This window comes from Cavia porcellus, unplaced genomic scaffold (genome assembly GCF_034190915.1).
Source record: "Cavia porcellus strain 051 isolate PalLab524CR breed Dunkin Hartley unplaced genomic scaffold, mCavPor4.1 scaffold_13, whole genome shotgun sequence".
Classification (NCBI taxonomy): domain Eukaryota; kingdom Metazoa; phylum Chordata; class Mammalia; order Rodentia; family Caviidae; genus Cavia; species Cavia porcellus.
In genome coordinates, this window is record NW_026947496.1 from 15,721,799 (window position 1) to 15,968,385 (window position 246,587).

General features: G+C 41.8%; 4 protein-coding genes, 2 long non-coding RNA genes and 1 pseudogene across 10 annotated transcripts; 4 read left to right on the forward strand and 3 right to left on the reverse strand.

Moving 5' to 3' along the window:
- Window positions 1-19,602: 19,602 nt before the first annotated feature.
- Window positions 19,603-27,415, reverse strand: Gcm2 (glial cells missing transcription factor 2). Its single transcript, XM_005003297.3, has 5 exons — window positions 27,226-27,415; window positions 24,151-24,403; window positions 23,943-24,055; window positions 23,251-23,376; window positions 19,603-21,512 (listed from the first exon to the last, which is right to left on the reverse strand). Exons 1-5 carry the CDS (start codon window positions 27,313-27,315, stop codon window positions 20,634-20,636), a joined length of 1,461 nt encoding a protein of 486 aa, XP_005003354.2. The 5' UTR covers window positions 27,316-27,415; the 3' UTR covers window positions 19,603-20,633.
- On the forward strand, window positions 27,221-29,428 carry LOC134478494 (uncharacterized). 2 transcript variants are annotated; one of them, XR_010051136.1, is made up of 3 exons: window positions 27,221-27,379; window positions 28,499-28,572; window positions 28,986-29,428. It is a non-coding gene; the product is annotated as an uncharacterized LOC134478494 (long non-coding RNA). The 2 variants fall into 2 exon arrangements; XR_010051135.1 differs by lacking the exon at window positions 27,221-27,379 and adding an exon at window positions 27,777-28,065.
- Window positions 29,429-30,269: 841 nt separating this feature from the next.
- On the forward strand, window positions 30,270-102,263 carry Sycp2l (synaptonemal complex protein 2 like). Its single transcript, XM_063259712.1, has 29 exons — window positions 30,270-30,602; window positions 32,077-32,259; window positions 32,359-32,478; window positions 34,529-34,633; window positions 35,061-35,085; window positions 41,567-41,652; window positions 41,763-41,851; window positions 43,419-43,453; window positions 46,335-46,477; window positions 48,380-48,432; window positions 49,073-49,118; window positions 50,975-51,067; window positions 51,168-51,228; window positions 53,859-54,004; window positions 55,066-55,156; window positions 55,663-55,760; window positions 56,462-56,519; window positions 56,618-56,702; window positions 62,708-62,850; window positions 63,534-63,583; window positions 65,803-65,932; window positions 70,020-70,093; window positions 70,271-70,340; window positions 95,196-95,276; window positions 96,582-96,664; window positions 97,962-98,053; window positions 99,728-99,827; window positions 99,923-99,981; window positions 102,201-102,263. Exons 1-29 carry the CDS (start codon window positions 30,270-30,272, stop codon window positions 102,223-102,225), a joined length of 2,757 nt encoding a protein of 918 aa, XP_063115782.1. The 3' UTR covers window positions 102,226-102,263.
- On the forward strand, window positions 31,144-31,293 carry LOC111756500 (U1 spliceosomal RNA; annotated as a pseudogene).
- Window positions 102,264-107,265: 5,002 nt separating the features above from the next.
- On the reverse strand, window positions 107,266-125,626 carry LOC134478495 (uncharacterized). Of its 2 annotated transcripts, none has more exons than XR_010051138.1 (3): window positions 125,426-125,626; window positions 112,123-112,279; window positions 107,266-108,473 (listed from the first exon to the last, which is right to left on the reverse strand). It is a non-coding gene; the product is annotated as an uncharacterized LOC134478495 (long non-coding RNA). The 2 variants fall into 2 exon arrangements; XR_010051137.1 differs by lacking the exon at window positions 107,266-108,473 and adding an exon at window positions 109,476-110,131.
- Window positions 125,627-125,792: 166 nt separating this feature from the next.
- On the reverse strand, window positions 125,793-180,053 carry Elovl2 (ELOVL fatty acid elongase 2). Of its 3 annotated transcripts, none has more exons than XM_063259878.1 (8): window positions 179,932-180,053; window positions 146,481-146,544; window positions 138,445-138,632; window positions 136,723-136,800; window positions 133,533-133,704; window positions 130,266-130,390; window positions 129,726-129,860; window positions 125,793-128,203 (listed from the first exon to the last, which is right to left on the reverse strand). In XM_063259878.1, the coding sequence occupies exons 1-8, from the start codon at window positions 179,932-179,934 to the stop codon at window positions 128,150-128,152; spliced, it is 819 nt and encodes a 272-aa protein (XP_063115948.1). In that variant the 5' UTR covers window positions 179,935-180,053; the 3' UTR covers window positions 125,793-128,149. The 3 variants fall into 3 exon arrangements, with proteins under 3 accessions (XP_063115948.1, XP_063115946.1, XP_063115947.1); XM_063259876.1 differs by having other exon boundaries at window positions 125,793-128,482; XM_063259877.1 differs by lacking the exon at window positions 179,932-180,053 and adding an exon at window positions 143,405-143,529 and having other exon boundaries at window positions 125,793-128,482; window positions 130,266-130,389; window positions 133,531-133,704; window positions 146,481-146,526.
- Window positions 180,054-215,294: 35,241 nt separating this feature from the next.
- On the forward strand, window positions 215,295-244,666 carry Smim13 (small integral membrane protein 13). Its single transcript, XM_003468738.5, has 2 exons — window positions 215,295-215,888; window positions 240,594-244,666. The coding sequence occupies exons 1-2, from the start codon at window positions 215,813-215,815 to the stop codon at window positions 240,779-240,781; spliced, it is 264 nt and encodes an 87-aa protein (XP_003468786.1). The 5' UTR covers window positions 215,295-215,812; the 3' UTR covers window positions 240,782-244,666.
- Window positions 244,667-246,587: the final 1,921 nt, after the last annotated feature.

The window sequence follows — 246,587 nt, forward strand, 5'->3', positions numbered from 1 at the left end:
TGATGGGGAAGCCGTCCTTTTATTGAAAGCAGGGTGTCACTTTGCAGTTCCTGACTGTTGCTATGAATCGTACCCACTGTAGTCTGTGGGGGACCTCTTGGTTTTGGAGGTCGAGCATCTACTCCTCCCTGTCAGATGTGTTCCCTGCTCTCCTGAAAACAGACACTCTTGGCCCACAGTGTTGGGTGGTTCAGCTTCAGAGACACATATGTAAGCCTTTCAGTGAGTGGCTTGTCTAGACAGGAACATGGTGCCACACACCCGGGAGAGGGGTCCACCTGCCTGCTGGGGTACTCTGCAGAAATTTGAGGGCCCAGCACAGCTGGAGTCACCTTTGCTGCATAAGGAACCCAAAGGCCCTGAGAGACAAGAGGGACCAAACTGTTTCCAGATGTCACCAGCTGAGCACCCAGATGGGCTCAAACCAGAATCCATTCCTGTGCTTTGCAATGACAAGAACCAGCACATTCCTCTCTTTTCTTAGTCAATTGGTTTTCATTTTCACTTGCAGTTGAAAGCATTCCTAACTTATGAGGTGTGATTGAAATATATGATGAATATTTAAATTTTTAAAAAATCTTTATAGTAAAACACACACATACATTGCCATTAACACCCCTCAACATACTCCCCACTATTCCCTTCCTTCCCGCCACTTTGCAAACAGTTCTGAAATCCTCCATTTGAGTGTCTTTCGTTGTCCTTTCATAGCTTCCCTCATGTCCTGAACCGGTGCAAAACAATTATTTTCCTGGTCTTTTTGACTTCCGGGGAAGCAGGAAGTCACAGTCACCGAGCCAGACCTGGTGACTAAGACACACCATCATGTTTTTGTGAGCCTGCTTTTCCACTGGGAGGCGCTGGGCAGCAGCATCCCGCCTTGTACAGGTACTCATGAAAGAAGATTCCAGAACTGCTTCAGAAAGTGGCTGGCATGATGGGACGAGTGTGTCCTAGGCAAAGGGGCAGCGTTTTGAGGAAGATCAATGGCAGTGTGTTTTTACTGTAGTAAATTTCTAAACATTTAAACATTCATCGTGTATTTTGATCGTATCTTATACATAGCACCATGGAGAAGATTTATTTTTTCCTCTAGCGTGTTAATCCTTCTAGCATTTGAAGTTCCCGCATTTCTCAGCGCTGTTCGCTGGCATCCTAAAACTGCAAGGTAGTTCTTCTAAATACCTAATATCATAAGTAATTTAACCCAGAACTGATAATTAGATACTAGTGAAAAAACATACGGGGGGGGGGCGGGGGGGGAGCTGGGGATTTAGCTCAGCGGCATAAGTGCCTGCCTTGCAAGCAGGCAGTCGTGAGTTCGATCCCCGGTACCGATAAAAATGAAAAAGACCAACAACAACAACAAAAAAATACGAGGTAACTTTTTACCTTTAATATCCATTTTATTTTACTTGCCAAGTAATGCATAACAATAGAGTACTAGAAAATAAAGTGAATTATATGTTGTATCACTATTAGGATTTTGGCACACCAGGCATGGTGGTGCTTGCCTGTAATCCCAGCACTCAGGAAGCTGAGGCAGGAGGATCATTGCAAATTCACGACAAGCCTGGACTGCAAAGTGAGCTCAAGGCCAGCCTGAACTGTGTAGTGAGACCCTGCCTCAAAAAGACCCCCCCCCCAAAAAAAAACCAGTAAGACAAAAGAGATTTTGGCACATGTCACTGAAATTTATTTTTATTCATTGAAAAATCCTTTTTCAGTGCTGGGGATTGAAACCAAGGCCTTGTACATGCTAGGCATCCTAGCTGTGAGCTGCACCAACAGCTCCTAAAACTTTTAATTGACACATAATAATTGTGAATATTTTAGGGTATAGTATGATATTTCAACAAATGTATATAACGTGTAACAATCAGATAAGGGTAACTGACTTACCCACCACCTCAGACATTCATCATTTCTTCGTATTTGGAACATTCAAAAACCTCTCTGTTCACTTGACAAATTCTAAATAAATTTTTCAATTTACAGAAAAATTGCAAGGTAGAGATCTCTCCTGTACCCCAAAGCAGCTTTCTTCTGTCCCTAACATTCATCACAATTAATTCAGCATCGCTGATCCGTTATCATTAATGAATCATTAAAGTGAAGCCCATACTGTCTTCACTTTTTCTTAGTGTTTATGTTCTTTTTCTATTTCAGGATTCATCCTGAATACCAGATTATACTTCAGTTGTCATGCATGGAGTTTACTTAAAAAATAAAAGATAAGTTTACCGTATGATCTGGCAACCCTGATTTCTAGGATACCTTCAAAAGACTTGAAATCAAGACGTCAAATTGACATAGGACCTGTGAGGTTCACTGCAGTGTTGTTCACAGTAGCCAAGTTATAGGAACAGCCTAAATGTCCATAGAGAGAAAATGTGGCACGCACACACAGTGAAACATGTTTAAGCCTTAAAAAAGCAGGAAAGCGGCCATAACCAGCAAGATGGATAGATATTAGGCTAAATGAGACAAACCAGCCACAGGAAGACAGATAGTGTGTGATTTTGCTTCGATGAGGTTTGTAAAGTACCTCACAGAAGTGAGGAGGAGGAGGAGACAGGCAGTTACCAGGAATTCAAGGGCTGGCGCTAGGGAATTGTTCAGTGAGTATAAATAGCTTCAAAAATAAAAAATAAATAAATATTCATAGCCTTTCCAAGTAGGTCACTCTACACCAAAGAAAACTGCCCCGCAGCATGTTGTAAACAAATTTGCTATCGATGCAAGAATATGTGTGGATATGTTGATGTTTACCAGAGTTCATGGTTTGCAGCTTTTCACAAAACAAGAATGACCGTGACATTCAGTGACACAGAGCAATGGCAGGCTAAGTGGCATCCCAGAGATGGGACCCAGGGCACCTGCTTCAAGGTGGTCCTGGAGGCTGCAGGCGAAAGCCAGAGCAGCTCTGTACCTAGGAAATCAAAAGCCAGCGAGCTCCTCAGAGCTCTCCAGGGGAGCTTCAGGCCAAAGCTCCCTGTAGGTGACTTAGAGCTGGCCACCGGCAGGGCTGGGAACCTGACACCCGGCTGTCTGTCAGTAGCAGCAGCTGCTTGGGTTGGTTCACTGCTTTTCCTTCACAGGTGAGTCCCTGGGTTGTCCTGCGTAGGAGGAAGTAATCAATTATATCACCTCAAGGATGTTCGCTTCTGCCAGCGCTGCTCCGCGACTGATCTTTATCAATAGGTTTCTAAGTCCAGCGTTTTGTTTATAGGTTTTATTCCCTGACTTAGAAGATTTTACTGTAATCTGAAACCTTACCAGGTAACGTCTGAAATGAGGTTCTGTAATAAAATTTAAAAGATGCTTGTAAAAACAAGAGACTCATAAAATACTAATTTTCCTTTCCAGCTTCTTTGATTTCTAAAAAATGTATGATGCTTGATTTTGGAACAGAATAATAGAAGCAACCACCTGAGGGAGATTGTGCTCAAAGAAAACAACAAGGAAAAAATAAACGACTCAGGGAATCTTTGCAGTTATTTTCAGCGCAGAAGGTGACATTAACCTTCACATCTTTAAAATTCTACAAAGCCTTTGACTGAAGTACTTTTTAAGTGACTAAATACTGGGACTTTTGAAGTATTTATTAAGGTGTCTAATTTTACATAAATAGATTTACAGTCTTTTTATGGAAGAAAATTTGATGAATTTTCTAGTTACATAAATTAAAATCTAATTTCTCAAGAGCATAGCAGTTTCTCTTCAGTCCACTTTCAGTAGAATTAAAGAATTTCTTTTAGAGTCTTCTCTTCTCTCCAAAGTGATGTCATTCCTGGAGCATATTCATACGGAGGAAAGGATAGTATTTTAGTCTGGGAAATTCAAATAATTTACTTTAAAAAATTGTTGTAAAACTTATGCTAAAAGGCCGGTATTTAGTGCATGACTCATTGCATTTTCCTGACTGTAGATGCTCAGGTCTGACCCCCTGACCTGACCCCAGCACAGAATCTCCTGCCCAACCAGCCCCAGCCCCTTACCCCACCGGCAATGGTCATCTAAGCTCTGTTATCCTAAACTAAATTTGCTTGCTCTATGAGCACTGTGCAAAAACAATTGTAGAGAATGTGAGTTCCTCTGTGCCTGCTTTTGCTCGACATAAGATTTTGAAATTCATCAGTGTTGTGTGGATCTGTAGCTCAGTTTTGAAATTACTGAATAATCTTTTGCATAAATGTGACAGGTAAGCTGTGTTGCTGTTTGATTGGCTTTAGAGTAACCTAGGGATTATGACAGCACACTTCAGGGTCTATATGGGTGAGTCACGGAGGTGTAGCCTTGGGCACTGTATCTGGTCTTTGGCCCTTTCTCTTCTGGTGCTGTCTCCTCTCTCTGCTTCCTGGTTCTATCAGTGAGCAATATTTCTCCCACACACCCTTCCACCATGATGTTTCTGCCCTGGAGCTACAGACTAAAACCACGAGCAAAAACAAACCTTTTCACCTTTAAATTGTGAGTATCAGGTATTTGGTTCCAGCAATAGGAAAATTGACCAATGCAATGAATTTGCCATAATTTGTTTTGTCATTTTCCTATTATCTTGCTTTTGGTTAAATAGAAGTGAAACTCTTATGATAATTGTAGTACAAATAGTTTTGTAGAAGTGTTTTTATTTCTTTTGGATAAATACTTAGGAGTAAAATTTTGTAGTCATGACAGCATAAATATTTAAACATTTTTAAAAATGTCTAGTAGTTTGCACTATTTAATGATTCTACCAGCAATGTATGAGAGTTCAGATAGTTCCTCATCCTTGCTAGTATTTGTCATTGTCATTTAAAAAAATTAGCCACTCAGGCAGAGTGTGGTGGCATACGGCTGTAATCCAGCACTCTGGGAGGCTGAGGTAGGAGGATCACAAGGTTGAGCTCAACTTGGACAGTTTAGTGAGCTAACAAGACCCTGTCTCAAAATAGAAAACAAAGGGGTGAAGGATGTGGGTCAGTGAAAAGACTCTGGATTCAGTGCCCAGTGCTGCCATCAACAAACAACAAACAAACACCAAAGGAATAACCAGACAAGCCATTCTGCTGGCTACAAAAAACTTTCACTTTACATTCTTTTATTGAAAATAAAGTTGAGTATGCATTTCATTTCATATACGTATCAGCAAAGTACCAGTGCCTTTGTTTTTGTAATTTTTAATGGCTTGTCTGTCTTATTGATTAGTATGTGCTCTTTATATAGCAAATATTTTCCACTTTCTGCATCCTTGCCAGCATTGTTATTTTTTATTATTTGATTATAACCATTCTCACTGGGGTGAAATTAAATCTCAGTTTGGTTTTGATTGCATTTTCCTGATATTTAATGATGCTGAGAATTTTCTCATACGTGTTGACTATGTGCTTATCTCCTTTTGAAAAATGTCTATTCAGGTCACTTGCACATTTTTAATCAGCTTTGTTATTTGACCATTGAATTCCTTGGATGTTAATCCTTTGTTGGATGAATCGATTACAAGTATTTTCTCCCATTCTATCGACTGTGTTATTGCTCTATGAATTGTTTCCTTTGCAGGACAGAAGCTTTTTAGTTTGATGTAGTCCTATTTTGTCTGTTTTTGTTTCTTTTTTTACTGCTTGGGCTTTAGGGATGCTATCCCTCCTCGAGAAATCATTGCCTCCTACAATGTCTTATTTAATTTGGACTTTTTAAAGATTTTTCTTGTTACACAGTTTTCTGTTCAATTTCTCTATAAATTTGTTCATTACGACAATATTTTTCTTAAATCTTTAAATACTTACAATACCTCTTTTAAAGTTATTCCCTGTTAATTCCAACACTTCAGTCATCTCAAATAATTTTCTACTAGTGATTTTCCTTTTAACTGATGGAATTTTCTTACTGATTCACATACAGTAAATTTGGTATGTGTGTGATGCATTATGGCTAACATGCTGAAGAGTCTTTAGATTCTGTTATATTTCTTAATAGAACATTTTTATTTTAAGTAACCATTTTTAGAGAGTGGAGGGAGAACCAGGAATTGGACTTGCCAAGCTGGCACTGAACCGCTGAACAGTATCTCTGGCTAAGTAACCCTTTGCTTACCAACTAATCACCTTGAACTTGTGAAAGCTTCATATAATGGCTTAAAAAGATGAATTTTTAAAATTTCACTGTTTGTTTTAAGGCATATTCCTCAAGCCTATAATATCCTTTCCTCTGAAGACATGGCCCTTCAGGGGTTTCAGTGGAAAGCATGGTGTGATCAACAAACCTTTCCAAGCCGCTGCTATGCAGACTCCAAATTCTCACGCTGGGCAAAGCGTTCCAGCCTTCGCTTTACTGATTGCCTCCGAGTCTTGTCTGCTTAAGCATTTGGGGTCAGCTCAAAATTTGAAGTGAGTTCTTGCACAGACTGAGGCTTCCTCTCTGTGGCTCCCTTGTTCGGAGGTTTCTCACGCTGGTTTTCAGCTGCCTCGGCAGCTGAGGCTCTAGCCTGGGAGCAGTACTTAGCTCTGTGCTTTGTACTCCCACACGAGCCACTCTGGGCCAGAGAGCTGGGTAAGAAGCAAAAAACAATCTCAGCCAGCATGGCTTGTTCTCTCCAGGGCGTCAGAGTCCTTCCAAGCTCTACCTAACTTTTGTGATTTTTCTACGACTTTAGCCTTTGTAGCTGACATCAGAAGCTTCAGTACAAGCTGTGCTACCAGCTGTAGAACCAGACATTCCAGAACTTTTTAGTGTGACTCCCCTCAATATTTCAGGACAAGATTGCATTTACAACTCTACATGTTTCTGTTTGTATTTTTTGTGGCTCACAAGCAGGTAACAAGAGATAGTTTGCTATATAGTGGGATTCGTGCTATAACTTTAGGATTTGCAGGGGTTTCACATAGTCATTCTTGGGTCTCTTCTCTACACATTCATCTCTGTGTTTTTCACAAATTGTCTCATCCACACACAGTAAGTTTTTCGCTTGTTAAATCCTCATGGGGATGTCTTTCAGTCCCGTTTGCAGTGTTAATAGTGTGAATGTTTTAAAACCACCAGCATGTTTCTTATCAAAGATTGGCAGAACACCTTTGCATGCATGATTACTATCAAGGCAGCAGCTGACCTGGCAGCTGTATGCTACTTTAAGACTGCATTTCACACTGGAGCTTGTGACCAGGGCAGTGGGCCATTCTCAAAGGCAGGTCCTCATTGTCCTATCACTGCTTGGCTTTTTTGGCTTTTTTTTGGCAGTATTGCAATTGAACCCAATACTAGGCCCTTGCACTGAGCTACATCCCCAGCCCTTTCTTCTTATTTTTTATTTTGAGACAGGGTCTTGCTAAGTCACTAAGTTGCCCGGGCAGGTGTCAAATTTGTGAGCCTCCTGATTCAATCTTGAAGATTGCTGGGATTACACATGGGCCCCAGCCTATCTTCTGATCATTTCTAAAAGCCTCTACTCCTCACCACTGTTTTGGAGGCGAGCATAACTTGTAAGTTTCCCGCACATGGATTTGGGGAGCACATTCAAATGACAGCACCTTCCCCCTCAGCATTTACATTATGTGCCTATGATTAATTTTCCTGTTTATATCTGTGTGCTGTATGATCAGTCTCCATAACTAGTACATAAACTCAGTGAGGGCAGGGATTTGAGCTGGTGGTTTGCTGCCTTATCTCCAGCCTCCACAGTGTCTAATCTGGAGTGCAAGCTCCAAACATATCTGTTGAGTGACTAACACAAAGCCCTTTCCTACATGTTGCCATCTTCAATCCTTGTAACAACTCTGTAAGATAAGTTTCACTGTTGAGTGTGACTCATGGGTCACTCAGTTCAAGAATCGGTGCAACTTGAGTCACAAGACAAGAAGATTCCCGCTCTCCCACCAGCTGATTCAGAGGAACACAGGTTGGAACGATAGCAACTGAGGTACAAAACAACTTAATGTTTGTATTGTTTGATTGACTTTGCAGGTCTAAAACCAGTAGTCTGAGCATCTATTTGGATAATAACAAAATGCAATGTAGCAACTGGAGGGGACTTCCTTCCGTCTTGTTTTTGAAATCCAATAGTGTTCTCACTGTTGTGTTTTGCTCCCATTTTATTATTTTGTTTTATTCCCTTCAAAAGAAAAAAGAAAAAGACTCAGTACAACTGCTATCTTTCTAGACCAATAAAGGGAGGCTGTTACTTGGCATCTCTATGAAATCTTGTGATGGATTATGTTTTGTTCTCCTTAATTTAGGCTGTAGTCATTTGGTCAAACACTAATCTAGATGCTGCTGTGAAGGTAACTTGAAAATGTGAAGGATATTTGCAATAAGTTGGTTTCATGCAGATTACCTTTGGTAATATGGCTGGGCCATATCCAATCCGTTGAAAGATTAAAAGCTAAAACTGAAGTTTTCCAGGAGAAGAGAAATCTGTCTCAAGGCTACAGCATCAAACCTTGCCTATGTTTCTCCACTGTCAGCCTGATCCATAGATTTCAGACTTACCAGCTCCACAGTCATGTGAATCAGTAACTTAAAATAAATCTCTTTATCTGAATGTATATACACACATCTATCCACCTCTCTCATCATGATCTATCTGTCTATGAGGTGTGAAAATACAGTGAATGTCTACATTTTTAAAAATTGTATTACAATACGAGGCCCGTTGCCTCTAATGTCCTCCAGAAAATACCTCCCCCTCCTGTACACATACACGAGGACAGTCTCGTCCCGTTTTCCTGGCCACTTTCTAAGCAGTTCTGGAGGTCCTCTTTTGTGGGTACCTTTACTTGCGCTGTGGTGGCTGCCTTGATGGCCTATTTTCAGTCCAAAACAGTTTCCTTTCATGGTCATTGTGACATGGGGACAAGCCCGAGGTCATGTGGTGTCCAGGTCTGTCAGTGAATAAGGCAGATGAGGACACACCATAAGTTTTACAAACTTGCCTTTCCTTTAGTTGGCCCTCAGCAGTGGTACTCACCAAATTTTGATCATACCCTATAAAGACAATCATAAAGAAGACGTTCAGAACTGTTTCAGAAAGTGCCAAGACTAAGTGTGTTCAAAATGATGGGGAGTATTTTAAGGGGGACTGATGGCTGTAATTACTTTTTAAATTTAAATATTCACTGTATGTTTTAATCACTTCTCATCTATATACATCTACCCTGTGTGTGCACGTGTGTGTGCATATTTAACCTCTTGTTTGTGATGGTACTGTGTGCTGACTCCCGTCCCTGTTGAAAATGCTCTGGGTACACCCGACCTGTTGACCTCCCAGCTTAGTTCCACAGCTCACTGCTGCCCTCATGATCATATGACTACTTGGAAGCTGGGACTCAATGCCTCTTCCCAGCTGTGCCAGAGAGGATTGGACTGCATATCACTAGCCCAGGAACAGAGCCAAGACCCCAAGTATGGTCTCCACTGGATGCCTGTTGCTTTCACACTGCATAGTCAGAAACTCCTAAATCAGAGCCCACCTCTGTGTGCGTGTGTGCTATGGATTCTGTTTCTCTGGAGAATGTCTCCAGAGCAGCCTTCCTGGTTTCTGCCCTACTTGGCATGAAGTGTCCAGGATTCCATCGCAATTAAGTGAGTGTAGAAAGCAGACTCTAAGGAGTTAGATGCTGGGCAAGCCATGCAGGACCCAGGAAGAGAGAAGTCAGCACCTCCTGTGAGCTTATGTGCAGACAGGTTAGGAATCAAGAACTACCCACCCTCCAAGGAACCGGCTGGTTCAGAGGACCGGCTGAGTTGATAGCAACTGAGGTACAAAATGACCTGAATGACTGAATGCTGCATTGTTTTGTTGACTTAGGAGGCCTGAGGCCAGCAGTCTGAGCATCTATTGGGAGGATGACAGTGTGCAATATAGCAACTAAGGGGCATTTCCTTCTATCTTGCTTTTGAAATCCAGGAATGTTCTCACTGTTTTGTTTTGTTCCAATTAATTGTTTTGCTTTATTCAATGTTCTGTTTTGATTTGTTTTATTCTCTTTGGTTTGATTTTGCTGTATCTGGTGGATGGACCACTATTGTGAAGGTAACAAGATATACCTTGGTAGCCATTAATGCTTTCCTGTTATCCTGCTTGGAAGTTCTGTACCAGATTCACTGCTTTGTTTTGACTGACATCATTCTGTTTTGTTTTGTTGGGTTTTATTATCTTTAAAATAAAAAATAGAAGTTGCATACTGGAATTTTTTAAGTCCTGAGACTGAGGTTTTCAGAGTTTTTCTTCCTTTACATATCTTTGCTGACGACTGAATCCTACTGGGTTGTGGCTTATAGGCACCACTGCCAATGTCCAGTAAAAAACAGAGAAGTTGCACTTTACTGCTATATGTTAGGCTGGTTTCCTTAATTTAGAATTTTTTTCTTGGGATACATTTAAAAGTTCAGAGGTATCTTAGTTACTTTTTACTTTGATGCTGAGACGAAATACCTGAAGCCCAAACTGGGGAAAGGAAAGGTTTATTTCTTACAGTTTTTGGAGGTTTCAGTCCACACTCATTTGGCTCCCAGGCAGGCGGGCATGGCTGGGCCGCAGTTCATGGCGGCTGCAAACAGCAAACAGGAACCAGCAAAAAGCAAGACACACCTTCTTCCTGCCATTACATCACATCCTGGCCCCACCCCTATGTAGAGTGGAGTACTGACACGATTAATCTAAGCACTAGACAATGAACCAATCACAAATGCACAATGAAAACTCATGAGGCCTGGGGGCCACAGACATAAACCATGACAAGAGGTAATGATGAGAGTTCAAGTCTTTCTTGTCCATTCTTTGCTGGATTACTTCAAGTAGACATTAATATTTTTTAGAACTTTTGATTTTAATTCCAGTCCAGGGAAGATTCCAGAGAGTCAAGTCAGAGTGCAAGGTGTTACAGGCAAGCAATCAGTTTTGATTTTTGATCTATAACAAAGGTCTGAGAAATCACCTTGAAATTATTTTCCTGGCATTTGCACAACTGATTCAGGTCACCGATAGCATTTATTATTCTGTCACCACTTGCTGCCTCCTTCAAATTCAGCAAATGCCTGGTGTAACATTTCACAGACTCAAGGCACCTCGTCCTCATCAGGAAATTGAATCTCTAGGGTCTCACGGTCAGAGCCGCCAGTCATGGATATTTTCCACCAGCAGTGCAAAATGTAGAAAAATGTCACTAGCCACCAAGAGTTATAAATTACTCTGGTAAGTTTACAACTTTGGTAAACATGATGACACTGATTAACATGATGGCATACATTTACTTTGTGTATCATTAATCTTTTCTCCCTGTAAAATTTAAAAATGCATGATCTTGCCTAATCTTAGACTGTATTAATTACATATGGTCTAAATAAGCCAAGATCTTGTTAGTGTGATGACCTGTATCTGGTGAATAGGAGGTTTGTAAATCTATCTTGGGTTTTTGTCCTGAATGAATTATGAAGCAATACTAAACAGAAGCTGTGCAGTGGAAATTAATATCTGAAATGCTAGATATTGTGGATGTCATGGTATCATTATGACTCTCCCTCCTAAGGATGTAGTGAGAGGACTTTCAGAGATCAGCCGGATTCACAGATGCTAAGGTCCATGGGAAAAGGCATCAGGATAACAGAACACCTGTGCTTAATCTGATGGATTTTTCTGCAGTTTTCCCCCTAAATAGTGACCTCTAAACAATGCTTGATCTTTTTTTGGGTTAGCTGTCTGCGCCCTCAAATCTTAACTGTCCTTAATTTCCTATTAACTTACACTGAAACCCTGTATTACTTATGTTGTCTTACTATGACTGATCTTATTTGAAGCTGGTTTGTTAGATCACCGTTTAGCCTTGACTGATTTCAATCGAATATGGTATCCTTGATAATATCAAGTCTGCGAGTGGAGACAACTACTCTGAAGATGACAAGATATAAAAGATATCCATTCTGGTTTTGATTATTAACTGCTTTCAAGTCCTACAATATCTTCAAAGTTGTGTTTTTATTAAAATAGCTATGTAATGTTATGTTCAATTATATTATGCGTGATGATGTGGACAATTCTATTGAAAATAACAAGAGAAAGCATAGTAACTACTGTAGATTACCTAATATTGTGGTCCTATATGTCTTTTTCATTTCATGTTTTTCTAGGAATTTATTTTATTGTCTTGTTTTGATCTGTTTTTCTCTATAATACAGAAAGGATAGATATACATGCAGAGATTCACACATGGGAAGAGTTTCTAAACTATTTATGGGAACAGATTATGTAATACAGGATTAATGAATGGATGCTCTGAAGAAGAGACACTAAGAAACCCAGTGCTAATTCTGTAGCGTTATGATATGAAATCTAGTAATACTATCATTCACTGTTCAGAGTGATTATTAGTCTAGTCTCTTATGTTCAATTTCAGCAAACATAAAGATAAAGACAGCTACTATGAAGAGACTGAGAAACATTATGGTAGACATTATTCACTTCCCCAAAATCAGGTCTTGAAAACCTAAAAAGCCTTCATCATCCTATAATGATCTGATTAGTTCTATAATTTCCAGTATATATTCAAGGTGTGTGAAGATGGGGACAACTATTTGGAAGAAAACTAAAGACAATAAGATAGACAGTGAAGATCTCCAGTAGACTTGCTTTGAAATCTATGTTTCTTTAAATTGTTTCCTTATAATCTGTTTAGATATGTTTAATCTTACCCTCTTTAAGATAAAAAAACAAGTGTGTAGGACTGATAACCATATTACTAAGGTCTTGTTGAATCATGGAGCAGGACTGTTTGCAGTGTCATCGTTTGAATATCATTTCATATGCTTTAATTTTGTAACTTGAGCAACTATTTCTAAGATGATGGTATGTAACTTATTGACTGGTGATTTCTTACTGTTTATTTTTTTTTGAAATTCTGTATTGTTTCTACCCTTTTTATCTGTTTTTTTCTTTAAATAAAAAAACACACACACAAAAATGCTTGATCACATCCCGCTTCCTAACACACCATCAATGTTAATATTTCAAATTTGTAAAGTACTTGCTCTGCTCCTAGAAAAGTCCTGCCAAGTAATTTAGAACCATCACCCCTGTATTTGAAGCAGAGATTTCAGGTACCTCGAGGGAAAGAAACAGAAACCTTCAAATTATTCCACAGCAGGAACTGCCTGCCCTGTCTTCACAGTGTGCCAAAGTGCCAGGTTCAAGTCTCAGCTCCCACTGTGGGAGCACCATCGAAACCTTCTCCTGCTCTGCCCTATCCACCCAACCCCATCTCAGCACCAGGTTCCTGCAGAGACTTCTGAATTTTGTGATCATCTCTCCTGATCGCAGTACCCATGTGGGCTTACTCTGCATTGAGTGCGGTGACCAACTTCGGGTTAAACACGCCTGGGGGCCCAGCTGCTGCCAAACACCAGTCCAGATGTTGCTATAAAGGTATTTTTTAAAAAGATATAACAGTTAAATCAGAGTATTTCGAGCAAAACAAATTACCCTTCATAACGTGTGGGCCTTGTCCAGCTGAGCAAAGAACTGCAGAGCAGAGGTGGGGGTTTCCTGGAGAATGCAGAATTTTCCTCAGATGAAACACAGAAACTCACCTGTGTTTCCAGTCTCTGGAATTCAGGCTCAAGACTGAAACAAGAAGTCTTCCTGGAATTACCTAACTGCTGCTGCCCTCCAGATCTCTGGCCGCCCAGCTCCAACTGCTGTATGAACTCACTCTTTAAAATGAGTGTCTGTCTTGGCGATTTTCTGTGTGTGTCTAGGTGTATAATGCAAACATTTCTTATTGGTCTCTTTTTCTGGAGAACCATAATCAATCCATCAAGCAATGAGGGATTTTTTTTTCCTTTTTCCCATCATTTTCTCATCATTCTTAATTTTTTTTTTTTTGTCTTTTTCCTTTTTTATCGGTACCAGGGATCGAACTCATGACTGCCTGCTTGCAAAGCAGGCGCTTATGCCGCTAAGCTAAATCCCCAACCCCCATTCTTAATTTTTTAAAGGATGCTTTAGTTTATTAACAACCCATCTAATAAATTCAAGGTGTGATTCAAGGTATAAGGCAAAGTATAACAGTATTATCTCTGTGTGTGTGTGTGTGTGTGTGTGTGTGTGTGTGTGTGTGTGTGGTGTGTGTGTGTGTAGTGCTGGGGTTGAATCTAGGGTCTCATACATGCCAGACTGTGCTGTGCAATTAAACTATACTCTTAGCTATTTTTCTTTCATTTCTGAGACTGCTGTAGCTTGGCATAACTGACACCATCTTAAGCCCTGCATTTAACTAGTGCCCTGTATTCAGTAAAATGGAAAATTACTCAGGGTATAAGTCCCATGAGAAAAGCATAATGAGCTGTACCTACAGGAGCAAAATTAACCTGCTCAACAAAAGAAGCAGGATTCAGGTGTCAACTGAAAATTAATGAAAGATTCAAACTAAATTGTTTCCAACAGGATGTCTTTTGTGCTTCTCTCTTTTAAAAACTCTGTAACTTTCCAGTTTGGTGCCACTTGTTTGGATCCTGAATCAGGGAAGTCTGTATTCGAGTGGTCCTGAGCTTAGTTAATTAAATTTCAAATTTATCCATTTGGCTGCTTGGATTCCTATATTGTTGTTCACAAACCCACCTCAGAGATCAAATATCCAACACTTACTAGTTAAAGGAGGAAAGGTTTATTTAGCACACAGTTTGTGGAGGTTTCAGTCCGTAATTGGTTGGCTCCAAGGCAAGGTGGCTTGACAGAGGGGCAAAGGTTCATGGTGGCAGAAGACAGCAAAAGCAGCAAGAGCAAAAAAAGGGAAAAAGCAAACCTCTTTTTCTCCCTTATATGCAGATAGCCGTACGCAGGCTATCTGCCCTGCAGAGGGTATATCGCTCACATCTTTAATCCCAGCATTGAACCATGAAGCAATCACAAACTGTAGATTCAGCAGCCTCCCCATGACTGCGTGAGGTTTTGGGGGGACATCCAGACACAAATAATTCTATATACAACCACCTTACAGTACCTTTTCCTGGCCCCAGCATCACTTGCTTCCTGAGGACAAGTCATGGACACAGAGAGAGCAGAATTTGAGCCCAGCCTATAATCTTGTGACTTGAACAAGTTACTTAAGCTTTACACTTTTCTGTGCTCCTATACCAAGTGCATAATGCTGAACTAATAGACGTGTTCCATTGACTACATCCTGACTTTCGTTCTCAAGTCATCTTTTCTCAGGTCCCTCTAAAGTGGTCTTAGACTTTCTCTTAAATAACTGAACCAAAACATAAAATTGTACCTGTATTCTCAAAGCTTCTGTTAGAGTTCCAAGAAAACAGAGGTACTCTTGCAACAAAGACAGCAACCCTGAGTGGATACAGGTTGGCTTAGCTTGGAAGCCCAGGGGCTGCTTGGCATCTGAACTTAGAAGCCCATCTGCTCAGGCACCTCAATTCTGGGTGCATTTGTGTGACGGGGATTTGTAGCAATAGCAATAGCAATAACAAGAAAGGGTCTTTAAAAGCATAGTGCTCAGGGTGGTAGAGAAGGAATTCAGGTGTTTTATGGAAACTGAGATTGTACTGCAGCCTAATAGACCATCTCCTGGCAAAGGTTTTTTTTTTTTTTTTTTTTTTCAAGTGGGATTTTTAAAACCTTTCCCTTAAGAAGCACTTGAAAAGAGCATGTCTGTTTTCTTCCATAGCAGATGGGTGGTGTTTTTACTCAGCAGAGCCTCCCTGGAACAGCTCTCAGGAGAGCCACAGGTGGCTGAAGTTGGAAAGATGCGTCCCCTCCTCTCTGCTCCCCACGATCACTGCTCTCAATGCCTCACATGTGCTGCCGAAGGTCTGCCAGGAGGGCTGCAAAGTGCGGCGCGATGTGTGTAGCTCAGCTGTCTGAAAGAGGCTGGGCGAGCCCACCCTAATGGGCTGATGGAATCCATTACTGCGGCAGCGTCCTGAGGACACTCACTCTTCTGCTTAAGGCCAAGAGGAACAGAGAGATGATAAATAGGGGGAAATGTTAGTGGTAGGAATTTAGGTTGTTTATCCAGAGTGGTTTGTACACTGAAATGGCAAAGGACGACTTCTAGCTCTTTAGTCTAACCTCTGTACTTCAAAGGGTGATAAAATATATTTCCCCTAAATAACGCATACAGTTAAAATAATTATTTCCCCATAAATTTACAACAAACAAGCAGATTGTTTTTACAGAAACACACTTTCAGCATGTTAGGTTACCAAACATCATTTATCAAATTTTGGCTAAGAATAACATTAAATCATTATATTCCCCTAAGCGGAGTACCATGACAATATGAGATACCCAGTCACCTTTGAACTTCAGATAAATGGTAAATGACTTATGTTCTGGCCATTCAATATTCGGGATATACTTATACTCAAAAACGGTTCATTGTTTATCTGAAACTCAAATTTGCCTGAGCCACCTGTGTTTTTATTGATATCCCTGACAGCCCTAGCACCCAGGCAAGTTTCCCAGGAAGAAATCTGAAGCTTCCCGTGCAGTTTTTAACCGAGAATGTAGATTTCATTCATATTGAGCCAACATTACATCACCCACAGAGCATGTGCACGGTCCCCGGGTTTCAGCCTCTCCCAGTCCACCTCATAGAGACCGGTCACTTCTGAAGGAGATGCCTTTTGTCGTCATCACCAATGGGTTCCGTGTGGACAGGTCTGATGGACACAATTCTGTCTTCATCAAGACTTCGCAGTAGCATCCAACAAATAATTAATATTTGTTAAATGAATGATTAGGCGAAATAGCTGATGATTTTGTTTGTAAGTGGAGTGATACTGTCATCCCCTGGTATCTTTGGAAGATTTATTTCAGGACCATCCACCCACAGGTGCTCAAGTCTCTTTTATAAAATGGCCCAGTATCTGAATACAACATATCCACAGCCTCCTGTAACCTTAAATCATTTCTGGTTGGCTCTTGATACCCACTGAGGTATCAATGCTATATAAATAATGGTTCTATTGAAATGGTTAAGGAGTAACAGCAAGAAAAATGTCTAACTGCCATTCAGTCATTTGGTTAAGATCAAGTCTAGGAAAAAGTCTGTATCTGTTCAGGACAGGCAGAAAGGATGCAGAACCCAGAAATACAGGAGCCCAGCTATATTCTTTAAAGTTGCTGTTTTTAAAGCTCAATTTTAAATTTGTAAAATAGATGACTTGGTTCCTTCTAGCTGGGACTGCTCACTCTCCTGAAGTTTCCAGTCCTAGTCTGGCAGGTTCCCTAGCGTTGGTTATGCACTGGAATCTTCTAGAAAAGCTTTCAACTATTCTGACGGCTGCATCTCACCTGCAGAGACTCTGACTTAAGTGGTCCAAGGAGCATTCTGGACACTGGGATGGTTAAGGCTCCCCCAGGGAAAGGGAGAACCATGTTGGGAGGACATGGGAGCCCATGTTTTAAACCCTTTTGTCAGTTGTGAATTCTGCCTGTAGTGATGGAAGCTACTCATCCAAGGTCCAGCCCAATGCTTTGAGGTTCTTCTGCAAAACATAGGCTTTTTTGAGACTGTGACTATTCAGGAGGGAAGAGGGCTCGTCTGTGATTAGAGTCCCCGGGCATGGGCTGGGTCCTGTCTCCCTGGGGAATCTCCTGACCTCCCCTCCTCCCCTCCTCCCCTCCTCCCCTCCTCCTCCAGTGCTCCCAGCAGCTCAGGAGCTCACAGGTTCAGCTCAGGAGCTCACAGGTTCAGCTTCAGACACGGCTCTTTCCCATTGATGAGCCAATCAGAACAAAATAGATCACCAGCCCTAGCAGCCTCATGCCTGGCATATTTGAAAGCTAATTAGTACATAAATAGTTATTGTGAGTAATCAGTAACCATTTGAGTAACCAATTGAGAACGACTATGATCACTAATGCACCAGGCCCCGTGAGTTTCCCTTGTCACTCATGTGCCACGAAGCTCTTCACTTCTTCACGCATCAGTGCTCTGGAGCCATAAAGCCTCAGCCTCTCAGCACCTTCCTCGGTTGGTCCAGTTTGCAAGGACCGCTCTGTGCTGCATGACATCTGTGCCCTGCACACTGCCTTCTCAGAGCACCCTGTGGCTGAGATGCTTCCTCTCTCCTCCCCTCTGTCCTGACAGGTAGGTCCCCCACAGCCTGGCTCCCGAGTGTGGCTGCAGGTCAGTTTTCAGGTACCAGCTCACACCCGGGCTTTCTCCCTGCTGCCTTCGTGATTACAGTTGCTTGTCACTTTCATTTACTCTTTTCCAGCTGAGCTGGTCCCCTCTGGCCCTCCTCCCTTGCCCTGGGCCAGTGTGTCTTAGTCTTCAGTAGCTCTCAAACCACCTTCTCGATTGTCGTCATTTCCTTAAACACCTGTTCTGATATTTGCTTGAGATGTTTGCTTAAATAGCCTTGACAATATACTCTTTCCCTTTAGACAGAAATAGATCCGATGTGCTACTTTTACTCCCCTACTCTACCTTAAAACAAATGCATAATAATGTGTGGTCTAGACTCCCACTATCCACCCGGGTCTGTCGCCCCACACTTTGGGAAGTGTTGCCTTGGGCTTCCAGCCCGTGTCTGCTGATCTCTCTTCCTCTCAAGCTCTTTCTACCCACCCTGCATACACACACTTAGGTGCTGTGGATCTCACTACTTCATGCCAGTTCCGACACTTGCGTGGAACTTCATTGATAAGTGAGTCATTAAAGCCGATACAACCTGTGGGATAAGAACATGACTGAAGAACCTGGATTCAATCCCAGGTCTTCCACCTCCTGAGTCATTTTATCTCTCTCAGCTAGCTCAGGGTACACGGTGAGCTTAAACTAATCTAATTCTAGGACTTGGACCAGAGTCGGCACATGGGAAGTGGTGTATAAAGTTGAATGTTATTATAAACTGTGAGCTTGGACAATGGAAGTCTGAAGAAAATGGAGTCCGTTAGTTACTGGGCATTATTTCTTTTGAGAAAAGTCAGCTAGGCAATCAGTCCTGGCTCTTGCTTAATCCTCTGCTAAGTTCCGCATGCATTTGTGACTTTATGATATTATGGCTTTGTGACACTGGCAACCTATACAAAATGTGCAGTGATTTTTGAATGGCATCCAACTTACTGCAATTCGGTTATTCAAATTGGACACTGCATATGAATTTGAGAGTGATACTCCTCTCCCTTCCACCCTCAACAATTTATTTCTTATGTAGTTTATTATCACAATTCAACTGAGTATTTCACTAAGTATTGGGAGCACTACAAAAATATATTTGTGTACATAATTTTCTTTTTGGAGTGCTGGCTGGGGATATAGCTCAAGGCCAGGGATACAGCTCAGCAGCACAGCACCTGCCTGGTACAAAAAAAAGGAAAGAAAGAATGAAAGAATGAAAGTGCTGAGAATTGAATACAGAACATGCTAGGCAGTTCTTTTCCCCCGAGCCACAAGCCTAAGCCCCATTCCAATGACTGACAAGTTTTTATGATGACAGTGGAGAATAACAGATCTTTTCAAAATAAAGCTGTTAACCTAGTTAATAAGCATTAATATTTAATGATAAGTTTTCCAGTTTAGAATATGGATAATATCTCTTCCTATTCTCATGGTAAAATAATTCAAGCATCAGTTACAATACTTTAAAATGTCTTTATTACATTAAGTTGAACATTATCAATTATACTTAAGAGCAACAAGGAGGAATAAAGTTATATAGCCTTTGAACACAATATCTCAATTTTAATTTTTAAAGCCTAATCACAAAAAATATTAGTACAGTAACAACCCAGTCAGTATGCATCATTACTAGGCAGCCTCTGCTGTGAAGGCCATCATGTTTGTGGATCCCATGCCTGTGATCCCAGCCCTTTGGGAAGCTCAGGCGGAGGACTGGAAGTTGTAGTCCCATCTTGGCATTTTAGAGAGAGCTTGTCTCAAAATAGAAAGGGCTGAGGATATACCTCAGTGTAACGACCATGAGTTCAACCCCCAGTGCAGGAAACAAATTCAGCTAATTAATAAAACTATAATTCTTTTAAAAGTAATTGTACTTTACTATTACCGAAGTTTTTTTATGATATACTTTGGAGACAAAATGATCAAAACTACTATCAGAGGTCATGTTAACAGGTTCTAGATGCTAAACAAAAATATTATGAAATGACCCTAGGCATAAAATTGAAGTCATTTCTTCCTGACGCTCTTTAACAAGCCTCTATGGGCTGTGTGAGTCCCAACGGGAAAGCCATAGAACGAGAACCAGGACCCTTCATTTCTCCTGCAGCACAAAGGCCAAGCAAAGGTAGGCCAATGTTTCTACCCTTCCTGATCTCAGTTGGTTTATTTGTTGATTTGGGAGCTCACACCTACTTTTTTCTACTGTAGCTGGTTTCAAAATGTGGAGCCAGATTTCTCAAAGCTATCAACCATTTCCAGCTGATAATTTCCTCTGTCAAAAAATATTTTTACGGGCTGGGGATTTAGCTCAGCGGCATAAGCACCTGCCTTGTAAGCAGGTGGTCGTGAGTTCGATCCCCGGTACCGATAAAAAGAAAAAAAAAAATATTTTTACTACTGTCCTGCCCATGAACTGACTATCTCAACCCAGCTACTTTGCATTTCCTGGGGCCACTGGAAATATGGTTCAAGAGTCCTCATTGCCATAAACAAAGAGCAGACCTGCTTTGTCAGGGAAACTGATCACAGACCCAGGCCAGACAGACACACATCCCAGGAGTCTGCTCCGTCTGTCCTGCAGGCAGCTGCCTCCCGAGGAAAAGCCACAGGGGGTCTGTTGGCCCAATACTCCGGAATTTTCAAACTCATCCTCCCCATGGGAGAGGCTGACCTGGACACTGCAGAGGGTGGGTTCACAGCTTCTGGACAGATGGACACGGACGGGTTTTCAGAAGCGTAGCTGCAGCTGGACAGGCTGCTGAGCTCCTGCACCTTGGCACTGTGTTTCAGCGCCGGGTGTTGGTAGGCCTGGTAGGATACTTTAGTGGTGGTGGTGATCACTGTCTGCAGGGCTGGGCCACCTGTGGAGGGTGTCACGAGGTACCTGCAGGGAAGCTCAGGGTTGTAATAAGGACACCTGGCCACAGCCTGGAACTGTCCATGGTCAAGCCTCTCCTCAAGGCCCGGATTTCCAAGGCCTGGTTTCCAGCCACATGGTTTACTGGTGAAATCAAAGCTGCTCTCATAGCTGCTGTAGGAATTGATGTTATATTGCAGTGTGTTCAGATGAACCCAGTCTGTGTCATTTGGGATGCTGGTGGAATCATTACAGAGCGCGGAAAACGGGCTTGGGTTTGTGAATCCAGGGCCTGCCAAGTCATAGCTGCAAGGTGGCCTGGGCAAATATATTCTTGGGTTTGGATATTTCTGGAAGGGGGATGTGATGTCTCCTTGAAGGGTGGCCAGATCACAGGGAGCCGTGTAAACGTCCGCGTCCGGGAAGGAAGGGCAAGTCTGCCCTGGACTAGAGAAGCTGCTGTCAGGAATTACATCAAACAGTTCTGGATTCCCCAGGAGAGAAGTGTCGTTGAACTGTCCACTGCTGTCTGGATTCTCTCCTACCTAAAACATGGTACAAATACAGAGGACCTGGCTTAGACGCTCCACAGAGCTGCTTTCAAATCCCGACTCTGTCCTTTACTAAAGGAGCAAGTAACTTACTCTATCTGGACCTCAGATAACTTGTTTTAAATATGGACTTCAGTGCCACGATAGCATCACAGAGCTCCCATGACCAACGGGTTGCTGCGACCATTAGCTGTCTGGATGTTTTAGGGTAGCGTCCGCACATGCAGGTGCTCAACAAGGTCAGAGTTGGTCACGCTCACACTAACACTGCCTGCCAGCCATGCTCTGGTGGAAAAGCAACACTGGATCAAGATGCCCAAAGAAATGTCATCTGTTCTGGTATAGAAATATTGCTGCAGTTTGGATCTAGAATGTCCCCCAAAGGCCCCGGTGTTGGAGGCTTGGTCCCCAGTGGCGTTTATTTGGAAGTGGTAGAGAAAGAGGTGGGTCCTAGTGGGAGTTTTAGGTCATGGGGGTGTGGCCTTGGAGCCATATTGGAACCCAGGCTCTTTCTTCTCTCTTTTGCTTCTGACAATGAGATGAGCAGCTTCCTCTACCCTGCACTCCTCTCTGATGTGCTGCCTTACGACAGCCGTGGACTGAAACCTCTAAAACTGAACCACAAAAACCTTTCATTTTCTGAGTTGGTTATCTCAGGTATTTTCTCACAGTAACGGAAAGCTGCCTGACACAAATGAAGAGGATCCTTTTAGGGATAGTCCCTTTGCTCACTGTCAGTGTGCACAGATATCAGGGAAGATAGACCTTCTAGAAACTGAGTGCCCACACTGTAACCAAAACCCATTAATTTATTGCAAGATGCCAATACCACAACTGAACCTGAATACTGAGATTTTTGTTTAGGAAAAACGAACTGTTATCCAGTGCTCAGCTGCTGGAGTGATTTGGCTCATGTGCCAACAGATGGCTCATGACAGTGTGCCACAGCGGGCATATGCATCATAGGTTTGTCACACTGACATACAGTAATGACCCCTGATCCACAGTTGTGCTTTTTGAGGTTTCAATTTTCCGTGGTCAACAAAGTCCAACAATATGAAATGGAAAATTCCAGAAATAAACAATTGTCTTTCTAAGTAACTACTTACAGTACATTTGCAGGAGAGGTTTTATTATTAGTTATTGTTGATAATCTCTTGCTGTGCCTAATTTATAAGTTAAACTTTTCCAGAGGGATGAATATATAGGAAAAACATGATACATACAAGGTTTGGTACCACTTACAGTTTCAGGTGTTCACGGGGTGGGGATTGAACATAACCCCTCAGGATGAGGGTGCTCTAGTGTATTTCTTTCTTAATTAGCTAAATAATCACATCCATTTCAACACAACCTAACTATGTCATCACCTGGAAAGGTTGTCTGCTTTATTTAAAGAAGAGATCAAACTCTATCCAAATGTTGACTTAATTTTCTAAAAGTATATAATTTTCACATGAGATGAAACCTTTATGAGATAATTTTTTTGAGACAGGATCTTGCTGTCTAGATCAGGCTTCCCCTGAACTCATATAGCCCAGGCCGGCCTCAAACTTGTGGCAATCCTCCTGCTTCAGCCTCCCAAGTGCTGGGATTACAGGCGTGTGCTGCTATGCTCCGAAAGATAATATTTATAAATGTTGTATTTCAACCATTTCATATTTCTATTAATGACAAGTGTATCTTGTGGAATGAAAACCATGCCATGTCCATGCCACGCCAGCCCCCTTACCTCGGGTTCTCGAGTTCTCTTTTTCTGAGAGTGATAGAGAGAGGCCATCTGTCTCTTGAGGGCACTTCTTCTAGCTTCCGTCTCTGACTTACTCTCTGGTCTGGGGTGGTCATGAACTCCCTTGGCCTGTGTTCATGAAGAATGCATTGTCTCTTTGTCCCTCTAAAGGAAGCTGGCTATGTCAGAAGCCAGTTAAAACTCCATCATGCCTTTCCCAAGACCTAAGATGTTTTCTTTGTTTTTTTTTTTTTTTTTTTGCAAAATGATAGAAAAAATTCTCAAAAATAAGACACCATTAATAATAAACATCTTAAAAGATGATCTGTAATAAACTGTTAAATAAATTATGACTCGACCCATTACTTTGTGGGGATCTAGCATGTCCCCAGTGTTCTCCACCACGTTTTAGTCATAGTTGTTATTTTTTTTAAATTTTTGTTATTTTTGTCTTTTTGAGACAGGTTCTCTCTATGCGTTTCAGGCTGGCCTTGAGCTCACTTTGTAGCCCAGGCTGTTCTTGTACTTGCAATGATCCTCCTGCCTCAGCCTCCTTAGTGTTGAGATTACAGGCATGCGTCGCCATGCCCAGCTGTATTTAGTTTAAACCAGGGGTCCCAAAGCCGATGGCAGGTGGGTCAGCTCAATGGTACGATGAAAATACCCACCCCAGGCGGTAGCGTCCCCTTTCCTACCTGAAAAAATATTGCGCTGCCATCAAGGCGCCAGAAATTGGTGACCGGGTATCCGCTGTGCCCTCGGCAAGGAATCAGCTCCAGAGCAGACTGACAGTTGGGGCAAACCTTCTCTGCAAAGCCCGGAGGCAGAGATATCCGTGACCACGCACGCAGGGACGGGGTCATCACGCAGGCCACCCCACCCACCCACCAGGGCCACACGCACTCTGCTGCTTGAGCCTCGCCTTGTCGCAGATGGCCGGGCGCAGCTGCAGGCGCGAGCCGTCGGGCAGGGCGCAGGCTCGGGTGCACACCACCACGCCCAGGCACGACTTCTTGAGGATATGGCCGTTGTGGTTGTTGGTGTTGCGCATGGCCCAGCCGCTCAAGTGGCGCTGCGCCTTCTTCTCGGCGCTGCTGTAGATGAAACGCACGTAGCCATCGGGCCACTCCCGGAAGGGGTCAAAGTGGGTGGGCGCCTGGGAAGAGGGGGAGGACAGGGTCACCCCACGTGCTCTGCCCTTCTGATCCACGGTGACTGTTGATGTAGGACTTATTGCTTGAACCTGCACGTGCATGGGTTCGTCTGGCCTGCACACCAGGTGTGAGCAACAGGTTAGTTATGCTGTCTGCTTTAGAATAGGAAGTGAGGCCGGAGAAGCCAATTGACTGCCTGACCTCACACAGCTAGCAAGCCCTGGCTCCGGATGTCAGCCCTGGAAGTCTAACTCCTGAACGGTGCTCCTTATCACTTCGTTATTCCTCTGTGTGTTGTGATTAAATATTGAGCACATTCTCCAAGTTAAGGTACCAGGGTAAAGAGCTAAAATACCAAGCATTACTTTAATACTCATATTCGATGGTTTTTGTTTTATGCATTATGTATACTGCAACAATCTTTTGTTTGTATATAAATTCAAAATAAAATTACCCTGTAGTGTATTCTTCAAGGTAACGGCTAATAAACTAGCAACAATTGACTAAATCCAACCCACTTCTTTTTGTTGTATGGCCTCCAGAAGAATGCTTTTTACATTTTTAAATAGTTGGAAGAAAAATCGAAAGAAATCTTTTGTAACCCATGAAACTTACACAGCATTCAAATGATAGAATTTATTAAGTTGGTTGGGACTGGCCACATTGGGTCTTCTAATGGATACTTTTGCCCTGCAGTGCCGAATTGAGCGTTTGGGACAGAGACAGGGTAGCTCACAAAGCCATATTATACAATACCTGTAATCTTCACAAGGAAGCAGAGGCTAGATAGATGACCCTCTACAGCGGCATAGCTGTGAATTAAAGGGAAATTCTGGCAGCCAGATCTATTGGCTTGGCAGTTATGATAAAGAGCCAGAAGAGTGGTATCACAACAGAAGCCACTTGTAATAACTCTTCCCCTGCCTTCCCCCAGGAAAATTAGATCAAAGATTTGTGAAACCAAAGCATTCTTGTTTGGACAATTCAGACTTGTGTACATTGATAGATCTTCTATCCTAACAGTAATAACATTTCAGGAGTGATTTTATTTCCCAAATCACAAGGCTAATTTAAATCACCATTGTTACTAATAGGAATAAGCTTTCTTTGAAATATTACAATGACATAAACCAACACATTGATTTAAGGTAAGTCACAAGTGAAATATATATGATGATGGATTATCCTATATGATGTGTAACTGTAAGTTTATTTTCAAATGAACATCTTTGTTTAAATGTGAACATTTCAACTTATGGATCTTAATGACAAATGAACAGTTTTCCAGGAAGGGGAATTGTTTAGTTCTCCTCCCTAAGATCATGGACTGGGCCCCCGTGTCTTGTACCTCCAGCTCCTGAGACAGGGCGACCGGAGACGAAGCCACAAACACTGTCTTTTTAATCAAACATTGGGTTTCATTAGCAGTAGTATATTGGCTGTGTATGTCAGAGAGAGAGAAAGAGACAGAAAGAGACAGAGACAGAGAGACACAGAGGAGACAGTCTATCTGGACCTGCCACTGAGATCCTTATCTGACTTCAGCACTTGATGATAGGTCAGTAGCCTGAGACCAAGGCAATTTCAAGTACTCTCAAGGTCATGTGGCCAGTTTCACTTTTTCTCTCAGCCAGAGCAGGACTGGAATGCTATTTCCACAGATTTTATACACACACACACACACACACACACACACACACACACACACACATATATATAAGATATATATAAAATTGTCAGTTTTGAGATGTTCCATATACTCCCTGATTAACAACCATTCTCCCAGGAAGAGCAGTGCACATTTATCAGGACACCTAGAATCCGCTTGAGGGCTGAGCTTTTCTTAGCTAAAAGGCAGCATTAGATTGTTTCCTAGCAGGGTTTACACGGGCAGACTTTAAAACCTGCAAGTGACACCCACCTACTGCAGGGTGTATCAAAGAAAGCTCTGGCTGTAGGAGAGACCACACAGGGCGCTCATGATCCACATTCCTCTGCTCATGGCAGAGGCTGAGTGGCTCCTAAGCTCCCCGCCCCAACCTGGTCCCCCTCACCCGTTTCCCCTCTTATGGTCCCCATTTTGCTGGAAGGCTGACACCTTCAACGAATAGATGAAAAGCATAGTCGCGGCTACACCTGGGACTTTCAAGCACATTTTAGTTTTCATTTTGAAAAACTATGACCAAGGATAACTGTTTACTTCGTTTCCTGCACTTGGAACCTTCAAACCCAAATCAAACCAAACCAAGACAAAACAAAACAAATTCACCCTAAAAGGTGTGTATGGGGGAGTGACTTCCGTGACATTAGAGAAATGAGCTTTGAGCAGGTGGCTTCCCTAACAGGACCGTGGAGCCCGCGCCATGCAGGCAGAATCCTGCTGAACAGATCGCCCGAGTCCGGGATCTGCTCTCCCTGGGGTCTCCTGCATTTGCAGTCCCGCCTCGCAGTTGCACTGCATAAGAAACAGTACTCTTTGCGTTTGGCGAAGTTTCCCCCTGGCCGCTTCTTGGATTTTAATTAGGTAGGCAACGAAGAAACATTTGATTTTTTTTCTTAAATTAGGGGAAAGCGAAGGGAGAGGCGTCCGGACCTCACGGTACTCTGGAGGCAGGAGTCTGACGCTCCTGCCCGCCGTTCCCCGGTGTGTCCAGAGATGCACCGCGGAATCGCCTGGAGCGCACGCCTCTGCGAGCCCAGCCCTGCCCGGGGGCGCCCTGCCCGGGGGCGCCCTGCCCGTTTCACGGCCCTCAGAAATGTGCGTGCGCCCAGAGACTCCGCAAGAATCTGCGCGCGTGCGTCCTCCGAGCTCGTTTCCACTCACCTGGGGCATCTGCGGGTCGTTGATGTCCCAGCTGAGCGCCATCCCGCGGGGACAGCCGCGCTCCGCGTCCTGCGAGGCCTCGGCTGGCATCTGCGCCGCCTCGGTCACCCTCTGCCCGCGATCCTGAAAGACCAGAAAGGAAGAGGTGTGCAAGGTGACTGACTAGGTGGCTTGTTTTCCTTTTTGTGAAGAAATGGGATGGAGAGAGAAAGCGAGAGAGAGGGAGAAGGAGACAGAGACAGAGACACAGAGTCAGAGATTAGAAATCCAGAGACAGCGGTGCTGGACCAGCTGGGCCCAGTCCTGGGGCGCGGTGCTGAACCGAGTCCACCGCCCGCCTCCTGGTTATAGAACGCGGTCCCCGCGGCCCCGCCCACGCCCCAGCGACAGAGCCAGGAGGGGGGCGGGGAGGGGAGAGTCGCGGGGGCGGGGGGAGCCCCACTCCCGGGTGCGCGGAAACCCAAGGCAAGACGGTAGGTGGCGGGTTGGAATTTTTCATTTAAATTCGAATCCACCTCCCCACCGGCCTTTGTGGTTTGGTCACAGCTTGTTCCAGGCGTTGGGAGCCGAGGTTTTCTAATAAAGCCTGTAGGCGTGCGTGGGGACCGCACGTGGGTCCGCCGCCGGCCGTGTGCCCAGGTCTCCGCACGCGCGCCTACGCCTCCTCGTTTAGGGCAAACCAGTCGCCTGGTTCCGGCTGCCCTTGTGCCTGTCCCCAGCTCCGCGGTCCGCTCTTTGGGAGGGGCACGAGGGTCCCGTGTTCTGCGGGTCCAGGCGCACTCGCGCAGTAATGCCAGTACTGTGGGAGGCTGAGGCAGGAAGATCGCAAGGTTGAGCTGGGTGAGTAGCTCAGTGCGCAGGCGATGGGCTTAGTCTGCAGTGCTGGAACGGAAAATCGGGGAACCCTAGACCATTTCTGCCTTCCCTGCTTGAGCACTCAACCGCCACCCGCATGAGCATATATCTTTTAAAACATCTTTATTGAGACTGTCGTGGGAACATCACGACCAGTCATATTTACCCCCTGACAGTTTTGGAACTGGAGAAAAGCCGGGCGATGACGCCGCGGGCTCCCACCGCTAGGACGGAACCTGGTGCGGAGCATCCACCTCTTTTAGGGTGACTCAGGCAGCTGGGGGCGCCCAATAGAGGAAGTCGGTGGAAGTCCCTCGAGTCGCTCTTTAGTCACCCCGGGGCTGCTGGAATTTAGTTCCCGCTCGGTCTGCAACCAGCACGGTAAGGCTGGCTTCGTAAACAGAGCCTTCTTCCGCAGAGATACAGGGAAGTCAGCGCTAGCTCGGCCCGTTCTCCTCTGGCTTTACGCTGGACTCCTCCTCCCCAAGGAAGGTAAAATAAAACCCTCATCACGCACGCTTTCATTTTACTAATAGGGTGTGGAAAGCTCTGGCAGCTCCAGGTTCTCACTTGGGGTGTGTGTGTGTGTGTGTGTGTGTGTGTGTGTGTGTGTGTGTTTTGCCTTTTAAACTTAAAATATCCACCATGTTAAGTAGATGGATGCTTCGTTAAGTGTAGTAGCTTAAGAGGTCTTTACATTCAAATATTTTAAAAAATAACTTCGAAAATAGCCATTCAGCATTATCTCAAAGAATGTATAGAATTATTTTCACACCGTTAGATTATTTCTTGCTTCTGTGCTTTGACATGTTCCTAGAGAGGCCCTTCAAAAATATAAACGAAAGTAATTTTTAATATTACAGTCTAATTAATTTTCTTTCTCTTTTTCTTTTTTATTGAGACAGGGTCTTGCTATGTGGTTCAGGCTGGCCTTGAACTCACTATGTAGCCAAGGGTGGCCTTGAACTGGAAGTCATCCTCCTGCCTCAGCCTCCCGAGTGCTGGGGTTACAGGTGTGCACCACCATGTTCAGCAGTTAAATTAATTTCTGAATGGATTCTGGTGTCAAAAATGTCCTGAAGCTACCACCCTATTTAGTGTTTGAATAATTAGAGCATATATTCCCGGGGTAGAACATGTTGGTAAGAGGAGCTCACCAAAGTGAAGATACACTAGATAAGTAAATAAATAAATAGCATTATTGTCTGTTTTGTAGTTCTTAATGTCTCCTGAAGTTTCAAGTACATTCCCACCACAATTTGGAAGGATGGATCCCACTTGCCATCTAAAAATAATGCATTATAAAGTTTTCTAACAAATTTTTTATTTTAAAGAATTTTTGTATCTAAAATAAAGTGCAGTTAAGTGGTATTTCGATGATTGCTTTTAATTTTGTGTTTCTTTTCTGCCCTAATATTTCCTTTGATTCCTAAAATATTTTGTCCTAAAATATTTTTAATTCACATCTGTCCCTGCCTCGATTACTACTTTAATACCGTAAGAGTCTGTTCCAACAAAAGGAATAAACTTTGCATTTGCTAGGTGTGAATTAAACAGGTAAATGAAGGAAAGTGTTGTATTTTAACCGGAAATGGGCACGAAGCCTGAGGCCCTAAACACTGCAGTGCGGGCGCCGGAGCGCAGGGCTCAGAGCGCTCGGGTTTCCTAACAGCTGTTCTGCTGTTCCTATTAACTTGTCTCCCGTGTAACTGTCACAGCGTGAAACACGGCTTGCAGGCATGGTACCAGTCACATTTTATACGTCTGGATTTGAGGGAGCATTTTGTTTATGTTGATGGAAAATTTTTGTGTCGTGTCCACATGGATCACCTATCCGAGACAACGTAGCTGCAAAGCACATGTACGGAAAATGCTCCCTTTGGCCGAAGTACTTAAAAAAAAAAACAAAAAGCAGAGGGACGGGAAACGCCTCTTCTTACAGTATCAGGAGCGGATTTGGAACTCCAGGTGCGAGCCGAGCTCGGCGCGGCGCCCCCGGGGTCCCGGGGTCCCGAGGTCCCGGGGTCCCGAGGTCCCGCCCCGCGCGCAGCTGGCCGGGCCCGGGCCGCCCTCGGCTCGGAGGCGGGAGCGCTTCCGGCGCAGGTTCCCTCGATGAGCACTTTTAGGCTTCAAAGCCCTGCGCCACCTGCGCCCGGGGCCTCGGCCCAGCCGGCCGCGATTGCGGGCAGATGGAGCGCAGCCCGGGCCCTGGGATGCAGCAGGTGAGCGAGCGCGGGGCCCCGCGTCACCCGGCAGGGACCGAGGGCACCGGGACCCGGGCAGCCGGGAAGGGCGCCCCCCGCGGGCTCTCGGTGGAGCCAGCCTCCGGGGCCCCGCGGTGTTTGCGCGGCTTTTGCAGCAAAGCCCCGCGCTCGCCCGTGCACGCGCTCCGGGGCGGTGTCGCTTGGGACGCGGGGGTCCCGGCTGCTCCCCTTCCAGCTCGCGCTTCCTGCGTGCGGCTCGCAGGGCGCGTGGCCTCGCCTCCCCGGCCAGGTCCGCGTCCCCAAACGCCCCGCTTTTCGGTTAGCTGCGGGGCGGCTCTCAGCCAGCTCGGGGCCTGGGTGCTGCCAGCATTGAGCTCGCATTCACCCACTGTTCCGCCGAGGGAGGAAAGCAGGGCTAGATTTTGGTCGTTGGTGTTCACCCTGGTTTTCCTATTTATAAATGGAGCCGGTGCTGTCGGGCTGGGGAGTTAGCTCCGCGGTGCGAGCGCATGCCTGTGTGAGGTTATGGGTTCGATCCCTGAACAACAACGCAAAGAGTCAAAGATAGGGATTTAAAGATGTTGGTTAAGTTCAGAGGGGGCAGGATTGCGCCTGAACCCTACTTAGAAGAGATTTTTAAATATATTTTGTGAGAATTATAATTTTCAATTGTTGGAGTGCAACCAAGGCAAGGGGTGACGTTATTTAACATGGCTTTCATTATGTGTTGGGAAACCCGAACCGAGGGTCAGAAAGCTTTCTGGAAGAAAATGTATGATCATTCACCATTAAATGTTCCAGATGGTGCTCTTGTGGTTGTGGGAGTTTGATCATTGAACTTGTATATAAATCCGACGGTGTACTGACCCAGCCGGGAGATACCATGATCACGAAGGTGGTTTTCCCAGGGCGAGGCTCATCCATTGCACCCCGGATGTGCTGACCCCTGCGATTTCCTCAAGTGTGGGAAACTTGTGGTAGTGGGGGACTGCGTTTGCGCTTTCCCCTGTTAAAAAGAAGAAAAAGAAAAAAAAAAAAACCCTACAGTAATGTTTGAGAATTATGTCACAAAGACAAGGCGTAAACTCATGACTGGGTTGGAAAAGAACCTCCCCTCCCTTTTTAAAATTGAAAACTCTCAATCTGAACATAGTTTATCCAAAGTCTTTCTTCTATTATAATCGCCACCAGAGTTTGTTTACTTGGGATGATCATTTCTTCAAATGATGATTGCTTTGCTTCTTGTGGTTGTATTATAGACCATGCTAAAGGAGGCTGGGTAAAAGTGGTGGGTTTTTTGTTTTTCTCATTAGTTTACTTAGACCTGTAATCATTGGTGTGGCCAAACAAAATTTCCTTTTCAGAATAATATAAAATTTTTAGAAGCTAAAATGCATTTCTTTCAAATAGTTTTTTTTTCATTCCAGTCAATTTTTTGTTGCATGCAATTAGCCATCTATTATCATGTATGTCAGTGATCATAGGCTTGAATTTTCTTAATGTTTTAGAATTTGCAGAATTGCAGAGTATCTTCACATATTTACATCTAATTCGAGCGCAGTTTTTCTTACGATGGTGGTCCCCGAGCTGTAGCAGGCTTCGGGATGAACCACAGGGCTCCCCCAGACCCCAGGGTGACACCAGGGTTGCCACTGGTCCAGCAACTGAATTCTGAGAACAGTCTGAAGCCAACAGAAACCTCAGTCATTTAAGTGATTGTTGACAGTTTTTACCCTGTTATTTCCCACTGACCTACTACTGATGACCATATTTATTAGAAATATTGTAAAAGAAGTATTCTTGGGGGAAAAGTAATTTACAACCATCACTTCTGCAGCTTCAGTCGCTTATTACTGGTGCCTTCCATGGTAAAAGATTTCAGGAGATACAAGAGTATCTTCAACAGAAAGAAAGCCAATTTCCTCAAAAATATGATCATCTCCTACTGCATCATCTTGACAGATCAGTAAATCAGGCAAGTGAGTTGGGGTTTTTTGGGAGAACTAAAGTGACTGAAAGGCAATGTATAATTATTTGTGAGGGATTTAATTTAGTGTGTGGTCTGATCATCTAGGAACTGGATAAAAATGAATTTCAGCATGTTTCGCTGTTGTTGAAATGTATCCAGCGATTCTTCAAAGATGACCTCGGAAAAGAGGAGCCCTTGCTAATTCAGCAGGGGCTGATCCCAAAGATAAGTATCACACTTTCATTTTATGACTTTTGGGTAACTTAATGGGAGAAGCTGGTGGGGGCAGCAGAGCACTTGCCTAGCGGCGCTCCAGGCTCTGAGTTGGGTCCCCACGACGTCAAAACCAAACCACACCACTGTGGACTGGGTGGATTTGCAGCTGGATCCATTCTTGCTGTTGCTTTCCAATCGGGTATTAAATTGAATGCATGTTTCCTAAGTGTAGGCCAGGAAAAGCACCCTGAGAATGCAGGATTAAGGCAGGCACTACCCCTCTCCTTGACAAGCAGCAGCATGTTTTTAATGATCAGCAAATTATCAGGAAAGAGAGGATAAACAGTCCTGTTACTTCAGTAGTATCACAAAGTGAAACCTAGAAACTCTTTAAAACTTTTGCCTCTGTAACACTAGTCTCGCTTTCTAAATGCTGGATAGATTTGAAAAAAAAATTAACATCTTTTTGGTGAAAGTCACTCTCTAGATTATTTTCACTGTTTATTTTTATTTTTTTGGTGCCAGGGATTGAATTTATGACCTCGAGCTTCCCAGGCAGGTGCTTATGCTGCTGAGCTAAACCACCGGACCTTTTATATTTTTGCTTTCTAAAATGAACCATGAGGCAACATTTATAAGGGTCTTTATTAATGGCATCTGGGAGCATGCAGCATTTACAAAATCTCTTGCCAAGCAAACCTCCCTGGGGAGGCTTTTGTAGCTCTGTGATGGTGTGTTTGCTGGTGAGGAGGGCTGACCGGATAATTATGAAGTCTTTAGTGTCAGGCTTTAGCACCTGAAATTTATCAAGACCAGTTTGGGCCAGCGAGATCTTGATCTGTTTTGTCTCCTAAACTTCTACTAATTGGAGGTCTGACACTTTAGGGGAGAGAAAATCAAGGCCAGCCTTGTCCAAACTCAATTCTAGAGCACTAAAAGTTTTTGCAGGGGACCCAAAAGGTTCTGTGTTGATTTTTGCATTTAGTTCACTTACCTCCTTGGTGCACTAACCCAGGCAGATACCGGGAGGCAGGGAAAAGGTAATCAGCTCCATAGTTTTTGAAATGGGGCAAGGTGACCTGGGAGTGCTTTGGAACTTAAGCTGATGTTGGGGATATGAATGGGATTGTACCCCAATCTGGTTTCCCCCTTTAGGCTTAAGAGTACTTCCCACGTTACTGACTTCAGTCAAATTGATGTGCATACAGGACTTTTCTTTCTCTTTAAAATGCATATACATTTTTCTTTGTAAAAATGACCAGTGTCAGCAAAGATGGTCTTTGCTTTATTAAGTATATTTTAGAAGGGGTTATAGAAGTGTATTTTAAGTTGAATCCCTCTTAAAAATTTAATGTGAAGTTAGATATGTAAATCCTAAACACCTCTGAGGTGGTAGCTTTTGGCAGAAGAAAGCCTGGGCCAGGCGTCTTTACTGTAACCATGGCTACCTGGAGACCGCTTGTGTCCATGGCCCATGCTATTTGTGTTCTACACCTTCTTAGATCTGCACGATTTCCCCTCTGTATTGGCGTTGTTTATCTTTTAAACGTCCCTCACTAGAATCAGATGTGGCAGCACACACATGAAATATCAGCACCTATAAAACCAGGCTGAGGCAGGAGGCACTCGAGCTGGAGCCAGCCTGGGAATCTTAGACCTTGTCTTATAATTAAAAACAAAATAAATAAAAAAAAAACCCCACACACACCTGGGGATGCAGCTCAGCGTGAACACCCAGGGCTTTATCCCCAGTGTAACAAATGGAAAACACGAAACTTCGCTGGCCAGCTGCTTCAGGTGGCTTTCTGGTACCAGTCCTGCCGAACCCTCTCTCTCGCTGGTATCTGAGAACCGAGGGCAGCTCTGGAAGTGGGCTCCATTCTGAGGCCTTCTCTGGCTAAGAGGCCTCACAGCTGGGCCTAGCTGAAATACTATGCAGCGGGGGGAAAGGCCTTCAGGATTGTTTAGCTGCGGTAAGAAAATTGTCCCATGAAACTGTTGGAGAGGCAGTCGATATTCAGTCCTAGCTGATTGTACCAGTGTTTCTTCTTTTCTGTACATGGCTTCCTGGTTTGAAAGGACCACAGGTTTTCTGAGCACTGACACCCTTGCCTCAGACACAGCATTGGCGGACCTCCTGGAGGACTTCCTGGACTCTGCACTGGTAAGGCCGGTGGGGTGGTCTGCAGAGCAGGTCAGCTGTCATGGGCAGAAACCTCAAATCTATAAGAAATCTCAAATTTATAAGGTTGGACTTTATTTTTTTTGACTTTTTGTTGAGATGTGAGTTCTTTTAAAAGACTCTGTGTTAAGAATATTATGTAAAATAATCATGAATATATATGTGTGTATAACCAATGTGATACAAAAATGAGAGATAATTTATTTTGATACAAATGTGTATTGCTATTCATTTGATGCATGCGTTCTTTTTTAATGAGTTGATTGAAACTCAAACAGGCTTTCTCTGATTCTTCTGGATTTAAAGATTTAAACACTTGAATTATTAGAGGATACAATTGTTTATGCACTAATGATGTAGCTTATGTTGTTTTTAAAGAATATGCTTTGTACTTTTTCTTTCTTATTAGATTATTTCCAGCAGTAGTACTAAAGGTAAGTATCAGAAGATGAGGGAACATCACTGCTATGTTGAGTCAGCAAACACTTGAGGTAATATGGCCATTTTAACAGAGTCTGCTGACCCATGCACATGGGTGGTTTGTCTTCCAGCATCTTTGATTCCTCTCTTGAATACTATAATTTTCATTGTAGAGGTCTTTCACTTTGGTTAGGCTTGTTCCTAGATATTTATGTTTGAAGCTATTGTGAATGAAATTATTTTCTCAGTGTGTCCATTGTTGATGTATAGAAAAGGCATTGATTTTTAAATTTTGATTTTTTTTCATCTAGCCATTTACTAATCTAAAAGTCTCCTAGTGAAGTTCTTAGGATCTTCTAAGGAAAGGATCATTTCATCTGCAAATGAGAAGCCTACCATCTTTATTTCCCATTTGCAACTTTTATTTTTCACCTAATTTCTCTGGTTATAATTTCAAGTACTATCCATGCAGGAGTAGGGAAAGTGAACACCCTTATGTTATTCCCAGTATTTAGAAGAAATGCTTTCAAGTTTTCTCCATTCAGTATGATGTTGGCTGTGGGTTTGTCATGTATAGAAGGATCTGACCTCAGTATAATAAAAAATATAACTGTTTTCATCAAAGACTTTTTCTGCAACTGTTGAAATCATGTGATTTTTTTTTCTTAGCCTTGGTGCCATTTATGGAATGTTATATTTGCTGATTTGAACTGTTCTTGGATCTCTGGAATGAAACCAGCTTGGTCATGAGTTATAATCTTTTTAATGCTTTGTTGCATTGTTTGTGAGAATTTTATTGACATTTGCAGGTATGTGCATCAGAGCTATTAGCCTGCAATTTTCTTTGTGGAATCTATATCAAATTTTGGTAACAGAGTCATACTGGTTTTGTAGAATGAATTTGGATGCATGTCTTTTTTCTATTTTGTGAAATGGTTTGAAGAGTGTTAGTATTATTTCAGGGTCTGGTAAAATTCACCAGTAAATCTGTCCAGTTTTAGCTTTTCTTTATTGGGAGACTTTTAATTTCTCCTTCAACAGCATTATTTATTATTATTTAGTTTTATTTTTTAATAGCTCTTGTTTCAATTCTTGTATGCATCTAGAAATTTATTTCTTCTAGATTATCCAAATTATTGGAATGTTTTCGAAATAGTTCTAATAGTTCTCTGGATTTCAGTGTTATATACTCGACTTTTCACTTTTTTTTGATTTTTTAAAAAATTCTATTTAAAGAATAAAAATAAAAAGGGTAGAAATAATACATCATTTCAAAGAAAAATAAACAGTAAGAAATCACTAGTTGATAATTACATATTGTCCTCTTACAAATAGTTGTTCAAGTTACAAAAGTGAAGCATACAAAGTGGACATTCAAACAATGAGACTGCAAACAGTTCTGTTCAACTATCCAATAAAAACTTAGTAATGTGATTAACAATCCTATACATTTAAACATACATGCAGTTATCCATATTTTTAATTTTTTTATTTTAAAGAGGGTAAAATTAAAGATGACAGAACAGAATAGATCATAAGAAAATAACTTAAGAAACAGATTTCAAAACAAGACCACTGGAGATCTTCACTGTCTATCATATTGTCTCTTTTTTTTTCCCAAATAATTATCCATATCTTCACACACAGTGACTACCTACTGAACATTATAGTACTAAACTGATCAGAGCAGGATGCTGAAGGCATTTTAGGTCTTCAAAACCAGACAATAGGGGAGTCCACAATGGCTGCCATAATGTCTCTCATTCTCTTCCAAATAGTTGTCCATATTTTGACGTATGTTGAAAAGAAAATAGACTAATATCACTGAACAGAGAATAGTAGTATTGCTAGATTTTATATCATAATGCTACAGAATTAGCACTGGGTATCAGTGTCTCTTCAGAATATTTGTTCATTACATCATGCTAAGATGTAATAGAAATAGAATAGAATAGAAATAGAATTTATTCTCATAAACTGTTTAGAAGTTCTCCACATGCGTGAATCTCTACTCAACTTACTTTTCTCATTGCTGAGACAAAATATCCAACATCCAGAGCTAAAGGAGGACAGGTTTATTTAGCTCACAATTTGTAGAGGTTTCAGTCCGTAATTGGCTGGCTTCTAGGCAGGGTGGCGTGGCAGAGGAGCATCACAGAGAAACAGTTATGGTGGGCAGAAGGTAGCTAAATAAATAAATAAATATTTTAAAAATCAAGGGACTACCATAGCTCTTTCTAATACCTTATATTTTATTCAGGCTACTTAGGGCGGGAATCCTAGTGCCCTGGATCCGAGCACCACACGGTGAATCAATTCCAGTCACACGTTCCAGATCCAGTCACCTTGGAAAAACTCCATCTGTGACCTCAGGAGGCTTTGGGGGACATCCAGACGCAAACCATAACAGTGTTGTAGTGTCGCCTTTTTAATCTCTTTCCTCTTTTTCTGATTAGTTTGGGTTTATCAATCTTGTTTATCTTCTCTTTGATTCATGGATCCTTTGTATCCTTTAAAGTCTCCATTTTATTTCTACTTTTGGTCACTTCCTATACTGGTTTTGGATTTTGTTTTTCTAAAACCTTCAGATGTGTCATTAGGTAATGTATTTGAGAGCACTTGGATTTTTTCATGTGGCCCTTCTAGTTATAAAATTGCCTCTTGGGGGAATGCCTTCACAGGTTGTATTCCCGTTGTCATTTGTTTGTAGAAATTTTTAAATACCCCCTGGTTTCTTCAATGACCTATTAATTGTTCAAAAGTTTATCATTTGATCTCCATATATTTGTGTTTTGTTGATGTTGTTGTTTGTTGTTTTCTAGTTTCTAGCATGGGAGGTTTTTTTTTTTTTCTGGTTAGGCCTTTTTATGTTCTAAAATCTCCGGTACCTGGATGTTCAATTTGGGAAATTTCTATTTCACTGAATAAACTTTCTGTGCCTTTAGTCTGTGTCTCATACCCCTCTTATATTCCAAAAACTCTTAAATCCTGGCTCTGAGGTCTTGGATGTTTTTATAACTTCTTAGAAATAAACTAAGAGTCAAGTCTTGACACTGAGTTTTCTGCTTGATCAAACTTGCTGATTACACTTTCCACTGAATTTATTTGGCTTGTTGAACTTTTCATTTTCAATATTTTTCAGAATCTATTTCTATTAAAATTATCCCATTTCATTTAGTTGAGTTTGTCGATCATTTTTATGATCATTCTTCTGAATTCTTTGGTATTTCTCCCATTTTGGTCTCACTGGTATCAGTCACTGTGGCAGTATTTTCGAGTGTCATATTGCCTTATTTTTAAATATTAGTTAAATATTAATTTAAATATTAAGGGGTACAGCTTTTTTTCTCTTGTTCACATTCCCTGGGCTGTCTGTCTATTGTGCATTGTTGAGTTTAATTCTAACTGGATCTTGGTATGTGTTTTCTCTGTGGCCTGTCTGTCTGTCTTTAGTGGGACTTGACATGGGATATACCAAGTCAGAGACAGTGACTTCCTTTCTCCGTAAATCTGGAAAGTGTGAGATCTGTCTGGTTGTTGAGTCCGTGTGCTTTACCCTGCAGGTGTGTGAAAGTGGTCTCTGAGTGTTCTTCTCTACTTCTGTCAAGTCAGTGTAGTGTGAATGAATATTGACTCTGAGCTGAAGTCCTTTCTGTGTTTTAATGTCTACCACAGGGTTTCTTGCTGCTGTTGCTACGGTGGTAAATTTTCAGAAGTAAGATGTCGCTAAGGTTGGGCATACAGACATCTCTCATTTGTTGACTTCATTTCCTTCAGATGTGTGTGTGCACATGCACACACACACAGAGTGTGATAGCTGGGTCTTGTGGTAGTTCTATTTTTAGGGATAGCTGTACTCACTTACATTCCCATCAACAGTATAAGTATTTTTTTCTTCATATCCACACCAGCATTTTGTTATTTGTTTTTATTTTTTATAGTCATTCTGAATTGGGGGAGAGGAAATCTCAAATGTAGTTTTGATTTATATTTTCTTGATGGTTAAAAACATTAGTAGTTTTTCTTATATTTTATTTTCTACTTATACTTCTGAGGAGTGTCTGTTCGGGGTCTTGGCCCATTTTTACTGGATCGATATTCTTTTTTTGAAAGAGAAATTTGTTTGCGTTTTGAAATGAAATCATGTTTTGAGTCAGTTCAGATTCCGGACTGGGGTGAGTCGGGTGTGGACAGAGGGCCAGGGCTCCCTAGCAGAGGCGGAGCAGGGAAGGCTGGTGCGGAGGTGGCCTGGGGAGTCCTGGCAGCTGCTCTTTGTCCCTTTCTAGGTTGAGTCTTTGCCTTTGGCCTTCCTGTGCATCTTTGTTTTGCTTAGTTTTGAGTTTTGACAGAGATTCTTGAGCTTCCTTTTTGGAAGGTAATACTGCAGTTCTTCTCTCATTGCAGACTTCAGTTCTGTGACCCCTTCCTGTGACAGCTGATAGATGGCATCCATTTGAGAAGTTTAGAAGTTTAAGTAAGCAGCCTCAGCAGGGAGCCAGGGTCCTCCCTTTGTAAGCACCCTGAGCCTGTGCCAGAGTGCAGAGAAATGGTGTGAGGGCTACCCCTGCCCTGGGGGGAGGTGGTAGCCTGATACAATAGAAGGCAGAAAAGAGTCTGGCTCTTCCTTCCTGTCGCTCTGCCTGCTTTTGCTGTCCTTTGCTGCCTTGAAGTGCGGCCCCTGTGCCTTGCCACCCTGTCTTGGAGCCAGCTGATTGTGGAATTAAACCTTCACAGACTGTGAGCTAAATAAACCTTTCCTTCCTTAATTTTGGGTAATGGAGCAACGAGAGAAAAGTAACCAAGACCCATCCTTTTTCTTGAAACTAGTAGGTGATGGTGACCTGCCTGCTCTTAGATCTACATCTTGCTTTCTGTCTCTGCTTGGTGTTGTAGAGTACTGTTTTTCTTAGGTGTTTTTTTTTTGCCAACTGGAACCCTGCTAGGTTTATCCAGGTGAGAAACCGGAGATAGGAGGGGCAAATAAGATTCCATGGGTCTGGCAATAGCTCTTCTTTCCTCTGACCCTCTGCCCTAGACAGTAGGGAAAGGGCTAACTAAGGTGGCTTCCAGCTGATACTAATCTCTGGGCTGCTTCACTTTTCCAAGTTTGGCTTTCCACATATTTCTAGTCTTTGTAACTAATCCCATGTACTAGTCCATCACAATGAAATGCCTAAAATGGCTTTAGTTACTTTTTACACATTTCTTTTTCTTCTGTACCTATTTTCACCTTAGACTATTGCATTTTCTTGCACAATTATTTATTACGTATAATTCACATATTTTGAATTTTGAGATGAATCAGATGCTTCTTAAATTGTAAAGGTTCTTGAGTAAACATTTTGAAGAGTCACTTTTTTGCAGTGTCTCGATTAACCAGGTTTCTCAGTTCTTTCATAGGGCCATATGCTGTTAGCTTCTACCCTTAAAATAAGGACCTAAAATGGTGTGTGTCAGTTAACAGAATGCACAAGCACCTTGAGTCTTGTACCATTCAATTCTGTTAGATGATGATGATCATGATTGGTGACAACAGACTCTAGCCACATTTCTATTTCCAGAGATTACCCAGCCCTGTTGGCTTGTCTAGATTAAAAAGAGAAGACTTGGGGCTGGGAGCTTAGCTCAGCGGCGTAAGCATCTGCCTAGCAAGTGCGAGGTCATGAGTTCCATTCCTGGCACCAAAAATAAGTCCTTTACATTTTTACTTTCTAGTTTGCCTTCTTGCAATATCATGACTTACATGGGGATTAGGAAGTATACAGGACAACCCACTTGGGGCCCTTTCTGTGTCTCTCTCAGACAGAAGCTTTTTTCTCTCAAATACATTCTGCTCTTAAAAAAAAAGTATACAGTTTGTGTTAATTTGCATACTAAAGTTATGTATTTGGACCATCAAAGCTACATTATGACCTTATGAGATTTTTGTAGTATATACTACCCCTATTATTTCATATCTTAACATATGCCTATAAAACAACAAAAAGTTTATTTAGTAGGCATAAAATAGCATTGCCTAGCCCTGTTTACTGACATATAAATAGCTGCTGAAGTTGCTATGATTGTATTACTAAAAACCAATATTTTACTTAAATATTCTTGCTTTGTTAGTGCACAACCTTATACATATAATTTTTGTTTTTATGTAATACAATGTAGAAAGCACATAGAACTAGCAAGAGATGGCAGGAAACTGCAAGAGCTGTAATTGGTACATCGCTCAGTCTGGACAGAAAAGTAGCTTTGCTCTAGGCAATATGTCACAGTGTGTGCAGGACTGCAGTTCTCCGCGGTGGGCTTTATGTAACACAGTCTGTTGGCACCTGGGGGCTTCCGTAACTTGCAGCAGGCTGTAATGTGTCCTTTCCCCAAACTACATTGTTCTGAATTGTTGAGTGCTCCCATGGCTTGTAGACTGGGCATCACACGGCAGTTTAGAGGTCATTCCCACACTCTTCAGGGTGTACACTTGAGCTTTTCAAATTATGCTTTCAGGAAAAATTCAGATGTTGGACTCCTTCATATTTAGCTTAGGACTCCTGGTGACAGAAAAGACTGTAAATCTCTTGATTCAACAGGAGGTGAGTTACAGGTAGCAGTGGGTCACAGTTGCTCGGAACCCTCAGGGAAAGTGGTGCTTAGGTCTCTGTTTTGTTTCTTCCCTGTGAATGCCTGCTCCAATTCCCCCAAGGCTCTGAGGACTTTAAACAGCATTTTGCAAGGGATACCTCGGACAGAGAAGAGGAGACTCCCTTTGGCAGAAGGCATGAGCAACCTTATGTAAGTAATCTGGCACTTGATTAAGGGATGCTGTAAAGACAGAATCTCTCAGAATTGGACTCTGCTGTCCTTCTTAGACCTAAATACTTGGAGCTCTCTTCTGTAGGTGCTTGGGGCACTGAGCAAGGTGGTGAACAAGGACTTGGGACAAAAGGTAGACTTTGCCAGACTCTTCTTTTTCAGTAGTTCAGGGTAGGTTTTTTTGGTTTGGATTTTGCTTTTGTATTACATTTGTGAGACAAAATGCCTTAGGGGACATTTTTTTTCCATATTAGTGGTGTATTGGAGTAATGTCAGGAACACAGACCCTCGAGCCAGGCTGCTTGGTTTCAAGTCCTGTTTTTGCCACTAACAGTAAGATGTGAGCACAGCTTTAATCTCAGCGTACGCTGGTTTGCTCATCTATAAAATGGAATGAACTGTATAACTATTTGACAGAATTACTGTCAAGGTCAAATCAGGAAATCCATGTTAAAGTGAGTAGAACATAAATGCTTTAAGGTTGCCAATTCCTAGCTAGAATAGGGCTTTGTATTGCTTTTCAAGTGATGGATTTTTTGGGAGGGATTTGGCTAGGCTCAATTGAAGTTTCATAGTTTTGAGGGGCATGACATTTGGTGGGAAGGTTGTAAAATTTAAGGAAAGAGCAAGACCAATGCCCTATTTTGACAATTGAAGCTAAACAGGTAACTGCACTAGCCATCACTGTGTGGCCTGCAGGCACAACCAGGGCGTTTACCACAGGACAAAGCCTAAAAAATGCTTGGCGAGCATGGAACTCATCTCTCCTACATTCTCCTTCCCCATTTGTCATTGCAGGATGTAGTTGTTCCATTGAATTAAAGTATCGAATATGTTAGTGAAATCATTACCTTTACTGGAATATTCAGATTTGGAGAGTAGCTGACCTAATATTTTCTCACTAATCCTGTGGTCATGTTACCTTGTTTCTAGAAAAGTCTAGAATGTTCTGGACCTCAAGTCAAAAATCTAACAATCACAAAGACAAGCAAAACTCTCCATGGTACTGTTTCAAGGGTTGGATTCTTTAAAATGGGAGATTTTCAGGCATTAATAAAAAGATTGACATCCTATCTGTTAGCGTTTAGTAGAAATATAAAATAAATGTATAATTGCATAATACTTAATCCCATTATACAAAATTGATCAGGTTTAAACGTCACATCAAACTGGTCTCATTTCTGTCAGATGTCAAAGTATGTAAATAGGTTCATAGGTTGATGGTTACAAAACTCCAGAATTGTACCATTTCATGAATCTTCCTACATCATTCTAGTAAACTTGCTTTACAGAAGGGTGAATAGAATCTGAGAATGTATACTTGCTCTAGCTAGTACACATTGTATTTAAGAAATTACGAATATAGTAGATCATTGATATATGAACACAAAGATATTTTTCCATAAAATGTATTATGGACATTTTGATGCTGAATATGTAATAATTTCAAAGTGCATATTTTAGTTTTAAAATTTAATGCCAGTTTAATAAAGTTTTACCTTTTGATGTTCATTTCAGTAAAATGTAACTTGTCTTAATGTTTCAGGAAAGACTTTGCAAGGACAATCTTGACTGTGGGTGGTAAGAAGAATTTGGAGTTTAAATACTTAGAATATTAAATATTGGTACTGGGTGTTAAAAGCATCTTGGAACTATGGGGAATGAATTATGGCTGAGTGAAAGATGTAAGAATTAAGATTTTATCTTTTTAATGTGCTGAAAATTATTATGACTACTGGATGCTCACTTACTTGCCAGGCAACTGTGTCAAATTTTAGAATTTTTCCATATTTTCTGAAAATGAAATACTTTTAAATCACTTGCAAATGAAGGCCTCCAATTCTGTTGTCCTCCTTTTGATATGTGTTTTTCATTCCCAATCATATTTTAAAAATATGATTGTTTTATAGATTTTAAGGATATGATGTGTATGCTAAAATACAGTATTTAAACTTTAAGAAATTATTTTTAATACACATTGCCATTAACACCCCTCAGCACACTTCTCCTTGCTTTGAACACTTTTATCCCATCCATCGTGCCACTTTCTAAAGCACTTCTGAAAGTCCTCTTTTTTAAAAAAATTTTTATTTAAAAGGAAAAAAAAACCAAAACAGTATAAGGGTACAAGTAATACAGAATTACAAAAAAATTGTAAGAAATTACTAGTTAATAGATTACATATTGTCATCTTAGAAATAGTTGTTCAAGTTACAGGATTAAAGCATACAAAGTGGACATTCAAATAGTGAGACTGCAAACAGTTGTGTTCAATGATTCAGCAAAAACTCAGTAATATGGTCATCTATCTTAACACACCTAAACACTTGCAGTTGTATCCTTTAGAGCACTTTTTTTCCCTCTTTTTTACAACCAAATTTACACATTTTGGGTTTTATTACTCCCATAGTTCTTATTACTTTTTGGTTTTATTCTCTTCCAAAAAAAATGACAAAACAAAACAGTCAGTCAAAACAAAGGATAGACATAGCACATGATGTAAAAAGAGTACAAGGGGGGCTGGGGATTTAGCTCAGTGGCGTAAGCACCTGCCTTGCAAGCAGGTAGTCGTCAGTTCGATCCCTGGTACCGATGAAAAGGAAAAAGACAAAAAAAAAAAAAAAAAAGAGTACAAGGTTATCAACAATGGTTACCATAATGCCTCTTGCTTCCTTAAAAAGAATTGCCTATATCATTAGGTATAATAAAATTGAACAAAACAGTACAGAACAAGACCAATAAAACCTATAACATTGGAGACATTACAGGACTTCAAAAGAAGATAATAGACAAACCAGAATGGGCATCATAGTGAATCTTAGTGCCTTTAAAGTAGTTGCCTATACCCTCAAACTTGATACTATCAAACAGAACAGAACAGAGTAAAGTCAGTCAAAACAAGATAGTGGGAGTAATACAGGGCTTCAAATCAAGTTAATAGGAAATCAAAAAAGTTACTATAATATACCCTGCTAATTTTTTTTTGATTTTTCCCTTAATTAAAAAATAATAAATTTTTTATGAATAAGGAGGAGATTGAGGTAAAAGAGGACATAACAACATAACAATACAGGCCAAAGCATGGCAATTTCAGCAACCTAGTGTTTCACCACCAAATAACCCGACTTTAATAGTAGTTACCATAGTGTTTCTCTCCTTGAAATATTTGAATATAACTTCATATACTATAGCATCAAACATATCAAACATATCAGTGTGAAACCATTCAAGTGTATGAAAGTATTACAGAGTATTTAGAAACCAGCTAACAGAAAACAAACAATAGTTTCTATATTATCTCTTTGCCTGTAAAAATTTTTGTTTATACTATCATATATAATAAATTCAGTGAGATACAACATGATAAAACCAGTGGAGACAGAAGAGCAACAGTTTGGTGGGACTTCAAAACAAGATATTAAATCAGCACTAGCTATTATGATCTTATTTTCTTCAAAATAGCTGTTCATTTCATCACAGGCAATAATATCAAACAGCCAGAATAAAGCCATTCCAATTAATGAGTGAAAACTTTATAAGGCTTCAAGGCCACATAATGGGGAATCATGATTACCACATCCTTTTATATATTTGAATCATTTCTTACACTAGGAAAACTATTCGGTATTCACACATTTGAGTTTGATTTATTTCACTTATGAGCATGGTCTCAAGCTGCGTGAAAGTCCTCTTTTGTGAGGGTCTCTAATTAGTTGTGCTGTTGCTGGTGGCTGGATAATCCTGAATGAGTTCAAAACATTTACAGCAGTTTCTGTCAAAAACACAATGGGTATTCTCATCTACTTTATTTACCAAATATGGCTGAAGTACTTGTGGTTGTCCCTCACGGTCAAAATGATCATGAATAAGTGTTTTGAATCCATTTGGAAATCAAGGCAGCCATGACAGTGCAGAGCTGCTTCCGGAAGTGAGTTCAAATGAGAGGGAGTTTTATGAAAAGGACTGATGGCAATGTGGGTCTTTTACTGTAATTTTTGAGTTTAAATACCATATTTTTCGATCACACTTCATAAATGTCATCAAGTTGGGTCTATCCACTTACAACTCCCTTTTTAACCCCTAAAATCAATTGAGATTTGAACATACTGATGCATGCAGGTTTAGTTTATCTGCTGTGAAGCAGCACAAAGTATGTTGGGATTTTACTTTTGTGGTTGAAATATTTTTAAGGCCTTTACGTCTGATTTGATGACTATTTAATAAACGTAAAATATGAAACCCAGAAATACGTATTTTGAAAAATTGTTATATGTTGACTTCTTAATTAAATTTTTTTCTTCTATCGATACTTAAAAATATTTTAAATGATTGTAGCTGCTTCAGATTACCTCTTGCCACTTATAAAGATACAAAGCCGATCTATTTCTTAGAGCAAGTGCTAGTCTGTAACTCACGCTTTGTGTTGCATGTGCCTGGAATTACCTGTATTTTTAATGTCTAGATTATGACCAGCAGATTGCTCTTTCGGAGGCGTTGTGTAGAATGACAACTAGAGCATCACGGGGCACCCTCGTCCACCAGTGGTTTGATGACGATGTCCTTGCCCAAGGCTTCAAACAAATTAGGGATCGAGAATTTGAGACGGTGAGAGTCCTGCTCAGTCAGTATGTGTGGAGCAGCTTCTCAGTATTTTCCTGTGTGTCGCGCTTCAGGGAGGATATTTTTACCTCCTTACATGTGATTAAGCTGACTTTCTGATTCTCCTATTAGGGAAACAGTTTTAAGGCAACATGAGAGGAGTACTTGGAGACTGGGGAGGAGAGTATAGACAGACAGGATTTCTTAGAGATAACTGAGACTGGAGACCAAATTTATGACTTTGATGGATCCTTCCAAAAAATGGGGCGGGGGAAACAATTGTTGATGGATGTTGGAGCAGGGAGAGAGAACTGGAGAAGGGCTTTAGAACCTTGCAGAGAGCAGCTGTGGCAGCAGCAGGCCCTCAGAGCTTCATGGTGTGCTCTGGAGGCTGCAGAGTATCCTCTGCAATTTAGAGGAGTGATTCTTCCATTATCTCCGGTGCCGGTGCGCTTCCTACCATTGTGTCCTGAGGTCGTGAAAAAATAGCCATGGCTTTGTGTCTCTGTATCCATCCTCAAATAGCTAAATTATTTTCTTTTAAAGAGTCCTTGAAATGAGAGTGAGGAAAAGGTAACATTCATCATAATGCTTATGTTGACAAAGACTTTACATAAAAACTGTGCCAGTGCTGTTAAATTTTGAACCCTTATGTGTCTCCCAGCCAGAGATAATGCCACATGTGTAGCATTTAGCGACGTCCGCTTCATGGAAAGAGCGTGAGCCTCAGGGCCCTCTCAGATGTGGGGTTGAGTCCCACCTCCCTGACTTCCACGCATTTGGGCAGAGCAGTTGATTTTTGAGGCCTGAGTGTCCCCCTCTCTAAAAAATGGGAATCAAATTATGACAGTTCAGTGAGAGAAACTGAAAGAGCCTGGCATGTTTGAGCACTCAGATATTACTTTCCACTGTCCTCTGAGTCATTCTCCCCACATCTACAAGGAATTTTGGTGAAAAATTTTGTCTCCAAAATCATTTCCCCCCAGAGCTGTCAACTTGTTGACTGAATGGATTTTAGATAGAAAGCGTACACTGCTGCTGTCTGCTGAGTGCAGAATTTGGGCACAAAGTGCGAGGAGCATTTGGCTGCAGCAGCCAAGCCTTGCAAACAAGCAAAAAGGAACAAATGTGTGTACCTGTGTCTCTGCTTCGAGAATGCTGTTGGCAACCAGTTCACCATCCTGAAGGCTGTTGGTTAGGAGAACTCTAACGGAGGATTTTGTTCTTAGTGCATGTGCCAAGGGAGGGAACCCAGGAAGGAGTGGCATGGAGAACTCCTGAGAAGGAAACGTGGCAGTGGGAGCGCCACCAAGGTCAAGCCACAGTTGGTGCATGTTACGGATCTGTAGCTGGCTTGTGCCGCGCAGGCGTGATGGAGGCCTGTTGGGTTGGTTCAGTAGTGTAGTCTAGGTCATCAAGTGTGTGTTTCTGGCTTATTTTTCTAACGCATTGAAACACTCATACATGGAACTTTCTTTGTGGTCTTTTTGAGACAGGGTCTCACTATGCAGCTCAAGCTGATCTTGAACTCACTTTGTAGCCCAGGCTGGCCTGGAACTCACAACCATCCACCTGCCTCAGCTTCCCAAGTGCTGTGATTACAGTTGTGCGCCATCGTGCCTGGCTGCATATAACTTTTGTGCACATGAGTATTCTTCAGATGAAAATCAAATGCTGGGGGTGGAGATAGTTTCTTCCAGAAACATGTGCCCAGAGCCTTTTCTTTGTAGCACAAGATGCTGTTAAAATTAAATGATGAGTCTTTATGAAGTGCCATAATGTTACTGGATCCTGGGCACACAGAAGTCAACATTGGCCTCTATGTGCTTTTTAAAGTAGTATTACATAGGACACCTTGATTCCTTTTTTTTTTTAAATAAAAATTTTGCCTTTTTTTTTTTTTTAAAGGACAGTCGAAGGTTTCTCAATCACCTAAATGACAGACTTGGTGACCAAAGAAGGTAGGATGTCTCTCTGGCCATTATTTTATGGACTAGGGATATTATAGAAATGTTGAGTATTTTAAAAGAATGTTTAGTATCTGCTTCATTTTAGGAAAGAATGTAGGATCTGTCTTTTACTGAGCATGACTAAGTGGTTCCCTGACTGGAAAGTTGGCAAGATCAGACCCTCTCTGCCTGGTTGCTCATTGGCGTGTGTTCACAAATGATCTCTAGCTGTCATTAGCATATTTATTTGAGATTTGGGCTATTGATCATACAGCATCCTTTGGAGAATCTGTAGACTTTATGAAGAGCAATTTCATACAGACAAGGTCACTGAGGCTATGCACACTATGGATTTATGGAGAATTAAATTCTTGCTGAGCCAGTGTTTGCTGAGTTTACTCCTTTCCTTAGGAACCTTGTAATTTGGTTGAGATATAACATCAGTAAGCCTGGCTTATAGTGGCCAGTTGGAGTTTTGAAATTGGCTCAGTGACCATTTCCATTTCAAGCTTGAAATCCCCTACTGTACTCCATATGAGACCTGATGGTGCACCCTGGTTATCGGTGTTCGTTTTAAAACATCTGTAGATTTACATTTGGGTTCAATTCTTATTATGTTTTTTTTAACTTGTGATTGTGATGTGTTTTGCAGGGTCTATTCATTTCCATGTGTGGCTGCTTTTGCTGCTGGGCATGAGGTATGTTGGTCTCTCTTGGGGGTCTGGGGGTGGTATGTGCTTAAACTGTGGTTTATATAGTTTATATAGGTGAGGCTTCTGTTTTTGTACACAAAAGGGACTTTAAGAAAGGATGCTGGCTTCTCCTGATCTCATCTCTCAAATCAATCATACCATTACTAGGATGCATTACCAGTGTAAAGATTCAACTTCACTCTTGGAAGAGGAATTTGAGGGTCTGTACTGTATACGTGAGGTCAGTTATAGAACTCCTGCCTCATTTTACCTTATTCATGGGTCACGCTACTCATCCTTTGAGGGAAAAGGGTGATTTCATGCTGCTTTGGATATTTCTCTCTTCCCAACACTTGAGGTCATTGTCCTTTCTCCCCACTTTGGATAGTGTAATGCGTGTGTGTCGGTACAGGCTGCCCCCACAGATGAAGCACCTTTAGCATAGGGTGCCTTAGGGTGCAAGTAGATACTCTCTTTATCTTACCCTGTGCCTTGTAATCCAGGTCAAACAACTTATTTTCACTCTCTTCTTTGGTTTCTAGATGAGGAAGTCCCTTCATGCCAAAAATTTGCAACCTAGAGCATCTTGGTTTCAGGGTAAAGTCCAAGGAGGTGTCAGACTTTGGCTGAGCTTTCCCGAACCTGACTTCACGGCATCCACTGTTGACCCATTTCTTCATTTGCAGTTCGGAGTCCCCTTGTTAGCTTTTACAACACCAGATCTTTCTCTCCAGAGCTGGTTTTGGTAGACGAATCCTTCTGTCTCAATTCCACCTTACTTTCCTCTGTTTTTCTGCTTGGTTCTTCTTTCTAGGACTTCCCAATTCTCAGCAGGTTTCATCAGGGTCCTTGTGTCCACCCCTCACACTTTATGGTTAAGATCCTTCATTCAACTCTGTAGGTATTAAAAAGTAAGCATGAATGGTGAAAAAGCTGTCCAGGCAAGGCTGTTTATTGGAAAAGCAGATTGTAGAGTAGTAAATCTAATGCTTTCTCCATTGTTGTAGGACAAAAATTTTATTGAGTGTTGTTAGTCCAAAAATCTGAAACACATTCAAATTATGTCTAAAAGTATCTAGGAAACAAATGAATTTTGTATCTAGACTTAAGTCTTATCTCCAAGATAGCTCAGGAATATATGTGTGTGTGTGTGTGTGTGTGTGTGTGTGTGTGTGTGTGTATGTATTCCAAGATCAAAAAAAATCCAAAACCCAATACAGATACACTTCTGGTACCAACCATTTTCGATAAAGGATCCTCAACTATGCTTCTGATATTCATCTAGAAAACTTCAAGGGGTGGAGGAAAGGACACTGTTAATGGTGATGTGGGAAGAAACATATTTATAACATAGGTGAGGCAGAGGAGGAGATGTTTACATTTCTATAAACATCACACTGTTTGACTTTTTCTTTTATAAAATGTGTCTTTATAACAATAAAAATAAAAGTAATTATAACTCTGGAAGTCTTGGCTCTATTGTAATGGGTGGTAACTTGGATGACAAATTGTCTTTTACATTTAATCCCAAAATATCCTTTTCTAGAACTTTCATCCTTAAGCAGTCTGGAGTTCTCAACATAGAGCAAAAACTTTTCTTTTATTCTTACCAGAAAACAAATGTCTGACTCATTTAAATATCTATAAAATATGCCTAGCAGGATTTTACTGGAAATATCTTGGCCATGTAAAGTTAAGATTTTCCTCCTGTCTTGCACAGGTAAGTCAGGTCATAGAGATGCCCTATGTTGTTAGAATAATGCTATTTAAGGAAAAACACAAGTTCTGTTCTTTATGAAAATTTTTATCTGTCCTTTGATGTGATTTTTCTGTGTATAATACATACTGACCTTCTCTTCCAGATGAGAAAGCCAGCAAATGAAAACTTAGAGCACTTTTGGATCGATTTCAACCTAGGAAGTCAGAGTGTGACTTTTTACATAGACAATGCTGAGGTACTGACTGAAGTTTAATTCCTGGTTAGACATAAGCACTCGCATAATGTGTATCTGTAAGTATGTATTATGTGCTCACACATTTTGCTTCTCTCCCAAGAGCACTCTGTGGGAACCAGTAAGACTGGCGAAGGAATCCATGCATAACTTCAGCATTACAGGTAAGGTGATCATTTTTGGACTACTGTACCCAGCATGTAGTCCTGAATATTGTTGCTGTTTGTGTTTTCTCTGTGTGATTAGTTAATTGTAGGGGAGATTTCATCTTGCTTTGTTAGAAGCAAGGCTGGGTTGGGACCGTGGTAGGAAGATTAGGAAGATATACTGTGCACAGGACCAAGATTTGGGTCACAGTCTTGGTGGGTCCTTTGCTTTGTGATGTCAGAGTTTAATTACTTCTCCAGTTTCTTCATGGTAAACATGGTTAAAGTCTTCAAAGGATTAAAAGCCAACCTGGTGTGTTGGTGCCTGGCTGTAATCCTAGGATTCTGACAACCAGAGGCATTAGGATCTCAAATTCAAGCCCAGTCTGGGGGACTTGATGAGACCCTGCTTCTAATAAAAAATTAAGAGGGCTGAGGGTGTTCTCAGTAGTGAGGCTCTGGCTTCAATCTCCAGCTCCTCTAAGAAAAAAAGAGGCAAACTTCCATATGATCCAGTAATCCCACTTCTAAGTGTGTATGCAAAAGAACTGACCAGAGGCTCCAAGAGAGATCTCTATAAACTGTGTTCACAGCAACATTATTCAGAAAAGGTGGGAAGAACTCAGATGTCCACTGAGGAATAATTAGGTAGATAAAATGTGAAATGTAGAACTTAACAAAAATGTGTATGCATTTCCAGAAAAGAAAAAAATCATATGAATATTTTAATACTAAATTTATTGAGACATTGTGAGATTAACACGTTTCCTTTGATTTCTGTAATTCCAAGAATTGCTCAAAGTGGTGGCCTTTAGCTTCCAGATATTTATTGGTAGAGAGAACTGCTGCGTAGGTCATTAAGACTGTTCCAGACAGTTTCAGTTTCTTCTCTAAGGGCTGGCAGGGCAGTGGGTTTTCTGTGATAAACGACATCCTCCAGGGTCCCCTATATGAGTGTAACACTATCTGTTGAAAGAACAGGGTACCATTTCTCTTTTCCTGAAGTGTGCATAATTTTAAAAGAATAAAATAGAAAAATAAAATGAAAACAGTGATAAAACAGTAGGAAATCCCCAATAATTATTATATTGCATATTATCCTTTCAATAGTTGCTCAGAGTGTACTGGTTTTAGGCCTGCAAAGTCAATCAGATAATACAAGCCTTGGATTGTTTCTTTCCCTCTGCTGTTATCTCAGCCTGTGTTCCTCCGAATCAGCCAGTTGCTTATGGGTGGGTGGGGTGTGTGTGTGTGTGTGTGTGTGTGTGTGTGTGTGTGTGTGTGATTCTTCCCTTCCAGCCTGAGCACCCGCTGTCTCACGGGAGGAGAGGGGTGTGGCCTCCTTTCTGGTTTTCCCTGGCCACCAGGGCCACCACTGGCGCACGGGGCTGTGAAGCTTCTTTCCTGTTTCTCCCCTGAAGTCCGCATAATATTTTTGGCAGTCAGTTGGTCTGTCTGTCTGTCTCTTTCTCTCTCTCTCATATTTTCATATTGAAAAAGAAAGGAAAGTCTGACATATACTACAGATTGGATGAACCCTGAGAACACTGTGCCCCAAAAGACACACACACTATGATTCCACATGGTGTCCACGGTTGTCCACAGCCAGAGATGGACAGTGGAATGCATGGTGGTTGTCGGGGGCTGTGGGAAGGAGACAGGGGAATTGTTCAGTGGGCACAGTTTTGCTTTTGGAAGCTGAAAAACTTCTGGGGGTCTGTCGTACAATGACATGAACATACTTAACACTACGTTTACTACTTTCATAGATCAGTTAAAATCAAATTTAAAAACGATAAGTAATTAAAAGGTAAATTTTATTTTACATAGGATTTTTTTTTTGGTGCGTGACCACCCTCTCCCAGAGCTACAGTGATGGTCAGTGATTTTGCCTGGGTCCTTGTCCCTTCTTTTGAAGTCCTACCCCTCAGCACCCTTATCCCCTCCCTTCTCCCTTACAGCTGACCTTGTAATTGTTTTGTAACAGGAATCGAACTCGGGACCTTGCACTTGCCAAGCAGGTGCTGTGCCTCTGAGCTATGTCCCTGACCCCCCAACTGACTTTGTATCTTATCTTGAACCTTATAAATTTTAGTCTAAGCTATTTTTTCTTTTAAAATCAATTACCATTTGTCATTTACATCCTGGGAGGTGGCTCTGAAGCATGCTTTGGTCTAAGATAGATGTCTCATGACGGTATCTCTACTTCTTGGAGGAGTCTATTGAGAAAGAGTTGGATATTCCATTTAGCATGTTGAGCTTTAGAAATAAGTGAATTTCCAAGAGAACAATCGATGTTGTGCACAATGTGTATGGGAGGAAAATACCTGTTGTATAAACAAAATGCTGTTAAACATTGAATTGCTAAAGACAAAGATATCTCCAATTCTTCACTGGTGAAGGAAGCAGCTACTTACTGTGGAAAGTTCAACCATCTAATCCTATATTGTGTGTATAATATATATATATATATATATATATATATATATATACATATGTCCATATAATATAGTAATTTCAGAGTATTTTGATTTATTGCAATTTCTTTTCAAGTTGACAGATTTCTAGGAACAGTTATTTAAAAGTACAAAAATTTAAGTTAAACGTCTCAGTATGTTGATATGCACTATATACTGTATTTCTCTTAGAAAATGAGAAGGTGAAGATACTCATCATTTACCTGAAGGCACCTGTGGTCATCAGTAAGAAAGAAGTGATGGACGTAGCGATCCATTTCAACTTGCAAGACCACGTATCCCAAGCTGCTGCTCGAGCTTTAGGGGAGGAAAAGCAGGTGGCAGCTTGGTTCTTATTGATTATTTGAAGACATTGAGGTGTGTTTCATGCCTCTTAAATTTCCTTGTGGCTTTTGGTGTGAGCATTTGGTCAAGGAAAAGACCTGTTCTTTATAATCCCCAGTCAACAGAGTCGAGAGTTCTGGGCTCCAATCCTAGCTGTCTTTTTCTGGGGACACAAGATCTCACTGAGCTCCCAGAAGCTTTGTTCCACTTACTGTGAATGGTTGGGAGCTTTTGCTAGGATATCATCGCCTCCTTGCCACATTCTTCCCAGGGTCCTGAGGGTGTTCGCTGGGTTTGTTGGTGATTCGTACCTCCTCAGCTCCTCCGGGCCCTGGGGGAATTATGAGGAATTAGGATTTCCCTGGGTTTCCCTGAATTCTCTCTATTGGTTTTAGCTTGTAGACGTGGTCTACCCATTACAGATTGCTAGTGTTCCCATCTAATTTTAATACTTCCTGTTTATGTATAAGAATAAGAGCCTTCCTCTTCTCATAGTAAGTAAGGCAAAGATGCATGAAACAAAATACCATGGAATGGCTGATTAGGAATTGGATAAAAAGGTCAAAGACCCATGGTGGGGGGAGTCTCGAGCTAGCATCTGTTTTAGCTGGTGTACATGAAGGCCGTTTAGATGAAGTACTCTGAAAATAGTTCCCAAAGACTCCCTCTATGAAAAGACCATGTCATGGGTGAGAAAGAGAAATTAAAGGAGAATCAAAGAAGCCATTCCTGCAACAACCCATTAATCCATGTATAGACGAATCCTCTAGGGCAGAGCTCTCGTGATCACATCCTGCCCCCAACAGGTCCCACCTGTCACACTTCGCATTGGGGATCACATTTCTAACACATGGGTTTGAAGGCACGCTCAAACCATAGCAGTTGTGAAGATGCCAAGAGAGAGGGCTTGGGGGCAGGGTACTGGTCAGCCAGGGTTGGTGCTGCGGGGAGGGTAGGTACGGAAGCCAGAAACAGTAACATAATCCTTCAGAGGAGGGCAGTCGGATGGCTGGCTACTCCTCTTAAAGCCACATGGCTTTTGGCTTGTGTTCAGGTGTTGCCTGGTCAGATGAAAATCTCCTTGGAGTCCTTTAGCAAATTTGAGAAAGACAGTGAGATTCCTAGTAACCTCGAAAGACAAACAGGTATGTTGGGAGTTAACAAAACCCTTGATTCTGCATTTTATGCAAAAGCGCTGTTAAAACCTTGCTGGTTTCAGGGGTCCCTGGAAACCTGTGGTTCTGAGAGGAATAAGTTGGCCTGGGGTGCCGCTCAGTGATGGGGTCCTTGCCTGGCTTTCGAGAGGCTCTGGGCTCAGTCCCAACTCCAGGAAAACAGCAAGTGTATGAAGGAATAGCTGTTGATAGCTTTGAGTCGTTTTCCCCACCTGATAAAAGTCTCACTTTGGGGTCATTTGGAAATGACAAAGGATGACCAGTGCTGACGGTGGCAGGAGGTCCTGTCTGCTTACAGAGCCTATCTCTGTCCAGTGCCCCTGGGTGTCTTATTTGAGATTTGAGGCAGGACTGCCAGCTTTTACCAAAGGAGGGCAAGGTACCTGAGACACATGGCCAGTGCTGGGTAACAGAGCACATGTCAGTGTGGTGTGTGGCTAGTGTTATCATAAATACTCCTTTCTTTGTGCCTATAGAACAGGCAGAAGAATCCACTGAACTGGCGGAGTCTGTCAGTGCTGAAGTGGACCGCTGTGTGATCACTGTCCTCTCGGGCCCTCAGCCCGGACCTCCTGTGAGTACAGCGAGCTGGGCAGGAGGTTGGAACTGTCGAGCGGGCACCTCCCATCATGACTTGCAGCCTCTGCTCCTGGCCTAGAGTCTGTCGATATTTTTAACCATCTCCCCTTTAGAAGACTTTGCTCTGCTGAGTGTACGTGGTCTCCCCTTTATTGGCCTCCCGTGGAGTGCCTGATTTGCTTGGCTTCTGCCTTTTCATTCCCTCATTCGGGGTCTGGAGACTGACACCAGCAAGGAGCCCGAGGTCTGGCATCAGACATGCGTGCGTTTATTCCCTGTGGGAACTTAGATGCATTAATATCCTTCCTCTGAGGGTTCACGTCGTAACGTGGAGGTAACAGCCAGGTAACAGTAGGGTCTTCAGGGGGTTTTGAAAAGGGGACCGAGAACTAGGAAGAGCGAGAATTCTGGTGAGATGTTCACAGTAGGATGACTACAGAGAACTCTGTACATCTCAGCTAGAAGATTTTTGAATGTTTTCACCCTAAAGAAATGATAAGTGTGGGAAGAGGTATGTTTCACCAGACTTAAATATTTCATCATGTATACATGGGACAACATCAATATGCACAATTTTTATGTGTCAGTTAAAAATTTTTAAAATTGTGTAAAAACTAATTGACACATATACGTGTGTATATGTATATAGATACAGCTGTGTTTCTATGTAGATACTACAATGTTTTTTTCTTGCAGCAAAGAAATACAGCTGAGCGTTCATCTGAAAAATTGAAAGATGATGATACACAACAAGGTCTGATGTTTTTTTCTGTTGTAAATAAGACCCGAATAGCATGTTAACATATTTACTCAAGATGCTAACTGCTTTCTGTTTTTAAATTTGGCCATTAGAAGTTACTTCAAAACATGAATATTCTTCAGATGTACAAGAACAGCCAGTTGAAATTCAGACTCCTAAATTAGATGACAAATCTAGGTAAATGCTTTTTAAAAAGTTTTATTTAGTCTTTAATCAACACATCAAAATTGTCTGTATTTATGGAGTGTAGTGTGATGTACCCATTGTGACGTGATCTCTTCGTGGAATTTAGCATATCTTCAGTTCTGTGGGGCAAGAGCAGTCAGAATCCTCTCTCCTGGTTTTGAAGTATAGACAGTGTTGGCAGCTGTACGCTCCCTTCCTCATGTTTAGCCGTGAATGGGTACCACCCAGCAAACTCTCCATCCGTCACTCCGCTCCCCACTGGACTCTGGTCGCTGTGATTCTATTTTCCCGCTCTGGGTCACACTTTTGAAGTTTCCACATATAAGCCGGATTGCACAGTATCTCTTTCTAGACCTGCTTTATTTCACTTAGCAGAATGTCTTCCAGTTAGTGTTACTGAAGGTGACAGGATTTCATTTTTCTTGTGGCCAGTTAGTATCCTACTGTGTATCTGTTACAGCATTGTCTTTGTTCATGTCTTGATGGGCACTTAGGCTGTTTCCATGCCTTGGCTATTATGAAACTAATAACCACACAGGTCACACAGATCGTTGCTAATGTGAGCACTACAAATCTGTGCTCTAGATTTTCCCTTTCCTGCCCCTGGCCTTGCTTCCACCAAAGGAGAGCACTGCATGGAGTTCCTGCAGAGGGATGTGGGTGTATTCTCCTGACCTATGGGCTCTACATTTAGACTTTAGTAATGTATTTTCCTGCAGCAAAACACTGAATTTGAGATTGAAGGACACAAGATAAATACACAAAATCAATTTTCTATGCACTAATCAGAAATTGAAGCCAGGCTTGGTGGCATATGCCTGTAAACCCAGCACAGGGGAGGCTGAGGCAAGAGGATCATGGCAGGTTTGAGGCCAGTCTAGGTCACATAGTGGGCTCAAGGCCAGCCTGAGCTGTGTAGTGAGACTCCGTCTCAAAAAGACAAAAAAAAAAAAAAAAAAAAAAAAAAAAAAAGTGAAATAAAAACCAATGTCACAGTAGAGTTAAAATATGATTCACTTAGACATTTGACATTTCTAAGCATTCTCAAATCATAGACACTGAAAACTATGGGACATTACCGAGAGAAATTAAGAAAGATATAAAAAAAAGCAGAAGGGCTTACATACTACCTGCTTTCAAGATTTACTTGAAATCATTAATCAAGAGTGTGATGTTGGGACTGGGGATTTAGCTCAGCAGCATAAGCACCTGCCTTGCAAGCAGGCGGTCGTGAGTTTGATCCCCAGTACTGATAAAAATGAAAAAGACAATAAAGTGATGTTGGCAGAAAGATAAACATACTAAGATCCAGAAAAAGCCCTGTATATGTTAGACAAGAGTACAAAGATAATTCAGTGGAGAAGCAACTGGTTTTCAATAAACATCACTAGAACAATGGATTATCTTGATAGAAGAAAAAAATGACTGTATACTTTTCACCACATAGAAAACTGAAATGAATCATAGATGTATAAGTAAAATCTATTTGAAAAATACATAAAAAACCTTTGCATTAGGCAAATATTTCTTCAATACAAGACACTAGAGGCCACAAAAGATCAAATTAATAGATTGGATTTTATTTAATTCATCAAAGTAAAAGAATTTATATTCTTTGTAAATGCTTGTCAGGTGAAAGAACTAGCCCCAGCCTTGTTGAAATATCTGTAAAGAACTTGTATGTGAAATGTAAGGAGAACTCTCAGAATTCAATGGTAAATGTACGACCCAATAAAAATGTGGGCAAAAGGTTGGAGCAGCTACTTCACCAAGAAAAATATGGCTAACCGATGACGTCAGTAGTTACTAGGGAAATATAAATGAAAACTAAGCAAAGGCACCACACACCTGTTACAGTAGCAGCATTCAACTGTACCATGTGCTTGGAAGAAGGTGGAGCCAGTGAAACATACCCTGCTGTAGTTTCTTAAAATATGAAGTACATACCCCCCTCCATGACCTACCTATTCCCAGGCTAGGCAATTCCCTTAGAGAGTGGTCAGCACTGTGTCCCCCCAAAGGAGAACCAATGAACGTCGGCAACAGCTTTGCCTGTGATGGCTCCAAACCAGAAACGGCTCTTACCGTGTACAGATTGAGTATCTCTTGTCTAGAATGCCTGACAGCAGAATGCCTTGGAATTTGGATTTTTTTCAGATCTTGGAACAGCTGGATATTACATGATGAGATATCTCAGGGATGGGGTTAAGGCTAACCCTAAACTCATTTTTTGCTTTATACGTCCCTTGCACACACAGCCTACGGGTAATTTTCTTTTACCAGTGTTTAGTGCTTGCGTTTTAACCATCCCACCACATGAGGTCAGGAGTGGGTGACGTGGGTACTCAAGATATTTTGGATTTGGGAGCATTTGGGGTTTCCAGCTTAGGGATACTCACCTGTATATGGGTATCTTAGTCTGTGTTCCTTTGGATGCGTGCCCTGAAGTGTGACTCCAGATCCTAGGATAGTTCTGTAATTTTTTGAGGCATCTGAATCTTTTCCATAACACTGGCTCCATTTATTCCACTGGCAGGATAACAGGGAGTTCCATATCCTCCCAATACTCATCTTTTAAAAAAATTTAGCAAACCATATGTGTGTGTATATATATGTATGAAGTTAATATTAAAAATATATAAGTAACAATTCAATGGCAGAAAAACAAATGACTCAATTAAAAACTAGGAAAAGGACCCGAGTTGGCTTAGTTTTGAAGAACACATGAAAGGCCAGCAGGTGCACAAAAGCTGTTCAGCCTCACTGATCACCAGTGGAAGCACCCAGCGGGTTCCTGAGTGGGACCAGGCTTGAGGACCCCACCCTGCAGCCTCGCTGCCAGTGGCCTGACACTTGGGGGCCCCACCCTGCTTCCCTCTTCTTTGTATGTCTTACAAAGTAAGTGTCCAACCAAATTTTATTTGTTCTTAAATAAGCAGTCATGATCTGCCTAAGAAGCTAAGGAGATAGATTGCAAGACAGGAAGGCTACAGAATGGGGCGTTCTGCAAGCTTGGTTCCTGGTCAGGCAAAGGGTGTTGGGGGCGGTTAGAGCCATGCACGGAGGCAAGAGGAAGGTGGGGCTGTACTGGATCCCTTCAGGTGACACATTTTATTTTAGGGAGGAGTCTGCTTTAGAGGATGACAGCAAGAAATAGAGATGTCAGACACAAAGAAAAAGACATCGGTAGTAATTTTTATTTTAAGGCGATGCTTCCCAAATTTCAGTTATCTGCATGCCGTCTCTAAAATATGCCATAGCTGTACTGTTTTTCTAAATTGTTCTTATTTTAAGAGAAATAACTTTCAAGTGGGAAATCAGCATTATTTCTAATAGTAAGCAAATCCGCCAAATGAATAAGAGCTGAAAATAACAGTGTTAACCTGCCAAGCTATGCTTTTATATGATGTATTTTCTGTTTTTAAATCCGATTTGTACAGCAGGCTTTATTAACTGTTAACTCTGAAGAGGTTACAGACAGGCTCATCTAGTGGTTGGACAGATGATGGCTCAGCCAAGGAGAAACATTTCATGGTAAATCCTATCTGTGGGCAAATAGGTGACAGGAAATTTGAAAACTGACTGATCCTTTGGTCAGTCCTTTTCCACTGTAGCAAGCTCTCACTCACTTTTTAATTTAATTTTATTTTATAGAGAAATAGAAAAATCAACAAGCAAACAAAAGCAAAACAATAGCAACAAAAACAATAGCGATACGGGATTTCAAACCAAGATGATAGAATTTAACAATGGTTGTTCTGTTGCATAATGTTGTATTACCCAGGACCCCTAGACGGAGATGTTGAGATGTTGGGTCCTCTCCTGGTTGGTGTTCCCTGAGTGGTAAGGAGGCTTGTTGCCATGGTAACCGGTACTTAGCCACACAAAGGGATCCATCAGAAAGGCAGACCTGGGTCCCCCCTTCTTAAAACTCCTTGTTGATTAAGTCAGGTTTTGAACCTAAGCCTGTTTTTGCTTTGTTGTAAGAAAAATACCAGCACCTGAGACCCCGACTAGATCAGATGTATTAAGTAACTGTAAAGGATGTTTTGTCGGTGTAATGGTGTGGTTTTGTGTCTGTGAACTGAATGACACTTGTCCACTGTGTCATTGCTGATGGCCTTTGGAAAGCATAGTGCCCTATGTGTGTAGTCAGTGCACTTAAAAAAATCTCTGATAATTCTATGATGGGTTTGTCTAAAAGTGAGGTAGTGAGCTTCACAGAGATGGAATAAGCCCTGTTCTAGCTTTCTTCTAGCAATAGTTCTGCTGCTGTGCTGCTTGGGGCTCAAACTGGTCTTCAGAAAATGTTGAAATTTTGGACCGTTCTGAGATTCTGACTTTATTCCCACGCCTTGGAATTGTTAAGATAAAGCCCCTTTCTGGTGATTCCATTGTGTAGCCATTTATAAGGACCATTGCTCTGGGTACTCTATTTTTATGAATAAACTTGAATACCTTTTGATATAAAGCCAAAGAAACCAGGAAGACCTTGCTATGTAGTGTTTAAATTGGATGCCTTAAATGAGGTGATGTTTGCTTTTTGTAGGGCACTGTGTCCTATAAAGAAGAACTCTGGAACAATTGTGGGGGCTCCTCAACCATCTCAGGGTTTTTTCTTACCTTAGGAGTATGATGCAAATCAATATGGCTCACAGAGTTAGTCACCTCTAATCAGTATGAATGGATGAATGTTAATGAGACTCTGGTACGACTGAATAGCAGTTAGCCTCACAAAACCAGGAAGTTCTGTCTTTCCAAGTGCATGGGTCAAGATGTTAAGTGAACTAAGCCGGGCACAGACACGTCCTGCATGGTCTCCCTATTGGGAATTTTAAAAAGCTGAACTCAAAGAAACTTTGAAGGAGTGTCCTTAATATAAGTAAATACTTGAGGGTAGGTTTTAGGTTTTTTTCACAAGTAGGTGAGGTATATGTCTGTTAGATTGATTTAACTGTTCCAGAATATGTGTGTGTGTGTGTGTATAAACACATCGTGCATCCCATATGCCATAAATATGTAAAACTTTGTCATTTAGAAATGGTTACAAAATGCTAAACAGCAGCTAAGCATTCTAAAAGAGGACTTAATAGCGTCCCCTAAAAGATGACAAATCCCTGCCCACCTTCGCTGGTTCTGCAGTGATATCAGCAAGAGGAGCTTGGCCCGGGGTTACCCCAGTGACCGCAGGGGCCAACTTGGCATTTTGCCATAAGGTGTTTTCCACTTGAGAGGGCTCTGTAGTGCTTTTATTACTTATAATATTTGGGTGCATCAGAATCCACTCCCCCCCCCCACCCCGGGCTCTAGTGACACTTGTTACAGCTGCATGGCGGGGCCCCTGGAAGGGCCGGCATGTGGGGACCCAGTCCCTGGAAACCCCACAGGAGAACGCAGGGCGCACTTTTCTGTTAAAGGGAAAAACCCCCCTCTGTTGTGCTGTAATGTTTTTTTCATCACATCCTTATTAAAACTGAAAAAGGTTAAAATGTAAAAAGTCAAAATATAGTTGAGTTCCTCACCAGACTAGATTACTCATAATAAACTTCTCACCTCTTAAAGGCTAGGCTTGACTTCAAAATGCTTTATGCTTGAGACAGAAATCACTCTGTTGGCTTTTAGTTCCTCTGAATGTCTCTTTGTAGAAAAAAATTATTTTTTATACTTTGCCACTTGAGTGTGTGCTTTGCACGTGCACCGTTGGCACGATGGTCGGGTACTTCAGCAGTGTAGTCATTGTTCAGCTGCAAACAGGACCACGAAAAGTTTTGTCACCCTTGACAACAGGTTGGCTGGGAATTGATTGAAGGAGTATCTTTGTCCTCTTTCTTTCTTCTGTGCGGTTTTGTGATGGGAGAGAGCCCAGTCTCCCAGCAGTTTCTTCTCCTGGGTCTAACAGTCCTGTGTTTAATACAGGGCATGTGTAGTGGTGTGTATAATGCATATGCATTAGCAGGAGCCCTTTAAAAGTTCCTATCAACTCTGTAGAAATTTAGTTACAGGAGGCATCTCTTTTCCGAGAGGGAGCGTGATTCAAGTTCCAGTGCCAGTGAACTATCCTGGTTTGCTAACCAAAAAAAGAAATCCCTCAGACCGTATGCCAGCAGAAGAAAGCCAAGAGTGAGAAGCAGTACGAGAAGTGAGTGTGGCGCTTGTTATCTTGTGGGTCACTTCTCACGGCACAGCTTCATGTTTCAGCATGGGAGAGGGTGCCCAAGAAATACATTATCTCGTGCCCTCCTTTCCTGTTATAATTACATTGGAAAGGTAAGATGCATGCACCTGAAACAGCATTATGGGATTAGCTGATAATTGTTAAATGTGAGTTATAGTAAATGGGGGAGGAGTTCAGATAAGGAGAATCTGGCACGAGGTGGAGTCATCTTCAAGGAAGAGGTGGATGGGATTGGAGTTAGTCCTGAGGAAAAGAATAGGATTTGAAGAGCTCAGAAGGGGAAACACTCTTAGGTTAACTACTAATATAATACAGGGTTGTGGAGGTGAACTTCAAGGACAAGATTTGGAACTGAATTCATGCTGATGATGGGGGCAGCATTGATAATCGGAAAGGGATCCTAAAGGTGGACATTTGTTTGAACAAGACCCAGAGTGGGCATCATTTTTAGTGTTGGTGTATGCAACTAGGAGAGGGAAGAATGGGATTTTATGCAGCTATTAGTGTATATTAACTGCATAGATAAATGGAGTTCAGTGTAACATGTCTGAAACATTCACATATCCTGCTTTGATCATGTCCAGAAGTGAATTTCTGTGTGTCCCATAATTAAGTATGTGCATTATGTATTTCCTTTCATTTTCCAGTCTTGCCGCTGTTCCCTCCTATTAGGGGCAGTGAACATGAGAAAGGCCAAGTAAGTAAACTGTATTGGGCTGCTGTGGGTCTCTGTGGGTTAAACTGCATTTCTTTCTCAAAAAACATCTCCTGCATAATCGCGTGTTCCTGTGCTCATCACTGCCGGGAGAAACTACAGGACTGCCAAACATTTAACACAAATCTTAGGTAAAGATTTGGGATCTTTGATCAGTGTTCACAAATTCTGTGGAGGGATATTTGCTGTGAATGATAATAAAATGTTAGTTATTCTGATTTCAGATAGAGATATGCTATTTTGAATTTATATTTTAAGGTAAACTTACTGGTTTGATTCTTTAGTTTTCAATTTGTTGACGTGTTGCTTTCAAATCTTGTGATGTTCTTAGCATTTAAATCTTCGTTTTGAAAGTGGTTAAAATGTCTTCTGACCTCTATAAACATTAGATAAAATTTTGTAATTTCTCCCCACTTCACCTTGTTTTGTACTGAGGATTTCTGAATATGCTCTGGGTGTAGTGGCATACACCTGTGATCCCAGCACCGAGGAAGCTGAGGCAGGAGGATTGTTAAGTTTGAGCCCAGCCTGGGCAACTTGGTGACTTAACAAGAGCCTGTTTCAAAATAATTTAAAAAAAAAACCACTAAGGATGTAGCTCAGTGTGAAAGCCCTAGTGTGCCCCCCACACACACACACATAAAACGACATCAATATCCTTTGGACCAATCCAAAGCCAGATTTAGACTCTTGCTAGCTGAATTACTTCTAGAATTTGTTTCCTGTTTCTTGTCAAATGGGATCTGTAGACTGCAGAGTATGTTGCCAACTATCTGTGGGTTTTGCAAGGAGAATCGAGGGTGGATCTAAGGGTATTAGTGACGTTCTGTTTGCCTGGGCAGAAGTACGTTATGGGACAGGGGCTCCAGCTGCAGCCAGTGGCATACTGCCCTCTGTGAGACTCTAGCACTTTCATGTTCTGCAAGGACAGATAGTTTAAACCTAAAAGTCAGAGTCAGTGCAGTTGTTCCTCAGTATCTGTGAGTGATTGGTTCCAGGACTCCCTTTGGATACAGATCTGTGGATCCTCAAGTTCCTCATAAAATGACCCAGCATTTGACTATAACCTGTAATACACATCCTCATGTAAATCTTATAGATTACTTATAAATACTTAATACAGTGTGTTATACCAGTGGTTATACCATGATGTTTGAGAGGTCATGACCAAACACATTCTTTATTTAGTATAGTTACAATGTTTTTCTGAATTTTTTAGCCGCTGTTGGTTGAATTGGTAGACATTGAACCTGTGGATAAGGAGGACTGATGACTATTTAACATGTTCTTGCCAGCTTGAACCACAGGAGGTACACGCAGAACCATCCCATCAGGTGGCTTGTACTGACTCCCAATAGGACTGACCCGTGGCACCCAATGGGACAGTCACGCATGCACCAGTGGTGGTTCAGAGCTGCTGAGCAGTGAGACCTGCAAGCTATAGCCCCGTTGTGAATGTGTTAACCATTTTGTTGATTAGTTCAAGTTGAAAAAATTAGTTATCAGTGAGAAAAAGTCCAAAGAATAGATGGTAGTGAATACAGGTCTGACTTTAAATAGTCACCACAGAAACATCACAGATTTGGATCTATAAATACAGGCTACACAGCAGGCAAGAAGTCTGTGCTGATTTGTAGTGAGGATGTTTCTGACCAAATGACCACACTATTCTGTAAAAATCAGAGAGTAAGTAGTGAGCTTCACCGTCTCTGTGCGTCATATCACCTCTGGCTTTGCAGCTGGAAAGGGGCCATAGATGACATGGAAGTGAGAGCTGTACTGTGTTCCAATAAAACTTTATTGTGAGAACAGATACCGGGCTAAGCTTGCCGACCTGTGATTCAGAGCAGCGGTTCTCAAACTGCACTGGTCATCAGAAGCACTAGGATGCCATGTTAACATGCAGGATCCCTCCCGAGGGTTTCTGATCTCATAGGTCACAGGTGGGATTTGGGAATTTGCATTTCTGTTGGGTTCCTGTGTGTTGCTGATACTCTGGACTTGGCCCACACTTTAAGAAACACTGATCGATCTAGTGTTCTTAATTGAAATGTGAACTAAATATTCTTCCAATTCCGGGATCTGTGATCCACTGTTTATTTCTTGATGCGGTAAATTTGATACTTACATTTCTTGAAAAGATTCAAATATCTTGGAATTTTTTGGCAGCATTGATAATTAATAGAAGGATTATATTTTAGGCTAAACTTCCAACACCAGGATGGCAAGATAGTTCCAGGCTAAAAAATGCCACACCTTCCGAAATGTCTGAAAAAATCTTGCAGGGTAGTTCTGCCTTGTTAAGTCCTGAGAAGTCTGTGCAGAAAACTGGTAAGTGATTTTCTGTTGTTTAACATAAAAAGGAATTAAATTTGGGGATAAATATTTTGAAGGAAACCACTTTTTAAAATATCTACAAGAAAAGTGTGAAGATATAATTTTTCTCTTTATCGTCTCCAGTTAAGCCATATCATAGTAAAATTTGTGGGATAGAGAAAAAATGATATAGAGAAGGAAACTGATAGCAGTGAGTGACTACATCAGAGAAATAGAAAAATTCAAAGAAACAACCAAACAATGTGTCTAACAACTTGGGGACACAAGAGCAAGCCAAACTCCAAAGTGCTAATGATCAGGAGAAACAGGAAGAAAAAAAAAAATGATCAACAAACAGTTGGCTCTATGAAAAGACAAACCTTCAATTTGACTAACCAAGAAAATTGAGACCAAATATATAAAATTAGAGATAAAGGAAGATGGAACTGACACCACAGAAACTATAAAGGATCACTAAAGAGTTAGAAAACCTAGATGAAATAGACAAATTTCTATACATGTATGAGCTTGGATTGTTGGGCATAAAAATATGAATGATATGAGAACAAGTAATGAGATCAACTAATAAAATGTAACAGAGAAGCCTAGGCCTGGGTGCCTCCATTGCTCAGTTTTATCAAACTTTTAAAAAAGAGCAATACTTCTCAAACTGTTCCATAGGATAGAAGAGGAGAAAAGGCTTCCAAACTCATTCTGCGAGGCCAGCATTATCATATTATCAAAGAGCACAATAAGAGAGATATAAAGCAGTATCCCTATGAAAATAGATGAAAAATTATCACTGAAATTTAGCAAATCCCGTTAGTCTACCATGCATGAGGCTCTGGGTTCAATGTCTCATACCCTGCCATCCCCCACTCCCTCCCGCCAGCCAAACAGCACAATACCAAACAATCTAGCAAACTGAATTCAGTAGCTAGATACTTCGCCATGATCCTGTCGCTGGTCAATGTATTTTGTGCTCCCTCCTCCTGCCATGGCCCTTTACCATGCTGCCCTGCCCTGCAACCAGCTGACACCTCTATGAACTGAGGTAAAATAAATTTTTCCTCTAACTTGTAGATGTTGAGTATTTTGTCCCAGCGATGAGAATAGTGACTAAGACACCCAGATACATATAAAAAGTGCTCAGCATCATTAGACATCAAGGAAATGCAAATTGAAACCACAATGAGACACCATCTCACCCCAGGTAACATGGCTGTTCTCTAAATGGACCACTGGGCACCGGTGTGGACAAAAACGAGGAGGAAAAGGAATTTGAGTACGTGGTTGGTGGGAATGTAAATCAGGACAGCTATTATGGGGAACAGTACGGAGATTCTTTAGAAAACTAACACTTGGTGTGTTCTACGATCCAGCTTTCCACTTCTTGATGTATTCAAAGTCAGTAAGATGAGCACACCAAAGAGGTGCCTCCGTGGCCAGGTTTATGGTGACACTGGTCACCATAGTGTGATTATGGGATCCACCTCAGCGGCCATCAGCAGATGGATGGATGAAGGAAATTGCTACATATATACAAGGGAGTAGTTTTCAGCCATACAGAAATAAAAATCTGTTTTTGCAGCAAAATGGGCAGAATTGTGTTAAGCCAGAAGTGACAAGGACCTCAAGTTCTTACTTACGCAGAAGCTAAAGCTGATCTTAAGTAGAATAATGATTCCTAAAGATGGGGTCTGGGGTGGGGAGATGTGGGGAGAGAGAGGCAGGGCTTGGATTTGATCAGTGTGTGCCATATTCACGAATGGAGGTGTCACACTAAACTTATGTGAAGTTCATTTATGTAAATTTGAATCCATTGTGCTCTGATTTGGAGTGTAATGAGTTATTCCTGAAAGGGGAATTGAGAAAATGATCCTATTTGTAATAATATAAAGCATAGAATATTTAGGAATAAATTTAATCAAGGAGACAGAAGGCCTGTGTAACTCAAAACTTGCAAGGCATTGAGAAAAAACCAAAGACACAAGTAAATGGAAAGGTATCCCATGTTCATGGATTGGGAGAACTAATATTGTCAAAGTGTCCACATTATTACACAAAACCCACAGGTTTCTGCAAGCTTAATAAAAATTTCAGTGACTTTTTCATCAAGAACAATCCTAAAATTTGTACAAAACCACAAAAGACTCTTAAGTAGCCAAAGCAGCCTTAAGAAAGAGCAACAAAGCTGGACACATCATACTTACATTTCAAACTGTGTTACAAGATAAAACTTGGCACAAACAGATGCAGACCAGTGGAATGGAATTGAGAGCTCAGTAATAGCCAGCTACTCATTCAGAAGAATTCTGAGGACACGTGGCAGAGAAAGTCTCTTCAGGGAGTGGTGAGAAAACCAGGTACCTACAAATACAGTAATGTAATTGGACTCCTACCATATAAAATTAAATGGATTAAGGGCATAAATATGGAAACTAATCTCTTAGGAAAATAGATGTTTTTCTTTTTTTTGAGACAAGGTCTTATGATGTTGCACAGGCTGAACTTGAATTCGCAATCCTCTGGCCTCATACTCCCATAGAGCTGGGTTATAGGTGATCCCCACTGTCCCTGGCTGAAACAGCTTCTTGATATTGGTCATGGCAGCGTTTTGGGGATGTGTTACGGGGCACCCAGCCAAGATTCTCAACTGCCTATGTGAGGGGTGTGGCAAAGTATAAAATAAGAAACAGACAAAGTTAGTACTGCGTGATGGGGGTCTGGGAGGCCAGTGCCTCAGGACAAAGACCCAGGTGCACCACACCAGGCACTGTTTGTTGGGTGTGTACAATGCAGGGGCTGTATACAGTGACGGGAGGAGCTAGTGAAAAATTCAGAAGGCCATAGCTCAGCAGGAAATAGTCCTGGGATGCCTCAAGAGGGCAGAGATGATCTGAAGCTTAGAGGGAGCTTATTCTGGAGTATTTTTCATCTCAGTAGTCTTGGTGGGAGAAGATAGCCCATCCAGAGAGTTAATGAGAGGTCTCAAAAGGGTGATTCCATAATCCCAAGCCTCCATTTATCTCTTAGGGAAGTACGCAAAATTAGCCATTATAAATTTGCGGTTCCCAATAATAAACCAAAACAAGCAGCAAAAATAAGTAGGATCATATCAAACCAAAAAGCATCTGGTAATACAGTAAACACCCAGCAACCTATAGAATTTAAATATTTGCAAAGTACATATCTGATAAAAGATGTTCAAACTGTGCTGTATAATGAATTCAGATAACTCAATAGCAGAAAACCAAATTAAAAATGGGTAAAGTAACAAGGAGACATTTTTCCAAAGAAGATAGACAAATGTACAAGTATATGTGAAGATTACTAGTCATCGGCAAAATGTAAACCACACAATGAGCTGTCACTTCTTGTCAGGATGGCTATTACAAAAAGGAGGAAACCTGTGGAGAAAATGTAGGGAAATGGAAATGCTTATACAGGGTTGGGGACATGGAAATGGGTACTGACTATAGAACAGTATTCAGATATTCCTCTATTGATTAAAAGTGATCCAATAATTCCCCTTTTAATTATACACCCAAGAGCTGAAGAGTTATCTGTACTCCTGTGTCTGGTGCAATGTTTTCAATTGCCAAGATATGGAAACGGGCTAAATGTCCATCACTGGATAAGCATATCATGTTACATCATGGAAAATAGTACCTTCCATATTTCATGGCAAGAAAATGCTATTCGTGACAAAGTGAATGGGCTTAGAGGACCCACTGTCCTGGGGAAATTAACCAAAGGCGGCAGTACCATATAACCTCCCTTGCACGTGGAACCTGGGGTGGCCAAGCTAATAGAAGCAGAGAGTGAAATAACAAAGGAGCCACACAGCTGAGGCGGCAGGAATCTTGCTCATGTGTTCGGGGCCGACTGGCAGCTACTAAGGTCGCCGATGCCGTTGATATTGACTGTTTTATCTCCTGATCTGCACACCTAATAGTCACGCATACTCTGAAAGGTAGAAAGCTTTTTGCTTTATCTAAGACAGTGTTCCATCTTTTTATGATAGTATTTAATGGAGCAGTAGTGAAACATTTGCCTTTGTTTCTTGGGTTCATTTAAAACTGTTCTCTCTAATACTTAGAACTTCAAAGTCCTCACTCCGCGAGTGACCTCTTTTCCTTTGAGGACTCAGAAGTTGAAGAGGATTTGTCTCAGGTATTATTTAATTGTTGCTTGGCTGGTTTTCTAGAATTACATTTGTATAATGTGTCACACTTTTGTTTTAAAGAACACTGTAACACCACTTTCTTCTTAGCAATTCTATTGACATAATCATACATATATTCAATTTGTGTTCTATTTTTTTGTATGTATGTCCTGTTTGTGTCGTAGATTATAACCCAAGAGTCATTAATGGAAAACACAGGTTTTAAACATAAGCTGGAAAACTTGGAAGACAAAGGTGAGAAAATAATAAACATTTTGCAGAATAAAATAAAATTAATCGGGGCCGTTATTCTGGTTGCCATGGATAAAAAATCAGCTTAGGGAGGGTCTAATGCTAGGGCCTGGAGTCAGCTGCATGAGCCGCTTCCTGCTCCAATGTTCACGAGGGCCCAGGGAAGGAGCAAGGGCCCAGCTTGGAAGCAGAAGGTGCCATGCTGAGGAAGAGGTGGCCGGGGACTTGGAGCAGCCACCCGGCCAGGCCTCCACTGCAGCCCCTGAGTGGAGGCCCAGGGAGCTTCCAGGAGCTTGTTCCATGTAAGTAGGCAGGTTCTCCGTTTGGAAGAAGTAGTCTGAGGAACGTGACCAAGTTATTAGAAGTTCAGAATTCATTTTCTCATGGTACCTAGTACAGAAATCTCCAAGGTGGTTCTCAATGTTGTATAACAATGCATGAGATGTGAATATTTACAAATCACTCTGTAGTATATTCTTTGTGATCTTTCTCAATTGCGTATCTTCTTTACATTTTAAATTAAATATCAAAAGGTTTCAAGTGGTTTAAAGTACATGTAGTACATGTAGTGGTTTAAAGTACAAATATTTTTGAATGTCTGGTTTTAGGCGTTGCTATTTTAAACACTCAGATGCCCCACCTGAAACCCACATCTACCATTTTTCCTTTATAAGGGGATAGTGTCTTTCCTTTTGTGTTTGATTCCACTGCCTCTGTTTTTTCACTTTTGCACTGTGAAAAACACTGCACTCTCACAAGACACTGTCACATGTGTGCAGGGTGATTAGGAAGCGAACGCCTGTGCAGCAGCATAAGCCGAAAACAAGAAAACTGGCTTAGAATCCATCCACACTGGCCCATTCCTGTTCACTTCTTCCCTTCTGAATAGTCACTTACTGTTCTGAAAATCCTCTCATGAAAATCCTGCTAGCTGGGTGTGGTGGTACAGACATAATGCCAGCACTCTGGAAGGCTGATCTCAGGTTTGCGCTGAGTCTAGGCAATTTACCAAGACCCTGTCTCAACACTAAAAACCAAAGTGTGAGGGCTGGGACAGAGCTCAGTGTGGAGAACCTAGGTTTAAATCTCAGGACCCCCCAAAACATAAAACCTCAACCAAAACCTACTTCATCGTTTTACTTTCTATGTATTCCTAAATAGCTCAGGTTTATCAAACTGATTCAAACTGTAAACAAATGATACCACACTATGTGTATCTTGTGCTTTTGCTCAGTCATCCTTTGATGCTGACGCTGTAGGTGAAGGATACGGCTCTTCACCAAAATTCAGCACTCAGAAATGCAAATATACCGTAATTTATCCATTCCAGTGTTACAAGACATTTGGATTTTGGAACATCTTTATTTTTCTAAAGCCACTCTGAAGAATCATGTATATTTCTGTGAACATGTATGAATCATCTTTTGTAGTTAATATTTTTATGAGTAGAATTTCTGGGTTATAAAGTGTGCTTGTGTGTAATAATTTTGATATTGTGGCAAAATAACGTTTTAATAGCTGTGTCTGTTGATTTACTTTCTTAGCAACTCTTGGTATTTTAAATTTCTGACATGTGTGCGTTGAAATTTTAATTCAACTACCCCTGATTTTGGTTTAACATCATTTTGAATATTAGCCAATGTCCTTGCTTATGTAGTGTACAGAATGTCTTCCTCCACCATCTACAGAACTGTCATTTTATAAATACCCCTGGCAATTTGTCAGATCTCAGTTCTGGGCTCTTCTCTCTGGTTACCTATCGTATAAGACCATCTTTCTTTCTGTGGTTTGTACTTCTGTGTCTTGATGGTGTGTTTGTGATTTTTTTTTTTTGTACTGGGGATCGAACTCACGACCTCATGCTTGCTAGGCAGGTACTTATGCTGCTGAACTAAATCCCCAGCCCTTGTGATCAGTTTTTTAATAGACAAAAGTTTTTAGGTTTACTGAATTCTAATTCATAAATTTTTGTGGTTATATAAAATTCTTTCCTGCCAAAAATTCAGATAATATGTTATTTACTATGTTAATACATTTCATGCTATATATTTCTCTAGATACGTGTTAGATAACTCTCATAATATGTAGTATTTGTTTAGCTTTAAATGCCATATTAAACTTTGCTTCATTGGTCCAAAGTCTACTTAAAAGTCTAGGGTTTCTTTTTTGTCTTTTTGAAACAAGGTTTTTCACTATATAGTTCAGGCTGGCCTTGAATTCACTTTATAGCCCAGGTTGGCCTTCACTCATGGTGACCCTCTTGCCTCAGTCTCCCAAGTGCGGGGATTACAATGTGCCACCATGCCTGGCACTAAGTGTAGTTCTTAATTCCCAAAAGTATAGAGTTTTCCTAACTGTTTTTCTACTTTTTTAGTTTGGTTGCATTACAGCTTGGGAACGTGGTCTGTATACTTATTTCCTTTGACAGTTTGAGTTGTATTTATAGTGTGCTTAGTACAATTCATGCCAATTAAAAAGTTGTTAATTTGTGGTTAAATGAATGTATTTCACAATCATTAAAGTATATATACCTAGATTTAGTAGCATATGTGTATTTACTATATAACATTTGTTAGCAATACTGTTCGAATCTTACTCTCTAATTTTTGTTAGTCTATCAATTACTAAAATAATGTTAAAGCCCTTCATTATGATTAAGTATCTGCTAATTTCTCTTGTTTAATTTTTATTTTGAATAAATAAAAATATGATATTAGGTAAATTTAAGTAACCTAATATTTATCTTAAGGTGTATTAAAACTTTCATCATAAAGTAACTTTATTTAGAGTAATGTTTTTGCCTTTAAGTGTTCTTTTGTTCAAATTTTCTAAGCTGGGCATAATGACTCCTGTAATCCCAGCACCTGACAAGGGCAGGAGGATTGCTGTGTCTGAGGCTAGCCGAGGCTACATTGTGAGTCCAGACCAGCCTGAACTACATAGTGTGAACCTGTATAAAAACTTTTGTCTACAATGCAATGCTGCCTATTTTTGATGTATATATTTACATTTATGCTAATGTCACTTGTAAACAGCCAGTAGTTGGACTCCTGTGTCCTTTGCTTCATAGACTAGAATATTTAATCTATTCATATGTAATGTAATTATTTTTGTATAATGTGCCAGTTTATGTTCTCTGTGTGCCAACCATTCTTTCTTTTCTAATATCTTTGTATTTTGCTAGAATGTTTCCTCATTTTCAGTTGTACTCATTTGTGTGAGGTATGATTAACAAATATAAACATTTATTACAGTAAAAGACACATTGCCATTAATCCCCTCAAAATACCCCCTTCACTTTGCAAACACTTATCCTATCCCTCTGAAGCAGTTCTAGAGTTCTTTTTCCCAATCGCGTTTAATTGCTGTCTTGACATCCTGAATCAATTCAAAATACCACCTTTCATGGTCATTTTGACTTTAGGAAGAGCCAGAGTCACTTGAGCCAGATCTGGTGAATGAGGTAGATGAGGGCAAACTGTAACGGTTTTACATTCTGTTGGAGGGGAGTTGCAGTAGCATTCGGTGTAGTTTTGATCATGAAGAGATGAAAGAAAACTTACAGAAGTGCTCCAGAAAGTGGTAAGAACGAGAGAATAAGTGTTCAAAAATGAGACAACATTTTAAAGGGTATAAATGTGGCTTTCACTGTAAAAAAAAAATACTAAACATTCACTGTCTATTTGGACCATGCCCTGTTACGGTTTGTGTCTGGAGTCCCCCCAAAGGCTCATGTGGTCACAGGAGCAGGCTTTTCGGAGGCAGCTGAATCTAGTGTGAGACTGATGCATAGTGCAGTGCTGGGATCCAGGTGCTGGTGTGAAGGGCGAGTGGCTGCTGGATCAGTCCACTGACTGAACTGGCTCTTCCCTAACCCCGGCAGTGTGGGTAAGAGAGAAAGGGCAGAAAGAGGCCTGTTCCCCACTTTTTTGATTGTGTTGCTTTTGGTATCTTCCACCTCTGCATGTGCCACTCTGATTCGAGGCCGGAAGACTAAGGACTGAAACTTCTACAAACTGAGCTAAATAAGCCTTTCTTTCCTTAACTGTGAGCATTTTGTCTCAGCCGTGAGAGAATAGTAAGACAATTCCATATATGCAGTGCTGTCTTCCTCTATTATATAGGACCATAAGACTTTTCAATTCTATTGGGCAACTCTAACCACATTATGTGTTGATTTTAATTTTATTTTAAAATTTAAAGTAGAATTCAAAATTTGCTTGTCTAAATATACCTGTCTCACTTCTATTCTTGAATAAATTGTACTGTGTATATAATACCAGATTGACACATTTTTTTCAATTAGAATGTCAAGTTATTGTACTGCTTTTTATCTTTTATTCTTGCTCATGGAAATTTAACTGCCAAATTTAATTTGGCTTTGAAATAATTTTTTGCCCCTCTGAATATGTGAGAGGTTTTCAACTTACCTTTGGTAATTTTTCACCTATTATAATTTAAGTATAGTCCCTTTGTGTTATTTCCCTGGGTACTAATAGGGAATCTTGAGTATATACTTCTTTCATCAGTTCTAGAAAGTGCTCAGCCATTATCTCCTCAAATGTATTGATTCTGGCTCTTAATTCTTCTGGAACATTAAATATGTAATATCAGGTTTGTGTTTAAATTTTAAAAAATATACAGTAAAAGACACATTGCCATGAATCTTCTCAAAATACCCCTCCCCCAGCACACTTTCCCATCATACTTGCCACTTTCTGCAGCAGCTCTGGAAGTGCTCTTTCGTGCATGTCTTTGGTTGCACTGTCATGGTTGCACTGATAGTCTGAATTGATTCCTTTCCTGGAGTTTTGACTTTCAGAAGAATCTGTGGATCCACAGTGCCAGATCCAGCAAGTAAGGTGGTTGAGGACATACAGTAATGTTTTCACAAGCCTGCCTTTCTGTGGCATGGTACTTGGAAGCAGCATTCTCTATATTTTTGATCATACTTCATCAAGTCCTTGTAGAAGAGGACTTGCAGAGCTGCTTCAGAAAGTGGCAGGGATGATGGGTTAAGTGTATTAGGAAACAAAGGGGAGGATTCTAAGGGAAATGCATGACATATGGCTTCCACTTTTATATTTAAAAAAGATTCGCTGTTTCTGTTTCTTTTATCTTTTTATTTTTGGTACTAGAAATTAAACTCAGGACTTTGTGCTTGCCAGGCTTGTGCTTGTGCCCCTGAGCTGTATCCCACCTCCCTTTTTTTGGAGACAGGGTTTCACTATGCAGTTCAGGCTAGTCTTTACCTCACTTTGTAGCCCAAGTTGGCCTCAGACTTGCTGCAATCCTCCTGTCTCAGCCTTCTGAATGCCAAGATTACAGACGTGCACCACCATGCCCAGCCTTCACTGTTTCTTGATCAGCTCTCAGTTCCCTCTCATCATGTACTCCACCGTGCCTTAAACCACTCAGGCCTATTTTTCTTTCTTTCTTTCTTTTCTTTTTTTTTTTTTTTTGCTTTATTTGCATACTGAGTAATGTTGTTTTTTTCACAACTACCCCTTCACTATAAATGTTATTATAACTGTCATTTATCAGTAAATTTTCATTTCTAGAAATCATTTGGTTCTTTATAGGTCTGCTAGGTCATTTTGCATATTGCCTGATTCCTACAGATATTTTAAAGCTAGGTTTTGTTTAAAGAGAGTAGATGTTTTTAACAATGTGTGTCTTAGAATTCTGGTAGCTAAAGTTTTCTTGATTATTGAACCCTTCTGATACTTGTTTCTGCTGCCTCCTGCTCGTGGCTCACTGCTTCCTTCTGTGTTTAATAGTCCTCATCCATTTATCTGTTTGCACCTTGTCATTTTCCTTAGAAATTACTTATAATCTTCTTTTGAAGTAGGGTAAAATGATCTACTTCTTTACCCTTTTGTTCTTGTTGAATTAATATTTTTTGGCTGGAATTCTCCTGTATCTAATTTTGGAATTCTTTTCTATTTGCCTGCCTTTTTTCCTTCCTTCTTTCTCTTTTCTTTGCATTTTCCAGGCAACTCATCTTAAATGTTTCTTTTCAAATATGAGTTATGCCTGTTTCTACTAATCAGACATTTTTTCTTAGTTCTGTCATTATTGTGTGTTTTGTTACCTTCTTAAAGCTTCAAAATTATTTCACTGTATGGTCTTTTTTCTTTTAAAAAATATTTGATTGTAACTTTTAACTTAGGTTGACAGTATAAATTAATCTACTTATTCCTTGAAGACTTATTCCTTAATCTACTTATTCCTTGAAGACTTTGTAATTCTCCAGTCTTGCAGCATTGATTTTATTTTCTAAGTGGTATTTTTAAAATCTGTGCTCTTCCTTCTGATCTTTTGCTTGTATCCTTAATGTCCTTGCTCTACATCCCGCAAGTAAACTTCATAATATGTTTAATATTAAAGTTTTGTTTGTTTTTATAATATATATTCAAATGCATGCAAATTTTATTCATGTATAGGGCACAGTTATCTCACTTTTTATTTCATTAGGTTTGAACATTGTGTATATTAATGAAATGCCATGTAATTTTTTTTATTTAAAGGAAAAAAAAACCAAAACAGTATAAGGGTATAAGTAATACAGAACTACGAAAAAGGGTAAGAAATCACTAGTTAATAGATTACATATTGTGATCTTAAAAAATAGTTGTTCAAGTTACAGGATTAAAGCATACAAAGTGGACATTCAAACAGTGAGACTGCAGACTGTTGTGTTCAATGATTCAGCAAAAACTCAGTAATATGGTCTTCTATTTTAACACACCTAAACACACTTGCAGTTGTATCCTTTAGAGCACTTTTTTTCCTCTTTTTTACAACAAAATTTACACATTTTGAGTTTTATTACTCCCATAGTTCTTATTACTTTTTTTGGAACAGAATAAAACCAAATATGACAAAACAGTCAAAACAAACGATAGACATAGCACATGATGTAAAAACAGAATAAAAGGTGATCAACAATGGTTACCATAATGCCTCTTGCTTCCTTAAAAAGAATTGCCTATATCATTAGGTATAATAAAATTGAACAAAACGGTACAGAACAAGACCAATAAAACCTATAACATTGGAGACATTACAGGACTTCAAAAGAAGATAATAGACAAACCAGAATGGGCATCATAGTGAATCTTAGTGCCTTCAAAGTAGTTGCCTATACCCTCAAACTTGATACTATCAAACAGAACAGAACAGAGTAAAGTCAGTCAAAACAAGATAGTGGGAGTAATACAGGGCTTCGAATCAAGTTAATAGGAAATCAAAAAAGTTACTATAATATATCCTGCTAATTTTTTTGATTTTTCCCTTAATTAAAAAATAATAAATTTTTTATGAATAAGGAGGAGATTGAGATAAAAGAGGACATAACAACATAACAATACAGGTCAAAGCATGACAATTTCAGCAACCTAGTGCTTCACCACAAGATAACGCAACAATAGTAGTTACAATAGTGTCTCTTTCCTTGAAATATTTGAATATAACTTCATATACTATAGCATCAAACATATCAAAACAGTGTGAAACCATTCAAGTGTATGAAAGTATTAGAGTATTTAGAACCAGCTAACGGAAAACGAACAATGGTTTCTATATTATCTCTTTGCCTATAAAAATTTTTGTTTATACTATCACATATAATAAAATCCAGTAAGATACAACATGATAAAACCAACGGAGACAGAAAAGTAACAGTTTGGTGGGACTTCAAGACAGGATGGTATTATATCAGCACTAGCTATTAAGATGTCTGGTTTTCTTCAAAATAGCTGTTCATTTCATCACAGGTAATAATACCAAACAGCCCAAAATAAAGCCATTCCAATTAATGAGTGAAAACTTCATAAGGCTTCAAAGCCACATAATGGGGAATCATGATTACCACATACTGTTATATATTTGAATCATTTCTTACAATAGGAAAACTATTTGGTATTTATACATGTGAATTTGATTTATTTCACTTAACGAGTAAGGTCTCAAGCTGCGTCCATTTATTAATAAATATCTCAATGTGATCCTTCTTTATAGCTGAGTAGTACTCCATTGTATAAAAATACAGCTTTTTTATCCATTCCTCAGTTGATGGACACTTGGGTTGTTTCCAAGATCTGGCGATTACAAATTGTGCTGCTATAAACATAGGTGCACATATATCACTGTGGTATGATGCTTTCAGTTCTTCTGGGAATATGCCTAGAAGTGTGGAATAGCTGGAACAAATGGGACTTTCAATCTCAGCTTTTTGGGAAATCACCAGACTGACCTTCACAATGGTTGCACCAGTCTACACTCCCAACAACAGTGCAGGAGTGTTCCTTTTTCCCCACAGCCTCTCCAGCATTTTTTGTTGATGGTTTTCTTGATCCTGGTCATTCTTTCAGGAGTGAGATGGAATCTCAGTGTGGTTTTAATTTGCATTTCTCTAATGACTAATGATGATGAACATTTTTTCATGTATTTATTTGCCGTTTGTATTTCTTCATCTAAGGAGTGTATTCATCTCAGATGCCCATTTTTGGATCAGATCTTTGAATTTTGGGGGTCTGTTTTTTAAATTCTTTATATGTTTTAGACAGAAGTCCTTTGAGAGAGAGTTCACTAAGATTTTTTCCCAGCTTGTGGGTTTTCTTTTCACTATGTTGGAGATTTCTTTTGACATGTAGAAACTTTGTAATAAGAGGTGTTCCCAGTTACTGATTCTGGGAAGTATTTCCCATGCGGTTTGAGTCCTGTCCATGAATTCTCTACCTACTCCTATGTCTTCAAGGTTTCTACCCAGTTTGTCTTCCAATAGATTTAGTGTTTCTGTTTTAATATTCAGATCTTTGATCCATTTAGATTTTAATTTAGTACACAGTGATAGGCATGGCTCTAGTTTTAGTTTTCGGCAAATGGAGAGCCAGTTTTTCCAACACCATTTATTAAAGAGATTGTCATTCTTCCAGTGAACCTGTTTGGCTCCTGAGTGTGTTTGTAATTGTGATTGCATCTTCTAATTTATTCCACTGACCTTTGGCTTTGTTTTGACTCCAGTACCATGTTGATTTTACTACTGTTGCTTTGTAGTATAACTTCAAGTCAGGAATTGTGATGCCTCCTTCCTTGCCTTTGTTGCTTAGAACTGTCCTTGCTATTCTAGGTCTCTTCTCGCTCCACATGAATTTTAGGGGTGATTTCTCTAGATCTATGAGATATGTTAATGGTATTTTTGTTGGGATTGCATTGAATCTGTATAAGAATTTTGGGAGAATGTTCATTTTCACAATATTTATTCTTCCTATCCATGAGCAAGGGATATCTTTCCATTTTCTGAGATCATCTTCAATTTCTTTTTCAGGGTATTATAATTTTCCCTGTATAGGTCTTTCACTTTTGTAAAAGTAATTCCTAAATAATTCATTTTTTGTTGTTGTTGTTAGTGTGAAGGGTATGGCTTCTCTTATTTCTTTCTCTGTGAATTTGTTGTTAGTGTATAGGAATGCTATTGATTTTTGAGTATTGATTTTGTATCCAGCTACATTACTGAATTTATTTATTATATCTAAGAGTCTTTCAATGGAGTTTAGGGGGTCTTCTATGTAGAGTATCATGTCATCTGCAAACAATGATAATTTAACTTCTTTTCCTATCTTTACCCCTTTTATTTCTCTCTCGTCTAATTGCTCTGGCTAGTATTTCCAGTGCTATAGGAGTGGTGATAAAGGACATCCTTGTCTTGTGCCTGATTTTAAAGTAAAGGTCTTCAGTTTTGAGCCATTTAGTATGATACTGGCTGTTGGTTTGTCATAGATGGCCTTTATTATATTGAAGTAAAGACCATCTATTCCAATTTTCTGTAAAGTTCTCATCATGAATGAGTGTTGGACCTTATCGAAAGCTTTTTATGCATCTATAGAAATGATCATGTGATTCTTACTTTTGGCTTTATTGATATGGTGGATTACATTTATTGATTTACGTATGTTGAACCATCCCTGCATGCCTGGGATGAATCCCACTTGGTCATGGTGTATAATTTTCTTGATGATTTGCTGCATCCTATTTGCCAATATTTTATTGAGGATTTTTGTATCTGTGTTCATTGGGGAGATTGGTCTATAGTTCTTTTTTTAGTTGGATCTTTTTTGGTACTAGAATAATATTTGCTTCCAGGAATGACTTAGGAAGGATTGCTTCCCTTTCAATTTCATTGAAAAGTTTGAGGAGTGTTGGCATAGGCCTTCTTCGTATTTCTTGTAAAATTCTGCAGTGAATCTGTCTGGGCCTGGGCTCTTCTTTGTAGGTAAGGACTTAATTACATTTTCAATTTCATTAGTAGAAATTGGGTTATTCAGCAGTTTTACATCCTCTTGACCTAGCTTTGTTTCTGGGAATCTCTATTTCTTCTGTATTATCAAATCTTTGAGAACAGAGGTTTTCGAAATAGGTATTGATCATCTTCTGTATTTCTATAGAGTCTGTAGTGATTTCACCTTTTTCATTTCTTATTGCATGAATTTGAGCTTTTTCTTCCCTTTTTAAAATAAGGTTGGCTAGGGGCTTATGAACTGTATTTATTCTTTTAAAGAACCAACTCTTTGATTCATTGATTCTTTGGATTGTTTTCTTAGTCTCTATTGCATTGATTTCTGCTCTGATTTTTATAATTTCCTCTCTTTTGGCTTTGGGCTTGACTTGCTCTTCTTTTTCTAGCTGATGGAGGTGTAGCATCAGGTTATTTATTTGTATTTGTTCTGTTTTCCTGATGTGGGAACTCATTGCAATAAACTTTCCTCTGAGGACGGCTTTCATTGCATCCCACAGATTCCAGTAAGTTGTATCTGTATTTTCATTTTCCTGTAGGTATTGTTTAATTTCTTCAATTTCCCCTGTGACCCTCTGATTATTCAGGAGTGTGTTATTCAGTTTCCATGTGTTTGTGGGATTTTTGCAGTGTCTTTTATCATTAACTTCTAATTTCAAAGCGCTATGATCCGATAACATGCAAGGGATAATTTCAACTCTTTTGCATTTATTCAAATATGTTCTGTGAGCTAATATGTGGTCTGTTTTAGAGAATGACCCATGTACTGCTGAGAAGAATGTGTATTGTGATGTTGTTGGATGGAACACTCTGTATATGTCTATCAAGTCCATTTGTTCACATGTGTGATTCAGTTCTGTTATTTTTTTCTTTCTTTTTTTTTTTTTTTTTTTTTTTGTCTTTTTCCTTTCTATCGGTACCAGGGATCGAACTCACGACTGCCTGGTTACAAGGCAGGCACTTATGCCGCTGAGCTAAATCCTCAGCCCCTAGTTCTGTTATTTCTTTGCTGATTTTCTGTCTGATTGATCTGTCCCTTGGTGTCAATGGTGTGTTAATGTCTCCTGTTACAATTATGTTACTGATAATTTTATTTTTCATTTCTGTTAATGCTTGTTTTATATAACTGGGTGCTCTGGAATTTGGTGCATATATATTTATGATAGTTATGTCTTCCTCTTGAAGTTTTCCCCTAATGAGTATGTAGTGACCTTCTTTGTCTCTTATTATTGTTGGTTTAAAGTTCACATTTTCTGAAAACAGAATGGCTACTACTCGTTTTTTGGGGGGGTGGTTCCTGTTGCGTGAAGTATTGTTTTCCATCCTTTGACTTTCAGTCTGTGAGTATCCTTCTGGGTCAGATGGGTTTCCTGTAAACAGCATATGGTTGGATTCTGTTTCTTGATCCATTCTGCCAGTCTGTTTCTTTTAATTGATGCATTGAGACCATTTACATTAATGATTAGAACTGTTATATGTTGGTTTATTGTTGACATGTTATCTTTCTGCTGTTGCATCTTTGTCTTTCTGTTCTGTTTAATTATCTGCTTTGCTTAGTGGTTTTTTCCTAAGTGTATCTAAACTGTCTTTCAATATTTTTTGCAGGGTTGGGTTGGTGATCATGACATTCTCCAGCTGTTCTTTGTCATGCAAGTATCTTATTTCACCATCGATTTTGAAGGATAGTTTTTCAGGGTACATCAGTCTAGGTTGGAAATCATTTTCCTTTAGGATCTGGAATACTTCACTCCATGCTCTTCTTGACTTTATTGTTTGTGCTGAGAAGTCTGCTGTGATTCTGATAGGTTTTCCTTTACAGGTGATCTGTCTTTTCTCTCTGACAGCTTTTAATAATCTATTCTTGTGCTGGATTTCTAGGATGGTGATTATTATATGTCTGGGTGTAGTTTTATTTTGGTTATGACTATTTGGAGTTCTGTACGCTTCACTGAATCTGATGTTGGTTTCCAATCTCATGCTTGGGAAATTTTCAGCTATTACTTCTCTAAATATCCTCTTGATGTCCTTTATGTTGTTCCCTTCTTTTTCATTAATCCCTATTAATCTTATGTTGTTTTTCTTTGCATCATCTTGCAGTTGTTGAATTGTTATTTCCTGATTCCTTGTTATTTTTAAAAGATCTTTCTTTTCCTGTTCACTAGCTGCAATCTTGTTTTCAAGGTCTGAAATTCTATCTTCACTTTCATTGAGGCGGCTTTTACAGCTTTCAGTGGAGTTTTTGATTTCCTGTATATCTCTGTGCATCTGCTTTATATATTCTGTTTGTTTCGTATATTGCTCATCTGGAGATTCTTTTTGTTTAGTTCCTCCATTTTTTTTAACTGTGTTTTCTTTAGATATATTCAGAATCTCTTTCATTTCTTGTATCATTTCTTCTTTTACCTGGGAGATTATTTCTAGTTTGAATTCCTTTAAAGCTTCCCAGAGTTGCTTGTTTATTTCAGTTGCTATTATGTCCGATATTTGAGGTGTATGGCACATATTTTCTTCTATATACATCGCTCCTAAGGTTTCTTTGGATGGGCTGGAGGTTTGAGATTGTAATTTGGTCTTTTGTTTCGTCATTTTTCTATATTGCTGTGTTTCAAGTGTTATTCAAAAGCTTCTTCAAGTTCTGTTAGAAATCCACTTCTATGCCCTCTGCTCCTGGGACTCTGGCACCCAGTTCCCCCAAGCCTCCGGGCCTCTGGAACCGGTGATGCTCGCCTGCTTGCTTAGAACTCCACAGTCCCAAACAAGCTGGGTTCAGGGGAAAGTGAGCACCCACCTGCTTGCTTAGAACTCCACAGTTCTCCAAGCACAGCCGGAACGGGGAGGCGCATGCAGGTGCCTCAGACCCGCCTAGCTGTTCCAGTGCACCCAGACGGCTTGAGGGTCCCAAACAAGGTGGGCTCAGGGTAAAGGCTCCTGGGGCACTTACCCCAGGATGCCAGGCCTCTGGAACCGGTGGCGCTCGTCTGCTTGCTTAGAACTCCACAGTGCTCCAAGCACACAGGGAGGCGGATGCAGGTGCCCCAGACCCACCTAGCTGTTCCAGAGCACCCAGAAGATGCGAGGGTCCCAAACAAGCTGGACTCCGGGGAAAGTGGGCGCCCGTCTGCTTGCTTAGAACTCCACAGTTCTCCCCCAGCTTCTTTCTCTTCCAGTCCTTCTTATACACTCTCCATGTAATGTTTTGATGTGTATTCATAGACATTGTGTAATAGTTAAATTGTAGGGTGCTCTATACATTCATGTCCCCAATCATCTATCTTATCTTTGTGGTAAAGCTTTGAAAATCCTTTCTGTTAGCTTTTTGACATGTACAGGACATTATAGTTATCAATAGTCACCCTACTTTGCAAAAGCACCCAGAACTTCTGGCTCCTCTAACTGTAATAGCCACCGAACAACAGTTCTTCATAACCCTCTTCTGCCATGCCCTCCCCTGCCCTCCCCTCTCTCCCTCTCCTCTCCCTTCCCTTTCCTCCCCTTCCATCCCCTCCCTCCAGTAGCTCCATTCTGCTCTCAGATTCTGTGAGATCAACCCTAAACTTCTATCACATTGCAGATATATGAAAGAAAATATAGTACCTGTCATTCTGTGCCTGGCTTTTTAACCTGACAAACACCAGTGCCAAGTGTGTTGGCAAAGCCGTAAGGATTTTAATTCTTTTCATAGTGGATGCTATTTCATTGTGCGAACATAGTTTCTTTCCCTGTCGCTCAGCTGATGAACTCTTAGGTTATTTCTCCTTCTTTACTGTTGTGAACAGTACTGCAGTGAACATAGGAGTGCAAATGTCTCTTCCATGTGCTGGTTCCCTTTCCTTTGGCTGTACACCTGGGATTGCTGAACCACATAACAGCTCCCTTTTTAATTTCTTGAGTCTTTTCCATCCTATTTTCCATAATGGCTGCACAAATTTGCGTCCTCGTTGGCAGTGTGCAGGGCCTCCATTTTCTCCACTTGGTTACCACCACTTGATAATTTAGTTACTTTAATTGTAGCTGTTTTGGGGGGTAAGGCAATGTCATTGTGGTTTTATTTGTATTTCTCTAAGTGATGTTGAATAGTTTTTCATGTACTGGTTAGCCATTTTGGATTTCTTTGTTAGAAATGTCTACTTAGAATATTAACCTTTTTAAATTTTTTCCTATTCTGGTTTGTTACTGAGGTTTTGGAACTGCTTCTGTGTTCTGGATATCAAATACTTGTAAGACGTACAGTTTCTGTAGGTTCCATAGTTTGTGGCTTTATTGTTGATTTTTTTTCTTGCTGTGCTTTTTAATATGATACAGTTCCATTTGTCTATTTTTATTTTTGTTCCTTATATCCTGGCATCTCCTCCAAAAAGTCCTTGATCGCTCCAATTTCTTAAAGTGTTTTTCCCATTTTTTTATAGGAGTTAATCTTTGAGTCTTTTGAGTCCATTTTGAGTTTATTTTTATAACTGGTGGATAAGAGCCTGGTTTTATTCTTTATTCATGCGACTATCTCATTTTTCCAGCCATTTATGGAGGATGGTTCTTTCTCCTTATCTGTTTTTAGCACCTTTTGTGAAAACTCAGTTTGCTGTGGGTCCTGGGTTCACGTTCAGGGTCTCTGTTCTGTTCCATTGGCTGACATCTCTGTGTTTATGCCGGGACCCTGCAGTTTTGATTAGTGCAGCTAAGTAGTATGTTGAAGTCAAGTAGCATGGTACCTCCTACCTCTCCTATTTCTTTTCAGTATGGCTTTGGATTGTCAGAGGGTTTTTGTTTTTGGGACAGAGTCTCAGTTCACTATGTAGCCCAGGCCAGCCTCGAACTCACAGTGATCCTCCTGGTTCCATCTTCCCAGTGCTGGGATTATAGACATGTGCCACCATGCCTGGCTAATCAGAGTTTTGTGGTTCCATATACATTTTATAGCTTTTGATAGGGGTTCCATTGAATATGTACATGGATTTGGGTAGTAATGGACTTTTTGAAATATTGATTCTTTTAATCTGTGACAAGATATCTTTCTACTTTGTCCTCTTCCTTTTCTTCAATTTAGAGCTCTTTCATCTCTTTCCTTAAATTTATTCATAGAGGTTTTTGTTTTGTAGCTCCTGCAATTGGGGTTACTTTCTTGATTTCTATTTTAGATACTTCATTACTGGCATATAGTAATCCCAGTGATTTTGATATGTTGATTTTGTGTTGTGCAACCTTAATGAATTCATTAATTAGTTTAATAGGTTTTTGGTGGACTTTGGGGTTTTTCATGTGTCCATGCAAGTAATCTGTAAACAGTGACAGTTTGACATCTATTTCAATTGAATGCCCTTTATTTATTTTATTTTTTTGTCTTTTTTGGTTACCGAAATCGAACCCACAACCTCACACTTGCTAGGTGGGCACTTATGCCACTGAGCCACACCCCTGGCCCTGAGTGCCCTTTATTTCTTTGTCTTGCCTGATTACTTTGACTAGAATGAGGCTGAACAAAAGGGTGGAGCAGGCATCTTTGTGTTGTCCCAGATCTTGGTGAGATCTCAGTGTAATGTTAGCTGCTGATTTATTATTATAAATCAGCTGTAAATAAACCATTATTTATTATAAATAACTGTTATTTATAACGGTTGTTCTGTTGAGGTATACTGTAACTTAAGGTTTTATTCATAAATGAATTACTGAATTTTATTAAGTGCTTTTTTTCTGAATCTGTTGAAGTGACAGTGTGGTTTTTGTCTTTCATTCTGTTGAGGTGGTGTATCACATTTATCAATTTGAAGATACTGGCATATATTCCAGTATCTTTGCATCCCCAGAATGAACCCCAGATGGCCATGAGGAATAAGATTGTAGTGTGCTATTGGATTCAGTTTCAGGATTTAGTTGAGGATTTTTGTGTCTACGTTCATAGACAGTATTTGCCTGTAGTTCCGTTCCATGCCCTTCCCTTCCTTTTCTTCCTCCTCTCCATCCCCCCTTCAAAGCTCCCCCCTCTCTTTCATGTCCTTATCTAGTTCTGATACCACAGTATAATACTAACTTTGTAGAACGTGTCTAGAGAAATTCTATTTTTTTGAGATACAGTACCAATATTGGTGTTCTTTAAATGTTTGTTAGGATTCAGCAGTGAAACCATTTCGTCTTGGAATTTCTGTCAATGGAAGCTTTTTACTGTGATTCAATTTTTTGTTATTAGTTTCTTTAGTTTCATTTGTCTAGGGATTTTTCCATACCCTCTAAGTTATTAAACTTGTTAGCATATGGTTTATAGCGATAATGATCTTTTGTATTGCTGTGGTTATATTGTATTTTTTTCATCTTTGACTTTGAGTCTTCTCTTTTTTCAGTTTGATATTGTATTTCGCTTATCTTTTTGAAGAGTCAACTTTATTTCATGTGTTCTTCGTAGTTTATATTTCATTTATTTCTATTCTGACCTTTGTTGTTTCTATCACTGTATTTGATTTGTTATTTTTCTAGTTACTTGAGACACAAAATTTTGTGTTTACTTGAGATTTTTCTACTTTCCTTTTTTTATTTTAAAGATAATAAAATACAAAAAACAAGACAGGACAAAGCCAATTAAGACAGACAGTGCAATGAAATTTGCACAGAACTTCAGAGCAGGATACCAGGATAACAGTAATAGTTGCCATAGTATATCTCATTATCTTCTCAATAGTTGTCCATTCCATCAGATATAGCAAAATCAAACCAAAACAACACTATAAAACCAATCAAAACAGAATATTGAATATTGAGCAAAACAGTGAGAACAATAATGGCCTTCAAAGACAGGATAGAAGGGAATCCCCCATATTTGCTATGTTGCATACTGTCATCCTTCCAAGAGATGCTCAGACCTCTGGCCCCAGGTCAGCATAATCAACCCAACAAAACAAGCATTTAGTTGCTTTATGTGCCTTAGTTGCTATCAACTCCAACTGACCTCGAAACCATCCAGTTGCTAACCAGGGGCTGGAGAGGGGGGCACTGGACATTTGATTCTTAGCCTGCCTGCAAGTAGGCTCACGGGAGACACTGTGACTTACTGTCTCCCTGGCATGCCCACAGCTTGCTACCGCTTACCAGGAAGGCTGGCTCCTTGCTTTCTTGGTTGGTCCCCCAAGTTCCAGCATGGCTGATTCCCTTTCTACTTTGCTTGATGCAGGTATCATTACCATATAAACTTACCTGTCAGTACTTGTGCTGTGCCCTGAGGTTTTCTTGTGTCTGCATTTTCATTTCAAGAAAATTTAAAAATTTTTCTTTTTTCTTCTTACATATATTTTTTGTACAGAAATAGGTTGACTAACTTCCATTTATTTGTGCAGTTTCCCAAGTTTTTCTAGCCACTGAATTCTCTAGTTTTACTGTATCATGGTCAGAAAAGACATTCAGTATGATTTTGATTTTAAAAATTGTTAAAAATTGCTATGGATGAACCAACCCCAGCCCCCTTCATCACACCTATGGCCACCAATGTCACTAACTTGTGTCACCCTGAGACCACTATCCACCAAGACTACCACAGCACATGGGTGACATTGCATGGATTTGCGTTTTTTCTTTCCTTTTTTGATAAGATTGGCCAGGGGTTTATTGATTTTATTCTTTCAAAGAACCAGCTCTTCTATTCATTAATTCTTTGTGGTGTTTTCTTAGTCTCCAGTGTTAATTGTTGTTCTGATTGTTACAATTTCCTCCCTTGTATGGGCTTTGGGCTTGTCCTGCTCTTCTTTTTCTAGAATTGAGATACAACATTAGGTTATGTATTTGTGCTTGTTCTGTTTTCCTGAAATGAAAATTCACTGCTATAAATTTTCCTTTTAGGACTGCTTACTGGACCCCCACAGGGTCCAGTAATTTGTATTTGCATTTTTGTTTGATTGTAGATGATTTAAAATTTCTTCTGTGGCCTGTTGGTTGTTTAGGAGGATGTTATTTAATTTCCACATGTTTATGAATGTTCTGCAGTTTCTTTAGTCGTTAATTTCCAATTTCATTGCACTATGGTCAGGTAATATGCATGGGATAATTTCATTTCCTTTGCATTTACTTAAGCATGTTCTGTGAGTTAGTATGTGGTCTATTTTAGAGACTGTCCTGTGTGCAGCTGAGAAGACTGTGTTCTGGTGATGTTGAGTGGAACACTCTGAAAACAGATACTATGTCCATTTGTTCACAGGTTTGGTTCAGTTTTGATGTTTATTTGCTGATCTTTTGTCTAGTTGATCTATCTCTTCATGACAGTGGGATATTAAGGCCTTTCATTACAATTACATTATTGCTTATTTAATTTTTCATGTCTACTAATATTTGCCTTACATAGTTGGGTGCTCCCATATTTGGCACATGTATTATCATCACTTCCTCTTGAATTTTTCCCCTAACAAATATTTAGTGACCTTCTTTATCTCTTCTGATCATTCTTGGTTTTAAATTCACATTGTCTGCAAGCAGAATAGCTACCCCTTCTGTTTTATGGCTTCCTGTTGATAGAGTATTGTTTTCCATCCTTTGACTTTTAGTCTGAGTTAAATGTGTTTCTTGTAGAAAGCATATTGTTGGATTTTCTTTGATTCATTCTGTCTGTTTCTTTTGATTGGTGAATTGAAATCATTACATTGATGGTTATAACAGATACATGTATTGCCTTATCTTTGTCAGGTTATTTTTCTGCTGTTAGTTTCCTACTTTTTCCTCTCTGGACAATCATAGATGATCCTGGGGGTCTGGCACTTGCAATAGTTGCAAGGTTGTGAGCTCAAGTCTCACAGGCTATGTGCAGGTTATGCTGGGGCTTGTGGTATTGGTGTCTATGTTCCTGGAGGTGCAGTTGGTGGAGATCTCCCCAAGGTTCTATTCCTTGAGTATTGGTGGTGGTAGAGATTGTGGCTTTGATATCTGGGGTCCTGGTGTTGTGGGAAAGGTAGGACCTTGCCTTGTAAGTGATGCAGGCTTTTGGCTCTAACAGAAGCAGTTCAAAGTCATCGGCTAGCCATGTTCTCATGGGGCAAGCAGTCGTGTTGCTCAGGTCTGTGGTTCTGGCACCTGAAGCCACAGGTTACTGAGGGTCGCCTTTCCATCCTAGTGGTGCACTGGCCCAGAACTCCTGGCAGCATCAGGAGCTGGCTGGCCATTGGGCCCAAGGGAGACTGGCATGTGGTGGCAGCAGGTGCAGCTGTCTGGGTCTTCAGGGTAGAAGTGAGTGGGGGCAAACCACAAACCCTGATGAATGAACCCAGATGACTAAATATTAGCTCACCCTCATTAGAATGGGTATTGGCAAAAAAAAATTGCTTAAACAAGTGCTGGTGGGGATGTGCAGAAATGGGAACTGCACATATTGGTGGGAATGTACACTGGCACAGCCGTTATAGAGCACAGTATGGCCATGCCTTAAACTAAAACAGAATCAGCTGCTTGATCCAGCTGTCCCAGTTCTGGGCGTACACCTGAAGGAGACGAAATCAGCATCAGATCACCACATGTCCACATGTACTGTGGCACTGTGGACATGTGGAAAAACATGGAGTCGACCTCGGTGTCCATGAACGGATAAGAAAATGCAGTGTGCACATGTGCGCACACACGCCCATGCACGAGCACATCCTCCTTCGCCTCCTCCCTCTTTGATTCCTGTCCCTTTGTTCCTTTTCTCGAAGTGCTCTTTAGGAAGTATCCTTCCGGTATCAGATTTGTTCTGCTATTTTGGAAAATACATTCGAAGGTCGTGGCTGCCTGTGGCATCAGTAACAAGAGCCCTGCTCTTAGCCAAAGCCTCTCCTTCCCCTACTGTGTGAGAGAAGAGTGGCCCTGGAGTGACAGGGCTCAGCTGCTGGGTGCAGAATTGGGTCCTGTGGGAGGCCCTGCTCTGCTGAGCCATCTCGCTGTGGCAGGGCGAGTGCGGGGTGGGTGGGGCTGGGGGACAGTGATACTATGTGGCCTTTCTCGTGTTCTGGTCATGACCAGAAGCTCATCTCGGCCTCCCTGCCCTGAGTGCTTCAAGAGTGCTGTACCAGTTTCAGGGACACATTGAAATTTTAAGGTCTCAGGTGAGTCCACGTCCTTAGAACATCCCATTTACCCTCTTTAGATTGGGGGGCCCTGAATACGAGGCTGATCTTAAGGCCAAGCAGGAGAAGAATCTAGGTTGGACTGAGAAGAGCAGGCACTGACTGTTAGCTCCCCTTGGGCAGGTTCCCCGGAGGGATCCATCACTGGTAGAATGGAATGTTGTTAGGCAGCGTGACAGTCCAGGGACACACTGACACAATCCTGTGTGTGCACATGAACAGTCAGCCCTCAGTCCGTGTTAGCTGCCCTCCTACAGATGCTGTGGACGTCAGACCCCGCCTCCTAGGTCACCAAGCCCCGTCTGTGGGCACATGTGCCTTGGGGGTGGGGGGCACTCCTGATCTAAACTGTAACACACCTGTCTTCCCGAGGGCACACATTTTAAAAATAGTTGTTAAGGTGTACAGGGTGTTGGCCAAGAAAAGTTACTGAAATCCTAAACTCGTTGAAAAAAACCATAACTAATGGGTATCTTTGAGTTATTTTTTGGATGTGCCAAATACGCCTAATGGAGCATTAGAGGTTCAGTATCGCTGCGTCAGGAATTGGACTTTCTGATGACACGGGATACGGCAGCTGAACATTTTCCTGCAGAGGTTGCTCAAGGAATTGCCTTCAGAAAAGGCAGTGCCCTTTAAAACATTTGGAGCGCATGCTGTGTGCACAAGATGCTGGGCTCCGTGCCTCGCAATGCCCCCTCTCCCCAAAATAGACGCCCTGAACCTCTGGGACTGTCCTGTTGGTTCCTAGCAGCAGCCTGGGTCAAATGTCAGTATCTGTGGGAAGCGGTGTTATTCTTCCAGAATTATAAGCAGTTGAGATCATTTTATTTGAGTTTGGTTTTTTTGCATTTTTTCTCCACTTGTCCTCTTCCAGGGCCTCTGGAATCAGGTAGGAGGCAGGTGATGGCACCTTTATGCCATTCAGTGGTGCGGGTGCCTGGTACAGGGCTGGATACCTACCCACAGGAGTTGCCTGTTGGCCAAGAGGTGGAGTAAGAAACCTAGAAAATCCTACCAGTTCATGACAAACCTCTAAATGATTCCATATTTGAATAGGCATCTGTGTAGTCAAAAATTAATGCTGTCAATTGACTTACAGATTTTAAAAGCACTCGAATGTACAAAAGACAGTTTTTATAGCCTCGATGTTTCGTAAACTTCGGTAAAATAAACAAAGGAGTTGGCATGGTGATGCGCGGTAACTGTCACACTGATCTTTGGGTACAGAATGCTGTTCTGCCTAGAGAAGACTTTGGCCACTATCATCCTATGCCACAAGGTGTCACTGCAGAGCAAAATTTTAAAAACTCATTCCCTGAGAGGACCTCAGCACTGAATGGTAGGGTTGATTCTGTGCTAGCATTCACAGTGGGTTTTCATCAGAAGTCTGGGTTTACCAGTGAGCACGGTCACCAAACTGTTCATGAAAACTTACGTCCAGTAGGCCACCTGCAATAAGCTCTTGGATGGGAGAGGTTTTCAGTAAACATGGAGAAAGCTGCGTGCTAGTGAGGCAAGACCCAGCCCCCAGCAGACAGAGGAGCTGGCGTTCCTGCAGGTCTTCTGATGGCCCGGTGCGTCTGCTGTGTGTGTGCTGGAGATGCTGGGTAGATGGTGTCACCCGTTCTGTAAGACTGTTGGAAAGCACCAGTGAAACGAGGCAGGCAGTCACCAAGGAAAAGGCCCTGGGACATGGTATCATTGTGCACCTCTCGCCTTTCGTGGCTGAGCCCGGCTCCCCCAGGATGCTGTTTTCCCATGGGGAGCTCCCCCTAGAGCAGGTGAAAAGCCTCCCATGAAGTGCCGCTTCCCAGGAGAGTTCCGTCTGCCACACCATCTCCGAGTCCCTTGGGTGGGCCATCTGGACCATCCCTTGTTGGGTCACAAATTCCAAGTGACTCTGACCAGGTTAGGTACACAGGACTTGGCTTCCTCTCTCCATTGCTGGATGTGACGAGTGTCCACGTTGGCAGGTGACCTGCTTTACCCTGGGGGAGGGGTGCGAATGTCCAGATTCAAATTCAAGGCCGACTTTGGGCCATTGCTACACATTGGCCACCAAAATAATAGTAATAATAATAATGAAAAAAATTTCAGGAAGGGCAGAACAGGCAGCCAGGAAACAAATGCAGTTGTTCGGCCCAGCTAGATTGAAGCCGTTTGGGGTCCCTGCTAAGAAGCTTCTTTGGACCCTAATTGGTTTTTCGGTACCAGATTCCAACATTAGTGCTGTTTGCTTTAAGGGCAGAAGGATGTAACTATATCTAGGTTCTTTCTTTGATTAAAAAATATCTTTGAGCCTTGAAACAGTGCAACTGCCCAGAAAATACTCATCCAAACTCTTCACAGAAGGAGCATGTCTAATCTAATTGCAGTGCTGGCTTCTATGACATGCTTCTTACAGTTGACAGTGTTCATGATATTCGTGTTATTTTTCAGCATAGGCTGTTTTCTGCATCCTTCAGAGTGGGAACGTTATTTCTGCTGGAATTTTTCATTTATGGAAGTTCTACTGTAGAAGCCAACTAGGGCACCCATGAACATGTAATCATTTTATTTAGGTATCTATTATTACCTTCTTAGTTTTTTCTGCTTTTGGTTCTTTTCTCTCTCAATTGGTATTTTTTTCTTTTACCTGTCATACTCTATTTTTTCCACTAATTAAAAATAATCTAGAAGCAGACATAGTGGTGCATGCCTGTAATCCCAGCACTCAGGAGGCTGAGGCAGGAGGGTTGCTGTGAGTGCCAGGCCAGCCTGGGCTACATAGTTCAAGCTCAGCCTGAACAGCTTAGTGAGACTCTTATCTCAAAAAAAAAAAAAAAACCCCGAGAAAAAATAGTTAACATTTAGGCCTGGGCCATTTATTTTTCTGAGCTACTTACCCTTTGTTACGCTGTAGGACATGTAGTCATCCTATTCTTTATTATGTATCATTTTAACAGCAATTTGTTTCATTTTGTCACCTTGGAGTCTCTAATGTTCCTTACTATCACAGTGTTTCTAAAAATTAGAATATTTACAGATCCTCCCAAAGGTGGTCTTAGCAGATCTTAAAATGCCAGCTTTATTAATTGTTGTGTATATGGTCCATGCAGTCAGCTCTCTTTAGGTTCTGCATCTACGTATCCATCAAATTATGTCTTGAAAACTTTTGGGAAAAACATAGTTTAAAAAATAGTATATAGAATATTATATTGTGATTAAAAGGCAAGAAAAAGCTTGAGCAGGAAAAGGATTTAAAAATCTGTAGATGGTGTTGAAATTTGACACTCAGGAGCTAGATGGGAGGCTGCGCATGTGTGGGGTCTGCAGGAAGGAGCGTCAGACGTGTAGGTCTGGAGACAACATGCTTGAGGTATCTGGGGGCCTGCGGGGAGCCAGGGCAGACGTGCAGGGAAGGGCCACGTGGCTCCCTGATATTTTCTGACCTCACTGTACAACTCAGATGTAGTCACACACGGTGTTCATTGCGTGGATTCTTGAAACTGGATTCCAGGATCTACACAAAAACCAGTAGTGACTCAGGGTAAGTGAAGAATGGCAGAGATGTCAGAACCTCACACTTCGGGGTCTGGAGATGGGTAGAGAGAGTGCTTTAGGTGTGAGGAATAGAACGGGGTGGGCTTTGAGATGGAGGGTTGCCAGCCAGTTGCTTGGCTGCTTGCAAGAGCTCAGGCAATTGAGAGATTTGGCAGGTGATGGTTGAAGGCGTGGAACTGTGGAGCTCCTCCAGGGAGCTCCAGGGCCCTTGGGCAGGGCCCTGGTATGGGCAGGTGGACAGAAGGGAAGATGCATACCTCAGGCTTTGATGATGGAGTGGAAGCAGACACTGAATAGAAACGGGAATGGAGCTGATGCTCTGTTAACCCTGGGGTGCTGTTGATAAGACCGGGAGGGCTCAGTTGGGGAAAGCACATGTGTGGGGCAAAAGTGAGCTTTGGAATGGGAAATATTTAGCAGGGTGCTGTGTTTGAGTCTCATTGGCAGAAGATGTCAAAGTCCCCACAGCTGGTGAGGACAAGTGGTCCTAGTAACCCATCCCTCAGAGCAGGGCAACAGTTCCCCTGTCACCACCAGGGGGCACCTTCTGAGTGCGACCGAAGGTCTCCCAAGGCCCTATGACTGGTAACCGAAGTGCTTTGCCAGCTAGCCTGGAGCTCTGGGAGTGCTTTTGAGGTCCATCTTTACAGTTTTATTAGAACACTCTGTCTAGCTAGCAGGTCTCTCTGTACCTTGATAAACAGTGCTTCTAAATGTATCTGATCTCATCAAAGGGGTGCCTGTCCCCGTGTGTCCCCCTTCAGGCATCAGTAGAGTTGACGCTTTGATGCTTTGGCTGGACACGCTGATGCCCAAGCAATGAGCAGTTAGTAACAGGCAGGGGATGAGTTCCCCTCGGGGGTGTCCAGCTTAGATATTAACTGGCAAACAGAGATACATACATGACCAAGGGAGAGCATGCAGGGTCATCTGTGTGCTGTGTTTGCTCACTAGATGCACCAGAATGGAGTTTTGCTAAAGCCAAACAATCAAGATTGGAAGCTGGTGATGTTCCAGGATCCTCCGGCTTGGCAGGTAAAAATCTCATCCCCACGCTGCAGCTGAAGCAGATTTGGGACCAATGTGTTGGCACAGAATGTACCTTGTAGGAGTTACATTTTTAAGGCCATGGTAGCTGCAGAAGCCTGAAAGCTAAGCACTTTGTTCTTAGAGACAAATACTTTGTTGCACAAATTACAGTTAAAGACAAGCACGACCCTTTCCTAGCTTTTTTTTTTTTTTTTTTTTTTTTTTTTTTTTGGTCTTTTTAGAGACAGAGACTCACTGTGTAGCCCAGGCTGGCCTTGAACTCACTATGTAGCCCAGGCAGGCCTGGAACTCAAAGTGATCCTCCTGCCTCAGCCCTCCCAAGTGCTGGGATTATAGGCCCCGGGCCACCATGCCTGGCTCTCTACTGGCATTTTGATTTCTGCCCCTTACATCTTTTTTTCTGGCAGATTTCAGGGTCTGAGGCTTCCTAAAGTAGTAAGTCTCTGCTTCGGCTGGCAGTTAACTAAATTTTTTGTTAGAAAAATCTAATGTATACCAATTAGAGAGTAATCTAGAACGTCTACATATGTGGGGTTCTAGACAAATGGCACCATGCACTTTGAAACAAACACCTCTAAAAAGAGAAAGTCACACATCAGGGGCCCCAAAGGGCAGTGGTTTGAATCTTGAAGTTGCTGGTCTGAGCCTAAACAAGGTACGTGATTCCAGTCCAGTGTGGATCCCAGCAGAACCCAGTACATGTGGGTTTTGAAGAGTTTTTATTTTTTGGCCCTGGGAATCGAACTCAGGACCTCATGCTTGCCAGGCAGGCGCTGTGTGCTAAGCTGTATCCCCGGCTTCATGTGGGTTTTTATAGGGAGTGCATGTGAGTCCTCTGGAACAGAGCTAGATCCCGCTAAACCCTCATAAGACTGGTACCCAAATGTGTTCAGCCAGCTTGACCCCCACAGACAGGCCCCAACTATTGTGTCCTCCAGCACACTTCCCAGGACACCTTAGTAATAACATCTGTTGCTCTGATTTGAAGTTCTTGGAAGGTTTGGGTGAGTGAGCAGTGGCCAGAGTGAGAGTGGTCAGAGCCTCATCGGGCACCTGCTGTCTCTCACATGAGCTGACCTTGTGTGTGATCACGGTCGAGGTCATGGTCCCGGCCAGACAGGCTGCAGAATCGCAGCCAGGCAACCGTTGGGGCATCTGTGGTTCATGTTTGTGCTCCTGACAAAGTGTGCCAGCATCTGGGCAGCAGGTGGCCCGAGCACAGCTGCTCCAAGCGTTTCTGAATTTCATTTAATATTTTATTTTTGTTTGACATTTCTACTCCATATCTAGGCGATGTGCCAGAGAACTTAGAAGTTTCTGCCATTGTCGCAGCCTTGGAAAACTGCACTGGGGCACTGAAAAGGAAATATGAGGTAAGTCACCTGCAGAAAAGTGAAAACCTCGTTAAGAGGCTGGAGGACAGTATGCGAAGTGAAACGATCCGGACGCAGACTGCATGAACTCGCTTACAGGGGGACTCTGAAAAAGCAGGGAGCAGAAGGGGGTTACCGGGGTAGAAAGGAGTGAGGGGAATGGGTGGGCGTTGATCAAGGACGCCAACCTGTAGTCCCAAAGTGAGTGCGTTCTAGAGACTCAGCAGGCTGTGCGGTGGCCTGGTTAATGACAATGTACGTTTGGAAATTTCAAGGAGAGTGGACTTTTAGTGTTCTTACCCCACACAGGAAAGGTCACTGTGCGAGGGGATCGATAGGTTAATTGATTTGATGTGGCGATCACTTTATAATATGTACATACAACAGAGCGTCACATGTACCCCTTGAGTATAATTAGCTTTAATTTGTCAGTGATAACTCAGCAAAGCTAAAAAAAAGGCAAACATAGCTTACTTTACCCATCAATTCTGTTGTTTGTAGGTGAGCTGCTCCTGAGTCTCTAGGGAGGTATAATTGGGCCAGCCGTGGTCTTGGATTTTAGCCCCTTTGAGACTGTGGTTTGTATTCAGAGACCGCTGTGTCCACAACTGTTTGCCCAGCGGGACCAAATATGTGGAAACCATACTCGTGGTTTGGTGTCATTGGTAGCCTTTCCAGACAACTGTGCTACCCGGAAGCAATGTTTTGGTCATTGTGATAGACGAGGAGGTGAGGACAGAGGTAACCATGTGGAGAAATTAGGATTCTGAGACAGAGGGAGAGGTGTAGATACCACGGCCTTTGCGTTGTCCAAGTGGCGCAGAGTTTTGAGACACGGGATTCACAGTCTTGGAGCCTTGTCGCTGAGGTGGGTGTTGAAACCATGTTAGTTCCCTGGTTTTTGTCTTGGTATTTATAAAACCACAGTGACTACTTTACTTGCTTAGAAGCATACTCAAAGCAGCATTTATTAAACTACCTTGGAAGACTTCCCAAATCTTTATTTTCTGCAATATTCATGTGGGTCAATTTATAATGGAAACACGCCCACAGCGTCGATATGTGTATCCACAGCATGAATATATGCTTTCCTGTTTTCACCTGTTACTCTTTATTAGTATCAAACAAGGTGATACCTGGGCGGTATGTAGAATGGAGCTTTATCATAGATTTTTAGCAGTAACGTTTGCTGTGAATGTCACTCACAGTAGCAGCAGCAGATTCCAATACGAATCATATGCTCAATTTATGTAGTTATGTCCAACCCCAATGTTATCATTCTGTTTTTACCCTTTAGCTTAGTTACAGAGAGAGTCCAGTTCATTCAAACGTGGCAAAGAAAGCACCCGACTGCCTACTGAAACTTCTAAGCCAGATACACCTGCACAGGTAACTATCAAAACACATTCCTGGAAGAGTAATCACTCACAAACCTTTATCACCTGACAGTTCTGCTGGGGCCTGAGAAACTGAAGCCTGAGAAGATGTGAGATTCGATAGATTGCTTCACCTTTCAGGGTTTCCAGTTCTTTATTCATAGGATGAAGGGTTGGAGTAAGTGTATTCCTTAACCATCTCCCTGGTCTACCATTGTTATCATCCAACATAGTCTTTAAAAGTTTATGATCCACTTGTAAAGTCAGGGCACACGTGGGTAAATACGGAAGCAGAAACAATGAATAGAATAGATTTAGAACATTGTGAATGTACTCGGGGCCAATTAATTGCACCTAAAATGGTCAAAAAGGTAAATTTTATTTTTAATTATAACATAAGAAAATACACATGCATATCCCCTCCTTGTGACTATATAGCATGAAGTACCAGGGTCCTCACATTTCAGACAGATGTGCAGAACGCGAAACGGGAGTAGAGGGCTAAATTTCTGTAATGAGTAATCCAGAAAGATTACAGTGCAAGTCCTTGAGTGAGGCTTTGGAAATGAAGATTTGAGTGGTGCAGGGAAGGTGAACGGAGAGATTGTTCCTATTGGAGAGATTAAGGAAGAGAGAGCTAGTCACTTCTGAGGGTAGCATATATTATTTGAGCATAAATTTGTGATAGCTTTCAAACTCATGTAGACATGTAGTATCACTCGACTGTCCAGACAAGCCCATGAGGGACTTTGTTTCCTTATGTCTCAGGTTTCCGCCTATGCATGTATTCATCCAGCAGATGCACACCAAGGGACACTAGGTGCCAGACTGCTCAGCGCAGTGGGTTGGTCAACTTCTTGTCACTGCAGCAACTAGCTGAGACAATCCACTTACAAAGGGAAAGCGTTTACTGTGGCTTTTGATTTTGGAAGTTTTAGTCCAAGAGCCATTGATCCCATTGCTTTAGGACATGGCAGGGCAGCACGGTGTGGCAGGCACACATGCATGATGGAGCAAAATCACTCACTTCAAAACCAGGCAGTAAAAAAGTGGAGTCCAGGTCCCCTTGTCTTCCTGAGGAAATGCCCCAGTGAGCTGACCTCCTCCCCTAGCACTCCCTAAAGGTTTTACAGCCTCCTAGTGGTACCACTTTGAGTACCAACCCTTGAACATAGGCCTTTGGGGGATGCTCAGCATGCAGACTATAGCTGTAAATGTGTGGGAGCTCTGGTCTTCAGGGAATGCGTGGCCCAGTGAAGAAAGACCTTAGGCAGACGAGCAACTTCCATAACTGTCATCAATGTTGGAATTAAAACATGGATGTGGAAAAACGGCACAGTCCATTCTTGACCACAGCTTAGGACCAGACAAAGGAGAGAATAAAGAAGAACTTGGAATCTCTTCATCTCCTCTTTCATCTGCCCTGTTTTCTCCCAAGAATCATGTTCCAACACCAGCTTCCCGTGAGCTGCTGTTGCAGGCTGGATGAGAGTCTGCATTGCTGAGTTTCCAGGGTGGAGGGTTGGTGGGCAGTGAGGGACGGGAGGAGCAGGGAGACCCCTACGTCTTCTGAAGGCGAGAAATGTTGGGTAAACAATGTGAAACTTGGAATAGGAGGATTGTTATGAGTGTATTCTGTCACACCCAAGCAATCCCATTGAAATTGGTTGCTTTTTACGTTTATCAGACTGAACAAATTAGAGGATTTCCGCAAGTTTGTTCTTCAAAAGTTGAGCAGCCTTGAGAAAGATATTCTGGCTCTGGAACACCTTGAGAAGGATGTTCTGGTGAGTTCTTTTCATTGAGAATGTTCGTCATTTGAGAGGACCTTTTTAAGAGAAGAATCAGTGTTAACTAAAACAAAGCTTTTGTCTCCTTTTAGGAATTTTGGGAAAAACAGTCTGATGATCTGAGATCTTTCTGTGATATGCAAGTGCTAAGGTATTTTTTTAAGATGTGTTTTTAAGAATTTTGGTTGCTGTATGAGGTGGTGTGTTTGCCACAGTACGTGCAGACGGTGTGGGTGGACTCGTGAGGTATCTGGACAGCCCACCTTTTCAGAGTGGCCACTTCCAGGACACTTCCCCGAGCACCGAGTATGGCAGATGACAGCAGTCACGGAGAGTGAATTTTGCAAAGTGTAATAGAATTATCTGAATTTCTTTGTTTTTGACATGAATATAGTTTTACTTCAGATAGCATTTTAAAAATCAAATGATATTTTGAGAAAAGTAGTTTTCTACTTAAATAATGGATTTACTGTAATATGTATTGTGTCTTCTTGCTAGACTATTTCTTATATTTTGAGTATAATGTGATTGTATATGTGCTAAATGAATTTTTTAAAAAAACAACAAATGTGCTTTCCCTGATACATGTTCTTCCCAGTGGAATTAGTACATCTTGAAGCTGCTGCTACTCCACATTTGGAAAATCATTTTGTCTTCTTGGGGGTAAAGGAAAGGAGAATGGAGAGGCAGGTCTTTTGCTCTTCTACATTTGGGAACAATTCTAGTGTTTTTGTCCTACTTGAGGAATCAGAAGGGACCTCTGTCCAAAAATGTAATGGCTAAAGTTTTACCTACCATTTGAGATCAGCTTCTTTCATAGAAATCCAAGACTGACACTTCAAGGACAGATAATATTCTGTTCATGCTGTATATTTCAATGCAAAATTATCCTTTTAGAATTCATTATCCACGCCAGGCGCAGTTGTGCACACCTGTAATCCTAGTACTTGGGAAGTGGAGGCAGGTAGATCATGAGTTCAGTGCCAGCTGAATACACAGCAAGATGCTGTCTCAAAACAAAGCAATGAAACAAAAATGAACTTTTTGCTTATCCTACTGTTTAAGCCAACTAACACAGCGACAGTGACCAGAAGTCCCAGTATCCAAATGCTTGCACACACATCTCTCACTGTGTAGCACCTTACCTGGTCACGGTCATAGTCATTTAGAGCTGTCGTAATGAACGGCCGTGGTTGGTTATGGGTCATCCTTGAACAACTCGGAGTCAGGCTCTTTACACACCGTCTGTTGAGGGTTCCCAAAGAGCGTTTGCTTATGAGGGTTACATCTGTCAATATTTTCTGTATTATGATTTAGTATATGTATATACACACTTTAAAAGTAATACACTTTTACATATTGAGATGAATTTTCATGAAAATGCTAGAGACTTAAAAACAGTATGTGGAGGAGTAGCACTGTTATGTTTGCAGATCTTTAATATCTGGCCTAATTAACAGAGGACTACTGGATTCTCACACCTGCGTTTGAATGTAATTAATAGTGAATGACGTTGCCTCTAGGAAATTCTACTGTATACTTGTGACAGAATAAGAATTAAGAGATGGAAGAACTTCTTAATATTATCCCCATTGATATCAAAACAGTTTTGACCTCACAGAACTTTTGGTTACTTAGGGGGTCCTTGGGCAATGCTTTGAGAGCTGCTATTACAAAGCTATATTGCATTAAAGAAGAGGCTATCCCCTCAGCTACGTTTATTTTAACTAAATCCCAAATTGCAGGCAACTGAGCGTTCCATTAATGTTGTTAGATACTAGTTACTATTTGCATTCATCTCTCTTTGATAACAGTGCCTCTGGGTGAATTTAGAATATTTCTATATCACCTCTTCTAAATATGCTTTCCTAGGATTTTGCTTTTATTCTCTTCCAACGACCTAAGAAAACAGCTCTTGGAGTTGCAGACAGGGAGTAATTACGACTCTTTTAGCTCTCAGTTGCAGCTTACTGGGTACCAGGCCCTGTGAGAGGTGGAGAGGTTCATTAGCTCAGTGAAGATCACACAAGTCACCAGTATCTGTCTTTTGTTATGCTCTCATCTCAGGGATGGACTTACATGATTTTCTAGGGAAACAAAAGATCATCCTCTAATTTAGAGCCACAAGGGGGTGGGACTTGGTGCTTTGAATGATGGTCTTAAAATACGTCCTTTGTGGGCTGGTAGAATTGACAGAGACAAGGACTAAGAATCAGATAACTCAAGTTGGCATTGACCTTCCTTATTCATTCTCAAGTAATGGAATGATCTGGGGAAAACTGTGATATATCTATGTTTGTAGATGCATGGTCTTGTTTTTAAAATGCCTCGTGGGAGTATAATAAAAAGAGATGAATCCATTTCTTCCAGGCTTAATCCAATTCAGCCTTCCTAAGGAGAGTCAAAGCCTGGTTTTGCTGTTGCATCATTCAGGTAGGTACCAAGATTTACACTGTTCATTGGATGTGAACTTTGGTGGAAGGAAACAAGCACCAAAAATGCTCAATGACTTCATGACAGCAGTGTGTAAAGTAGGAGATTTAAACACTGCAGCTAGATCTCTATATTTGGTCATTAGATGTTATGATGGTATAATGTTGCCAGTTAGAGAAAAAGAGGACTTGGAGAGGGAGTGTATGTAGGTCGAAGAAAAAAGTTTATTTGCTAACATTTTAACTTTCAGATCACCCACGTTTTTATAAGACCTTGGAGAAAGACACAGTTTTCCAGGAAAATACAATGTAACAAAATGGATGGGAAACTTTAACCAGATAATTGTTCATAAAAGAAATATAACAAGTTGTCAAGCTGCTTGCATGTATGTGGTCCAGACTGTCACATAGGAAGTTTCTTGTCTTTGGAAGAAGGATAATTCTGGTGCTGTTGTTCAAGAATAAAAATTTTCTAATTCTTTTTTGAACCCTGCATTTACATACCAAAACCCAACAAAAGTTACAGAAGCATAGAACAATGTCACTTGAAATAAGTCAAAATCTAAGACACTGGTGAGTAGAATTTAGTAATTTATTAAAGGAATAAAAGGATGGTTTGATGGTAGGATAAAAATATTTTCAGAGATAATATGGGTACATATTTATGGCATACATTATGGAATTCAATACACATATAAGTAATAATGATCAAATCTGATTAATAAGCATTGCTGTTTCAAATGTTAATAATTTGTATATGCTGGGAGTTTCATATTTTTTCTAAACATTCAAAATGTATCACAGATTGTTTTAACTAGCAATTATCCTGTTGTGCAACAAAAAACCAGAACTAATTTCTATTCTGTTTGGTCCCTGTCTTGATTACTTTTCTGTCCCTGGCCCCTCAAAGATTCATGCACATGCCTTTATGCAAACAGCATTTAGTCCAACGATCAGAGTTGCCAAAGTCCCAACAGTTTCAGCATTGCTGAAAAGTGCAAGTTCTAAGTCTCCTGTGAAATGTAAGGCAAGCCTTAGCTCTGAGCCTTTGTACAAGTGGAAAGTTAAACACTTCCAACATTCAATGGCACAAAGTAGGTATTTCCATTCCAAATGTTATAAACAGGAAAATAAAAAGGATTGGGACCAAAACAAGTCCAAAATCCAGCAGGCAAACATTAAGTCCTGTAGTTCCATGTGCAACAGCCAAAGCTATCCATGGCAAGTTGTGAGGTTTTGCTTACCTCTGCTCCTGTGGCACTCCTGATAGTTATAGCTCTCATGGCTTTTCTCCTGGGCCTGCTCTGCTCCCTCCTTGAAGTTTTCCTCAGATGATCTATGCTCCAAACTTCTGAGGCCTCCAATGCACTTTGGCTTTATACTCACAGCTTCATACTGCCTGATCTCCTAGACCATCTGAAGTCTGAGAGAAGCCTTTTAAACTTCAGAACTCTTGCATTCTGTATGTGCCTAAATCCAACACCCCACAGATAATGCCAACGTCTGTTGACAGCTGGTGCAGTAGTGGTCAAGTACTGGTCTCTGGGCCATAGTGGTCAAGTGCCTGGATCACTGAGCCCTCTGAATCCATTCTGATGAAGAAATTCTCTGTGACACTACCATTTTGGAACATGGTGCTCTCGACTTTGTTCTCAAAGCAAAGCCTTCCACCTTTGTAGTTTTGAGGCTGCAAAGGGTGGACACTTGCAGCTTCTTGTGATGTCCTCAGGCCATCTTTTGTATTCTTCGGCTCCTTCTCAGCAATTGAGATCTCAGTTCTATCTCTGTCATTCACAGCTTTACTGGAGCTTCATTTCTGGTCAAACTCACAACATTTTAAATCATTCTTCTGGGCTCTTTGCTCTTAATTTTCAATGTAAATCTGGCTAAAAGCCTCCAATAAATAGCTATGCCACCACTTCAACATTCAACTGCCTTGAAGTTTCTTCTGCCAGTTTAGTAAGTCCATTGCCCTTAATCTCAGCCTCAGGCTAAGACTCTGAACAATAGCAAAATACAGACAAACTTTCTGTTAAGTCATAACACACATGACCTGGAGTCCAACACCCAATGCAGGCCTTCTTCCCAGCAAAAGTCTCCTGAGCCTGGTCCTTACTGGCAAGATTTCTATCAATCCTCTGGTCTTCTAATCTCTGACCAGAATCTCCCATACAGAACAGCCAAAAGTGTCCCAGCACTACTCTTTCAGGCAACATCTTTGAACCTTCCCAAAAGCTTTTGAACCACATAGTCAAGTGTAGTCACAGCAGTGACCCCACTTCTGGTACCAAATTCTGTATTAGCTGCTTTTCTTTTGTTGCTGAGACAAAATACCTGATGCCCAAAATTAAAGGAGGAAAGGTTTATTTAATTCAGTTTGTTGAGGTTTCAGTCCATACTCAGCTGGTTGCAAGACAGCATGGCATGGCAGAGGGGCAGCACTTCATAGCAGAGGAAGGCAGAAAGGAAACAAGAGCAAAAAAGGGGGGGGGAGAATAAATCTTTCCCTCCTTTACATTGTATGCAAGTTACCCACCTCAGGGTGCACATCTATAATCCCAGCACAAAGACCATGGATCAGTCACAAACTCTAGAAGCCCACCCCATGATTGCATGAGGCTTTGGAGCGATGTATAGACATGAACCACAACAGTCCACTTTATTTAATTGCTTTCCTTCCTTCCTTTTCCCCTCACCACATTGTCCTCCTCAGTCTTTCATGAAGACTATTCTGTTCTAGTTTCCATAAGTGAGTGAGAACGTGTAGTGTTTGTCTTTCTGTGTCTAACATAATTTTACTTAATGATTTCCGGTTCCATCCATGTTGTTGCAAATGGGTAGATTTCAATCTTTTTAATAGGCAAATAATATTCTATCTTATTTGTATGTCTGTGTGTATGCTGTCTTCATCATCTATCATGCATGGCTAGATCAATTTCATCTTTTAGCTATTGCAAATAGTGCTTCCCTGAGCATGACAGTGCAGATATCCTCTTAGTATAATGATTTTATCTCTGGAACACACCCAGTCCTGAGATTCTCAGATCATATGATAGTACTAGTTTTGGCTGTGTACCTGGAGCTGCAGGATGCAAGCCTTCCCCAGTACCCATGGGATAAGCACAGGGAAACTGAGAGGCCTCCCGTATCCCACAGGGCAAGTTTGGGTGGGACTTGGGATTGGTGGCTCTGGCAGACTAGTTTGGGAGCTTCAGGACCTTGAGGGCACTGCCCCTCTGCCTTATGAGGTGCACACAGGTCCAAGGCTTTTGGTGGTGGCAGGGAGCCAGCTGGTGACCCCTAGGCAGGGTGCTGACTAGTGATGGCTTGTAAGGGGTTAAGAAAAACCCAGCACAAGAGCAGAGCACTTGCTCTTAGATCAGTGAGCTTCCCAGCCTGGGAGAGAGCCTGAGAGTACTGTGGGATGCCACATTTTGGACACCTTTCTGCTGGGGTCACCCAGCACCTCTACACCCACTCTCCTGGGTGTCCAGGGTTGAAGCTGAAATTTGCTTTGTTTTTTTCTCTACATGCTTTTCTACCTCTAGGTGCTGTTTAGAATTCCCATCAGTTTTTGGCTGATTTTCAGAGTCACCCTTATTTACTATGCTCAAAATACAGTTCTGCTTCATTACCCTGCATCTTCTCTGTGATGTGTCCCACGTAGCAAATCTGGGTTCAGCTCTCTTGGATCTACCTTGATCAATATCTCAGTTACTAATTAATGTAGGTAGCAAAAATCATTGATTGCTATTATATATTTCAAAAATATTGTTTAAAAAGTCTTCTGTTTTAGGATTTTTATAAAGCTGATAGCAGTAACTAAATATTCTGTAATATGATAAATTTAGTCCAAAAACTAATATTGTCTAACAGAAACTGCTCAGTGTAACTGAAGTCTAGGAGTTATCAGTGGAAGTCTTGGCAACCTAAAAATGCTAATCCTCCCTAAACTAATGAAGGAATTCCGACCACCACTCTCAAAGATTCAAGTTTTTTCTTATAGCGGACTAGCTGATTCTACTGTATAAGTAGAAGCCAAGAGGGGAAATCATTTAACATGTTATTTCAAAAAGTTAGCAAAAAGATGAGCACACAGAAGTCCAAAGCCACTAGAAGTGAGTACTAAGTTTAAAATCCAAAACCAAGACAACCATAGAGAGAATTTGTAAAACCCAAACCTGGTTCATTGAAAAGATTGATGTAGAATACAGACTTCTCCTCAGAGTGATCAAGAAAATATGACAGAAAAGACACAGGTGAAATTTAGGAATAAAGTTATGAATAACATGCTCCCAAAGATCTGAAATATCACAAAACCTTATTGGGAAAAACAGGTTGTCAGTAAATTTGAAAATTCCCAAAACCTAATAATGTCTAAAAATCCATTCTTAACATCAGATCTTGATGTCTTTCATGTAAGCTTTATCCAATTTAAAAGAAATATGTAACCTTTATAGAGTCCAAGACAGCAAAGAAACATCCCCAACTGATTATAGGAAATGTCCATAATTTTGAACCAAAAATAGGACAAAGATAATCATGAAAGGAAAATTATATATCATTTTCACAAATTAACATACAGAAATGCTAGACAGTGAATCTTAGCGGTATTGTGCTTTGAAAAGGTAACTAAAGAACAAAATCAGTTAAAATAAGCATGTATAATGCATAGAAAGATGATTTAACATTTTAAAAACCTATTTCACTAATAGTCACTAAAGTATTCCAGTAGATTCAGAAAAAGCATGATTAACAATAACACCATTTTGTAATTAAAACAACTAATCAACAATAAAACTCTAGGAACATTGAAAATGGAAAGGATATAGTGTCTCCAGATATCTGCAGGCTACACTGAACTTAGTGGGGGAAAAATAACATTTAAAAATCATTAACAGGACAAGATTTCTGTTCTTCCTATTTCAGCCTGGTGCTGAATCTAATACTGGCTGCTAGGATTATTTCCAAAAGAGAAAAATATTTCCAAAAGATGAGAAGTATAAAATAAAAAGCGGCCTTTATTCTGAGAACACGGAGAGAGATGACCAGCACCCCCACCGCTGGCGTCCGGCGATCTCTCCGGTGGACACGTGGCATGGGGGGCATGTAAATAGCCTCAGTTTGCGGTGGAACCTAAGGTGGGCATTAGGGATGCACAGGTAGCCCATTGGTCCTAGGTTTGGCACCATATGTAAATTTCCAGGGGCGGGAAGATGGCGTCACAGGTAACTTTCTAGGGGCAGGGGAGATTGGGGCGTCCTGCTTCCAGTTGAGGCTTTCCTGGCTACAGTGTCCTATCTGGGCCCAAACCCTTTCATATCCTGTCTTATGATTATTATTATGAAAAGGGGTGAAGATTTCTCTCTTTAACTACTTCCTGCTGGCAGAGGGCGCTGTACTGGAGCTTAGGGGAGTCGATGGGATGAAGGTTGATGCCCAGGTAGACGCTGGTGCCAGGTTGAACACATTTACTTTTAAGGTTGTTATTTGCAGTAGTATGAACCAAGACAAATAAAATAAAACTTTGAAGAAAACCCTTGTCTTGAAATAGAGCTAGTGGTTCCCAGCAAAAAGGAATTTATAACCTTAGTTGTTAAACAGGAGATTGGTGAAGGCTTTGATTGATAAACAAGGCTGGTAAAATTATCAGCCAATAACCTTGATTAAAGTGGCCAATAACCTTGATTAAATGGTTTGAGAATTGTAATAAAAAAATAGCATCTCTTGAGCGGAGCCAAATTGTAAAAAGAGCATGCCTGAGCGGAGCCACTGAGCTGCTGTTTCTCGGCATACTGGCAGAGCATGCCCAGCGTGGGGGTGGGGCAAGTGCTGGGACGTAGCGTGCAGGGGTGGGCTGGGACTGCCCCCGGAAACGCGTAAGGTGGCAGGGGCGGCGACAACGACGGCGCACGGGGGAGGGAGGACCTGGGAGGCGGCCCAACGCAGTGCATGAAGCTGGAACTGCTCGTGGGGCATGAGGGTTAGAAAGCCAATTTAGGAACACAGCTGGGTTTTTATTAGCCTCCTGGACCTGTTTTAAAAGTTTGTTATAGTTAGTATGCTTGTCCTGCTCTCGCACAGCTATAGGCCCAGGGTCATTATCAGCAGTGTTTACCTTATGTCTGTGATCAGCTTCTTTTTGAGCTGCTTGCCACAGCTGATTCCGTTCTTCTGAGCTGAGAGTGGTATTCAGAATCACATAAACGTCCTTAAAATGTAAATCATAACAATTAGTAATAAATTTAAATTGCCTGATACAATTCTGTGGGTCAACAGAGAGATTACTTAATTTAAGGGTAATCTGAGATAGAAAGGGAAAAAGGCACATGGATGTTAACAAGCCCCTCGGGGCCAGCTTGCTCCCAAAGCGGTAGCAGAGCCTGAGAAGAAGATTCCGGAGCAGAGGGCCATTGGGCAGCCATCCGTCCAGTAGGCGCATGTGAGCAATCATCTGTAGAGGGCCTACAGAGCTGCTGCTGGTCACCCTGGGAAACACAGGCAGATGGCGTCTCACTGTGTGCCTTGCAGTGAGAGGACTGCTGTCGGCAGCACAATGAAGCATCATGTGCACCGCAACAGGGCGGCTGTTGCAGTTCACAAGAGGAGCCACAAGGGGGCGCCAGTTGGCAGTGAGGGTCCTGGGAATATGGTGGCACCCTGTCGCCATGTGAGCCTCCTGAACATGGCGGTACCATGCCACATGGCAGAGGGTTGCAACATGGCGACTGTTCCTGGTGCAAGCTGGAACAATCACGCAGCCTGCTGGAAGGACATAGTGACTGAGACCTAGTATGGTGGGCGGGCGGTGAGAATGCTGTAGGGGATAGAGAATTCTCAGGAGAAGTCGGAGACTTCGAGGAAGCGCTAACAGAGGGATTAGAGCTGCTGAGAGAATCAGGCATAGGGGGAAGGGAGAGTGGTCCGGCGGGAGGTAACAACAGGGAATGAGTTTGGTGGTAGGCAGGCGGCGGCCATGAAAACACCGGAGGGCAGGTGGAAAAGTTTTCGGCGCAGTAGATTTAGCTAAAAGTATCTGAGTGGGAGCACAAGACTTAATGAGAGATGGGCGTGTTCTCAGAATAAGAAAGGCCTGAATATAAGGGAGTTCTAATAACTTGTTGCCAGCTTGACAAAAATCATACAAGTTCCTGAGAATGCAGGTTCCTTCTTTGGGCCAACGCTTGCCGATAAGCAGGTAGGTTGGCCAGACTTTCTGGCAGTAAAAAGTTAATTGTTTAGTTTTTATGGTACTTTTAATTTTTAGAGTACGTAAATTGGAAATTAGGTATTGTAAAGGTGTCTTTTGGGAGTTAGAAAATATGTTCCCCATGACTGATTCAGGCAAGAAAAAAGCCGGAGGTCCAGAACAAGCCGTCACTTGTTTGTGGCACCACGCGGCAGCTACGGTTCCAAAAACTTGTATATTCCAGTCGTCACTGAGAGATTTACAAGTGGAGCCCACGTGGGGTCAGTAACAGTTTTGCCCGTGAAAGCGCAAGGCTTTAAGGGAAGTGAGGTGTTCTTTCAGTGTGGGTGGTCCCAAAAATTTCTGCTTTGGGCCATCCGAATCCAAAGAACGTGAGAGATTTTGTGGACACAGGTTTGCCCAGAAAGAACCCTGCCCTGGGCGGTCCTAAGGACGTGAAAATGCACAGACCCACGTGAACAGGGAGAACAGTCAACTGGGGCTGCCCAGTGCCAAAAGTTCCCCGGGGAGTGCTCACCTGAAATCAGTCTGGCCGATGCTGAGTGCAGGCAGCTGGTGACAGGGACATCTCAGGAGAGGAAAAAGCTCGGGATTAATCCAGGATGTTATCTGGTTATCGGCTAGGGGACTCAACCGGGTGTGTCCCAGGAGTCAGTCACCTGCCGATCGAGACATGGCACCAAATGCTAGGATTATTTCCAAAAGATAAAAAATATTTCCAAAAGATGAGAAGTATAAAATAAAAAGCAGCCTTTATTCTGAGAACACGGAGAGAGATGACCGGCACCCCCACCGCTGGCGTCTGGTGACCTCTCCAGTGGACACGTGGCGTGGGGGCATGTAAATAGCCTCGGTTTGGGGTGGAACCTAAGGCGGGCATTAGGGATGTACTGGCAGCCCATTGGTCCTAGGTTTGGCGCCATATGTAAGTTTCCAGGGGCGGGAAGATGGCATCACAGGTAACTTCCTAGGGGCGGGGGAGATTGGGGCTTCCTGCTTCCAGTTGAGGCTTTCCTGGCTACAGTGTTCTATCTGGGCCAAAACCCTTTCCTGGCCTCCCCTAATGTTCTTTTGAGGTTTGTGATATTAACTTAATCTGCTTCCACGCATGATTTGCCTACAGCAAGATTCTGCTCAGATGCAGCCATAGAGAAAGTTGAGGGTTTGGCTGCATCTGAGAATATGTTTTTGCAGGAATCCAGAGGGAACCTAGGCACAAGAAGTGAGGTCTGCTCAGGAGCTGGGAGAATAATGCTTAGTTCATTGTCATAAGGAAGTCAATGGACTGAGGTCTTAGTGTGGGGGTAAAGGCTGTGCAGGGAGCCAGGAGAGCAGGGCACTTGGAAAGGGAAGGGAGTTGTGGGGAGAAAGGGGTGCTGAGAATTGGGAAGTCTGTGGTCGTGACCTGGTTTGGAAACGCAAGCTGTGTTGGAGAAAACGGGATGGAGGAGCTGAGGCAAGGACCGAGACCCCAGAGTGTGGCCATGGATGCTTTGGGACAATGTGGGCATTATTGCGAATGCTAATAGGAAATGGGACAGGCGGGTGGTGGCTGTCTCGGGGAAGTGTCCGTGGAAGACGGAGCATGTGGCAGTGGGGAGCAAGGAGACTGCTACCCACCCACCTGGCTGGGAAGTGTAGGCTGACAAGTCCTTATCTGCCATGCTTGGGGCCAGAAGTGCTGCAGGTTTTAGTGTTTAGATCTTTGGAATGTTTACCTGAGCTTTACTGATTGAGCATCACTAATCCCAAAACCCCAAATTTGAATTGGTATAAAAATAAAGCTTCATGCTAACCTGGAGTGGCAGAGGATGGGCACTGAGGTAGGGTGTGCAGGGAGATGGCAGCCTCAGAAGTAGCCTTGTTTTAGTTAAAAGGAGGCGGCAAGATTGTTTTCTCCTAGAAGAGGCTGAAGCTGTTTCTCTGTGCTGACAGCCTGAGTTTTAGGAGTGGGAGTGAACGGCCGTGGGAGACGGGAAGGGTGATAGACGGGATATGTATGCAAAGCACCGAGTCACACGTGAATTAAATTTCCAGACAATCATGTGGGGGCTCATGGGGTAAACAAACGTGGAAGGCACAGCCAGTCTGTTTTGGGGAGGTCTCTTTAAGGACAGCAGCACTCCTGCCCATTGGGATTCTTTGAATATTACTTTGTTGATTCCCACAGCAGTTAACAATGGGGTTTTTCAGTTTAGCAGCCTGGAGCTTTCCTGCAGTTTATAAAATCTGAGCTGGGTTTCCTAAGTAGGCCATATGCAAATCCGACTTTATAAGAGTGCACTTCCGTTGGCCTTATATAGAGTATACGAATTATTTCTAAAAAGTGTCTTGTTTTATTTTAACTTGAAAGTAAATGAACTAGATAACTATTGCATTTTTTTTAAAATCTCATCAGTGTTCAGAATTATACTTTGTGGTTTTTTTTTTTTTTTGACCTAATGTTCCCACTTCCAGGAATACTATTTTCAAGGTGGAATTGGACACAGGTCAAGGTACTGATACTGACACGTATTACATACAAATCTGATTGGAATAGGGAGACAGCAGAGTCCTGATGTCCAGCTGTGTCGCTTAACCCCTAAAAACAATGACTTTGGCCAGGTAAACTTTCCTGGGAAGAAATTTGCGATCAAAAGTAAAAACTTACTTTACAAAGCAGCATACGAAATATGATCCCATTTGTGGAAACGTACATGTCTTGTATGAGGATTCATTTGGTCTTGCACCCAAACTATTGAGTCTGTTAGGTGTCGGCCGTGGTTACACCTTTACATCTGCAGGTGGCGGGTTCTTCTTTGCAGGACCTGAAATGCACAGATGAGCAAGTTTCATGTAAAGTGTTGGCATGTAGTGTTTACATTTGACTTACGTAGCTGATGCCATCAGCTTCAAATCGCCTTGTAGATGTTATATAAGTGTAGAGACACTGTAAACAATGGTCATACAGTATTGTTTAGGAACTGTGTCAGGGAAAAACATCTCTGCATGTCTGAATATTACTTTGTTGATTCCCACAGCAATGTAATTTTTTCCTATTTTCAACCAGTGGATGATTGAACCTGCGGATGCAGGGATCTTGGCTAAGGAGGGCCAGCGCTGTCTCTTAGGTGCTGGGATGGGTTTTGTGCCCATGTGGCCCCTGACCACATGCAGCCACACTACCAGGTGATGCACAGTAAGCAGGGTAAATGGATGAGAATTGATAAGAGTGCCGAGGGATGGAGAAGGAAAAAATCCGTGCTGAACGACTCGTGGTGTAGAGGAAGGCAAGTAAAACTCGAAGAAGCAACTTTGGATCCAAAGCCCACAGTCAGATGGAACCAGCAGTGGGGGGAGGCTGGAGAAGGGCGCTGGGGGCAGGGGCTGTGTGGGCACCCTCGGCCACACGTGCCTGGGCTGTGCTAGGTACACAGTGAGGGTCCAGCCGAGGAGTGAGGCTGCAGATGGCCGAGATGAAGCAGAATGGTCCCACGGGCCAAGGTGCTGAGTTGGGTTTTATTCCAGTTGCCCTGAACAGGATGTGTGTTGGGGTGGGAATTGATGCCACCATTAGTGTGGAAGGACCTGGAGGGCTTGCTCATGGGGTTGGAGGTGGCAGACGGGATGAAAGACACCTTTTTGAACAACTGGCTGGGAAGTTTTTGTGTTATTTAAGCAGGTGGGGAGGATTGGTGGGAGAGAATGAGGGCAGACATGGAATTTGGGTTTGGCACATACGTTCTGTGTGATTTCAGCATCTAAATGGAGCTGGCACGTGGGTAACTGGCTGTTTGAGCTGGGGCTGGGCCCAGGACCAGATTCCTGGTCCCTCCAAGATGAAATTAGGTGGGGGATTAAAGCCAGCAAAGGACAGTGACAAGGAGTGACCAGTAGGGTGGGGACGTAAGGAGCAAAGAGGTGGCGTGTATAGACACATGTGCCAATGTAGTGAGATGTCACCTGAGGGTATTCCTGTGCTATTTGGCTGAATTTACCGTCTTAGCTGATTCTGCACAGCGAGATGCAAATTCCTTCAGAGTCATGAACTCCACGCAGAAGTTAATGAAGAGTGAAGTTTCCTCTCCCCGTCCTCCTTATGCATGACACAGAGATGACGGTCTTTGTGTACTTGACATATTTTATTTTCTTCCAGGCATTTTTGATGGATGGAACCTGGGGCCTTTGCACTGAGCTACATCTCCAGCCATTCTTTATTTTATAGTTTGAGACTGGGTCTTGCTAAGTCCCTAAATTACTTCGGCTGTGCTCAAACTTGTGATTTTCCAGCCTCAGCTTCCCAGAGTCCTGGGAATACAGGCATTCACAGCCATACCTGGCAGCTTCCAGGTGTGTGTTCTGATGCTTTCGGAAGAACGTATATAAATATTTATGCACCTGTCGTATGCAGAGATGTTTTTAAGTAACACACTAATACACTAAATGTATATTCTTTGTGGACTCAGTAGTGAAAGTAGAATTCCTTTCCAAGTCAGCAATATAAATTTATTTTAATAAGTGTGCAGTATTCTAGTTTGTGGAAATACTGTGACTTACTGTGCATTTCCTAACAATGAACATTTAGGTCATTTAAACATTATCAAAGAGATAAACCTACAATGAATATCCTTGTGTGTGTATCTTGAATTACATTATGAAGAAAAAAGTTATTATTGTCTTTTGAGGAAACGGCAATGATAACAAATCTCCAAGTCATAAAAGGACTAAAAGGGGAGATAGAAATCCCAGCACTTTGGAGGCTGGGGTGGGAGGATTGCTGTGAGTTAAAGGCCAGCCTGGGCTACAGTGAGTTCAAAACCAGCCTGAACTACATAACATGATCTTGTCTCAAAAAAAAAAGGTGAAAAACCTAATCTGAGCTAAGAACATTGGAGTAATTCCAAGCTTTAGGGGCGAACTGGCTCAAATGTGAATTAGGTGTACGTGCCGCATGCAGTCACATGTACAGAGATCGGCTGCAGCAGCTAAACCAAACAGGAATCTTGTTTTTCTCCTGTAAAAAGCGGCTCAGAGCGAGGTAATCCACGCCAGCGGACGGCAGCTTTAGGTGGTCACTGGGGACCTCGGTTCCTTTAGCTTTCTGCGCTGCCGTTCTCCATACAGTGTTGGGTTCTGTAGTCACAGAAGACTGCTCTCCTCCTCTTCAGCTAGCAGGAAGGGGCTGAGTAAAAGGTGGCAGCACCCTGGCCCCTCTTAGCATTAGGTAAACCATTTTCTTGGGAGCCCAAGCCAGTAGATTTTTGTCACTGTCTCGCTGGCCAGAAATGGATCGACGAGCCCACCCTAAGGCAAGGAGTCCGGGGAGGTGGAAATTTAAGCCCAGCACCTCCCGTGCTTCTAAAAGATGGGGTCCTGCTCAGAGAGAGTTGGGGGAGAACAGGTGTTTGGTGGGGAAGTGTAACGCCTGCCATTCCTGAGTTAAATCACACAGGAGCACTAAGCATTGGGGAAGGACACTGAGAAGGTGACTCTGCTGGCCCTCACGGGGGGCTTGCATTGGGGGTTGGTTCCCTCTTAGGGCTCTGCCCCTCCATTGGCAGCAGACCTCACCTACCTTTGCTTACAAGCATCTAATTGGGCTGAATCCTAATCTGGTTATTAACAATGTGTACCTTAAAAATCCAGAGTTTAATGTATTTTATTAGTGTGCATTTATAGAACATGACCACATTCCCATGGGGGATCTGTACCTGTACCCAGAACACCTTAATTCTTCCTTTTTTCCCCCTTCCCTTCCCTGCAACCTTTCCTTCCCTTCTCATTTACAAAAGCTCCATTTATTTTTTTTAATTAAAAAAATTATTTTTAGTGCCAGGGATTTGAACTCATGACCTCATTCTTGCCAGGCAGGCATTTACACCACTGAGCTAAATCAGGCCCCCCAAAAGCTCTGTTTCTATTTCTCCCTTAAATTCCTTTTTCCTTCCTTCCCTCCCCACTCTCCCGTTCTTATTCACCTTCCCATTTAAAAATCTGTTCTGTTTCCTAATATCTGTCTTCTGTGTTATTCCTTATTTAGGATTTTTCACATGAGAGAAACAATGTGATACTTAAATTTGTGTGTCTGATTTATTTCATTAAGATCATGGTCTCAAGGTGCATTCATTTACTTAAAATGCCTCAAGTTTATTCCTTTGGGCAAAGTAGCACTCTGTTGTCTTACACGTTCATCTGCTAATGGGCAGACAAGGCTACTTCCAAGATTCAGCTGTTATGAATTATGCTGCTATAATCATGGGTATGCATCGATCCTTGTGTTACGTTGACTTTATTTCTTTTGAGTTGATACCTAGAAGGGGAATAGCTGGATCAAATAGAACCTCTAGTTTTTGGAGGAATCTCCACACTAATTTCCACAGTAGTTTACCAGTTTATACTCCCATCAACAATGGAGGAGAATTCCTTCTTATCCTGCAGTCTCAACAGCACTTGTTATTAGTTGATTTCTTGATGGCCATTCCTTCTGAAGTGAGCTGGAATTTTGGTGTTTGTATTTCCTGTGTGGCCAGCCACATTGAATATTTTTCATGCACTTATTGGCTGCTTGTACTCCATCTGAGAAGTGTCTGTTCATTTTAGATGCTCATTTTTTGATTGGGTCTTTAAATTTCTGGGTCTAATTATGGGTCTAATTTTTGTGTTCTTTATATATGTTATTTATTACTCCTTTCTAAGAAGTAGCTGGCAAAATTTTATCCTGTTCTGTAAGCTGTCTCTTCAGTCTGTTGGCAGTGTCCTTTGCTGTACAAAAGCTTTTTAATTCAGTGTCATCCCATTTGATACACTGGTAATATTTCTTGTGCAACTGGGGTTTCATTTATCGTCTTTGCCTACTCCTATGTCTTCAAGAGTTTTATCTATTCTGTGTTCTAGAAGATTAAGTGTTTCTGTTTTAATATTTAGCTCTTTGGTCTATTTTGGTTTCAGGTTAGTGCGTGGTGAGAGATGGATCCAGGTTCAGTCTTCAGCATGTGGATAGCCAGTTTTCCCAGGACTATTTGTTAAAGAGAATGTCTTTGCTCCAGTGAAAGTGCTTGGCTCCTTTGCCAAAGACAAGGTAGCTGAGTGTGTCTGCAATGGTCTCTGCATCCTTTGTGTTCCACTGATCCACGAGTCTGTTTTTTACCAATACCAACAGTGTATAATTTTTATACAGCACGGGCCTTGGAGCCAGATGGACTATAACCAGAAAAGGGAGCTGCCTTTTCTCCAATACCAGAAGAAAAAAACATGAGACATCACACATGGCTTCCAAGTGGCACATGATTGAGCCTCCTGCAGATAAGTTTGACTCCAGGGCAGTCCTCCCCAAGGGCACTGACTTTAGCTCCCAGCAACCATGTAGGCTCCAAGTTCACTGATAGCTCAGTTAACGATGGAGCTGACATTTGTATTGGCTCGTTGGGTTCTGAGGCACCGAGAGGCAATAGTTCAGCTTGATGATAGCTCTTCTCCTCCTCCACCACCGGTCTGAATCACCAGAAGAAGAAACAGCGATGGAAGGATTACCACTGGCTTGGGCTGCAGGAGCCTTGCTGTGAACTTGGTGTTTGTTCAAGTTTGTTTCACTCGCCAATTAAGGGGAAATTTCTTTAAACAATCCCTGGGAACTGCTGAGTTGAAATCAAGTAGAATGTGTTGGTAGTTCATTGTGGTGTTATTATCCATTTTTCACAGAAGTTAAGCTTCGTATGAAAATTTGGGCAGACCATAGAATGACCAAGATGTTCATCAACTTCAAATGATGTTGCTTTTTCTCACAATTTTAAAAAGGAACATTGATCTTTGAGTTTGGTGGAGCCCAAAACTTTGGCAACATGAGCACAGATTCAATTTAATGTATCTCTTTATAGGAGAAATTTAATTTGAAAATAGCTCGGATAAAAATGGTGGTGTATTTGGAAAGTAAATGTGTTAGATTCACTGGAGCTGTAGGTATTTCAGAGTTTCTACAGTCCTTTACTGGAATTACCCTCCTTAGCAGAGGTGAAATATTCACCATGTGGTAATCACTAAATGCTCTCCTGAAGCCTGAGTGGATGAAGCTGCGTATACAGCTAAGTGAATTTATTTTACAAAACGAAATCTACATAATGGAAAGCCATCTGAGGGCAACTTTGCTATGATTGGATAGGTAAAGGTTAGAGACTGGAGTTTATTCGTTATGTTTTATTATTTAATAAGTTACATTATGTTTAGTATGTTGTAGTTTAATTTGCCTAAAAATGTTTACAACCTCAGTGGTATCATCTTTTTTTCTCTACAGCTCTTGGATGAGCTCTGCTTTAGTATGTTGTTAAAAGCTTTATCGAAAATGCTTCATTCTTTTAATTTCAAACACGTGATGTGATTAACCTCATTTCATTTAGTGACTCAGCTTAGTTCAGTTTCTGATTATGTGGGTTTGAGGGGTTTGGTGGCATTACATTGACTCTTCATTGAAGAGCATCTAAAAACATAATTTCCAGTTACTATGGAACAGATATTTGAGTGACTGTTTTTTATACACTCTTGAGTTTAGCTGATGGGGAGGATATTAGGGTGGGTAATACATGATCTTAGCTAACAAGACCTTAATCAGCGAGGACAGTAAGACATCGGGGGAACCGCCAGCCAATGCTGGATGTGACACAAGCCATCGAGCAGGTGCACACTGAACACTGTGTGTGGGATCGTTTATGTTGGGTGGTCAGGGATGGCTTCCTGGAGGAGGAGGGGTCACTGGAAATAGATCTCAGATGAAGAGGGCTTTTCTAGGATGGAGAGAAGAAATAACATGAATTTGGGAATGAAAGCAGAAATAGGCAGAATCTGAGATGCTAATATTCCTGCCGGGAGACAGGTTAGTCAAATGTTTACATAAATGTGAAAAGTAGTTTGTGGGGGTGTGGTGCCAGGGTGTGTGTGAGCACCCCGCTCTGGCCCAGCTGGAGGGGGGCACAGATGAGCCTTTTTGGGCAATGTGCAGAGAAGCCCGGAACGCCAGGCCTCCTGGAGGAACTGAGGCTTGGCATCGGCTGTGTCCCCTCCTCCCCCAGTGATGTTGGAGGGTAGCACAGCGAGCTCTACGCCCACCCGTGCCTCGTCTCTCGCATGGCCTCTGTCCCTCCACGCCTGGCCTCCGCCCTCCACAGCAGCTCCTGTAAGTACCTGTTTTGTCCTTGCTCTGCTCTGGGCTGGTCACACAGCAGTACAGCCCAGCTTCTGTGCTTTCCAGTGTAAGCTGACCAGATGGCCATGAAGGGCGTCTCTTCTGTGTCCTTCCTACTCCGGCTCCTCCACAGCCTCCTTCCAGAGACAGGAAATCTTCTCCACAGCTCCTGTGCTAACAGGCTGCTTTTGCTGTAGGGTTTGTCCAATGCCATGGTCGACAATGGAGCCATGAAGCAGGGAAGAGAAGCCAGCCCTGCAGGTCCTTTTCTAGTGTCCCTTGCAGGGCCCCCACTTTTTTCTGCCTCCTTCCTTGCAGCCCACCCTGTGTTCACCTCAGCCTGCCCGGGGCCCTCAGACTCCACAATGGGTGTCACTCGCACCCTTCAAGCCTCCTCCCTTTCTCTACTCTTAGGGGTGATTTTCCCGTAACTCTACCCCACCCTGTACCTTTGGCTTTCCATCCATTCCAAACCTGCTACTTCCTAACCACACCCAAGGGCCAAGCCAAAAGCCTGTTCTGACAGTTGTCACCTGACCTCCCTGCAGTGTTTGACAACTTTCTTCTTGGCTTCTGGGACATCAGTCTCTGTCCCTGCAACTATCTCAGTCTCCTTCCTTAGCTGCGGTTCCTCTTCCCTGGGAGGTGTCTGGCTTTCTCCTTCCACTCTGGTCTTCCACCTTCTCTCACACAGATGGCTTCCTGAGCCCCGGATCTTGGCCCCTGCCCACTGGCACCACCTGAGTACCCTCTTTCCCGATTTCCTCAACCTTTTAGAGTCTCCGCCTCACCTTCAGCTTTGCAGTCAGTTTCACACACTGCCCTCTCAGGGGTACACTGGCCTTCGGGCCTTCTGAAATCTGGGTGGAATCCTTCCTGATCCCACAGCTCTTCTATTCTGCATTACCTAAAACCAGTGCTGTATGGACGATGGCAAGGTCTGTCACCAGCTGGAGCAGTAGCCAGGTTCCCTTCCTCTTGGCTGTAGGGGTTGAAGGTGCCTGGATAGTGGAGCACTCTGAATCCAACTTCGAGGAACAAGTCAAGGCCTGGCCTCTCTAAACTGCCACCATTCTGGAACAAAGTGGTCTGGACCTTCCTTCTCAAAGCAAATTCTTTCACTTTTGCAATTTTGAGATTGTAAGGGTGGATACTTGCTGCTTCCTGCCATGCCCAGAGGCCATCTTTTCTTTTTCTGTTCCTTTTCAGGGATCATGATTTCCCTACCTCTGGTTTTGCTCCTCTGCTCCAACTTTACTGGAGTTTCTTTTATGACTCAACACTTTAAGTCATTCTACTGGGCTCTTTGTTCTTGATTCTCAGCATAGTTTTGGCTAATAACCCCTAATAGTACCCATGCCACTGCCTTGAAATTTCTTCTATGAGATTAGTCCACTGTCCTTAATGTTGGTCTCAGTCAAAGTCTCTGGACACTATTAAAATGCAGACAAACTTTCTGCCCAGCCATTACAGATACCATCTGAAGTCCAGCAGCCAGTGAAGTCTTTCTTAGCAGAAAACTCTTGAGCCTGGTCTTTACTGGCTTTCATACTTGTGAGCTGTGATCAGAATCTCCCATACAGAGCAGCCTAACATGTTCCAGTGCTACTTTTTCAGCTGGCTCCAGACTTCTCTAAGCTCTTCCCACAAGCCATTTCCAAAGGTTTTTGAATCATATCATCAGGCATAGTCACAGCAATAACCCCACTTCTCTGTTACCAAATTCTGTCTTATTTTTCTCATTGTTGAGACAGAATACCTGATGCCCAAAGTTAAGGAAACATTTATTTAGCTTATAGTTTGTAGAGGTTTCCATCCATAATCATCTGACTCCAGGGTAGGGTGGCTTTGCAGAGAAGAGTACATGGCAAGCAAAAGACAGCAAAATCAACAAATGAGGCTTAACAGTATCTTCCTGCCCCTTTTAAACTCTAAGTAGGCTGCTGGGATTTGGGCAGTGTGTGAAACCAGTTAGTGAACTGATCATAGACCCTTAATACCAGCATCACTTGGGATGCTGACTTCAGAGTCTGCTACCTCTGAAAAAGTCCTGTGGTTGCAAGAGGCTTTTGGGGGACATCTAGACACAAACTATCACAGTGCCTTTGCAAAAATGGAGGATGAGTAAGTTTCCAGACTGAGGAGGAGGCAGCAGTGGTGGAACCTCCAGGTTCCTTCAAGGTCTCAGAAATCAAAGAGGAGAGTTTGAGAGAGGGGCTGCTAATCTGTCATGTGGTAGTGAGGCCAAGAAAGGTAAGACCAGGCTATGGAATCTTGGCCTTTTACAAAACAGGCATGAAGTGGTCAGTCTTAGGTGGCAGTGGATATGGTAGCTAGTTGTCTTGTCTCGAACACAAGTCTGCACATTGTGTGTTATTGATGGGTCTAACATTTAAATCAGGCTTTGAGTAAAATAGATAATCTTCCTTAATGTCGGTGAGCCTCACCCAATCAGCTGAAGGCTTCAAAAACAAAGACTCTGGTGCCTAAAGAAGCAGCAATTCTGCCTCAGGACTGCATTATGGAAACTTTATCAGAGTACCGGCCTGTTCTACACATTTCACCCTTGAGAACATTACAATCATGTGAGCCAGTGGCTGACAATCCTGACTAATGCGGTTGTCTCTAAGCAGAACTCCTGAGGCTTCTGTCCGGAGGCCAAACAGGAAGAAGATGCAAGATGCTCTGTGTGTGTGTGTCTGTGTGTAAGCAGGATGGTGGATGGAGTAGCAAGAATATATAGACAGGTGTCAATGACTCAAGAATTTTGATGCTTTTTAGAACACTTGTACATGAGAAAAGTGACTCTCCAAGGTGAAAATCTCCCGAGGTTCATGTTGGGGACATGATGCATGGAGACCTTGTTTCCATGTATGGATGGGGATTTCTTGGGGTGGAGGCCCAGTGGTAGTTTTCTGCTCATTTATGGTTTGATTCTCTCATTTACAATGTGGTCTTTATTCCTGAGCAGGTAATAAAGGGGGCCTGAACTTGGATTTGGGCTCCAGGGAATTTGTCGCTATTGGCTGAGCCCTTTTTTGTTGGGATTCAGGCAAGCTAGGAATTCAGTGTTAAAGTTGGGCCCATTGGTTTGTTTTATTTAAGGTAGCATTAAAGAAAAAGTGATTAATGACACTTATTAAAACAGTATGGCAAGGCAGATTTTATGCGAGACCATTGAGGTAGAGAAAGGCACCTCTGCAATTGGATTTTTCAATGCAGGAGAGAGATTGGGCTACACTCTGAATATAGCATGAGCTATAGAGATTTACAGCCAAGGAACGGGCTGGGGGTTGGTGGACAGGAAGTTAAGAGGAAACATCAATAGCAAGGGGGATTCTGGGTAATCCAGACTAACAGCTGGTGCTTTGCTGGTGCCAGACACCTGGGGGACAGTGACAGATGAGGAACCTGATCCTGAGAGAGAGGATCCTAGCCAAACACATTTGGAAGGATTCGAAGTGCCCAGATGAACTTGAAAGCTTCAGAAGCCTGACTAAAGTTATAAGAATCTTTGTCAGTAACACAGGCATTTTCGACTTACACAGCGTAGTGGCTTTGGAATATGTCGGCTTGCCTTGGTTGGACATCTGAGCCCTCTTTCCTGGATGTCCCTGGTTCAGGTGAGCCAGACAATCCTGTGGCAGATTTGAAGGCAGCACACGTGTGGCCACTCACCTGCTGAGCAACCTTCCCAATGTGTCACCACCTTGATGTGTCACCTCCCTGGCCCAGTGGGCCCAATGGCTTTGCCTCTTTGCTTCTCCAGCGCCTCTGCCTCCCAGGCCAGGTGTGTGCAGCTGTGACACTGCGCCCCGGCTCCTGCAGCAAAGCAGCATGCCCATGTCAGGGATTGCTTTTTCCCAAGGGCTCCCAGCTCAGGCTATTGGTCCCCAGGGGTCCTTGTTCTCCCCTGTCCAGCGTCCATCTTGCCATCTGCCTCTCCTGTGGCCCTCGGGCTCCAGCATCAGATGTCACGCAGACCACTTCCTCCCATGATGGTGCAGTCAGATCTCCCCATCAGGGACTTTTATCTGGCTGTAGATGTGGACGCCAGCGGTGCTTCTCACCTTGGGGCTCACAGGGCCGGTAAGAGTCTTTGTCACCATAGCAGGAGTGACTCAGAATCATTCTCTCATCAAGACTTCCATGGCCATCATGGTTCTTCTAAGCCAAGGACGGTAGAGTCACGCTGCCAGCTGATTAGCAGTCACTGGTGGCCACCGTGCTTGTGTTTAGTCATGAGATGGAGGATCTTGGTGCGTTCAGCGGTCATCTGTGTGTATTGGTATGCATTTGCTGTAAATAGAGACTGCAGTCCTGCTGGGAGGCGGCACGTGTACATAACACATCTGCATTCTCTTCTCTTCCCCTTGCTCTCCCCTCTCCATCTCCAGTTCTCCTTCCCATTTGCAGAATGCCCATCTGCCTATTTCAGATCATGTTTTGTTTTGGACAGTGCATTCTTACAGAACGTGGTAGTGGCCTGTCGTGGAGTTAAGCGGTGTCTCACAACCCTTGCCAGCCATTTGTCTGTTTTTGACCCTTTAGTTTAAACCCTGTGCCTCTCCTGGCGCATTGGAGGAATTTAAGAAATCGCTTGCTTAAGGAATGCTGATGCCTGTTAGATCCTAGGCATTTCACCTCTGGGACTGCCTTGAATGCAGTTGCTTCCTTGTCTGTCTGAATTATTCAACCATCAAAACCAAGCTTAGACTAACAGTTTCTTTGGTAAACGGTTAAGTGTTTCTCTATGAACTGTGATTAAAAAATGTTAAAAAATTCTTAAAAATTTAGAAGTCACATTGCTATTAATTTCACTCAGAATACTTCAGCTCAGTTTGAACTCGCTTACCCTGTCATTCTTGCCTCTTTCCAAAGCAGCTCTAGGAGTCTCTCCTCACGAGTGTCTTTAGTCCGGGATTCACAGCATTTACCTTTCAGAGCTAGGAGTTGCACAGAGCCAGACTGGTGACCAAGGTGGGTGAGAACACACAGTAATGCTTTTTTATGAGGCTGCCTTACCAAATTCACTATTTTTTTTATGTCTTATGAAGCCATGAAAGGAAATGTCCAAACTGCTTCCAGAAGGAGCAGGAACGATGGGATGGGATGTGTTCAAACTGAGGAGTGTTTTGAGGGAATTAATGCAATGTGTCTTATTATAATAGTTTTTTAAACATTCACTGTGTATTTTCATCACATCTCATACTTTGCCAGAGTCTAAGGGCAGATATTTCCTCTGCAACATTCTGTATCTTTAGCGTAATACTCAGTACTGTATAACATAGATATTGATGTTTTCAACAGAGTACAACATTTCCAGAGTAGATCAACCACAGGTATAAATTACTATTATTATTAGTAGTAGTAATAATAATCTTGTCTGTTCAGGTTGGCCTTGAGCTCACTTTGTAGCCCAGGCTGGTCTTAAAAGCTTGCAGCAATCCTCCTGCATCAGTCTCCCAAGTGCTGGGATTACAGGTGTGCATGGCCCAACTAGTTGTAAAGGGATATGGGCTTGCTCTACATGGGACTGTAATCTCTCAGCCAAATCTGTAACATATATCATTTGTTTCTAGGGCTACAGATGTAAGATGGTAGGTCCATTTCCTTCCAATTATGTGATGTCAGGTCTAGCAATAATGAACAGAACTTTTTCCTTTGTTGTTGGACACTCAGCAGTTACAATTCAAGTATCTTCAGGCCAGCTAGGTTAATGGGCCAAGTATAAAAGATGAGTGACCATAGGATGGCAAATACCAGCGCACAGCCACCCCAAGATACCAGGCAGTTTCAGACTGGTGCACTGCGACTTCAAGGTACAGGGAGGGGTTCTGAGGGTGGAGGTGAACTTGGCCTCATTTGTCAGCCAAATGCCATTCAGCCACAGCTGTGTAACGAGTGGCTCCTCAGCTCTGCAGGGACTGCACGGACTGCTCGGCTGGAGTGATCTATGGATTGTCTTGTGCACTTGTTGTTATCCCAGTTTCCTTGGCAGTTTTAATGTGGGAAAATGACCCGCAAGTTCAGAGCTGTTTCACCCACCTCCTCCAGGCCGCCAAGCCACGTTTCCCTGAAGGCTTAGTATGTAGCCAGTATGGTGCACACTTGGAAGTACTTGTTTCCTGGTGGACCCTGAGAAGAGCTGTTCCCCAAATATGTGAGAGTAACCTGATTTGGAAGAAAGCTTGCTGTAAATTAAAGCACACGCTGAGCCTTTCCTTATAGAAAGGGAAAACTTTCGGTGAACTTCATGTTTAATTTACAGCAACCGTTACGTAGGTCTTACCCCAGACACACGGTTTATCTGTTATGCTTAGAAATTTAGTCGTAAGGAGCTGGTGCAGCAGGCATGGTGGCCCACACCTGTCGTCCCAGCACTTGGGAGGCTGAGGCAGGAGCACAGCCATGAGTGTGAGTCCAGTCTGGGCTACATTATGAGTTTCAAAAATAACCAAAAGTTGGTTCTAGCTGCTGTTTAAAATAATGAAGGAAAATGAGGAGGGGGCTCTCTGCACCGTTCGCCTCCCGGCCTTGATCCAGCTCCTATTGGAGGTTAGGATGAAGCCCCCTGCCGCCCTCCTCCTCGGTGCATCCTGAACTCGCCCTGCGGCACTGCGGTTGCCACCCAGGATCCAGCCGCCTCCTAACACGCTCAGCACACGGTTTATGCTGTCGAGCCTGACTTGCCATCCTCAGTGATGCATTTAGACTCCTCTCTGCCCTGACAGAGTGCTGAGTCATGCTTCTCCCCACCCCACTTAAGTCTCCCAGCTTCCATGAGGGCCCCTTGGCTCACCTGTGTCCCTGTCCGGGGACGGGCCAGGTGTCCTTGCCCAACACCGCTTCTGCTTCACATGCTCCCCTCACACCTATGGCTCCTCCCCAGGCCACGCCCCCCCCACGTGGTCATGTGTCAGAGCTACTGTGACCTCTGCTCAGCTAATGAGTCTTGCATTTTTGAGTGACCATCTTCTGGAAACTTGGTGTATAGCTGCCATTAGCATAATGTGACATAAAAGGCCGTAATTCACTGAATGAAGAGTTAACATTATGAAATTAACTGCTAAAACATTACTTTATTTAAAAAACTCCCTGAGTGATCATTTGGAATGCCATGTAGACACACATTTTAACTTCTTTGGGCCATAATAAAAACCACCATGTTTTTAGTGTAAAAATCAATTTATTATACAATAATCATACAGAATGCTTTTTATCTACAAAGAAAAATGGCTTTTCCTACCTCCCTGTCCATCCTACTCATGATACAAGTACTTTCAAAAGAAAACAAAAATGTCATATCCTTTTTCTCCAAAATAAGCAAGCCCAATAAACATTCAAAAATGATGTGGAAATACAGGGACAAACTAGAATGGTCTCTTACATATAAAATACTGCTCATCACAGCAAATACAATTTTCTCCTAAAAGAAATACTTCTCTGAGGGGGTGGAGAGAACTTTATTCCTCAATAGGCTTATTAACTAGTTCAATACATAATTTTGATGGCTTGAAAAATTTTGTTTAATCCCACTCACCAAATCCATTTTGTTTTAAAAGCTGAGGGAATTACTAACCAACTTTACAGTATCTTTTAAAGTATTTTCATTCCTGGGGTAAAAGGGAATTGACAGTATTCACTTTTTAACAGATTACAGACACAGCAATATTATTTTACAGCTGTTTTAGGAAAATCACCGTGAAAGTAACATTTTGGTTTTTTAAGTTATAGCACTTGATGACTGTTACAATCCTCGCCTGATTCACTGCTGGTGGCCCACATGGCACGGCTCTGTGTGCATCAGCCCGAGTGGTCTAAGGCTACGGGTTTCCACTTTGCTTCACCAGAGCCGGTTCTCATTTGGAGCTGCGTGCACGGCGAGCTGACGCTGGACTGGCTCCCTGCTGCATAGATGTGGGGGCCCATGAAAGCGCCCCAAGCTGCAGTGGGACCAGGTGCTCACAGCAATGACAACAGGCTGGATGACCAGCGACCTGCGCCGCCTGCCTCTGAGTTGCCTTTTTACCCCGAATGCACTTGGTAACAAATTGTGGCTCTGTCTGTCTCTCAGAGGGACCTTCTCTATGTGATCCGGGTCTTGCCATGAAAGTATAAAAACAGTCATGGTTAAGGCTAGCCCTAGTTTCGAAATTAGTTCCTGGAAAAGCACAAAACACTGAGTACAGCTAATGAGAAGAGAAGCGGGTGGTGGTAAGCACCTAGGGCAGCTCAATTTTAGAGAACCATTCGGGAGAATAGTGGGCACCAGACTGGGAGAGCTCTGCTCAACAGAAACGGGCGCCACTCGAAGGGCCACAGGGCACAGTGCCTTTACCCTGCAGATGTGTTAGTCACCTTCAAAATGCATGCCCGAGTCCTGAGAAAGGGTCGTTTACACAAAGTAAAAGTTTAAAAAAGCCACCCCTCCACAGTGAAAATTTAAAACTAGAGTTGAAATGGATGGTAAAAAAGGGGCAGGAAGGCACCATTAGGGAACAGTAAAAGTGCCTTTCCAGTGCTCATGCATTTGACGTTAATTTCATGTATAAAAACTTACATTTTAGAAAAGTGACACAGGAAAGCAAAGTGTCACAGTTGGCAAATCTCGTTTGATACGGTGTAATCTTTAGGAAATGCTTTTTTTCGTGGTGGGTACACGGCCACTGGAAGTAGCAGGCCAACACTGGGGAGAAGGGTCCTCATCAGCGCTCCCCAGGCTGTGCTGCTGCTCTGCGGAGACCACAGTGCTGAGCAGGAGGGCGTTTTCACCATGATCTGGACCTGCCCGCGGCTCAGTGTCAAGATCTTTCCAAACTACATCTCTTTCTTGCTTCAAAAACTAACCTGCAGAGATTGGTGGTAAGGGAGTGTTCGGGGTAACATTCACTAACATTACCCTGTCCACACTGCTGGTACTTCTGATTTATAATAATCCGGTGGCACAGACATCCAAAGGGAAGGGATCACTCAACTGTGGTCCTTGTCCTGAAAGGAAGTGGGCAGCCAGACAGCAACAGAGATTTTAGGATGAGACACATTTATTAACCTAGGCTCACTATCATGGGAGATAGGAATAGATGAAAAATTTAGATCAAATTAAAATCAAGAATGACTCTTATCCAAAGCCCCTGAGTTATGAGGATTTGGCAGAGTTTTTTTTTTCTTAGAATAACTAGAATTTTATTTTATTAGAAGTGACTGAAAATCTGACAAGACTGGCGTGAAGAAAACAGGTTTTGCTAGGTTTTTGTCTTGTGATTATGATCCCACTTTAATATTTTCTAGGGTTGATTCTCATATTGCTTAAAAACAGAAGAATGTTATGCACCGGTAATTATTGCTTAATGTAGACTAGACCGTACCCTATACTTACAGTCTCTACACAGTTGCGTCTGGGGGTCCGGAGACCCCCAGGAGGAACAGTGCCCTGCTTCCTGGCTGCACACGCATGCCGGGCATCACAGAGTGGCTCTCCCGGGCGGGGCCTCGGGGTGGGAAAGCTGCACCTGTTCTGAGGTCATCAGAGTCCAGCCTCGCCTCTGTGCTGTCCAAAGCATTCGGTTAACAGAGCAACCTAGTGGCAATATATTAATACATTCTGGATACAAATGATTTATAAACACAAAAAGAAATTAGTTTATGCTAAAACACACAACTTTCAATTTAGTCTCTGCTTTAAAACAAGCGAACCTGCCAGCCTACTGCCGTGCGTGTGCTTTTGCCGTTACTGTGCTTTCTTGCTGACCACTCCGTTCGCAGCAGCGAGGCAGGCTTTGGAAAGACCGTTCCTGACCTCTTTCTCTGCAGCAAGTGGCTCTTTTGAATCCTTCTTTACTGGCTTTTTCCGATATGTCTATTGGATTGGTGTGTATGTTGAAAAGAAAAAAGGAGAAAAGATCCTTCATAAGACCGTGCTTCAGCGTTGAAGATAGCATAAAAAGGTACACGTTTTTCTTGGGTGCTAGATTTTCTAATCAGAATCTGTATTTGTACAATGAGCACCTACATACCTCTGGTTAAAGATAAAAAACACACACTGCTATTAACAAGGGTCAAGGCTGAAATTGTATAGTGAGCCTCAGCGCTAAGATTCAGCAGGAACCATCCTGAGGTTAAAGCTTTCAACGCCGTACCCTGCCCCTGCTGTCTGCCTGCTTCTCCTCCAGGATTAGCACAAAAAGCACTTTCAAGGCTGCCCTTTAACACGTGTGTGTATGGGGGGAGGCTTGGTTTGGTGTCACTGATGGTTACTTCTTAGAAATTCTCTAGTAAGAGACAAAGCCTAGTCAGCCCAATTTCTGATACACCAGGTAATGGATCAGAAAAGTTGTCAAATTTCAGCTTCCAGAAATGCCTAAAACCACTGTGGGTTAACTTTCAGCAAATGCAAACTGAAAAATTAGCACTTATTTGTCTGAGGAAGCAAATACAGTTGAATACAACTTCAAAAGTACTGTTTGCAATATAAATGTTCTCAGTACTTTTTTTTGAAGTTTGCATTTCCCCAGCTCACAAAGGAAAGCAATTTAAAATCCTAACCACCTGAGGCCTTCGCTCTGGTAGCTGGATACCAAATTGCTTTGAAGCTCTCTCCCATTTAAATTGTTAATTAAAAAGAAAATGACACTTGAATAAAGAAAAGGCCAATGTGACCTTCCTATACTGATTCATATTAAAAAAAAACTTTTTTAAAAATGGTCTACAACATCCAAGTAGCTGATACGGGCTTACTGAGTTTAATAACTTACTACTCTCACATGTTTTCTCCATCCATTACGTTTTCATTGATTTCGGCAGCACAGTGCAAATACTTGATACAAACCGAAAACTCGAAGTCACCAACAGTTTTGATGAACACTTGAACGCATGCATGTGAGTTTTAACAGAGTGGCCACCAGACCATCCCCAGGAGCTGTGGTTCCCCTCTAAGGGGGAGCGTGCAGGGACAGGAGGGAAGCATGCAAGTTTTACTTCTTCCTCTGTAGACCACTATGTGAATTTATTCACAAACCTTGTTACTATATTTCTCAGTAAAATTAAATATATAATGCAAAAGTACACAACCTATGAAAATTGAATACTGACATTTCACGTACCTGAAAGTAAAAATTTAAGAAGAGGATGACCAGCGTTGTCATGTAGGAAGATTGGAAGATGAGGCAGCCGAAGGGGAAGCCGCAGGGCTTCACTGCAGCGCTCAGCGTGTGCGTGATGGTGAGCAGGAACTGCACCTGGGGGTGGGCGGGCGGGCACAGACGGGGCACAGCGCCTCAGGTTAGAGGGCAGCCACCGGCCTGCACTTCCATTCCCGCATACTGCAGGAGTAAAGCTAGCAGAGCACTGAAGCAGCCCATCGTCCTCCCGGAATTTTATTTGAAATTACTATTGGTAAATGAAACTACCCATTACAATTTCTTCACAAAATAGTAGTTAAGATTTAAAAATAATTTATATATTTAAAATATTCATTTTTACGTTTCAAACCAAGGAACTTTCTACTATAAGCTAATTGCGTACCCAAAGACATTTTAATGCACAGAGGCTTTTTTAGAGAAAAAGCCTCATCACAGATTGAGAAGATTTCTGTTCCTCCAACTAGGAGCCACATGGCAAAGCCTGAAGAGGAGATGACATACCAGCTGAGCCTGTGTGAGGTATTTCTTCCACCACAGGTACTTGTGCATAGATGGGAACACGGAGAGTCCGTAGTAGGAGTACATAAGGATGTGGATAAAGCTGTTCAGGGTTGGTCCAAAAAAACCTGCAGAAACACAGCAGAAGGGCTACTCTTTAGACAGGAAGACTGTGCACCCTTTTCCAGTGATTCCTCTGAGCACCGAAGGAAACTGGAGGTTTGGGCAATCATTAACATTCATGCTGATACATTCCCCACTTTTTGTGCTGTTACTCTAGGACCCCACAAAAACGCCTAGGTAGGATTAAAGTGGGACAGTTTTTCAGCCAGAATGCCAATCGAACAATTTATTTGTAAAGGTTTTAGTCTCTCTCTTATTGTCATTACTGTCAGCTAATCAGAAAAAAAGTATCAGTCTAAAGCTAGTGGCGGAAGTCTCCAAAAACAGAACTATTTTTGTTTTGGCAAAACTTTGGCCGAGCACTTTAAATTGTGGGAAGAGCCTTGTGTGGGCTGGGCATGTATTCAGTGGCAGAGTGCTTGCCTGACATGCACAGGTCCTGGTTCAATCCCTAGCAGTTTCGCATAGGGCTGAACAGGGTACAAATACAACAGTTTCTACCTGAAGGGACTTACAAGCCAGATGATGCTGGAAAGAGGACTTTGGGGAGAAAAAAGATCCAGCAGGGTGAGACCCTCCCAGTGCCTAGGCACCTAAAGGACTTTTAAGGACATAGCTGTCTAAAACCCAGTCTCTGGGCAGCATCTTCATCAGAGATTTTCTCTATACTTGATGCCAATATGGTGTCTGGTGTTTCAGCAAACCAAGGAGGTGGCTGTGTCCAATGTTAAGAGAACTAATTACCGAAGGCTTCAGCTGCAAGGAGGGAAGAGGCCACAGATGGGTTGATCACTGCAAACAGCACTCCCTGCTGTGAGAATTTAGATCAGAATGTGGAAGTGCTTAGGACAGTGCCCAGCATTTAGGGAAAGCTTTAAAGTGTTAGGCTGGGAGACACATCTGCGGATCTGGGAACTATATTGAGCCCATGGAGGGAGAGGCTGGTGTTAAGAGGACTGCACAGTTGTGTCTCTTTGGTGGGGTTTTGTTTTGTGACAAGATCACAAAACAAGTTCAGGCTAGCCTTGAACTTTTGATTCTCCTACCTCAGCCCCCTAAAGTGCTAGGATGACAGGAGTGTGCCACCATGCCCTACTTCCTTGGTGTTGACAGTAAATTTTTTCATTTGGAAAGTCGGTATGATCGTAACTACCTTTGAGGCTGTGGCAGGATTAACCAAGCTAATACTACATAAACTACGGGCATTACACATACGCTGGTCAAATCCTCTAGTCTGGTTTGTTAATTGTTATGCTTGTATTTAGACACCTCCCCAAATCCCTCTGGGGTCACAGGTGGGGCTTTCTGGAGGTAGCTGGCTCTAGGGGGTGTGACGCTGGGATTAAGGCCCGGTGTAGCCTGGATAGAAGGGGCAGAAAGAGGGTCATCACTGGCTGCTGGCCGCCTTCTGCCCACCATAAACTGTCCTTAGGATGCCCCTCTGCCGTGTCATCCTGCTTGGGAACCAGCCAACTATGAACTGAAACCTCTACACACTGTGAGCCAAATAAACCTTTACTCCTTTAACTTTGGGTACCATTTTGTCTCAGCAACAAGAAAAGTAAGACACTAATCCTAGAGCAGTTAACTGAAGAAGGGAAAATCAGTGAATAGGAACAGGTACAGTATCATGTGTACAGTAACTTCTCCATCAACACTAGCTCAAATAAGCTGCTATGACACTTGCCTTTATATGAAAACACAAATTCAGTTTCTAGGCAGCATAATATAGTGATTATTTACTTGTGAGTTTTCATTTCTATCAGTTAATGGTTTGCATCTATCAATTAGTTGGTGCTTATAATTTTTATTGCACTCTAATGAAAACTGTCACATATCTTATTCATAGTACTGTTTTTGAGTGATTTGGGTTTTATATGCTCGGTGAATTGTAATGAAACTGTTGACAATTGTAAAAAATACTTAACCTTGGTGATTCCCCTGATACTGATTAGTCCTCCATAATAACTACATATAAGGAACTACAGCTGTCCCTCTAGGAGGAGTGTAGGAAGCATTTCTTTCTGCCCACTGTACCCTAGAAGTTTCCCTCCCTGTGTTATGGTTTCTATTTCGACTTTTACAGCCACTGATACACCCTAACTTGTGGTGGTTCTACTTCATGATTTTTTAAACTTTTCAATGATCTGAAAGGGACACATTCAGTGGACACCATAATTTGAATTTTAAGTCAGTCAGTTTTGCCCCAGGTTAGAAATATATGGTCTGATCATCTCTTGTGATGTTAGGCAGCAGCAGGGACCAAAGTGCCCGACTGCCCCGCAGGGACACAGCCAACAGTGTGCTGCACGGCCAAGCTCAGGTGCTCGCAGGAAACATTTCAGACCCACGGTATTTTCCACTTACCATGGGTTTACTGCGTGTCACTCCACTGCAAGTCAAGGGAAGTCTATATACCAAGCATGTTGGAGGTTTTCTTTGTCATCTACAAAATTCTAAATCCTTGGACAAAATAGTTTTTCTTAAAGTTCACCTGTGTTGATTTTCCATAGAGTATTTTCAGATTCTTGGGGAGGACACACAGCAGAAAGTACTGCTGCCCTTAGCTCAGTGCTTCTCAAACTCTTAAGAGGTCATCACCTCTTAGAGAACTGTCATCACCTCTTTGTAAAAGTGAAACGGGATTTTAAAAAACCCCACACAGTGCATCAGGAAGAGCCATGGTAAATACTGTTTTGTGAAATTTTTGTTTCATATAAAGTATATGAATAAATACTCTATTTGTTAACAAATTCAAAGTTGATGCTCTAGTGGGTCACTCAGAGGTGTCGCACTAATTTTCCAGATTGTAAAACCAAGAAACCCTAAAGCTGAGCTGAGTCCCAGGGAAGCCACGATGGTCCACAGGGACAGGGCAGCACCGGCCTGGGCGCCGGGTGCAGGGAAACAGCAGCTTCCGCTGATGATTAGACACAGACTTTGCCACACGGGAAAGAAGCACCGTGGGCAGAGACACACACGTGCGCGCACACACCACCCCCCCCCCACCCCCCGTTGCTGCCAGGCAGGCTCCTCTGCGGCCGCCACGCCCACTGGTGCCCCTGCAATGCCCACCATCCAGCAAGCGCCCTCGGGGTCTCGTGAGACCCGCTCCACAGAACTGAAGACCACCAGCAAGGGGCTTACTTTGTCCACAGGGAATCCAGTTCAGAACGCACCACCAGATGTTAAACATGGAGGCGTGGTGGTAGACGTGGAGAAAAGTAATCTGATTTGTCTTTTTTCGCAAAACGAAGAAGATGGTGTCCAGGAATTCCACCAATTTGGAGAAGTAGTACCACCATAACACTTTGGCTACCTGTGAGCATTTTCAAAAGGAGGAAAAAAGTTGAGACATGAAAATGCCCCTGTGCTGTCCTGCGGCTGAGCACCTGGTACCGTCCGTGTTTCTTGCTGACCACTGATTGCCGATCTGGTGTCCCCAGCCACCTGCTGAAAGACTTGGGTTACCTTTCCAAGAGCTGCTCCTCTGACCAAGTCCAGCTTCCCCCGGGGCTGCTGTTCGCACCCCCGCCCAGCCTCGCCTGCCCCTGTGTGCTCGGTGGTCTGTCCACTCCTCTGAGGGCCCAGTGTTCTTTTCCCTGCCCGGGGCTGATCATCTGAGGCATCTCTTGAACCCTACCGTCCCCTGTCCTCCAGGTGGACCAGCTGCCTTTTCATTTATTTATATTCCCCAGTTACTGCACGCCACCCCAACACTCCTGTGAAGGTGCAGTGTGTGGCCAAATCCATCACAGGTCACGTGGAGACAGCCATCCGCTCAGCTTTCACAGCGCCTGGGGGTTGTGACAGTTTGTTACATGAACCCAAAAGTGTTCTGAAAGACATGCGTTTGTCTCTCGAAGGTTGTATTACCCATGGGCCATCTACAACCACAGCTTTTATGACTCTTTCTCAGTCCAAAACACTAAAAGTTAAGCTGGTCTTCACCCTAACAGTGGTAGGGAATTACCAATTTCCCTCTAGAATTCCTCATGCAGATTTCTTTGGTTAGGAGGACTGTGCTTTTAACACTGACTTTTAAATGTAAGATATTTTTGGACATGTTATATAACAGGAACCTTCAGATTAGATTATGCTATACTCTGTTGCCAAGATAATCATGAAACAGTGGCATTTATCTTAATGTTTGATGGAACTGTTGACCTGCAGAAATATTAACCCACATATAAAACAACCACTTAAAAAATTGTACAGTATCTCAAAATCCACTGATCCATGGTAACACATTATAGTAAAAGGGTATGAGGAAACCGATGTATCTGTATTTGTGTTATAGCTGTGAAGATGTTTTTTATATGTACATTTGATGGACATTAGACCATTGGTACTAAAGATTAAAATTTTAAAAAAATTTGCATGAAGTTCATGCTACCTAGAAAAATTCAAGAAAAAGAAGAAAAAGCATTTCACTATGAACTTATCATTAGGCATTGAAAGGTTAATGAGATTTGGAATAGTTTATACTATTGCTTATTGATAATATATCTATGTTAATCACAGAAATTTTCAAACATGTACTAAGACAGGGAGAAGAAATATGATGAGTGTTGTGTGTCCATCAATGAACCTTTAAGAATTTGCAGTGTGATTCCAATGTAGTCGGAATTTTCCTTTGAGGGGGAGGGAAGTGTACATCATAAGCAAACCCAAGATCATTTTATCAGATCATTTGATCTATAAACTGTCCCGACTTATGTAAGGCTTTTGGCTATTTGAATACAACCATGAGGTAATTATCTTGTCTAGCAAAGTTCCTTAGTATCTGCCAATAATGTATGTTTAGATTTTCCCAACGGTCACAGAAATGTCAAGTTTCTAATCCCTAAGAGTTCTCACTCCGCACTTTTGTCCTCCTGCACACAAACGCCCGGCTCTGGGCCCTTGTCTCCTCAGCTGGGCTCTGTGTATGGGGCCCTGAGATGAGAGGCAGGCGTCTTTTTCCCGGCAGGTACCGTTAGCAGCAGGAGCAGCACGGCTCCGCGCTCCCCAGCACCCGGCTCCGAGGTTTGAGAGGTGGCGTCCCTGCACACGGCGCCCCACCGACGGCCTGGCCATCACAGGCGCCGACGGCCTGGCCATCACAGGCGCCTGCTGGCCGAGCTACTGTTTCCCTGGGAGACGTAAACTGTGATCTTCTGCTTCGGTTTTACTTTGTTTTCTCTTCCATACAGAACTTGCCTTGTTTAGCTATTTGGACGCTCACGTGTAAATGGCAGCTAAATGTTTAACTCTTTTCCTAAAAGGAGTTGGTGTTCTACCAACCCTCACATGCTAGTGGCTTTTCAATGTAAAGTATCATTTTAAACATATGTTTTTGAAAATATATATTTAGTATCTTTCACACTCAAACTGCCCCATCTTCTGCCAGGGAGTGCTTTTGAAGGTGGCTTGTCCGTCTGTCTTGACTTCAGTCACGGGTGCTTTGGGCCGTAAGATCTCCTAGGTTTACCTTAAACACATATCCAGGCCTAACGGGGAACTAACTACCTCTCTAAGCGTCCTTCCCTGCCTGTGGAAAATTCTCCTTAGGGAGCCGATCTGGCTCACTGCCCTGGGCTGTCCTCGACTGACCAGGCCCTTTCTAAGCTAAGTCTTCCTGGTTTGGATCTATGATTAAGGAGTATCTGACTATCTTATAGTTACCTCTTTCTTTTAAATATTAATTGCTTAACATTATTCATTATACATTTACTCCATCCTCCAATGTCTTAACAGTCTCAGAACAGCAATAACCAGTATTAGCAACAGAAAAAACCGACTGATTCTATTAAGATACTTCTTGTTAAGGAAGTCCACTCGAAATGCTGTTAGAAGAACCACTGAACAATTTTCTATAAAGTTACACTACCCTTTAGAGGTATGTTTATGTATTTAGGTTGTTTCCAGCTTTTTAAGGAGAGGGTGCCCTGCTTTAACAATGATTCCGATGCAAACACAGCATAGACTGAGAGACGTCCAGCTTCCCTTCCTGTCCTTTCTGTCCTGCTCCCTGTCCGGATTAGCTTTTGGTTTATCCTGTCACTGTTTCTTTTTAAAAACAGTGTCAGTAAATTCATGTATCATTTATTGCACTGAATGTGGTCTACAAGTTGCTTTGCTTCAGACAGCCAGGGCAGTGTCCTGACAGTGGACAGGCCGTCCGCATCCGGCCTGCAGCGGCATCTGGGACACAGGAGCGGGGCCCATTCAGCCTCCTCTCTGAATTCAGCAGTCAGTTTTGGGGCCCTGCCCTTCGCGGAATCCATGTAAACTCCTCCCAGCCCGCCTGGTCCTAGAGGGAGAAAAGCTCGCGAAGCTGCTTTCTAGCACTTACCCGGACGTCAGCGTCGCCTGCACTGTCGAGATTCTGACACTGTAGGTTGTAGCCTCCTTCCCAGCTGGACAGGACGAGCTGCCAAAGAATCAGGAGAGGGAAAATTGACACAGGAGTCTGGACACACAGCGAATGCCCCACTCGCACCTTCGGCATCCAGCCAAGTGTGAGGAGAGGCTCCCAGAGGCTGAGTCCAACTTAATCCTGTTCTGAGCCCCATCAGGGGTCCAGTTCCTGTCGCTGAACTGAAATGAACAGTCACAGTCTCAGGTATTCTACTTCTAACCAATCATTTGAGTAACAATACTTTGTCTATCAATCTAATCACCCCTTTGTGCCAAGAAAATCTAGAATTGAATAGAAATAAATATGAAGAACCAGGTGTGGTGGTACACACCCATAATCCCAGCACTCTGGAGGCTGAGGCAGGAGGATTGCCTGGAGTTGAAGGCCAGCCTGGTCTACACAGTAAGTTCAAGGCCAGTCTTGACTACAAAAAAAAGCCTCAGAAAATTACCATTTTATATTTATATAAATTTTATAATTCATCAACTTTATGAAGTATATACTGCCATTTTACAAAAAACCAGAGCTCAAAAGTTCATTTTATTTATGACAATTATTTACTAAACAATGTGATTAATTGACTCTTGAAAAACTAAAAACCTCCATAAAACCTATACTTTTTTTTTTTTAGTTCATCTTTTGTCTAAAAAGTTTGTCTAATACCTGGAACATAGTAAGTGCTCAGTAAATATTTACTAAATGATTTACCCAAGATTACCCAGCTAAGCCAGACACGTTGTCCATGCCTGTAACTCCAGCACTCTGGAAGACTGAGGCTGGAGGATTAAAGTTCTAGCCCAGCCTAGGAAAGTTAGTGACGTAGACTTTGTTGTAAAAAGTCAAAAGGGGTAAGGGATGTGTCCCAGAGTGAAGGCCCTTGGTTCGATTCCCCAGTACCTCAAAAGGAAAAAAAAGAATTACACAGCTAGAAAGTATGGAACAGTGATTTGAATAGTCTTCCTACTTCATTATTCACCGTTCTTTCCACATCATGAGAAAATGGTTTATTCTTTGCTGAAAATTGTACAAAAGCCCTGTCTTGTAAAAATTTAGAATTCTAGAACATGAGGCATTTGGTATGGATTTACATAAGATGGGATAGGCAAAATAACTAGTATTCTTTGTTGCCTTATAGAAATGTTAATGTATGGATCTACTAAAATATTCAAAAGATGAACTACTAAATAACATTTAGCATGTTTCAGATTTTTGTGAGGTTCTACCGTTCTACTTCTTCTAACAAAACACCTGTTAACTGTATTACAATGAAAGATGATCATAACAGATGAATCCACGGAAAGAGGAAAAAGTGGGACTTTCCTGATGGGCTAATCAGGTTCCTGCTGGGGGCTTCACGCTCCTCTTCTCAACTGGGAACCAGTGAAGGGCTAGCAGGACCCAAGAGCAACTTTTAAAGGACACGCACATTTTTTGGTTGGTGCATTTTTCAACCTAAGAAGCAGGTTAACTTTGTGCCCAAAGCTTAACTTAAAAGGTCTATGATCCAATCTATAGTAAGGAATGATACCCAATCCTGGGGCGGGTTGCTGAGGTTTGAAGACCAGTGCTGGCAGTAACTCCGCATGGTTCTGTTAGGGCACCCGCGACTGCTTCTGACACGGCTCAGCCACTCACCTTGGCCACGCACACACTTACCTCTACCAGCATGTATGCAGACAGAAGCGTGATCCCGAGGTTATACAAGGTGAGGGTTCCCCTGAGAGACAGAGCAGCTCTGTTCTTCATGTATTTGTTACCCAGCCATATTGAAAGCAGATATGTGACAGTTAGAAAGAAGGTAGGAAGGTAAGAGTCCAACATGAACCACCCTCTGACTCGAGCATCTGAAAAGAAGCACATATGGAGACTCCTGAAGCGGGGCACTGCTGTACATCGGCCATTCCATTACCTGTGTTCTGTTTGTGCGGCAGCCTGCCTTACCCTGTGGGGTGTGGTCCACAACCCCTAGTGACGGCCACAAACTGTGTTCCTTCCCTATACAAATTCAGTGCCTTTTCATCTTACCATGCACTGTGCTCCTAACTTTCGCAGTCCGAGCTGTAACAGCAAAACCAGCATGGATTTCTTTGTCCTTCACGATTCTCACTACAGATCTTAGCAACCACAGCCCTAGATTTTTTCCTTGCTGAGAACTTTTACTTTTTCATTTCAAGGAAACATGTTAGGTGTCTCTTTGACAAATCCAAATTACCAATATTGCCGCCACTCTTGCGTGCTGGAGTCATTAAGTAAAACGGAGTTTAACATGAACTATGGATTCTGTAGTCCACCTGACCACCGAGAAGGCTCCTCAGTGACTAAGGTACAGGCAGTATAGACCGCATGGATACACTAGGTACATCCAGGGCAAGACAGGGTGAGACTTCATCATGCCATTTAGGACAGTACCCAATTCAAAATGTATGACTGCTATTTCTGGAGTTTTCCACTTAATATTTCCAGACTGCAGTTGTCTGGTGGTAAGTGAAACTATAGAAAATGGACGCAGAAGAGCAGTCCTAACAATGCAACCGGTACTCATGCTGCATCGTGCAGCACTGAGCAAGATGGCTTGGGTTGGAATTCAGAGGAAAGCAGCAGGAGCTGACTAGTTAAGGAAGGGAGCTTCAAGGAGCGAACAGTGCTTAAGCTCTGAACACTGAATGATGAGATGGAAGTAGAAGCTAGCTATTAAAAGCCGACTTAGGAAGAGTTACTGTATTTAGTTTAACTCACTATGAATTGAGTACTACTGTGCCATTTTATGAATAAAAAAAGAGCTCAGAAAACTTTAGAAACTAGCAGGAAGTCACACAATGGTTGGCAGCAGAGTCTGGATTTGAATTCACCTCTGCCCTTGGGACCATGATTCATTACTGGTGTTCCATGGGAAAGATCTGGGTAGGTAGACGATATGGTATATTGACATTGTACCCTAATTCCTGAAACCCACACTGCCCACAATATGCCCAGAATCATTGCACAGTCAACCAGGAGCAGGTTTATGAACCCAAACAGAGTAATGAACTTTTACAGTACAGGAAGCATGGGAAGCTGAAGCCAGCAGACACAACACCCTGGAACTGATGGTTCAGAACAGCAAGAAGAAAATGAAACCAAGGATCCAAACTGGCCATAGAACTAGAAGTATGAACAGCAAGGAGGCAGGAACCTGGATACATCCAGAGCCTCTGACTCTAAAGAATGAAATACAAGACTAAAGGCCACAAAATACACCCATAATATAATCAGTAATACCTGAAAGTAACTGTAGGCACAAATGACTTCTCTGGTCTTTTTGTTCAAAGAAACTAATACGGTTCAAAATCTTAAAAGTTATATGCTGTTTTTAATTTCAGCACAGGTAGTGCCTTTATCTTGAGGTGCTGGGATGAAACCCAGGGCTTCATGCATGCCAGCAACAGCTCTACCACTGAGCTACACCCAGCCTGGCAATGCTGCCTTCTCCCCTCAGTCCCGTCTCATTATGGTATACTTTACAGTATAGAGTGTCTTCCATTAACCTGTGCACCCTGTAGACAGTGCTGTTTTTATAAGGAAAGTGCCTTCCAGAGCTCTGTTCCACTACTCTGTAAACTTCTCCTGCTGGTACTGAAAAGAAGAAGGTAAAAAGCTCAGCATCTAGGGGCTGGGGATTTAGCTCAGCAGCATAAGAGCCTGCCTTGCAAGCAGGCAGTCGTAGGTTCGATCCCTGGTACTGATAAAAAGGAAAAAGACAAAAAAAAAAAAAAGCTCAGCATCCATGTGATGCAGCCACTACCTTTCACCACCTGGCCCCTAATCACCTGTCAAAGTCTGTGCCATATGTTTCCTCACATCCGTCCCCACGGGTAAGTTCTGCTCCTCCATTAAAGCCCAGATAAAGAGCCTGCCCTCCGACGGGAGCCATCTCCTATGGCTTTTCATAACTACATCCCCTCCTTTGCATGAAAGTTATTTTTTACTGTAAACTATCTACATGCTTTTGTATGTACTAATATTTTCTCTTTTTTAAATTTTATTTTGAAAAGAACAAAACCAAATGAGAAAACAAAACAGGGTCGCTCAAAACAAAAGGATGGATACAGTACAAGATTACAACCACAATACAAGGTGATCTACAATGGTTACTATGATGTCTCTTGTTATTAATAGAATTATCTATATCAGACATAGTAAAATTGATCAGAGTACAGAGCAATACACATAAAAACAAAACACTGGAGACATTATAGGACTTCAAAAGCAGGTAACAGTCAAACCAGAGTGGGTATCCTAGTGAATCTTACCATCTTCAGACTGGTTGCCTATATACTCAGACTTGATACTATGAAACATAAAAAATTCAGTTAAAATCAGTTAAGACAGCAATCTAACAAACCGTATTCAAATAAGATCAGTCATAATAAGACAGTGAAAGTAATACAGGGCTTCAGTTAAGTTAATAGGAAATTAAGGATGGTCACCATAATATATATTTTTGGAATAACTGTTTTTGACCTCAAATCTAGTACAAGTAAACAGACTGGAACAGAATATAACCAAACTAAACAGAGCGATGAGAACAATGTGGATTTTAAATCACGATACACTATTAACAATGTCCTCTGCCTGCCTTTTTAAGACAATTCCTCTCCTTTCCCACTAGGGGTCCCACTAACCCCTTTAATTTTTAGATTAGGGAGGCAGCCTACTATTTACCTAAGTGGTTCTAAACGTTTTTACCCCTGAGCTTGATTTTAAGCTGTATTCCCTTCTCTACAAAAGCCTCAAGGTTTTCCTTCCTTATAGCTGAGGAGTTCTCCACTGCACAAAAGTGTCATGTCTTTCCAACCTGCCTACAGCTGCTGGATGCTATCCCTATTTTTCTCTGGTTCCCTGTCACATAGAGCATTGTTTTCTCATCTTTGACTTTCAGTCCATAAACCCTCTTTCAGGTTGATTATATTTCCTGTGCAGAGCACCTTGATGGACCCTATATCCTGATCTACTCTGCCTGTGTTTCTTTTTGCTAGTGTATCCAGGCCATCTACATTAGAGATTACAGCCAACCTTCTCTGCCTCATCTCTGCTATGCTATTTTTCTGTCATTGGTTGTCTATTTTTCTCCTTCATTCCACTGTCTGCCCTGTTCACTGAAGCCTCTCTGCCGCTGTTCCTGAAACCCAGGTCTGTTTTTTTTTTTTATCTCTCTCCAGAATGTTCTTTAGTATTTTTTGTAGGGTTGGATTGGTGGTCATGAATTCCCCCAGTTCCTCTTTGTCATGGAAGCATCTTGTTTCTCCATTAATTTTGAGAGATGGTTTTTCAGGGTACAGCAATCTGGGCTGGAGGTTACTTTCTTTCAGGACTTAGAATACTTCATTCCAAGCTTTTCTTGATTTGATGGTTTGTGTCGAGAAGTCTGTCGTGATTTTGATGGGTTTTCCTTTATAGGTGATCTATTTTTTTTCTCTGATGGCTTTTAATATTTGTTCTTGTGATGAATTTCTGGCAGCTTGATTATTATATGTCTGGGTGTAGATCTGTTTTGGTGGTAGCTGGTTGGAGCTCTCTGTATGTTTTAATATCTGAACATCATTTCCTTTTCCTATGCTTGGGAAGTTTTCCTTGATTATTTCTGTGAATAGCATTTGTATTTCATTTGTGTTTACCTCTGCTTCTTCACTCACATTTTTTATTCTTAAGTTATAGATACTCTTGTCATCTTCTAGCCTTTGTATTGTTACTTCCTGGTTCCTTCTTAGTTTTAAGAGATCCTTCTTTTCACGATCACACACTGCAAACCTGTCTTCAAGTTTTGATAGTCTATCGTTAGTTTCTTTCAAGCAGTTTTGCCAGCTTTCAATGGAGTTTTTAATTTCTTGGTAATCTCTTTGAATCTGTTTCATTTATTCTAAATTTTTTTATATTCTTCATCAAAGGTTTCCCTCTTTTTTCTGTGTTCCTCCATTCTTCCATCTGTCTTTTTGAGAGGTGCTTAGCATTTCTTTTATTTATCTTCTTATATCTTGCTTTACTTGTAGTAGTATTTTTGAGATCTTCTATAATGTCATGAAGATATTTATGTAAGCTGATGCAGCTGCCAATACTGCAGGCTTGCTGCCCTCAGTCTGTTCTGTGTTTACCTCTCCTGGACCCATATTCCCTGGGCTGGCGGCTGGAGACTTTTTTTGTTGTTGTTTCTTTCTCTTGTCATGTTTCTGGTTTCTGCCCGACAAGTGTATAATGGAGGTCCCAGGCCCTTTCTGTATTGGTTACAGTTGCTCTGAAGTGTGTTAGCTAGGTATTACTGCCCTCTCCAGTTTGCTGTTGATCACTGAGGTACAAGCAGGGGCAGCGCAGGCTGGCCCCTCTCCTCTGAGCCAGTCAACTACCAGGGCTCTTTACCACCTTAGAATGTGCCACATGGATGGAACGAGTTTGGGACTGCTTCAGGGGCAACTTCATCCCTGACTATTGGGTCCTGCCAAGCCATTCCTACCAATCTGCTCTGGGCCAGGAGCAGCCAACTGAAGCTGCTATGGTTCCCGGTTCAGGCCCATCCTGCCTGATCCCAAGATGTCACCCAGCCCGTTGCTCCCTCCCGTGGAAGGACCAAATTCCGAGCACTCACCACCAGTGCAGTGCAGATCTCCACGCCAGCTCTGTTCTCTGTTTCGATGTGTCCTCTTGCTGAGGTCCTCAGGCTTGGCAAAGCCTAACTTCAGCACATCCTTGAGTTTTCAGACTCCAGGGTGCCTAACACATCATGGGATTGGCTCCAGTGAGACCACGTCTGGCTCCAGCCTTCCATCCAGTTTTTTTTCTTTTTCCTTAGCTTTTTTCCTGGGTTGTAAGAATCCCTCTTCTTTCGTCTGGTCTCCATGGTGTTAAATTCTAGTGTCTGAGCTGTTTCTCTCAGACAGGCTCTTTACCTTGCTACTTACTGATCTGCCATCTTCCCGTGACCCCTGTACTAATGTACTCAATTCAAAAAGCAATCCTATCACATAGGCAATAGTACTATGCTCAGTTTACTTCTGAGAAAAACTGAGCAACAGGAAAAAATTTAACTTGTACTAAACTTGTACCTTGCCTCTGTTAATGGCGTTCTGGGTTCAGCTGTGCCCCCCCAAAAATATATTCAAGTCTTAATTTCTGACATCTATGACTATGACGATTTACAATGTCTTTGAGGATGTAATCAAGTTAAAAAAAGGTCAGAATGGGTAAAGGTGGGCTTGGCGGGGGGGGGGGGTTTGGGCTCAGGAGATGCACAGAGAAAGCCACACGAAGGGAGAGGGGTGACCACCTACAAGTTCAGGAACACCCAAGGTGCCAGCCACCACCAAAATTAGGATAGAGGCTCCTAACAGATTCTTCTACGACCTCAGAGAGGGTAGGCCCCTGCCAATACCTTGGTTCTAGACTCCTGGCCTCAAGAATTATGAGAATAAATTTCTGCTACTGGAAGCTACCCAGTTCATGGCACTTCATTATGGTTGCTCTAGGAAATGAACATATGTGTTTTATACTTAATTGCTCTTCATTTATTTCAAATGTGTTAATTTTACCTCCCCAACTACAGTATATGCTTCATTAAACACTGACTAGGTGTTCTCTCTCTCCTCTGTCCGACATCCACTTAGCACTGAGTTAAAAAGGAAACATTCATTAAAAATATATCAACTGGCACACTGAGTCAAGACATATTGCAGAATGAATACAGGACCCGAAATCGTTTTCTTTCATGCTCCCATAAATGTTTGCTGCACTTAAGGGTTATTACTGTTAGCTGCTCCAAAGAGAAGACGTGGGAACCAGTACCTGCAGTACATTTCTTAGCTCTGTATCTGTGTCAGGCATATCCCGGAAGTGCTGACATACTGTGCACAAAACCAGGAAAGACCAGACGATGCCTAGAAGGTCACCAGATGTCATACCAGTCAACATAAGCTTGGGTATCTACTGGAGCGAAGAAGATTCTTCATGGCTTAGGTGCAGGACACCCTATCACTATGGAGGTCTCATGTGAACCAGCTGTCAACTGTCTCATTGTATAAAGGAAAATGTTCATTAAAAAATGAACAAAGCTGAGTAAATAATTGCAATCCTCTCCCCAGCAATCCCCTATCTGCACTGTTCCAGGTCACACTGATCTCGCAGGTCAGGGTGACCTTGGCTCCCAGCAGCTGCTGTGTAACTGCCTGGCGGGAGTGTTACTCAGAGCACCACAGTCACCGGCAATCTCGGTTCCTATGGGTCTGGCGTGAGTAAGAAGAGAGCTGTGCCCGCCACACTGAGATGCCTCCTCCAGCCCGCCAGAACTGCGGGGACTCTACTGACACGGGGGCTGCCCCGCCTACCCCATAGGCTCCTGAGGAGACAATGAATGCGACAATATTGCTTATCCAGCTGTACACAGAGCATCATGTTAAAGCTATATAAATAGTCATTCACTTGGAATAGTTTACAGAGCCTGTACAGAAACTGGGGAATGGGCCAAATAATCTCTAAGTGGTTATTTAAAGACTTTGGGAAACAGGAAAACCTCATTTTCTTCCTCTACTCTCTCCTCCAGTGTTGCTGAGATAACTTGTAAAGAACTGTGAGTTTTCTATAGGTTTGTGAACCAGTGAGGCTTAAGGGAACAAAACATTTTGTCTAAACCATTTGCAAAACATAGAGCACCAGTGTGGTCCCGGCCCCCTGGGTCAGCCCTGGAGGTGAGTGTCCCAGTACACTGGCTCCTGCCCATCTGGGATTGCAATGAGGCTCGTGGAGAAAGAAACGGGATGGGATAAGAAGATCTGCTTTTGCAGGGGAAAAGCTGTCTCAGAAAGTCCCATCTGACGCTTGAGATACAAGAGAGAAGGTGCTGACCAGAGTGAGGGGTGGGGACAGGGAATTCCAGGCCCAGAGCTGCATATAATGCGGCGGTGTGGGTTTGAGGAGTTAAAGGCTGTGCCAGAGTGAGTGAAGAAGCCTGGCGTTATGTGGGAGAGGCGGCGGGGCTCAGAGCATTCAAGGGCAGAGTCCAAGCCAGGAAGTCTGCTTTTCACCCTGCTGGCAGTGGGAAATGCTGGCGAGGTGAAGGGAGAGGAGCAGAGTGTGGTTTCATTGTTCAGGCTAGGGTAGCTGACAGCAAGTGGCTGGAAGCCAGGAGGCTGCTGCGGGCCGAATGACTGGCGATGGAGGAAACAGGCCTGCCATGTTCATCCCCATGGGCCAAAGCACAGCAAGGTGACATCTGGTCAGAGGCCCAGAAGGCAGGCAGTCTCAGATGACTGCACATGCAAGGAAGCAGGAGGTGGGCGGCGGAGAAGGACGAGCAAAGTAGCCTAGCTTAGAAGAAAGCCACAGCCTGGCACTGTACATATTTCACATGTCCTGCTTCCTGCTGTTCTTTTTTACCCCAGGGGAGAGAGACCGAGCAGGAGAATGGGCCTTTGGGATGTTCTGGGAGACAGACATCAAAAAGGAAGGAAGTCAAAGTTTCGAAGTGTTACATTACATGCTATTCTCAGGACATCAGACAACATCATCCTTTTATCCTTTTTTTCCCCGGTACCAGGAATTGAACTCAGGACCTTGCACTTGACAGGCAGGCACTTATGCCACTGTGCTATATCCCCAGCTCCTCCTTTTATCCTCTTTATACCATTCCTTGAAAGTTCTTTCCACGTGAAATTCTTAAGTAGCTCACTCACCTCGAGGTCCAAACAGATTGTCCAAAAAGGCATTGATTTCATCATCGAAGGCCTTTAGATGCTCCTGAAGAGAGACAGAAAAAAATTAAGTGCTTTAAAAATAATTCTTAAGGCCAGGTGTGACAGTACATGCCTGTAATCCCGGCGGTTGGAAGGCTGAGGCAGGAAGACTGCCGTGAGTTCAAGGCCAGCGTGGGTTCCACAGTGGGTTCAAGGTCAACCTGAACTGCATAGTGAGACTCCGTCTCAAAAAAAATTTTTTTCTTAAAACAAACTAGTACCAGATGTATTTATAAGCTACCCAAAGGTCCCAGCTTCAAGGAGTTTTGACTACAGAGACTAAGGAAAGTGGCTAGAAAACGCAGCTCTTCACTTGGTACAAGCTTGCAAAACTATGAAGAAAACAATTCCTCCTTTGTTTCGTTAGGCAAAAGGAATTCTGGAAAACAAACTTGGCACATTTACATACTGCAGGGTTATTGACCTCAATTCCACCTACTTCTAAACATGTTTAGAGGCTAACCTGTCCCATAAGCAACTTCCTCTGCTACAGTTAATAAGAACTGTGTGTGGACACCAGGGCAAGTCTATGACTGCAGCATGGAAATGCACTGTACTTCAGGGAGCCAAATCCACAGGCTTAAAGAGGACTTGCCTTTTAAGTAAGAAAACTGAGTAAGAAAAAAACACTAGGTGTATTTTTCTATTACCTTTATGTTTTTCTATGTATATATTCATGTTCTACTTAATAGTAAAGGCTGCTAGGCAGGTGTACCACATTAAGTCCTGTCCAGGTAGGAATGGAATATTGCTACTAAAAATCTTAAGATCTTTAAGTTGGCCTCTGGCAACTAGATCTAGCTCCCATTTATGCTCTCTGTTACTGTCCTCAAAATACCCGCTACGGAGTCCTTGCCCCTGCTACAAAGGTCTAGAGCCCCTCCGTAAGCAAGGGGAATGAGACAGTACCACCCAGTGTTTCCAGGACTTTGGGCCGGCGGGCAGCCCCTGGTTGTGAGTTAAGTGTGCTGGTCTTGAGAAATTTACACTTAATGGCTCTGGATTCAATGGCTGAAGTACAGCTGAGACCCTGAAAGCACCTCACTCTCAAAGTGTGAGTGCCACACAGGAGAAATTCACCCACGGCATCTGATAAGAGATGTACACACTGGTGACAGGCACACGTCACTCAGTCTGTCTTCATGCCTTGACCCCAAGAGAAGAAATTTAGGTCTTCGGGAACCTTAAGAAAGAGGATGAGGAGAAGAGACTAACTTTCACAAACACCTACCTCTGCTGGCCAGTGTGTGAGGAACTTCATTTTCCTTATTTCATAGTATCTCTATAAAAGTATTTTAGCTATAAATCAAGCCAATTAAGTACTTTTATGTTTGGCTTCTCAGGTGTGCTCTGGGCTTGGGAAAGCCAGCTGCCTAACAGTTCAGCCTGACCAGGTCTATCTGTCCTGCTGTTAGCATAGGCAGATCTGACCGGTGCCTCCTTTCTTGACAAGGAATGGTAAATAATCCCACAGACGTCTGTGACAGCTGCCATTGCCACATCCATGAACAAATGTTTAAACTTTTGCAGTCTGTTTGCTAAGGTTCAAAATCCATTTTTCAACATTTTCAGAGTAAAAAAAAAAACTAATTAAAAGGTCATAAACCTTGCTCCGTTTGTATAAACTTGCAGAGTCTCACAGTGAAAGAAGAAAAAAGGGAAATATGGAGAGTGTACAGAACGAATAAGATTAATAAAAAGCATTCCGTTCATTCATTGATGTACTCGGTAGCCCATTACTTGAGCATTATTATGTGCTAGCACTGTATTGGATGCCGAAGCACAAGATCAAGTGATTTTGTGGTTCACATAGTTTTCAATCTAGAGTGACAAATTAAAAAGCACTAGGAGAGGTTTGTAGGGAATGGGCTACAAAAGGATGGCCAAAAGCACCTTAGTTAAAATCTCTTAAAAAGCAAGATTTCCAGAAAGAAAGGACGCTGTCACTGAGTATTGAGGGACCGCAGGGCATTGTCTGGATGGAGAGGGAAAAAAAGAGCACATCAAGGAGAAAAATTCACACATGAACACACTGTGAGCATGATGCCCTCCGGAGATACTATGACTAGGGCTTCTAGGGGTGACAGAACAGCAGCCAACAGTGGGAAACCAGAAACTTGATTATAATTACGTTTGTATATCTGGGCCATTCTGTGGTGATCCTTTGGGCTCACCCTTCCACACAAGAAAAACAGTTCTCTGAACCAAACAACCATGCTTACCAAGACCATATGTCCCCTCTTTAGACCGTGCTCCAGGTTCCCTGGGCCACCAAATTCTCCCACAAATAACCCTGAGTCCACTTCAGAACAGCTTCTTGCCCCCCACAAGAAAGTCCAGGTTCCAAGGTTTACAATTCAGCTTGCAGTCACATACAATAAACAGCCAAAGAATAGAGGCAGGGAGGGTCTTATTTAATTGCGTATTCCTGATTTCTCACTTTAAGGTTGGTGGGAATTTAGTAAAAGGAACAACCATTTTTCAAAACACCTTGGCAGTCTGCTAAAAACAAACACATAAGTACATGACCTACATGCCACTTCTAGGTATTTACTCAAGAGGAAAGGAAGCGTATTTCCAAAAGACTTACATAAATTGTAGCACCTTTACTTGTAGTAGTTAAATAAAACCTCCAAATGTTCATCAATATGTGCTAAATTGGGCAGTCACACTATCATACTACAAGTATAAAGTAATGAACTATCGGCACACAGGGTGGAGAGACCGAAAATTTATTACGCTGCATGAAGGCAGCTGGACTAATGAATAAATACTTGTATATTTCCACTTATATGAAGTTTAGAAAATATAACTACTTTATAGTGGCAGAAAACATATCAGTGGTTGCTTGGGAACGGCAGGGGGAGAAACCAGAATATCATTCAAAAATACAGGTTAAATAAGGACATTTTTCACATATGTCTGAGTTTGTAGCCAGCAGAACTGTACTACATAGTATGCTAAGATGCCTTCATACCAAAGAGAAATGATTCCATATGGAAAGTAGAATCTAGAGAAAATCAACAGCACCAGAAACGGACCTGACTGAAGAGCCGTATCTCAGCAAGCAAGCCTCCCTCCCCAGCACCTCCACTGCTGCTACCAGCACCCCGGCACTGACCTAATGATCTTCTCTACTCCGGGAAGCAGCGCCACGTGAGACCCAGTGATCTCCTGCATCTGTTCTGTCTTCTTACTGCAGAAAGACCTTTTGGAGGTAGTAGTGATCAGCAGAAACAGATGAATGGAACAGATTTTATAGGAATCTGAGACAGTCTGCTTGACCAAGGTTTACATAACTCCCGCCAGACACTCCTGCCTCAGCCATCCGTCTCTGTACTTGGGAAGGAGACGGGCCACAATGTATGCACTCAGATTTTTGCCACAATGCTACCAACTGGGACTCCTGCCCTCCCTAACTGCACTAGCCACAGGTCAACATAAACCAGGACACCTCAAACGGGAAGCCATTTCCTGGTGTTCTGTACAAATCGGTGATTTAAAATCTTATGTTTGTTCTATTTTGTTCATACTCGTTTCATAGAGCATTTAAAACATATTCCATCAGAATAGCTATTTTCACTGTAAGTCCACTGCTTTTCAAAATAAATGAAAAGCAAAGTGTTAAGATCACGACACAAACTGCTAAGTTTGAAAGGAGACATAGTGTCCAAATCCTTTTCTTCTCTTTTTGTGTATATTTCAGAGTAAGCTAAATCTGGAGTGTTCAGTGAAGCAGGTCAGGAACTGGGATCTGACCAGCAGAGCACAGGAGTGTAACATGGCTGAGACTAACCTGACACAGGGTTCCCAGCTATGCAGGAGCCCCAGGGTCAGTGCTGAGCTGCACAGAGCTGAGCGCAGAGAAGGATATTTTCCCCTAGAGAACAGGGAAGCCCACTAGAACAGCTTCCTCATGCACGAGTCTTTCCAGTATGCCAGGGCTCAGGACGCCTGCCAACAGCTGACCCTCTTTAGGAGAACTCTCAGAGGACTGCTCTCTGTCAGCTTCTCATGTACCTGAAGAAACTAAGTATGTACATGAATGAAACAAGACAGTTTAGATGCTGGATGAAAAAGCAAACATACAAAAATACACGATTCTTTGGCGTCATCCGGCTGACCTCACACACTGTATTTATTTGTGTTTTACACTGGTACCCATAAACTGCCTTTCAGGGCCTACCTACCCAACTTTACCTTCCCACTACTGTCCTCTGGAAAGTTCAAGTAGGCAGTGGATAGGGAGTCCATAGGCATGGGAACCCAAAATTATGCTGTGTCTTACAGAATAATTTCCTAGGGCTGAAATCTGAGGAATATTTGTATTTGGCTACCATATCTTAAGACATACATAAGCTAGCCATATGGCAAGTAACACTGGCTACTGATTACCCAACACGGTGTGCTGGAAATTTCATGCATACCATCTACTGTTCCCACAACAGCCTTGCAAGCTGGGTATTTTCCCCTAACTTACAGATGTGGAAACTGAGGCTGCAGGTTCACCAGCAGTGCTGTTACATGAAACCTGAACTCAGTACCAAGTAACCAATGTTTTATACCATCGGATGGAGAGGTCCCAGAGCCTGGGCAGCAAAGGAAAATCTCTATCTCTATACTAAGTGTACAATAGGAGAGGCTGACTTTCCTCCATCCTGAATAATGCTAAGTCTACAGGACAATTCCACTCAGTTAAGGAGACACAGTGAAAGGGCTTCCATGACTGCAGTTGTGGCTCTGTGTCACCTCAGAGTAAGGTCATACCCCCACCACCACCACCTGCCTTCCTGGTCAGCTCCCAGGCCTCGCTGTGAAGGACGAAGCACCTGCTTGGAGGGGCCTGGCCTATGCTATGAAGTCCCCTGCTAGCCCTGACCTGCTCTGCTCCCCACAGCGCTGAGACCTGCTAATGTGTTTAGGGTCTGGGCTCCTCACTAACATACAAGCTCCAGCTGTTCCCAATTCCAAGACAAAGCCTGGGCCCTAAGAGGCACCGAGTACTTCCTGAGTTAACCAAGCTCTCCTTCTGAACCTCACAATATTCACAGCTCACATGATACTTATTTCATATCATTTACATACCTCTTTTATTTTCATAAATACCTCAATTCACAAACATTTGTTCCACTATTTTAGAAAACATGACCACGTTTGTGTCTGTGTGGGAATGATGACTGAAGCATTTATCAGCCAATGTAGAATTTGCAAATAAAAAGAGAAGCCTGCCAACATTTGTTTGAGGGCAAACTGTGTGCAAACAAAGCATTTGCGAACTGAGGTACCACCGTGTGTGATCTGGTTTCTAATATATTTTGAAAGATTCTTAACACTCATAACATTGCTTATCATCAGGGTCAATTGGACTCAAGTGAATTTTTTAAAAAAATTTTAAAATGTTTCTTCAAAAAGCAAAGAAAAAATTGGCACATGCACCAATGCACATGCGCACAGACACCTTTATTCTTCCTTTGTTGGTGGGGAGGTAGGGAGAGAGAAGAGAGGCAAGGAAGGAGACAACAGTGAATGTAAGAAAAAAGGAGTACAGAAAGGGGGATACTGCACAGCAGGGAGGAGAAAGGGGAGAAAGGAGGGAGGGAAGCTGAACAGAAAGGCAACGGGAGAGCCTGATGTCTGTTAAGAGGAACTGCACACTCCGTCTTGTCATTAACCTAACCCCAGTGGGCCCTTTTATAAGTCTGTGAGGTGTCAGAGGATCTTACCCATCTTTTCTCTGTACCTTAAAACATTTAGCCATCTAGTCATCCTAGGAATGATCACTACTCAGTCATCCCGACCTATGCTGAAAATAAATGGAAATGAAGGAATGAGAGAACTGCTTAAAAGACCACCACAACAGCTACACAGGCTGCCACTCTCACACGCTCCTTCATTTTCCTTATTACTTTACCGTGAGTACCGCATCATTCATACCCTCAAGAAGAAATAAGACGTCGGGAGACACCGTCTTTCCAGGCTTAAAACTGCTTCAATGTCACTGCGCACACAAAATTAATTCACATAAACTACCTGGGATCTCGCTGAAGTGCAGGCTCTCAGTCAGCCTGGCTGAGGGCTGAGCTCCTGTGTTTCTGACATGTTCCACGCCCCACTAATTCGAGCATACAGACCACACCGGGTGGCGATGATTGGACAATGATCTTGAAACTGCGGATCACAATCACAGCACTGGGGGCTGAGCTGTGGGGCTGGGGAACGCGGGCAAGTGTTCAACTGCTGAGCTATATCCCCACCCGTCTTTTGATTTTTGAAACAGGGTCTTGCTGAGCTGCCCAGGCTGACCTTGGACTCTCAACCCTGTATCAGCCCTTCAGTAGCTGAGAGACCTGCTACTATGTCTGGCTTTGACTTCTTTGGATACGTATTTTAAAAATACCAACTTTTTGTTTACTTTCTACAAATCTAACAAGTACTTTATGACATGTTCTACAATTCAAACTTGTTATATACTTATTACATTTCAAGCTATATAGGAGTTAGCTGGTTCACATGTATCCACATTGCTCCAAATGGAAATGAAATCACCAGTGTGGTTTTATTTTTCCTTATGTTTTCTGTATCTGATTACAATACACAGAAAGTGGCCTACCCAGGGAGAGAATAGAGAGCCTTTTACACTAGTCTTGGTCAGAACCTTGTACTTCTGTTAAACTATCAAACAACTGCATTTACATACTATATCAGTTGGGCCTCGCCCACAAACAATACCAGGTTTTTCCACATTAAGGATTTTAAAATCCAAGCTTCATTATAACTGTGTCTCCATTATTTATTTTTTAAAATTTTATTTAAGGAGAAAAAGAAAAACAGAAAAAGGGTACAAGTAATACAGAATTTCAAAAAAATAAACAATAGGAAATCACTAGTTAATAGATTATATATTGTCATCTTAGAAATAGCTGTTCAAGTTACAAAATTAAAGTATACAAAGTGGACATTCAAACAGTGAGACTACAAACAGTTCTGTTCAATGAGCCAACAAAAACTCAGTATTATAGTTATTTATTTTACAGTTCTGTTCAATGATCCAACAAAAATTCAGTATTATAGTTATTTTATGCACTTAAATATACATGCAGTTATATCCTTTAGAGCACTTTCTTTCCTCTCTTTTTTACAATAACAATTACACATTTTGGGTTTTATTACTCCCACAGTTCTTATTACTTTTTTTTTTTTTTGAAGAGAATAAAACCAAATGTGACGTAACAAAACAGAGTCAGTCAAATCAAAAGGACGGACATAGTACATGATGTAAAAACAGAATACAAGGTGATCAACAATGGTTACCATAATGCCTCTTGCTATCTTCAAAAGAATTGCCTATATCATCAGTTATAATGAAATTGAACAAAACAGTACAGAATAAAACCAATAAAACTGAAACACTGGAGACATTACAGGGCTTCAAAAGAAGGTAATAGTCAAACCAGAATGGGCATCATAGTGAATCTTATTGTCTTCAAAGTAGTTGCCTATACCCTCAGACTTGATACTATCAAACAAAATAGAAAGAGTAAAATCAGTCAATACAAGATGGTGAGAGCAATAATGCCTCCATTATTTAAACCACAACACAATTTAAAATCTGTTTCATCTCTGCCTTCCTTTGTGCCTGACCAGACTAGCCCAAACTCCTAAATGTAGTGGTACCTTGGTTTATGAACTTAACTCCTTCCAGGATTCTGGTTGCAAACCGAATTGGACAAGAACCAAGTCGAATTCAGTGGTCAGGATCAGTGTGACCTTATGGGGAAATTTGATTGGATGAGTACCAGTCACCCTGGGGAAGGGGGAAGGGTGAGGGCCGGGGCAGAAGGAAAAGGGAGAAACCGATGTCTGCCTCTGTGCGTGTCTGTGCCGTTTTAGTTATTAACAATAAATCATTATCAATACATTAATTCTGTAATTAAAATATTATAACCAAGGGAAAATTTTTAGTGGAATTCTCAGAGGAAAGTTGTAAAATTTCCTTCATGAATCTTAAGAAAACCCCAGTTTTTAGCTGGTGGCTCCTTCTCAACCACCTGAAATATAAAGTGAGAGGAAAGGATAGTAACGCTCACAGGCGGCTTCAAAGTCTAACCCCAGTTTATATTTCTTGAGTACCTGACAACTCATATTCACATCAAACATTTTATTATTTGGTACTGATATGAACAAATCAGCAGTCAGTCCCACTCTCCAGGCATTTGCTTAAATCTTGAGTCTCACATTACATAGTGTATGACACCAAAATGCAACTGTCTTCGAAGGATAAAGTCAGATGCTAGTAACTCCCTACGTCTTTCCCAGATGCTAAGGGGAGGGGCCCAGGGGCTCCTTGTGCCCTCTGTGCCTCACTGCTAACACCCTCAAAGAACAAAGATGTCCTGGGTGAACAGTGACAGAAAGTTTCCCTTCAATCCGATCACACCCACGTGGGGCTTCTCTTAGTGCAGGTGCAGGTAGTGTGCCTGAGTTTTGGCTTGATTACCATTGTGTTAACAGTGAAGCAAGACTTTTCCCCTCTAGAATGTTAAAATTATAGAAAAAAAGCAAAATGCTGCTGGTTCACTAATGACCTCACTATTTGCGACCTTCAAGGTGCCCCTATTATCAGTACGTTCAATCCATCTGAACAACACCAAGCAGAGCTCAGCAGAGGAAGGGCATCTGCTCAGCAGACGGCATGGAGTGATCCAAACACACCGTGACGCGTCTTGACCTCGAGTCCTTGGCATCCAACTAGACATTACAGGAGGAACTACACATAAAGAAGAATTTGACACGAACTGAAGACTTTTAGAAAACCAAGTGTTCTGGTTCCCGGGCCAGAAGCCAAAGAGCTCCGTCCGCTTTTCTCAGCCCCATCTTCTGGATCCCACACGCCCTCTCCTCCAGGCACAGCCAGCTCCTCTGGGGTCCTCGATGCTCTATACACTTGGTGCCGCTGCACTGCTCTTGCTTCTGCCTGGGCACTTCCTACTTGCAGACTTGGTTTCCCTGCAGACTCGCCTTTTCCCAAGCCAGTCAAGACCCCTATGCCTAGCACACATTCGTGGGATGCCAGCATGAATGAATGAGCAAGTCTGCCAGAATCACTCCAGGAACAGGGCGAGCACTCTTTCCTATGCCAACACTCTCCTTTGATAGGTTCGGAGGGCAATCAGGACTGAGGATTTATATATATATCTGGCAAGTAAAGGGCGGGGGAGAGTTGAGAGAGAACAGACAACAGAAACACTCTGGCAAAGCATCACTGTATTTCTAAATTGGACAGCCATTGAAACAAAAGTGATAGAAAAATTTGAAGAGACCATGCCTTAGTGAAAGCCAACCAGTAAAACTCTCAGCACCACCACCACATTTTTGAGGGTGCTAGGGATGAACCGAGAGCCTCAAACATCTGTAAGTGTTCAACCACTGAGCTAACCTCCACCCCCCTAATCTTTTTATTACAGATTTTAAAGAGATAATGTCAATGTTCAAAATTTCTAATTCTGCTGCAGTCATTTGCTCTGTAAGGTACAGAGGAGCAATTGGCTACCCCTTGGCTTCAGAATCCTCTGCAAACTGGCGGACCGTCTGCTCTGCAGCACAATCTGAGCAATGGCCCCAGAAGGAGCTTGTCCTCCGGAGATGCATGTGTGGTGGTCACACACTGACAGGGCTTCTCAGTAACAACATACAAGACAAGATAGGATGGATGTTAAGTGCAGTAGAGTTTACTGCTTTGGGATTCCTCAGGGCTCAGTCCCTGGAGGCCTCAGGCAGAGAGAAGGCAGTGACAAAGAACAGGAGATACTCAAAAGAACAGAACGTACTTACAAAGACACTGGGTTTTCAAGACAGGCGTGTTGTGCAATCTAACATGAAACAGAAAGGAGTGAAGCGTTCCCAACTTTTTCACAGAACACTGCCCTGAGTCTGGCTCTGGCAGCATCACCTGTATCCAAAATGGTGACAAGCTAAAGAAGCATCAGTGCATCAGTGCTTAGCTGAGTGTGGGCCACTTGGCAGGGGAACAGCACCGCCACGCAGCAGCACTCAGCAGGCAACTGCCAGTGTGCAGATGTAGGGCTGGACATTTAGCTGGGTGCTGCCAGCAAACCTGAGCAGGAGAAGACTGTCCTCACAGATGTCAGGGGATAAACCAGAATCCCTCATGAACAACCCCAGAAGAATGGAAAAGCATGACCTGTGTATGTGTGTTTGTTGAGAGTGTAGAATAGTGCAGGGAAATTATGGTAATTGGTGGTACTAAGTTGCAGGTAAGAACTGGTGAAACAAAAACTATATATACAAAGGACTGTGAGTATCCTGGGGATACAGAATAATGCTTGGTTATCTAGGATATACCTTGATTTGTTCAATCTCAAAAACAAATTTTGAACACTTAAATTCACAGACTTCCAGGAAAATGGCAGAGTGGTAAGCAGCAAGACCTCAGCCTCTCCGAGATTCAGAATGCAGACATTTAAGAACTTGGGGAAGGGGTTGCAGGAAAGGACAGTAGATTCCTGGGAACCAGGAACAATCTGACAGGAAAGTTAAATCCCACAGAGAACTTAGGAGACAGAACACAATGCAGAAAAGGGAAGGGAGAATCAGCTCCTGGTGTGTGGCCTGCAGGAGAGGAAGACCAAATTTACTAGGACAACGTAAAAGCAGGGACTGTGAGGGCTTCAGGGTGGACCAGACTGGTGGACACTGTGACCTGCAGCGGCTGGTGAGTGACGCCAGTCCAAGCACTCACCACGTGCCCTGGAGACAGTGTTTGCTTGGAAGTCACTGCGGGAGCGACTGATCAGACTGAGCCTGGATCCCAGCAGCCACGGGGCACATTCAGTTCAGGCTCCCAGGATTACATACCCCAGGGACTGGATGAGGGACAGCCATGGGAGACAGCTGTGGCCAGGGAGCTCCTGTCAGGCTGGCAAGACACCTGCTGTGGGGTTTAAACAAAAGGACATGTGCCCTACACCTCCAAGGCCAGGCGGCACTGGTGCATCCCCTCATCACCGCCTGCCAATGCCGGCCTGCAGCGTGGGTCTGGGTCGGACTGGCCTCTTCATCTGCAGCAGGAGGAGGGCACCTCATGATACCTGCTCCAAAACTATAGATCCCCAAAGAGAACCACGTATTTAAAAATCACAGAGGAAGTTCTTTCTTGTTTTGGTTTTATTTTCTGTGGGTTTTTAGTTTTATTGTATTTCTATTTTTCTTTCTTTCCTTTCCTATCCTGTTTTCTTCACCAGTTTACTGCGACTTGGGAATTTTTGCCTGGCCTTCCTTGCTTATCTTTATTTTTTTTTCTCATTTTTTATCTTTTTCTCTTTTATTTTTTCATCTTCTCCCTTTTAATTTTCCCTTTATTTTTCTCTTCATTTTACTCAATACTTTTATTTTTCTTTCTTTTTATGTCATTTCTCTTCAATTTTGTTCTCTTTGCTTTACTTAAACATCCTTCTAACTCTCTAATAAGATTCTTGTACCGCTATTCTGTCCTCCTTCTCCTATCAGAGTTTAAGGTTTCAGTTTTCCTCTTGCATTCCCCCAGTCCCAGACTCTGTATCTTTTAATAGTATAATCATAAAGCTTTAGTAGCCTTTTGATAGTTAACTCTGTAAAATTACTGTTGAATTCTTTTCTACCATTGGTAGAGACAGAGCTGTGGCATTTAGTACACATGAGCCATAAGTCAATACATGGGTAGCCTCAATGTTTACACCATAACTATGGAACTCTTCCCTAGGATTAAGCGTGGCACATAATTGGTTCTTATGGTCTGTTAACACCGATTTGCCTTCAGCAATAATGTTGTAGCTGATTTGTTTGACATTAACAGGGTCACATAATTGCTACTATTTCTCTATAAGCCAACACTCAAAATTATCTTTGTGAGATTATCTGTACTAGAGTACATTCCCAGAGAACTTGGTTACTGGGCTAACTACACTGCATTCCAGATTAACCTGGGCAGTCAGGTACTGGGGCTTTGGCAGAGACTATAGTTAGCTACACTCAAAATAAATCACTGAAAAATAACTAAAGAGACCTCTATGCTAGTAAGTCTTTAGACTACAAGCATTTATAAACCTCAGCACAAAACAAACAAACAACAGAAATGTGAGAAGACAAGGCAACAAATGCCTTTCCAAACTCCCAACTCCTCAAAGCCAATCCAAGGAGCACCAAGCGACAGAAGAGTGTAAGCCACTTTCCCATATTAACTGAACAGAAGCCCTCTCCTCTGTTATCCTTTCACAAATGAAATTAAAGAAGAAATTAAACAATTCCTACACTCAAATGTTAATGCCAGTATGACACACCACAATGGATAGGACATAATGAAGTAGTCCTAAGAGGGAAATTTAGAGTAGTCAATTCCCACAGTGGGAAAATAGAGTGAGTGCAAATAACTTAATGATGCAACTCAAAGTCCTAGAAAAACAAGAACAAAACAACTCAGAACTAGTAGGAGGGGCCATGCATAGGCCACCACTGGCAGGGGGACAGCCAGACCCTAGCTTCTTCCAGCATAGGGGCTGGCCAACAAGAAATACGGGCTATCTGTAGAAACACAGGCTAATCTGTGATGAGAGCTATTGAGGTGAAATATAATCTGATACTTGCAGTGTTTTAGTGTTTCACTGACCTTGCAGGTCTAGGGCCAGTGTTCTGATTATTCAGACATAGCAGTATGCAGCGTGCCATCTAAGGGGATCTCCTTCTGTTGATTCCCTGTTGTCTTGAAGTGCAATATTGTTTTCATTGTTTTGTTGGGTTGGGTTTTTTTCCTCTCATTTTGTTTGATTTTGTTGTATCTCCTGGAGGAGCTTGTCATGACGTCATGACCAGCTTCCCCAGTGTGAGTTCGACCATTGTCATTGGAGAAGCTCGGGACCTTGTCAGTGAGAGTGGTTATGGTTCACTTTGGGGGAGCTCTGGTCCTCACATTGAACATCACTTCCTGGTTCCAGAGGGGAAGATATGTGCTGCTTAATCTCCAGAACAATCTCATCATGTTGGCTTCCTAGCATGTAATGGACTATTCTTATCATCAGAGAAGCTTGGGACCTCTGTGTTACTGAGGATGGCTGTGGTGCTTTTCAGGACAGCCCTGGTCCTTATTTGAGTTTGACTTCTTGGCTCCAGTGTAGAACCCTCAACCTACCAGCACAGCTCCTCTGCCCCGCTAGCCTAGACTTTCTAGCTTCTACCACTGACCTTTGGGCCTACCTAGTGCAGCTCCATAAAAGAGACTGGCATAAGTCCTTCTCGTGGGCTCTAGAGCTCCAGCTGGACTTGTGAGACGTATTGTTGTCATCAGCTCTAAGTTTTCATCTGGACTCATGCAGGATATTGCTGTGGAATCCAGACCCTTGGCTGAATATTCTATGTCTTTAGTGTTGTGGACAGATTTCCTGTACTTTCTCGTGTTAATTCTGGATGGCCATCATAAAATAATAGTATAAATTCTGTGTCTTGATTCTAATGGTTCTCCTCACAACCCCTGACTACAACAGTAGCCATTTTGGATTTCCTATTGTCTTGTCCTGAAGTCCTTTATTGCATTCATTGTTTTTTTTTTTTTCCTATTCTATTCTGTTCTGTTTGACTTTTACTATGTCTGAAGGTATCTGAAGCTGTTTTGAAGGCAACAAAAGGCATTATGGTAACTGTTGTTGATTTTGTAATGCTTTTGGAGTCCTGGTTGGTTATACTGGTTTTCCTTGGCTTTATCCACTTTAAAATTTTAAAAAAGTGGTATGAGGAAGAAAATGATAAAGATCAGAGCAGAAATCAATGAAATTGAGACAAAACATACACACAAAGAATCAATGAAGAGATGAATCTTTGACAGATTGAACAAAATAAATAAAACCTTAGCCAATAGTAGCAAAATAAGACTGAAATCCACACAATTAGAAATGGAAAGATAAAATCACAATGACTTCTGCTAAAATCCAGAAGATCACCTATAACCACTCTAAGAAACTACTAATAAAATGGAAAATTCAGAAGAAATGGAAAATTTCCTACAAACATATGAAATACCAAAGCTGAACCAAGAAGATATAAAAGTCTTGAATAATCCAGTATCAATGAAATTGAAGAGGTAATAAAAAAATTACCACCTAAGAAAAGCCCAGGTTCACTGCAACAGATGCACTGCAAATTCTACAAGAACTCTGGAAAAGATTTAATGCCAATACTACTCAAATTGTTTAATGAAAGTGAAAAGGAAGCATTCCTGGAAATAGGAATTACCCTGATTTTAAAACCAGAAAAGGATCCAACCATAAAATAGAATCAGAAGCCAATCTCTTTAATGAATATAGATGGGAAAATCCTCAAGATACTGGCAAATAAATTGTGGCAAATCATCAAAAAGATCATACACTATGACCAAGTAGGATTCATTCCAGGGATGCAGAGATGGTTCAAAATATGCAAGTCAATAGATGTAATACACCATTTGGATGCTGGCCTGGAAAGTTCTGTGTATGCATAGCATTATCCGCCATGAACACCCATGGGAAGTCAGGCCTGATCTTTACTTCCACGGGGATCCTGGAGAGACTGAAAGGAAAATCAGGCTGCTGCTAAAAAGGCTGTGACAAAAGATGAATTTCGTGGCAAATGGACTGCACCAGTACCCTGAGTACCCTGCTACCAGCCTTAGGTTGCAGAGTGGTGTGAAGGTGTGCAGGTGCCCTCGGTGCCCATTCAGAGCTCCCTGCCAGACTGGAGCACTCAGCCAGGCACTGAAAACTGGTCCTCCGTCCCCACTGGGCAGGCCAATGAGTAGGTATGACCATCACTGGGTGGTTTTAAGCTGTTCTGCTGACACATAAGCAAAATGGAAATGAAGTTGATGAAAAATAAGACAATTCTAAAAAACAAATGTAATTTACTATATACATAAACAAGGACAAAAATCCTATGATCATCTCAGCAGGTGCAGAGAAAGCCTTTGGTGAAATCTAATGTCCACTCATGCATGATTAAACTGCTGAAGAAAGTAAGCATAGAAGGTCTTCATCTCAATTTGATAAAACTCATGTATGACAAATCAACAGCACCATACTACATGGAGAGAAGCTGAAAGACTCCTTCTAAAATCAGAAACAAAACAAGGAGGTCCACTAATAACATTCCTGTTCAGTATGGTTCTTGAAACATTAGCCAAAGCAATTAGAAAAGAGAAAGCAACACAACTGACATGAGTAGGAGGGAAGAAGTTAAATTATCATTATTTGAAAATGACACGATTCTCTACATAGAAGACTCTGAAAACACCAAAAGACCCCTAGAACAAGCAAACTCAGCAGCATAGCAGGATACAAAGTTAGCACACAAAAATCAGTATCATTCCTGAACATCAATAACAAACTCCTCAAGAGAGAAATTAGGGAAACAACACCTTCCATAATAGCATCAAGAAAAATGAAAAACTTAGGAAGTAACCTATAACCAAGGAAGTGAAAGACCTGTATAGTGAAACTGTAGTACTCTGAAAATCAAAGGATGCCAGAAAACGGTAGGATATCCCATTTCCTGAATAGGCAGAATGGATATAGTCAAAATGGCCATAGTGTACTTCCAACACTGTTACACAGATTTAGCGCGGTCTCAATCAAAATGCCAAAAGCATTCCTCACAAAACTAGAGAAAGGAACCCTAAAATTCCTATGGAACGAGAATTAGGATAGTAAAAGCAATTCTGGGCAACATAGGGCAAGGCAGGGGGACTTGCAGTCACAGGCTTCAGAATATACTATAAAGCTATGGTTTAAAAAAAAAAAGGATATAAAAGGAAAAAAGAAAAAAAAAAGCATAGCATGTACTGTTATGGATTAAAAATGGGTGGCCAACTTATCAGCACGGCACTGAGTGTAGATGCTCCACCTGAAGAAAGTTGCCAGCATAAACAGAGACGTGGAGAAGAAGGAAGGCATTACTGCGTTATTGTGTTGAGGCTTTGAGGCATTGTGGGTTCTCCTGTGTGTTGCTGTTTGAGCTGTTGGTTCTCCTGGAGAAGCTCTGGTCCTCACATTGAGCACTGCTTCCTGGCTCCGGAGGGGATGACGTGTGCTGTTTGGTCTCCAGGATGAACTCGTCACGCTGGCTTCCTGGCATGTATTCGACTGTGCTTGTCGTCAGAGGAGCTCAGGGCCTCTATGTCACTGAGGATGGCTGTGGTGCTTTTCAGGACAGCCCTGGTCTTTGTTGTGAGTGTGACTTCTCGGCTCCAGCAAAGGACCCTCATCCCACCAGCACAGCTCCTTCACCCCACTGGCATGGACTTTCTGGCGTCCATTGCTGACCTTTGGGCCTTCCTGGCACGGATCCATAAAAGAGACTGACGTGAGTCCTTCTTGTGGGCTCTGGACCTCCAGTTGGACCCATGGGAGGCATTGCCATGAGCTCTGGGTTTTCATCTGAACTCATGTGGGACATTGCTGTGGGATTTAGGCCCTTGACTAAATATTCTATGTCTTTAGTGTTACGGATAGATTTCTTGCGTTTTTTTTTTTTGTGTTAACTCTGGATGACCATCATAAAAATAATACTATAAAATTGTTCTCTGCACAACCCCTGAGTACAACACTGATAAAAAAAAAAAAAAAAAAAAAAAAAAAAAAAAAAAACGATTGTGGATCAACAGAACAGAACGGAGGATGCAGAAATAACTCCAGCATACTCAGCGTATCTTTGACAAAGGGCCCAAATAATTTCACTGGAAAATAGAGAGCCTCTAACAAATAGTGCTGGGAAAACTACTTTTCCACATGCGAAGATGGACCCTAGACCTATCTCTTTCACCATCTATTAAAATAGAATCAAAATGGATTAAAGATCTAAATATTAAAACAAACAATTTGCTGGAAAACTAAATAGGTAAAACTCTGAAGACAATGATGTAGACAAAGATTTTATGAATAGAGACCTGGTTGCATAAAAAATAAATACCAAGAATCAACAAAAGAGGGCATGGCAAATTAGAAACCTGCACAGCAAAGGAAACAACCAACAGAGTAAAGAGACAACATACAGAATGGGAGGAAATTTTTGCCAGCTATTCCTCAAAAGACTAATATCTAAAATATATTTTTAAAAACTTAAAAAAAATTTAAGTCTCTCACATTTAAAGACCTAGACAAAAAATGGGCATCAAAATGAACAGACACTTCTCAGATGAAGGAGTACAAACGTTACTACATGAAGAAAGGTATTTCAGCGTCACTGGCCATTCAAGAAATGCAAGTTAAAACAATACTGAGACTACATCTCATTCCTGAAAGAATGACCATCATTAAGGTGTCAAACAATAACAAACGCTAAAGAGGCTGAGGGGAAAAGGAACTCCTACCTATTGTTGGAATAGTACAACCACTAGGGAGATTTTTTTTTTTTTCGGTACCAGGGATCGAATTGGTGACCTCACGCTTGCCAGGTAGGTGTTTATGCCTCTGAGCTAAATCCCCAGCCTAAGACTTCTTAATAAACTGAAACTGAGGTTCCATTTGACCCAGTGATTCCACTTCTAGTTAATCTTCCTGAAACAGTTAAGGACATTGTATTATACTGATGCATACCATGCTTATAGCATCACAATTCCTAATAGCTCAGTTTTGCAAGCTGCTTATATAGATGCAGCTTCCAATCTGTAGATGGAGAGAGAAGACATGGTATTCATCTGTAGATGAATGGAGAAAGAAGACGTGGTATTTATACACAGTGAAGTACTTACTCTGCCATGAAAGATAAATTTGAGTCATTTGTAGGAAAATGGATGTACCTTGAGACCATAATCTTAAGAGAAGTAAATCAGACACACAAATTTAAAAATTGCATGGTTCCTCTAAATGAGACATTCAATGTATTAATAAAGTGCAAAATAAAAAAACAAGAAAAAAGAAAAGTCACTGCAATCCAGCAGTGACAGTGTACCTAAAAGCATACCTTCATTCATATGGTTGTCTTAATCCATTTTACATGTTTTATGGTCTGGGTGTCTGGATGCTAATCTGTATATATGATTATGAACTTTATAAGGACTTACAAGATAAATTAATCTCATACTGGTGAAAAAAGGGAGGGTAGGGGAAAAAAAGAATTGAGCTGTATGTGCATTTACCAATGCTCCACAGTGACTATAATCATGTACTGCAAACATGTACCAATAAAAATTTTTAAAAATTTAAATAAGATAGTCATAAGGTTTAAATGATTTGGGAATTAGTTCATTGGTTATATAGGAATTTAGCAAGTTTAACAAAGTATTTTATTAAATTCATACTCTCAAAAAGGAATAAAATTAGTTTTTCTTCAGTCATTTTGCAACTTATGGCCTTTTCTCCAAGAATATGGAAATAAAACCCAAACACACATATTTATCTCATAACACTGTGGTCTCATTAAAATATATTAAATAATTTTCCTTAATTTCAACTGAGTAAAATACAGTCTGATAAACAACGAAACCAAGAACTCCAAAAATCTTCAATTTTACAATTAGAAAATCAAGTTACTCTGTGATTTAACACTGAATGTGTGAGAAGAAAAAGCTAACAATGCTGCTAAGTTTGCAATTCTAGGTATTGCAATGATTATTACAATTTGTACTTTCACAGGAAGTGGGAGTGAATATAAAACTCCTTGGAGATTTAATCCAAAGCCAGATATCTGTACCCAAGACAATTTGGAACTGTAGCAGTTTCTGAATCTGGGGACATGGGGAAGAAGAAAAGCTCTTGCGGAACGTGCACCGCAGTGAAAGGCGGTTCTGTCTGTGTGTGCTCTGCTTATCAAGTGTGGCCCAGAGGGAGGCAGGCTGGCTTCTCTGCGTGTGCAAACCGGGGCCTTCTCAATCCGAAAACAAAGCGGAGCTTTTCACGGTGTCTTGGGAAAGTATGGGTCAGATTTAATCCCTGATTTTTTAATTCCTAGTTTTCAAAATGATGGGCACATCTAAGTTATTTCTACATACTGTTACATATCCTAAAATAGCCACACAATTTCAACATGTATATGGCAAAGTCAAAACACGTCAAATTTTTTTTATGCTGCTGAGCTAAATCCCTGGCCCTAAAACATGTATTGTTTTCCTGTATTAATAAGTGAGAGACTACATGGGTAGACTGTTTTCTATCTTCCTTTTAAACTACAAAGCCAAACCAGTACAGGAATTTGAATAACCCAGATTCTATCTCTGCTGTGTAAAATCCTTACCAAACACCTTTTTGTTTGGTGGTCTCTTATCACTAAAGTGACAGCTGGTCTGCTCTTCTCTGCAAAAAGTCTTTGGAGGCAACTAAGTTTCATACCTCTAAATTAGCATTTTAATCCAGATAATATCAAATCAAACTGAGTAGCAATCACAGTTGATGTAAGAAAAACAAGTCATCGAAATGCAAAATACAGCCTGAGCTTGTGTGCAAAGACTGGGAAGGAAGTTTCACTTGGCTTCCGTGATGGCTATTGTAACACAAGCTAATTTTAGACACTCAAATTACATTGTGGGGTAGTGGTGGCTGAACCCAAGTCCTTTACATTGTGCTATGTGCCTAGATCTTTTAAAATTATTATTTTCTGAGAGAAGGTCCTGCTAAATTGCTCAGTTGCCCGGGTTGGGCTCAAGCTCACACTCCTCCTGTCTCACCCTCCCAGAACGCAGGCCCCACCGTGGCCGTGGTATTTTCAGTATCTCCTAGAGTATCGTCTGAATTCACCTCCATTCATTCATCCGCGTCTATCATCATCAGCTGGGTCTCCCAAACATCAGGCTGACGGATAAAGACAAAACTGCAGGGCGACAGAGGAGGTGGCAAGTACCTGCCTTCAGCCAGGCAGCGATGGTGGCCGGCAGAGAGCAATGGTGTCGTAGTTCTCGGCATTTCCAGTGACTTCCAGGAACCACTGCCCTCTGTCACTATTCTTCAGGAAGGGAAATTTGTATTTTCTAGATTCTCTTTAAGCTGCTTGTAAGTTTTGGAAGAATACCTCTGTATTTCTCAAACTTAGCTCTCCTCCATGGTTTATGAAAAGTAACTACAAATATAAACAAAAAGTGAATTTTATTGTCAGTCACACAGCTCCAGAAGACATACAAGCTGGCTCTGTGTGTTTTTGTTGGGTTTTGTTTTGAATAGAAATGAGCTCAGAAAGGAATAATTTTAAAAACCTCAGCTGGATACAGAAACAGTTTATTTGCTTTCATAATGTCAGAGTCACAGACATCTACTTTAACTTTCTATCCAAAGCTGAAAATACCTGAGTTCTGTAGTAATTCTGATAGAAATTTACCTGCCCTCCTAGAAAAACACCAGTGAAAGACTCCTCTCTACTTGGTGAGCTTTCCAGACTATGGCAGAACTACTACCCCAACACCCTATTTCTATGACATAACTAATTCCTTTTGTCCAGGTCTTGCTAAGAAATCCTCCCCCCAACCCCCGCCACACTGTTCCAATGGGTCTAAGCTGGTCTTTGGCTGTGGTGTATACATGAATTTCTTTTCTTTTCCATCAAGCAGTTTATGGCTCTAGATCTCCTGTGCATTCATGATAGGCTGTCTTTCCTCTGTAGGCATTTTATTTCTAGGCTTAGATTTGGACATAGCATCTTGACTCCTGGGCTGATTAAAGTGAGGCACCTAGCACACTGCCTCAGTGCTACGGCTTCCAGGGTGAGCCCCGCTGCACTAAGAAATCTCTCTGGCTCTTCAGTCACTCCAGAAACAGATTTTACTGCTGACGAGGCGCAGCTGTGGACAAACACGCTCATCTTTGACTGGCTTCACGCCAGAGCAGCTCTCTAGAGTAAACTGCCTTGTACCTTAATAATGGTTGTAGGTTTCTTTTTTAATTATTGTTGCCTATATCTGCCAGGAATTTTGCTCTTTTTTTTTTCAACTTAAAACAACAAACAAATCAAGAATTTCCTAACTTCAGAATTACTGCCACGTCCATACTATATACATCACAGATGATCATAGTAAGAAAATGAGTGAGAGCAGCTAGAAGGTGTTTCTGGACGTCGGTTGTTGTACTGGGTGTATCACACATGATCTTTTAATTGTCTTAACTGTTCTATAAGGGTATTTCTGTTCTCCCTTGAAAGATGTAAAGAAGAAGATAAATTTAGGTTGTTGCTAATTTTCACTTAACACAAAAATTCTGTTTTATACAAATCTCCTTATGTTCATATATAAAAATTTCTCTGGAAATAAATCTAGCTCTGTAATTGTGATGTTGTTTGGGAAGTACATTTTTAATTCTAGTAAAAACTACAATATTGCTTTTAAAAAGTTACCGAATTGGCTGCTGAGCATGGCACATCCCTATAATTCCAGCCCTGGGGAGGCTGATGCAGGAGGATCTGTGTGAGTTTGAGGCCAGCCTGGGCTTCAAAGTGAGTTCAATGTTAGCTTGAACTGCACAGTGAAACCCTGCCTCAAAAAAAAAAAAAAAGTTACAGAACTTGCTATTTGTCAGTTTTTAATTTTTGCAAAGGTAATGGATGTGAGTTTTAATTTGCATTTCCACATTCCTAATGTGGTTGTGCATGTCTTTAAATGTTTATTAGCATAACATGAGAGGAAGAGGCATTTAATTGCCTTTATCCATTTTCTGGTGGAGGCCTGTCTTGTACACTAATTTATGAAGGTCACGTGTGTATTTCTGGATGCCACTCTTGCATATACATTGCACATAGCTTCCCCTAGTCTTGGACTGCTGTTCGAAACCCTGGCCTATGATGTCTTCTGTCCTCTCAATGGTTTTCATCTGACGTGGCTAACCTATCCCCAGTCCCACGCGGGATCCAGCAGGGCCTTTGTTAAGCACAAACTGCCACCTAGCAAATGCGCTCCCAACCAAGCCTATCACTGTTTACAGTTTCTGATTTCCTAGTCCTAAGAAATTATTCATCACATAACCTGTGCGCTGTAACAATTTTATTAAAGCTTCCCTTTCTTCAAGCTTCTAAATGCTCTGAAATTTACTTTCACATCATATGTAAGGTTGGCATTGAACCTGCCCCAGCCCCATCCTTGGGGCTATCTTCCTCATGCCTGTAACACTGGGCCTCAGCTCCTGCATCTGCCCGGACTTTCTCTCACCCCAGGGATCTAGTGCCCACACAGAACTTTCCACATGACCAAAACCAAAGGGGTTCTCCTCCTCTGAACACCAGTGGGCAGATGTCAAAGACCTGGCCTCTGGTTTTTAGTTAGGCAAAGAAGTGTTGGAGAAGGTGTATGCCTGTAACATCAATACTCTGGGAGGCTGAGGCAGCAGGACTGCAAGTCTGAACCCAGTGTGAGCAATCTAGCGACCTCACAAGACTCTCTCTCTCAAAATACAAACTAAAAAGGGGGCTGTGGATGTCACTCAGCATGAAGGCTGGTTTCGATCCCCAGTATCACCAAAACAAACCAACCAACAAACAAAACCACATCTTTTTACATAACCGTGGTAACAGTTTTCTGCCAAAACATTAAAAAGTGGAAAAGATTAGAAAAGGGTCTCCACAGAGCCACAAAAACACAAGGCTAAACCTTTAGATTTTTCCCAAGATTTGCCGGTGATCTGTATGCACAAGATCCCAGGCAAATCTTGGGGATTTAACTGCAAACACCACATATTTTGACAATGAACAAAGGATAATTAACTGTCCCTCAGTGACTACAAAATGTACAGAGTGTCTGTGGTACCCTGCTCCCAGCAAGCTGGCCGACACTAGCACTTTGTTCAGGAAGGCATTGCAATCTTTGGGTAAACAGCATTTAGGATCCTTCTGCCAAAGAAAAGTACCACGAAATTCCTCTAGGAATTTGTTTTGTTTCTGATTTTTAACTCTGTTAAAGTGCTGAATATTCCAAATGACTAAAATGATAATTTTACAGTGGCAGTTTATTATTTTTACATTTCCCCACAGTTACTGAAATAACTTTAACCAAAGAGATATTGACTGAACTAAGAAAACATTGCAAGAGATAGGAAATCTAAAACAATTACTTTTAAAAATACTTTTTCCAGTTAGATATAATACATATATCACAATTCAGAAACTTTATTCTGTCCTTCAAAATAATTTACATCTTATTTTCTGCAACTACAAAGCAACACACTGAACAAAAGCCTTACACAGAAACCCCACAAAATATGACTATGTATGTATGACTTAAGGCTTGTTAAATAGGATTTCTCTAATACACAGTCCAAAATATAGCCACTGTTATGGCTTATGTCTAGATATGTCCAGAGCCTCCTGTGGTCACACATGGGGAGTGTGACGGGGATTAAGAATGTGACGCTGGGATCAAGGTTGTGTCATTCCTGAATCAGTCCACTGGTTGGTTTGGTCTAGTTCTGGGTGCGGATAGCAGGAAGCCCCCCGCCAAGGTGTGACGCTACTCACCCTAAGGGTGTACAGCCTAGAGACAATACAGCTCATTACAGACTAAAACCCCTACAGACTGTGAGCTACAATAAACCTGTCCTTTAACTTTAGGTAGGGGTATTCTGTCTCGGCAATGAGAAAAGTAAAACACCCATATAACTGCTTGTCTCCAGAAACTCCTGATCTTACTTTAACATTCATCCTCTATCCTCTTACCCTGAATTACATTTTTATCCACAGCTTCTTCACCTTCTAACATGTTTTGTGTGTGTGCATGGTATTGGGAATTGAATGCAGAACCTTCTCATTAGGCTACACCCTAGTCCTTTTTTAAAAATTTATTTTTATTTTTGAGATAGGCTAAGTTGCCCGGGCTGGGCTTGAATCTGCAACTCTCCTGCCTCAGCTTCCAACTGACAGGATGACAGGTGTGTGCCAGCAATTCTGGCTAATGTGCTATCTAGTATACCTAGTTATCATGGTTAGGGCTTATCCTGACTCACTGTCTGTGAAACGTAGGCATAAATCTCTATCTTCTTCACTCACTATTGTCAAGGATGCCTCAGAAAGTCCCGGATGGCATCACAATTGGAAGTGTGGTTTACTCTGAAAGGGAGCTGAGAGGGGGTCAAGGCATACAAAACTAAATTACTTTACCACGAAGTGGAGGGCATGGGGGACTTTGGCTGGTCTGTTTGGCTCAGTATTCGCCTAGCCCTGTCTTCACTCCAGCCAGGCTGATCTGTTCGTACCCAACTGGCTTCCTGCTTCTCCCATCTAACCTTAGCCACTTCTCACACCGTCCCCTTCCAGATCATTCAAAGTCCCCTATGCGCCACTGGTTTTCTTTTCACTGTTACACTGACAGACAAAAAGTGAGAAAAGAAACTATGCGAATAAGTGCATTCTTTTTCCTCATTATTTCCAACATAATGCAAAAATCCAATTATCTCCTATTCTTAGGATATTAGAAACTGAAATAATGAGGAAAAGGCAGAGAATGAAAGATGTATTCCTAGAGGATAAATTTTGTGGGTTAAGGCATTAGATTAAGTACTAATAAGAAGCTCAAGACAACTTGATGTAGGTGGCTGAGCAAATAGCTAAGGTTTAATCTGATTATGTCTAACTCTTGGGATTTTCTAAAACTGTTATTCAAATCCATGAAAATTTTCAAAAAACATGCAGTTTTAAAATATGAATGCCTTACTCAGACATGGTGGTGCATGCCTGTGATCTCAGCACTTAGGAAGCTGAGGCAAGAGGATCATTGGGAGTGCAAGGCCAGCCTGGGCTACAGAAAGAAAGAGAGAGGGGGAGGGTAAGAGAGGAAGACAAACATTAAAATAAAATATGAAAGCCTTCGTAAGAATAGAAATGGTTTTGAAGCTACCATACATGAACTGTAGTTCAGATTTTCATTATTCACTAATCTAACCAAATTAATGATGCATAAAGAAAAGAACCCAAATGTCAGAGAATGAAACCTTTTCACTTTCTCATTCTTCACAGAAAAAAAAATTCTGGATGCTAACATTAGAATCCACCATCATGTAGCTATGAGAACTTCAGCAATGTAAATACATGTGAATTAATCAAGAGTATCTCTAATTCAGACACAGAGAAAAAAGGATTATCCAGATGAACCTGACTATGTATTTCTGCGGATAGTTGCCACCAGGTTTGGAAGTCTTCTAGCAGCTGGCTTACAGATTATGAGGGACTTTACAGGTATTGCGTTACTCACCAACATTCACTATGTGTTACACATATTTTACAGATAAGAACACTGACGTTCAGATGACTACACAACTGGTGAGATGTGGGGCAGGGAATTGAACCCAAGATTACGTGACTAATGAGAGAATTTTTCAAGAGTTAACATGAAAATAAGTTAAAAGAACTGACATTATTAGTTGACTCCCTTTCTAACCTTTTCGTCTAGGCTCTCCCAGTCCCATTTATTAAAGAAACTGAATTAATTTCACAAATTACACTTTCTCTAACCACTCTGTTACCTACAAAATCTAGACGTGTCTTACTTTCAAATTAAAGGCTCATCAGTATCTGATTTGATTCATCTCTCCCTAATACAAATCCCATAGTCCTGGGAAAGACTTCACTCTCTCAAAAAGCACTTAAGGAACACTCACTGTGTCTCTCTTGAAGACACAGACTTGCCCACAAAATGCTCCCAGTATAGTGCTCCAAATGTGTCAATTATTACTTTCTGGGCCTGCCCCCAGTTACTTCCTCTAAATGGAACGTGCTGCTTAATCCTATGCCTGTATACCAAAATCCAACCCAGCTGATCCCACCTCCTTCATGAAACTCACAGTAAACATTTTCATGGGGAAGCAGCCCTCATCTTCTGAACCCCTACAACATTAGATTTCAAATCTAGATGCATTTGACCCCTGGCATACAGATCCCAGGCTCTCCTAGCTACCTTGGCCTGGGGATGTGCACTTAAACAGGTCTGCCAGACCCCTGTGACTATATTATGGTGTCACACAGACACCACCTAATCTCAGTTTTAGTAATCCTGATGATTTTGGCTCTTAAATTATTACTACCGCCAAGAATATCTTCAGCTTCTTAGTCCTCCTCCTCCTGTGCTGCCTGGGAGGCACCAGTGGAGCCTCCCAGAGGCGCAGCACAGTCAGAAGCGGAAGGGAGTCTCCAGGACTCTGACACAGCTTCGCTTTAGCTCTGCTTTAGGGACACAGTCTCTCTTCTCCGTTGGCAAGCGCTGATTTTTAATCTAACTCCTTAGTGCAATGATCAATAAACCTTTTGACCTCTAACTAATCCTAACATCTGTTAAAACTCCAAGATCTCACCCACCAAATCCTGCTTAGTCATGTGAAAAATTCAATATATTTAAATCTTTAAATTGCTTGAAAGAAAACCAAATGATCAAATTCATGTGCAAAATTATTGTTGTTCTGATCAATGTCTTAATACTGTGTAGTTCTACAAAAAGACTATCATTCTTTTGGAATTACTTGCCTACTATGTGGGCACCCCCTCATCTACTACATTAATCTGTCTGATATGTACATGTTTTCCACTATCACCTCCATTTCTAAAACTGCTTTCCCCTTGCATGCTCTATTTCCTGTATATACAAAATAGAAATTAGGTTTTCACACATTTAATGTGTGTATGCAAAAATAGACATAAAGCAGGCTGAGTACCCATAATCCAAAAAATCCAGTGATCCAAGTCCAGAACCTGTTGAGTGCTGACATAATGCCACACAAGGAAAATTTCACACCTGACCTCACGTGAAAGTCACAGGCAAAATGCAGGCATATAAAAATATGAAATTATGTTCAGGCTATGTGTATAAGGCATATATGAAGAATAATGTTAGATCTGGACATGGGGTTCATCCCTGAGATATGTCATTATGCATATGCACATGTTCCAAAAATATGGAAAAAATCCCAAATCCAAAATACTTCTGGTTCCAGGTATTTCAGATAAAGGATATACAACCTATATATGTTATATCCGTATCTACCTACCCTTATAATTCATGGAGGAGAAACTATCTGGAGACGTTTATTATTATTCTGTCTTTATAATAATGAAGGAAAGTACTACTGCTTTGTCGTATTTGTATCAAAAGTGTACATTTACTCTGGCTAATGGATAAGGCTATTTGGAATAGTAAAAAAGGTATTATTTTGGTATCAAAAGGTACAGACTTGATTCTGTTACCTTTAGTATGTGTACTTTAACGAATCACTGGTGTTCTTTGAAACTCAATTTTGTTAACTATCATAAGTATCCTGCTATAAGATTTATTTTGAGGAAAGCTTCAAAAGAGTTAATATGCACAAAAATGCATTGCAAAATATTTAGCTGATTAATAAATACAAATATACAAATACATACTGGACTGTACTTAAGTTGTAATTAAATGCAAAAATACAGTATGTATATATATACAGATGTACGTCAATAAATTATCATAGCTTTGTTTGTGTTGTATTAATATAATCATTTTTCATTTCAGTGAACCTAATTCATAGAATTTCACTGTGTAAAAATAATGTAACCTGGTCCCTTCTTTTAAGTTACATTATGAAATACAAATATAACCAAGGAAATGCATATACATTTTAATTTCAAAAAGAACTTCTGGATGAAACTAGATTTCACTGTTTAACAAACACAAACATGACTGAGGTGTAAATTAAGGTGTAGACATACCCACTATTATTTGCTAAAAGGTTACATGAGTATATGTGCTTTGATGAAGCAGCTGTATTACAGAAGCATGTCAAAACTGAGCTGTGATGTATGGTGCTGAATGCAGCAAAAGATTGCTATTTCAAGGAAATATACCGATTTTTGCAAAGCAAATATGTTTCTCATTGTACACTTAAGGATGATAAGAACAGAAATGATAGATCTTCAGTGGGAGTCAGACATTCTGACATTCAGTTTCCAAAAGCAGTTGTTAGTCTTTATTGGATGATGAAGTATGATCAGATATTTAAACCTGTAAAAAAATTAGTACAGCAAAAGACACATTGCCATTCATTCCCCTCAAAATACTCCCCTTTCAAACACACCATGATTCTTGTCACCATCAAAAGTGGATCTTCTTTGAATGTCTTTTCTTGCACTGCTGTAGCTAATGTCCTGAATTGATTCAAAACATTTACTTTTTGTGGTCATTTTGATTTTTTTTTTTTTAAATTTTTATTTAAGGAGAAAAGAAAAGAAAGAAAAAAAAACAGTGAAGGGGTACAAGTTATACAGGTTTACAGAATAAAAAAATGCGCAGTAGGAAATCACTAGTTAATGGATTACATATTGCCATCTTAGAAATAATTGTTCAAGTCACAAAATTAAAGCTTGTAGAGTGGAGAGGAAGAGCCAGAAGTCGTATGGTGCCAGAACTGGGGAATGTGGTGGCTGAGGACACGTGGTAACGTTGTTAGGCGGGAGCCTGTGTGTCTGTCGGATGGCACTGGGGGGCGACATTCACCTGGGCACGCCTCATAAAGACACTCATGAAAGAGGCCTTCCAGCACTGCTTTACAAAGTACAGCAGCAATGAGGTAAGTGCGTGCAGAGAGAGAAGACGTATTCCGCGGGGGACTGGTGACAATCTGTCTCTTACAGTAGTTGTTTATTATTATTATTATTATTCTGGGTACCAGGAATCAAACTCGGGACCTCACACTTGCCAGGCAGGCACTGTGCCACTGAGCTAAACCCTCAGCCCCTGTAGTAATTATTTCAAATAACATTTATTGTTCACCTTAGATGCCATCTCATGTCAGGCTTGGTACTTGTCATACATTACTCAGAAATCCAGCCAAAAACCTCTGTCCTTGTGAAATCAGCATTCAGGTAAGGAGAAACAAAAGCAAGTGACATAATAAGTAAGCACAGGATTAGAAGGTCCAAGACTGTTAATTATGTGTCACAGAGAAAACATAGAGCAGTGAGAGAGGATCCAGTGCATGGGGGTACGGTAGGGCAGACCCCAGCCCAGTGGTTAGGCAGTCTAATTATGAAAGCACTCAGACAGACATCCAGCCCACTCAGGAATACCCACTAGCCCATAGGACAGCCAGTATTACAGGCATGAGGCTGCAATTAAGTTAAACAAAACAATCATGTGAAAAAGATAACACCCCAGTTAGCTGTAAGAATAGTAAAGTTTCTCAGTGACTTGACCAAGGGACTAGAACTAGTAAATGATAAAGCCAGGACCAGAAATCAGAGCACACGCTCTCTCTCTCTCTCTCTCTCTCTCTCTCTCTCTCTCTCTCTCTCTCTCTCTCTCTCGGTCCATCCTTTTTTTTGTATTGTGCCTCTGTTTACCAGCACAGACAATGTGCCCTATTTTTTATAAAGCACCATATACATGTCAGGCATCATCTCTGTTCTGGTTAGTGTTGCTGTGATTATTATTAACTGGTTTCACTGACGCCTCTTGGAAGGCAGAAGTTCAAGGAACAATTTTGTTTTTCCCATTTATGGATTTTTCTTCTTTCTTTTCTTAGGCAAATCATCTTACCACAATACCAGTTACCAGTTAAAGTAATTATGCTTCTCTGAATACATGATAAAGGGAAAGTATTAAACATAAGAATAACGCATAAAATAGAAACTATTTATAATGTAATATGAAAAAAGATTGAGGGAAGAATAGAGAATGTAGAGTCTTATCATGTGGACGGAGAACTACATTTTTCAAGAGAGGCAGAAAGTTAAAAGAACTTCCTGACTATGAAAGTGGAAGCCTATACAAAAGACAAAAATGGCAAAAGAGAAAAGATGAACAAATATTTTCAAAAAAATATATAAGACTATCAGGTCAATAAACAATATAAAAGAAAAAAGGGAGTGAGAATCGGATTTCAGACACAGTAGACTGGAGAGCTGATGGAATTACTGGGCACAAGGGGAGAGAACAACCTGAAAGACGAGCAGCTCTACGCGCAGTGCTGGGTTTACGGTGGCAGTGAGGTTCTCGCCGTAAGAGCGCTCAGTAGATAAGAGGTAGATTTGGAGGATGTGCACACCTAGGGCTGACTCCATCAAACAATGGCCCCCAACGTGCATGCCTAATGAGAACTGAGGCGTGGGCCAGCCCAAACAGAGCTGGAAATATAAACATGCCGAGTCTGAAGATGTTATGAAAAAAATGTAAAATAACAGGGTTTTTTTTTGTCTTTTGCATTGATTACAAGTTGAAATATTTGCATGGAGTAGGTTAAATATTGAAATTCTCTTTTATCTCTTTTCATTCTTTTAGTATTTAAACACCAGGTCTTGCTATGTAGTTCGGTCTGGGTTCAACTCACAAAGAAGTATAAAGTGAATCAAAGATGACCTTCTAAACTGTCTTTCCAATCAAACACAGATAAAGGAGAAATAACACACTTTTAGCAGTGGATATTTACTGGGCACTCTAAGCACTATGCTAGACACAAAGTGCATCTTATTTGTTGTTTCACAAAACTGACGAGACATTATAATCTTTATAGAAGAAAATCCTGAGGCCCCAGGTCACATGTTCAAAGTTGAGGTTGAGCTTCAAACCAATGAATTGAACATACAAAGTCTCAGACTTTAAGCTGTCACATTTACTCCAGAACAAATTATGCTATTACTAAATGATGCAATTTTAAAAGCAATTTTAAATTACCAAATCACTGACTTACTGTCAGAACCAGTGATACCTGTTGAAGTCCTAATTTAAGAAGAAAATAAAAATGTGTAAATGTGTAACTTCTAAGTATGATGAGCTGCTCCTGGTGGCATACTTTTGCCACATTGGGAAACCACACAAGGCTCCAGTGCAACTTCCTGCCATTTATCAGTATCTACTCCTAAAAGTCAACACTCCAAGTTAACTGGTGTATGTCTAAATGTCCAACAGTGAGAGGAAATGGAAAACTCTCAACAGCAGAGCCCAGTTTTCTGGACATAATTAAATACATCAACCCATGTAACAAATTTCAATCATCTCTTTTAGACTATGAAATCCTTGAACCTTCCAAACTGACTAAAATGCTTTGAAGGAAGGTGGATTAAGATACAACATTTTGTTGAAGACTTAAAAAATGCTAAGCACAGTGGTGCACTTCTGTAATGGCAGCATTGGAGGATCATGAGGTCGACCTGAGCTACAGAGCTAGTCCAAGGCCACCCCAAACCACACAATGAGATTCTATCCGAAAGGAACAGGAAGGGGGGAGGGAGGGAGGAAGGGAGGGAAGGAGGGGAGGAAAGGAGGAGGCAAGGATACAGAACACAGGAGAATCAAAAATCAAGCTCATCCAACTGGATACTTTACAAATGAATTTTACACTCCTTGAAAATATTACACTTCCAAGAAGCAGAAAAAGAAGAAAGAAATTCAAATTTTGACTAAATCCCAACACCTGAAAACTTACAAGCATAAATTGGGATCAAGAAGAATATTCAGTTTAAATTTCAAAGACAAGCTTCTCTCTCACTTTTACCTGTAATTTCTACTACCTGGACAAAATGGTCATAGACCTGAGCTGCAGTCGTAGCTGCAATTACATCATTTTCAAAAGCCTTTGTAAATTTTATTAAGCAATTTGTCTCCAATTATAATAGACACACTTCTCTAGACAAAGCACTGCCATAAATTTACACTATGGAAATGGGAAAACCAAAGGAAATGCGAAGGAAAAATATTTCTTTTGGAATAATAACTAATTGGCAGAGACATCTTAAGAGACAATAATTCATACTGAACGTGAATTAAAAGGGTCTCTCTGAACTGACCTACTAGTTCACATAGTTAATTCTACCCTCAACCCGTTCCCTATTTCCTGCCCTGTTTTAAAAAGTGATATAATTCGGATTCAGGTGCATTTTTAAAATGCCTATCAAAACAACACTATCACACTTATATAGGATACTCCTGTAGGAGCCTGGCTTGCTTTGGGCTCTTTTAAGTTAATAATTCCCACCTTTTTCAACTCAGTTAAGGACACATCCTTGGACTTTCCCTTACTTGTTAAGATTCCTACCTGTACTCCGGAGCAAAGGTTTAGATCCCAAAGGAGAGAGCATTAGCCCACAAATGCTTTGTTCATTGAGACGCCAAGCACCAAACGCGTGAAGTGTCCCCAAGCACGGATGCTTGAGCATGTACACTCTTGAGGGCCACCAAACGGAGCCCCCCCCACATTTGCACCTTGCCTTCCCAAAGGCCACTTAAGAGCCTCATCATCACAACTGTTAACTCTGCTCAATCACCATGTGGGGCGGCAGCGGCTGCTTCTCACTTGTTCATCAGCCTACAGTGCTTTACTGGGTTTTTAAAAGAGCTATTGCGCAACTACTGTGTGCCAGACACTGTCGGTGCTAGAAACAGCAGTAAATACACTGACAAAAACCTCTGTCCTTGGGCCGGGGATTTAGCTCAGCACAAGCGCCTCCCTTGCAAGCGAGCAGTCATGAGTTCAATCCCTGGTACCAAAAAAAAAAAAAAAAAAAAACAAAAAACCTCTGTCCTTGAAACACATTTTGATGAAACAAAACACGCAGCAAACTAAAACCATAAATGCCAAAAACAAAATAAAGCAGGCCAGGGAGATAGGAACGTGGGTAGGGTGGGGAAGCCTGCAGTTTTAGATAAAAGTGGTCAGAAAAAGGCTTTACACATCGTCGGGGAAAACCATGCGTCTAAAACGGTGGGTATGAGTGTGTGTGCGTGTGTGTGTGTGTGCGCGTGGGCGGGGGGATCCAAGGCTGATGAGTATCAGGAGGAGGAGGCGGGAGAGGACAAGAAAGGAGATTAGTACCCTTCGCCACCTCTGCGGGGACAGCTGCTGGCTGATTTCACAGTTCACCCCGAAGGCTCCTTAGAGCGCTAGCAGAATGCAGTTTATCTCTTTGTAACCAAAGAACCAGGTTCTGGCGCCCAAACTCCGGCAGCTCTCTGGACGCTGGACGCCGGACGCGGGAACCGGCAGAGGCTGGGACCCCGGCAGGGGCAGGCAGGCGCGCTCTCGGGGAGGCAGGCGCGGAGCCCCGCAGCAGCGGGCAGAGCCCTGCACGTGGAGCCGCGGGCGCCGGCACCGACACGGCCGGCACCGACCCGACACACCCCCGCCGCGCCGCGCCGCGCGAACCTGGCCCGCTGGGGCCCAGCGCTGCCGGGCCGGGGTCGCGCTGTCCCCGGCGGGCTGGCGGCGGCGGGAGGGCCCGGAGCAGGCGGCAGCGACCCGCTTGTCCCCGCGGCCCCCGCCCCCGAACGACCGCGGGCGTGCAACAGGGAGGTGGGGAGGCGCGGGACCAAGTTCCCTCCCGGCCCGCGGTCCGCGTCCCCGCCCAACGCCGCCGCACCCCGCCGGGCCTCCGGCGCCCGAACCCCAGCCCCGCACCGCGGGCCGCCGCCCGGTTCCCGCCAAGAGCGCGGCGGGGCAGAGAAAGGCGGCGCGCGGCCCGCACTCACCATGACGCGCGGCGGCGGCGGTGCGCTGTCCAGGGTGGCCGCGTCCCTCTCTGCCGCGCTCCCGCCGCGCCGCGCTATCACCCACGCCCGGCGCGCGCACGCCGCCCGCGCCTCCCCGCCCCCTCGAGCTCGCGCCGCGCGGCCCCGTGCAGGGCCGTCTTGCCCCGCCCAGCCCGCCCCCGGGGGCCGCGGCCGGAGGACCACGCGCGGGCCGGCTAGGCGGCGGCCCCTGTGGCCTCGGGCGCCCCCTTCCGGCGCCCTGCCTGTCCTGCGCAGGCAGCGCGCCCCCTGCCGGCCGGGCGATGATTTGCAGGCCCGCGTGTCGCCACGCGCACTGGACGGCCGGCTAGGGCGGCTGGCTGGGCGAGGATTCTACCTGTTCCAGGAGGGGCAGGGGGCAGCTATGCTGCAGGAGCCACGCGAGCTTGTGGAGGATTAGAGGAGAAGAGCTTGCGGTTTATGTCACATTTCGTGGTTTTCAAGCACGTGCTAAGGGAGAATGACATGAGTAGCAGGAGTGGCAAAGTGCGGTTTTCAGATACGAGGCACGGGATGGGATGGCATGGGCGCATGGCAGTATCAGTAACCATCCCGAGCAGGAGACTCTCACCACACCCCCCTCCCGGATATTACCCCAGGAAATGATTCCAGTGCTTAGTTTATTAAACAGTTCACTGTGATCAGAATGCCTGAGAGGTTCTGGCTGTTTAGCGCGCGTGTGTGCGTGTGTTTGTGCGTCTGTGTCCCAAATCAAAAAAAGATATGTGCGTTGTGTGATGTTTTAATGTGGATGTTGTGGCAAACGAGATGCACCTATAGGTAGTCACATTCCTGGAGTCCAGAAAGCCACACGGAGTGTGCAGTGGTAGTGTAACAGAAAACATCACCCCCACCCCCCAGCCAGTATACTACATTTTGTTAGTTACCCAGGTGATAGTTCCTGGTCCTGTTCTGGTTACTCTTGACTCTTAGAAACTGCTGGTCACTGTGATGCAAATTGTATAAACCAATCCCCAACTGGCAAACTATCTCATATAGGCCCTAGACCACCAGAGATCGGGACAGGATATTTTGGGAGGAATCCCTGTCAGTGCCCCTCGATGTAAATAAATCTGCTTCCAAATCCTAGGTGTCCTTTCAGTGTTTCTGCTTGCTGTTACAGTAACTCAAAGCTCTGCAGTCCACACCTGACTTGGGATGGCAAGCTTGCAGAGGTTTGTAAAGAGCAGAGTGAGGCGCCTAACGTCATACAATCACCTTGTATTCAGAGTGTCTTCTGTCTGGTGTAGTAGCAAAAACATCAGGCACGTATTTGCTAGTAAGAAGCAGATAGCAGATAAGTCATAAAATTTCAGTAGTCTGCACTCCCACACAGTGGCAGTAAACTATGGGATTATTTACCCAGCCTCTCTGTGCTCCAGCTTCTTGATTTATAAAATGGTGATAAAATCATACATGTTGTTGTTGGGATTAAATTAATAGGAGTAAAACTCTAGGTCGATTTGTTATGGATTTGATGCCCCTGAGAATCAGAAAGTGATCTTCTGTTTAGTGCTGGCATTTTTTTAAATAAATAATGTCTAGAGAGTCAGAATCAAATGATTCCAATTTCATTTGTTCACATTATTCATCCAACAAATATTTGAGTGTTTATTACCTTGTATTAAGAACTGGAGAACCAGCACAAACACAGCCTGTGCCATTTGGAGTTTCTAGGATCTATGATGATCTATAATGTATCATGACATCCAGAGACTAGAAGGAAATTTTTCTGGAGTAACAGTATTATAGGATGATTTTTAAAACCATATTTTCACATTTTTATATGTATTTATTTATATTTTTAAAGTTAAAAAATTGTTTCTACATGCTTTGAATAATGAAGTGATAATCCTGAATCCAAATTTCACTGTCATGAATCTGTTGTATTTAATCCAGGGAGTTGCTCTCAGACATTATTGTGTTTAAATAGCATGAGAGACTTTAATACAATACTGGCATCTGCAGCCCCTCCTGGTGGCCTCTGCCAGGGACAAGGAGTGTGCAATTTTGACAAGCAATTAATGCTGATGCAGGTGGGTCATCCATGGACCGTACTGAAGCAAAGTTGAGTTCCATCCCCTACTCAAGGAAAACTTTAGTTAATTCTTCTAACAACATGAAGGATTCTCTTTACAACTCCATGCTGGAATAAAGCGTAGGTCCTTACAGGGGAAAAAAAAATCATTTTAAGTGACAACCAACTTCAAACATTCTGTTGCATTTTGAATGCAGACCTGCAACTTGTCAAGCACCCTAAGTTCACATATGGAAGGAATGCTTAAACCTTGAATTATCCTTATATTTCCAAATTACCACTTAGCCTGATAATTATTATTTTTAACTTTATTATCTAAAAACACATATCAATTCACAAGATCAGAAGAACAACTATAAAAGCACTTACATCTTAGCCAGTGTGGTGGGGCATGCCTGTAATATCAGCATTATAGGAGGCTGAGTCAAGAGGATTCCAAATTTGACCCCAGCAAAAGCAATGTAGTAAGACTCTGAAGGAAGAAAGAAAGATAAAGACAGGTTAGAGGATGTAGATCAATGCAAAGAACCTGGGTTCAACCCTCAATATCTTTCTATTCTTAAAATACTGTTTTATGACTTTCTATGTCACTCAGTAATGAAATACGGGAATGCAGCAGAAATGCTAGAGAGCGGTTTTTCTCACCAATATTCACTAAGAAAAAAAAGGGATGGTTTTACCTCTGTAAACAGAACTGGGAAACTGCTTTAATCAATATAACTGGGAAAGAGTCACTCACTTATCAATAAATGGATTTTAGTATACCATCACTAACATAATGTATCAGTCAGTGTTTACTACAGAAACACACATAACACAAGACACACAAATGTATAAGAAATAATAAAATTGGCTTACAGTGGTCACCCAAGGAGTCGGAGTCGGATGAGGAAGTGTGTAGAGGGTGTCTGCACGCTAGAGACCAAAGGATTCAGCCTTAGGTCTGGAGCTCATTGCAGTGTCCTGCGGGAGTCTGTATCTGAAGGCTCAAGAGTCCATGATGGAAGATAAAGTCTGTGCCTGCACCAGAATCCAGGAGAAGATGCCCAAGCTGAAGGAGAAGAGTAGAAGCAGATCTATCCTTCCTTGTATCCCCTTTATCCCATGCAGGGCACAAGCAGCCCCAGGGTGCACCCTAGAGTATAGAATTGCTGAGCCAGTTCAGTTAAGTTTCTCTTAACTAAACTGCTTAAACTGACACACCCAACCTTTACACATGACTTCATAATATTTTTCCTCTTTTATTTTCTACATATATAGTGCACTATGTAGTGCACAAAAGCTGAAATCTGTGCTTCTTAACTGCAGGGCAAACCCATAGTGAACACATGTACAATGATTTAATTATAGATAAATTGTGTGTTAGGTACTTGCACAGATGTGGTGCTATATATAAGTGATTGTTGACATAATCTAAGAATCTTAAACCTAAAAATAGACATAAGACCTTCCATTGTTAGGAGCAGTTGAAGCTGGAAATTAACCGCAGGTACAGGGCTACAGCATGGCCAGGGCATGCTCTTCCCAAGAACAAAGAGCCCCTGGGGTGAGCCACGTGAAGAAGCTACCTCAGCAGGGAAAAACACCAAGACTCTAAACAATCCAAGCAATGAGTTACTAGGCAGTGGGGTTGACATTAACATCTTCCTCTTGAGTGTATGAATAAACTTGCTACAGTGGTTGAGCAGTTCCTTTCCACCCATCAGCGGGGTAAGGGCTCTGCCTGACCCCAGATTTGGTCTTCTCTTCATTTTCTCATCCTCCCTCGGTCTTTCACTCCAGGAACCTCAAGAAGAGCATGGGTTGCAGCATATGTCACCTGAACACGGAAGGGGTAAGAGATTGGGGGCAAAGGGACACTTCTCATATGTGCCCAATTAGGAGAAGTGCACTGATATAGGTCAATAGTCATCACTGGAGCACACGGATGTTAGCTTCACAGGTGTAAAGAGTGCGGCACTGAATTCTCTAGGGCCACTTAGAAAAAGCTTTGTGAGAAACCTCTTCCCCAGGAGAAAGAAAAAGAAGAGGTATATCGATTTCATTAGTGGTGTAATTATGAGACACAATTTTTAAAGAATCGGAATTATATATTGGAGCTATTTGTTGTATGCTTGAGTCCACTATTTACATTTCTTTTGTGGATTTTGATTAGGAAGTATCCTAATGATTATAAACTTATTGAAATAGCCACAGAAAAACTGGCTCAGCAATCAAGTCCTGGGCCAGGAATTTAGCTCAGCAACATAAGCACCAGGCTGGCAAAAGGTCGGTCATGAGTTCAATCCCTGATACAAAAGAAAAGTCCCAAGCAAGAAAAACATGACAAAACAATAGAAACCCCAAGAGAGTTTAAGCTCTCTGGCCTTGCTTATTAGATAAGGAAGGAGGAGAATAACTCTTTCCTGCAGGAGGACAGCTGTGTTGCGAATTCTATTTTACAACACTCAAGGTTTTTGAGTCCCAAACAGCTATCTCCACCTTTTCAGCTCAGAGAAATTTTGTTGTGGCACAGGTAAAAACTTTAGCCTCTGTGGGAGTGGAGCTGTTTTCTTTGTCTGTCTGGCAAATGGCTTAAAAGAAGCCAGAGGGCTGGGGGAGTACATGGAAAGTTTTCATTGCATCTACTCTGTTACTAAACTTCAAATCCTCAATAGTTGGAGACAAATTATAAACACTCAGGTCATCAGTTCATAGCCTAAAGAAAGAGAAAAATCAAAGTTACCTGATTTCACTGGGGTGGGGAACATTTTGCTTATGTGCTGGGCGGCCACGCGGCCACTATCTGTCCCTTCAACAAAAGCTTCAACTATCTGCTAAAGGGTAGAGGACAATATCCTTGGGCCACTCCAAGGAAACTCAAAACTGATCTGAAAGGCCTCCCTGTTCCTGCAGCAGCCCTCCCCGAGATGGCCTGTCCTGCTTGGCATGGAGACTCTTAGTGGATGGGGGCAGGGTGGTCCTGGTTTGTGGTTTGTTGATTTTTATTTACAAAATACTCTCACAAAAGACAATTTCAAATAACCAACACAACAATAAGTAGCCTGTAAAACTTCTAAAAATTCAGTCTTTGGCTTTCACGAGCTGATAATAAGCTGACTCCAGCATGTCGCTGCCTCACTGGCTTTGTAGCAAGCCTTGATATCTGGTAGTGTAAATTCTCAAACTTTTTTTTTTTTCAAAATTGTTTACTTCAGGGGTACTTACTTTCAAATTCATGATCGATGTAACTCTATGCTTATTTGGGTCTTTTTTGCTTTCTTATATCAGTTTTAGTTTTCAGTGCACTGACACTATGCTTGCTAAATTTCTTGAGTTTTTTTTGTTTCCAGAAGAAGCCAGGAGCTTGGCCCACACTGGAGAGGCAAAGAAACTATGTTGCTTGTTGCAGCTGCAAGGGGAAATCAAGGTTGTGGTTCAGTCTACTGAAAACACTTTTCAAGGCTCCCTGGATGCTTGTATTGCTCAGCTGGTTTTTTTTTTCCCTTGACAAAATTTGTAAAATTTATGATCAATTTAGAATAGCAGTCCCAAGGGCATGGAGGAGACTTCCTTTAATGAGAAAATATCCCTTGATTTTGACTTCTAGCCATCAAGGTCTAAAACCATTTCAGGATTTTGCCTTTAAAGATACACATAAATGGCGAAGGCACAGAGAGCTTGATGAGGCAGGACCCACAGAGCACAGGTGGGGTACGCAGCCCCCCTCCCACGTGCTGAAGAGTGAACTCAGCCTAAGCCCACCAAGCCTTCCACTGGCCAGCCCAAGGGGTGGGGAAGGTGGGCCGTGGCTCCTGAGGGTGGAACATGGCCACCCCGGTTTTTCTCCATCACTTGTAAGCATGCTTCATGTGCATGAAAGTTTACACAGCGCCAGCACCGCCTGTGCTCAGACCCTGTTGTTAACAGGGGGGCCTCCAGGCCGAGTGCAACCTGCACACTGTGATGGCAAGGAAGAGGCTTAGGTATCTAAAGACAAAATGCAGAGATTTTTTTTTTCCTCTGTACCTTGCCACAGAAATTCCTTATAATCCTCAGGTCTAAAAATTGTTAAATGTGCCCATGATTTAAATTTAAAAAACAAAATTGGGAGTTCACCTCATAATAGATTTCACTTGGCAGTACACACCATTCAAAATCTTTAAATTCTAATAAAGATAGAACCACCCCAGCAGAAAGACAATGCAATCAGGTAAAGGCTAAGAGTCCTTTGGAAGGATCTTCATACTAGACAATGAAAGCACCTAGTCCAGTTAATTTGGGATGGAGGGTATGCCTGTTTTTCCAGGAAATGCTAAATGACCTATCTGGTGCCAGAGTGAGCCATCTGGCTGTATCATGTACCCAAACCCAGAGAAGTTAATTCCACTTCTCAAGAAACAGATGCTCAGTGCTAAGACAGTGATGCCTCGGAGACCACGCCACAACCCATATTAAAGGATGAACCTAGAACCAGGCTTAATTGCTCCAAGATGCCTGAGAGATGGTAACCAAACACAAAAAACAAAGCTCTAAACAGATGGCAAGGGTATATAGAGATAACTAAACTGAAAGCTTAATGAAAGAGAGGGAGACAAAAGTTTTTAAGGTAAAATAAAAGTTTTTAAGGTAAAATACAAAAATATATGTTCATTATAGATAGGATTGTTTTCTAAATCCTTTTATACGAGATCTCTGCTAATTGACCTACAACAAATCTAACTAGTCTAACTTATAGTTACAAACTCTACATTTGTAAAAAATTAGTGTAATTCAATTTTGTTAAAAATACATTTGAGGGGGCTGGGGATTTAGCTCAGCGGCATAAGCACCTGCCTTGCAAGCAGGCGGTCCTGAGTTCCATCCCCGGTACCGATAAAAAAAAAATGAAAAAGACAAAAAAAAAAAAATACATTTGAGTGCACTCTGATCTTGTAAGGTGTTAGTCTGCCTTGTGTCTGTCTGTCTGTTCAGTTGGGAGTCAACTGAGCTAGTGTTGTTCATACGTGCAGAGCCAAAAGCACAAGTGCCCACACAGGAGTGCCCAAGTGGCACCGAGCACCTGAGAAATGCCCTGAGGGCATGGGGTGCTGGAGGTGAACAGGTGTTCCAGCCCTGAGAAAACGGGGCATAAGAAACAAGCTAGTTCAGCAAAGAGGCATGTTGCAAGTGTATAAATAACCTCCCACCCTGGGAACTTAGAGATTTCTTGCGGACACCAACTCTGTTTGTTTCTGTGTCTGTTCAAATATGTATAGATCATCTGTCCATGTTTGTCCATTTGTCTATTCTGTGAACAGATGTTCTTTTTCTCTTTCCTTTCTTTTGCAATTTTGGGTCATTTAATCAAACAACTTTTTCTCTTTTTTTTCTTTTGCAATTTTGAATCATTTAATCAACATGTTCTTTTTCTCTTCTTTCTTTTGCAATTTTGGATCACTTAATCAACAACTTTTTCTCTTTTCTTTCTTTTGAAATTTTGAATCATTTAATCAAATTTTAATTTGGATGATAGATTTAAAAAGTATGATTCCACCTTGATTCCCAGCTGGTCAAAATGTTGCTAAAATTGGTTTTGTAAGATATATTGGTTGTGTAAGTTATATTGTTGTTTATTATTAACTTGAGCAGCTCTCATTGTTCAAAAATAATGTTAAATGTTGATATGTTTTTGTAATGTTATTAAAAATTATTAAGATAATTAAACAATTATCCTTGGAATAGGGGGAGATTATTGGACAGGACTTCAATTGATGAATAAGAAGGCAGCTGCCTGGTAACATTTAGCCAGTTCTTGTTCATTGATTGGAGGATCCAGGGATCTCCACAGCCTTATGGGAGACACCCCAACTAAAATGATAAAAATATATCATTGTAATATGTTCACATAGGTCATAATAAAAAAATACAGTAAGTTTTTTTTATTTAAAGAAGCTCTGATACAAAGGTTTTCATATCGCTATGATAGACTGTTATTAACCTCATGGAGCATTAATGCATTCATGCTTCCACATGTACAGGTCTTCCAAAAATGTAAAACAGAGATTGTTTGACAAAATTTTGTTTCAGGTTCAGGCCTCTGCCTGTAACAAAAACGTATGAGATGTACATCCCACTAAAGGCAAACAAATTATGTAAAAGTTTTAATGTATCAGATAGGGATAATTGACTAAAAGGGATATTTTTTGTTGAAATGAAAATTCAGGTATGTTACAAAATGTCATCATGATTGGCATGCAATATTATAATTATATAATATTGTATACGGTTTTGATTTCTAAAATTCTGTGTAAAATGTGTTAACTGTTAACATTCTGTAGGTATTCAAATGTTAAAAAACATTCATGGTTCTTAAAAAATAATGGCTCCATTTTATGTTCGAAGGTATTTTGATATTTAAGATAATAATGTTAAGCTTGCTCCCTCTACTACACTGCACTGTTATCAATATTTTCTTTTGAATGTTCAACAACTGAGGTTTAAACCAAAAACTAAAAAGGTAGATGAGGATAGCCAATATAGTGGTCCCAGCCCTTCAAGGTCCATGAGGACCTAGGACAAAGAACCTCCCAGGACAGAAAACCTCCGTTGCTTCATCCTATATGCAGTGAGTCTCTGATCTTCTGATGAAGAAGATTGTGAGACCATCGAGGAAAGTGATCATTGGTGTGTGGTGTGCCTAAGGAGAGTCACCGAGAGAGAAAACCTTCCCAATCTCTCACAGAAAGCAACCTGGTCAAGCAATGGCTGTGACTCATCCAGATGGCTGGCACAACAAAAGAGTTAAGGGGTGCTATGCAGGGTTCCAAGGTTTTCTTGAGGAGATTTAACAGACCTTAGTAGATAGAAAGATATTGATTTTACTTCATACAGGTCTCACCTTAACTTGGTCTTGGACATCCAACAGAAAAATATAACCATAAAATATATAACGCAATGCCATCATAAATATTAGCTATCAAAGAAACTCAAACCACTAACCCTTCTGACAATTGCTGGCTACACTGGTAACTGTCTATTATTATGGGTTAATGGACTATACAGGGTTTAAATTGTGGAATGCGGGGACTTAAAATCCTTGGACTGCAATTAAAATGAAAATGGTTCAAAAATGAAAAGATCTACAGAGTTCTCTAAACACCACTCCTCCAGCTCAACTGACCATCCATCCTGTGCTACAATAAAACAAAAAATAGTGGTATGTTGGGAGCTGTTGAAGTTGGAAATTAACTACATGTGCAGGACTTCAATATGGCCAGAGCCACTCCAAGAATAAAGAGCACCCAGGGCAAGCCATGTGAAGAAGCTACTTCAGCCCAGAAAAACACCAAGCCCCTAGACAATCCAAGAAATGGGTTGCTAGGTAGCAGTATTGAAATTGACATCATCCTTCTGAGTATATAAATAACCGTGCTACAGTGGCTGAGCAGCTCCTTCTCTCCCATCAGGAGGGTAAGGGCGAACCTCAAGAGAAGCATGGATTGTGGAAATCCATAGCTTATATTTTACTGGCAAAAGAAATTATATCTCAGAGAAGTTAGGGAAGACTGACAGCTGATAGATGATAGTTTTAAGGTCTAGATCTCTTGAATACTGACCCAGTGTTCTTATTGTCTACACTGCCATCCAGAGCTAGTCTTCCAACTCTGACCAACATCATGAAGTAGAAGAGTTGATACGTTGTGAACCGAATCTCCTTGTTCACATGGTTTTCTTGTGATGCATCCCTCCTTTTGACAGCTAGCCATTTTTTTCCTTACTAAATATTGACCTCACTCTACACCACTGAATTATACCCAGAGCAGGGAAGTGAATGCTGAAAAAAACAAATGCTAACGATGTATGGTGATTTAAAACCAATCCACTACTTTTCTTCAGAATAATTATATTTTCAAGGTAATAGTAGAAATAGATTCTGGAAATCCCATCTTTTCCTTGGCTATATAATGCTTTGTACTAAGAAACTTCTTTCCACCCATGAACTCAGAAGTAAAACATAGTAAGACAGTCAACCCAGACAAAAGCACACTGAAACAGCTGAATTATCACCAACAGATTTATTGCATCTTTGTTTTTAATTTTATTGGTGAATTTTAGATATACGTAATGATAATATTCACCATAGGGAATTTGTACCTGTACATGCTACATTTTGATTCTCCTTTTTCCCCACCCTTCTCCCCTCCCTTCTACCCATCTTTCCTTCATATTTACAAAAGCTTTGTTTCCATTTTTTCCTTTCATTCTTTTTTTCTGGTTCCTTTTTTCCCCCTTTTCCTGTTGCTCTCCTCATTTGAACAATTTCTTTCCACTTCCCAATATCTGGTATACATTTACATTTCTTATTTACACATAAGTAAGCATCTTTTATTTGATATAATCAAGGTTAAGAAAGTGTGTAAGTGTGCGTGTGTGTGTGTGTGTGTGTGTGTGTATCATTAAGTTGGCTTGGGGTAACAAGTAGATACTTGTAACCGCATATCAATCCAGGCAAAAACAAATTTATATTTATTCATTCATTTGAAAATATTACACTAAGGATTACGGTTTGGTACCACATTCCAGTGGAGAAGATGGTCAACTACAGCTGCAGGACAAACCATCCAGCTGCTTATTTTGTTAATAAATTTTTATTAGAACACACCATGCTCATATGTTACCATAACCTCCATGGCCACTTTCTCACTACAATATTGGAGTTGCATGGTTGTGACAGAAACTATTTGACCAGCAAATCTTCAGTTATGATCTATTTGGCTCTTTAGAATAGTGTTCTGATCCCCATAATACTTAGATGCTATGACTATGGTGTACAACAATATAGATTCCCTTCTTTCTTTTTTTTTTTTTGGTGGTGCCAGGGATTGAACTCATGACCTCACATATGCCAGGCAGATGCTTATGCTGCTGAGCTAAATCCCTGGCCCTAGATTCCCTTCTTTCAGAACGATTAGATTTTAATAGGAAAGAAGAGGTCAGTAAACTAACCCCAGATTTTTTTTTCTGTCTTTTTCGTTTTTATCGGTACCAGGGATCGAACTCACGACTGCCTGCTTGCAAAGCAGGCGCTTATGCTGCTGAGCTAAACCCCCAGCCCCTACTAATCCCAGATTTAAGTATCATGAAGGGAACTTGGGGAAGCATTTAAACAGGTTGGTCAGGAAAGATCCTGCCAAGCTGGTGATAGCCAAGCTGAGAATTCAGTGACTAAAACAACCCATCAAGTCATGAGAAGGCCTAAGGAGAACCCCTTCCGGGAGGAGAAAACAGTAAATAAAAATACTCTGAGATGAAAAAACTGGGGGCTTCTTTGAGGAACAGGAAGATGATCAGTGTGTCTGGAAATGAGGTAGGGTGGAAGTGAGGATGCAAATCTAGAATCATCCTGACCCTCTCTTAGAGATGAAGATCCACGCATCATTGAAACTGTCCACTAGCCCCTCCTCTGGGGTCCTCCTGCCTTGAGGACCTGGTCTTGGTGGGGCTTCTGCACATGGCATCTGCAGCCCTCCCAGTTCAAACAACGCTGGTGGGATCACTGCCTTGTACTCCATAACCATGTGACTTTATCTCTTGATTTCTTATGTTCATTTAATTAGCCTTGTTTACACAGTCAGCCACTTTACCATTTTGACTTTCATAGGTGTCATTTTACCTAAATTGTTCTTATTAATTTCTTTTTAGAATGCTTTTTATAAAGTAATTTTCTACATGGCAAGTGGCATTGCCCAAAAGTGGGATGGCCTGTTGGCACAAGAAGGTGAACTGTCATAATCTCTTTTCTACTGCACTTCTGAGATTAACTCTGGGCAGGAGTCCCCCAGCTGCTTTTGGCTACAAACCTATTCTAAACCAGGCCTAAAGCTTAGAAAGCAACTGAGTAAAGAGAGACAGTGCTGGTAAAACCCAGCCACGCAAGACTTAAGGAGGGCACACTACATAAACTCTCCTTTCCATTCCATTGTAAGTGTGATTGTGCATGTGTGTGTGTGTTCATGGAGAAGGAATGCGTCAAAGTCCACACATCCTTCCCTGCTTGAAGTACTCATGCCTAGAATGACAGCAGTGTAAATAAGATATCATGCTGGTGCCTCATAATTAATCCTTTTGGGGGGGGGTACAGGAGAGTGAACTCATGACCACACACTTGCAAGACAGGCACTTATGCCACTGAGCTAAATCCCCAGCCCTCATAATTAATCATTTTAAAGCTTATGATTTTTCATCTGATAGTCATCATTGGGTCAGAAATAATTGCTCGATAACAAATACTTTTACCCTACTGTAAATTGTTGAAATTGTTGAAGATGTTACTGTGAACATAGGCAGAGATCAAATTTGCAAGGATGCAGAAAATTTAGGATTTTTCTGAGTTTTTGCTTCATTTTAGATGGATTTGTCCTGCTTGCTATACTCAAGGAGGAAAATAAGACATTCAGGTTTAAAGGCACTTGTGCCAGCAAACCACTTGCATTAGGCCTTCTTCCATTATTATAAAAAAAAAAAAAGATGTAGTTAAATAAAAGAAGTTTATGTAGCTCACAGTTCTGGAAGAACATGACACCAATCAGCGTCTACTCAGCTCCCGGAAGGCCTCAAGGGGGATGGCATCGTGTCAGGAGCATGTGTGAGTGGGGAGATGATGCAGCGTGACAGGAAGCCAGAGTGACTTGGGAGGGGCCAGCCTTGCTCTTTGATAATAGCCCCCTGACAAGAGCTAATTCAGAGTTCTGCAAGAACCTCCTAACCTCTTCCAAAAGCAGCAACTTCAGCCAGGTCTGATGACTTTGTCCTGTGCCTCAGCCCTTAATGACACTGCCTCTTCCTCTCACCTCCACACGGGGGCTCAAGTTTCTCACAGGTGAACCCTTGGGGACAAATCACTCCAAACAAATCACAACACCACTCAAAAATATGGTCAGCTTCACCTAAGTGAAAGTAAGGAGCTCAAATGTATTTAGGGTGAAATAGGTCACTTTAAAATAGCCAAGAGATATGGTCGTTTAATATAGTGAAGATAGACTTTTCTAATTGTTATTCAGTGGGACATAAAACGAGAACAGTGTCATTGTAGTGAGCATTTTATTTTGCCAGTAGATTAGTGAAGGTATATCCTGGGCAGATAATGAACCTCAATGGTGTTCAAGAATCTGAAGAGCTTTTCACTCGGCACATGCTTCAATCACATGCATTGCTCTAACCCAGAGCAACTTCTTTAGTCTCTGAGAAACAGAGGCTAAAGGAATCTTAAAATCAATCCAAGAGTCATAGCAGACAGCCTCATGCTATAACCTCACATTTCTTTCCGTTCCTCTGTGATATTCACAAGTAAAAACTATTGGGTATCGGACCTAGGTCCAAGCTATGCTAATGACTTACAGCAGCAGTCCCTTAATCCTCACAACAGTAACTGACCCCTTTGTATGGACAAGGAACCGAAGGCGCAGAGAGATGAAATAATGTATGCAGCTTCACATACTTAGGCAGCTGTTGATCGGAGCATACAGGATTAAATCTGAGGCTTACTGGATCCTTTCCACGATATCATGATGTTCTGAATTACAGTTTTTAAGAATCCTCCTAAACTTGGTAGTGCAACTGATCCCTGCAGGTCATTTGTTCACTCACTGGGCCAACTGTTCTCATGACATGGGTGCCCAGGAACTCTAGGAGAGTCTCACAGCATTGGTACAAAGTTTGGGTTGAAGCCAAATAGACAGCTGTATCCAAATGGCTTAAAGATGGCGGTTACAGATCTGTAGATTAAATGTGTGGTTACAGTGAACGGGGGAATTCTTCCGCAGTGTTTGCCGGAGGGCCCAATATGTAGGATTATGTCCTTGGTCCTCCTTTAGCTGTTAGCACTAAAGTCCAGAAAGGCAGATAAGTGTGAGCTTTCTACTTTTTATTTTTCTTGATTTATGGAGAGCTTCAAAAGTAGACAGAATAATAATTCTAATACATCGATCATTCATCTTCAAAAATTATCAACTTGTAGCCAATCTTGTTTTATCTAGATCTCTACCTACTTCCTTTCATTCTGTTATTTTGAAACAAGCCCAAGAAATAATATTTTATCTGTGTGTCTCTAAAAACAAAAAAAATTTTTAAATATATATTCATAATACCACCAAAACATTTCAAAATTAATTACATTTTAATGTCATCAAACATAAGCAATATGTGTACAACTTTCTGATTATTTTGTCTTTCTAAGATTGCCAGTGGTTTGTACATCTTTTAAACTTCTTTAAAACTCTGTATCTCTGTCTTACATTACGTTTCTTTTGCTGAAACGAAATACTCAAAATTAAGGAAGGAGTCTTTTTGAGCTCACGGTTTGTGGAGGTTTCAGTCCATGATCACCTGGCACATGGCACAGAGGCAGCACTTCAAGGTGGCAGAAGGCAACACAAGCAGCAAGAGCAAAAGCGAGGGTAAGAACAAGCCTCTTTTCTCCCTTATATTGTAAGCAGGCTGTGCCCGCCTCCCCAGGGCTGGTGCAGCACTCACACCATCTCCATGTCCTCCTCTTGCACAGGCTCAGGATGTTTACAAAGTGAGGACCCTGGCTCCCTGCTGAGTGGCTTAAACTTCTAAATTTCTCAAACTGACACAATGTATCAACAATTACAGTAGCCTGCATAGAGTAAAAGAGAAATGAGTAAAACCTGATTGCTGATTCTTTGGAGGAGCTCCAGACTCCACTTTCAGCTTGGACCTGTCTCCTGGCATTTGGTGTAGACTGTTGGGTTTTTACCTGGGGCCCTTCAGCTTCATTACAGACTCTTCAGCATTCCTTAAGGAACCATCGGCCTCCTGATAGGGACTTGCACAGAACACTGCAATCTCCCTATTATATCTTTTATTTTCCTACAAATAAACTACAGTTTATTTGTTTGCACTGCAGAATTTCCAGCAGTCTGGATTTTGTTGATTGCATTCCTATGGTACAATCTGTACTGAGCTCTGTTTTTGCTTCTGAACTTTGATTTTGTTTTTTTTTTTTTTTCACTAGGTACAATAACTAGATCTGGAGGCTTCACCAGATTCAGGTTACAATTTTTTTAAACTAGGTGGTTCTGTATTTTTCTATCCACAGGCACAGGGTACTTGGCTGTCACTCATCTGTGATGCACAGGCAGCAATTAGTGTACAAGGCTCACGTTCACTGATTCATCAGGGGCTGAAAAACGTGATATTCTACTAGGTCGCTGTTCTTCATTCATTACTTAGAACACTGTAAAGAGAAGCTTCCCTTCTAGTACTCTTTGCTAACCTACGTGTGTACAGGAAGGACAGGTACAAGGATCCCAGTTATAAAATGAAGGGTTGGCTCATCAGCAGTGTAAAACTAACAAGAGCAAATTCCGAAATTGAGAGGTGAGGATAGGCCAAGACGCAGCTGCATTTGGAAATGCCCATGTTTGCCGCCAGCATCACCAATGCCACGTTAACTGTGGGCGTCCAACTTGTTTTGTTTTACCTCTTTCATGTACTATCTGAAAGAATTTATTTAAATAAATCTTGAAAAGGAAAACTTTAACAGAAGGCTCTGATGTCATTGGTCCTTTTTAGGAGACGGGTCAGAGCTCAGGTGAAGGAATTGGGAAGATTTTTTTGAATGATGTTTTGCTGGTGGATGCATTAAACTAGTTAAATGGAAAAGTACATATGATCATAATCTTTGGACAAATTGTAGATTGGTAAATCAATAAGAGGTACTTTTAAAGATAAATCTGATTTATCTTTTAAAGATTAATTCTATAAATATTTTAGCTTACTGTAGTATTTAACTTAAAATGATAATTCCAGCTGTCTTTAAAGTTTGTGTCACATAGTAGACATTCAGCTACTATATTTGAGGTAGACTGGTTCTTCTTTATTTTTATTTTTTTTCATCCCATGCCACCTAAGGTTCTGTGACAGTCTGAAGAGTTGTATTAGGCTCAAAGCTATTTAAAATGTAGATAATTTTGTTACCTAATGAGAATGTAGTCCCTGAATAATCTTAATTTAGTGATATCATTTATGTAAACAATATCATGAAATAAATGTGATCATTATTCTTTCAAGCCCCGCACCATACCAGAACCGAGAGGTTCTCAGAAAACTTTGAATACAGTTCCCACTATCATAGAGCTAACAATTAAATGTACAAAAATGAAAAATAAGTCACAGTTGTTAAGCACGTGGTTTCATCTGAGTTTGTTTCCAAGGTCCCAGCACTTTCTCCACGTTTCTAATGTGGGAACCAAATGTGCTGCACCAAATGTGCTTCACCATGTGAGGACACCACCAAGCAGCTTGGCTAAGACCATTTCATGCTGTGATTCTGTTAGCTGGGAAATTCCCTTCTAGGAAATACAACTACATTTAGAGCATAAGATGACGCTAGTGGATAGGTAGCCAATGAAGTGCGTGCGTGCGTGCATGTGTGTGTGTGTGTGTTTCTATTTCTTATCCTTCAAAGGAAACACACTTTAATTCATGTGAACCTGTTCTCATCATCCACCCTGCAGGAAAATGGGGGAAACTGTGGTAACTCTTCCATTTGAATTTGTGCTCACCTCTCTTTCGCATTAATGTCTGCAAACGTGGGCCAATACGATTATGGCCCTTCACTTCTAGTGGACTGAAGTCACTGTGTTCCTGACCGTGACGTACAGAAGTCATTAGGGACCCCACACTGGAGGAAGCTTCTCTTCCCCTGCAGTTTTGTCCTCATCCTGCTCCCTTTTCTCCCTCTGCTTCCTCATCCACGTCCAGCTCTCTTGCCAGTGTTACCTCACTTGGACCTTGTCACATGTACTTCTTCTGCTGACTGTGCACAATTTTATCTTCCAGACTAACCTACAGTCCATAGCCAGCCTGTCTCTTGGAACTTTAGAGTGATCTCTGATAAATGCAAAGGTTTAACCACTTTTAGAAGGAAACTTACGTGCTTTGGAATCTGGCTGGAGAACAGGTCAATAGAGAAAACTCTAGAGAAAAGGAAGGAGAAAAGCAAATAAAAAAATAAAAAAAAAATATTTAGAAGATTGCCCTTGCCAAAGACTTAGGGATTTTTCCAGATAGCCCTTTATTGATTTATTTTATTCTGTTGTGGAGAACACAGTATGATTTTAATTCTTTAAAATTTGTGAAAGTATTTCATAGTATGAATCTATTCACTTATGCCATGAAATGGTCTTAGGGTATTTCATGTGTATTTGAAGACAATGCATACTCTGCTGTTGTCAAGTAAAATGTTGGTTTTACCCAATATCAGTGAAGTTTTTTGATAGTATTAGATCTTCTACATACTTAGGTTGCTCTAGTCTCTAATTAATCATAGTTTACTTTCAAACAATACTATACTGCTTCTCAAATAGTACAATAAATTTTTAATAGTATATTTCTGATTCCTCATTTTTTCTTTTGTGTTCTTGTTGGCAGAATTTAACTTTTACAAATCATGGGATCCTCTTCTCTTTATTTTTTTTCTCCCTTCCTTTTCTCCTTTCTATCTTTCTTCCTTCCCTTATTGATTGCGGTAGCCAAGTATCTTCTGGAGCAGCAATTAAAAAGAAAATGATTTCATCATGTGCTTTCACATTAACCAATTTAACCTAATTTCCTTGTGTAGATCCAGCTATTGGCTTATTATCACAGTCTACTGTGTGTAAAATTTCTTTGATCCATTTCTTGTAGCGTGAGTCTTCCACTAATGAATAGTCTTGGATTATTTGCCTCATTTTTATGTTAGACCTCATCTGTCTCACCTCAGGTAGGTAATACTCTGAAGATGAATGCGATCGATTTTTTTACCCCTGAAAACACATGAAAAGATAGAATCTACATTTCCTCCCTTTTACCTCAGAAGACTGTGTGACTTGCTGGAACCAAAAAAATGTGACAGAAGTCTCATGTGTCAATTCTTTTTTAAAATATTTTTGTTATTTTAAAGAAGATAAAACAGAATAAAAGCGGTCAAAACAAACCAGTGTAAGAGATACAGGATTTCAAACCATTACAAAATCAACAATCGTTACCATAATGCCTTTTGCTGTCTTCAAAATCGGCAGATAACTTCAGACTAGTAAAAATCAAACAGAACAGAATAAGATAGAAACAATAAAAGCAAAATAATGAATGCAATAAAGGATTTCAGAACAAGCTAATAGTAAATCCAAAACTGCTAACAATATATCATGCTATCTTTGAAACAGCTGCTCCTGCCATATGATTTAACATAATGAAAAAAAAAAAAAACAGCAAAGAGAATCAAACCCATCCAACAAAACAATGGAAATGGTATAAGACCTCAGAACAAGACCATAAGGAATCAACAATGCTACAGCCCTCAGTAGGAGCTCCCCATAGATGCCACACTGCGTACCACTATCCTCTGAACCTATGATCAGACCACTGGCCCTAGACCTGCAGTGTTAGTGGAATACCAAAGCACCACAGCATCCAGTTGCATTTCACCTCCATAGCTATCATCACAGCCTGTGCTTCTCCAGATAAGCCTGTCACTTATGGGAGACAGGGTGGGGATTGGTACTTCTTGGATTGCCAGCCCGCACGCCAGAAAGGGCTAGGGTCTGCTTTTCCTAGTCTGGTGGTGGCCTGCACATGGTGCTGATTCCCAGACTGGGCTTGCTCCCTTGTGTACCTTTGGTCTCTCTCCTCTCAGTCCCTCATGTGTCAATTCTAAGACTAAGCTTTAAGAGGCCCAGAAGCTCTGCCTTTGTTTGAGGACGCCATCTATCTTAATGAAGACACAATATGAAGAGAGAAACACTTCATGAGAGAACACTGGGCATGAGACACATGAGCAAAGATCTAGTCTAACCCAGCAGTAAATTCAGTCAAGGAATTGACCTAAGCTGGTTCCACTCAGAGCAGAACCACCCTGTCCATATTCTTGACTTCATCACATGATTATAAAAAAGTCAGACAAATATTGAACCCATTTTAAGAAATTTTTAGGTACTTTATAAACAGTGTACCTCCTGCACCCAGGCTGTACCACCCTCCTCTTCAGTGATGCACCACTAAATAAGAGTGAGAAGCTTGAAGATACAAGAGGCTGGTCCTTCTATTTTCTACCAGTAGAAATTCAGAATTATTAAATCTCCTTAGGTGAATGTATAGATTAGCAATAATACTTTTCTATGTATATTTAGCTAGCAAAGTTTCATTAAGTATATTTTATTATTGCTTTTCAGGTGCTTTTGTCAAGACTTCAGTAATACTGATATATTACCATTTTTATTATGTGAAAAACAAATCTTATATTTTTCCTTCATTCAAATTTTAAAGTGATTGGGCGTTATAGTAAAATAAATGTTGTTTTGCCTCAGTTTAAAGTGTTGTTTTGTCTCGGCTGAAAATGAATCACGACTCTTTGGCTGCAAGCCTTTGGCTGGAAATGGGCACAGATGGCTGCAGCATTGTTTCTGAGCTTAGCAAGCTGAGACTTTTTATGAGATGGAATCAGAAACCTGCCACTCACCCTTAGGAGAAAGCAAAACTAGCAGAGGTAATGTGTTAATTAATGTGATTATTGAGGAATTTCCAATGTTTTTATTTACTTCCCCTAGCTTTGTCTCAAAAAAAAAAAAAAGCTTAAAGAGAATCATACTCATTAATAACCTGTGTTAGCTTTCCGTTACTATAATAAAATACCAAAATAACAAATGTGTAAGGAGGAAAGATTTGTTGTGGTTCGTAGTTCTAGCAGTTTTAGCTTTGTGGTCTGTTTATCACATTGCTTTTGGGTCTGTGGCAAGGTGTTAGGGTGAGAAGTGCATGGTGAAGCAAAGCATGCTAACCTAGTGACTGAGAAGTGAAAGAAACAGAAACATACCAGGTCCTTATACTGTCCTTGGAGGGCACAACTCCAGGGGCCTAAAGGCCTCCCATTAGGCTCCACCTCTTAAAGCTATCACCTCCCAATGGCACCAATCTTCTGACACCTGGGACTTTTGGGAATGCCCGAGAGCTAAGCCACAGTACAATGCACAGACAGATACATGGGTCACTCCCTTGCACCTGTTTGGTAGAATGATAGAGATGTTCTAGTAACTGGTAGAGTAATGAAGAAAAAAATGACAGTGAGATACACAAAAAATATGAGGCTGTCTTTATTTATTTTGCCGTTTTTAAAGACAGAGTTTCACTCTGTAGTTCAGGCTGACCTTGAGCTCACCTTGTAGCCCAGGCTGGTCTTGAACTTGCAACAGTCCTCCTGCCTCAGTCTCTCAAGTGCTTGGATAATAAGCATGAGCCATCAAGCCCAGCAAGGCTGAGCTTATTAACAATATCATAAGTGTGCTCATTGTACTTTAGATTAAATGCTTATTTTTGCTACTGACCAATATTCAGCATTATTTATTATCCATACATTCCCACAGTTGCTGTGAGTCCTGGAGTTGGATAGTTGAGTGTTGTGGGTTTGCCATGGACTGAAGGAGAGCTTTTCTTTCTTGATCAGTGTTTCACCTGCTTTTGGTCAGGTGATGCCCACATCCAGGGACTGGCTGATGAGAGTGCAAAGCTCCAGCCCCCTTTTCCTGGTCCTGATGCCTCTGAAATGCCAGGCCTCTTCTGAAATGGCCTGTAGGGTGGAATGAGACCTCTCCCCTGCTAGTGCTTCCTCCCTCACAGACAGTGTTCCCTGCAGCACTCTCCAGTAAGTGTCCCCGATCCCAGAGACTGCTTCCCAAAGGAAACCAAACCATGACATAGCTTCAAGGAAGTGTCTTCCCTAACCTCACACGCTGAAAGCTTGAGCCTCAAGGCAATGGTATTCAGAGTAGGACTTTCAGGAAGTGATTACCTAAAAAGGATTCTGCACTCATGACTGGGATTAGTGTACCCATGAAATAGCCCCAGAGAGTACTCTCCCACGCCTCTCCCTGGGTGGATATGGCAAGAAGATTTATTAGCCAGAACCCTTTCCATGCCCAGTCTCCTGGCCCATTGGTCTTATATATCACAATATCCAGAACTGTGAGAGAGAAATTACTGCTGCTTGTAAGCCACCTACTTTAAGGTATTTTATTATAGTAGCCTAAACAGAGTAAAAAACCAGTTTAATGATTAATCTTAATTTATTTAAAACTCCAGTTCTTTCCCTGTATTCTCCACCCTGTCCTTGTTATATTGAAGCAAATCTCACATTATAAATTTTAATTTATCTGTGATAATCAGGATCAGGATATATCTGTGAAAAATATTGACCCTTCTTACTTTTTTTTTCAAGACAAAGTCTCACCATGTGGTACAGCCTGGGCTTGAACTCACTATGCAGCCCAGGCTAACCTCAAACTCATGGCAATGTTCTTGCTTCAGCCTCCCAAGTGCTGGGATTACAGGCACGTGCCACCACGTCAGGCTGACCCTTCTTTTTAAAAGCCATAACCAAAATACCATGACAACATCTTTAAAAGTCAACTATACTTTGTCATACTACCAAGTAAAGTCAGGGCCCAGTCTAAATCAGGATCTGTAGAGGCTTCTGTACATTGCAATTGGTTAATAAACCTTTTAATTTTCTTTTGATCTGTAGTTTCTTTCTCATTGAACAATATACTTTTGAACTTTTATAATGACTGCGCTAGTCACCAGCATTTATGGCCAGGTATATAATAAAATAATAGCTGCCTTTTGAGGCATTATGTGGCCCAGCCACTGTGATAAGTACTTTGCATATTACTATCTTATTATCTTGCTTCAACTGCTTTTTCCAGTGTTAGGAACTGAACTCAGGACCTTGCCTTTGCTATACATGTTCTATGCCAATGGGCTACACTTTTGGTCTTGATTTCATTTAATCCATAAAACAACTCACTGGACTCCGTATTATCAGTCCATATGATAGACACAGTGGTGAGGGTTAGAGGAGGTGAAGTAATTTGCCCAGGAATGCATAGTTAATAAGAAACAGAACAGAGATTAAAAGCCACATCATTTTGACTCCAAAGTCCATGTCCTTAACCTCTAGCCTTGGCCACCTTGAGTAAATGTATCCACAGAAATTCATGCAGTGCTGAAAGAACACCATATTACTCATGGTACTTTTACCAGTATTTGAAATGCGTATTAGATTAACAAAAGAAACTGGATGTCATTACAACACAGCTATGAGATTTTCTTAAACCAATAGATGGATACTGAGCAAAATCTATGATCATGGAACCTGATAGGAACTGGGTAAAAATCAGCAGATAAGTCATCTTAGATCATTGCCTTCTAAACACTCCCAAGCCAGAAATTGGGTGGGAGGTAGCAGATAGGTACACAACCTATCCATCAAAAATCGGACTGTACTAACACGGGCTGTACTATAGTGTGGCTAAGATAAGCCACAGAGGCAGAATAGACAGGGCCCATGAATGATGAATAAGATGCGACCAAACAAAGTTTCTGATGAAGTTTGTTTGGGCTTCCCATTCTCCCTGTTGATTATATAGAAATGCACAAGATGTCACCACCACTTGCTCCACAGTTCAGCATGTCACCAAGTTGGCAGATGGGAACTGAGTCCTTCCCTGCCTTTCCAGGCAGGATCCTGTTGGGGCGTATTGCCCATCCATGTTGACCACCACTATCCTTCTGCTGGTTCCTTCTGAAAAGCACAGGATTATCTTGAGATCGATAGTGGCTATGGTCTCTTTGAACTCTGCCATTTATCTCACCCGTGTGCTGAGATAACACATCCTGCAGCTTTGTTTAGGTCAGGCAACCTGCCAGCTCTACCCTGTCAGGAGAGTCTCTGTTCCCGAGATTACCAGTTGCCTGCCTCTCTGATTACACCCTGATTACAGCTCTGGATTGCTCTTGGTGGGCAGTGAGCAGCTGTCACTGTAGGAGGGAGTGAAACCCTGTGTTTAGTAGCAGGCCCGGCTGAACTCCTTTTAGGTCTGCTGCGGTAGGTGACAAAGCTGTCCTTTCCTGTGCTCAGGTGGACAGAGTCCCTTTCCACCTTTAGCGAGAGCGTCCTGCTGGATTTCTGAGGCTGACAGGACACAGTGTTGGAAGTCGTTGTCTCTGTTTTTTGCCATACCCACCGCAGAAGCCTGGCTCGGGCTCCCTGATTCTGTGTCCCTCAAGCGTCCTCACACACCCTTACAGGGTTTCACTCCCTCTACAGCCTCTCCGTTCTCAAGTCGGTTTTCACATCAATCAAAGCAAAGCCTGGGTTGAGGAGAAAATCAACCTGGGCTCCTGTCTAAAACACATATAGCTGCAAATTAAAAAGCCAAAAGCAAAATACATGAATTATCCATGGTAGCAGTTCTTGCCCTGAAGCAAAAAGGTGACTTAATAATACAGCCCACATAGGTCCTCACTTTGAAGATATAAGGATGACTTCAAAAAGCAATGATACCTCAGTGGCACAACGCTTGCTTAGCAAGTGTGAGGTCCTGAGTTTAATTTCCAGGGCCAAAAAACAAAACAAAAAAAACCCAACTGGATACTATATGATCTCTGATGAATTATTTTGCTATTATTACATTTACAGCATGTGGTAGTTAGCACAATTAGTCAAAAAGTTCTGGTCTTCCTCCCAGATGCACAATAGTATTGTATTTTTGAACTCTGCAAGACAGGTGTGGCCGTGTGGTTTGCTCTAATTCAGACAGAGCAACTGAAGGGCAGAATCTCAAGTCTGTCCAGGTATTGAGAGCCAATTTGTGACCGTTCATGCTTGGCTTTTCCCTTGCCGCTACAGCCAGTGGCCTGGTTCCCCTAATGACAACAACACTGGGCAGAGCCCTAGACAACTGCGTGATAGACACACAGCATGTTGTAGTCAGGGTTTGCAAGGAAAATGATTTAATACAGGATATGTAATTTATGGAATTATTTTATAATAGCCACTCCAAGGATGACTATATGCAATATAACTAATAGGGGGGATTTCCTTCTATCTTCTGTTTGAAGGCAAATATTTTCATTTTTTTGTTTTGTTATGATTAATGGTTTTGCTCTGTTCAATATTCTCTTTCAATTGGTTTTATAATGTTCTATTTTTGGTTTGATTTCACTATACCTAATTGACTGGACAACTACTGTGAAGATAACGAGATATACTATGGTATCTACTACTGTTATCCTGGTATCTTTCTGTAAAATTCTGTACCAATTTCACTGCATCGTCACGATAGGCTTTGTTCTGTCTTGTTCTTTAAAATAAAAAAACAAAAAACAATAATAATAGCCACCCAAAGAGTCAGACATGAAAAGTGCCAGAAATCTGTCCATACACTAGACCCCAAAGAATACAGCTGAGGGCCCGGATCCCATAGTCATGTCCTGCATGAGTCCAGCTGAAAACCTAGAGCCCACAATAATGTCTCATGCAAGTGAGTTTCACGGATATGCGCCAGGTCAGTGGTGGAAGCTAGAACATCTGCGGCAGCAGGATGAAGGATATGTACCAGTAGGGATCTGCCCTGGAGCCAGGAAGCAATGCTCAAAGTAAAGATCAGAGCTCCCCTCAAAAGTACGACAGCAGGTGACAGTGAGGCCCCGAGCTCCTCTGATAGTAACAGTCAAGTTCATAGCAGGAAGCCAGCATGACAAGCTTCTCCTGGAGACTGAACAGCACACATCTTCCCCTCCAGAGCCAGGAAGTAATGTTCAAACTAAGGGCCAGAGTTCCCCCAAAGTGAACCGCAGCCACTCTCAGCAACAGCACTTCTGACAATGAGAACAGCCAAGTTTCTCCTATAGGGAGGAAGTTTGACAAGCTCCTCCAGGAGAACCAATGGCAATGGAGAATAAACAGCAGCACAAAACACTTCTTCCTGGCCAGCTCTCCTTTTTATCTTAGCAACAATCCTCAGGTGGGCCTTCCACACTCAGCACCACACTGGCTCAGTTCAGCTGGTGTTACAAGCTGTCAACCCAGCACACGGCACAAGCTAGAACTGCATGTGGTGCTTTGAGTCGCTGAAACTTCGAGGTCTGAGGCCACCAGCACTGCTAGCTTGCCTTGCCTGATACCTAGGGTTTCTAAAAACTTCTGGGGGCTGGGAGTATAGCTCATAGGCAGAGCAGGGTTGCAGTACATGCAAGGCCTTGAGCTCCATCCCAGCACAAAAAGGAGAAAGGATTAAAGTAAGCCTGTAAGTGACTTTTAAAATAATGTCAGAAAGTATATCGGCTGGTGGGTGTGATAAACCCTCACCCTCTCTGCAAATTGGAACTAATGATGCTTTTGCCAAGCTTCTAAAAAGGCTCACTGAAAATCCTTTGACTGACATTATATAAGATTATATATATTGTGATTTCCTTAATGTTGGATTGTCACTTAATACAATTTTTTTGTGTGCCTTTTTCTTTTTTATCAGTACCAGGGATCAAACTCATGACTGCCTGCTTGCAAGGCAGGCACTTATGCCACTGAGCTAAATCCCCAGCCCCTTAATACAATTTTTGTTGATGATTTTTGGAAATTATTCTTGCATTTAATATTAACATCTTCCCACTTTTACATCTTTTTCAAACACCCTCCATATTCTACAAGACTGGCCATTTGGGATATGTCTGCTGAAAAGGGACACTCAAGGCTGAACCGGCCAATCAACAAATTTACACTAAACCCTGAACAGTGCCAAATTGGTATTTTGGCACCATCTGCTGGGCGAATTGTGAACGCCTGGGATAAATGCAATTGGTTCCTGCCTTGGCAGTGATTTTTTTTTGAAGTGTGCCTTTTAAGGATAGGCTGTAGAGACAGTATCGTTTAAAAATATTTACAATCTGTACTAAAAGAATTCCTGCTTTAAACAAATGCCCTCTGACAAACTATATATGTATCAGTGATATTTGTTTCCTGCAGTTTCCATAGAAAAAGAATTATAAATTCAGTCATTAATATGTGTAATTTACACACTTATAAAAGTAAAAATATACTTAATGAAAATAAATTTGCTCTACACATACATTATCAATCTCCAATCTAAGATGCCTGCTGGATGCATCTGCTAAATCTCAGTTATGTCAATGCTGCTTGTCGTTCAGTGAGCCACTGTGACAGGCACGGCAGTAAGTGCTGGCGATTCCACTTAGAGAGAAACTCATGCTGTCTCTGTCCATGGAAGAGTTGCCAATCGTACAGGGAAGCAGACTGTCGTGAAACAAAGAGATTAGTAAGTGTTTGATTGTGAACTGTGTTACACGCATTGAAGGGGCTACAACTCCGTGTGAAGATGTAACGGGGAGACCTAATTTAGCCAGGTGTTGTAATCAGGGGTTGCAAGGAGAACGATTACACACAGGAAACAGAATTTAGAGTATTACTTTATGATGGCCATCCAGTTAAATACAGAAAGTGCAGGAAATCTATCCACAACCTTAAAGATCTAGAAAATTTAGCTGAGGGCCTTGATCCCACACTAATGTTCTGCATGAGTCCAGCAGAAGACCTAGAGCCCATGATAATGCCTCCCATGAGTCCAGTTGGAGGCCTAGAGAACACGACAATGACTCATGCAAGTCTGTTTCATGAATCTGAGGTGGGAAGGCCCAAAGGTCAGTAGTGGAAGCTAAAAAGTCCATGCCAACAGGGCGAAGGATCTGTGCCAGCAGGCTGAGGGTTCTGCACTGGAGCCAGCAAGCAACGCTCAAAGTAAGGGCTCCCATGGAAAGTACCACAGCCATCCTCAGCGACTAAGTCCTGAGCTCCTCACATGATGAGAACAGCCAAGCTCATATCAGGAAGCCAGCATGACGAGCTTCTCCTGGAGACTGAACAGCATACATCTTCCCCTCCAGAGCAAGGAAACAACGTTCAGACTAAGGACCAGAGCTCCCCAAAGTGAACCGCAGTTTCAGTGACAAGGTCCCGAGCTCCTCTGATGATAATGGCCAAGTTCATGTGAGGAAAATGATTGACAAGTTAGTCCAAAAGAACTAACAGCTCCAAACAACAGGCACACTGAGGAGAACCCACAGCACTATGCTCTTCCTGGCCACATCGCTTTTCTGTATGCTGGCAACTTTCCCCAGGAGGGCCATCTACATGCAGCACCACGCTGATTCAACTCAGCTGGTGTTAGTTGACCACCAGCAAGTGGATTGAACTTGAAGTCCAGGAACTAACTGGACAACCAGCAGGAGAAAGAGGAGCCTGGCCGGTGGAGGACTAGTAGGTACCCCAAATTGTGTCCAGGGTGAGCTTACATAATTCAAGCCAGTAAATACAAGCAAAACTCCAGCATAAGGGCAGGAATGAAGGACCTGTGGAGGCTTGTAGGGCACAGTAGAGAGTTTTGCTCTTCAATTAAAAATGGTAGGAGTTGGTTTAAAAAAAAAGAGGGAGGGGAGAGCAGGGTAGGACGCCATCAGCTCAACTCTTCAGAACAAAGTTACTCTTGCTGTGGTTTTGGAGAAGAAAAAACTACCTGGGTATTAACAAGCGTGGCTGAATTGAACCAAGGGATAAGCAAGACATTTCCAGTTGAAAAGTATAGTCACGCTCTTAAGTAGAATCTGGAGTTTTCTTAAGGCAATGAAAACTTTCAAAGTGTGAAGTGCTAGGATTGACCCTTAAAAGGCACGCTGAGAATCCAATGGTGTAGACCTCAGTTCACAGGAAAGTGCGTGTTGACTAGGACAGCAGAGGGCAGGGGTTTTGTGTGTGTGTGTGTGTGTGTGTGTGTGTGTGACTAAAAAACAAAACATAAAAAAGGAAAATAAGCCAAAAAAAAAAAATAGAAAAAGAACACCAAATGAAGCAACCATAAATAAAAAGCCCAAGATTTTTAGATTGTATTTATGCATAGTGTTCTATACATTAACAAGGTTCATAAACAAAGCAATCTCTTTATGGTGCACAGCCTACTCTGTTTTTTTTTTATTCTATTGCAACCATTAAAAATGCAAATGGAAACTTATTAGTGCAGTCTGGACTAGATAATCTTTCCAGCTTTTTCTCTTCAGTCCTTAACAAAATGTTGCAAGACTGGGTCGGTGTGGCTCTGATACTTTCCTTTAGTGGGTTGAGGGAACAGAATGTTTGAAAGTTTATTCTGGGTAGATGGCATGGTCAGTGTCCTGGCTCTCCCCGTCCTGAGCTATGTAACTTTCATCCATTTTCTTAACCTCACATGCCTTAGTTTCCTCATCTATAAAATGGGAATGATAACAGCTCCGACCTTATAGATCTGAGGTGAAGATGAAATGGGTTCACATAGCAGACAAATACCCATAGGAATGTTACTAGCTACTATTAGCTAGTCTTTAATTAAGTTACCGTTTGAAATTGGAGCCCAACTCCAATTTTCATGACAGTAGAGAAGCACTGTATTGATAACTACTTTTAAAACAGTGGCTTGAGCTCCCATACTAAGTTCAATAAAAATATTTTCAGTCATCCCCAAAAGCAATTTTCTTCTAGTCCAGTGCTAATGGGCCTATGATAACGTATTCATTTGTTTATATTCTAAAAATTGTTGGGGGAGGGGGAGGTTCCTACCAGAATTTAAAATCTTTGTACTAGAAAATAAAGATTTAGTAAACAGGCATATTTCTTCAGAAATTTAAGAATTAGGGCTCTGTTGTTCAAATGGAAGGATGCTGGCAGCCCCTATAATCAAAGAAAATGGGGAACATTTTAGAAATTCAGTTCTTTTTGCTTAATTTTTTTTCTTCCTCTGTCATTATTCAGTTTAGGGGGGTTGGTGTGAGGGAAGTAGTTATGGAAGTTTAAAAATAAGCTGGACTGATCTGCTAAAGAAAAAATATAATCATTTCCCCAAATTTCTGCCTATCATATTGTGAGAATGATAATATAGTTCTAAATCATCTGGAGGTCAAATTCTTTCTACACAAATCCTCAGCACCACTGCTGGGCCTCGGCTTCTTAAAACACTGCCTTTGTCATCTCTCCTTTCTATACCTCCATCACACCTTGGCTTTAATTTCAGACTTGCAGATAACTACTTGAGTCCTTTTTTGAACACACAAATACTGGAATCTTCTTGCTGAACTCTTTTATAAAGAAATTCTACCATCACGATCCAAAGCCCACATGGTGAATACTACCTTCTCCTCCCCAGGTCAAAGATGTCTGTTCGAGTCACCAGCTGTCACCCCGTACCTCAAGAGCTCCAGGATCCTGTTTACTCTAATCCCATCTGTCCTTCCTTCTCCGAGTTTAGTTCTTGTGGCTTTTTGCCCAGATGAATGGGATGTGCAGTATAATATGTTGAAGTCATAAAAGAATAAGAGGCATATATTTTTATATATAAAAAAGCAGGCTCTCTGGATATGGGAAAGGAGGTCAAGGGGAATGTAGAAGAGAATAAAAAAATCAAAATATATACATGTTCTAAGTCCTCAAAACTAATGCAACTGTGTGTATTGCAAATGTTAATAAAATGCTTTTATTGTTTTTGTATTCTAGTTTTTAGCCTTTGTTTTATTTTAGAGTACGTGTTTACTTTAAAAGGTAAGTACTAAAAAGAATAAATAAAATTAAATACAGGTAAGTATTATGGTTTGGTCCTAGAGCCCACGTGTTAGTTTTAGTCCCCAGATTGATATTATCCAGAGGGGTGGAGCCTTTAAGAGGCGGAGCCTAGTGGGAGGTCTTAGGTCTTTGGGAAGTTGTAGGGGACTGTCAGACACTGATCTGTTCTTTCTTCTTTCTTTGTGTTCCCACTATGAAGACGGCTGCTTTGCTCCACCATACCATGATGAAACTCAGAAGCAGCAGGGTCGATCAATCATGGAGTGACATCTCCAAAGTGTGAGCCAGACCAAGCCTTTCCTATGTATCAGTTGATTATTTGAGGTGTTTTTGCAGTAATGAAAAGCTGACTAGGAAGAGATTCAGCTTTTGTAATATTGAGGTTGATGGGGGGGGGGGACACGGGGGACGGGGGACGACTCTCACTTGGACTTTATGTTACAAGGTCATGTTTCAAATGAGACTGGAGCTGTATCCTGAGGACGCTGTAGGAGAGTCACCTTCAGCATATTACTGTGTGCTGCTGTTTCCTTGCAAAGAGTTGTTCTTAGTGGGCCTCATTTTGCAAACTAAGACTTCAAAATAACAGGTCTTCCCTTAAACAGCCAAACAAACCCTTTTGTGACACATAGAGTTTTCTGGATTTTCTTCAGGAAAAATATTTAAAGACAGACTCTTTCCCTAGAGTCTTCACAGGAATCATGGCCTGGCCAACACCTTGATTTTGGACTTTCGGCTTCAGAGTAGTGCAAATACATTATTTCTGTTGTCTTAAGCCACCCACGTAGTGATTCCTTGCACTTCGTAGCTCTAGCATGCTAATACAATGATATTAAACATCTTCTCTGCTATTGAAAATACAAATTTAAAAGGTAAAACATTTTATTATTTTCATTTCATTCTTTTTCATTTCTATTTCTGTGTATTTCGTAATGCAAAATAACAAGTGTGATCATTTGTAAACAAACATATACAAGCATGTGTTCAAAAATTTGTTTTAAATTAAAAATGCCATACAATCAAAAACATGTTTGAGTATGCGCCAGAAATCACGTTTGAAGTTATTTGTAGAATAATTCCAGGCCTGGGACAATGAGATTCTTCATTTGTCTCTGCCAGGCTGGAGGGCTGTACTAATCCAGGATTTCCTTCATCCAATTTTAGAGTTTGTGTCACTGGCCCAGACAAAGCTGATCCAAGCTGCAGGTTTATTTTTAGTGTTCCTCATTCCTGTGGGGCTGCCTTTCGGTGTCTCAGCCCTCTGTGCCTCCTCTCCCAGCACCCTGAGTCCAGACTCCAATGCTGTTCTTGGTCCTCTGAGCCCCACACAGCAAGGCTAAGGGTCCTAGGAAGATTTTGGTGGCCTCCCCAGTAAAAGAGCCCCAAAATGTCCTGCACTTATTTCTGGATTCCCATTTTGATCTTCCCCCCACTTTTAGTCCAGTTGTTCCTCAGTATTTTATTGGCTGATTGATAACTTGTGGAAAGTTTTTTCTTTTTTAGTTCTGATTTTTTAAATTGTGTTCAGCTAGAGGTTTGGCTTGATTCATTGAGTCTACATTATCAGAAGCTAACCAAAACATTTAGAGGCTACTATTTCAGACTATGCCAGTATGCTTAAATCATCTCTGGTCTTTCTTCTCTCTCAATCTTCCCTCCATTTTGCTGCCAGAGAAGCATTTTAAAATCTTGTTTATTTTATTCATTAATTCTTGTGGTGTTGGGGATCAACCCCAGGGTCTTGTTCGTGCTAAGCAAATGTTCTATCATTGAGGCATATCCTCAGCTTTTCATTTTATTTTGAATTGCACATAACTTTATTTGTAAGATATAATGTGTTTTTTTGATACACTACATCAGCTAGTGATTAAATCAGGGTAATTGGCACACCCATCACCTTACATATTTATCATTTGGCATAAGACACTTAGAATTCTTCCAGCTATTTTGAAGTTGGCAATATAATATTGTTGTTCTCCTACTAGGAGGTAGAACACTAGAAATTATGCCTCCTGGCTAACTGGAACTTGGACTGTTTCACCCACCTATTTGTATTCTTTTCCCACATACATCCTCCCAGACGCTGGTAACTATAACTGTACTATTAACTTCTACAAGGTTAATTTATTTTTTAGAGTCCACACATGAGAGAAACCAGGTCTTACTTGTCTTTATGGTTCTGTCTTATTTCATTTAATGTTATGGCCTCCAGATTCATCCATGTTGCACCAGATGACAAGATTTCCTTCACTTTTAAAGCTGAAACACATTCCACTGTGTGTATATATTTTCTTTATTTACTCATCCATTGATAAAATCTCACGTTGATTCCATATCTAGGCTATTGTGAATTGTATCACAAAAAACATGGGAGTGTGGACCCCTCTTCAACATACTGATTTCAAATTCATAGGACATACATCCAAAATAGGATTGTTAGGTAAGATAATAACTCTATTTTTTAATCTTTTGAGAAAGTACCACATTATTTTTTCCCAGATAAGTATTTTTAAATGTTTCCATAAAGTCATTTCTCTGCTAAAAAAATAAAACAAAATCCTGACTATTATTGTGGGGTCACTGTATTCTGTTAATTTTGCAAAGCTGGAGTTTCCCAGAAATTACATTCTTGTATGTTTCTACATCAGTGCTGGACAATAAGAGATATATTTCATTCTCTTTGGGAGTTAGCAATGAAGTAGCTGCCAATTTAAAAAGAAATGTTTTGATAGCCTGTTGTAGGCAGCCAGGCATATTTGCTGATCTATCATTAGGTCACTTAATGGGTTGGAAAGTACCCCAAATTATTGGTTTGAACAGTGTTGTTACCCCCCAAATCCACATCCAATTGCAACTTTAGAATGTGTCCTTATTTAGAAATATATTCTCTGCAAACGCAATTACTTGTAGTTACATTAAGATGAGATCACACTGGATTAGGGTAAGCCCTAAATCCAATGTCTGGTGTCCTTACAAGAAAGCCATGTAAAGACACAAACATGCAAGAGACAGGGACACATACAGGCAGAAGTAGAGATTAGAGGGAAACAGCTTGGCCAGGGAATTCCAAAATTTGCCAGCAGTCACCAGAAGCTAGGAAGGACTCTTCCCTAAGGCCTTTGGGAGGAGCCCTGCCAGCACTTTGATTTGAAATTGTCACCTCCAGAGCTGTGAGAGAATAAATTTCAATTGTTGTAAGCCATCCAGTTTGTGGCATTTTGTTACAGTAGCTTTAGGAAATGAAAGTATTCCAGTTCCTGTTTGCTGGTTTCCATCTTCTCCAACATGTTACCTATGGCACTGAGTTTGGAAGTGGGGAGAGGCAGATGTGGGTTTCTTTATAGGACATAACTGTCTTCACTGGATCCTTGCATTTGCAGTCTGCTCTTGCCTCTTCCACGTTCAACTTTTCTTCCCTACTGTTGGTACAGCAAGTTTTAGCTTAATAATAGGCACAGAAGCAAGAGCTGTACCACCTCCCATGTTTGCCTGGGATTTAACTCCTGTAATAAATCTCTTATTCCACACCACTCATGTGGTTCAGCTTCTCTGATAAAACCCTTCTACATCTAGGAAAGATGAACTAAACAGAACCACTTCTACAACCCAGTTCCTTCCGTGATTATGATACAGAATAAAAGTACAAAGGTATTTTTATTACTCCTATTTTATATACATACATAATAGAGGCTTAGAAGGATGATAAGATTCAACCAAGTCAGAATTGAAACCTAGAATTCAGACTCAGAGTCGAATTACAGGACAAGAATTCTCCACCATTGTATTATAACTCTACTACAAATTCCATAGAACTGAAATAGATTATCTTTTCTACGGACTCTTAAAGAACCTTATACTCCTGCTATGATTTGGGGTCTCCCAACGGCCTGTGTTAAAGGTGGGGACCTCAGGATGGCACTAACGGGAATAATGAAACATTACTTTGTATCTATAATTTTGATTCCTCTTTTCCTTCACTGCCCTCCTTCCATCTAATCTATGAGCTAATTCAAAACATGGACATGAGCTATCTGTCCACTTTCACCAACTCTAGCGACTGCCTTAGTCGAAGCTACCATCTTTTACTTAGATTACCATAGATTTTTTGGATTCATTAGGTGTTCCTGGGCAGTTTTAACAGGTTCCTAAGTGACCCTGCTGACCCGGAGGTCATTTTTTGAGAACCATAGCTTGAAAGTACATGTTAGAATAGAAGGAATAGGAGCTTTTAAAAACTACTGCACTTGGGATCTGCCTCCAGAACTTCTGATTCATTCAGTCTGGGATGAGCTCTGGCCAGGTGTAATGTAAAATCTCCCCAGGTGATTCAAAACGTGCATTCAGAATTGAGAAACACTGCCAAGGCTTAGGAAAGTGCCAAGTCTGAGTGCTCCTGGTTGGTTTTGCACAAGCAGCTCCTGTTACCTCACAAGCTCTTCCTTGAGGTCTTTCTATGGCTGGATCTTTTTTGTCAGTCAGAACTTAAGTCAAATGTTACTTCCTCGGGTAGTTTCCCCAAACCAAAGTAACGCCTCCGTCTTGTCCACACTATCCTGCTTATTTTCATTCCACGAATTTGCAGTTCCTGCAGTTTCCCTATTTATACTCATTGTCTGTATCTTCTAACTATAATAGAAGCATTTTAAACATAGGCACTTTGTTTACCTCATTCATTGCTATAACCCCAGCACCTAGAACACTGCCTGGCACCTACAGGTATTCAAAAAGGTGTGCGAATGAATTCTTAGAATAGTTTCTTTCTGTGTCTTAACCATATTTTTAAAAAATGTGTTTCATTTATGCAATACAGTTGAATCATTTATGTAAAAAAGCATAAACTGATATTTTCTTCAATAGATTTTAATTGCATTGGACTCATTTTCTCTTCACAGGAACACTAAGTCTTTTGCAAACAAAGTAATTACTGCTTATTTTCATAGAGTATTTGTTGACGATGCTATTTCATAGGGAATACACTGATGCATACACCAACGCACACACTAATGCAGCGGGGAACAGCTAATATTTATTAAGTCAAGAAACTTCTGCTTAGATTAGAAACTTCTGTTTTAGAGACAGAAAACAGGGAAAAGTCATTGCAGAAGAGAAGAGAACTACTTCAGGGAGCATCACTCACAGGAAAATGTAAAGGTTCTGATTCTTCCTAAAAGAGGGGCACACTTATCCTTTTCTGGGGGCACTGTTTTCACAAATGAGTGTAACCTGGCTAAACCGGGGAGCTTTAATTCAGGTATCTGTTTAAATGCGGCAAAATCTTCAGTTGTGGGTCATACAGGTCTCTTGGTTTCAAAGACGCAGCTGACTCAAACTCCCAATTCAGGTAGATGAATTAAGGACACAAACAGATGTCATTTCTGAAACACGTTACCTATAGAAACACAGATCACAACGTCCATTTCTGGGGGAAAAGGGAGATTCTTGGCTTTGAACCTTATGTTGGACCAGGACCGCTTCCTTCACAGTCCCAAATACCCAACCTTAGCTCTAGGTACTAGGGCTGGGTTCACGGGTAACCAGTTTTTCAGGCAGCCGCCTCCCTTCTCCTCCCTCGGTATACTTAAAACGACTCTGTGAGCCAAGCAAGGGCTGAAGTCTCACTGGAACTTCGGCACAGTGCAGAACAGGGTAGTCTACCGCGCGCGCTGCGAGGAAAACAGCGATTCACAGTCCACCGAAAGAGAAGTGGGCGCAGAAAGCCGAAAGGCTCAGGGGGCGGTGGGAGGGTGGGAGTCGCGAAACCCCGAGCGACGAGGCATTCTGGGAGTTGTAGTTCCTGCGAAGCTTCCCCCTGCGGCCTCCGTCGGGCTCTGTACTCCATCTCCCAGCCATCCCCGCGCCGCGGCGGAGGCGAGCGGAGGGGGCGCTTGGTGCTAGACTGCTACACCGGGAGGGGGGCTTGGTCTGAGCGGCAGCCGCGACTGCCGCCTGGAGACGTTGACATCCGGCTTCCCTTGGGACCGAGAGATTCGCCCGCGGGCGGCAGCCAGGGCCTTGTGGCTGCCGTGCGTCTCCGTGCTCGCTCTCTCCTCAGACGCGCAGCGTCCGCCATGGAAGCGCATCCGGCCACCGCCGGGGTCTCCGGGCGTCGCGGCCCCGGCTCCCCGGAGCGATGAGAGGGTAGGGGCGCCCCGTTCCGTCCGCCCCCGAGAGAAGGAGGGTTGGGGATCGGCCGCGCCGCAGTTCTAGCCTCCGTGCTCTCCCCGCCCCGGGGGTGCTGCCGACGGGTGCCCGCCGCCCATGCCGTCCCGCGGCCGCGCAGCCCACCGCTGAAGCCCGCGCAGTACTGCCAGCTGGCCGTGCCCTGAGGCCGCTACCCTTCTCGGCTCAAGATGTGGCACCACGTGGGGCTGACCCTGCTGGTGTTCGTGGCCACGCTGCTGATCGTCTTGTTGCTGATGGTGTGCGGTGAGTGGGGGCGCCCTCCGTGGAGCGGCTCCGCGCGCGCGCTGGGCTCGGGTCGCTGGCTCGCTGGTGCTGTCTGGTCCGGAAGCCTTCCGCGACTGCCAGCCCCCGGCATGGACTGACAAGCGTGTTAAAGTCATTTGTCGTCTTCTTCCCTCCCACGAGTGAGTTCCCAGGAGATGCACCCCTGGCCCGCTGTCATCTTAGAGAAGGACGGGGCATCTTTCACTCCACATTAAACCCGATATCTTCAGCGTCTGCCCTTGATTTCCATCCTTGCCTCTGACTGCCCAGATTTTCACTGTGGCCTGTACTCGAGGGGGAAGTATTTGGTTACTCCTTATTCTTTTTGACATATTTTGATCCTAATGGTAATGGTAGGTTTCACTGTTTTTATGTAATTAATGGAGGATTGGCACACACTTTGGTTTGCAGAACATGTGAGATTGTTTGTTTACTTCGAGTTCAGGCTTCAGCTAAATTCCTAGCAAAGATGTTGAGAACAGGCAGAACTTAGAAAACACCAGCTATATTAAACTTCCAGGGTCAGGTAATGTAACCCTCTGTTCTGCAGTAATGGCACTATTTTGTTTGCCATGGGTATTTTCCTTCTTGGAATGAGAGCAAGTTAAACTCGCTTTCAAAGCTATGTTAGTAGAATTGTAGATCTTTTTTCTTTGTACACAGTAACTGATAACCACGGGTCTCAGCAAAGAGGCTTAGCTGTAGTGAATATTTGAAAAGTATTTCGAATGTGAATTTATGTTTACAATTATGGGTTCACATTGATGTAGCAATTGGCCAGAATTCAAAATAAATACTATAGAGAGCTTCTTCATCACTACACACTGCGCAGTTTAGAGCTATGTTTGGAGAATGTATGTGTGTCCTTGTGCATATAGATATACCTGTATGTTATGCATCTTTTTAAATTTGGTGGTGGATGGAACCCAGACCTCACAGGACACCAGAACTACAGCTTATTCATACAGCTTTTCTAAGAAGATAAAACAATTGAATAACCTCTTTCAATTACCTACTTGTGATATCAACATTTAGGATGGATTGTAGATGTTTTAAGTTCTTGAAGTAAGGAAAACCGGATCCTTGTGATTTATTTATATGTTATGAAGCATATCTTACCCTTTCTAATTTGAACCTACGACCTGCCTAGACATGGCTGTATGACCTACAGCCCATATCACACTTTGGATAGACTAGTTGCCAAACTTCCTTTGAGACATCAGAATTTGACCTCTTTTTTGTGTCTCAAGTTATTTGACTATTTATTTTTACTCATTTTTCTAAAAGTGCCTTTAGTTTCAGGAAGTGTGGAATAAGAGAAGTGGAGTATAACACCCTATTTTGATTGGAGTGGTCAAGAACTAATAGTTTTATGAAATAGTCCAAATGAATTTTCTTCCTGGGAGACCTGGCCTCTTGTTTTCACTGGGATGGGCCTTGGGCTTGAGGAGAGGAGAGGAGTTAGCCAGAATTAAGAAATGAGTGTGCTATATTAGCTACTATGGCAAAATACCACCGACTGGATCACTTAAACAACAGAAATTCATTTTCTCACATTCCTGGAGGCTTGAACTCTTGAGATCAACGTGCAGTCAGGGTTAATTTTCTTCTGATGGCTCTGTCCTTGCCTTTGTGATAAACATCTTCTTGTATCTTTACGTGACCTTTCTCCTCTATTTGTGTCCTGATCTTTTCATTACACAATGTGTAATATTAGGCTATGCTTGTGGAAAATATATGTGCTTGTGCAAATGCCTATGCTTATGTTATCCAACTGTATTATGACTTTCATCCTTATGACCTCATATAACATTAATTACATCTTTAAAGGCCTTATCTGCAAATGCAGTCATATTGGGAGTTAGCACCTTGGCCTATGAATTTGCCGGGAAGGGTCATTGTTCAATGTGTAGCAAACACCAGTGTCTTCAGCACTGACTGAATGTAGAGAACAGGTGGATAATTTAGGTTGATACCCATAAAACTATTGTCCTTAACTTTCTGGTGGTCACAAGCCTTTTGAGAATCTAGTGAATGCTGTGAACAGTTAGAAAATATACAAGTATACCATTTTCTCCCTGTATCAGATTTCATAGACTCCCCTTCCTTAAACCCAAATGTGAAGGCTCAGATTAGAAGCCTGTGCCCTTGGAGCGAGGTCTTCTGTTTGCTAATTTCATTCAATTCAGCACACTGAATACTGAATGCCATGTTCTGGAAACAGACTATATGATGGGATCTGCCGGGAGGCATTATCTTAGTTAGAACTCAGACAGGCTGTTAGTGAATTCTGATGTTCAAATTTAGGGGGCTTGGGGGTGGGAATAAAGCTCAGTGGCATAGTACCTGCCTGGCAAGTATGAGGTCCTGAGTTCAGTTGCCCCCAACAACTTAAAGGAGATTTTCCTCTGTCTCTATTTGTTGTCTGCTTTCTCACCTGTAATTCATTCTAAAATGTTTCCATCCTCCTCAATTCACTGAAGCTGACCTTATCAAGGTCAGTGACAAATGGTCTCCTGGGGATTTGCCTCAGTCCTGCTTGAGCCTTTTCATTCTCACAGAGTTGAGCTCTCTCTCTCTGAGAAGCATTTCTTTTGGCTTTTTTTTTTTTTCTTTCTTTTTTTGAGACAGGATTTCACTATAGGTTAGGCTGGACTTGAGCTCACTTTGTTTCCCAGGCTGGTCTCGAACTCCCAGGGATCCTCCTGCTTGACCTTTATACTCTGCACTTTCATGGTGTTTTTCAATAATGGCTCTAATTATCTTTTTCTGCTTCTCATCTAGAATTTAACCTTTTGACCATGACTTAAGTGGGTAATACATTATTGCCATTACTTAACGTAAGTATAAATTACATGAGTCACTGTGTTTATATATACCTATCTACCTGTCACCTCTGAAATAGAAATTTATAAACTAGTACTTGCTTTTATGTCAGAACATGCATGCTATTTTCAAGTTTTTCTGTTGTACTTCTATAATGTATAGATATGTATTACAGTTAGCGTTTTGTTTTGTTTTGGTAGCAGTGCTAGGGATCAAACCTGGAGCTTGGTGTGTGCTAGCCAAGTACTCTAAGCCTGAATCACATCCCCTACCAATCTGTTTCTATCTTCTTTTACCTATTCTCTCTTTTTCTTTTTTTGAGCTAGGCCTTGCTCTGCAGTTCAGGCTGGCCTCAAACTCTTGGCAATCCTCTGCTAGTGTGCTACCACACCCAGATCTCCCTATCATATCTACCCAGTCCTAGAGGTTTTAAATATCAACTGTAGCTAAAGACTCTAAGGTTTTTATTTTTCAATTTTTGTTCTTGTGTTTGAGAAGGGTCTTGGTATGTCGTTCAGGCAGACCTTGGACTCACCATGTGCCCTAGGCTTGCAGTAATCCCCATGCCTCAGCCTCCCAAGTGCCAGGATTACAAGCATGTGCCACATGTCTGGCCACTTTACAGTTTTTATCTCTAGCCTTTCACGACTCTTGAGCCCAAATTCATGCATCAGACTTTCGTTGATAACTCAGTTTGGAGCTCTAGTAAGGATCTCAAATTTAATACATCTAAAACAGAACCCTTAATTTGTAGCATCTTGTTTCTCCCCACCCCTCATGTTCTTTGTACAAATCTTATGTTTTGTCACCTTAAAAAATAGATCTCTGTGACCACCAGGCTGCTGTCAGCCACTGTCGCCTCTACCACCACCACCACCACCACCACCACTGCCACCATCAGCTTGCCTTAGTTTCCTAACTTAGTCGTTATTCCAGCCCATCTTGTCTTTGTATCCACTTTTCACATACTGGCCAGACTGTTACGATGAGAAAATAGTTTATCAAAAGTTGTAACAGAAGAATAAAGTTTCACAAGTTAGTAGTAGTTATAAAAAATACTTTTCAACCCTCAGTTTCATCTTCCTCCAGATTATTGACATCTTTATTTCTAAATAACATTTATTTTTAGCTCTGAATTTTGCAGTTTTAGACATTGTTAACTCTGTGCTTGCCATTAATAACACAATTTTTGGTTAACTATAGGATTTATATTTGATCAGATGGTATAATATTCTCCATTTCTCTTGAAATAGGTAATTTTTTAAGGTGCCATGTATCACATTTTTGTCAGTACCCTTTGTTACTTGTTCCCTTATTTTCATAACATAATTACACACTTATGAGTAGTCCCCATATTTTCAAAGGAGTTGCTGTTCTCTTTCCCTGACCCAGCCCAGAGCTCTCCTTTCTGTCACTCACACAGAAAGCTGTATAATTTCTGCTTCCCGTGTTCCAACCCTGTTTTCCGAGTCTCATGTTATCCTCTTTCTCAGTTAACACTGTGTTTTGTGGGAGCACATTTTCTAGTAGCTTTCTAGGAAAATGCCTGGAAAATAGTTTTTTGAGCCAATGTGTACTCTAGAATGTCTTTTTTTTCTCCTCACCAATAATTTATATAGACTTGAGATTGAAAATCATTTTCATTTAGAGCTTAAAAATTATTACTTTGTTAATTTCAAAGTTCCAGTCAGATTTAGAGAAATCTATTGTATTCTTTTTGTCCTTACAGATTTTATTTTGTTTTTTCCCTTCTGGTTATTTTTTGGATAGCCTTTTATCCAAAGGTATTCCGAAAAGTCTTAATGAGATACCTTGTATGTGTCTCTTCCAATTTTTCTGGGCCGTTTCAGTTTAGAATTTTTTTCTTCATTTCCGGGACTTTTTCCCACTATACTCGGTAGCTTTCTTTCCTCGTTTTTCTGCATGTTATGTGTGAATTCCTTGAAACTTCTGTTAGTTGAATATTGGATCTCTGCCTGATCTTTAATTTTATCACCTATTTTCTATCTTACTCCCAGCCTTCTCCTTGCTTCCAGGAGATATTTTCATTTTTATCTTCTGTCTTTTATGATGACTTTTTACCTTAGCTATAGTTTTAATTTGAGCTTTCTTGTTCATTGATTATTTCTCCTCTGTAGTACTGTTCTTACTGCATGTATGTAGTATCGCCTTAATATGATTTTTATGTAGATATATATATATATATATTTTTTTTAAAATCCATTTTATTCAAGGATAAAGAGAAAGAAAAGAAGAAAAAAAACTACAACAAAATTTCAAAGCATGTCAATCAGGGCAACAATGGTACATGCAGTGTGCATTGTCATCCCCAGATCATCGACCCATAGCACAAGACATCTGCATTCAATTGTGCGAACAGTACTAGGACAAATTTTTTATATTTTTAAAGAAAATTTTCTTTTTCATTATCTTTATTTCTCACATTGTTTTCTGCTTGATTGCTTTGTATTGTTTTTTTTTGATTGGAGGTTTGCTGTAGATAGCTAATGATCTGTTTCTGATTAAGGATGCAGTAGTAAGAGATAAGTGATGTCAGCTCAGGGCTTATGGCAGGTGAAGTGACAATGACTTCTCCTTTTCTCTAGGTATATTTCTAGTTGTTAGTATCTAGACATTTATTTGGGGGGATTCAATTTCTTTTCTGTGGAGAAATGGGCTTCTATTTCCCTTTCTCCAGAGAAGTGTTCTATTTCCTGATGAAGCAGTGAATTCTGTATAAACCAAGCTTCTGGTCATGCAAAGCAGGATGAAGTCACAAACTAAAAAGAGGAAGTTAGGAGAGTTTTTACTGGAAATAAGGAGAAGAACAAAAGAAACAAGCAAAAACAAAACAAAACTCAAAAAGCAAACCAAAACAAAAAAGCCCCTGGTTTCTCCAAGATGGCAATCCAAAAAGTAGAATTTCCACAGGGACCCTCAGTTCAAAACTGTCTGTGGCTAAGCGCAGTGTGGAGATTGTTTAGTGTCCACCTATCACAGGTGACTGTGAATTTAAAATGACCAATGAGAACTCATGCTGTCTAATGCAGTTACTCAGCAAGTAGGGTTTAAAGAAAATTAAGATTTTAGTAAGAAACAGCATATTTTGCATTTTAAATTCCTTAAAACTTGAGTTTGGTGAGGAAATGCTGCAACCCCTTTTTAGCAGGGAAGGGACTGGTTTCCACATTGCCTGAGGAAGTTAGTTTTTGGTCCAGAGTTCTAGTTCACTGCCCGTTCTTCCTTACTCCATCAGTGTGGAAGATTCCCCAGCTCTCTGACAGACCCATTCCCTTGGTAGCAGCCTTATTTGTATGCTAACTAAATAAATTATGTTTTTTACTGTCAGTTATTGTAAATTTGCCTGTCTTTATAAGTAGACTTTCAACCAGTGTTTCTTTTTTCTTCTTTTTCTGTTCTTTATTGTGTTTTGGTAACTGCTTCTGCCATCCAGGGTTTTGTCCCTTTTCTCTGCTAGACTGTACTTGTCCTCAGAATCATCTTTTTAAAATGTTCCCCCTACTTAAAACCTGTCCTCCAGTGGCTTCCCGTTTCCACTGAAATAGGATCCAGGTGTCTTCCTGTGGCCAGCAAGGATCCGTAGTGCAGCCCTCACATCTCCATTTTTCCTGCTGATGCGCCTTGCACCCTCCATAGGGCATCTGCCTTGGTCTTCCTCTGGCTCGTCACAGGCCTAGTTCCTTACCTGTCTCGTGTTATACCAAATGTCACCTGTCAACTGAGAGAGACATTCCCTGACCACCTGTAGTAGCCAGTTTACTCTTTCTCTGTTACCTTTAGTTTTCAGAACTTTGCTTTATCTGAAATGTTTTTTCATAAATCTGTTTCCCTGCCAGAGGACAAAATTACAACAATTTGGTTTTGTATTAATCTACTGAACCAGCACTCTTAGATCAAGGGTCTGCTGCAGTAAGAGTTTATGGAGTTGATATGGATGGCTGGCCTGAAGAAGACCAGATCCTGTGGTAAGTTCTTCGACTGTCAGCAGCGTGGCTGGATGACATTTGGAGTACACTCTAGTTGAGTGTCACAGGATTTTATAACAGAAATCTAGGGAGGAAAGCACACTTTTCCCCTACTGTGTACGTACATTGGCTATGGGTAGGAGGGCAAGGTGACCCAAATGGGGAAAGTTTTAGAACAGGAGCATAGTTCATAAGGATAAATACTTAGTGCTTCTGGGTTGTTAGGGATAGTAGTTCAGAAAGGTAATATGTGAACTGGAGGCTGTGGCACCCGGGAGATGGCTGCCAGAGTTCTGATTAACTTCCCTTATTTTTCTCTTCTTGCTTTCCGTGTCCTGGTCTTTGTAATTAAATTAATGACACCTCAGAATTTTCATAACTGATAATTTATAAAAAGAGTTCACTCAGGCATTTGCAGTGGTGTGTTCAGCTGACTTCTGACTCAGTATTGCTGGAAATAATCTGCTTGATGGTCTCACTGTACAAGTCAGTGAGTTGCTTGTGGATTCTTACCTGGAATCAGTGTCCTGTCTTACAACCATCACTGTGAAAAGTCTTTTTTTGGGAGTGATGTCCCTGGCTGTGAGGGTCCTTCTTTTAGTAGTCATGGAAATTAATAAAGCTAAAGCATGTATTTAAAGGGAAAAGTTTTAATGAAAAGAAAAAGTAGCTGGGGGTGGTTTTGTTGTGGGAAAATTCCCAAGCCAAGCCAAACCGCACTGGGGAAATAAGAAGGCAGTGTTTAATCTTTACACCAGCAGACTGTTGCGGGATAATTCCACAAAGGCAACAGAACTGAATTTACAAAGAGTTTAGTTTATAGAGAATTTAGAAGTAGGAGGTACAAAGCAAGCGACAAAATGTTATGTAATTGGTTACATACATTGAGGTGTGTATTGACAGGCAGGCTAGGGTTGGAACAAAGGAATTGTTTATCATAATATAGAAAGGCTCTGGGAACAAGGGGGAAGGGACCCTTACAGAGTGAGCATGGTTAAAGGCATTACCATATGTGGAAATGATCTGGGGAGAGGTCCTTACAGCATGAGCACGTTAAGGGCATCCTCAAGTCAGCCCAGGCGCCTTGCTACTCTGACTCAGTGCTCATCAGAGGTGTGCAGCTGGCTGTAGACGCTGTCAAGGTCAGGTGAATTCAGCAGAAACAAAAGAATAGTAACTTGGTCAGAGACTTCGAATGGATCATGAAACACCTGTAAGTTTGCTATTTTACACAAGTGCTCTTACATTATAATGTGCCCCAACAATTTTGCATGGTGGCACACTCCCTTGATTCCAGCACTTGGGAGGCTGAGACAGGAAGATTGCCGTGAGTTCCAGGCCAGCCTGAGCTGTTTGGTGAGTTCAAGGTCAGCCTGAATTACATAGTGACACACTGTCTCAAAAAACCAAAACAATAAAAGTGAAAAGTAAGAGAAAATAAAGGAGGTTATACCTCTGACAAAGATCAAGTTGGTCCCTTCACAAGGAAAGCAAGAGCAAAGTAGGGAAAGCAATCCAACTTGAGTAGCTCACTCAGAGTAAGGAGGCGCGCTCTAATAGTGTTTGTTTATTACTATTGTTGTTTTTGTTTTTTTGAGACAGGATCTCTTTTTGTGGTACAGGCTGATCTTGAATTCACTGTGCGGCCCAGACTGGCCTCGAACTCATGGCAATCCTCCAGCTTCAGCCTCCAGAGTGCTGGGGTTACAGAGGTGTACCACCACCCTGGCAGGGATTTAGACTGGCCCATTCACAAGAGAACCGGGCCAGGTTTTATGGATCTCCTGGGGTGGGCTAGAGTTTAGTTGTGTATCTCAGTTCTGCTTTTTCAAGATGGCTGCAACAGAAATTCTTTTGTTTGAGGGGGCAGTTCACTGTTCATGAGATGGTTTCTGTTGTTTGGGGCAGTCCTCTTTTTATGAGGTCTGTTAGAATCCAGGGTGACCTTCATTTCAGGGCTTTGATGACTGGAAACTGAGCATAGCTGACTGTCCCTGTAAATCCTTGGTTTTAGTATCCTCCGTCTTGAAAGGGGTATGATTGTGTAAATTAAAAGATAATCTTTTGTCAACTTTTTAGACATGCTTCTTATATAGTTAAGTCTGGCCTTGAGCTCATGTTGTAACTCAGTCTAGTTTCAAATTTGCAAGGATCCTCCTGCCTCTACCTCCTGAGTACTGGTTCTACAGGTGTGCGACACTCCCTAATTTAAAGGCTGATCTGAGAAAGAATTTGATCTAAAATTTTGAGGTAACAAAGGATACAAAATGAAGGTTGAGCTTTCTTCTGCTTTCAGTTTTGGTATCTGTAGGCCCAAGTGAAGAGTTATGGTTTTATAGGGAAAAATGCTTTTTGACAGCCTCATAAGAAATCACAGATTGTATTTTTAATGAGAAAGAGGTAAGGGACCAAGAAGTATTTGTCCTTTGTTCCTGTGGTGGTGTCTAACAATGTCATGGCTCTGTAAGGAATTCTCAAAGCCTTGGTGGTCATCTGCTGGACCTTTCATTTTTAAGCTGTTTTCCTGTGCGCCTCTGAGCGTGTAGGTACGTATCTTCTCCAGGCATTTCATGGGGAAGCTGAGTAGAGTAATTCTAAGGAAGTGACTCTAATGCTTGTTGCGTGGGGATCTTCTTAGTGTCTTTAAAAGCCATGGCTGTGGCATGGCTTCCTGACTGACTTGTTCTTGGTAAGAGTTAAAATAGTCAGAATCTTGAGCTGGGGTCGTGGTTTTCAGTAGCTTGCTTCTAAAGTGGCTCGCCCACTAAATGTTACCGTTTCAGGGGTTGCTAACCTGTGCTTCTGGAGTTGGGTTCAGCTAGAAGAGCTCAGCTATACCCACAATTACACCTCCCTCAGAAAGACCAGCGCTTTATTGGCTTTCCTTTTGATTTAGCATCAAACAACATTTTAATCCATAAGATAGAATAAGTGTTCTGATACACCTACCAGAAGACACTGGTCTTATTAGCCATGCTAAAGAGAGCAGAAATAAAAGTGTTACCATGCTGGGGCTAAGTCCCCAAGGCTGAAATAAAGAGTTTAATGTACCCCTTTCAAATAAATATACAGGATCCCCGATTCCCTTCGAGGAAGAACTTTCATGACTTATCAGTAAAGGACTGGAGAAGAACTTACTAGAGGTAGATAGAGGATGCACTCAAGTGTGGAGTGTGGGAGCTGAAAGAAATGAGGCCCTAACCAGTTGGGAACTGGGGGTCTTTTATATGTTTTGGGAGGTGGGATTCGGATTTCTGTTAATCTAGTCTGAGTCTTAGTGGTTTGCTCCTAGGGGAAATGCCAAAGGTGTGGTCCATTCAAGGGAGACAGAGGGCCATTTGCTAGGAAAGGGGAATGGGCCTGGCCCTTTGCAGCGGAAAGGGAGTTGCCCAGCCTTGCTGTTTGGGAGAGGGAAAATGTAATCCAAACTGGACTTGCTTTCAGAGGCTGCAGTTTTCCTTTAAAGTGCAATTTTAAAAATCTCGATTTCTTTGCCTTTCTACCTAGGTTTATTTCTTCTATCTCAGAAGAACAAATGACAGATTGGTCAGTTCAAAGTTTCCTTCTCGTTGGAGGACAAGGAGACAGAATAGTAGAAAATGACTGCTTGGCTGACATCAGGTTACTTCAGGTTATTCTTTGTGTTTAAGGATTGAGTAGAAGGAGTGTCATACTCAGTGCCAGTTGAAACTGGCCTGTTGGGAACATTTGGTTGTTATCTCTTTAATCCAGATTTCTTTCAAAGGTCAGATAAACAGTCTAGTTTCCAGTTGGTGATAGGGAAGTTAGCTCTGCTGACTCCATTTTGATACTTAGCCTGATCTGTGCAGACTAGCCCAAAACAATACTCCCTTTCATTTTCATTTAACAATACAATTAAAGTATCAGCCCTAAGAATTCAGGGACTTCATCTGATTTGTTCTCTGCTCTTGCCTGAGATGCTAGAATATTCCCTGGCACATGACATAGTAGCTTCTCATCAGTTTGAGGCATTAACAACCTTCCTGAGTATAAATCATACAGTTTGTGCTACATATAAGTCTTCAGTGGTACAAATCAGGGTTGCTTCAAGACGGATAACTATTTCTTTACTCAGTAGAATGTACTGACTGAATATTTGTTGTAGGTGGTGGTTACAGATTCAAAAAATTAAGTAAGCCCTGGTCTCTGCCCTTGATGACCTTGTACTTTGGTCTGGAAGACATGCAACAGATAACTAGTAAAACTTGGGTTTCTGCTCCTATTTCTGGTTATCTCACAGAACCTAATCTTCACCTAAAACTTGCTCTTTTTGTTTTCTGTTTATGCACAAAACTTTTAGGATTATTTTACCTTCCTCATTCATTGGGGGCACACGTCATAGTGTTATATATCCATTCATTCTACAGATATTCCAGTGGCTCTTCTAAGTATGATTCTAAGATACGAAGATAACTAAAACTTACCACAAGTGCTGGAAGGGGATCCAGCCTTAGTAATTTCTTTCAATAATAACATTGCAAGAGTCTAAAAAAGATCTAATGTAGGTACTCTATGGTTTTACATGAAATTCATCAACCTGGGTGTGTATTACTCATCTCTTTCGTCAGTCTTCTTTGAGGCAGAAAGAAACAGACTTTTCCTTCAGTATTCATCTCTGTGGTATAATAAAACATATTTGGCCTTTATCTCCATTTATTGACATAAAACCTTGGGAATACCTTGAGTGATAGATGCTGCTTCTGTTATTAAAAACCTTTTTGAGCACACCTGACTTTGTTCCCAGGAACTTCTTCAGGGTGGGGCTCCTAGCCAGTTTCAGGTTGGAACTGGCCACTAGATAGACCAGATACATGATCAGAAGATGGGAAGTTTCAGCCCCACCTCCTGACCTCTGGAGGAGGGCAGCGGAGCAAGAGACCCAGTTACAGAACTACTTGAACAAGAAATATAAAGGCTTCAAATTGCATTCTAGATCTATGGGCTGGGGACCCCATAAGTAGGGAAAAGATAGGATGAAACCTTCATTGAACTTTACTAAAAATTAAAAAGGTAGTTTTGACCTCTGCAGCCAGACTTAAGTAATTGGAAAGACAAGAGTGGAGTAATTAGAAAAACAAAGGCAAAGAATGAGGAAGAATTTTAGGGAGAACTGAAAGTTGCTAGGTGGCACTATTAACATAAGAATTGCAATTTACTCTTGCCTTTACTCCTTGAATCTAAAGTACCAGTGCGAGGCTCCCACCTAGAATCTTACTCTCCACCAAAGGGCAGAGAAAAGTCTTGGACGGAAAATTAGGGTGAAAGATAAGCCAAGGGGCCCGTTGGATACCAGGAGCCTGTAGGGATGAGTGAAGAGCAGCCACAGACAACAATCTATGAGTTACTCATGTTTGGGTGCTCTCTACTCATCTAGAGTAGCTGTCGGCCATCTCTCGCTCTTACCCTTTTGCCTCACCTTTAAAAAAATTCTTTTACTGATGCAAGTTTTAGGATTGCTGTAAACTTCGCGTTCTAGCAGAGCAGTAGTACAGTATGAGTGGTGTACATTCTTCCCTAGATGGGTACATAGTAAATTGGTATTTAAGTTGTCAGTGAGGCTTCCCTCACCTCTGTGAGATACCACCTCCTTTGTGCATAGATATATCCTCTTTCCTCTTTGCTTCATTTTTTTTCATATAGTCCCATTGTAGACAGCTAAGTTAGTTGTAAATTTTACAGGCTGGGCCCTCACAGAAGTTAGTTGTGGCTAGAGACACATTTACATAAGGACAGACTTCCAGAAAAGAGGAAGAACTATACCCATATACTTCCCCTAGGGATGAACAGCAGTTACTGATATCTAAGTAGGCATCAATCACCTTGTTTCAGGTGCGGTTTCCTCGTGCCAAGGTGGGGACATTCACCTCATGTTGTCCACCTCACTTGTTGTGCCAGCTTATGCCACTTGTTGAGGTGTGTGTGGCGGGGGATGCTGAAGGGGTATTTTGGTGGTTGAGGTTCTAAAGAGAAGAACCTATGCAGAGCAGGTGTCAGTAACAACAGCAAGAGCAGGTGTTTTTATTGTCTAGCTCTACTACCCTTTACATTCCTGTACACTGTCATAACTATCAAGCACACGCATGTGTCTATGCTAAGTCGTGCTTGTTAGGGTTTTCTGGTGCAATAGAGAGGCAAAAAGAAAGAGAAAGGAAGCCTTTATTGAGTGAGGATGTGGAGAGGAGTGCACAATTCATGGGGCTGAGCTCTCTCCTCTGACCCGGGTCACGCATGGCAGGAGGTTTTAGGACCTCTGGCTGGAGGTGGGGTTTGGGGTGAGTGTTGATGGCACATGAGGAGCTGATTGGAATTTTCTTTGAGCAGATGGGAAAGGAAGGAGGATGTTGCAGTCAGGGCTGGTGGAGGAGAGGAGGAAGTTGTCATTAGGGAAAGGGTCACTTTTGCTCTGGTCTTCTATCATGTTAGACCACTGCCTTTATATTCAGTAACTTATACTAGGGCAGAAACCCTTCATTGCCATCTTTCTGTTGTTAGGAAAGGCTGACAACTGTCTTAGATTGCTTCCTGCTGAATGGGAGCTTCTTGTTGGGGATTGGGAGGTTGACAGGATGACAATTAATGCCCATGTAGAAGCTGCACCAGATGTTTCAGCCAGGACAAGAAGTTTATCATTGGTGAATGCTCATATCAGAGATTGGTGAAATCTTGAAAAAAGTTTAAAAAGACAAAGATGCTATAAGGAGGCAAGTTATTATTATAATAAAAGGACCCAGAAGAGGTAGAAGGAAGGGTACTCATGATCCTAATGTGTCGCTCCATGAAGACCATGGTGAGGAAGAAAGAATATCCATAACCAAGCTGTTGGCAATTTTTCTCTAGGTAGCTGTGGAGACTTTTTTCTTGTCCATGAAAATCTTGATTCATTTATAAAGAAACAGCATTCTTCTCCCTGCATAGCACAGGTACCGCCCTCTTTTGCTGTAAAAACATCTAGAACTCATTAGTTCTGGAGAGTGACTACTGCAAGGCTATTTGAGTGGTTAGCGGTGGTTGTGTTTTGTATCCGTTGGTGAAGCTGCCGGGAGAGTTGGTGATAAAGATGGGCAGCTGTGCCTATTTTTCTGTTCCAAGGCCAGCTGCTAGTATGGGGAGAACGCCTGTATCTACAAGAACTGGAATGTAGACAGCCCTTGTTTTCTGAGTGAAGTTGTGTATCATGAAGTGGGCTAGGATAGGTTTTTATAGCCTCCTGAGAGTTTATTGTTAGGGCTGGAACTAGGGTATAAGACCCTGTACAGTCCATTAACCCATAACAGTAGACAGTTACCAGTGTAGCCAACAATCATCAGAAGGTATTAAGTGATTTGAGCTTTTTTTTTTTTTTACAGCTAACGTATTACTGTGATATTGTATTATACCTCTTGAAGTTGTATTTTTCTGCAGGATGTTCAGGACCAAGTTAAGGTGAGACCTGTACTAAATTTAATTAGTCTCTTGCTGTCTATCAAGTTCAGTTAAATGCCCTCAGGAATTACCTAGGAACCACGTGTAGCAACTCTTTGTTCTTCTGTTAGTGTCAGCCATCTCTGTGAGTCATGGCCAATGTTTGACCAAGTTGCTTTCTGGGAAAGCTTGAGAGATTTTTTTTTTCTTTTGGTGACTCACTTTAGGCACACTACACATTGATGTTCACTTTTTTCTGTAGTCTCACAATCTCCTTGTTCAGAAGACCAGGAACTCACTGAGTATTGGATGCCACAACAGAAGTTGTCTTACGTCCTGTGTCTTTGTTGACCTTGGAGGGCAAGGGCCAAAATATTGGCTATCCTCTTAGCTCATCTATCTCTCTAATTTTTGGCTTCTAAACTTTAGTTGTTCATCCAGAAGAAAAGATACATAATAGTACAGTGTAATAGAAGCAGTAAGCTTAAGATTACTGTCTTATCCAAATATCAAGCATCTTATAACATTAAGTGGAACCATTATTTTCTGTTAATGATGGTTGTTTTAACATTTGAATCCCTATAAGATTCCAACAAAATTACATATTTTATACAGAAAATTAGAAATCAAAACCATACCTAATATAGTATGGCAATCATGATGATATATGTAACACATTTGAATTTACATTTTTGACATAAGATATTCCCTTTTTGGTCAGTTGTCTCTATCTAATTCATAAGAAGCTTTTACTTAATATGTCCTTTAATAGGATGTCATTAAAGAAATTTGTGGCATTGTTTGGACTGCTCAGTGTCTAAGCATCTCTAAGTAGAGTGGCACATGTATACCATACATTATATAAATTTTTGTTTAAAAATTATCATTTTTGGTTTGACTCATGTTGGTTTGACTTGAATCTGTTGGCTAGAGTACAAGAAAAGGCACATATCTGGATCTGAAAGATGTTTATCATAAGTAATCCCAATTTTACATTTTAAAAGATTTATATATTTAAAGGCATAAATACATGTAATATACCATAAGATCAGCAATAATGAATTACCTTAGCCATATAAAAACCTTTGTATTAGCATCTTTAAATTATAAACTTTATTGTATTTCTTTTGATGCTGACCAATGTGAACATATTACAACAATATATTTTTATGACTTTAGTTGGAGTGGCTTTTAAAGGCTTCTGATTAGTGAACAAGGATTGTTTGCATGTTACATTTACATAACCAATTTTAGCATCATTTTGATCAGCTGGCAACCCATGTGGAAGCATGCTTTTTAAATGTATAATCCAAATAAACCTTGATTAAATGATCTGAGAATACAAAAGAAAAAGGAAAAGAGTAAAGATTGTTGAGCTCAAATACGAAAGAACAGCTGTTTATGGATAACAGAAACATATAGATGATCTGTACAGATTGGACACAGACACATATACAGTTTAATAGACAAATACCTTACACAGAGTGTACTCAAATATATTTGGCCAATTTGAATTATAACTCTTATAGTTGTTATATTTATAACTATAAATGGATTAGTGAGAACCTTTTTGTAGGTCAGTTAACAGAGGTCTCTTGAAATAATAGGCTGAGGGTCATTTTAATTAATATTAGCTTTATGTCTAAAATTTGCTTTTTTTTTTGGTTTCTGAGCTGCTTGTCATAATTGAGCTGTCTTTTGTGAGGTGAGAGTGGTGTTTAGAATCACATAAACATCTTTGAAATGCAAGTCATAATGATTAGTTATACATTTAAATTCTGTAATATAAGTTTGTGGGTCAGTGGGAAAGGACCCTAATTTATGGTTAATCTGAGATAGGTTAGCAAGGGAAAAAGGAGTATGGAGATGAACTAGCTCCTTGGGACCAACCTGTTCCCAAAGTGGGAGTAGGGATTGAGGCTGAGCAGGCTGTGGTGTGGGAGGTATAGATGGCCACTGAGCTGTCAACTGTGCAGGTGTCTATGGACAGTTACAGGGTGATTGACTGTAAGATGGCCCCTTGTCACCGTGTGACAGGGAAGCACAAGGTGGTGACTGGGTAGCATGTGACCCACAGTAAGATGGCTGCTGCTTGTCACATGGTGAAGGAACACTAGATGGCTGGTGCTGATCACATGATGAGGAACCACAAGTTGGCGGCCATTTACCATGTGACCTTTCACAAGATGGCATTGGGCTTTCACATGACGATGGAGGACCACCAGATGATGGCAGTTCTCCATGTGACTTACAGCAAGATGGCTGCTGAGGACCATAGGTTATGGGCTCGCAAGATGGCAGTCAAATACCATGTGGCTTCCTAGGTGGCTGAGCTGGAGGGGAAAATGGTGATTCGGGAGCAGGACAGAGGGAGAAGGGAGTCATCTGGCGGGTCAGATGGATTGAGGAGTCTGAGATTGGGGAGAGAAACTAAAGGAAGAGTTAGAGGCCGCCAGGGGTGAGGAAAGGGAAGAGGTGAAGCAGGAGGTCAGGAACCTGGTAGAGAAGGGTTTAGGCTTGGGGATGTGTGGGAGGGGAATAGAGCCCGGAGACAGGGTCTGAGGAGCCTGGTGGGGAGGAAGGCAGAGACTGGAGAGGGGCGCGTCCTCAGAGTGCAGCAGGCCTGGGATTAGGGATTTCTCACACTTGCTGTGGTGGTGACAGTAGGTTTTTAAATCTTGAAAAACAGAGGGGTCAAAAGTTTCTTTTAGGCCATTGGCTGCCTTCAGGTTTGTAAGCCAGCCAAGCCGCCTGGCAGTGAAAGATCAGCTTTTGGGGTTTTTCGGTCTTCCAGAGACCGAGAGGGCCAAGGTTATGATCCAGGCACCTCAGAGGTGTGTGTTTTGGGGGACAGGAACAAGTATTCCCCATAGTGACCAAATTAGAAGTGAATCAAGAACTACAGCTAAAATAGCCAAGTCACACTTTTCAAAAGAAGTTGTCACAGTTTTGAGAGTGTGGCAGAGAAGGCACCAACACCTGTTCTCATCAGCCATCATTGAGAGCACGGAGAGGGTTGAGGGGGTAACAGCTCTGCCTTGGGGCATGAGGGAAGCGGCCTTGCCCAGGGAGCAGGAGAGCTGTTACCTTTGTCCAAGGGACACCCAAGAGGTTTCCTGATGTGAGCTCACGGGTTTCTGAGACTAAGAGACTGAGAAACTGAGACACAAAATCCCGAACTGACAAATGAGGCAGGATCTGTGACAAATGAGGAGGATCGGTGTTGGGTGCAGGCTAGCAATGCAGATAGGCAGTCCCTGGAGGGAGGCGGGGTAGCTTGTGGGCAGGGGAACGCAAACCGGGGTGATTTGCCCCAGGAGCCCCCACACACTGCCAGGCCGAGTCACATGGCACCAAATGTTAGGGTTTTCTGCTACAAAAGAGAGCTAAAAAGAAAGAGGAAAGGAAGCCTTTATTGAGTGAGGATGTGGAGAGGAGTGCACAATTCATGGGGCTGAGCTCTCTCCTCTGACCCGGGTCACGCATGGCAGGAGGTTTTAGGACCTCTGGCCAGAGGTGGGGTTTGGGGTGAGTGTTGATGGGGCATGAGGAGCTGATTGGGATTTTCTTTGAGCAGATGGGAAAGGAAGGAGGAAGTTGCAGTCAGGGCTGGTGGGGGGAGGAGGAAGTTGTCATTAGGGAAGGAGTCACTTTTGCTCTGGTCTTCTACCATATTAGACAGTGGTGGCCTTTATATTCAGGAACTTATACTAGGGCAGAAACCTTTCAGTGCTTAAGTAAGGGTAGCCTGCTGCGTGCCCGTGGAAGACAGTGGGTCATGTCCTTACACATCCTCACATGTCTTGGCCTTTGAGGCAGTCCTGAAGCTGCGTTCCGCACACAGTGATGCTGCTTTTTGTCTGCTTTGTCACGTTAAGCAGCATGTGTGATTTGAAGTTTTTCAAGAGGATTAGAACCTAGTCAGCAAGAGGTGCCAGGAGAAGATGAGAGTGTGTGGGTCTGCGGTGAGGAGAGTGCTGATTAATCCAGGACCAGACCTGCCCTTCAGAAGCCAACTCGGCTGTGCCCCTTAATTCCACGAGGCCTGATTTCGGGCAGGCTATAATTTGCAGGCTTGGTGGAGCACCCCAGTCCCAGGTTTTGCTGTGCCTGTGTGATCAACTCATAACCAGCGCTGCCACCTGCTAGCTGCATGACTAGAACAATCCTTCCAAGCTCTACTTTTAGTAAATAAGTGGGTTCACTACCAAGAATTGAGACTCTGCCTATCTGTCTGTTGTCAGTGCGGGTGAGTAAATATGAGAAATTGAAGCTATTAGACACCCCCCACACACACACATTGAAGATTGGACTCTTAAGAGTTTGGCACTGAGTTGCATCCCTAGCTCTCACTTTTATGTTGAGTCTGACTCTTGTTGAGTCACTAAGTTATGCAGGTTGGATTCAGACTCAATCATCCCCCAAGAGTGCTGGGATTATAGGTGTATGCCACCATGACTGGCTATGTTTTTACTTAGAATAATATCCATTTCAAAGGGAGAGAGAGAATAAGATAAAATGTGTTGATCTCAGAAGAGTGTAAACAGATTTTTCAGCTCATCTGTTTGGTTGGTTTTGATAACAATCTGCAAAGGCTTATTAAGAGATAGCTTGGGGCTGGGGATTTAGCTCAGTGGCATAAGCACGTGCAAGTATGTGGTCGTGAGTTCGATCCCCGGTACCGATAAAAAAGAAAAAGACAAAAAAAAAAAAAAAAAAAAAAAAGAGAGAGAGAGAGATAGCTTTAGGTGCGTTAGCACTTTAAATAATTTATTTGAGCTAGCAATGATTCGTAAATTGGGCATCATCAAAGCAGTGGGGCCTACGGGGAAAAGTTCATAGAAGTGAAATAGAAAATGTCTCCAGCTAGAAACTAGTTGGTGATTTCTGATTACAATTAGTTTTACTGTTTATGTTGGATTGGGTTTTGGTTTGCTTGTATAAGAACTCAAGGTGCTGGAACCTTCCAACCCTCATGGCTTCCCAATTATTTTAACAGGTGCATCTGATGTTTGACCAATAACTGATTCTAGTTTATTATTTTAGTTAGATGTACTGAAGTATAAGTAACATAGAATTTGTTGTCAGTGGCTGTTCTGTGCATTTCAGGTCGTTTTGGATGGTTTTGTGAAAGGGCAGCAGCGGTTCTCACAGCTGTAGGGTTAGGGATCTGCAGGGTTAACACTGGTCTCCGAAACAGGCCACTTGGTGAACATCAGTAAATCTTTAAACTCATGGGTAGTATTTGTGAGAGAGATGTAGGCAGGGAGTATAGAGGTTGGCTACTTGGTATTGAGTGCTCCCATGCTGGTGCTATTTTAAGGTATAGGGAATGTACACACACACACACACACACACACACACACACACACATGCACACAAACTCACATGCTTTTTGAAGGGTCTTTAAATCAGCTAGGTGTAGATTCATAAGAGTTTTTTCTGTGATTCAAGAAAGGTGAAAGGTAAGCATGAAAATTTGGTCACCATCTCTAACTTGATGATAATTTGGATCAATGGGAGCAGTCACCAATCAAGAAGAATAGAAGGAGGAAAAAGGGTTCTAAAAAGGAACTGTAGTAGGGCATGGTGTTGCACACCTATAATTCCAGGACTGTAAAGGCTGAGACAGGAGGATTCCCATGAGTTCCAAGCCGGCCTAGATTACATAGTGAGATCCTGTCTCAAAAAAACAAAAACAACAACAAAACCAAAGGCAACTTTAAAAGTATCTAAAGTGTATTGGATTTTGAATGTGGTAGCATTAAAATTCAAAACTGTCTTGAGTCAGTAGTGGAACTCCAGGATGCTGTTGAGAAGCGATTATACAATAGAGGAGGGAACATTGTGATAGGAGTTGAGAATTTGGTGGAAATGAGGAAATGAGATTGTAAATGGAAAAAATATTTTATACAAATGGGAGGTTTATGTGGAGTCACTCATTTAGCCACTCAGATCCTATCATGAAAGTGGAATTATGTAATTCACTGTGATGCCTTCACCGTTTATAAAGATAATGTTCAGTTAACTGCACCTGGGCCTTTGGAGTAAAAGGATTTTGAGTTGGTCTTGTTGGTTTGGGCTTCTGGGGTGTAACAGAACGCCATAAACTAGGTGTTTTACAGACAATAGAAAGTTATTTCTCACGGTTCAGAGGGATATGAAGTCTAAAATCGAGGTCCAAGCAGATTCAGTGTCTGGCGCAGTCTGTCTGCTAGCTCATACGTGGCTGTCTCCTCACATCCTAACATGGTGGGAGACCAAGGGGTAAAAGAGATCTTTTATTTTATAAATGTACTGATGTCTCTCGGGAGCACTCCACACTCTGACCTAATCACCTCCAGTACCCTCATAGGGGCATTGTTCAATGTATGAATTTTGGGGGAACACAGATAGGCAGTTTACAGCAAGTCAGAAAATCCTATGATTATTTAAGTAGTGTTTTGGTCATTTCACACAAAAATCTGAGAAATATGATGTATTGTTAAAATCCACTGCTGTATCTTAAATTACTGGCTTTTCAATAGTGCTAAATTACTGAACTTTTTTTTTTTTTGATCTAGAAAATGGAAATGATGGTTGCTGGCCTAATTTAATTCAGAGGGACTTATGGATTAAATCATGTGTTGAATGAAAAAGCGCTTCTTGTGCCAAATACTGTATAATGGAAGGTGAAGTTACAGCTGTCCCCTGGGGTACATAGGGTGATGGTCCATCTACCATCACTGCACTTCTGCCAGCAGCGTGTTTATCTTACATAAAAACACGTGCAGTGTGTTTATGAAATTCTTCTTTTGGATGAATACTTAGTCATAAGCATGTACAAGTGAGTACTTTGATTATCTCAGAATACATGCCTTCTGTTGCCTACCACATTTTTTTTTTTTGAGACAATGTCTTGCTGTGTTGCAGGCTGACCTTGAACTTATATACATATCCCAGGCTGCCCTCTAATTCCCAGTGATCCTCCTGCCTCTCCGCCTCCTGAGTGCTGGATTCCAGTCTTGTGCCACCGTGCCTGTCTTCCAGCCATTTTCCCAGCAGTGCTCACCAGTGTGAGAGCGGAAAAAGGCAAAGCCCCGTACCACTTCACTGTGTGAACTGCCGTACTTACTTTAACGCTTGGTCTTAATTTGTCCTGATAGGTCATATAGCTGGGGTAGTCCTGTTCCCCACACTTGTTTCTCTTTTCCTCCCTCCTGTCTCTCTTGTAAATTCCAGGACATGGTAGAAAACACATGTTCCTAGAGTAAGAGTAGCTAAGAAGTCTCTCCCGTGTGTGTGTGTGTGTGTGTGTGTGTGTGTATCAGGTTTGAGTGGGCGGAAACCTGTTGCACTGTCCTGTAAAATGTCCTAACTGCGGTACCTACAGAGGGTTCGAGGGTGCTTTTCAGTAGCCTGGGTTTCAGTGGTTTTTTTCTCTCATCTTCTTCTCCCCAAACTAGCTGGAAGAGATTAGTAACTTGAGGGCCAGGAGTCCAAATTAGACTGTTCTAGTGCTTTTTATGCTGCTAGGTGTTTCTTCATCTAGTTGAAGTTGGCATATCAGGACTGATCGACACAGTCTAAAATTGGCTACCCCAAGCCTTGGGGTTTTTTCATGGACACTACTTCCTGACTTACCAATGATTGTTAGTGATGTAAAATTTTTTGAAGATGGGCATTTGGGAGGGTGAGGCAGGAGGATCACAAGTTCAAGGCCAGCCCGGACTACATAGTGAAGCCCTGCCTCAAAAATAAAAAAATTGACAGAGGCTCATTTTATTAAAATTTGGAAAGAGAGAATGTGATCTTGAGGAGTGCACTTAAAAGTCCAAGCCTCCAATGATTGCAGCTGTCCTCAGTTCTTTGTTTGGTAGGTTTCTGTGCTTTCTATTAACCTTCCCAAAAGCTCTAGAGTTTTTTATGCTTGGAAGCTCCGAGGTGACGGCCATTCACCTAGTCTCTTTGGTCAGAGACTTCATTCTGGTCACCTTCTTTATTGTGGCTCTCAGTTGGGACGTCCTCTCAGATCCACTGCCTAAGGCACCTCTGCGCACCTCTGTCAGGCACCATGTCAGGCACCTCTGCCCCTTTGGATAGTTCTCATTTATTCCTCACAGCAGATCTGGGAGTCTTCAGTTAGAACTGGGGCTCCTGATTCCTCCTTAGTGTTCTTTCTGCCAGTTTGCCCAGCCTGTTGTATGGAGAGTTTGGGTAATACAAGAGAATGCTAATTTGTAATATCATTAAAACATTTTCCATAGGGAGATGCTTTGTTCAAACACATAGTTAACCAAAATGATTACACGTGGTTCAGAAGTATTTAGCATTCACACTTACAGGAAAGCAAAAGCTTGAGAAATGGATTAAATCATTGAAGTTAGTCTTTTAGTGTCAGAGAATATACATTAAATATTTTTTGTTTCAGGGATAGATAAAAAGAAACAAATACTGTAATATTAAAAACTTTCCCTAAAGTGGACATTACCTTGGCCTACTTTAATACAGGAGTTGAAAAGCAGGTTGGATTTTATTCCCCAAAATGCTAGTCATCAGAATATGACGTGGTCCGTTGCTACTCATTGAAACCGGAGTGTTTAGAGTAGCAGCCATCGAGAACATACATTAGCTGCTGGACCTGGTGGTACACTCTTGTAATCCAGCACTTGGAAACTAAAGCAGGAGGATTGCATGGACAATTTAGTGACTTACTGAGACCCTTCCTCAACATAAAACAAGGGGCAGGGGATGTAGCTTAGTGTGCAGGCCTCATTCAGTCCCTACTACCACAGACAGACAAAACCACCCACACTAAACATGCATGAGCATTGAAGTCTTTGTTACAGTGGTTAATCTTCTGTCTTAATAGTTCAGAACTACTGAGCCCACGTGTGGAGATTTTATCAGCTTTCTTCCTGTTTGCTCTTTTATTGACTCATCTATATTTTTAAAATCTTGAACCTAAGATACTGTTTCTGGGTTTATTCTTTTCTCATGTAATTAAGGAAAATTACTTCTAGAAATGTATTAATGCCTTACTCTGAACTGCAGTCTTCACCACAGTGTTGCTGTGGCATACTTAGTGTTTTTCTGTTCTGATTAATACAAGCTTGCTTTTAGTCAGTAACACTGAGATATGAATGTCTTAGTCAATAGCCAAGTCTTATTCTTTTCCCCAGGAAAATGCTTTCAAAAATCGATTTTAAGGTAATAAGCACTTTTACTTGCATATTATAATCTCATTATAATGTTAATTTGGATGCAGCAAACTTGGATCCAAATTCCATGAAAGCAGAAACTTTTTTTTTTTTGTATTGGGGATTGTATTCATGACCTCAGGCTTGCCAGGGCAGGCACTTTGCTGCTAAGCTAAACCCCTGGCCCCAGAAGCAGAAACTTGTTGCCATCACCGAATGAGCTTATCCATATACCCTGTACATCTTAAATGCTTAATAAATGTGCGCTACATATATATTATCCCATGCATATTTGTATTATACAGTACAACTTTGGTTTGTGAGCATAATTTGTAATCCAAAGCACTTTCTTTTTATTTTTTATTTTTTTGTCTTTTTGAGACAGGGTCTCTCTATGCAGTTCAGGCTGGCCTTGAGCTCACCTTGTAGCCTAGGCTGGTCTCAACTTGCAATGATCCTCCTGTCTCAGCCTCCCAAGTGCTGGGATTACAAAGTGTGAGCCACCACGCCTGGCACCAAAGCACTTTCAAAGCACATTTCCTCGTAAGAAGTAATGGAAACCAAGATAATTTGTTCCACAACCCAAAGATATTCCTATAAAAATGATTACAACACTGTACTCTAATACAACATATATGAAGAAGAGTGAACAGTTACTCTGCACTTAGGTCTAAAACCCTCGTGACTGGTGTGAGGTTATTATATGGGACAGTTTTGGCTGTCCCTGATGGAACCACTCCTACCTATTGGCTCAATGGAGTCTTTCTCTTCCACGTAACTTTAACAAGGAACCTATTCAGTGACACTCACTTTTGCCTCCTTTTGAGGATCTTGTGGAAATGTGACATTGCATTGTTATTACACAGGTGCATCGCTCAGTTGTCACAGCCTTCTTGAGGTGGTGCTTGTCCTCCTCCGTGTATCACACACCTCTCTAATCTCATTAGGAGTGAGAGATGACTCCTGCTTTGCTCTCTTCTCTGCAGATGAAATATCCATATTGTCGGCAGAGATCGCCCACATCCTTAGTGAGAGAGAGGACCATTGTGATCATGCGACTGAGCATCATGTACTACTCATATTGCAAGACATGGTCATTTATGAAGTTAAAGTTTATTAGAAGTGGTTGCTCATCCTGTGGGACACTCATGAAATAAGTTACTTGCAGTCCAAGGTTTTGCTGTGTGTAGTTTTGTCACATCCTCTGCATTAACTGTGATCTCTAAATTGATAATATTGTATGTAATTTTTTTTTGTTTGTTTTTCTTTAGGTTGGTATTTTGTTTGGCATCTATTTTTATCTAAATTCAAGTTTCTGCGGGAACTGGTGGGAGACACAGGATCCCAGGAGGGGGATCATGAGCCTTCGGGGTCTGAAACTGAAGAAGACAGTTCGTCCTCCTCGTACAAGATGAGATCCGCACGCTACCGGAGGGCACCTGCTGACGAAGGCCACTGACTTCAGACGAGGTCCTTCATTAGTCCACGGCAAAAGGCAGCTGTGAGCCTCTGTCTTTAGCGACCTCACTTTGAAATTTGCTAAAAGACAGAAGAACATTTAAACTTGGATTTTATATCCAGTTGAAAAAGAAATTTATATGTAAGCCATACAGGAAAAAAGGGAATTGAAACCAAATTGGGCCATGAAAATGTCACCTTAAAGGTAATATTTTGCTTCACTAACTTTCTGCTTAACACACTTAGTCCTTGGCTCTTGGGCATTGTTTTTTTTTTTTTTTTTTTTTTTTTGCACTGGTGTGAATCTGGCAAAATTTTCAGGCTTGAAAAAACAATTTTTTGGGGTCATAAAATGTACTCTTCATATTTTAATGCGTGTGAAATTTGGGTGCACCTCATTACTGTCACCCAGGTGATAGTCATATAATTATCCTAGCTTGAGCATGTGTGAATTTACAGCTTGTCATACTGTCATCACCTTTGCGGATGTGTGTTGTTGGCATCAAATGTGTCAGGTTTAAAGAGGGTGTTAAGATGTCTTCAGAAAGCTTGCACTGTGACTCAGCCTTGAAACGAAAGGTTATCACATATGTAGAAAAGCATGGAAATGGAGCTGAGCACATACATTTGAGCCAAGTGAAGCAAATGTTCATTGTTGGAGGAATGATTGAAACACCGTATTTTCTTGCAAAGCACCCACAAAGTACTTTATTGGACATAAGCCAGGAAGATGCTCACAAGTAGAAGAAGCTGTGCTACGGTCTGTCAGAGAGGCACATGCAAAAGGATTGCCTGTCATGGGCCAGGAGAAATTGCCAAAACCCTCTGAATCGATGACTGAGCAGCGAGAGGCTGGCGTGACCTGATGCATGTGTTGAGCAGGACCATCGTTACGACAGCAAACATCCTTTTTCCAAAACTTCCCACCGACAGCAAACAGTACCCAGCTGAGACGCGCCCTGCAGTGCTTGCCATCACCAGCACTCTTGCCGATGCCCAGGGCTGTGTTGTGTGGGGAAGTGCAGACCCCGAGGATGTGCCCTGAAAAGTACATCAGAGAAGTGGGGCTGGAAAATGGGAGGTTATGGTTATAACTTACCCAGTTTATCTCACACATTTGTAATGTATGCGCAAGATTGACGTGATTAAAATCTGTTTCAAAGCACTGCTACCACAAATATAAAATAAGCATTTTTCTGAGAGGTGAGGCAGCTGGGTCATTGTGTGATGGATGGACAGTGATGCGGACTGTGCATCTTAACAACTGATAGGATCTTAGGTAATGGTAGTTGAAAATTTGTTTTTCATTTTAAGACAGCATTACAATATTTCAATTGTCATCGTCTATGAAATGGTTTTTTTGGTTAATCTATTAAAAAATCTAGAGTAGCATTTTAGAAATCTTAAGAACCATCTTCTACTTCAGGAAGACTGAGCTTCGTCACTCCCTTATGTAGGAGGATTTTATGCTCCAGGCATATGTTATGGAGAAAATACTTCTCCGCAGACAGTGACAAGACCTCCAAGATCCTGGGTGTTGAAAAAGTGTGGCTGAAACTACCTGTTTGACTGTAAAGAGATTCTTGCCGGGTGTCCGTGTTTGTCTTAACTGAATTTTGGACTAGCACTAGTGTGAGAGAGATAGGAATTGAAGAACTTTTCAGTGTAGTAGTCCCTGCTTTGTACAAGAATGAAATGCAAAGCCAACTTATTTTATGAATCTGTGTTCTTCTTATGTTTTTAGCCTTTTGTCTCAAGAACTAGTTATCACCTCTGTTTCACGGGGGTGTTTCAGTGTTTGATACCTCATTCTTCATGCTGACAGTTTTGTTTATTAACAGCTCACTGGCTCTTCCCCACGTTGTATTCCTCATGAAAACCTCTTTGCTGATATTGTACTAGAAGGGAATTGACAGGGCATAACTGTAGTTTTTATATTTGCTGGGGGAAGATTCCCAGCAGCTGAGAATGGGGCACAGTCATGCTGTCTTCACTTCTGTACTGGTTGTAATGTGACTGACTAGGGCATAAAAAGCAGTGAGTGACACGTGTCTAGCATTAATTGTAATGTTTCATGTTTTACTAGTGCTAAATAGCACATTGGAATCATCACCAGATGAAAATGTTCAACAGCGTTTGGGCCCGAGAGCTTGTTTATATTACATTTTTCAGCCTGATGTTTTGAGCTCTGGATTTTGTTTTACGGTGGATGTCTAAGTTATAGATAATAATTGTTACTGTTGAGCTTCCTGTTATGTCAGTATTAAAGAATGATGGCTGATGTAACCCTCTTCCCTCAAATCTGTAGTTGTGCCCAAATTAATACAAGTTAATCCATGTAAAGCTCTGGATGTTGGGCATTATTTATTTATGCTTTAAGCATATCTTGTTTTATACGATTTTAAGAAATGTTCTCGTTAACTTACTTGAAATATATACCTAAAAACGTTAATCGCTCATACTCCTTGGGGAGAGAGTGAAAAGAAATGACTGATGCCAATATGAATAGTTTATAGACAAGTCCTTTATTTAAGCCTTTTTCTTTTCATGCACTTGACCTTCTATAGTATGTGTGTCTAAGGCCAATATTACAGGGAAGAGAAATGTTAATGCAGAATTAGTTATGTTATGTGATATGGTTTTCCATCCTTTTTCCTGTTTTAATGCTTTTGTAGATGAATTTACCAGAATGCCATTACAGTAGCATTTTCAGTCTCAGTGAAAAGTGGAATAGACTGTGGTTGATATTAACATTAAAAAGTTATGAGCATTAAAATCATAAATGTTAGACTCTTGCTTGAACTCTTCCCAAAAATGGTAGTGAACAAATATGCCATGTTTTTGAGGATTAATTCTAAAATTAAGGACTCATGTAAGTGTCTCATTTCTTTCTTACCCATCCAAATCTTTTGCCTCTGAAACTTTTTGTGAAAATTGCCTGTATGGTAGTGCTATTCAGATTTTAAGCCAAAAACACTAAATATTTGTATAGCATGTTTAAATGAGGTTTTGAATATTTACGTCAAATTGAAAATAAGACTCTTAATGGATGTTCATAGTGGACATAAATGTGTGGTAGACAGCTACTTCACAGACATGTTAACCCTTTTCTTTAGATGTTACTAAGTTTAAGAATCATTTCAAATTATTTGGCTGGAAGTTTAGAATATATAAAGTAATGAGTTCACAAAATAAGGCGTCTAAAATGTGTCGAAGATTTTAAAGTAGTGCATTTTTCCTCTTAACAGTAACACTTTTTGAAGTTACTATAGACATCATTGATGCAATCTTTTTTAAAGTCAGTTTTTCTTAAAAGGTATGTTTTATGTAATGTGTAATCAGTTAACTAGATTTTGCCTGGTAATCTAAGTGCTTTTATATTTGAAGTTGACTTTAAAAAGCCAATGAGCAGTCCTCAGAGTTGATAGTCTCTCAGGCAACTAACAGGTTAGCGTTCAGTTAGGGAGTCTAGAAGTAAAGCACTTTGCATCGTCTGGTTTTAGAGCGTCCCAGAGTTTTACCTTACAGTGAAGTTACACTTCCTGTTTGTTTGTTGTGTGCCGTTTTATGAGGAGTGTTTAACGTTAGCCTCCAGCTGAGTTCTATGCATAACATTTACCACATGCTGCTGATGAGGTTCTCACAGGAAGCCTCCTGTGCTGTGCTCTGATGCAGGGTCACCTTGCTGCTTGACAGATAGGTTTGTAAGGAATTAGCACTGTGTGTGTTAACAGTACCTTTGTGTAACAAGATGTAAAATTGAAGATGAGGAATGTGGCGCAAATGATCATTCAGTGTTTGTTAAATTGCTCAGTACTATATCTAAGCTGTGGTTGGTATGTTTTAACTTTCATGGCACAGAATAAATTGAAATGAAAACAAACAAGTTGTATGTGTCTCGTTGCTAAAGGATAAGTATGAAGGGCATTTTGGACAGGAAGGGATTTTAAAAACAACCACTTTTACTTAAGGTCTACATTTCACTTTGTAAGAATTGAGAAGGTGACACCCTTGCTTTAGCATAGATCAATCTTGTGTTTTGTAGAGTGTGAACCACCAGGGGAACTGAGGACCTGGACAAGGCCAAGGCCGAGTGAGGGGTGAGGAGTGCTTCTGAGAATGCCCTTGAGTTAGGGAACCGTGAGTTTCAGTTTGGGGACCCATGATGGGATTTTTCACAGTATTGCACATCGGCCAAAAACACAGGAGGAAGTGAGTTTTATCAGGGTCTGACTTTGAAAGGAAGGCATGATTACAAGCAGGGTCATGACAGATTGGCTCTGGGCTCTGGAGAATCAGTGGTAGGTACTGGTTCCTGGGATGGATGGGAAGCAGCAGGGACCGAAGAGGAGGGGGACAGCAGAGTAAGTCTGAGGGGGGAAGCTTAGGACCGCAGAGGTTAAATAGGTCTGGGCTGTGACAGTACCTGCAGCCGTGGGTAGAGGGGGAATATGGGGACTCTGACTCTTCTGGGGTATCATGTGAGCCATCAGCATGCTTACCAATACTTTCCTACAAGGGCGGAAATTTGGATGAAGGAGAGGGCTGGGCTGGGCCCAGGTAAGGGCTAAAGAGGCCTGACCTTCAGGTAGGGATGGCAGGTGACTCTTCCAGAGGGGGGAGCTCACTGCAAATGAAAGGACGCCGGCAGAGGGGCTGTGAGGGCACTGCCTTCACCTTGGTCCCCGTGGCAGCCGTACCAGCCTGTATATACACGTATATAAGGACTTCCACTGACTTACGAAGGTGATGCTGTTCGAGGAGAATTTGGGGGAATCGGGGAAGGGAAAGGAGGGAAGAACAGCGAGAGCCTCACTAAGCATCTTGAAGGAGTGGAAGTGTTCCAGGTAGAGGCGAGGGCAATTGCAGAAGAAAGAACATGCAACAGCAGAGTCACGGGAACAAGCCTTGTCTGCAGACCTGCCGTTTCCCCGAATAAGACCTACTGGACCAGTATCATCCTTGAAAACTAGAGGTCAGAGACGCCGCCGCCCACCTGCCAGCCTCTCCGTGCCTCACCTGCCATCACTGCTCTCTTGCCCCCGGCCGCTCTGCAAGGCAGGTAAGGCTCAGAGGCGGATTGGGGCTGGCATTTTCAGCCTATAGATCTCAGGGATGTTTTCCAGCTAGCTCTTACTTTCAGGGAAGGAGGATGTTCACTTGGAATTACTGGAATAGAATACAAGTGGGGACACTGGCTTGGGGCTAGAAATACATAAAAGATACAGGTCCCCAAAGACTGTAATAGCAAAGGCTTTGAAGTTTGGGACGTAGGCGATGCAGAGTGTTGAAATAAAAGGTGAGCAGTGATTCCCTTACTTGGCATTTGCTGTGTGACTGCTCTTCCAGCAACCTGGATGGATGGATGCAGATGGCCTAGCAAGCTCCTGCTGCCTGCAGTGGGGGTGGATTAGAGGCACAGTGGAACTAGGTGTCTCTTAGTGGGTCCAAGCCATGCAATAGAAAACTACTGGCAAACTGGAAAGGTGCGATCACTGCGGGAAGTTTGAGTATGGTTTGGGATTTGAGATTGGTCGTGAAGAAGAAGAGTAAATGATTGTTTTGACATTTAAGTTTGAGATTAGTAACAGTGATGTGTATAGAAGTGAGTTTGGGATTGGGCATAGGAAGATGGATGATAAGAGTCCAGTTTGGGGCACATATTTGAGGTCCTCCTTGGCAATTAGGTAACAGAAATAAGTAACCACTTGTCAAATGAGTAGGAGAGACATGAATTGAAAACCTAGGACCAGCAATTATGAGCATACAGCTGAAGTAATGGGCAAAATAGGATGCAGAGGCAGGAG

Excerpts from the sequence above, each read along its gene's own strand:
- Gcm2 (XM_005003297.3), bottom strand. The coding sequence starts at position 27,315 with ATGCCAGCCGAGGCCTCGCAGGACGCGGAGCGCGGCTGTCCCCGCGGG. Across the intron at positions 23,377-23,942 it reads GCAGCGCAATATTTTTTCAG|GCCAAGGGAGTTCATGACCA; the intron begins GTAGGAAAGGGG and ends TCATGAACACAG. Across the intron at positions 21,513-23,250 it reads AGAGAACTCGAGAACCCGAG|GTAGGAGAGAATCCAGACAG; the intron begins GTAAGGGGGCTG and ends ACCATGTTTTAG.
- Smim13 (XM_003468738.5), top strand. The coding sequence starts at position 215,813 with ATGTGGCACCACGTGGGGCTGACCCTGCTGGTGTTCGTGGCCACGCTG. Across the intron at positions 215,889-240,593 it reads CTTGTTGCTGATGGTGTGCG|GTTGGTATTTTGTTTGGCAT; the intron begins GTGAGTGGGGGC and ends GTTTTTCTTTAG.
- Sycp2l (XM_063259712.1), top strand. The coding sequence starts at position 30,270 with ATGGAGCGCAGCCCGGGCCCTGGGATGCAGCAGGTGAGCGAGCGCGGG. Across the intron at positions 62,851-63,533 it reads AGTGAGAAGCAGTACGAGAA|TCTTGCCGCTGTTCCCTCCT; the intron begins GTGAGTGTGGCG and ends TTCATTTTCCAG. Across the intron at positions 99,982-102,200 it reads TGTGATATGCAAGTGCTAAG|GCTTAATCCAATTCAGCCTT; the intron begins GTATTTTTTTAA and ends CATTTCTTCCAG.
- Elovl2 (XM_063259876.1), bottom strand. Across the intron at positions 138,633-146,480 it reads CAATCTGTTTGGACCTCGAG|ATGCTCGAGTCAGAGGGTGG; the intron begins GTGAGTGAGCTA and ends GCTTCTTTTCAG. Across the intron at positions 128,483-129,725 it reads TCTTAAATTTTTACTTTCAG|ACATATCGGAAAAAGCCAGT; the intron begins GTACGTGAAATG and ends CCAATCCAATAG.